The following is a 288358-nucleotide window of genomic DNA, read 5'->3' on the forward strand; positions in this document are numbered from 1 at the left end:
AAGTCAGCTCTCGGGACAAAATTTCACCAACTGCTGCATCAAACTCTCCAGGTGTTATGGTCCAAACCTGGTTTTGGGTTGAAGCCAACTTATCTCAGGGCACAAGTGCCCTGTTTGTTTATCAGGGTTTTCTGACATCAAATTATATATTCAGGATAGCCTTCTTAATTATATTGGTGGGTCAGTCCCTGATTTGGGGCCAGCTTGCTTCCACTGGATATATGACTGATTGGTAAGCTCCTCTGGGAAGCAAGCACACACACACATGCACACACACACACACACACAGATTCTGTGTTTAAAATACCACTTTACTGTAAAAGTTTTAAAAGTGTGTGTGTGTGTGTGTGTGTGCGTGTGTGTGTGTGTGTGTGTAAAACTGGATATGTAAATGTACCTGGTCAGTAAAGCGAAAAAAAAGATTATTCTAGTTTGGGGTAGAGAGAGCCCGAAGCCTTTCCCGTATAGGGTCGACGAGGTGTGTGTAAGGGGCCAGTTACACACCCGGGGGGAGAAGGCATTAGAGGTGAAAGGTTCGGATGGTGATGTTGTGCTCACGTCCTGGAGCTGGGGGTGAGGCGAGTTGTGGCAGCGGTGGCAGATCCAGCGCAGGTGGCACCAGCAGCAGGGACAGCAGGGGCTGCAGCAGCTGCTGCCTTCGTCCTGCTGGTGCCTCTGGCAGCCGAGCTGCCGTGTGCCTGGGCACACAGGGGACTGCCCTTCTTGGAGTCTGGGCACAGCACGGGTGGCAGGGCCACTCACCGCTATCGCCATGAAGAGCTTCTGATGATCTCAGCAGCGCTGGAGAGGCGAGGAGTCTGGTGCTGTTTTCCTCACTGGACCCGGGTCTGGTGGCAAAGTCACGGCCTGTGGTGGTCTCAGCCAGGGCTGCTTTCAGCTTGGCTCCTTTTATTTGATTTTTCTTCTTCTCTCTTTTGTCTTCTTCTCTCTCCTCTGTACCAGCAGCAGCGGCAATGGGCGCAGTAACGACCCGCAAGCGATCGTCGTTACCGGCACTCGTTGCTTTGCAGGCTTGGGTTGCCACTCCCAGGTCTACCTGCAGCTCCTGGTGAAGTCCCAGCCACGGCCCCTACCCTGCAGTATTGCCACCATTTCTCCTTTATTTTTATTTTATTCTATTACGTCTCTCTATTACAGTCAATTTCAGTGAGAATACTGTTTTGGATGCCAGTTCTCCACACCAGGTCACACCTAAAGCCTTGAAACCAATTACTTCTTTGACATCTTCTAACTCACACAATCATTTTGAAAGCAACCAGTTGTGTTGGGAATTCTGTTCTCCTTGTTTTCTCTGCACATACTGGTATGGTTTGCTCCTCATTGCTGTATCATCCCCCATGGCTCATGGAATAGTGCTCTTCAACTGTTTGAAGCCACATCTATTTGGACCTTATTCTTTATTTTTTCATTTTTCTCTTCACCCAACTACTTCCCCTGCATCTTTTTATTTTTTATTCTCTGAATATGCCAAGGAAATAACCTTTATGTTTTCACCGCTGTAAAAATGAATTATATATAGCAAAAATTCTTTGCAGCAGAAATGGTCACCAAATGTGTCAAACTGAAAAAATCTGCAGTCGTGAGCCTTAAAAAAAAATAAATCAATCAGGGAATGTCTTTTTGCTCAGTAAATAAACAAAAGGTAAAACCAGAAGTTTCCTTTCACAGTGGCACAGCCTTCCCTGCCTTGATATCATGATCCCCATCCCTTGTCCTCTGCTCGACATCTGTGGAACAATCTCACTGCGGACCAGATTTTTCCTCCCTTGCTGCCAATACTTCTCATTACCTGTTTTCTCTCCTAACCTCTGCACTTGAAGCTATAATAATAGTTCTAAATAGTTCTTTAGCCTTGGTTAATTGGATTTTTCTCTCTCCTTTTTCCACAGTTATTTCGTGTTCCTTGTCTTTACATAAATATTTACTTCCTGCAGCATTTCTCCATGACACTTCTCCTTTTAGGGCCATTTTCTTTTAGGTCCATTTCTCCCTTTGCACCACACCATCTACTGAGGTGGTGCACTGGGGGAGGACTTCGTAAGCATCCCTAAATTGCAATCACTGAGTCATCTCACTCATCTATTCATTTCTCAGCAAGATCCCACATTTTTCACAAATTACTTAATTGAATTAAGGAATTAAGATCCTAACTATGCGGACTGACATTGGAAATTCTGGCACATGACGTAAAGAAGGAATGCATTTTCATGGCATTAATTGTTTACATAAGGTAAGAAAATTAGTACTGCTACAGGCAGAGCTCTCCCTGGGCAGTGAGCTGAGCTGCTTGCACTCATTAACAACAGAGGTTTTAATGCCTTGCACAATTCATGCCTGAACAGTAGTTGTCCTGGTTTGAGCCGGGATGAAGTCAGTTTTTCTTTTGCTGAAATCCACCATTGTATTTTGCAGTGACCTTTGAGTAGTAGCTCCTTAAATCCTCTTTAATCAAACAAATGCAGTAGTTTTAACCATTTATTAGAGAGGAGGGACAGTGGAGTGAGAAGTGTCTTCCAGAAAAAAAAAAAAAAAAGGTTTGGCTTCAGCTCAGTGTTGATTCAAATGATTGCTTTGTACCAGGAGGAGCAGCACTATTGGGAGCAGGAGGGTCATCATGTTGCCTCAGCTCCCCCAGCATTGCTCCCCTGTCTGATTGGTATGTGTTGCAATGTCCTGGGGTTCTTCCAAACCCTCAACAGGTCTCTGGGGCCCGTAGGGTTTGGGTCTCTGCTGGGCTCCCTGGGCACACATGTATGAACAGCTTTGCTGGGTTCAGCCTGAAGGCTCGTGTTGAACTCTTGTGCCAGAGGCTCCCAGGCAGAGGCATCAAAATGGAAAGGTGAAATGAAGCACTAACCAGTTTCAGCATCCTTCATGTAGCATTTAGAAATGCATAGGAGACAGTAGCAGTGGTGGCAATAAACTTCTCTTAAGAGAATTGTAAAACCTATTTGTGAAGTGAATTGATTGTTACTACTTGCCTGGTTTAAGTATCATTAATTCTCTCTTTTGGGGCTGCTCTACACCTGGGGAAAACAAAACAACCAAACAAAAACCCACAACACCAAAAAAAGCCAACAAAACAAAACCAAAACCCAACACTGTAAAGGGCCCTAAACCAGATAAATAAGCAATAAAAACCAAAATCTAGTTTTAACTCCCCACATGGAAAAAAAAAAAAGCATCAGGAGCAGCCCGCAGCTGCTACAGGGACACATGGGGATGGCTGCAGGCTCCTGCCCCCTCTCCTGGTGAAGTTGTACCACACTGTTGACTTTAACAGTCCATAGGGGATTTATCTATTTTGACAGTGATTGCTCTTTCACCTTCTCCTGCTCCTGACCGCCTCCTGGCTCCCAGTGCTGCACAGAGCAGCCTGTCCCAGCCGGGTAAGTGCAGAGCAATGTGGGATGACGCCACCTGCCAGGAGGTGGCCACCATGTGTGGCCATTAACAAAGGCTCTACTGGCGATTAGCAGGTCATTTTTAAGATTCAACAAGCATTTTCTCTTGCCAGCTTTGTTCTGCAAGGAATTCGAGATGTCCTGGGGGATGAGGATATTGGTGAGGCTGCATCTCAAGTACTGTGTGCAGTTTGGGCACCACAGTATAGGAAGGACACTGAGGTGCTGGAAAGGGTGCAGAGAAGGGCAACTGGGCTGATTAGGGGTCTGGAGAACAGATCTTATGAGGAGAGGCTGAGAGAAGAGGAGGATGAGGGGAGACCACGTTGCTCTCTACAACTACCTGAGAGTGAGATGGGTGTTGTCCTCTTCTCCCTAGAGACTAGCGGTAGGACAAGAGGAAATGGGGTCAAGTTTCTTTATTGAAAGAGTGGTGAGACATTGAAACAGGCTGCCCAGGGAGGTGGTGGAGGCACTGTCCCTGGAGGTGTTCAAAAAACAAGTAGATGTAGTGAGTCGAGAGATGGTTTGGTGGTCATGGGGGTATAAGGTGGATGGTTGGACCTGATGATCTTGAAGGTCTTTTCCAACTTTAAGGATTCTACAATTCTATGAAACACTGTTGCCAGGTGCTACAAAGCCAAAAGAGCAGGGGCACTGCCTGTTTTAGAAGAGGCAGCATGACATGCTGCAAGCAGCCCACAGGCCCAGGCTGAAGGCAGCTGCTCCTATTGCTTCACAACTGTCTGCCATGACACCAGCCCTTGGCATAAGGGGCAATGCTGAAACCTTGCTGGGATCACACAAAAGCTGCCATATTTCTCCAGCTGCTCCTGGTTTGCAGCCCTGGCCAGGAGGCTCTGGGGTGTCTCTCACCCTTTCTGCGTGGTGCTGCCCCAGCCACCAGCTGGCTTTGAGCCCTGCAGCAGCAGCACCGTCCCCCTCGTCAGCTGTCACTCATGGTCAAGGACATGCTTCAGGTGGTGCAAAAAGAGCTGCTTTCTCTGCTTCCAAATCACATTGTGAAACCATAGCAATCCACAGAATCACAGAATGGTAGGGATTGGAGGGGACCTCCAGAGATCATTGAGTTCAACCCCCCTGCCAGAGCAGGGTCACCTAGAGTAGGTTGCACAGGCTGGCATCCAGGTGGGTTTTGAATGTCTCTAAAGACAGAGACTCCACAACGTCTCTGGGCAGCCTGTTCCAGTGCTCTGTTACCCTCACAGTAAATAAGTTTTTCCTTATGTTTATGTGGAACCTCATGTTCCAGTTAGCAGCCATTGCCCCATGTTCTGTCACTGGACACCACTGAGATGAGTCTGGCCCTTTCCTCCTGACACTCCCCCGTAGATATTTGTAAGCATTTATGAGATCCTCCCTCAGTCTCCTCCAGGCTGAACAGACCCAGTTTTCTTAGCCTTGCCTTGTATGGTAGATGTTCCAGTCCCTTAATCATCTGTGTGTCTCTGTGCTGGACTCTCTGCAGTAGTCCCTTGTCCTTCATGAACTGAAGAAACTTCATTCAGTGCTTCGCTGTGCTGTGTGATGATCAGAAGTGGTTGCCACACTCCAGTGGCCCAGAGAAGTGGAGATCGCATTTTGCAGACCAGCAACACTTGCCCTGCACCCCCAGCCTGGACCTGGCTGTTGGACACAGCATGGGGATGGTGAGCCCTAAGGCCACCATTTCTCCAAACCTCTGCAATGTTAACACTTCAGCATGGTGACCCATGTGTCTGACCAAAGCCTACTACGCAGTCCTCACCAGGAATGTCTTAGCTAAATTATAAGTATGGGAAAACCTTGAGTGTTTTTTTAAAAACAAAACAAAACAAAACAATTTGCAGGCAATTAATGTATTAATGAACTAGATAAGCTTTTATAAAGTATGCTAAAGATAACTATGCCATCCCTTTCTGAGAACTATATATTCACCTCAAGAAACTGTAAGACAATATTGATTGACCACACATTTCCAATGCCACAGATCAGTTATACCACTCACATTTACACAAGCTCCTCTTCTCTCACAGCAGGCAGCAAACTCTCAGCCAAGTTTCACAGTTAATCTATATTATACTTCCTGAAAGTAGTGATCTGCTATGTAAAAATAAAGTTGATTTGGTCTTCATTTTCCAGTGTATCTGAGAAAATCATACCTTTTTCTGAGACAGAAAATAATTTTGCTTCTTTGCAATAAAAAAATAAATCTGAGTCTAAAGCAAATTATACTTCTTCCTTTTTCTACCTATCTTCTCTTTACTGACAGAAAAAAATTGTCTTCCACCCTTGAATGCCAGCACAGACACCAAGAGATAATTATTTTCTCCTTATACGCTACAGTCTAATGCTCCAGCTAATTTTAAACCCCCACTTACCCTGGAATTCAGTATTATTATCACTACTACTGATGAGTTTCAGCAGCAGATTTATAAAATGGGTTGCAATACTATTGTTTCATTATTTAAACAGAAGCTCAGCTCTATTATCCCCTGATAAAAATTTCTGAACAGTTTTCTACAGGTAACAGCAGCATCCGTCTTCTTTTGCCCTTAGGAAGTCCTACCTCACCTAGTTTATACTCCATCTCCTTCTAACATTTACCAGTGTTGTCCAGACTGCCATTTCAGATGGATTTGTGTTCATTTCAGTTTGAGCTCTGTTCTAGATTTTAGCTTAAGCCTCATTTCAGGCATCATTCTTGGAAGACATCATTACTCAGCTGTGCACTGCTTTGTACACAGACCTCATCAGCCATAAAGCAAGCCATGTGTTTAATACAACACATAGATGCACACAAATTTAAGTCGGGCACATTTGCATGTTTGCATGGCATAGCCAGGATTTCCTGTGTAGACTTCTCAAAGACTTCAGCCATCTCAGTGCTCTCTAAAGTCCTTTGAAACTGAGATATTTAGTATGCCTAGGGCTTCACTATACTAAAGGTCTTATAAACAAAGACCTGAAATTCTTCCAGGGACAATTTACTGCCTATTTACCACTTGTAAGAATATGCCATTTGGAAATGATGATGTTGAAATAATACAGAATAAAGCAAAATACAACTCAGTTTGAAAATATGCTTACAAAACCAAAGGCTTAATATACCCTGTAAAAATACATGTCCCTGTGTCATCCTAAACATGACAGTTGCTGTTTTGAACACATAGTCAAAGGGGAGCCTCTTGTTCATCATAATAGCCAGCTGCAATATATGAAGTTCCTTTGAAACATCCATGTACAAATTCTGCCAGCTGACCTCATGTTTGTAATGAAGGAGATAACTTGGAGTACAGAAGCAGGGATCAGCCTGCAATGCATAAAGGCATTAATAGGACAGGAAGATGTGTCTCTGACTCCAAACTGGGCTTTCTCAACTTAGATGGTGACATTTCTGTTCTTGGAGAAGAAGCAGTGTGCAATTTCAGAGCATCTTCCCAAAGCATTGAGCATTTTGAATGTTTCTATGTGTTAGTGAGAGAGCTGGAGAAGCTCTGGGTCCATTTGAGGGAAAAATCTGTTAAAGTCTGGGATATCTATCTCAAGATGTCTTGGTATTCTGATAGTAAAGTGCTTAGTAATGTAAATGGAAAATCAAAACACCTTCTCTAAGACTCTGGTGTCTTTAGATCTGAAATAATTAGAATATGGCTCAGAAACTGTAAATGCATCTGGCACTCAAGAAACAGGTGAGAAATGAAGCTAAAAAATTTGCCATAGCTTATTATCCAGCTTAGTATTTCCCAAGGCAATACCTGAAAGTAAAGGAAATTAAAAGAAAGAAAGAGAGATATAGAATTACTTTCTAAAACTGAGAAGAGGTATTTATAGATGTATTGGAACACGTAAACAATATTAGTAACAACCTGTATGACCTGCCCTGTAAGGACTCAGGTGTGTGACAACAGGTCTACTTCTTACCTGAAGCGTGGCCAGGCTGCTGTCACTGTGGAGGGACCACCTCAAGGTTATGAAGCTCAGAGCTGACCAGCCACTTGCTGCCAACCAAAGGACTTTGTGACGGGGAACCGAAGACTGCCAATAAAATAATCAAGAGTGATTTTGGCTGAAAGGCATTGCACTCAGCTTCCTGTACGGCTGCAAGGGTTTCTGAACACCACTGTGTTCATGTGCAAGGTAATAAACTCTGACAGCTCCCGACAGACAACTGAAATACAGGCAGTATTTGTTCTTTGACCTACACCATAGGACAAGCAGTGTATCTGGATCTGTGCACTGTAGGATTATATTGATGTTCTGATATTACAATAAAGCAGGTTGTACAAGAAATAACAGCCAGAACAAGAGAATACTCTTAGCAGAAATAACTGAGCTGGGAGAAAAAATTCAACTTATTTCCATGGACTCAAAGAGAAATTTTCAGGGTCAAATGAAATAAATCAAATAACACTTCTGTTTAACTTGCCAGTAAAAGTACTCAAATAATTATATTACCGTAATAGGTATATTGTTAAAATTTAATAAAGCTTTTTTTATTTGTGAATGTAGTCAGGTAAAATTCACTTTGTACACTGATTTTAAAAAGGCCTCTGATATTAGTCTGGTTAGCTAGTTTTCCCTTCAAACTGTGTGATGTTTTTGTCTGGAAAATCAGTTATAACTCCAGCGTGATGTAAATAATTAAGTTGTCTGAATACAGTGTCATTTCATGGCCTCTAAGAGGTGGATGTGGCATTGGAAAATATGGCCCAGGATCTATTATATCCTTTGGTCACACAACAGCTAAAGGCCAAGCAAAGCGAACTAGGGCATCTCAAAGGCAGAAGAGGTTTGTGTTTAGGAAGCTGAACCAAGATCTCTTACACATATATTGATATTTAATTTTATTTCTCATAGTTTTAAGAAGATTCGGGAAAACAGGTGATGGCTGAATGTCCTGCTCCTGTTGATTCTAGCACCAAATAAACCAGGAAAAGATAGAGAGGATCCCAACCTGGATCCATTGAGAGATACAGTAGATGGCAACTCAGTCTATCTCTTGGCCATATTCTTCAGCTGCATCACTTTCTGCCTCCTTAGCCTAACAGAGCAGCAAGCAATGTGAGCACTTTGAACACTTTTGATGGTGCTGTATTCTCTGCTCAAAGACATAATATTACATCAGGCACACTTACAATGTATTTTATATATGCTCTTTAAAAGATGAATGATCCACTAGAAAATAAATGGGTTAATTAAATAATTACATTTTCCTTAGGCTTTACCTTGTTGTCAGTCACAGGAATGCACTGATTTCCTGAACACAGTATTCCAGATATAATCCCAGGTACTCACACAATGACATCGATACTTCCCTGTATCTTGTCAGAAACATCTCTCTTTGAAATTTTTGACATTTGATTTTCTCACATGACATTAGTGGCTATAATCATACACTTCTCAGTCAGTACCCTTCTGTATCTTTTTCTTCTGTCATTTCTAAATTATGAGCTTCCAGTTATTACAAGAATACCCACCATTACTCCTGGCACACATTACTTATCCTTTCATCCTCCTTCTATTTTATGTGGTCTGAATGCCACTCCATTCTTCCCTTATTTCATTTGGCTCTTGCTGTGTTGATAACAACTCCTAGTTCTGTTTTGTCAACAGATATAATTTCTTCTCTGCACTAAGGTCTTTAATGAAAATATTAAATCAAAGTGGTCCTCAACCTCAGTCTCTGTTCTACTTAGCCTGCACATCTTCCACAAATGCCTACATCTTAGGAGGCTAATAAAACAGAGTTAAAGTATGTGATATACTCAGAGTGGAGAAAATAATTTGTCTGTGTAGACCCACAAGAATAGTGCCTTTAGTACTGTTATCCAATTTATTTCTGCCTCTGTACAGAGATCAGGAAGGAATATTAAATGTAAGAAAATCTAAACAATCTTTTTTGCTTAAAGCTGGAGTTAAGAATGTCTCAGACTTAATCCTGCAATGCCTCTGCTCCAGGTGCTCAGGAAGAGTCAACACAAAACCGAGTGTGTAGATAAACACCAAGAAGATTAAAGACCCCCAAGTCTTTCTTGTAACACTAATCTTGGCTCATCATTGGGTCTTCATTTATTTTCTTAGTCCACATGTTCTTTTTTTTCCTAAGGAATGGGGCAAATCCTGTGATAGATCACATGAAAAATTTTGTGCTGAGAAATTTCAGCAGAAATCTACCTTTTATTTAATTTTTTTTTTCTGCCCAATGAAGAACCACCAGATGGCCTTTTCAGCTCCAGTCAAATCCTTACCTTCTATACTTGCTTCCTGAAGACAGCCCACCTCTTTTCCCCCAGACCAACTATGATGTCCAGTCCATCTCATAACAGTAGGTTTCCAGTGCATTATACCATCTCCTGCTGATGCTGGTATGACTTTCATATTCCTTTTCTCCCATTTTTCCCTTGGTCCGCAGATCATTCTGTATTCTCTTTTTCCAGTGTCTTCCATATAAGAATATAAACCCAGACTTTTTCTTGAAGGGCACACCTACCCAATAGCTTGTCTGCAACAATATCCATAGTGAATGATACATAAGGGAGCGCATAAAAAAAGTATTATGAGACCTCTGGTTGGTACATTCTCCCAGACTCCTGCAACAAAGGATTAGTGGGTTCCTGAGCTAAAAATAGCATGCAGTTCGACATGTTTAAAATCAGCAGATGAATCTACCTTCCATCAGCTCTTCTAATTGCTTCTATTTTAGTCTCTGAAATGTTCTGTTGGCACCAAGAGGCACAATTTGATTACACACTCGATGAAAACAGTTTCACTTGCATTCCTTGTTTTTAATGTGCTGCCTGTAACCTTATTAAGTATCCTTTATTTCTGGCATTGTAAGAAACACAGAATAATAATTTTCTATCCTGTTTTGCTGTGTTATTCAGAGATCTTTATCAAAGTTATGTCTTCTCAAACTTGGGCAATTCTTGCCTATTTAATTTCTAGCAGATACATAACAGCTTTCATGATCATAGGATCATTAAGGTTGGAAGGGACCTTAAAGATCATCAAGTTTCAACCTCCCTGCCATGAGCAGGGAACCCTACCACTAGACCAGGTTCCACAAAACCTCGTCCAACCTGGCCTTAAAAACCTTCAGGGATGGGGCATCAACAACCTCCCTGGGAAACCCATTCCAGTTCCTCACCACCCTTAGAGTGAAGAGTTTCTTCCTAACATCTAACCTAAATCTCCCCTGTCTCTGTTCAAAACCATTACCCCTTGTCCTATCACTGTCTTCTCTGATGAAAAGCCCCTCCCCAGCTTTCCTGTAGCCCCTTTCAAGTACTGGAAGGTGCTACAAGGTCTCCCTGGAGCCTTCTCTTCTCCAGGCTGAACAGCCCCAACTCTCTCAGCCTGTATTCAGAGCAGAGCTGCTCCAGGCCTTTGATCATCTTGGTGGCCCTTTTGATCATCTGGACCCTTTCCAACATATTTTTCTTGTGCTGAGGGCACCAGAACTGTACACAGTACTCCAGGTGGGGTCTCACCAGAGCAGAGTAGAGGGGCAGAATCACCTCCCTGGCCCTGCTGGCCACACTTCTTTTGATGCAGCCCAGGACACAACTGGCTCTCTGGGCTCCAGCACACACTGGTGGCTCATGTTGAGCTTCTCATCTACTACCACCCCTAAGTCTTTCTCCTCAGGACTGCTCTCCAGCCATTCTCCCCCCAGCCTGTATTTGTGCCTGGGGTTGTGCCAACCCAGGTGCAGGACCCTGCACTTGGCCTTGTTGAACTTCATGAGGTTGGCACTGGCCCACCTCTCCAGCCTGTCAAGGTCCCTCTGGATGGCGTCACTTCCCTCTTGGGCATCAAAGACACCACACAGCTTGGTATCATCTGAAAACTTGCTGAGGAGACACTCAATCCCACTGTCCATGTCTCCAACAAAGATGTTAAACAGCTCTGGTCCCAATATTGACCCCTGAGGGACACCACTCGTCACCTGCCTCCATTTGGACATTGAGTCATTGACCACAACTCTCTCGGTGCAGCCATCCAGCTAATTTCTTATCCACGGAGTAGTCCATCTGTCAAATCCATGCCTTGTCAGTTTGGAGACCAGGATGTCATGTGGGACAGTGTCAAAGGCCTTGCACAAATCCAGGTAGATGACGTCAGTTGTTCTGCCACCATCCACCATCTCTGTAGCCTTCTTGTAGAAGGCCACCAGATTGGTCAAGCATGACTTGCCCTTAGTGAAGCCATGCTGGCTGTCACCAATCACCTCTTTATTTTCCATGTGCCTTAGCAGACATTCCAGGAGGAAAGCTGTCCTTGTCTGTACCTTTTTTCTACTCCTTTTGTAGCCTTCTGTGCTGGAATTATCTCGACAGCATATGGGCATTAAGCTGAATGTATGCCTTATTTTCATACAGGGGCATAAATGAGCCTTACAGCACAAAGTGAGATCTCAAAATGCAGTGTTATGACAGTAGAAGAGTAACTAAACCCAGGTAAAAATGCTCTCATAATTTCCTGGTTGACAGTATTCCCAAATCTGTTGTGACTTGCAAATACGAGAGTTATTCAAATTCCCATATATACATTCTGAAATAATTTTCTGGAATAAATGTAAAGACAGGAATAAGCAAATTATCAGTCTCTTTCTTGAAAAATGTTCAGCAGGCATAAAGCCAGCTTTGCAAAGGGCAAAAATCCCTGAAGTTTTAAGATCAGTTAGACCTTCTTCAGCTTTAGCTTTAGCCACACAAAAGCCAAGCACATTTGGTACTGAAATGTCAGAAGTAAATTCCTTTGCCAACATTTTGAATTAAATGAAATTCCATTTTCTCCCAGTAACACATTCCAAAGAAAAATATTGCAACCAATTTTAGTTAATGGTCTTCTGTAAAAAATAGCAGAGCAAAATGAGTCATGTTCTCAGTTGGAGATATAGAAAATATGCAGAAGGATGAAAAAATGGGCAACACGATCAGTATTTGTAAGGCTGATGACATTACATTGTACCAGCTTCCTTTGCTCTTGCATTGGTACCAGTGAGCTAGTGTCACTATTTCACTGTAACTTCACCAGTTTTCTAATTCTGCTCTGTAGGACTTAAGCCTGGTTCTGCTCTGTTGTTCTACAGAACCAAGGACTGAACAATCACTGGAAGAAATTAGACATTAAAGTATCACCCAAAACAGGCATTTTCTTTCAAAGAATCACAGAATGTTTGGAGTTGGAAGGGACCTTGAAGATCATTGAGTTCCAACTCCCCAGCATGGGCAGGGACACCCCCCACTAGAACAGGCTGCTCAGAGCCCCATTCAACCTGCCCTTGAACACCTCCAGGGATGGAGCCTCCACATCTCTGGGCAGCCTGTTCCAGTGCCTCACCACCCTTACACTGAAGAATTTATCCCTGATCTCTAACCTAAATCTCTCTTCCTTCAGCTTAAAACCATTACCCCTTGTCCTCTTACTGCAAGCCCCTGTAAAAAGTCCCTCCCCAGCTTTCCTGTAGCCCCTTCAGGTACTGGAAGGCCAGTATGAGGTTCCCCTGGAGCCTTCTCTTTCTCAGACTGAACAGCCCCAACTCCCTCAGCCTGTCCTCATAAGAGAGGTGCTCCAGCCCTCGGATCATTTTCATGGCCCTTCTCTGGACACGTTCCAACAGGTCCACATCTTTCTTGTGCTGGGGGCACCAGAGCTGGATGGAGTATTTCAGGTGAGGTTTCACCAAGGCAAGAGTAGAGGGACAGAATCACCTCTCTTGATCTGCTGGCCACACTTCTTTTGATACAGCCCAGGATGGAGTTGGCCTTCTGGGCTGCAACTGCACATTGGTGGCTCATGTCCAGCTTTTGATCCACTAGTACCCCCAGGTCCTTTTCCACAGGGCTGCTCGCAAGTGTGACCTCCCCCAGCCTCTATTCATATCTTGGGTTACCTCAGCCCAGGTGCAGGACCCTGCACTTGGCCTTGTTGAACCTCATGAGGTTCACCTGGGCCCACTTCTCTAGCTTGTCCAGGTCCCTCTGGATGGCATCCCATCCTTCTGGCATATTGACTGCCCCACCTAGCTTGGTGTCATCAGCAAACTTGCTGAGGGTGCTCTCAATGCCACTGTCAATATCATTAATGAAGATATTAAACAACACTGGGCCCAGCACTGACCCCTGAGGGACACTATTTGTCACTATTTTCCATCTGGACTTAGAGCCATTGACCACTACCCTCTTGACACGACCATCCAGTCAATTCCTTATCCACTGAACAATCCACCCATCAAACCCATATCTCTCCAATTTAGAGAGGAGGATGTTGTGGGGGACCGTGTTAAAGGCCTTGCAGAAGTCCGGATAGATGACATCCACTGCTTTTCCCTGGTCGACTGATGCAGTCACTTTGTTGTAGAAAGCCACTAGGTTGGTCAGACAGGACTTGTCCCTGGTAAAGCCATGCTGGCTGTCCTGGACCACCTCCTTGTCCTCCACGTGCCTTAGCATGTCTTCTAGGAGGATCTGTTTCCAACAATCTGTTCTACTTCTTTAGCAGCTATGCCTCAAAATTCCAAAAGTTCAGTCAAGAACAAAGGCTTTAGTAACATGCTTACATGCCCCTTGTCCTGTTGCTACATTCCCCTGTAAAAAGTCCCTCCCCAGCTTTGTTTTAGGCCCTCTTCAGGTACTGGAAGGTCTCCTCATTGGTTTTTCATGTCCATGAAAACCAGTGCTTGCATATCAAGGGAGATACACACTGTGTGTTTAAGGCTCTGGCATTTTGTTACAGTATGTTTTACTAGTTCATTGTTTAACACTGCATTTAGATTTGTGGTTAAGGGGAGGTTTGAGAGCTAGGAGTGAAAAGAGGTTCTTTTCCACAAACACCTTCACTGACTTTCTGGACTGTTTCCATTGAATTGGGTTTTAGTACATTTTAATTCTGCTCACCATAGGTAAGCTGTCAACAGAAAGAGAGAAAATTTCAATGATTCATCATGATTTTCAATAGATTTTGCATGATTTATTGATGTAAATATATTGTAAATAAGTGGTTGGACATTAAAGGGCAAATGAAATGTTCTTTCTTTAACAGACAATTTGTAAATGAAGAGTATAAATAGAACATAGTCATCACCACTTTATTTTATGTCATTCCAATCTACCATCAGTTTCACTTCATATACAAATTCACCTTTTTTGTCATCTTGAATACCTAGAAATATTGCATAATGAAGCATGTAATTTACACTGTGTATGACTCATAATTAATTACAAATAAAAAGTATACAAAATGATTAAAATGCATCACTACATGAAAAGCAAGGAAGTTATAGTAGACGTTCTGATTAACTATAAATGCTTACATATTTGTACACATCATTTTAATCTGAGCTGGCAAGATTATATATCTGATGCTTTTGATCAGGAATACTGGTTCTGATGTCTGCGCTACTCAAGAGGAAGCAGTATTTCCAGACGTAATGAGCCACTTAAGAAACATTTATGAAACTGCATAGGGTGAAATGTAGTCATTTTAGAAAACAAAAATAAAGTATTTGACTTTGTAAAATATAAGCAATTTAATTCATGCCATACAGATACATTGTATATTAAAACAATACTGTAAGGTGGCATTGTAAATGAACTATAACAGAGCTATAACATTTTAAAAATAAGCAATTCACATGGCATTTGTATAATAAAATAGCAGATGTACAATATTATTTACATTGCAAACCAAGGAGAGTAATCCCATGAAACTGCAGCTAACAAATTATTCAAAACAGTGTTCACAGACCTGATTCATAACACATATAGGAATGTGTGTAGAATGTATGGAAAAAATAAGTCCTTATATACCTGAAATGCTGCACTAGATACTGGGTGTGTGACTCCCACCTACAACCCTCTGATGAGGTACTGGCCACAGTCCTGCCACCCTTGCTCACAACATTTGCAGAAGGCCTGGCCAAAGCACACTTTGCATTAGGTCCCCACATCCTTTAAATTACCTGTTCACCTGAGCACATGCAGGACTGCAGCCTAAATGGTCCATGTAACTAAGCTTTAAATCCAAGGGCAAGACAGGGGAAAGCGCTGTCTGTTCCTACATGGAATGCACTACACATACTGGACTATGATTCTGTTTGCAGTCGAAGCACCTACCCAGCAAATAGAACACTTGCAGAATTTGACCACTAATGGTTTTGTACAGCAAGGAGCATGGGATACAGTTTCAATGTTCTCTGCAGACTTTTAGCCCAAAGAAGGACTCCTATTAGCCGTACCAGGAGTCATATGGTTTTGTTTTGCAAGGATTATCAGGAGGTAGGGAGTCTGCAATTGTTGAGAAAACCGTGTTTCTGGCATGGCAGTACTGACCAAAGTGTTGACTCTGCTGTAATAATCTGCTTTATTTGTGAAGGCTTAGGACCCCTGCAGATCAGTCCTGATTCACAATAACATTCCAAGTTCCTGCCATAAAACTTTGCTAGAAAGTGAATGCTACTTTGCTGAGTCCCAGCAGGGTATTTGGGTATTGACCATTTCAGCAACTAATGTTCAAACAATGGTTATTAAAAAGGAGAGTCATCTCTTGCCACATGGCAATATTATAGCTACTCAGTATAAAGTTTACCTATGTAAACTCAGATATGACTCCTATGAGATGGATGACCAGTGTTGACCAGTGTATTTGAATGGTGTTAGTTCCACATGTGGCAACGGCAAAGAAGAAGGCTTAAGAGAACGTGAAGTTGACAAATGCTCTCTATCTCACAACCCCTCTCACTTATCTATTTTTTTTCCCTTTTCTTCTTTTCTTATTGTTCCAGATGGTACCAATAACATACTCCTGCCAACATCTGAAATTCAAAATGCTGCTTTTTCCATCTTTTTGCTTAGTACTTGCCAGGCTGAAATGCGTGACCATGTGTCTGCACTCTGAGCTGACTGAGCAATGTCTCAACATGTGCTGTGTTTATTCACAAGAGTCCAGTGCACTCATCTCACCATATCCATACATATGGATAAATCCAACATACTCATACAGAACTCTCCTCACCTGAAATACAGAATTGTTCTGCACATGTTTAGTGTGGCCTTTTAGCCTGGATTTCCAGACAGCGGGCAGCCTAATCAGAGCTATTGACATGGCTGAAGAGATGTAAAAAAATTCCAGACAGAGAGGAAAAGGTACCCCAGAAATGATGAAGCAGCTACTCTTACACGTGGCAGTATTGGAAGGCAAGTAAGAAACGTACTACCAGATGCAGACTCAACGTATGAGAACTCGTATAATACAAAGACACGGACTTATACTAATATTTTTGACATTTTAAAGAATGAGAGAATAAAAACAAATACAGTTTGGATGGTATCTTAAGCGCCTGACAGTGGAACTGAACTGGTACTTTTCTCACTGTTATTGCAGCACTTGAAAACCAAGCTCTGTCAATGAAATCCAGTGATCAGCTACATTTGTGACAATGTAACTTTTTATTGACTTCCAATGTGAGTATGTGGGGGTAGAAAGAAATATTTTAGGAGCAACTCTTAGGTGTATCAGCAAAGTTTAGTGAGGAAAAAAAAAAATACTAACTTTCCTATTATACCTTTTTTTTTTTTAAACTAAGTACACACATTTCTTGTGTGTGAATTTTCTGGATTTGTTTTAATAGTCTACCTTCACCTCTTCAGTGACTTAGCTCTGAAATACATAACAGAGGTATCCTGGTCATAATTATGAACAAAATGTTCTTCAGTGGAATTTCTCTGGAAATTAACTTTTTTATTTTATTTTTTTTCTGGGTACTGTGTTACTAACATGACAAAAATTACTTAATGTGAGCTACCTAACAAAGGACTAGGTAAAATAAGGTGAGACCTGACTTGAAGGAAATGTGAATGGTTTTAATTTTTTTTTTTTTTTAAATCCAGATAATTTCTCCATTACAGTAAAATTCCAGATAAAATGGGAAGCAGAAATTGGAACAATCTTGGATGAAAGCTAGCACCAGTGTCCATGGCAAAGGCTTCATCAAATATGTCAAAATGACTCAAGAAACTGCGTAAGCATTGCAGGAACTTTGGAATTTACTCAGCTGAACTTCAAAGGCTTTTGTTGTTTTGCTGATCACTAGTAACTCATAAATTAGATTTCAGATCTATTTATCTTTATGAATCAGGTACTGCACAAAGGCCATGCACCAAAATAGCTCATTACTTTTCCCTTTCAAACACATTAATGGGGAGTCAGAGTAGGATGGAGCCCACCACAAGCTAACTAGAAGCATGAGAAGAGAGTATTTGTTAAATGGAAATGTTATTGTTAGCATTTAGACAAGTGTTATTACTTAGACAAGGCAAAACTTCGTTTGGTCCTGTCAAGAACAAGAAAACTGGTATTTTGATTATAAACATTTATATGGATGGTAGCCTAAAACTAGAGGCATTGAAATAGAAGATGTATAGTATATTGTATATTGCTTTTCTTATAGACTGTACCTCATGTTTCTAATAGGGTGACAAGTAAAATTTTTAGGAAAAACTAAAAGGACCTCATTGTAACAAACACCATTACAGCAGGTCACACTATGAAAGCAAGATGTGAAATCACAAGGCAGTGCAGACATGCTGTTAAAAGGTAATTTGGAGCACTCGAAGTAGGATGTTTTATCCTCCTGCTGTCTGTTAACAACATGCCTGCATGAGTCTTCTGAAGTTTTTTCTTCTTGTTTGAGGCCTTCCGTGGCTTTGGAAAAAAAGAAGGGATAGAAGAAGCAAACTGTTTGCCCTCAGTTACATTTTGCAAGAATTGTAGCATAAAAGCCTACTCAAAAGGGGGCAGAAAGAAAAATTAAGAATTATTGATAGAAGCCGAACAGAACAAGGCTGTTCAACAAGTTATTGGTTTGTGGTTTTTTTTCCTTTTAAAGAAGTCGCAGGCTATTGGCACTGTCTGTGTTTGCTAGAAAAAAGACATGGCTTCCTCAGAAACAGATTAAGGAAAGGCATTCACTGATCTCTCTAGCTTGCAAGATTTACAGATAGCATCTGCTTTTCCATTTCCCAGCAACACATGGAGAAAGACCCCTTGCTGTATGGAGGCCTGTGTAAACAGTAACTCACAAAACAGTGACTTTAAAACAAGAAGAATAAACTTTAGATTCCTTTTTGTTTTTTCAGAAGCTCCACAGCTATCAAGATATACATTCTGTTATAGGAAGAGCAGTACAAATATTAAAGCTTTTAAGACCATATGTAGTTCACTGCACACACAATTTTCCCATGGCCTACACACATGGCACATCAATTTATTACATAGAATCATGATCCCGTAGAGGGATTAATACTGAATCCTGCTGTGTTACAGTGGTGTTGCAGCCTTGAATAATTCTTGTTCAATGACACAATACAGGTCTGGTTAATACATATATTATGTACTTCAACTGCTCGCAGTCAAAGACAAATGACAGAACCAAACTTTACTGCTTTGTTTTCAAGTAGATAGGTCTTTGGTAAGTAACAAATTCAGTTGGTTTGGGGAAGCAATTGTAACTGAAATAGTAATTTGCAACCAGATTTGCAACCAGAGGTACTTACTGTAACTTCCAGACCACTAAGACTGCCAAATAAATCCCAATAAAATGCTGAATTGCAGTATGCAGAGTTTGTATGGACTATGCTTCTGTTGGCAGGTGGATTCATTTGCTGAACAGCTAGGACAAGGAACCAGACTTGATTTTGCAATTATTCCCTTGATTTCAGTGTGGGAAGATCTTGGCTTATGTGCTTTGCTGAGCTTTTCTGCCAAAGCTAGCTCACAGTATATAATATAATCTCTCACCTGCCACATCCCTTCCTGGGAGATTGCAGGCTGATGTTTTAAAATAATCTTCAGATTTACATAGCACTAAAATTAATCTCTTAACCATTAAATTGACAGAAATGTCTAGGGACACCACCTTACCTCCTTTGCATAATACTGAAATGGAAATACTGTCATTAATTACATTATCCTTGCATCTCTAAGAAATTTTAGATAAACTGCTTCACGAATGTCACGGTGCTCTAAAGCCTGACAGAGCGCTTTAATGATGTGAAATATTATTTTAATGCTAAGCATCCTCTGTAAGTAGTGCAAGATTGCAACCTTGTTACTCAGTGTCTTGTTACTCAGTGCAGAATGCTTGTACACTTGAAGTCCAAGTCTCTTCAGAGAAGCTTTACAGGACACACTAAAGCAGTATTGCGGAATTACACAAAAAGCATTTGCACACAAGAGAGAGCCGTGCATTTCCAAAGGAGCACACACTTTGAGGGGGTCGGTCTTCACATCTTAGGAGTACCAAGTATTTTCACCCAGCTTGCAAAACAGAGGAGCTTGATACTAAACAAGCAGCAATTCTCAGCATTCATAAAGCTGAGATTAAAATTGCATTGCATTAACTGCTCCTTCCCTTTGTTCTGCTCTCAGTAAATGACAGACCACCAATGTGTGGCTCATAATTCCTACTAAAAAATCCCACTTCTAAAACTGAGCATCATGAACTTACGTGAACACCCATAAAAATCCAAGTTTTTTACTCATACCTACAATTTACCTTCAGGTATGTCTGGCCCTTTTATTTGAGCTGTTTGTGACCACTGTAGCCAGGAACTAGCCCTCAGGATTTACTTTGGCAACACTGAAATCAAAGGCAAAAGAAGAAAGATACAACTCTACGGCATCAAACATTAATCATCCTCTAGAGTAACCTGCAGAGGAAAGGAAGATGAGCCTGAATTAATTGCCAGTTAAAGAATTAATTTCAGAATTGCAGCAGTCTCCTGGAAGGAAGGTTTAAAGAAGTATCAAAAGCATGAGATTTTCCATTCACAGTTTCATGAATTTCATGGGCTTTCCATTAGATGGGAGAGTCAGGACCACAAGGAAAGACAACTAGGAAAGTTACCTGTTCTTCTAGAAGAGATATTGCCTGCAAAGTTCAATTTGTTCTCAAAGGCTTTAGAAAGAGACTAAACTATGACTTGATGGGCTCAAGCTGTGGAGCTCATGGCAATAACAACTAGCTTGTTTTGCAAAAGTTTCTCATAATTGTGCATTTATCCCAATAAAAGAAATTCAAACAACCAGAAAATTTTTAGTAGCATTCAATCCTCTAAAGTTTACTATAGGGGCAGAACAAAGTGGCAGAAAGAATAAGAGGATTAGTTGCAACTGTGAAACATTGGTTGGACTTACCAGGATGGTGGTCTAAGCTTAACATCTGTGTGTTGGACCAGGGGATGGCACAACCAGACTACACACAGCCTGTTCAAAACACTGGGGAATTCTGCAAAGAGGAATTGCCTAATTTTTATAAACTGGGAAGGGTGAAAATCAAATCAAGAAGGGATATACAGTCACTCCTAGCAGAGGAGCCCATCGTATTCAGAAAAAAAGCAGTATTGATTCTTTTACAGTACTGAAATATTCCACTGTTACTAATCTCTGGGTTCCAATGGAACTAAGTTTAAAAACAAAAGGATAATGATGACCAAGCCTCTCACCAAAGAAAATATGGACGCCAAAAATGCTTGATTTGGTTCACAGCAATCCCAAGAGTAGGTGATAATACAACCATAGTTATCTCTAGATAATTCAAGTTGTGTCCACATATTTTGAATTTTTTATTCCTATTTTCCTACATATTGAACCTGTCATATCATGTCCTATAAAATAAAAAGAATGCCATGAAATGCATACACAAGGTAGGATATGCAAAGCAGCTAACTGCTGGTGCTGCTTATCCTGATATTTCTATTTCACAACTGAACCTTAACACACCTTAACACACTGCAGTAATAATGGGACACAGTGAATGCCAGATAAATTCTAATCAAATCCCAAAATTGAGATTGCTCTTGACGTCTCTTAGAATTATGACCAAAGGATTCTACAAAAACAAATTGCAAAAATGACTCATATCTAAAAGACAGAGAGCATAAATACTTAAAAGATATTATTCACAGTGATTTGATTTGCTGATGTAAGTTATTATTTAGACCCTACACTTGTCAATGCCCCAGATCTGAAATGCAGAGATTTTATGAGGTGCACAGAAAACACACATACTACAGAAAGAATTTCTAAAGAAAGTGGTGCCAATTATTCCTGAGCTGCACATAGGTCTGTCTCTGAACATGAAAGCAAAAACAATTACTTCAGTTGTAGTGCAAACTGTATGCAACTACTGCCAGTCCTCTGTTCAGCTGAGACTCAGCCTGTACCTTGCAGAACTTTGTACCTTGAACAAACAGGTTGAGGCTCCCTATCTGCAGCAGACTGATGCTCATTATGGTCATATGCAGCATGATGGAAGTGCTCTGCTATGGAAAATAAATAACTGAAGAAGAATAAAGAAGTGCTTTGTTTTGGTTTGTTATAAGTCCAAGCAAGAAGTAATACAAATTTACAAAATCTTGGCATAAAAAAGAAGTATTTAAAATGCCAATGTTTGATGTACTGAAAAATAATTATCCACTCTTTAGTAATGATATGCTGAGGTTTGGAAAGTTGTTCTCACTGTAGCTCTCTTACTGGATTTAGGCTTTGGGACTTAAGATTTTATTTTTCAGTTGAGTAAGTTTAGCGAGAAATTATCTCCCCCCCTTCCAAAAAAAAAGAAAAAAAAAAAAAAGAGGAAAAATAAAAAGAGAGAGAGAGAGAAATATTTAGTCAGTCTTCTTTTCAGCAGTCAAATAATGGCTTTAACATAATGACTTCCACTGCCTAACCTGAGGTACATGATTTTGACAGGACTGTGGCCAAACTGATTCAGCTGATAAAGCAGCAACCACTAGGTGGATCTAGAAGGTGAACAAAGCAGAATAAGACTAAACTCTGCCAATCTTCCAGTTGGTGATTCAGATTTATTTATTTTTTTTTGTAATATTACGGGTAACTTGCTTTGAGTTGAGCATTTTTGTTGCTTTTTCTCCAGATGTCATGATATTTTGATATACCTTCACCTTCATTACTGAATTCATTTTTCTCTAGCAAGCGCATAATGTCTATTTTTAGCTCCATGAGCTACTAATCCAGTTTCTCTGACAATTGCAATTTGTTGGAAAAGATGACTAGTGTTACATTGTCTCAGAGCTATGAAAAATTAGCTGCTAAACTGACCTTTAAAGCAAGTGAGAATAATGTGTCTGCAATTCCACAGGGTTTGGATTTCATTATCACAGCAGTGTGTATGAGATGGGATGCCTCCGCTGCACAACTAAGACTCTCTGTTTTGTCTTCCTGGTAATTATAGAAACTGTTTACTGTACATGGAAAATCTGCAAGTTTTCTCAGCTCTTGAGGACAATACTAATTCGCCTTCTCTGGAGAGAGTGACAATTCAGTGTGGAGGACTGCATGCCATTGCTTCTTCCCAAAAAGACCTTTCCCACGGCCTCCATAACTAGGACTGGGGTGGAAATTGCCACAGATGTCTAAGGATCAGAATGGCAATTGCAAACAGAAGAGAGAAGTATGGGAGCAAAGTGGCAGCCCTAGTTCTTCCCACATGCTTCTGGTTCAGAGCCTGACCCATGACCCTTTCAGAGAATCTGGGTGCTCCAAGTGCATAACAATACACGTACAATTTAGGACAGGCCAGAGAGAAGCTTTAGTAAAAATGATCATAGTGAGAGGACATTCAGGCAGCATCACCCTCTGTGCTCCCCTGCTCTTTGCTGAGTGATTGCAGAAACCAATCTATACACTGTCTCGGGAAAAAGAAAGAGGTGAGGAAAAATTATTATCTCAGTGTTAAGAAAACCAGATATTTGCTCCTGGGAAGTATGGATTCCTTGAGTAGCTTGCTAACTGCCACTATTCTCTCCCTGTGTTAGCTTCTGTTCTATCCTTTTACATCTTCTCATTCTTACCAGCAGTGGGATCCATTGCACCCACAGTATGGCAGCATGGCAGCTAACCTGAACTACTCCTCCACCTCTGCACTGCAGTCACCAGCCACAGAGAAGAGCACCCTGAAGGCAGTGGTTTATCTCATCCTTAACACTTTCTCCAGGAAAGATCATTCTTTGAGATGCCAGGTTGTCTGCACCGACTGTAGAGGGACCCATAATTTTTAAATAACTAAATTTAGGCTAGCTGAATTTCACTCAGTCTTCCAGCAATTTCCCAGACCCTTTGTGCTCTAGAGTACATTGGGTCCCAGTGCAACTTGGGCAGAGTGAGACAGAAGAATAATAAGCAATATTCCAGCATCAAAGACATTAGAGGCTGCAACTTAGTGAAGTGCTAATTTTCTAGCAAGGAATATAAATTCCACATTTTAGATGGGAATTTTGTCTAGACTGGGCTTTGTTTAGACTTCAGCAATTCACATAATGCTGGCATATCCTGGGCTGCTTTAAAAGATTATTCTGCCCCTCTACTGTGCCCTGGTGACACGTCACCTGGACTACTGCATCCAGCTCTGGAGCCCCCAACACAAGAAGGATGTGGACCTGTTGGAACGTGTCCAGAGGAGGGAAACAGAAATGATCAGAGGGCTGGAGCACCTTTCCTATGAAGACAGGCTGAGGGAGTTGGGGTTGTTCAGCCTGGAGAGGAGACTCCGGAGGGACCTTATAGTGACCTTCCAAAACCTGAAAGGAGCCAATAAGAAGGCTGGGGAAGACCTGTTCACAAGGGCCTGTAATGATAGGACATGGGGTAATGGCTTTCAGCTAGAAAAAGGTAGATTTAGGTTGGACATTAGGAAAAAAATCTTTAATATGAGGGTGGTGGATCACTGGAAATGGTTGCCTAGAGAGGTGGTAGGGGCCTCATTCTTGGAGACATTTGAGGTCAGTCTTGATGACACTCTGAGCAACCTGTTCTAGTGTGAGATGTCCCTGCTTATTGTAGGGGGGTTGGACTAAATGACCTTTAGAGGTCCCTTCCAACTCAAGACATTCTATGATTCTATGACATGTTAGGAAGTGCATTTAAAATCTTGCTTCAGGACACAATGTATATCTTAGTACACTCTGAGTTAAATCTAGACCTTACCTAACATGATCTACTTGACATTTTCACAGGTGTTTGGTGAAATACTGGTCTATTTGAAATAAACTATAGCAATTGTTGGTTGAATGTGCTTTTGAAAACTCTACAAATATGACTATTTCTGAAAGAATGGTGTGAACTTTAGATTACATCACGGACTGCATCTTTTTGTTATGATGCAACAGTCTTCCAAGCCTTCTTTCAGTTTAGGCATTTCTAAATCAGTTACTTACAAAGCAGAAGATCTTCCAATTTTTTTTTAAGTGTTAACATTAAGTACAATAACCCTACAAACTTTTCAAAAGGCATTCTTACTATCACTTTCTAATTTCTAGCTCTCTTGTAATGTTTCACATCATGTTTTGTATTCAGCATCAAAATTCATAGTGGAATGATGAGTCCTACCTCCAGAAAAATCAAATTATACAAAAAAAGTGTGACATTCTTTAGATTAGACATTAGGAAGAAATTCTTTAGTGTGAGGGTGGTAAGACACTGGCATAGGTTGCCCAGGGAAGTTGTTTGATGCCCCCTCCCTGGAAGCGTTCAAAGGCAGGTTGTATGGGGCTTGGAACAACCTGGTCTAGTGGGAGATGTCCCCACCCCCGCATCTTTAAGGTCCCTTCCAACCCAAAGCATTCGATGGTTTTCTTTCCTTGCATTTTGCATTTAGAATTTTTATACTTTCTTTTTGCCCCACATTTTTTTCTCAGCAACCAGAGCTTCAACTCTTAGTTAAAATACAATGCAGCTTTCCCTCCTCTGCATAGGAGTGTATTTCTCATGCAATTTCACTAAAATTCAAAGCATTATGGACTCTAAAACTCATCCTAATGCCTTGACAGTTCATGACATTATGTACAGCACTTTCTTGCATTTTGCATCATACCCGGAATACTCTCTGGGTCATCCAACTTCCAAATACACAAAAGCTGAAACTCAGAAGCACATCTGTGTACAGCAGCTCCCTCCTGCACACATACTTCACATTCTTTAGATGCTTTCTTTCTGTTAGCTGATTACCTACACGCTTGCAGGACCTGTGAGAAGCTGTCAGAGAGGAATGCTTACACACTTAAACACTAGCAAGCATCTGGGACTTAGAGACGTAATGAGAAAGTAAATCTTAGACTCAGCTTGACACTCACCCAGTGGATGAGCTATATTGAATGGGGTTGGCTGGGCAGTGCTTTCTCCTCTAGGATCCCTCAGAACACTATAAAGGTGGGTAAGGGTAACAAGCCTCATCCCCACTGAAGACAAGAGCATTCATATGCTCACAGCAACACATCTGGGAGCATCACCTTGAAAACTGGTGTAAAAAACTGCATAGGTTAGAAACAATTCCACATTTCATCATCCAGCACAGGTTAGCACTAGGAAAATGCACCTTTGCTGCTAGTTGTATATTTAGAATTTGCTTTCATACATTACTACGAACAATATTTCCAAGGAACATAAAATACATGGATTTATAAACCAGAATTCCAAAACTTTTTTTTAGGCATTCAGAACTTCAGGATCATTCAGCAATGCTAGGTTCAACCTTCAGAAAAAGGTTGTGTTTAAGCAGAGAAAAAGGGATTGAGAAGTATGTAGCTTTGAAAATTTTACCTTCTCCTTCTTGGCAAATGCAAATAACCTGAACCAGGCAGCTGTACCTCAAGTGTACAATTTCAGAATTATTTTAACCAATCAGAAATGCCAGAGAAAAATTTTAAATAAACATACATGTCTGTATCTTTTTTTCTCTTTCCATATGATTTGCTCTCTCAGCCAGTGGCTCACTCGTCGTAAAACCTCTCCTTTATAGTTATTTATTCCTAACCATGTTCTGCAATAATCTCAGAAACTCTGATATTGATTTAACAGTATCTTCCAGTCTCATTAGGGAAGGGAAAAATAGTACCTCAGAGGTATACTGGTAATAAACAAATGCCAAAAGGGATTAAACAGTGTTCCTCCTCTCTGGGTATTAATCAGGTTTAGCATCTATTTACTGTTGTGTGTAAAGCAGAAGCTATCCATTATATATACCTGCTGGTTTTACTGCTCACATTTATAATTCCTGGGTATATCTTATGTATACTGCTGGTACTGTTGTTTCTAGGATGGGAGACCAGTCCTACCCAGTGGGCAGACTTTAAAATACTCTGTTTACAACTAAAACTCTCTTCTAATGCTGGTCTATAGTTCTGAATTTGCTCTTCTTTATTTAAGGAAGAAGTGACATACATTATTATAAAACTAACAAAAAAAGCAACACCTCACAAAACTGAATTATTCCACTACATATTCTTATCCCCTGAGGAAGAGGATGGACAGATAAACATTACATGACAAGGCTCTTTTGCCATTTAATGCTTTGCTAAAAGGTGGCTTGTTGTACAAGAATCTGCGGAGAACAGATTAGCATGGCTTTACTTATTGCTTCAAGTCATTAGTGAGTATTGCCAGGAAATAATTACCTAGAAAACAAGCAGCTCCATGTGAGATTTTCTGCTAGTGAAAAGTTAATTTTGGGCCTAGAAATTCACAAAAGCACAAAAAATGTATATTAATGATAACCTGGAAGCTATCTGTTTGCTCTTTAGAATTTATATATATATATATATTTTATTACTATCTTTGTCACAGGACAACTAACAAGGTTTGTGTAGGCATTCTGGCATATAGTTCAGGTGAAGGTGGCTCAGAAGTTTCACATAATTGGGCTAGGGCCACAAATCTCAAAGGCTTTTCTAAATCAAAGGCCTAATGGTATCCAGGAGTTGTGATGCTGTATGTAAAGGGTTCAGCCACCAGAAGGAAGCAATTTCCAGAACTGCAGTAGCCCTTGTTCTCAACAGTCACCATGACTACCTTATCAAACCTTTTTTTATCCTGGAATATGCTTATCTATCTCTCTGCCACTTAGTTTGATTCAATTTATTCTGGCCAACGCAAAAATCTGAACAGCAGCACAAACTAAGAGGTTTGAGACACAGCACTTGGGCTGGAAAGACCTTAATTCAGGGGCACCATTTTTACTTATCTTGGTATCTTAAAAAATAAATGTCTAGTCTAAATTTGTCATCCCCAGTCACTGAACAAGTTAAGCACACTCAGGGATTTAGGCAGCCTCATGCTGCATCTACAACAGAGGGAACAAGTGTTTGATGCATTTATCTGTCCCCCAGTTTGAAAAAGGCATCTGATTCTTGGAATGCTAGAGCCAAAGTGGTCCAGAGAGGTGAAGGAAGAAGCAAGCACTGCTGCAGCCTAGGCAGCAGGGTGTCCGTCTTGGCGTCCTTTCACTTTGCTGCCTCCTCACTAGGCATAAAGCAGGGAAGACACTTGTTTCTCTGAAATCCTGTGTCTTCTCTTTTTGTCCAAAATAAAACATGTTCAGCCTCACTCTGCCTTTGGAAACTAAAATCCCAGCAGCAAACAGCCAGTTTAACATCTGCCACCACTGATACTTTTGTTAAGGCTGCCAGCAAAGTTGCCACTTTGCGTCACTTACTGTATTGGCCTCTCTAATGTGAACCCCAGCCCACAGAGAAGCAGACTGAGATGCCTCATGCTCTTTTTCAGAGACCATTTTGTTGCTATAGTGACACAGTGATACCAGCCTGGACCACAGACAACTGGAAGTCAACCTGTCTAAGCTACAGGAACAAGTAAGCATCTCCAGAGGTGAATGATCTGTCACCTATGACTGAGTTGTTACATTCCCTAGTTTCACTGTTTTGCTTCCTTTCATGCACGATTAACAGCCAAGTCACAAAAGATCAATCATGTATATGAGGTTAAACAGTTTACAGATTTTTGTTGTGAGGCTGCTCATGCATTGCAAATTCGTATTGCTAAGGAGTAACTCCTGGCTGCATGGACAAATTTAGTGCTTGGGAAGGTTAAAGACATGTCATGGACTGTTAATGTACTGACTTCTCCACCCAAATCCACCAGTGACAACCTGCATGATGGTCTTCTCCCTCTCTAAGGATGTGAATGCCTGCTGTGCCACTGTAGCAGTTTTGTCTTTGCTGCAAAGAAGAGTAAAATCAGCCCTTTAATCCCAGTTACTCTTTAGATATAAATAATACATATCCACAACAGATGCAAATAAGTGCAATTACAGGAATTTTTCACTATCTATGGCATATACAGTGTGCTAAGGGAAGGAAAGAGCAGGTCTTTTGAAGAGCAGAAGAAAAGCTGAGAGCAGGAAATGGCATGTAAGGTGATGGAATTACTAACAGTAGCAGGAGCAGATTGACTCCTGCCTGTTGAGTCCCCTGCACACTCAGCATGTTCAGTTCACCCACAGCCTCTCCTCAACCCCAGTAACGTGCTATGAATAATGTATTACCTGGAAAGAAAGGAACCAACTCTTTCTAAGCTTGACAAGCCTTTTTATGCTTCTTGTTTTGTTGCTAATTTCAGCATGTTCCTATTTCCAATATTCCACGTCTAATTTTGCAAAAGATCACCAGAACCCAAAAACAAAGCCAGAAGCTCTGAGACTGCATTAGGACAGGGAACTAGCTCTACACGGTGAGCTTTGAGCACTCAGCAGTGGTGAGGTAGTGGCCTGAGACTGGAAGAGGAAAACCCAGAAAATGCCGTAACTTTGTGATGCTGCTGTTGGATTACAGACTCCTTGGCAATGAAGCATGCCAGTGTGACAGCTTGTGACAGCTGAAGAATCTGAAAGCTTTCCAGTAGTTAACTTTGCCCAGCAACTAATGCAGGGTTCATACCCATTTGCAATTCCATGCAGCAATTTAGGCAGGATATTTTTTTCCTTCATTTTAAAATCAGTTAGCATAGTTTAAGCCTTAGTAAAATGTCCTGATACTTTCAAATGCATGCAACGTCATGGTTCTGCACTGCTGGCATTATGCAGAAAAAAAAAAAAAAGAAAAGAAAAGAAAGAGGGGTGTTTATGGAAACCAGAGAAAAGGTGGTTATACACTTGATATCACTGTTGGGCCCGGTATGGAATCTTAAAGCACCGGAGATGGCATCATAAAAATAGCAGTTGCACACATATGAACTGCAGTAGGGCCTGCTAATGACTCAACTCTGGGATTTCTTCTTGGAATAGGTGGTTCCCAGAGCAGATTTCCAGGGTTTTAAAAGCTTTGTTTTTTTGTTTGCAGAGGCATGTTTCCAGGCTCCAAAATCCCTTTCAAGACAGACTCAGATTTGAAAGTGGATGTGGGAATAAGCAGTGAAGCCAAAACCACAACCCTAATTAATGACTGTTGGGTCTTTGGAATAAAAAAAGAAATATCCTGTATGATCCTGCAAGAAAACCTCACATTGAGAGTTTTGGATAAGCAGCAATCCTCCCATGCAGTTGCTTTTGCCTTTGAATAGAGGATACTACCAGAGTGATGTAGAACAAGATCTATCCACCACCCTACCCCTTCCATCACCGTTTCCTTCGTACTTTGAGTTCCTGACTACTATGCACTGCATCAAAGAAGAGCCCATGTGATGGGGAGCTTCAAGAAGATGGAAAAATTGGACACAAGATCTGTAAAAAGTGTTCTTGAGGAATGACTGTTGCTTCTGTTTGTTTAGAACTCATGACTTTTGTACAAGAAGTTGGCCCCTGGGTCTGCCTCTGTGGTCAGTCCAGGGTCTCTGGTTCCTCTGAGCCTGGAGCAGAGGGAAGCTGCACAGAAAGTTTGCAACAAAGAAACCAATGACCCCAGCTAAGATGTCCTCACATCATCCTTCCTTTGGGCTGCACAGCTAATATGCAGCAGAACTCCCTCTGTCTTCAGAGAGGGTGGATTTGGTTCTTAGCAGAAATTAGACAGCAGATGTTGCTACTTGCAGCTATGTGAAGAAATGCAGGACTGTCAGAGGAACAAAAGATCATTTGTTTTATAGGAAGGAAAACAGAAGACAATTCCAACTACAGGCTGTGATTTCTGCATCCATTTCAGCACCTCTAACTTCTCCACCTCATCATCCCAAAGTATAAAAACTCTGAGAAGCTTTTTATTTATTAAGACAATGCCAGGCAAATGAGAAAGTTCTCCTTTCACTATAAGGAAGTGTTGCTGAAGAAAAGTTGAGGCTGACTACCATCTAATTGACTTCATAGATTCGACCTTGATGATCAATTTCATTTCACTTCACAAAGATGTCCAACAAAATAAACTTGCAACCTAATATTAAAAGCAGCAGATGCAACCACTAGGTTAAAGAGTGTTAGGAATTTGGTTTACACTTTTCTTACATTGAGATAGAAAAATGTCCCTAGAGAGTCCACAATTTTTTATTAACTTCTTGTTGTAACACAAAAACAAGTAATACAATACTTAGCATCAGCGCTGCAGTTCTGGACATGTCACCTTTACACAAGCTTATAAAAAGCAGAGATTTATGCAGTAAATTCTTATACAGTAAATCTACTCTAATTTGAGGAGCTAGATGATTTCTTTGCGAACACTGTCATTGTCTCCATGGTGATGCTGACACCAATTTTCAGTTTTTGCACTCATCTCCATGATTATAAATTTCCTTATAGAATAAAAAGTCACTTGAGAGGATGAGGATGGTGAGCTACAAGCTTTCGGTCTGAACCTCTATATTTGTTCTCTTCACAGAAGACTGAGGGTGGTGAGAAGAGAAAAAGAGTGGGCAGAGAGATTTGTACTCTGACAGCAGCACCTATGGAACAATGAAGATGTGCTGGTGAAGTCAGAATGAAATCTCAGTCTATTGATAGCTATATGAAAAATATTCACTCTAGGGAAGAAGGTAATGACATCAAAACCACAGCTTTATTAGCCAGGAAGTGGTGGTCTCTTCCCTTGGTGAAACATGAACTCTTCTCTACTCATAATTCTTGCAAGTCTCACTGGTGTTCCCAGGAAAAAAATGCATGCTACATCCTGTCTGTGTGCAAACTAATGGCTATAGGCTGAAACTTGTCACTCTATGCAGAAAGCTGTCAGATCTGCAGTTTGCATGGAAATTCTACAACCTCAAGCACAAACAGTTTTTGTCAAGTCATTTTTTCAGATAGACAGTAGAGCTGCAGATCCAGTTTACCAAGATAGATGAAAGATTAACTCCTCCAATCCCAAACAAGTTCTCAGATTAATTGAGGAAATCTTGAACATCAGTGTTCCACTAGGAAGTCAGGGAATTTCCATTTAAGCCACTTTCTGGTCCAATTTCCATGCATCTAACCTCTTCAGGCAAGAAAAAAATCACACCAGCATAGTAAGTTCAGATGTCCTCTACCTGCTGAAGTCTGTATAGGTTCAAGATAGTCCTTTCTCATCCAGAAAGGCTTCAGGGAAAGGAAGCCTGAAACATGTTCAGCATAGGCTAGCAGTGCCATGCAGATTTCTTCAAACTAACATGGACTACTGGTCAAAGAGGAAAACACAGCATCATTACTCCCTCCACAGAAAGACCTAATTGGATAATTTGGACACATGGTGAAAATTCAGACACATTTTCAAAAGCTGCCTCAAGTGATGACTACTAAATCTATAAGCTAACTCTAGTTTCTGGTCTGGATTATAGTTTCTTATGCCTCCTAGTGCTGTTGAGAGCCTTATCTTTGATTTAAGTGATCTCTGATCAGGCCCATGTAAAAGCTAAGCCACTTCAGAACCACTGCACAAGTGTTAACTAACAACCTGCAAGAGCAGAACAACATCGGCCAACTCCAGTACAACCCTAAAGGAAGCACACCTGCAGAGGAAAACTGACTGCTATTATTTTTTAAAAGGAAAACCTGAGAAATAAACAATTATTTCAATGGGATTAACTGAAGACAATAAAGTTAAAATAATTTTCAACATAAAATAACTGGCCTTTTTTCAAAAAATTGACATGGACTCATCTAAATCTTGAACTGTCATTTGTACTAAACCTGGGAAAGTGTTGCCTGCCCCTTTTCAGTGGTTTTTTTTTGGTCTACATTAGATCTTTCAGCCAATCCAGCAACAGAGGAAATTTCTAGATGAGCATTATTAATAACAGATACAATTTTTAATAACTGACCTCTAGCAGGAACATAAATCCTACCAAAAAATATGAAAAACCAGTATTCAGAGAGTTTCCAGTGTCTGATGGAATTTCTCAGAAGTTGTTTTCACCAGATCAAAATTTTTAAAAAGCCCAGGACCTCGACCAAAAATCAGTTTGGCTGATAATTTAGTGGGAAACAAGCCCTACTGGACAGAACTTTCTATTTGATAATACATTGATCTACACTTTGTCTGCATTGTCCTGGAAGAACTGGACATATGGCACAAATACTGGACATTACTTTATATAAGCAAGACAATGCTCATCTAAAGCTTTAGCGTAAACATCAGGTAAAGAGATTTACCAAAGAGTTTTCTTCTGTAAAATATTGATATTTTTGTTGCCAAAAAGTCTAGAAATTACTTCTTCCCACTTGCATAACAATAAGGTTTGATAGCTAGAATGTATGAAATATACAATAGCTTCTGAAAAGCTAAGCTCACTCAGCTTACAGTATGTGGAATGTAATTATCCAGAAAGTGAAATATGTATAAAAATAGGTAGAATTCCTACAATATTTGTATTGAATTATAATTCCTCCTGCCAGGAAGGTTACAACAGGTCTACAGTATACATATGAAATGTTTGTTCATAAAGTTAAAAAACATCATTACCTTACTGGAGAACACATTAAATGTAGGAATGCATAATCAGAACTGACTCTCAATTCTGCTTAGCTGGTGCAGATCTACAGAGAACCATCATCCCTTCTTCACAAAACAAAACTGACCTCTAATTTGAGAGTTGGGGTTTTGTTTTGTTTGGTTTGTCATAGAGGGGCCAGACTGAAGTTTATGCAAGAAATTCCTCTGGAAGTGGAAGTACATTGTTTAATTCTTTTTCCCTGTCTCCACTTTCTTTACTGACAGCAGTCACCCACCTTTTAAATTATTATTGCCTGACATTACACGGAGCTTTTACTGCTTGTTCAGAACAAGGCAGTGAAATGGAAAGAACCTCCAACTCCCCTGTCATGACCCAGTTCTGGGCTTGTGCTTTTTTGACGAGTCTTTGATCTGCAGCAGGCCTCATAGGCTTGTCTCCCGGAGGAACATGGTACCAATGTTGTAAGAAACTTTTCTCACTCTAGCAGATGTGATGGAGGGTTTTGGTGGCTTCTGACCACTTTTGACCTCGAGGAAGTAACAGATGCCAGGAATTTCCTTTGGAAAGTTTTCTGGAAGCTCTTCACGGGAACGAGGGATAAAAATAAAATTTTCTTCCTTTTTCAAAAGCCTAGGAAAAAAAAAACAAAACAGACCGATATAAAAAACTGCAAAACACAGTCAAGAAACATCTCTTTGGAAGAGACTGATCCTATCTGGTCCCAAATAAAAAATGAGTTGAAAGTGTTATGTAACATTAAAAAAACCCCTAAGCCAGGATCCTCAGCTGATATGTATTAACTTAGCATCATCCACCTCAAGGAGCTCTGTTGACTGAGATCAGCTGAGGAGATGGCCCAAATAAACACATTCTCTGAAAATCAGTGTCAGCATTCAGAAAGTCATGTACTGGAAAGAGAACCAAATTCATAATGATCATTAGCCATAATGTATCATTTGGCTCACTTTAAACACTCCAGTCAGGCCAGTTGTACTGAAATGAACATTTTGGAGTGACAACTACCACCAGGTCTCCAGCTGGAAAGTAGTCATGAAGGTGACAGTGTCTGGCAGCTCGCACAGGTAGCAGCAGAGTGGTCATTTTATGCCCTTCATGTAGTCAGTACTGTATTTCATAAATCAAGTTCAAATACAGCAAATGAAGCTTCAAGAAAAAACAACCAAACAAACAAACAAAAAACCAGGATCAAATTAAGAATCATAGAATCATGCTAGATCTGACATTATTCATCAAAAGTACCACGGGTTTTATGTGGGTGATCTGGCTGGGGTCAAAAGGGGTTACAGGTTCACGGGAGCCAGGAAGCCATTCTCCAGGCATGCCTACACAAGTGGTACAACAGCATAGGCCTGACTATCCACCTTTATGCTATTTCTTGTCTTCCTCCATGTGAAGAAATCTGTCTCTAGCTAGATCTGAAACTTTGGGGCTTCTTTATCAAGTATCCTCCATGGAACTAGTTGGACTTGTAGAATAAAGAAAATAATTCTATGCATTTTCTTTTTGTTTCAAATAAACTAGGTTGGGGTATTCAATCCCTCACAGCACTGAAAAGAGCAGTTTTGAGGTAATGGTAAATTCTGAGCACAGTTGGATATATGAAAGCAGTCTTCATCTCTTCCCCTCCCAAGGTATTTATTGTCTATCTATTTGAAGCTCAAAAACATCCGTGGGACAAACTTTATTAGCTTCAGTGGATTTTGCAATAGGTTGTTTATTTAATGTCTTTGAAGCTGATTCTGGCAAGTAAATGAATGAATAAATCCTGTTGCCAGGAGAATTCTCCAGGTTTCTTATCACCTGTAATGGCACTTCCTTCACTGAGTGTTTTTTGTGGGTTTTGTCTGAGACAATATGTGTGACCTCATTGAAATATAAAGGCATTTTCTTCCCAGGTTTTAAACAATCAGTTGGCTATAAATCCAGTAATGTTTTTGCCTTTGAAATTCTGTGGTGGTCTTTCTTTAGCATGTGGTTTGAATGTCATAGTCTGTTTTCCAGACTGTCAATTTTATGATCAAAATACTGTAATATTTTCTGAATTGCATGAGAATTTGCAAAGACCTCTGCAGAGAAGCTCCTCTCTTTTCATCTCTGCAGTGCTAACAGCAAATATTTTGTCTTTTAAAACTATAGGCTTAATACACTGAAATAACTCTTTGCCACTTCACAAACTAGATTTCTGCAAGCAACAACTGAATTCCTAGAACTTTCTGAGCTAAATCTGTACACAGTCACTTCATTCCTTCTTCCCCAAACTGACCATTTACTCTGAAGCTTCTGGCCCTGCTAAAAATCAATGGTTTCCTTCTCACAGCCTAACATTACTTAATTGTAATGACAGTTATACGAGTCTGAAACTGTAAAAAATATATATATATAAATTCTTTGATTCAATTCAGGGCTGGCAGTGAGTTTAGCTGACATTTTACACAATTTTCTCATAGAACAAAACCACAATATATTAATTTAAGGTCTTCTTTTCACCTTTTTTGTGAATTGTAACTTCGTTGCAATGAAATGTTATGAGAATATCAAAGTTGCCAGGAGTGATGGATGACAAACCAATTAGTCCTTTGGAACATCTCCCACTGCTGTAGCTTGTGATAAACTCCACATGTCTATGTTAGATGCACTCTTTCAATCAGCTACTTACCCTCAGAAGCTGTCTAGCTGACCTTTTATTGAAATAACATTTCAGCTGACAAACAAGCATAGTGGGAAACTCTCTTTACCAAATTTAATGGAAGCTACTTATGATCATATTCTATATAAGTTACTTAGTTTATAATTTTAAGAAAAAAAAGTATTTGCTGGCTTTTGTAATAATATTGTTAGAAAGGCTCTAGCCAGGACAAAAATGGCCTCTTCTTAGCATTCTCCTAAAGAACAGGTTCTTCAGATTCCTTAAATATATTGGTCCTTAAGCTTGGTTTCCTAGACTGAGAATGTGATCATGGTTCAGAAATTGCTTCTGACTTCTTACAGCTTTGTGAATACACTAAAGAAGTAAGTTATCTGCTAATTTTCAGTGTATAGCAGTGAACACATTTTTTGCAGAAATCTTGGCTCTTCTATTTAGGCAATTAGTGATGTTAAAAAGAAAACAGTAGCTATTAATGGCCATGGCCCAGATCTACAGCCCTAAATTTCTTGTCATGTCACGTGTAGAAAGAACCACAAAAGAATCACTACTTCTGCCAAGCAGCTGAATGGATAATGCAGAACCTCAGTGGGGGCAAGGCCGAGCCACACAGTCAGCTTTTGCATTTCCCCTCTGGCTCAGGTGAAAAGCCAGTGTAAAACTTTTTGGTCTGGAAGGTTTCCTGGGTGGTGGCACCCAGTTCTGATTGCTTGTCTTACCATGTGGACCATTCTTAGAACATCTTGTTGTGACCAAATCAGATGGTCTGTTGTTAAAATCTGACAGCACAATCTATCTTTCACCTTCAGGAAACTGTTCTTTATGGTGAGGGTGACAACACACTGGAACAGGCTGCCCAGGGAGGTTGTGGAGTCTCTTTCTCTAGGGACATTCAAGACCCATCTGGGTGCAGTCCTGAGTAATATGCTCTAGGGAAGCCTGCTTTAGCAGGGGACTTGGACTAGATGATCTCTAGACGTCCCTTACAACTCCAGTGATTCTGTGATTCTGTGGCAGATTAAATTCTACATAGAATGTCCCCAGATTGTCTTGCAGCCACAGAGCTTATGCTGAAGTTACACAACCTCTGCAGTCCAGGAATATGCATATAACAACGAGGCTGAAAATTTTCCAAAGCATTTATCTCAGCTGTATGTCCTGCATCACTTCTGTGTATTTCCCTTAAAAGCAATATTGCAAAGGATACTTTTATAGTAAGTTAGTATCAGGTTCAAAATTTCTGATTCCACTCAAATGGTTGGATATATAATTTACAATTCAGTGCTTAAATTGGGAGGATCAGGCAACTCAAGCATTGCTATAAATTGCCTGGAACTAGGTCTGCCCTCAGTTTGTCTTCTTTGTTGGTTTATCAGGGGAGGGAGAACTTCTCGAACACTGATTTGTAGCTGATGAACTTTGACAGCTTCCCCTTCTAACCTTAAGCTTCCAGAATTGTTTGAATTCTTGTTCTTTCTCTTCCTTGGTGTAAATGCTGTTGCTTTCAGACAAAAAGAGATGCTATCTTAGAATGATTCAATTTTTTTTTATTTATTTTCAGTTCCTTCATTAAAAATAAATAAATAAATAAATAAATATCAGTATGGAAACAGAAAATGTTATTTTCTAGTGGAAAAAAGCATTTCAATGTCAGAAGATCTGTGTATGAATAAAAATTGGGTTCATACTTAGTGGGAACTTTGAAGAAGTTTTTAAAAGCTGTAGCTCTTTTTTGCATAGATGAAATGATAGAATAATTATAGATCAAAGTATTTTTGCAAGAAGCAGTCACATTTTCATCAGAGAGTTCCTATATGCAGAAAATTAACTAAGAACGGTTTGTTATTATAGAATTATTTGTTGCAAGGCCCTCTATGCTGAGTGCATGCTTTCCACAATGATTTTTACTCCCCATGCCCACTGGAAAGCAATTTCACCTCTTCATCTCTCCATCTCTCAGGGATGTCAGACCTTTGTACTTGTCCCTGGATGCTGTGAAGACAAATTAATACTCACACAAAAAAAACACCTCTGTTTGCTCTCAGGCTCAACAGGAAGAATGGCTGCAAATATTTTAATATTTTTTGTGTGTGTGTGGAAAGCAGGCTAACCCTCTCTATTCCTCCACAAACAAGATACAATCACAAACTGCAGGATCTGTCAAAAGGAGGGGTAGGATGGTGAGAGGAGCAGTCACTTAGCAGCCTGGAGTGGCAACTCCTTTGGAAATATGGAAGAGCAACTCCTTCAGAAATACAAGAGACAATCTTTCTTGAGAACCCTATTTCCACAGCCAAAGGAATAAATTATTACCATGTGTGTTGACTCTAGCTGCTTTGAGAAACAGCAGTGCTGAGGAAGTATTCACCTAGCTTCAGCATGCTTTAATACTTCGAGTCCCTCCATGAAGGCTTCAGAGGACATTGCCCATACAGTGTCTGAAATCCTTCAAGACCTCCTCCCCACTGTTGTGACTAGTGCTTGCTGGACATGGCTCGCTCAGGCTGCCACATCCCAGCAAACTTTGCAAATCCCAGCTTGTAATGCTTTTGTCTTGCCTTTTACACCAGACTTCTCTTAAAAGCCACCTTCAGGCCACAGTCAGGATAAATCTTTCCAGAGTCAACAGGCAGTAAGAAGCAAGCAAGCAGGCCAGGTAATGATGCAGCCCATCCTTGGTCAGGCTCCTCCTCTTGCTTGCCAAGCTTGCCACTCACTGTCTCCTGACCACAGGAGCAGTTTAGGAGGATCCATCTCCTCGGAACAAAGAACCATCTGCCTGATCAGTTTGCTCCCCTCTCTCTTTCTCAGGCACTCCACAAAATGTACAGTGGACATACTTCACAGTATATCCAGTTCCTGAGATAGGTACCATAAACTGATATGTCCATTTAAAGATGCATATATAATATGCATGATATTGTAACTTTCAAACACATGTTCCTGTCTAATTAGATATGAGACTAATGATAGCATTTGCTGTTCAATAAACTACATAAGAGGAATATAACGTTCAAGTAAGGTATTAACGACAGCCAAATATTTATTCAGCTTTGGTTTTGCATAGATATACCTTGTAACCTCTGTATAATGAATTTCCATGTACTGCAAATAAAAGCCACATTATGATACAGTTTCACAATTTGCTGAATCAGAATTAAAAAACCCACCCACTCAGAACTGAACTTCAGTGTAAGCTTCTTTTAGGAAAATTGTTTTGGATAGACCAAAATTTGAACAATATCTCTTAAAGACATATAATGCACAATATTAAAGGGGAAAATGCACTGCCTTCCTCAATACAATACACACCAAAAACCACAAAGTGGTCAAGTCAATCTGCCATGAACGTTACATTTCACAGGGTGAGCTATCCACACAAGAAAAGGTTCTTTCTGTTCTAACTCTAAAAGAACTGTAAAAACTGCAATAAACCTGGTTCACATCCAGCTATTAAATAGTACAATTGAAAAAATTAATTAATTGCTTCCCAGATGAGTTATCTGAACACTACTGCTGGATTGCTGGGCCCTTCCTCTGTGGCAACAAGTGTTGGTCAGTTCACAAGCTGGGTATCTGGTTTGATAACATGCATTAGCTCATTTTTTCCCAAATTAGTTCAGATTATAAATTATTATGGCACTCATTAGAAATACTGGTAGGCTGTTCATAAAATTTTCTATTTTAATGCCAAAAATCTGTACACTTGGTCCTAAATTTTTAATTTCTCCCTCAGTTTCTATACATGCTAGAAAGACCAGGAGACTGAAAAAAACCCTGACTATATCTGGATCTAATTCATGTCACATTTTGCTTTATTGTTATTTGAACTATGGAAGTTCGTGCATTGGTGTTTTTTCTTCATGCGGATCAATTGTAATAAGATTATGAAAAGACCCACCATGATTTTTTTAATGTGATATATTGTATATCACATGATGCTTAGCATGGTGAGTGTCTATCATTGATCTTTAATATTTTTATTTCTCACCCACCTAAGCAGAAGGAATACTGGATCTCTGGTCTGTTTGGAACATTAGAGAATTAGGTTCAGTGAACACGATTGTGCCACCACTAGCAGAGAGGCCCCAGGCTTTGTGTTGGTCTAACAGTGCTGGCCTCAGGACTTGTCTGGATTTGATAAGGTTTGAGCTTTTTGCAGTTTTAGCAGTTGTCTGGCGGTAAGATGACTAGTGTCAAAATACGTTTTAGCTTTAGCTGTGTGGAACTGCGGTGTAACATATGCTGTTAACTAATGAACAGTGATTTAACAGAGTACAGTGAAGTACCTAAGAACCTGGAGTAAAAATTTACTGTCACAAAGCATAAGCACAGGTGGACAGCAGAGGCCCCAGGACCATAATCTCAAATCACAGTGACTTACGGGGGTGCAGCCTCGTGGAGGCAGATAACACTAGGAACAGAATAACAAAAATAAGCCAATGCATTTTGACTAGAGTTCTAATACTTTACAGAATCACAGAATCGCTGGAGTTGGAAGGGACCTCTAGAGATCATTTAGTCCAACCACCCTGCTGAAGCAGGATCCCCTAGAGCACATTACACACGACTGCATCTAGGCAGGTCTTGAACATCTCTAGAGAAGGAGACTCCACAACTCCCCTGGGCAGCCGGATCCAGTGCCATTCACCCTCACAGTAAAGAAGCTTTCCCCCATGTTCAGATGGAACTTCCTGTGTTCCAGTGTTTGCCCATTGCTCCTAGTCCTACTGCTGGGCACCACTGAAAAGAACCTGGCTCCATCCTCCTTACACTAGCCCTTTAATTATTTACAGACACGAATAAGGTCTCCTCTCAGCCTTCTCCAGGCTAAAGAGTCCTAGCTCTCTCAGCTTTTCCTCATAAGGGAGATGCTCCAGTTCCCCAATCATCTTTGTTGCCCTCCACTGGACTTTGTCCAGCAGTTCCCTGTCTCTCTTGAACTAGGGAGCTCATAACTGAACACAGGATTCCAAATGTGGCCTCACTAAGGCAGAATAAAGGGGGAGGATGACCTCCCTTGACATACTGGCCACACTCTTCCTAATGCATCCCAAGATACCATTGGCCTTCTTGACCACAAGGGCACAATGCTGGCTCATTGTTAACTTATTGTCTACCATGACTCCAAAGTCCTTCTCCTCAGTGCTGCTTTGCAGCAGGTCAGCCCCTAACCTATACTGATGCATGGGGTTGCTCTGCCCCAGATGCAGGACTTTACATTTGCTCTGTTAAATCTCATTAAGTTCCTCTCTGTGCAGCTCTCCCTCATGTCCAGGTCACGCTGGATGGCAGCACAGCCCTCTGGTGTGTCAGCCATCTCTCCCAGTTTTGTATCATCAGTGAGCTTGCCAGCTCTCTCAGCATTCACAGGTACATCCCATCAGGGTCCATGGGCTTATGGATGTCCAGCTTGGCCAACTGGTCTCTAACCCACTCCTCCTCTACTAAGGGGGAAAGTCTTCCTCTCTCCAAACCTTCCCCTTGCCTCCAGGTTCTGGGATTCATGAGGAACAGCTTTAGCAGTGAAGACTGAAGCAAAGAAGGCATTCAGTAACTCTGCCTTCTTTGTGTCTTCCACCACTAGGGCAACCACCTCATTTATCAGCAGGCCTACATTTCCCCTAGTCTTCCTTTTTCTAGTGATATACTGGAAAAAACTTCTTGTTGTCTAAGTACAGTGGCCAAGTTGAGTTCTTCTTGAGCCTTGGCCCTTTTAATTTTCCCCCTGCATAGCTCCACTGCATCTTGGTATTCCTCATAGGTTGCCAACCCCCTTTTCCACAGGCCATAAACTTTCCTTTTGCTCCTGAGGTCCAGCCAAAGCTCTGGTCTTCTTCCCTGTTGGCTCATCTTCTGGGACCTGGGGATGGCCTTCTTCTGTGCCTTTAAGAGTTCCTCCTTGAAGTATGACCAGCCTTCCTGGGCTCCTTGGCCCTTCAGGACTGTCTCCCAAGGGACACTCTCAACCATGCTCTGAAACAGGCAAGTCTGCCCTTCAAAGTCCAAGGTGGTCTTATAAATCTCATTGTGCTTCCTTCCTGAGCATAGAAAATAGCGTCATTTTATTCAATTCAGCAAAATGTAGATGAATTAATTGGACTAACAATATTTGTTTGTGTCTATGTATAAGCTGTGTTCTCTTTCTTTCCCTAACTAAATTGCCTGTCCATGAACATCTCATGAACAGATACATGGTGAATTGACCAATATAAAAAGAACCATTGGAAATAAAACTTAAAATAATCTGGAAAGGCTCTTGGACAGCAAAAACCAGCTTGTCCATGAGACAGAAAATATATATGTAGAATTGATTAGATAGACAGATAGATAGGTAGATATAGATATAGATTAGATATAGATATAGATACAGATGTAGATATAGATATAACCTGTAGGAAAAAGAATTTTATTAAAATAAAAATCTTCTAAGGAGTTTATAGAAATGCAGTGTTATTTTTAAATCACAAGAAAGAGAGATGTATGTGCACCCTTCTTAATTACCTAGAAGTAAAACTTCTTCCATGCAACATTCTGTGAGACAGTTGTTAAAAACCTATTCAAATTCTGCAGTTTTTAATAATTTTTAAAGGCTAAGGAGCAATTTAACAGGTGAACTAGCAGTGACCTCACCCATTCCAATAAGGAGGTACACCTGGTTACTCTCTCTCCTACATCAGTTAAGGATGTGGGATACAGGTTGTTCATCTTTGCCTAAGCTCAGGTCGCAGAAGTATTGCCCAGCATGTGATAAGGGAAAGTATCTGTACCCAACACCTGGCACTAGAAGCACCTTCTCCATAAGGGAAATAAATGCTGGAAAAGACCAGAGGTGGAAGGAAGAGAAAAAGAGAATTCATTTTTTTAATACAGTTATTTGACAAATAGCAACAATTACGTTTACCAGCTTTTCATAACTGCTTAGAGATCCCAAGGCATTACATTGTAATACTATTAGGGAAACAGGATGAATGTAGGTATATTATATTAATATCTGATAAACATCATTATGCAAGCTGAAACAAAGAATTAAAAATTATTTATTCTCTCTTCTGTGCTGAAGAAGAGTCTGATAAATCTCATTGTGCTTCCTTCCTGAACATAGAAAACAGGGTAATTTTATTCAATTCAGCATAATGTAGATGAATTAAATAAACCTTGAGCTGGATTTGCCAGTTTACTAAAGGAACAAAGAATGTATCATTCTCCTCCTATTCCTCCTAGCCCCATGTTTAAACATGGACCAGTCTGGGATACTCTACTCCCTCTCCAGTTTCTACAGGTTTCACTGGAAACTTTACCAGTGGCGTTCCAGTGCTCTCAATTTACAATGCTCAGTGACTGACAGCAAATGAAATAAAGCTCTGCTGTCCTTCAGTCAAAAGACCTGCCTGAGTAAAGAAAACAAGATACTTTGAACAGAAGTGAGCTCTTACCCCCATCAGATTCAAAGGCCACCTTGGTACTGTCTCATACTACAGAGTTCTGCACAGGCAGGTGTAACTAGAGCAAGGTTGCCCCAGGTTCACTGCTGCTGCTAGGCAACACCACATCTTATATTTATAATTTTAGACTCTGATTCTTACATAGGCAGATTATGGGCTTGCAAGGAAGCATCTGAAACCAGTAACAGGCATTCTGAAGTGTGATTATAATTTGAATGCTGATGATGCTTTCTAACACATAATCTTTAGCATAAAAGGAAAGCTGGTAATTATTGGATACATTTCCAGGATCTGTATGTCTTGTAAGCACAAAACTTGTATCAGAATTTTCATCAGGGGGCATGGTAGACACAAACATGCCATGACTGATATTAGTAGGTTAAATTAATTGAAAATTTTGTTGTTTTCATACCGATTTCAGAATTATCTACTTTGGAAAACACTGCTTCTTAGAAAATAAAAATATTAACTAAGTATGCAGCAGCATGGTATGATCAAATAGAAGCATTTGATGGAATATAAGGTCAACTAGAAAGACATTTCAGTTTGCAATGAATCACTGTATTTGTACGCAGCAAATTACCTAGTCATGCATATTATATTTAAGAAAATTTATTCAGATGCATTGTTTATTTGGACAGTACCAGTATATTATGTTCAAACCTTCTACATCACCTTCAGAAGCTTTGAATAAACCTGCCCTATAGCACATTTTGTAATTGCACTCTCTTCTGGCCACTGAGTCGGCAGTGTTATTTCTTGATTTCTCCCCTGTCCTCGTGCACTCATGAATGGGCTTTTATTCACTAGTTTAAATTAATTTTAAGCTTCTGACTGATTTATAATTTAGCATATCAGACACTTTGATTCCTGGATGAAGAAATTCCATCTAAAACTTTCATTTACATAACCATGGGGAAGAATAAATATTGAGAACCACAGTTCTACATAAGGGAAAAAAACAAACAATAACACATAAAACCCCCCACAACTAAACAAAAACAAACAAGCAAACAAAAACCCAGAAAGAAAAGCCTTATTTTTTGAGCAATTGCATACAGATTTACCACAAAGAAACAGTCCCAAAACCAGAGCAAAACTGTACTTCAGAAATTTATTTCAGATACAGAATGTTATAAAAAAAGTAAGATTGAGGTCTCCTGTCAAAAAAGTGAGCACATCAGTAGTAATCCAAGCAGCAGAAATTCTAATAGTCAAGCTGTCAAATTTGAACAATAAGGAACACCTTTTTTTATTTAGGAGCTGTTCCTCCTAACCAGATTAAATCAAGCTTTCTCTCTATTTGCATAATTTCTTCAAAGAGCTAAGGATAATGCTTTGCCATTTTCTATTTTTTTTCTTACATTAAGAAAATGTTTCTATCATGTGTCTCTATACAGTGCTAAATAAGAAATTTTGTCTTCAAGAAGGCATAAAAACTTTTTGAAAGCTTGGTCTTGCTGGCAAAATTAAATAAAGACTTTCTTCTGAGCAAATGAGAATGTGCTTCTCTTCATCAACTGTGTCGAGTGGGTGGAACTCAAATCCTTAGCCCAAAGTTGTAATAGTGCATAAAACTATGGTGCTATGAGAGACATGTCCCACTTCTGTTACACATTATTTGGCAGGAATGGTTGGCACTCCTGTTGTGCTTCTTTGCCTCCACTGCCTGACTTCTTTGCACATTCTAATAGCAAACAAAAGACTGACAGCCCCATGCAACACCTCTTTCCAGTTGTCCTGCTGCCCTGTCAACTTTCTGTTGAAGTTCATGTATTGAGGGCAGAGCATGTTACAGGATCGAGCTCAAAACAGGCTGAAATAAAAACAGTATGAAAAAGCTAAGAGGACTTACTGGTATGTGGTCGGACTGACATTGATGCGGCGTGGGTGACTTCCTGACTCAAACTTGCTTGCAAGGGTGACGTTGTTCCCAAAGAGGCAATAACGTGGCATTCTGACACCAACAACGCCGGCCAGCACTGATCCTGAGTGAATGCCTATCCTCATCTGGAAAAACATGAGATCCGTGTCAGTCTGTCTTCCTTGTGTTAATGTAATGACAAGGTAATGACACTAGCACTTATTTAAAAGCCAGTCACAGCAACCTCTTCAAAGAAATAAAAATCAAAGAAGAAAGAGTAAAGTGGAAGAAAAGAGGATCTCCCATTCCTCTAGCTTAAAGCAGATGCAGTAAAAAAACAAAAAGAAAACAAAAAGAAAAAGAAAAGAAAAGAAAAGAAAAGAAACAACAAGAAAACAACAACAACAACAACAAACACCCACATGGTTATCTTTTTTATTAAAACTATTTTCTTCTGTGCACATTTGCTGGAGACTACAACAGCCACAACAGAATATGCTGAACAGAATAGGATGGGATGCCCAAGAGTTACTGCAATAGCAGCCATCTAATTACACAAATAGATACATTAGAGAGGGCTATTTTTATCACCACTTCTAACACAGGCTTTAATGTAAGACTCAAATTTTCTCAAACTGGCAGAAAGAGTAGTAAAGTGGAATGAATTAATATGGTGCTTTTATCTTTTTCATAGCTTTTTCTTCCAAACTTCTCAAGGTCTAAGGTCTTTCTCACTTTGTCAGACTGAGAGATATTGCAACAGTGAAGATGATGAAGATTAAGGCACCAGTGACTTAAAAAATAGCTCTCTTCCCCTGCAAAATAAGGAGGAATAAATCCCTACCAAATTAAAAGAAACCCATGTGACTATTCTAGAAATCATCCCCTGTAACTTTCTGAGATATGGTGACTGCATTGACCTGTAAAGCTTGGAGTCACAGTCCAAGTTCCTTTCAGAATTAATAATGAGAAGATTTACTCTGCATAAATTTTAGCAATCAATTGTGTTTGCCAAGAAAATAATTTTTAAAAATAAGAAATTCTTTTTCTCTTCTTAACTTTATAACATGGCAATAACGAAAAAGAAGGTATTTATATCTTGTGAGGATACTCTTACTCATAGCAACAGGACTGCTGCAAAATGTGATCATGCGAAGAAAATAAATAGCAACTACTAAAACAAAGGGTCTGATGGGGTCTGAGTGAGTAACTTAACTAATACTATACTTCTTATGTTTCTTTGACTTAATTCACAGTTATCACAGTGTGATTTAGTCTGTCAATCCCTATATTTTTTTTAATAATACAATACATATTTACTCAAATACAAATAAAAAAAATAATTGTTAGCATTTTTTATGTTGAAACAAACGACAGCATTTTATAACCTTGGTGTCAATGAAACTCTATGAACAAGTGAGAGCCCATATTAGTTCACTGACTACAGTTCTTCCCATTTATCCAAGACTTTTACCATGCAGCTAAGTGTCCTTGTTATTTTCTTCCTCTGTGTCACTGATAAGGGGTATAGGATTGTATCTGCTTTACAGTAAGCCCATGTATAACCTAAGGACATGTCCTTCTGCATTCAATGTGATACTACTCACAACATTTCCACAAGCAACGTAAAACCTTCCATCTTCACAATAATGCTGTTATTATTTTTTTAAGTTTAAAAAAACCTAAAAAATCCTTTAACAAATAGCACTGGAATTTAATTGAGCTTTCAAACCCTTACTACAGTTTGGAAGGCAACTACTGAAATTCTTCAGATACTCTATCCTATTGAACTGCACCCACAGACTTGCTTTGGTTGTGAACATCCATGCAAACTCATTACACCCACGTTATTTTGGTCCTATTTTGGGGGATGAAGATTTTCTTCTTTTGCCACAACATACATTTAAGTTCCATTGTTCATTTCCAGTGAAAAAAGTGCTCCTGCACTTAAGAAGTGAGCAAACAGCCCTTCTGCATGTTAGTGAGGCCTTCTGCATGTCACCTGCCCTCAGCAAAAGGCTACAAGCAGAAAGTCTTGTTCCACAACATCAAATATGCTGTCAACTTTCCATAAATAATAAAGAACTTATTTATAATGTCTTGTTTTTGCAAGATGGAAAAAGGATTTTGTACACAACTTTAAGAAGAGCCGATGATACCTATTTGTTCCACTGCTACTCTGCACATTCATTATAAGAACCACAACTAAACTGCTTGCTGTAACCTCTTCTAGGGTACATCAATCACATATGAAAGCTGGAATGAGACTATAAGAAAAAGCAGTAGCTTTCTTTTGCTATTGAAAAGTGGAGACGAGAGTAGACAGAGTAGAAGGAAAATCTGGTCGTGAAAAATGTACTAAGAAAATAAAATTAGCTTTTGCAATATATGCAGTAAAAGTTAAAGTTTTTGTTGGTTGTTTTTCTATTTTCACTCTTGAAGTGCTTCCTTTTACATGTCCACACAGCTCTTTATCGTTCAATACTACAGTGACACAGGACTTCCAAATAATTTCCAAATCCACCAGGATTCCAAATTCTCAGTAGCCTAAGTTTAATCTATCTTAAAAAACTCAAACTCCACTCACACAGTATATGTTTTCAAGATATTTTTCTCATTATTGTCTCAAAAATACTCTGGGGAAATGGCCTTTGTGGGTTGGACTTTTCTGCATGTGCCACGGAAACCAGCTGCAGACTTGCTGAAAAAAATACAAGCTAATATATGACTCTTAAAACAAAATACTTTCCTTTGCAAGGTATGGTGAATGAAGCTAAAGCCATGCCAAATTCCACAGAAAAACTGAGGCAGGGAGAAAAATAAATATATATTTAAAATTTCACTCAGGAGGACATGGGTTAGACAGAAAGACCAACTGATGTCATCTACTTGGACTTGTGCAAAGCATTTGACACTGTCCCACATTATATTATTGTATTTAAATTAGAGAGACATGGACTTGATGGATGGACCACTCAGTGGATAAGGAATTGGCTGAATGGTCACACTCAAAGAGCTGCAGTCAACAGCTCAGTCTCCAAAGGGACATCAATGACAAGTGGTATTCCTCAGGGGTTGGTACTGGGAGTGGTGCTTTTTAACATCTTTGCCAGTGACATGGACAGTGGAATTGAGTGCAACCTCAGCAAGTTTGCTGATGACACCAAACTGTGTGATGTGGTCAACACACTGGAGGGAAGAGAGGCCATCCAGAGGAATGTTGACAGGCTTGTGAGCAAGGCCCATGACAACCTCATAAAGTTCAACAAGGCCAAGTGCAGTGGTGTCCTGGGTTGGGGCAATCTCAAGCACAAAAGCAGTGTGGGTGGAGAATGGATTGAGAATAGCCCTGAGGAAAAGGACCTGGGGGGTGTTGGTTGATGCGAAGCTCAACATGGCCCAGCAATGTGTGCTTGCAGACCAGAAAGCCAACAATGTCCTGGCTGCATCAAAAGAAGTGTGGCCAGCAGGTCAAGGGAGGTGATTTTCCCCCTCTACTCCGCTCTCATGAGAACTCTCCCTGCAGTACTGCATCCAGTTCTGGAGCCAGCAACAGAGGAAGGACACGGAGCTGTTGGAGAAAGTCCAGAGGAGGGCCACGAAGATGATCCAAGGGCTGGAGCACCTCTGCTATGAAGACAGGCTGAGAGAGTTCGGGCTGCTCCTCCTGGAGAAGAGAAGGCTCTGAGAAGACCTTATAGTGGCCTTCCAGTACCTGAAGGGGGCCTTCAGGAAAGCTGGGGAGGGACTTTTTACAAGAGCGAGTAGTGATAGGACAAGGCAAATGGTTTTAAACTGGAAGAGGGTAGATTTAGGTTAGATATTAGGAAGAAATTCTTCACTATGAGGGTGGTGAGACAGTGGAACAGGTTGCCCAGAAGACTTGTGGATGCCCCATTCCTGAAAATGTTCAAGGCCAGGTTGGATGGGGCTTTGAGCAACCTGGTCTAGTGGGAGGTGTCCCTGCCCACGCAGGGGGGTTGGGACTAGATTATCTTTAACGTCCTTTCCAACCTAAACAATTCTATCATTCTATGATTCTATCTTCTGTGAACTGCTTGACTTTCAGAAGGTATGATACAGGAGAAGAAAGGAAACAGCTTTTCTATTTAATACAGTGGGTATCTGAAGAGATTTTTAAAACTTATTGTTTGGCTGAGTACATAGCATTCTGTGTTCTGTAAAAGCTTTGATTTAAAAACACATGTTCCAACAACAATAAAGGTATTCTCACAAAAAATTGTTAAACTACTCAGGGCTACTGATGAGAGTGTCAAAAACTGAAATTTTCATTGAGTGCACGAACTTTAATGTAGTTTTTCTCAGTAAACCATCCAGATGAATTCCAGATACAAGACAAAATTACATCAAGAATGACTTGCAATAAAGCTCCACTTTTGCTTCATTGCATAGTTCCCTATAAGAAAAAGACTGCACCACTGATGCTATCACCAGGAAGTATTCCTTAGTGCGTCTTCTTGTACTAAGAATAACCATTACATTGGTCATATATTACTTTGTAGTGAAATACGCTTTTCATAAAAATGTCTTTTCAAGGTTTTATTTTCTCTGCAGATATTCCGAATTTTTCCTTACTGAGTTGAAATGTGTTAACAGTTTAAGGTTTTGGGGTTGTTTTTTTTTGTTGTGGGTTTTAGTTTGTTTGTTTGCTTTGGTTTTTTTACAAAGGATGAAAAAGTGATCAAATTATTAGCAACAAAACACATATTGGGGCACATCAACCTCTCACATTGATTTTGAAACAAAAGAAAAATCTGCCTAGAGAAGATGACTTAGAGCAATAGTAACAGTTATACATGTAGAGTTATAGTTCCCAAGACATATTGTATATGCAACCCTTATCCGTGCTTTCCCAAAACAGTTATCATTGATATGGTATGATATAATAACATATTAAATGCAAACTAGGTGGCAATACTAGGATGGTTTATTTGTCTATCATAACTATATGTATTAATCTACATCCTTTAAATATGTGTAATATATCATACATCATTGTCATGATTAAATTTATCATTTTTTATTAAAATGCATGGTCTTCATCTGTGCTGACTGCTCCTTTATCTGCCCTTAATTATTTTGCTGATGATAAAATGGCAGCATATAACTAAGACTGGAAGTTCAGAGGCATTATGCATACAAATTAAAAGACAACTCTTTGGAAACTATCACAAAGAGAAGATTGAAGTGGGGGAGGAACAACTGAGAGAATACCTCAAAGTTAGGGAACAGTGAGGAGATGAACAAAGGCAAATGACTTTTCTAGAGCAGAATATTGGAAGGTGCAATGGGCACTGAAACATGAACAGGTGTGAAAAAGAGCAAGAGAGCTGTGAGAGGCTTTTAGATAAAGAAGAACAATTTGAACTGGCTGCAATCGAAAAATTTATGGTGGTAAATGACAGAGAAGAAAGATTAACTGTGATCTTTGCAGCAGCTGTGGCAATAGTGACGTAGAGAAAAGCTGATGTGAATGTCAGAGGCATAAAAGAAAAGCAGCCTGAATTAATTGATGGAGGTCAAGAAAAAAGACATGGCAATGTGGAAAAGAAAAGCAGCTTCCAAAATTTTAAAGAAAATACAGTAGTATTTGAATATTGCCTACAGGATAAGGTACAGGGAGCAGAAAAGGCTAATACCTGAGTGACACGAAGGATAGTGGTTTTGTACAACTGTGATACATCAAGAAGGTTTGTAAGGAAAGATAAGGAGAACTGGAGCTACAGTTATGACCTGACGGGGAAATGTTCATGGGGTGGTACCAGTTAGAACTAATAGTTCTGAGGGGACTGAGACAGAACAGTCAAAAACAACCGGAAACAGGGCTGATCTTAATGTGTTTTTCTGACATGTTGAATCTTAGAAGAGTTGTGTATTACTCCATTACACCTCCTTATTGCCAAAGCATGATTTTTCCTTTTTTATAGGTAAAAGTCCTGGGTTTTGTTTTATGAGCTGTGCAGTTTCCATTAGTTCTAACAGGCCCGGTGTCTTCTTAAGTACCAAACTGAAATCTTGCATCAAAATAAAGTCTATTGCAAGTGAGATGAACATAAATGCAACTCTGAAAACTCACAACCCATCTACATTCCCATTATGGTGAAGAGGCACAAATATTTAATAAAGAGTAAAGCAATGCAGTGGTGTGCCTGTAGTAAATTTCATCATTGCTAATTTATTCTTTAATAGTTTTTTTCAGTTAATCAGTGTCTTCGCAGTAAGCAAATCTAGCAATTAGCTTTTTGTTCAAAGCTCTTTTCAAAGCTCTTGAGCTTCTTCTCTTCTGAAACCCCACCGACAAATAAGTTCTCCTTTCCCTTTCCTCATTTCCCCATGCAATTCTCAAGGAAAAAACTCTGACAATAAATGCAAGTGGAATGATACCATCCTACAGTCACAAGTAGTACCTGTACCTTCTCAAGAACATTTTATAAAACCTCCTCAAATCTAAGATATTTATGAATGCATGTCTGCAAGTCGATAACCGAGAGAACACATTAAAACCTGTATTTCCCTTCAATCAAAACTACAACATTGCATTACAAGTCTTAGAAATACTTCATTTATTAGCTAGACCAGAAAACAATGGTTCAAACTGTAACAATTCCTGCATGGAAAATGAACTACGGGTTTTTTTATTATTATTATTCAGACTTCTTATGTACATGGTGCTGTGCAAAAGTATTTGCAATCTTGGTTAAGGGATATTTTAGAAAGCATAACCTGGACTTAATTCAGAAGAAGTGAAAGGAGACAATCGGAGACATCTTTCCTCATAGGTGACAGCATGAAGAACTGCATAAGAACTTGACAGTGAAGAATGATTTCTGAGCTGAAATGAAAACTTTGTGGACAGTATAAAAAGGCAGAGTTAGGAAAAAGAGGAGTCTGTGGGTACCTTTTCTTTTGTCTGTCAGTGAAGGGAAGCTGATGTTGTAACATGCAAGCAGACTTTCCAGTTCAAACCAAAGGTAAATATCAGCTGTCTTCAGACAAGCAAAGAGCAAAATTACACACTCATTTTCAAAATTCTTTCTCTGCAACCAGTAATTTTCAGTTTAAGGATTTCCTGAGCCAAAAGAAGTTCTTTTTGTAGAGGAAGCTTGTTTGTCGTTCACAGTTCCTCGTCAAATATGAACTATGACAATATTTCATGGGAAGGGTAGCTGTAAACATTCTTCTCACTGCACACACAGAGAGAAGGACCTTAATAAACAGTTCTCACACTCTGGAAAACACACTCCCATCCTAGCAAGAGACATCTCAGACTCAAAGGTTAACTGCATCCAGGAGGATTCAATATTCATTTTCACAGAACTGCCTGCTTTACACAGACCCTGAGCTTAAGAAGTGAGGACAGGCTGGGAAGTAGGTGACACAGTTTGGAAAGGAAGCACAGGCAGAAGTAATCCCCCACTCAGCCAGAATTTCAAGGCTTAATAATGTGACTGACTGGCAACTGCCCAGACAGTGTGCTGAGCTGGAAGCAGAGCTCAGGACTGATACAGGCAGTAGCTGTATGGAAATATTTCCACACGTGTGGGTATCACAAGCCAGTAAAGTATTTGAATACAATAGAAAATGTTCTGCTGGATCAGGACTAATCCATTTCAAGAATCATAGAACTATTCAGGTTGGAAAAAACCCTTGGCATCACTGAGTCCAACCATCATCCCTACTCTAAAAAATTCTCCCCTAAACCATATCCACCCACCATCCACACCACATCCAAACAACCCTTAAATACATCCAGGGGTGGTGACTCAACCACTTCCCTGGGCAGCCTATTCCACTGTCTAACCACTCTCTCTGTGAATTTTTTTTTCCTAATGTCCAGTCTAAAACTCCCCTGTTGCAGCTTGGAGCCATTCCCTCTTGTTCTGTCACTGATTACCTGTGAGAAGAGACCAGCACCAACCTCTCTACAATGACCTTTCAGGTAGTTGTAGAGACTGATGAAGTCTCCCTTCAGCCTCCTCTTTCTCAGACTAAACATTCCCAGCTCCTTCAAGCATTCTTCATAAGATTGATTCTCTAGGCCCTTCACCAGCTTCATTGCCCTCCTCTGTATTCATTCCAGCACCTCGATGTCTCTCTTGAATTGAATTGTGTCCAAAACTGGACACAATACTCCAGGTGTGGCCTCACCAGTGCTGTGTACAGGGGGACAATCACCTCTCTACTTCTGCTGGTCACACTATTTCTAATACAAGCCAGGATGCCGTTGGCTTTCTTGGCCACCTGGGCACACTGCTGGCTCATATTCAGCCACTTGCCAATTAGAACCCCAGGTCCTTTTCTGCCAGACACTTTCTAGCTACACTTCCCCAAGCCTGGAGTGTTGCCTGGGGTTGTTGTGGCCCAAGTGCAGGACCCGGCACTTGGCCTTGTTGAAGCCCAGACCAGTAACATCAGCCCAATGATCCAATCTATCCAAGTGTCTCTGTAGAGCCTCCCTGTCCTCATGCAGATCAACACTCCCACCCAGCTTGGTGTCATCTGCAGACTTACTGATGGTACACTCTATGTCCTTATCAAGATCATCAATAAAGATTTTAAACAGAAACAGTCCCAACACTGAGCCCTGAGGAACACCACTTGTGACTGGCCCCAGCTGGATTTTACTCCATTGACCACCACTCTTTGGGCCTGACTGTCCAGCCAGTGCTTGATCCAACAGATCATATGCTCATCCAGGTCATGAGCAGCCAGTTTTTTTATGAGAGTTCTATGGGGAACAGTGTCAAATGCTTTTCGGAGGTCCAGATAGACAATATCCACAGCCTTGCCCTTGTCCAGTAGTCGGGTCATCAGGTCATAGAAGGAGATCAGGTTTGTCAGGAAGGACTTGCCTTTCATAAACCCATGCTGACTGCTCCTGATCCCCTGGTTGTCCTCAGTATGTCTTCTAATGACACTCAAGATGATCTGCTCCATGACCTTCCCTGGTACCGAGGTCAGACTGACAGGTCTATAGTTTCCTGGATCCTCCTTTCTGCCTTTCTCATAGATGGGTGTTACATTTGCTACCCTCCAGTCCACTGGGACCTCCCCAGTTAGCCAGAACTTCATGTAAATAATGGAAAGTGGCTTGGTGATCACATGTGCCAACTCTTTCAGCACCCTAGGATGTAACCCATCCAGTCCCATAGACTTGTGTGCTTCTAAGTGGTGTAAGGTCTCTGACCACTTCCTCTTTAATTGTGATGACCTCATTCTGCATCACCTCCCTGTCTCATAGCTCATGTGGCTGTGTATCCATGGAACAGCTAGTTCCACTGCTAAAGACTCAGGCAAAATAAGTGCTGAGCACCTCAGCCTTTTCCTCATCCTTTGTTACTAACATTCCCTCTGCATCCAGTAAAGGATGGAGATTTTCCTTAATCCTCCTGTTGTTAATGAACTTACAGAAATATTTTGTATTTTCCCTAACAGCTGTAGCTAGTTTGAGCTCTAGCTGCACTTTGGCTCTCCTAATTATCACCCTGCAATGCACATGGATATCTGTACGCTACCATTTCTCAGACAAAAAAAGTTCTTTCTGCCTAACATAGTTTCTGTTTCTCTAAGGACCTTCTCCCTTCTGTCCTTCTAGTCCCCTTAAGAAAGCAGGAAGTCACATCTTGCAGAGCATCTTAGATATTAATCCATGACACACTACCAGGTCCCTTCAAACAGAATGTGGCAAATTCTCTAAGACATTACCTGCTCTAATATCTTGTAGCAGCTTCTACAAGTGCTATCTCTGCATATCAACATATGCTTTACACAGGGACATTTATTTGTAAAGTGCATTAATGCAAAATAAACTCCACAGAGCTCAGAGCTCTAAAATCAAGGCCACACACTGGTGAGTCAATGTGCCTTTCTGCTCCTGTAAAGAACTACATGCTGACAGGAGTGACAGCTATGCCCTGACATATGCTTTAGTGTGTGGGTTATCTTTATTCTTAGATAGATTTATAAATACCACAGTGTCTTTCTGGAAAGCGACATATGACAGTACAGCTCACTACAAAATTGTTGCCAAGGTTGCTCACAGGAAAATTCAGATTGCTTTGAATTTCACAAGGTTTTCTATAGAACTAAACTACAGGATTTATTTCCCCCATATTTGAACAACATTTTGAGGAATGAACGGACAGCTTTTTTCTAATAAGAATTTCCTAGATCTTCACTTACTCATGCACTAAGAATTATTCAATTTGTCTGAAGCCAAAGACTGAAAATTATAAAAGGACAGTGAAAATACAATAATAAAATAATAAAAAAATAATTCCTTTGGATCAACACATCACTTTTAAATAGCTATTAGATAAAGCAATCATGATTTGTGTAAAAGACACAATTAACTCATAACCAATATGATGCACATTACATATGTACATCCCTGGACTGTGGCCTTGGCATACAATCATGTCTACTCAATGATACACAAGGAGCTACAAAGCATTTCTACACAAGTAAGTCCCAGACTTGAAGGATGAAATTCCTTTTGCCTTTCCACTGAAGTTCTTCCACTATGATCCACATTAGCCTTGCTTTGAATCATGGTTGGATTAGCTGACCTCCAGAGGTTCCTTGAAACTTTATTTATTCCTTGATTCCATATTTCATACCCTGTTATACCCCTATGAATCTTCAGCAGCAGTATGAAGTAGAATTAGATGAAGTAAAAATCAAAACAAAAAACTCAGACCAGTTTGGAGGGGCTCTTTAGTTCTAGCACCAAAGGAAATTTCATCCCAGGGCAGTGGTTTTTTTGCCAAATTCTGTCCTGGTCATCATGTGAATTCACTATGACATTGCTCAGGGTCTAGGTTAGAAGAGGACGTGGGTCATCTGTAAGAAAACATCTGACATGAAATGTTCTATTGAGGGGAGGGTGGCTATAAACCATGTAAATGAGAATTTCTAGAGTTGCTGAACAGAAGAATAAGTACTTTATTCTCACCCTAAGATTCCAAAGAAGAGACATTAATATAGTGTGTTTCTTCATAAGCAGCTTCTCTCTCACCAATAAAATGTTGTATTTAATTTCTGATAGAATGTTTAATACAAAAAATTTAAATTGTTTCCTTTAAATAGTAATTTCCACAGCAGGAATTTAATTACTATGTGAATCTGTGTGTGCAGGCACTCAAAAAAGAACTAATCATTCAAGCAAGCCCACATAGCAGTGGAGGATTTTTCCCAGCTTCCTCTCCACTGACACCCCAAAAAGAGAAAAAAAACCAAAAACATCAGAAAGTTCTGTTTGATCCTTAGTGTAGGAGGACATCTTTGTCTCACAGTGCCATCATATGACATATACTGAATGGATTTTGTGATAATTTAGCAAGGATAAATGACACATGCTCAAAATATTTAAGGGGCCAAAAAACCTGTATGCTAAAAAAAAAGTTGGGCATTAAAAGGGTTTTAACCTTAAGAAACAGTCTTCAATACTTATATTAATTTTGTCATTTAAGGTATTTTTCACCTAATTTCAACCACCTAGAAGTTAGGCAGCTTATTTAAGTTAGATTTCTAGGCTGCTTCTAAACCAAGGAAGATAACAAACCTCACCAGCTGCAATTCTTCACATTCCAAAATTGACACCTAAGAAGGGCTGGATCAAACACTGCTGAAGGTGTCTAACTCTCTTGTGGAACAGAGAAGGACATTTATGGTAAGTTCAGCCTGGACACTTCATGTACAGGCAGCAAAGATAAGTGAGATTAATCCAACCCTCAGACTGGAAAAGATAATATATTTTCATCTTTTCTTAAAATGAGCTAGACTCCTGTACATAAATCATCAAAGAAACAGATGTTGATGGATAAGATCTCAGTCAGAAGATCACTCTATTTGTAGAACAGCAGAACTTTATTCAGATATTTTAACATAATGGTCTTTGGATCTAGCCTGCAATCTCAGAATCTGTAAAATGAAATTACCTTTTAATGAAAAAGACATCCTTTGTCTTTTGATCATAATATGTGCTTTTATATATAGATTAAATTCATGTTGATTTGCTGTGGGAAGAGCTTGTAACTAATCAAAAGGATCTGCTGCATAACAGTTACAACATCTATATAAACCAGTCATGTATAAGAATCTTACAGTTTTATTATTAGAAGCAATATCTAGCCTAGGTACAAAAATTATGGATCTCAATCAAGATTCTTCCCAAAGGTTTCTACACTGCTAAAGAGACCTAAATTATTACCTATGTCACTTAAACCTTTGTCATTGCAAGGTATTTTAATATTTTATGCACAAAGTCATTTTAATGTACATTTTAAGTGTGTAGTTTCTACTGGATCCCTCAGCTCCTTGCAATTAGAACCAAGGCAATTATAATCAAGATAAAAAAATAATCTCCCTCCTCCGTATGGACACAGTAGACAAGACAAAAAAATCAGTGGGCCAGGTGTTGCAAATGTGCCTGTTCACAAGTTGGGAAAAGTGAAGAAAGTAGTTCCTTTAGCACTTCTCAATCTAACTAACAATATATCCAATTAAATATAGACAAATATTAGAAATTAATCAAAATGTGCTCTTTTTTCACAGAATTACAGAATCTCAGGGCTTGGAAGGGACCTCAAAAGATCATCCAGTCCAACCCACCTGCCAGAGCAGGATCACCCAGAGCACATCACACAGGAACACGTCCAGGTGGATTTTGAATGTCTCCAGTGAAGGAGACTCCACAACCTCTCTGGGCAGCCTGTTCCAGTGCTCTGTCACTCTCACATAAAGGAATGACACCTTTGAAAGATAAAAGGCTGAGAACATCCCAAAATGTACATGAGGAATACTTAGTGTTGCAAGTTATAATAGGTAAAAAATAGTTTACTTCCTTGTGAAGAAAATTAGGGCACTGCCTTTATAACAGAGATTTGAATACAAAATGTCCAACAATAACTCTTTCTCATGATTAAGGAATAAATCTGCTTGTAAAGTACAAAAAAAATCCATATGACAGCTGGGATGTACAGATACTTTATACCATATACGATCCAACGTTAGAACAGCTCACAGTATTAGACCATCCTTACACATCTCACTCATCTCTCAAACAATAACGATGCTGGGCTTCTTTGCTTGTTCATCAGTGCTTTTAAAGAACTTCAATTTTTATAGGCTTAACAGAAGTCAATATAAGAGCTATAACGACTATGAATTCTGTAGAATTTACTCTTCTCTTAAGCCTGGATCAAGTCTCCACAGCTAGCAGGTAATGATTAGCCCAATAGGCAATGGCAATTGCATACAAAGAGAAAAGAGGCTTTGTGACTTTATACATCCTACAAACAAGAGTCTAGGACTTCACCTTGGCTATAATTGGGAATGGGTTTATAATGGTCCATGTTGGCTGTTGGACTTCACTGTCACAGAGCTTCAGATTTATGCAGCAAAAGTTAATTTCCTCCTCAGAGAAATCAAAACATGTATCTGCATATAATGATTTTTTTCAAGTCTTTCAGACAGGCAAATCTGGTGAGAAGATAAAAACTACTTAATACAACAAAGAGAATAAGCATGAAGAGAACGGGTGCTGTTTTGCACTGAGCTGAGGATTTTAGCAAAGCATTCACAGACTCATGATTCATGTATAGCCAAGGCATCAGCAAGTCAATAAAACTTTATTGACACCACAAAACAAGTATGGTAAAAGGTAGTGTCAGAACTCAGAGAGAATTCTGTACAGCTCTGTTACCTTCACTGAAAATCTAGGATAAAAAAGAAATTTGTAAATGAAATGTTTAATGAAATAAATGAAAAATAACTCTTTAACTCATGTAAAATGTAACATTTCTATTCCTAGATTTAAGCTGCAAATCTACAAGCAATGCTTGATGATTATTGCATGTCAGATGTGCCATGAATGGAAATGAGATGCTATTTTACTGTTTGTTTCAACTGCTTCGATAAAATTGTTAACTGCACTGCAATTTTGAGAAGAATTTTTAGAATAAATTTGAATATTGTAGTGTCTTCATGACTAGAAAGATCTCAAGCTTATTTTCAAAGCAAATGAAGACTCAGTGATGTCAAGACTATGACAAAATCCAAACAGATGGAGACAAATTGTTCTCAGATGAAGGTGAATCCCTTATGGGAAGGAAAGGCTTCAACGTTGAGTCTAATGACTTCACTTCACTCGGTGACCTCTCCGGCTGTGTCTCACACTCATCCACCTCTCAGAGACACATTGATAAAGAAAAAAGCATAGGAACACATCTTTTTCTAGCTTGTGCTAAAAGACTGCAATCATAATACACCATGCATTTTGCAAATACAAAAATACAAACATCTAAATATGTTTAGTCAAGTTGATCTGTGCCCATCTTCACAAGCTTTCAACAACTACTTAATTTTTCTATATGGCACAAAAACATACACACAAAAATGAAAGCATATTTGTGCTCTTATTTGTGTGAGTGAGAAAGACCAAAGGGATACAAAGAGATTTGAGCTTAATTAATCTTGCATGTTCTTTTGAAAATCACTCGACAAATTAAACACTAATTTAGTTTTGGATGCAGTAGCAGATGATAGCATGGCATATCTATAACTTCATTGCCACTGCTGCCCAGTCAGCCTTTAATGACGCTAATTGGGAGAATTTGGCAGCTGAAGGACACAGATGCCTAGCCCTGGCTACTGCTTATCCAGCATTATCATTACTTGCTTTTTCCCTGCTGTTGCTCTTGTCTGATTGTGTTTTATTTGGAACTTTTCCAGTCAACTTCTTCACCCAAAGCCACCTATACCTGGGAAATCATTTACCTTTCAGTCCCATTTCCTCCCAAATGCATGCAAGATGTGTTTTCATGGAAAGAGTCCCTTTATTCTCTAGTGCCTTATATTTTTCATAACCTACATATGTGTATATATGTAATTGAAAAACAGGAGTAAAATATACAAATTCTTCTCCCACAAAAAGCAACTCAACAATCCTTCTCCCTTAAATTGCTAACAAAAATTAAAATGTATCTGTCTCTGAAAATTAATTTTTAAGTTAAAAAATATTTTATAAGATCATAGATAATCAAGCCAACGTGAGAAAAGCAGAAAGAAGCAGTAATCATTTGAATCACCTGAATTAAAGTGTACACTATGAAAACAGAGGAAAAAAGGATGAATGGAAATTGATCTTTACATTAATGGGTTTGTTAAAATTAACATTAAAGTTTCTGACATTATTATGGACTTTTTTGTTAGATGGTATTTATTTAGTAGGTCATCTACTGAGAGCATGAAGCCAAGACAATCAAATAAATTAGCTATCAACCTTTACTAATAAAATAATAATTCTTCTAAAATAAATAAACAACAGAAATGACAATGGAAACTAAATATAGCTGTGATTCTCTATGGGAGAAAAAAATATCATTATTCTTGATATTTCTGCTTCAAAGTCTATTTTTTTGTCTTAATAAATTAAGGGAAAACAGCTGGAGAGAAAGAAATCATTAGGCATTTCAGAGACTCTGGCTGTGGTTTTGTGAAGATTAAATCATGCCAATTTAATAATTTTTATTTGTATTTAGCTTGAGTTGAAATTAAGTGGATAAATGAAATAAAGAACATGAAATATGCCTGAACTTCATCCCACTTGTACTTGCGCCTAGAAAATAAAAATAAATTACACTGAATTTTATTCACTGTGTTTGTTAATGATCTGCAATAAACAGCACGTATCTGAGGCTAACTGATCACACAAACTGAATCCATCTAGAAATATACTCCCAACTGAAAACAGACAATTCAAGAGAGAAAATTGGAAAATTCTGTGTAAGGTCTCCTGAGTGAAGACCAAAACGAACTTGAGCTAACATGCAATCTGGTCACATAAAAAAGTAATTTGTGGCTATGAACATCATATGACACTAAGTATTTCCTTCCTACAAAATTCTAGTTCAACAGCACTAAGAATATTAAGTTAAAGTCTAGGTACTGTTAACAGGAGTGATTTCTGGAAGGATCAACAATCTGTTCTTGAAAGGATGTGTTTAAGGGGGAAATGAAAAAAATCAGTTTGACTAAGTATTACTCAATAGAGAGAACAAGATATTAATCTACAAATATCTGCAAGGTGTTAATGTTGAAGAGGGAGATATGGCAGATGGGGACACTATTAGAAATAATAAAACAGAAATTAAGACACAGATGAATACCCAGCTTCCCTAGGTCTGAACAGACTATATTAATAGCAGCAACAGAATCCTGAGGCAAGCGTGCTATGATACAACATATAGGTAATTTCTTTATGGTACTAGTAAAACACTTGAAAATAGATTTTAAGGAAACTGACAGGAAGATGGACAGGATGCATGAATACATGTGTGTCTTTTTAACTCTAACAACGCACTGCATTTAAGGACAACTAATTAGAAAATAGTAATATATTTGAGGGTTTCAAATGAGTGCTGAACACACTGTCTTCCTTTCATCCTTAATAACAGATGGAGAAGGAGAATCATAGAATCATGGAATGGTTAAGGTTGGAAGGGACCTTAAAGATCATCAGGTTCCAACCTCCCTGCTATGAGTAAGGACACCTTAAATCCTAAAACTACTTAAAGAAATATAACTAACTAATATAACTAACTGTACCTTGGTTCACATTCTCATTAGAATTTCACTTAAACTTTGTCCAAGAACTTGGGCTGAACGAGGGTTTAGCATTTTGAAAAGACATCTAAAAGAACTGTGAGAATTTGCTTTTCTCTTTGAACAAATCTGTGTAAAAGTAAGCTAGCACAATGCACCTAATAGAAGCAATGCTCAAAAGCACTTAAAACAGTCACAGAGACACAAAGTTGTGCCCAATATTGGAACATCTATTTCTATGGTAATAGCAAGCGTGAGAATATTCCCTTTGAGAAAATAAATGTATAATTTTTAGCAGAATCCACGTTGGAAAACATTAAGAAATCATTATTTCAGTATTTTGGAAAGCAAATAAGACCAGGATCCCAAACTCAGAAGTTTCAGCAGAACCAGGCATCACAAGATTTGTACCTTCTCAGGTCCTCACTGGGCAAAAGGGGTGCTTCCAGAAACACAGGGAAACATCTGAGTTGGGTCTAAGAAACTGGGCACGCAGCAGGAAGACTTGAGGCCTAAAACTTCCTTATATGAACAGGGAATTCATAGATTCCAGACTTGACAGGTGAATTGGAGATGACCAAAGGGTGTGAAATCCTAGAAACCATTTGGTCTCCACTGGTCATCAAGCCAGTTGTCACTATAGCTCTTGAAACCTGCATTTCTGGAAAACACCTTTGGTGTCATGGAATCAAAAAACTATTTTGGCAGAAAACTTCTGATCACATCAAGGTATAAGATTAATCTAGTGACTGCAGATGAAAGTGGAGAGTGCAGAAACTATGTTCAACCAATTTTACTTAAAATACAAACTTTTTTAATATTATAGAATGATCTAACAACATACTTTGCAGTATTAAGTACACCACGCATAGCAAACCAGTGCAATTCTGACAGGGAGAAAAAGTAGTATGATTTTTTTGGAGAGTCATCCTTCAGGAATGTGTCTGTCAATTCTGTTGATACACCACGATCATAAATTGAACTAGCCATGCTATTTTGGCATGGATCTTCTGCTCTTCACAGATGATCACAGTTACAATTCATGTGTGTAACTATCAAAATAAACCCTTTCACAGGAAATACTTTGGCAGTCTCCATGAGGATGAGAGAAAGGATGACCTCACTGAAGGGCAGCAACCTCCAAAGTAAAATGAAGTTACCTCCTACAGTGGTTTTGTTTCAAGGTAACAGTGCAGTTTTTAAGCAAATGCCCCAATTGTCCCATTTTCTCTACATTGCTTCATTATAAAGAGTGGTTTTGGTCTTCATGAACTAGAGCCCTGTCAGAGGAAATTAAAGCAGTAGTTGTGCTCCAGATGTACATCCAAATCAAGACAGACTGTTATGGCCATATCAGGGTCCAAATCAACATTTGGATTCGTTCAATCTGAGGAAAAAAATCAGTCCAAGTGAAAACCTCAAAATGCATTAACTGTTGATGTAAAGGCCTCAGCACAAACTTCAACAATCCACTGATCCTTTTCTGTTGCACTGATCTACCTGATGAGCAGGCACACCTATTGGATCATCAGTGACAGGGGCAAGAGAGCAAAACTAACTGCTTAACATCAGCCAGCCAAATCTGTGATCACGCATTAAAAAATTTACTTTCTAAAATTCTCATCAGCAGCTGACCTTTTATAACAATACATTAATTCCTAAGTAAAAATGTTACGGCTCTATTAGAAATGTTCAGGACTGAAATGTAAAATGAAAAAACAACATCTTTAATAAAGTGGTAAGAGCCATAAAATGAAGAGATTAATTTATATATAAAAGCTGCAGATGAACCTTGAATGAAATTAGTCAAAACACACTTAAGATTTTTCATTGCAAAACTGTTCAATCCCAGAAGCTTCCCACATTAAGCATTTGGCTTCATCCATTTCAAAGCTGTAACACGGTTAATTCCAATTACTTCATAGAAGGTAGGCAATGTGCATAGAAAAGCTACTTGCAACAACAGAGTGCATTGTGGTGTGTCTCAAAGCTCATTATAAAGCAGCTACTCCCATGGACTGTGTCTAAGAACTCACAATTTTTCTTCATTTAGTCTTAGAAATTGATCTTGATTAGTAAGCAAATTCAAGAAGTCCTAATGCACTTCCAACAATCCCCACGGGAAAGATGAATAATGTTCAGACTACGTGTCCCACAGACAACATTCCCTACTGTAGAAACGTGAGAAGAGTAATGAAAACTCTTTTGTCTTCTATGAAGTCAATTCATTATTTTCTATAAAAGTAACTTTCATCACATCAGCAACCATTCAAATTCATGGAGCTGATTTTTATATGTGAATTTGAGCAAAGGGAAGCAAACCTCCTTTAAAGCATCTCATTAAATTTCATTAAAATGTCTAAATCATAGAACAGTGTACCTCAAAACACATATAGATTTCTTCAAAATTATGCCTATATGTGAAGACCTGTTAACTAAGAAGTACACTTTTATGTTAACCATGAGGAAATGCTGCCAAACAAACACAATTTCTTCATGTTTCTATTTTTTGCCAAACTGAGAAAGGCTATTTTTTAATTTGAGATACCTCTCAAGTTATTACCTGCCCTGTAAGTTCCAGTGAGGCATAAAGGCTCCAAGCTAAGTTAAGATGACTTTGTGTTCAGATCTGATCCAATATAGCCACTGCTAGTGGGTGAGCCCAGGGGACCATGAGGACTACTGTCCTGACTCAAACCATGGCAGTTGTCAACACCTATGAAAAATTATCAGAACACAAGTGCAGAGAGACACCTTTCCATCTTTACTTGCTTCCAGCCACTTATGACTCTGAGTCTTCTGAGGTGAAAGATGTGTCAGGTTCTGCTGACTCCCGTGGCCTGTGATGTGTGCCATTTCTGTGGAGGTCACAAGTGGTGCTTCTGACCTCAGTCTGGTCCAACAGAGTTTAAAACAGAAGATACCACCATATCACATGATTTGGCTGACTGCATTTCCACCCAGGTAGCCCCGTGCTGACAGTGATAGCTGAGAGCATGCTGCAGCAGATCTCCTGGATCACAGCCACAACAGTGTTTGAACCCTTTTAATTAATTCTCATTGACTCAAAAGCTGCCTGAAAAAGCATGTGTGTCCAAGGCAAGGTAGGACAGCAGAGAGCAATGAAAGCTGATGATCGGGCAGTGTGCTCTGGGATGGTTAGTATGCCTGGCTTTGAGAACAGGTATCAAGAAGGGAAGAGGAATTGCAGCAGGTATGGGCGTGATACAAGATAAAACACAAGCCTCTTTCAGAGCATTCATGGGAAGGATGACAATGCCTGTTTATCTATATTAATCCATAGGGGTTTTAAATGCTGTAAGTACCAAATCAAATATGAATATGCCTGGACATGGAGTCTAGGATTTACATAGAGTAAATTAGAATCTTGCTTACAGAAAATGCCTTAAAAATAAAATTCCAATACAAGACGAAAGAAACAAAGGAACAGGAGACAAGGAGTATGGAGATGGGGGACCAGTGTAAGTTAAGTTTTGATAGGCTAAGCCCATAGTGAGGCATGCCAGCAACAGACAGATGCATATCTGTTTTCATGCACCAGTAAGAATTCTGGATGTGTCACAGCAAATGTGGGCAAACTATAATTCCTGCAATGGCATTGGGCTACAATGGTATCATGTGCTGTTAGTGCAAACTAATGAGAGACAGCATGAGCCATACACTCATTTTGGAATGTTGTCCCACTAAAGTGGCAATATGCTCAGGAAGTAGTTCCATCAGGATGGAGGGCATTATTCATAACATTGTCATTACTGTGCAACACACCAGGAGATGGATTTAAAATGTTTGCAGAGTTAATTGAAATAAATGCTTTATCTACATGGCTAAATAAACTATATTTACATTGGCATTATCCTCACGTCCTGATGGGGAAACTGCAAGTCCAGTTCAAGATTTGCTTGTTGCTGGTGTTCTTGGAAAGGAAGAAGCAGAGAAACCAGTAGCACAAACCTCTCCCACAGAAATTTCCATACATTTCTGTGCTTTCTACAGCCTGTAAACCAGTGCTGTAAACCCGTGCTGTAAACCCATATTTTTTTGGTCTTAAGCACACAGATTTGCTGTTTAGAGGTGCACAATCATATCTATCAAGTTTTTCCTACGGGCTTTTTTCTTCTTTTTATTTTTTCAGGAGGAGGGGAGGGCATAGAGAAGAGCTTTAAGGAATCTGGGTTCCATATGGCTTTCCTATTGTTTTGAGAAGACTAAACTAAAAGTCCTCACCTGTTGCAATTTGGTCATAGCTCCAAACAGAGGTCCAGACTTTATAAAGTAAGTTTGGAGGGTTCAGATGTCCACTAAATATAGACAAGGTTCTATAACATGCATTTATTTCCCACTTCCTAATTTTTTTTGAAAATAACTTTTCATTCTTCTTGTAAAACATTTTTTAGAGCTTAGATTTTGTTTTAATATTAGTGTCATGTGAGCTGTGCAATGATGATGCTTGCTTTTTGGGCTATTAAAAAATATATATTGTTTTGTGTAAATTGCTGGTTTTAAGCATCTATTCTTTGAAATAAAACTTCAAAATATGAAATGAGAGGCTGAAGAACAGGCATTAGGCTATTTTGGGCTTAATGGTACTCACTCACTTGGAGTGTGGGACATTCACCTGTGTCTAATGTAAGCTATGGAGACTGATCTTGTTTTTCTTCCCTCTTTCCTACTTAACCACTGGCTGCTCTTAATGCCTTTTTATCTTTCCAGAAATGCCATCCTGAACCATGGAACATTTTGTTCCATTAAAATATCAGTAACAGTCATATATTTCATAAAAATTCTTGGTTTAAAAGAACCTGTCTTGCTGTATTTGCAAAATATTTTACCAAAAACAAAGAAAGGGAAAACAAAAATTCAGATGCTCTACTTACACAACCACCAAAACCAGAAAAAAGCATTATCTACCTGACTCACACTTCTGACTGAAGGTAAGTCAAGCCCTATGCTACGACTGCCCAGGCTGCCACAGTTAGTCTCACTGAAAACTAGACTGAAAACTCTTCATTGTCTTACAGTTGGCAGATTGTAGAAGGTTGCTCTGTAAGTTTGTGTAGATGTAACTGGAGAGAGAGTTCTACTACAGGAACAACCTTTTGCCATTCTGCAAAAGATTATGTTTGCAAATAAACATTTTTATTCTGATTGACAGTTAATTTATTTCTAGTTACAAATAACCAGACCAAAAAAACTAACTCACTGTGTTCACTGGGGAACAGATCTTTGCAAAATTAACCTCATCTCTTGTAAACAATAGTCTTTGCATGTGAACAAGACTAGGCTTTATTATTTAGTTATTTGTCATCCTTTCTCATGTGTTAAAAGTTTTTTCTGTCCAGGGAGTAGGAATGTCACATAATTTAGGTAACCAATATATACAATGCAACAAATGGCAAAAATCAAGGAAGAGCTCATGAAAACAAAAAAGACTAAAATTTCCTTGGCAAATGCTCAGAAATAATGAAAGCTCTGAGAACAGAAGGATGTTATAGTCTCCTCAAGATGTTTATAATTAGCAATTTCACAAGCTCCCTACGAGTCTGTTGGGCAGGAAATTACAATGTATAAGCAACCACAAAATGTTGTAGGGTAACCAGGCTGAAATGCATAACATGACCTCAGTCCTAGCAAACAGAATTTTTGTACTCTCTGTTGTTGTTTATCTTATCCTAGCTATCCTAGCTATTAAATATGTCATTTCTTCAGGAAAAACAAAGAAAAAAAAAAAGTAAAAAAAAATAGTTGGCATTTAGTTGCAGAGGTCTGTGACTAGGAACAGGCAATAAATTAGATAAGAATGTAAGAACAACTGTACTGTATCAGACCAAATGACCATCTAGTCCAGTTCTGTGACCCTGAAAACAGACACAGTGCTTGAAGACAGAGCCCAGCATGAGAGAGATGGTACCCTGGATACAAATAGGGTTAAATGAAGGACTCATGAAGCCTGTGAAAAGTTTATTCTAATGGCAGTAGGAAAATGGTTTCAGAAAGTGACAAATAGAATGTAATCATGCTTAGTTCTCCCTGAAAGATTAAGAAAAGGGAGGCAGTAAATTCAAATATTAAATAGCTTCCTAAGAAATATGAGATTTTGTGGTAAACACATACAAAAAAATAAAACCCCATGTTTGAACTCAACATCATCTTCTTTTAACTTTCACCTTTGAGCAAGTTCTTACTCACAGACAGCCCAGTGAAATGGAGACTGATAATTTGAAGTTAGAAATAATGGAACTGTCCTCATCCCAGTAAAATATTTCAGAGCTTACAATACCTTGTCCATGTTAAAATTTAAATGTGTTGAAAATAAATTAATTAGTGTTTGAGAGTTTATAAATGAAAAGGGGAAGACTGAGTCAATAATTTTGGAGACATTTCTGTGTTGTCTTGGTGCATGTAAGCTGAGAACGTAAAGCGAAACATCTCTGGACAGCCTGTTCCAGTGTCTCACCACCCTCACACTGAAAAATTTGTGCCTGATTTCTAACCTAAATCTTTCTTCTTTCAGCTTAAAACTGCTAACCCTCATTCTCTCACTGCAAGCCCCTATAAAAAGTTCTTCCCCAGCTTTCCTGTAGCCCCTTAAGGTACTGGAAGGCCACTATGAGGTACCCCTGGAGCCTTCTCTTTTTCAGACTGAACAACCCCAACTCTCTCAGCCTGTCCTCGGATCATTTTCATGACCCTTCTCTGGACACGTTCCAACAGGTTCACATCTTTCTTATGCTGGGGGCACCAGAGCTGGATGCAGTATTCTAGGTGAGGTCGCACCAGGGCAGAGTAGAGGGACGGAATCGCCTCTCTCGATCTGCTGGCCACACTTCTTTTGATACAGCCCAGGATGGAGTTGGCCTTCTGGGCTGCAACCGCACATTGGTGGCTCATGTCCAGCTTTTGATCCACTAGTACCCCCAGGTCCTTTTCCACAGGGCTGCTCGCAAGTGTGACCTCCCCCAGCCTCTATTCATATCTTGGGTTACCTCAGCCCAGGTGAGGACCCTGCATTTGGCCTTGTTGAACCTCATGAGGTTCACCTGGGCCCACTTCTCTAGCTTGTCCAGGTCCCTCTGGATGGCATCCCATCCCTCTGGCATATTGACTGCCCCACCCAGCTTGGTGTCATCAGCAAACTTGCTGAGGGTGGTCTCAATGCCACTGTCAATATTGTTAATGAAGATATTAAACAACACTGGGCCCAGCACTGACCCCTGAGGGACACCACTTGTCACTATTTTCCATCTGGACTTAGAGCCATTGACCACTACCCTCTTGACACGACCATCCAGTCAATTCCTTATCCACTGAACAATCCACCCATCAAACCCATATCTCTCCAATTTAGAGAGAAGGATCTAGTGGGGGACCGTGTCAAAGGCCTTGCAGAAGTCCAGATAGATGACATCCACTGCTTTTCCCTGGTCGACTGATGCAGTCACTTTGTTGTAGAAAGCCACTAGGTTGGTCAGACAGGACTTGTCCCTGGTAAAGCCATGTTGGCTGTCCTGGACCACCTCCTTGTCCTCTAAGTGCCTTAGCATGTATTCTAGCAACAGGAAGATCTGTTCCATGATCTTCCCAGGCACAGATGTGAGGCTGATAGGTTGGTCATTCCCGGGGTTCTCTTTTCTACCCTTTTTAAATATGGGTGTAACATGTCCTTTCTTCCAATCACCAGGGACTTCATTCACCTGTCTGCCATGCCTTTTCAAATATCATGGACAGTGGTTTGGCAACTACATCCACAAATCCCTTCAGGATTCTGGGATGTATCTCATCAGGTCCCATGGACTTGTATATCTTCAGGTTCCTCAGATGGTCATGAACCTTATCTTCACTTACAGTGGGGGGGACTTTGTCTCTCTGTTCTGCATCTTGTGGGCCATCAATATGAGAGTTGTAAGGAGAGAGGTTGCCAGTGAAGACTGAGGCAAAAAAATAAAGTGTAATTTTGTAAAACCTACTTAATACTTCAGGGATTCACATGTCCTATAAACACAAGCTCTCACAGATCAGATTAGACCTTCAGAGCCCACCACTCCTTAGAAAAGTAATTCCATGACAGCAAAATGTGTATCAAGAGAAATCCATAATAGCTGATGAGCAATTATGGTTCGTGTTAACAACTCAGAGATATTCCACACACTTTGGTTTTACAAGAGTACAGTGGTACCACTTTAAGCAAATTCTTGCAGACAGATATACTTGTAATACAGAGAAGAAACTTCTCAGCCTTTCTCTAAATATCCCTTCCATTCTCTATAAACTGATAGTCAGAAATGGCAGTTTCACCTCAGAAAATCAGAAGCTGGACAAAGGTAGCTAAATACAAAAGATTTTCTATTTAAGTCAAAGAACTTGAGCTCAGCTGCCAACACAAACGTACAGTTAGCTAACCATGGTTAAAATTACCCATCAACTATGAACCTTGGACTACTTTTGATTAAATTAATAGGAGTTTTGTTCAAAAAAGATATCTGCATAATGATGTTAATTTTCTGACAATCAGAAGACCTTCACATCCCAGAATACTTTTCAGAAAAACACAGAAACACTTAGTGGAATTAAAGGGAAATATCTGTGTCATTTCATATTAAATATTTGTCATTGTCTCTGCTGTAGATTAATAAAAAATGAGAAAAGACTTATTTAAGATAAGATTTAGTAACAGTCCTTTAAGTAGATCACATTGATGCTCCCAACAGAAGTGGTAACTGTAATTCTGTAAAGTGTTGTTTGTGCCTACAGAGTGATTCCTAAAGGACTACCCTTTAGAAATAAAAATAGTAAAGAAGTTACAACAGCAGTAAATTCCTTTCCCAAACAACTTTAGAACTGAATGGTAGTTAAAAAACTCCCTATTTTTAGGAACCTTTTTCTTCTGGTAAAGGTTTTTATTACTATTTTTCAAAAATAAAAATGAAATTACCATTTGCAAAATGTAGCACAAATGACCTACAACAAAGAAAGCAGTCACTGAAAGAAAAACAGGCTTTCTACAGACAGTTGACAGAAAAGACACATTTTTTAAAAGGCACATAGGGATTTAGCTACTCACTTTTATTAAAGTTAATGTAAGAGGTGTCACTACTTCCACAGACAACTGCAAATTTACACTTTTGTAAAGAACATGTTACATCTCCCAGATGAACATTACATTTTAACAATATAAATATTATCAACGCATTACCTGAGACAGAATAACCAAAGAGCCCAGGAGAGGTTATGATCTGCCTGGCTGGGGAGCAGCCTTGCTGAAAGGGACACGGGGGTCCTGGTGGACAACAACCTGCACAGGGGTCAGCAGTGCTTTACTCAACACGTCAGGTCACACCTGGAGTTCTGTGTCCAGAGCTGGTCCCCACAATTCAAGAAAGACATGGACAAACTGGATAGGGTCCAAAGGAGGGCCACAAAGATGATTAAAGGGCTGAAGAACCTGACATATGTGGAAAGGCTGAAGGATGTAGGTCTTTTCTCCCTGGAGAAGCGAAGTTTAAGGGAGAACCTCATTACAGGTTTCATCTTAACATAAAAAACAGATTTTTTTACAGTGAGAACAATCAACCACTGGAACAACCTCCTCAGGGATGTGGTGGAGTCTTCATCACCAAAGGTTTTCAAGATGTGATTGTGCTAGATAATCTCATCTCATTTCCCATGAAAGGTAGGACCAGCTGATGCTTCAGTGTCCCTTCCAACCTGGGCTGTTTTATGATTCTATGAGTTTTGACAAGCTTTCTTTTAATCAGTTTTTGTCATTTTAGATTTATTTACCTAAATGTCAAGAATTATCTTGCTCACTCTAGGAAAAATACATTCCAGTAAAAAATTCACTTAGACTTTGTGTTTCCTGGTGTGGAGATTTTGAAGGAAACACAGGATCTTAGAAATACATCACTTACCATCTTCCTCTTCACAGTTGATTCTTTTTACTTCAAACACAGACAAAAATCAGATCATTCTTTACCATCACTTGGTACCTTCCAAGTTTTGCCAAGTGGGAGAAATCCCAGTACATCCTAATCCACTGTTGTTTACACTACCTTCCCCTTTCTTTTTATTGACTGAATCAAATATACCACATGCTAGGAAGAAGCCAAAGAGTTATTTAATTAACTGAACATCCTTATATTACTTGTGCCTTGTTTTCCTATCTTCTCAATTCAAAACTGTCTTTGCCTCTCCTCTCTTTTTAAAATATTAAAGCAAAAACAAAGCCCAAATATGAGATAAAAGAAAGTATGGAGATTGCTTTATTGAAAGAAAGAAAAAAAAGTTCAGGTTGTTCAATATGAAGTCTTTGAAGATGGATGATTATTTACACTGAATGACTTCTACCCTTGTTTAAATTAAAGGAAGATATTTGAAAAGAAGAAGCTGTTGCTAGTTCCTCTGAAGTATTGGCATTTTTTCCAAAATACTCTCTCATATGAAAGGAAGCTGAAGTGCCATTAAACACTTAGTTTATGGATTTATTTATGACAGGAAATACATTCTTCCTTAGGGAACTAAGCTATTCTGAAACAGTTCAACCATGTTCCTGAACTTGTCAGCTTCAAACAGAAGGCCAAGTATAATCCTCCAGCAACCACCACCCATCTGAACTGTTCACACAAATATAGCACAATGTAATGACTCACTGTTTAGCACAGAATAATGACAAAAGTTATGTGAGAAGAGTTTTTTAACTGGTGCTTAAAACTGCAGACTTTTCCTTTTCTTCTCAGAAGGGTACATGTTGGAAGGAACAGGAAAGAAAAGTAAAGAATTGCCATTAATGAATATACTTTCTTCTTCCTAATCTTGCAGGGGAGATGCTGGCAGCTGCTTCTAAAAATCCCACTAACTGTGGATGCCAGAGTATGGAGCCAGATCTGGATAAAGGTTAACACATCTACAGGATTAGCCAGTGGGGCTGAAAAAGACACTGTTCTCCATGAGACAACACACAGGCAGCTCTTCTGGGACTCTGCGCAAAGCTCTACTCGCAATCCAGGGTCAGAAAAGACAAGGACTACTGAGATGCTCTTCCTTGCAACACAGAAAAGCTTTGTGCTGGGGGGGTGTCTTTCCTGCAGTGACCACAATCCTTCCAGTAAAGCTATATTAAAGGGGCATAATAGGCTGGGAAGAGGAGAACTATGCCCATTAAATGTGTCCAGAAGTTATGCAGTATAAAACAGCGCATGCAGCTCAGCTCCATTTTGTTGTTGTTTTATTTTGTGTTTTTTTTTCCAGTGCACCTTATCCAAAACTATTCATGCCATAGGAGACAAAGGACAGAGGAGAGGAAGAGATGGAAACAGGCTCTTGAACTGTTTTCTCCAGCCTGCACCAGGCAAAAGGAGGGAGAGCTATACTAGCACTGTCATCTAGCACATGAATGCTCCAGCTGGATTATCCAGGAGGATGCATTACTTGTTGCATACTGGAGGGCTCCTGGAGGTATAGCACAACCTCTTGCCTCTAGGGGAGGGTCAGATCAAAAGAGGAGGCAGATATGCCCTATTCACTGCTAAAAATTGCCATTTATGGCACATTAAGGCCCCAGAAAAAGTAAAACATTTGGATTGGCAGACTTCACTGTTTGGACTCTTTAAGAGAAACAGAAGGGCCATCAGTGATGTAATGGTGGTTCTTACACAAAAATATTGTCCAGTGTAGAAGAGACAATGTACACAATTAATACAACAATAATAAATAACTATCACTAGAATTGGCCAGAAGAGGCTTCCTTCATTTTGAAACAGACCAACATTTATTTGAAAGAGACTAGAAAGCTCGGTCCCTGAAAGGAAAGGCAGATGCTGTAGCAAAACAGCATAGGGCAGCAGCTGCCTGACAGCATCTCAGCAGTTGGAAACACAGACACTCTGGTAGCAATCACCTCTACAGTTGCAAGGGGCAAGGCATTCTCCCCTCTACTTCCCACTCAAGAAGTCTCTGGGATCACTGTGCCTATCAACTCAGTGAGGTGGCAATTCAAGACTTGTGCTTGTTTCTCAGTGTTCTACTGCTTATCTTCTGTGAGTCCTTGAATGTTTGTGTATTATCTAATATCACTACTTTTATTTCATTTTTGTATAATGGTTTCAATCTCTTCTCTATCTCAGGAGATAACAGAAAATAGACTTGCAGTTCATAGTGGACATATGACTTTTAATTTTTATAGGACAGAAAAAAACACTGAGGGAAGAAGAGAACAGATATTTAGGACTTAGGAGAAATAAAAGTTCAGCACTCAGCTACTCTGGGTTCCCTAGTCCATTTCTTTAAATGTTCATGGATAATTTTGAATTATGGGATTCTGTCTTTTTTATATCAATATGTAAAGTCTCTATAAACACAACTATTCTCACTTTGCAAGGATTTTTGTCCATTGTTCCCTTTGTAAATATGCAACAATATCAACCTCCAAAAAATTCCTGTGTATACCACAGATTTAATTATTTATTCACCTGGTGTGTTGTGTTGCTGCTGTTCTTGTTATTATTGATTTCTTTTTGTTTGAATAATTACAGTAACAATAGAAAAATTCAACTTCAGCATGTTCTCCATTGACTGAAACAGTTAAAGCCAGAATGTGAAGTCTTGGCAGCAGCACAAAGTGCCCCAAACCAAGCCAACCAAGCCCAGGGGCAAAACAGCAGCCTAGGATATTTTCCATCCTAGATACCCAAGAATGCAGGTTGTGTTTGGTTTGGATTTTTTTTTTTTTTTTTTTTTTTCATAAAGGACACAACTTCAACACTTTCCTATTAAAGCCTTTTTCCCCCCAGGTGATTGTTCTAATAACTAATCTATTTACTATTCCGGAGCAAGTGTTTCTCCAATCAGAAATTACCAAAATCTGGTAAATTTGCCTGATACAAACATGGCAAGAAATTTCTATGGAAGTTTTTGGTTTTGATCACTCAGTGTTCTCAGGCAAAAAGTGTTCTCCATGGAAAATTCCCAACAAGCTCTACAAGTCAGACATCTGGAGTATTACTTGGAGGCGTTTGTGACTGGAACAACTGCTGCACCGTGAGAATCAGATCAGTGAGAGATGTCACACGATGACCTTAAACCTAACCCCACAATCCAGCTGCACATCCTGTGGCCACAAATCCCATGCCAGAATCCAAATCTTCAAAGCCTCACTGGTTTTCCCTGTGCACATATTTGAAAAACCTGGAGAAGCAAATGAAAGTATCTGCTCACTGTGAGGCACTCGGCCAAATTTACAAGCTAGGTGCAGCTGTAATAGGAAGATTTTGTCTGCCTTAGGGAATAGGACACAGGACTGGATTACAGAGGCATTTCTGTACTCTGCTAAATCTAAATGCTGTGAGTCACAAAGAGTTGTGAACATGTAGTAATCACTACAAAACAATAAACACTGGAAAAGTACACAGGGTGCCCTGGGTAGTTCCCCTGGTTTCTACAAGTATGCTTTATCTTTGCTATGGAGGCAAGTATAGACAGAAAAATGCTTGTGCTTCTTACAGAAAAATAATGTCAAAGAAAGCATAGCATGAGAAGAAAATGGCCAGGTCCAAAGACACAAGCCTTTTCTCAGTGATCCTCACATTATTATTTAGCTTTCTGTGCATCTTTCAGGTCTCTTCTTCCCAGCAGTCAGAAACAGAGTATCTTCATAGCCTTCTAATAAATGAACTCAAGTTAGGCTTACGCTGGGTTGCCAATCCTGGTATCATGTCTCTGTGCCCTGCAATTATACGTACCTCATGCCGATTCCCATCCTGTGCAGGATCAAGCCCCGGTAGCTTTAAAAGACTACCTTTCTCATTTACTGATAGAGAGAGTAGAGAGATGGGCAGTCACCAACCACATGAATTTTAACAAGCAAGCACAAGTGCCAGATTCTGGCACGGGGCAACCCTGGTGGTGAGTACAGACTAAGGAATGAGTGTCTGGAGAGAAGCATGGCAGAGAGGGACCTGAGGGTCCTGGTTGATGGCAGACTGAAGATGATCCAGCAGTGTGTCCTGGCAGCCAGGAGGGCCATCTGTGTCCTGAGGTGCATCAAGCACCGTGTTGCCAGCCAGTCAAGGGAGGCAATTGTCCCGCTCTGCTCTGGTGCAGCCTCACCTTGAGTACTGCCTGCAGTTTTGGGCACCACAATATAAAAAGGACATTAAGCTATTGGAGAGTGTCCAAAGGATAGCCATGAGGATGGTGAAGGGTCTGGAAGGGATGGCTTATGAGGAGCAGCTGAGGTCACTTGGATTATTCAGCTTGGAGAAGAGGAGGCTGAGGCGTGACCTCAGCCTGAGGGGCTTCCTCACAAGGGGAAGAGATGGGGCAGGTACTGATGTCTTCACTCCTGTGACCAGTGACAGGACTTGGGGAAATGGCAGGAAGCTGAATCAGAGGAGGTTTAGGTTAGATATCAAGAACAGGTTTTTCACTGGTTGAGCACTGGAACAAGCTCCCCAGGGAAACGGTCACAGCACCAAGCCTGCCTGAGTTCAAGAAGCATTTGGTTGATGCTCTCAGGTACATGGTGTGATACTTGGGGTGCCCTACCCTGGGACAGGAGTTAGACTTGATGATCCTGATGGGTCCCTCCCAACTCAGCAGATTCTATGATTCTATACTGCAGACTTTACCTAAGTACCTGATTAAAAAAAGAAATGCATGTGAAGAATAATCAATTGTTTGGGAAACTTCCTTCTTCAGTGGAATAAATACCAATCTCATTTTCAGGCTGGCCTCTTCCAGAAAGCTGCTGTTGTGCACCCCCTAGTCATACTAAATCTCACTTACCCTTGTTATTGCAACACAAAAGCAGTAACACTGTCATACAGTACATGTAACATGACAGAGTTCCTTCAAAAGAACAGAAGTTGCAACTAACGTATGTGGGTTTGTTTTTTTAAAGTAATTGATAATAAGATCAGACAAAAAGAAGCACCTGAGTTAAAATAACTGAAGGGCTGCAGAAAGTGTCTTTTCCTTTAGAGTAAACTTACAAAACCTGCAATTTCACAGATGCCTGGGGAGATGGGCTGCAATACAGATCCATTCCTCTTATTTCACATTTCCAGGCACTGGACCAAACTGAGATAGGGCACCATGAACTCTCCTCAGGTCCAGGGAACTGTCACGAGAGCTGACTTTGGCTCACCATCTCCCAAGCATGCTATCAAGGAAAAGAGGCACACTATGAATGCTCCCAAAGGAGTTGTGATGCCCTAATGTTGGCAAGTCTGTGAAATGAAGAACCCTTGTACTGGCTTGTTGGTTGCTTTTTGTAAAAAAGTCTCTTAATGCAAGTCTTTCATTCATTGTACTGTTCCTTTTGAACTCAAGGACATTTCTAATTTGCAATTATCCAGGCTGAAATAGGATATACCTTCTAGAGTCTGACATAGACATTAGGTACAAGGCAAAGTTGCTAGGAGACCACAGATGGAGCAAGGAGCATTTCAGTAATGCAGCAGCTTTTCACACTGGGCTGATGGGAACGCCTGCATCAGCAGTCAGCCTTTCACAATTTAAAACAAAACAGACAGCTTTTACTGCTTACGTAAAGATGCACATTTGGCAAGAACAACTAAATTGTCATAAAACTAGCACTCCATGATCTAAATAAAAAGCAGGGCAAAAAACACTGAAAAGGTTTACACATACAACACTCACTTAAAGTACTCTTCCTCATTGTATGTTTGAGAATGGCCACTTCATTTACAAACTGAAAAAAAACATTTATTCAAGCAAATGTTGTTCACTCTACTTGTGTTCTGGGCCCAAGTGCCATATTACTGTAGAGGAAATGAGCAGTATAAATCACAGAATCATAGAATAGTTTGAGTTGGAAGGGACTTTAAAGATGACCTAGTTCCATCCCCCCTGCCAATGGCAAGGACACCTCCCACTAGACCATGTTGTTCCAAGCCCCATCCAACCTGGACTTGAACACTTCCAGGGAAGGGACATCCACAACTCCTCTGGGCAACCTGTGCCAGTGTCTCACTACCCTCACACTAAATAATTTCTCCCTAATGTCTAACCTAAATCTCCCCCACTCCAGTTTCAATTCATTACCCCTTGTCCTCTCACTACAAGCCCTTGTAAAAAGTCCCTCCCCAGCTTTTCTGTAGCTCCTTCAGGTACTGGAAGGCTGCTATGAAGCTCATTGGAGCCTTCTCTTCTCCAGGCCAAAACAGGCTCAGCTCTCTCAGCCTGTCTTCATAGGAGAGGTGCTCCAGCCCTCGGATCATCTTTGTAGCCCACCTTTGAGCCATTACAATCCACACAGCTTCTTTGTCTCTTCTGTACCTTTACTCAAGAGGCAGAGTTTATGCTTATTAAAATTCACCACTTGGCAAGTGGAGATTAAGGGTTTATCAAACTCAGGTTTTCATTGTTCCAGTCATCACGACCACAGCTATTTCAATAGACAACACAAACCAAAACTAAGGCAGTTGCATGGCTGTAAAGTCGCACAGCTTAGACATGCTACAGAAATGGTTCTACCTGTAAACATTATTTGTTGGATTTTGAAGTTCAGAAAGTCCAGATAACATCTAAAATTGAAATGGAAAGACAGTGACTGAATAAAGATTTGAACCTGTGTTTCAGTCCAGCTCTTTCCAGTGGGATTGTCCTGCCTTCTGAGAGCTCATTAGCATGTTTAGCCTGTTCACCCTTGAAGAAGACTTTATCTGACAAATATTCACCCAACTATTTAATTATAAAGTAGGCACTGAAAGCAAGTCAGATGAACACAGACTAAAATAGCTTTAATGTCTACATGTAAAGAGGGAGCTACAGTAACAAGTTGAGATGTAGCTGTTCACACTGCCAGTGTCTGAAATTAGATTAGATTAATCCCACCCTTCACATGAAATGGGCCCTGTGCCATGTTGTTGTTCTTTCTCTAGTTGGTAGACGAAGACAGGCTCTTCTGTTGATAGTGCCAATGCCAGGCTACACTTTGAGTGCAGCTTACAAATCCAGTAATGAAATAGGTTTGGCAATGCACATCTGAAAGTAAGAAGCTGCAAGAGCATCATGTGCTCTGTCTTAATAAAAAAGGAACAACTGAGCCAAGCACCAGATTATGTGCCTTGCAAATACAAGGTCCCATATAGCTCTACTGAGAATAAACTCACCAAATTGAAGCCAGTATCAGCTAGAAATTTTCTACACGACTCTATTTAGATTATTTAATTAACTAGTCATTAGCAGGTGAGCAAAAAAAGGTTGATTTGTTTCAGTTTGTGATTACAGTATTCACAGGCTAATTCTCATGTTATTGTAACATCGTCATTTGAAAGATACATAACATTTTTCTGCTGCTGAGAAACACACCTTAAAAACACATTTTGCACTACTGTGGCAAGGCCCAATCTTTGTTTTAGACAAGAATACCTGAACACAACAGATCTACATAATTGTAGTTAATGTCAGCAGCTTCATGTAAATTGTTTACTTTTCCTCTGTATGTTCTCAGTTCTGTCTCTCTTTACAACCTTATTAGGACCACCTTCACACACTGTAAAAATAAGCAGATAATCTTAAAAAATAACGTCTTGGGAAATCTCATTAGTCAAAACTAGGTATGTTCTGCCAGTGCAGCCCTTCAAACAATAAACTGAAAAGGAAACCTTTTTATTTCTTTGGAGTATACACTGCATATTAATTAATTAGGCAAGATTTTAAGCATGGTAAAAAGTGACGCCACTGATCATATCCTATGGGTTCTAACATATCAAATTAGTTTTGCAATGCAAACTTTATCTCTAAAGGTCAATGCTCTGGAGAATTATTTTTATGCTTTCATCAGTGTGCTATGAGCTCTGACTCAGGGGGTGGGAGCGTCTGGATATAAACTACAACTCTTTCATATACCTCATGACCATCCTGAGGTCCTTCACTATTTACTGGCCACATAAGCATTGCTCTAAGGGGCATATTTTTTATAAAGTGTACATAAACTTTACAAACAAGGTATTTTTGTGATCACTACAATGAATAATTTCTCTGAGAAACAGAGAATGTTCTCTGAACATTCCAAGCACTAAAAAAATAGGATCAATTAGCCTCTTAACTGTGCATCACATCACATCCCACAAACCTGGGGAGCAACTTGACAAATTTGAAGTTTCCAGTGATGACCTCAGAGAGCTTAAACAAGAGATATGCCTCTGGAAAAGAAATCCCCTATAAACATCAGGGAGACTCTAGCATGTTTGCTTCTTACTAGACAACACAATCAGAAAAGGGTAACTGTGCTATAATTGTTAACCTAGTAACAGAAATAAAATTTCAAATAACTGTGGTCTTATGAATTATATAAAATAGTTGAGAATAATTTATACCTATTTAATGAAGGCTTATCAGCCAGTTTTTGGTTTGTTTGTTTTGTTGGGTTATTTTAGGGGGAGGGGCACGAGGGGATAAGAGAAAACAGAATACCGTTTTTTACTCCTGAGACCAGAAGGTCCCTTATTTTTAGGAATCATGTTTTGAAAAACTGTCTTGGACTTAGCAAAATTATTTTCTTACTTTTTCAAAATAGCTACTCGTCTATCCTAAAGAATAAAGTTGGAATTTAATCACAGCAACTCTTGAAAGCTGTCAAAGATATCAAAACTTGGGCATAAGGAACACTGCCCTCTGATTTCAAGTTCTTTTCAAATATCCAAATACTGATGTAGTTTTTTCAATAAAAGAAAACAAAATCTGTGTTGGCATTGAACACCCTTGGCAAAGAGTCAGGAAAGCTGACTTGTGCTTGGTAACTTGAATCACAGACAAGACTGAAGGTCAAAATATAGTTAAAATACTGCACCAGGACCAGGCCAAAGCAACCTCATTCTCACAGAATCAGAGAATTGTCACAGTTGGAAAAGACCTCCAAGATTACTGAGCCCAACAGTCAAGCCAGAAAAATAACGACCATGCCCACTAGAATATGTCCTGAAGTGCAATGTCTACATGTCTTTTGAATACCTGCAGGAATGGTGACTCAATCTCTTCCCTGTATAGTACAATTTAATTAACTGTTTATAAGTCAGGCCACTTATAAATGTCTTATAGCCTGTACTGTGTACTTTGTATAAAATGTTAATGCATATTTAAATATTTTAATGGCAAGGCTTAATTGTAAAATGTGTCCCACAGTAAGTTGCCTTGTAATGGTTCTGAGCTGTGCCCGTAACTGTTACACACACATAGGGGTTTCTTAAACTTCACATAGATTATAGAACCATAGAATAGCCTGAGTATGGAGGGATCCACGAGGATTATGAGTCCATCTCCTGTCTCCACACAAGGCAATCTAAAAGTTAAACCCTATATCTAAAAGCATTTTCCAAATGCTTGACTGCTGACAGGCTTGGGGCCATGACCATTTCCCTAGCAAGCTTGTTCTAGTGCTTGACCACTTTTTCCTATTATCCAATCTGAACTTCCCTTGCTTTAAGACATTAATAACCCCATGGAGCATTAGTTAACAGGAATCTGGGGCATGATGAACACCTTCACATTTTTTTTAAGTGAAAAACTGGCAGCTGACAAAAATAAGGATTATTCTAGCCAATTCAACATTGGCTGGAAGGTAAAGTTGTGCCAACTCAATTTAGAAAGAATGCATGTTTTTAACTGTGATGATCACTGACATAACCACTAAGAAAAACTATGCATCCTTTGCCATTTGTAGGAAGATTAATCTGACGCAGTGTAGAAGCTCACAGTGCACACATCTATATTTAGGTTAAGTCCATAGACTTCCCTTACCAACAACTGAAAAAATACACACTTTTAGGGTGTGATTCATCTCATCCTACAGTAGACACCTAAACTAGGACAAATTAAAGAGACTTCTCTAAAAGTCCTTCTCTCAGTAATTGTAATGGGTAGACATTCAGTGAGAGGAATTCTAACCTTAATATATTTAATACCAAATCAAGATGCCACTACAAAAAAATAAGCTTTTTAAAACACAATTTAGCAGGTGAGGTACAAAGGTCAAAACAACATTCTATGGCTTTTGTCACCCAGGAGATTATATTAGTTGATACCACCATTGCTTCTGCCCTGAAATGTATTACAGCTAAAGCTGAAGACGGGGCAGCTAACACCCACTGAGGAGCTTATCAGTCCCTTTACTTTCTCTTTGAAGACAATAAACTGACTTTTTTCTTCTGAATTCTGAAGGAGGTTTATTAGCACTTTTTTGAAAATATTTTGTTATTCCCAGCATTTTATTCTATGCAAGTATTTTTCCTCTGTATTGTCTTTATAGTCTTTCTTTTACAGGTTTTCTTACACAGCCAGTGAAGAAATGAAGAATTTTCTGATCAATAATTACAGTAGTAATGAAAACAATCACAAACCGTGATTCTCAGAGTAAAACATACACCTTCAAAAGTTCCCTACAATTGCAGCAATCACTCAAGTGAAAAGACGAAGAAGACTCAAAGACAGCTCTGCCAAAGTGTGACAGTGTAGTTAGAATCAGCTAAAGTTGTTGGAAAAACAGAGAAATCATCCAACAATCTAGAAATCTATTTAAATCTATTTTAATAGGATTAAATTAATGTTTGAAACAGTCCTATTTCAAAACTGAAAACCCTGTCTCTTCTGAAATCTACAGACAATTGTCTTTTAATGCTTAGTCTGTTTTTTATGAATGTCCACATGAAGCTTAAAATTTTCTTCAAAATCCACAATCCAAGATTTTTTTTCAGAAAGTTATTCTTTTGAATATATGGACATGTTTCAATGACAAAATAAATATTTAACATTTAAAATAACTGCAGCATTGCCATCTAAAAGCAAAAATATTTCACCCTGAACTGAATACATTTTCATTTTAATATTGTATTGCCATATTTCATTGAATTTCTAGCTTGGTTATCTTGCATCCACACACTCCTTCCTAAGCAGAAAGATTCACTTGGATGAAGTCTCTCTTGATTCACCATCAATAAAGTTCAAGATATGTCTTAACTAAGAAAGATGAGTTGGAACTCAGAAGTACACAATTTCACTGCTGAAGAAGCATCACAGAAACATCCCTAAACACTTTTTTTAAAACTTTACCACTCTTCTGTCAAGGTTTACACCGTCAAAACAGGTATTTCAATTTTGGGGTTTAAAAAAAGAAGCATTTTGAATGGAATCTTCATTTTTTAAATAGACATTAGGAACTGCTGTAAATAATCCCATGGGAAGTCTGTCTAGCCTTCTCATTCAGCTACATTCAGCTTTTGTTATAGGTTTTAGACAGTGTTGAATAATTGTTCTACATAATCCTCCCATTTTCTTTGAAAACAAAAGGTTTGTATTATGGGAAGAACAATTTAACCAGAAACAGGACTGAGTACTCATAATGAAACCAATGTGTAATCTGACCCTTGAAAAAGAAAGGCACATTTATATCTCAGTTTTCTTTTTTCCCTGCTGAATCCCCATCTTTTAATACATTAACATTATCAGTCTCAAATGCCAGCAGCTAGAAGGTTGGTATAAGATCAAGAGAAACAGAATAGCAGTAAAACTGTAAAATGTCATAAAAGGACATATGGTTTTCCATTTCCTGCTACCTCTTGTACCAGTCTAGGAAAAGGGACTCGAATTGTGTGTGAAGAAAGAGCCTTAATACTGAGGAAGAGCAGACAGACCGTATTTTCTTCTTTTACACACGTTAATGACTATTCAGAATAGAGACATGGCCCCTTAGAACTGCAGAACTCTCCAAGTGTCTCTACACTAGTGCAGAAGTTCCAATCAGGAGTTTATTTCTGAAGTGAATTTCCTGATTGCCATTGCATACTGTGCTTTGGCTTGTAGCCTGGGACAGTTCTGGATCATGTGAACTGTCTTCTTCTCACACTACACTGAATTAGGAGAGCTCCACTAGTGCCGCTAATGCCCTCCACCCACAAACAGGCATTCAGGGCATACAGCAAGAAGACAGCTAGTTGCTGCTGAGCTTAATAAAGTAAGGCATAGCTTAAATGATTGTTGATGGTATGAGTGAAATATATGTCCACACAAAAGACTGTGATGAATTGATTCAATTTAAAATTCTCCTGGCAATAAACAGATTTCTATTGAAAGAACATGGTGAAATTAATCAGACCAATGTACTACTGACTAGCTGAGAATAAAGAGCAAAGGGGTTACCTTAATAGGGCTCCCATCTGGAGTCAGAACCTCTTCTGAAAGCTCCATCATCTTCAGTGCCATCAGGGCAATGGCTTTAGCATGGCTAAGGCTTTTCTTATGGAGCCCTGCAGCAACGCAGTACGCATCACCTATTGTTTCCACCTGCAGCAATCAGACAAATCAAATGTTAAAGTATGATAATCAGAAGAGATCCCTACCATTAGTTATCTGCAATCAAACGACATTGCTTAAAAACATGTGAGCAAAACATCCATAAAATAAGCAATTAGACAACGGAGCATAATCACCTGAGTTTGCAAACAGGTGCAGTCAACACCTGACACACGACTGCATAGTGGTTCATCACCATTACAACCAAGAAGATCATTACATCTAGAACAGTGTTTGCCATCAGCTGAGACAAGACAGCATTTTACCATAGCAATAATACAGAAAACTCTGTTTCCCTAAATGAGAAATGCCTTGCAGCTTTGTTTGTTACTATCCTGGCTGAGTTTGCTGTTGGGTAAGAATAATGCTACTTTATAAATAATTATTATTTGCTCTGCTAGAAAAGCAGATTCTATTGCTACAGCCTTTGACTGCACCTGCCTCTGTTATTTTCAAGTAAGAATCGTTGCTCCTTTCTACTATGCAGGCTGCCAGACTGTGAATTCCACACCTTCAAGCATCAAGTTCAGCAAACTGATCCCTCTAGTCTCTTCAAACAGGCCTTCTCTCTTTCTTATCCCTGATTTTCTTAAAGAAAGCTCTCCCTCAGGGAAAAGTCGGAGGAAAAGAAATTACAGAAGCCCACTGGCTCTGGATAACGGCAGCCTAAGAAACACTGAAGCCCTTGAGTTCTGAAGCTTTATTGAGAGCATTGTGTTTTGCAGTCTCCTTGTCCACACATCTGCAACACGCTCTGTGCACAGTCAGTTAACACATGCCCAAGCAGACTCGGCCCTCAAGGATCAGTTCGGTTTTTACTACGTAACTAATTTGGCTTTCACCCTGCCCATGAGAATAAAGGAATGGCTGAAGAGGCTTCAGCAAAGACAATTTGCTGGGTGAGAAGAAAGCACGCAGTGAGCAAGGAGTTATTCAGGGAATAAATACAGCTGATTCTTCTCTCTGCAGGGATGTTACTAATATTAATAGACCTGGACCTTCTCAGATTAATATCCAGACCTGATAAACAGAACTGGAAATGTTACATCAAAAAAGTAAAAAATACATATAGGTACCCAGAGCATGAACCTAGAACAGCAATCTGAGCGAATACTTTCTACCATCAAATTTACAGAAGATAATCCAAGCCCATTGCCAAGTTTGGCTTCTTAGCCTGTTCTGCTGTTTGTGCAGGAGCATATACAGAAACAGCTGAGGGTTTCTCATGAGCTGAGAGCGGAAACATCTGTTAGAACTCCCTCATCACTTCTGGAAGGTCCTAATTGTATATAGAAAAGAACACATAGGAGCAATCAATAATTGTCTGTCTGCCTGTTTTCTCCAAGCTTTATCTCAGGATCTCTGTCTTTAACAGGGAGAGATTGCCTGCTCCCTGCAGTTTAAGAGGTTGTCTGTATGAGGACAAATGGATGGGCAATTATATTGCAATGGCTGGTGAAAAACATAGACAACACTCACTAGATAAGGCTGCTCAGAGCCCCATCCAACCTGACCTTGAACACTTTCAGTGATAAGGCTATCACAGCTTCTCTGGGCAACTTAGTCCAGGGTCTCACTGCTGTCATCATAAAATGGTACAATCTCTCTCTCCACCTTTCTTACAAGCCCCCCTTAATATAGTTAACGGCTGCAATAAGGTCTCTCTGGAGCCTTCTCTTATCCAGATGAAACAATCCCAACTCCCTGACCTGTCTCCACAGGAGAGGTGTTCTAGCCCTCTGTCATTTTTGTGGCCCTCCTCTGAATCTGCTCTAACACATCCATGTTCTTATTGTACTGGGGACCCCAGAGCTGGACACAGTCCTACAGGTGGGGTCTCATGAGAGCAAAGCAGAGAGGGAGAATCACCTCTCTCGACCTGCTGGCCACACTTCTTTTGATACAGCCCAGGATACGGCTGGCTTTCTTCATCCACCAGTATCCACAAGACCTTCTCTTCAGAGCGGTCAATCAATTCATCCCCCAAACCCTATTGATATTAGGATTGCCCTTGTCCAGGTGCAAGACCTTGCACTTGGCTTTGTTCTTCTTCATGAGGTTATATGAGAACATTATAATAGAACCCACAACGAGAGCAATGCATTGCACTTCAGAATGTCAGGGTGATCCCATCAGTGAGTCAAGAGGCTAATGGGAAGAAGGGGATAGCCTTTATCTCAGCTGAGGAGCAAGAAAGGGACCAGAAAAATAAAGCACTGTTCATAGCTCACATCAAACTATCTGCTAGGTAGATCCTGAATCAGTATGCACACCAGAGAGAAACTTATTCTGTAAATATTCAAGTAAATGTCACTAGGATAAAGAGAAAAGGAAGATATTCTTCAAAGTGGCTAAAGATAGCAGCACTCAGCTCTGTTTGATGCTATTCAAGATGAAGACATACAGTAATGAAACTTCATAGGAAATCTCTACATTGTGATCAACTCACTTATGAATTTTTTTACTTCGTAATGTGAATATTAGAATGCATTCTTAGTGGTATATTTGACTTTTATATCCTTCCCAGATAAATATACAGGAAAACTTATTTTGCATCACTGTAAGACTGGAATATATTATCCTGCTTCTTTTAAAAAACAAAATATATTCTGTTTTGAATATTTCAGCTATTTTTTGCATATAAGCAACAGCTTCATCTCTGTTAAGATTTTGTACATTTTTGTTCTATTAAAATAGAATTTCTTACTACTCTTAGTATTTCTAGCCATTCACTGACAACTCAATCTATTTTTATTTATTTTTCATCCCTTTTCACTGATTTTCCCTCACTGTGGTCATCTTCTCTGGAGCTTTCATTAACTGGGAACTAAGTACCACAGAAGAGAAGTGAGGCTGAACTTAGATTTCAAATTAGACCATTCTACAAAAATTTAGGATATCATTTTTATATTTATATATTATGAAGAAGCCAGAAATCATGGCAGCTGCTTACACTGCTATACAAAAACCTTCTTTAAAGCCTTCTGTAACTCTATGCCAAGTCATTAGAAATTAACAAAAGATTTTTAGTCACATCCTCAACAAATCAATAATTAATTGAAGTCATTGTGTGTACTCTACAGTTCAGAAGAAGCTTCTTGGTGGATATCCTGAGACTGATGAACACCGTGGAGTGACAATGTGTCTTGCAACAGGAAGATAACAAAGATATATTCTGCTTCTGGGAAGTAATTTTCTATGTACCCAGCTTGTGTTTGTCCTTGGTAGATACAGTATGTCTGGTTTAGAGGAACTGTTCTTTTTATAGAAGTTGAGCTCTATAGTAATTATCTTATAGTCAGTTATTCTTAATTTATACTGATTTTAGGTGGAATAAGACTTGTGGTGAATCTAGTATCTCAGCAGATAGAACATGATTTCTCCAATTTCAATGTGCCCAGAGAACAGAAGTTAATTGACAGTCCCCTGGGCAGCTCCAGCAGGTCTCTTCTAACTACCAGCAGTTAAACCTTGTGTTGTGTTACCTGAGCAACTGGTGGTTGTAACTGAATGACATCCCCCGCGTACAAAGTCATGGTGTTGATTTAGTGACAGGTCAGAAGGGAAAATGTGGTGTACTGAAGTAACAGCCCCGCTTTTGCATCTTTCCTCGTGAATGCACAAATGTGCACCAGTCATTGTGTATATGAACTTCTAGAAGTAACTGTTGTGATTTAGACCCAGCTGGTAACAACCAGGCCTCCCCTCACCCAACCCTCACCCCCCACTGTGAGACAGGGAGGAGAAAATCCAACTAAGAGCTTATGAAACAAGATGAGGACAGGAAGGTTTCTACTTCCCAGTTATGGTCACGGGCAAAACAGACAAACTAAACTCAGGGAGGAAAAAAAAAAGAAGCAGCAATTTATCAGAACAGGAGAAAGAGAAAGCAAAACCCAATTTTAAATACCTTCCCCTTACACCTCCCTTTGTCCCAGGCCCAAATTACTTCGCTGCTGCCTCCTCCTTAGCAGCACAGGGGGATGGAGAGTGGGGGCTTAACATCAGTTCATCACACGTTGATTCTGCCACTCCCTTCTCAGGGAAAAGGATTTCTCAGTCTTCTCCTGTTTCCCCACAGAGTCCCTCCCATGGGAGAGAGTCCTTCACAAACCCCTCTGACATGAGGTGCAGTCCCTCAGGAGCAGACTGCTCCAGCATGGGCTTCCCACAGAGTCACAGGCTGCTTTGGGAACAGTCACCTCCCCTGGCAAGGGGTCCTCCATGGCTGCAGGTCCACATCTGCCCCACCATGGTCCTTCGTGAACTGCTCCACTGTGCTCCTCCACGGGCTGCAGGGGACAGCTGCTCAGGCACCTCCTCTCCTCCTTCCTCACTGACCTTGGTACCTCTGCTCAGGTATTGCCCTCACTTCCTCCCCTCCTCTGTCCCGCAGGTCTTCTAGCAGTTTCCATTTCACCTTCTTAAATAAGTTCATCACAGAGGTGCAGCACTGATGCCCCCAGCCTTGGCCAGAAGTCGGTCTGGATTTTGGAGCCAGGAGAGCTTCCAGGAGGTTATCACAGGAGCCACCTCCCTGGGCCCTGCCCTGCTACCAAAGGACCAGCACACAGGCCCAACACATACAGCAATCAGAAATATTAAAACCATTCCAAGAAGTAGCTGAAAGGAGAACTGGCTCTAGTTTTAGTCCTGTCTCTCTCAGCAGGTTTCCTGTAAAAGCCTAATAAATAGTTTGTATAACAACTGATATAGTGGAGTAGTTGTTGCTATTTTTATTAATGTAAGAGCAATAAATGTGTGTCGTTTGCTTTTTAAATGGCTTAAATTATACTCGTATCAAGAAGACCTCTTTGCTTATGATTAAAACTGACTCATGTATAATAGAATAGGCCTGAAAATTCAAACATTGCTTCTTATTTCAGGAAGAAAAATCTGCCCTTAACAGCATGTCCCTTGTAGGTCCTTCACCTTCCTCTGAAGGGTACTTGTGTACGATTGTTCTCACCTCCCAAATACTCACAAGGCTGCCTAGGTATTTAGTATCTCACTCCTAAGGGTTACATTTAGTACCCATTCACCCTAAAAATAATCAATGCCACCTTCTCTATCGACTGCTCAATGCTCTTTTGCAAAGTAAATAAATAAATAGGGGGGAAAAAAAAGATTGCTTTCACTATAGAGATGAACACAGTTAAAGTATTGTCTCTAACTCAAAGTGTCATCCATAAATAAAAGCCCATAATGCAGATTGCACTAATGATTTTAGTTTGAGTTGGCTGAGATAAAATTAACTGATAATGGAGCCCTTCTCAAGCCAAAACCATTCAAGGTTCCTTCACTTTCCTGATATATATATATATATATGTAGATGCATATATAGAGAGATATATATGCACAAAGAACAGATTTATTTATTTTTTCTCACAAGGCACTGGAAAAAAATTTACAGTGCAGTTCAGGATGAGGAACTACAGGATGCCCTGAAGTTATACAAAAGTGATCAATTGAATACAGGATTACTTTGGAAAGTAAATACATAAATATTGCGTAATCCTTTGCTCAAGGATGCTCTGCCCTGAGAACCTTTCAGTGGTACACATATGAGGAAAAATACATTATGCTGTTCAAAGTTTATTTGGTTTATTCTATTAACTTATAGAGGTTATCTATGTAACTCTAACACACACACAGACTTCAGACGGAGTTACTAAACAGAGATGTTCTTCAGCCCTTTCCACATCTTCTTCTCTTCCTGATATAAAGTAACAGATATTTCTTCAATTTCAGTTGAGTTTCCAAATTCATCAAATCCTTCTTGTGGTCTCTCATTTTTTTGTTATTTCAATCACCAAAAATATTTATTTCTCCTTAAGTAAGTACATGTTCGCAATCACTGTAATTTTAAGTTGGCAGGAAAACTTGGAATATGAAACATCTTCTCTACACTCAACACCCTGTTTACAGCCGCAGTATAGAAAGTGTGTATGTTATATTTAGCTGAAGAGAAGCTCATTACTAAACTGTCTCCTATCACTTATGAACAATCTGCCAATAGCCTGGAACTCTCCTACTGCTGGGAGATATTCTATAACATTTAATTTTATAATACTGAAATAAGAACAAGCAGCAGCTGTGATGATATCAGTTTCCTCTTAAAGAGCTTGAATGTGGAAAAAAAAACCAGAAATAAGCAGGTAATTACTTCGCTTTTTGCTAAGTTTAATGCTTTTTGCCTTCCTCATTTATCTTTTCTCCCTGAGTAAACAAACTTTTCTGGTTTGGGCGTGGGTTTTTTCCCCTGTACAGAAGAGCATTATTCCCCATCTTAAAATACTTGCCTCTCCTTTCACTTGTTGCTTATGAACATTTCCCCCCTCCTACCCAAATACAGACACATTGGTCTAGGTGCATGCAACATGTACTGAGCAGTTAACACCTTTCAAAATAAAACAAGTAAAAAAAAATCTAGAATTTTACTGAGTAAATATATCTGCCCATTCTTACAAAATCTGTGCGTAGTTTCCTGATAATAACATCATTTGCACTATCATCAAGCCAGCACCTGACACCAAACTGGGAGGCCCAGGGCAGGGCTGCATTCTGAGGGGCACAGACAGGTGGTATGAATTGGCCAGCATGAAACTCAGGAAATTGAACACTCGTGTGCAAAGTCCTGTTCCGGGGAAGGGATTTCCCCGGAGCTGATAAAGTCTGGGAACAACTTCCTGAGGAGCAGCTCTGCAGGAAAGTGAGAGAGTGAGGCAAGTGGTTATCACCCACTAATCAGCACTCAGTAGGCCACATCTAGATACTGCCTCTTGCTTTATGTCCCTCAATACAAAACAGAGATAGATAAACTGGATCAAGCTCAATGGGGGACCACCAAGATGGTGGGAACTGCAGCATCTGCCCTGTGAGGAGAAGCTGGGGAAGCTGGGCTTGTTCAGCCTAGAGCAGAGATGGCTTTGGGGGGATGTAAGAGATGCCACCGTTGCACATGGTAGGTCCTCGAGGAGACAGAGGTGGGCTCTTTACAGTAGTGCAGGGTGAGAGGGCAAGAGATGACAACAACATAAGCATCCTTATGGATTAGGAAAGAGAGAAGCCCATGAAATATATTTACCACAAGATCTTACTCAGATAAAAAGAATTTTGCCAGTTTTTTAAACAATCAAACAATCAGACAGTGAGGATTTAAACAGATATTTCAGCAAACAGAGTCATAAAGAACATAATCCTTGTAATTTAGGGCATAAATCTCAAAATTAAAATGCTGGAAAGAAGTCTGCCTTATGTGTCTGAGCACTGCTACTTCTTAAGTAGCTCTTGAGGCTCCGTGTACTTCTTCAAGTGCCCATGTTCAATACAATCAAACACAGACCATTAGAATGCAGCAGTTATGGTGGTTTCTGCTGTAATCCAAACTTTAACTATATAGAACCCCTGTCCTTCAATATCACCTATATTGATAAAGATCTGAAATTTCAGTTGTTCAAATGCTTTATTTCTCCCCTGGAATTTAGATAATTGAGTTTATCCTGCAGCCTTTTAATACTCTTCTAATTCCAAGAAGAAAAATATGCTAAACAAATTACACTGCAGATTATGGAGAAGAGGAGAGGAGAGGAGAGGAAGAAGGAAATAAGTTTCTTTAAAAAAAAAAAAAACACTTTTTTTTTTTCTGAATATTTTATTTTTTTAAAATAACTTTACTGCTCAGTTGAGCCACAGAGTTGCATCGTTTGGAGCTGTAACACTACAGTTTCCCTGGTGATCACTCAGCAGATTAGCATCTGCCAGAATGTCAGCCTTTCTTTATCTTTCTCTAATGATTGTCAGTAAAATTACCACTTCATCTCCTTTGGTTGATGACATGCTGTTTATATTTCTCTTAGTTAAAAGTGAACAGAATAAGCACTAAGGTCAAGGACCCCTGAATACTCCCTTGCTTCTTAAAGTCATTCCCACATGTTACTGATTGTTTCAATTTGAGTGAGCAATACATAGCTCTTTGGACAAAGATCATCATATCCATTTTCAAAAGTCATGGAAAATCAAGCTTTGAATTGATCAGTAAAATATTCTAAGGGACCCTACTGAGTGACAGCAGTGGTGACAGGAGTTATCCCAGTGCCAAAGCAACAAAAAGCAATGAAATCAGGAAAGAAATAACTGAGTTGGTGCTGACTGGACAGATGACCAACCTAGATGGACAGATGAGTTAGTGGAAAACCTCTCTACACTCCATGTCAGTCTTCTTTCCACTCTTCCAGAGAAATCCAAACTCAGAACAGCCTTTATTGGAGAATATGAAGTTTTAGTGATTCCTGTGATTACATTAACAACAAAATTGATGTCTTCTAGCTTATTAATTTTGTTTTGAAGCTCTGGAAACAGTTTCTCAAGGAGCAAACCCAGCTTATGTCCCTGGCTGTCTCTTTGCCAGAGCAAGTTCCATATATACTCCTCAGGCTGGACTTCCTGGAGCAGTTCTTAGCTTCCTGCACACCTAGGCTGCATTTCCATGGGAGCATATAAATCTATAAGGAGGTGGTTCTTTAAGTCTCACCCCAGTACGAAGCCAGGATTCAGGATGGTAATGAACCTGGAACTGGAAGCTGGGAAGTGTTCTCAGGTACTGCAGTAAAGACCTATGCCTTTCTAAAATTTTTGTTTTCCTGTTTATCCATTTTCCATTCCATCTGCAAGACTGAACTACATAGTATCTCAACTATCTCATTTACAAAAACTAAAATGCCTTTGCTCTAAAGGCATACAGTAAAGATCAGCCTTAAGATTAAAATATTGCAAGTATAACTGTAAGAAACCTTTGAAGTTATTAGTATCTCCCAACAGGCTTTTCTTTCATCTGTTCTCTGCCCTAAGCTATTCATCTATACTTTTTCTATAGTCACTGAATAGAAAAAAGAACTTCCAGGGCATGATGTATTCTGAATTCCAGAAACCTAATTTTTTTACCCATTTACTACAGCAGGAGCCAAATATCTATATCTTTGCTTAAATGCCTGCTTCCATGCCCAGACTTGATATAAAAGACCCCTTCCATGTTGTCATCAGCATGCTTTTTCTGAGAAATGGCTGAAAACCAGGTTTATGTGGGCCACAATGGCCACAGACTAGAAAGGCTTAGTTTGTGAAACTCTCAGAAGATTCTAGGTGAGCTGTTGTTTTTCTCATGCATGACTCAACCCATGCCTTAAACTGCACTAGAGAGTCCATGTTCCTGCTCCCTTAAGTACCCTAAAACAGGAAAAAAGACTGCATGGTGTATTGACTGCTAGTGCTAAGATACAGTTTGCCAGCACAACTGCAAGATTCTGTTTAGCTCAAAAATTCCTGTATATATTTTGGCATGTGGGTCAGGGATGATGTTAATCACTGAGTGGGAGAGAGGGCAGACCTGAAATATTTTGGGCAGCTTATGATAGAAAGACTTGAAGAAGTCTCTTAATCTAAAACACAGATTCTAAGTAAAGAAATGTTAAAAAAACATGCTGGAGAGAAACTTGATATTCCACTGAGAGGTGAAGTGTGTGTGCTCCTTCTCTGGAGGTAGTATAAGTTCAGAAAAGCCTCCACTGAACATGCCCTAAGTATACTTGATCCTGAAGCAGCTTCTACGTGTACATTTTTGTCCATGCAACAGAGTGCATATGAGTGGATACTGGCATTTTTCAAACTAATCAAAATCTGTTTGCTTTCTGGATATTGTGTGAATAAAAATTAAGCCTTAGTTCTGATTGCATTTTGAAGTATTTTATATGTCTTTCCAGTGCACAGAGTACGCAGAGAAGCTTTGAAACACGGTTGAATTGTGCAACACTGTGAAGCTGAGCAGTATCTGCCAGCTTAAAATACCTTGTTCTTTTTTTCTAGAAATTAATTTTACATGTTGGTCACAATGCTATTTATAGATTCCCAAAATCTCTGGGATAGTATAAAAAGCCTCCTGTTTTTTAAAGTTTTTTAAAGGATAGGAATTGAGAATAAGACTATCTTCAAATGGACCCAAGAATCTCCTCCAGCTTCTACCTTAGCGTTTGGTTCTCTTCACTTCTGTCTCTCCACTTTTTAAAATTAACTCCTAAGCAGTGAATTCTTGTGCCTCAGTTTCAAGGTAACTCTGCAGGTTTTTTTACGACACTGCGTCCTGCTTTTGGAAATAGTTCAGTGTAAGAAAAACCTCTCCCATGTGATTGAGAATGGATTCCAACTGTCCACCTGTGAAGTTCAGAAATCTGTTCATCTGGTAAAGCTCATTTTTTAAAACAAATGTCTTAGTATAAAACCCAGCTCTTTTCCCGAGAGCCTAATTATGAAGCAATTGCTCATACCAGGCCTGAGGGCATTTTATTTTTAATGGGTTTAATGATGCTACATGCTGGTAAGTTCAGGAGCATTTTGCAGGCAAAGCTGTATTCAAACTCTTTCTACAGCACCTACTTAGCAGTCTTAAGCATAAATCTTTCAGTATGCAATATATGGAGGAATTCTTTCATCTACACATTAATTCAGGGTGCTCTTTTCTTTACAAAATGAAAAGGGACAAATAGTACTTGCTGTGTAAACATAATGTGGAATTTTTTAAGTGTTCTTTTCTCTAGGTGGAATAGAGACGTGCTAGAAGACTTATAATTTATGTGGTATCAACATCAGATTTGCACACAAGAATTATGAAAAACAAAAGTTATAGTGCTTAAAAGATTTCTCTCTTCTGTAGGCAAGAATGGTATTGCAAAAATCATACCAAATGTGTCTGATGAATGGAAAATGTCCTGGCTGGAATTCTGCATTATGTGAGGTAGTTGCAATGTCAAAGTAAAGATTTTTTTAATAAAATAATCATGGATAACTTAAGACACACATTTCAATTTCATGCAACTGCCCTTCTCCAGGTGTAAGAGTGGTCTTAATTTGCTATGCGTATCCCTGGTATAAAAACTACTACTCAACAACCACAACTTCCTCAAGGTTCCGTTAACTTTAATTTATCTGTCTTGAAATGTGTATGTTAGCTAGTTTCTCTTAACTTACCTAAGTAAGTTGACAGGCTGCGGGAGTTGGGGTTGTTCAGCCTGAGGAAGAGAAGACTCTCAGGGGACTTTATAGTGACCTTCCAATACCTGAAAGGGGCCTGTAAGAAGGCTGGGGAAGACCTGTTCACAAGGCCGTGTAATGATAGGATAAGGGGTAATTGTTTCAAGCTAGAGAAGAGTAGATTTACTTTGGATATTAGGAAAAAATTATTTAACATGGAGGTGGTGGATCACTTGAATGGGTTGCTTCGAGAGGTGGTAGAGGCCCCATCTGTGGAGACATTCAAGGTCAGGCTTGATGGGGTTTTGAGCAATCTGGTCTAGTTGGAGATGTCCCTACTTATTGTAGGGGGGTTGGACTAGATGACCTTTAGAGGTCTCTTCCAATACAAGACATTATATGATTCTATCCTCCATATTCATTTCAATAATTTAAGAAATTAAAATACAGCTATGAATGCTATTTGCATGAATGAAAAAGTACCTTGGCATGCTCAGGTACATGACATATGATGTCATGGTTGTTATGTATCCTCTAGATCTGACACAACACTAGGCTGTTTAAATTGAAAAAGCCTAGATTGATGAAAACCAAAATCTATTTTCTCAGGTCCTCAAAGGGACTAAAATTTCGAAGGTAGAAAAACAAGAAAAAAACAAAGGACTTGATTTTTAATACTGGGTTTTACAAAACATAGCATCAGGAAACCTGTAGGCTGCAACAGACTGTGCTCTTAGCCATGGTACCTTTCCTGCTACTGTGTTTGGGCTTACTCCTCAACACAGAGCAGGGAGCCCAAAAGGACGATACCCTTCTGGGTCCTATTCAGATAAAAAGTAAGGAGATAGCCAGGGCTCATACACAGAGGACTTGGGAAGCACTCCCATGACCTTCAAGCTGGACATAGGCTCCAAGGCTCCCAAACACCCTGAGAAAATGGAGCAGGACATTTATAAAGAACTGTCTGCTTTTCAGGTAAGAGAGAAGTGGAAGGAGAGAGACAAATGAGAAAAATATAAGAAAATACATACAAGCATGGTACTCCTGAATAAGAAATTATACACAGAAGCAGAAGTTCTAGACTCTTTAGAGGATTCTTGCATGATCAATTGCCTAAAGCAGAGGAACATGAACAGATGTTTCAGTGCTTTGTACACGTCTGTATGTTTATAAAGCAAAGAATAACTCTTTTGGAGCCTGCATGTCTGTTTGCTACATTTGCTAATCTCCCTAAAGACAAAAGAAGAAAAATAAATCCTTATAGTAATGGGAAGTCTTAAAATATCCTGGAGCTCCTAAGTGCTGATACAGCAGGACTGCAGGGAAAATCCAAGGAAATTTTTGTGGGTTTTTCTGTTTGTTTGTTTTGAGGAGTTTTTTAACTTAACCCAAGAACACTTACAAGTTCCCAAAGACAGGTGCCCTAGCTTTGCCCTGACTTCATACTGGAGTGAGACACACCTGTGTGCCAGCAAGTTATGTCCATGCACAGCCAGAGAGTTCAAGAAGAAAGTCAGTGCTATAGCCTGCTCACAAAAGCAAGAAGGCTCAGGAGCCCTCTGTAGTGGAACCCTAGCAGAGCAGAGTGCTGAAGGGCAGCTCTACCAGCCTGGCTGGCACCACAGAGAGAGAGTAATCTCCTGGTCAGTGGAAATTTTCTTCTATTATCCATTTTCTTCTATTACTCATTCAAAACCCACTAAATTTTAACTAACAGGAAGAGGCAACACCTCGTACACCAATAATCCCCAAAACTGCACTTATTAATCTTAAAAAAGGTGTATTACAGTATTTGATGCATGTTATTGCTCACATAAGAGTATTAGTATCATTTATAGATGTTACTTACATGTAATTATCATCTTCATTCTGCAGATGTCTAAGCTGAAGCTACAAGAATTTGAAACCTTCTCAAAATGGTCATGTAGTTGCACTGAACTTAAAAGGTTAGAAGTGCAGAAGTGATAGAAAGAAGAAAAAAATGGTGACCATAGATTTGACACGGAAACTTGGAGACCATGGTCTTTAACTTATGAAACATAAAGCCTGGAAAGCCTCAGAAAAGCTCATGACTCCTGTCACTGCAGTATTCTTTAGTCATTATAGCACTGATAGTGAGCTTAAGAATATATATATGACTATGTACTTAGAAATACCGCATCGCAAGGAGGAACAGTCATTGTGCTGAGAAAGTGTTGGTATTTTCTGTAGAATAAATAATGATTTTTGCAAGTTAAACTACCAGTATAAAAACGTAAAGTCATATTTTTAGGAAATACAAGTTTAAGATGAGGTTCCTACACACCTTATATCACAACCTTAATATAAACGACATTTTTCAGAACTGGTGAGTATGTCTCGAATGATTGCAGAGCAGAACAGGTTTCCCACCCTTTTTTAGTCTGAGATCTTCACAGCGAGCAAAAATTAAGGCTGTAGCCAGAGTCGGATGTATAAAATCAGGAAATTACTCTGACATACTAGCTGTATCCTTCAGAAAAAATGAAAATAAACCAATATCATTCAGTGCAAAGTAAACAAATTAATGTTGCCAGGAATAACAGCCAAAGAGAACCCCAAGGAAGCTGCTAAAGGACTTTGAGGCATGTGCCTGTTACCACTCAGAGAGCGCATCAGTTTACCCAAATAAGGAAACGAAAAAGAAGCCAGAAATTCACATAACAAAGCTGTGAATTCTAACTATGAAATTAACCTGTATAAGTATACTGTCTTATTCAATAAATATTCAATAAACTTTCAATTAAAATTTTGGCAACAAAGATGTATAACAAAGACATTTTGGCAGCTGTCAATAGCTCATTGTCAAAAATATTTAGGACTCTGCTTAGACGTGGAAAGTGAAACTCAGTAAGCACTTCACAGAAAGTCATGCATAGTGTTAGGGGAAAATCTGCAAAAGTCTTCAAGGAAAAATGGTGCACTGTTCAGAGAAAGGACAAAGAAGCCAATACCTAGAGGAGCAGTCCTGTTTTTGTTCTATTTGGCTTGGTATTACCCAGCCACCATATATAGCCCACCAGCCAGTCCATGCATGGCCAAAAAAACAGCCACAGTACATGGTGCCTTAACTCCATACAGCAGTTAAATGAGAAGCAAGGGAAATGGGGATGTTTCAGAAAGGCAACTGAGAGAGAAAGAGCTAAGAAAGCAGCCCTACATGGGCAAAAGGACTCCACAAGCAGAAGTATTTAAAATTATCCTATGTCAAAGACATATTACTTGGAGGGAGAAACAGAAGCCACAGGAATCTTACGCAGGGACAATTTCAGTCTGCAGGGTTAGGTTTTAAATGCCAGCAGCTATGGCTGCAGCATACCTAAATAGCTTATTTGATAAAGAGATAGTTAAGCTGGAGCATTGTTTCCCAGCATTTGGCTCATGTTCCACAGGAACATACAGAGAAAAACAGGTGTGGTCTTGGCATGTGATTGCTCCAAGAGTGTCAAGGCTACATGTAAACAGATTATTTCTAAAGTTTCACTCTAAAACAGATTCTTCCAGACTGCTAAAACTGTCACCCAGACTTTTATCACCACGCACCTCAATCACTGCAGTGTTCTTAGTCAGACTGGACAAATGTGATCTGTCATCTTCGGTATCCACTCAAAATGCTTCTGCGAAGTTCACTTTCTGAGCCCATCATCTGTTTGTGTCATCCCTGCCTATACATCCATTCATTGGATATCCTTTCCTTACCTCATCAGTCATAGCTACTTACTTTCAAGAAATTTCAAAATCTAATCCATTCCCCTTCAGCCCTCTCCAAGTATTTCTTATTCTGTACCCAACAGCTCATTACGCTTGCCCTCTGTGTCTGACTTCTTAAATGTGACAATCTTTGTTCTTTTCATGCCATACTTCTCTGTAAACATCCCTGAATGAATAGTATGAGACAACTGGAAAGATTATGTTCATTGTCTGGCCCAAGATTAGAAGCACTGAGGTTCTGAATTCAAAATGTTCCAGCAGTAAAGCTGGGTGAATAATTTATTTAATGGACTTCACTTAATTTTCTGTTTACAAAATGGTGAATTTGGTATTCAGAAGTACTCAACAAATATTTTTTGCAAATTATTCTTGCCATATTGCTTAAAAACAAGCAAATTTTACAATATGTTATGTTGTATATATAGGTCATGGGATAAATTTCTGCAGCCTAGTTAGAGGAGAATAACTTCGCGGCAGACTCTGATACAAATCCTGGTGATTATATATTTGAAATTCAATGCCTGACAATAACTTCTAAAATTATAGTTATTGTAGTGGTGATCATTCCTAGCAATAAACTTAGCTTCCAGAATATAATCTGAAACAAATGAAAATACTATAAACATACAAGCTATTTTTATTTTAAAGTGCAAGCACTTTTTCAAAGTAATAGTCATCTTATTTTAAGCATGATTCTCCAAGGAAAAGAAAAAGGACTCATTGGCTGAGTTTTGTCTTTCTGTGATGCTGAACTGAGTCATTTTTACCTAACCCCACAGTAACTGTTCCAGACTTCTGGTTAAAAAGAAGGGGGGGGGGGAAATAAAAAGGAGGAAAAAAGAAAAAAATTTGGGGGGAAGAAAAATGATAAGATTTACACAACTCCAAATTAGCAACAGTGCACAATGACTTGGACATGGATGGGCTGTGGAGGGAAGCAAGGGATGTGTAGGGAGGTTCAGGGGACATGACAGAGTACAGAAATGGAGGAATAAATAGGATTAAATACCCTGGGAAAGAACTGGCTGTATTAAGGCAGTATCAGTGGAGAAAGGGTGTTAGAGGTGTGAGAGAGCCTTCCATAGAAAAATAGGTTCTGTTTATTCTTCTGCTTCTTGCAATACATGGAGATCTCAGCTTCTTGGAGTGTTTATTGTTTTTCTGAATGCATAAAGCTTACTTTGCCTATATCAGCAGCAGCCACTTTATTTCACTGGTCAGGACAGTATTTCTGTACAGTAACATCTTTCTATCCAAAGTGGCACAAAGCTCGGTGAAAGGCCATGAGTCCTGCTCTAAATGATGCAATATTCATGACCTTTGTATAAATATTGCTTCTTAGTGTTCTCACAGGACTCAGCCAACCTTTCTTCCAAACAGGTCACAGAGTTTTACATATTTTATTTCCTATTCCCATGTAACCATAGTTTTCAACAAAGAATGTCCTGAATGCCTTAATGCAACTAACTAAAATTAATCATCTGGGAAAATGCTAACTACACCCATGTACCAGATACAGCACGTGAAACAGGGTCACTAGGTATTACTCTCGATTGTGTGTCAGAAGTTCCTCAAGTCCTGTTCTCAGAGCAGGCTCAAGATCCAGTGCAGTTATATCAGAGAAATACAATAGAGATCAGACTTCCAAACTCTTCTAACTATATCAAAGTAACAATTTTCAAACATGGGTTGGTACCTTCACCATAGTCATCTCCCATCATGGTACTAATGCTTCTGAGCATTAGTAATACAAGCTGCTAGCCCAGAAGCACAAAACTTATTCACAGTGTGATCTTTTACTTTGGCATACTGTCCTACCAATATATAACATGGTGAGCTCTATATGTGGTACATATTATAACTTTTCAGCCACAGTTATTGTTTGGGTTGGCAATTAGTATTTTTTGATGCCTTTTAAAGTGTATCAGAGGCTAAAAATTAAAGGGACAGCACTCTTGTGAAGGCTTTTCTCTATAGACTATCAACAAATATTATTTGAAGCAGTTTGAAAACTGGTGATTTAGTTTGCGAAGCTCAGACAGAAAATGAAGTCAATATGCAAATTTACAACCACTTTTTTTTCTTTAGTGCATTCTATTATAAAAATAAATTCTATATCCAAACATTGTTTGTAGATTTCATGGCTAATTATACAGACAGTATCTTAACTACACTTATTAAATTCTGCCTTCCCTCTTTTTTCCCTTAAATAGATACTGGACACCACTGAAGAGAAATAAAGGTGATGAAGTCTGTAACAGGACCAACACATGCAACATCTCCTTTTTTGCAGAACAGCAAAGGAGCGTGGCACTCCAGTGAATGGACACCTGATGTCATCTTCCTGTTTTTCAGTGGGAGTTTAAATCTCTCTCTTTTTTTAGTGAATGCTCTGCTTATTGTGGAAAATCTGAATTATTTTGGGTGACAGATAAGGACTCAAACCCTAAACCATTCAAGTTTCAGCTGAAAGAAGAAGTATTTGAGTGCCTTCCAGAAGATGCAGCTTGGGCTAGGCTCACCACTGTGCAATTCATCACCCTTAGGACACCATGGCTGATGCGTCACCAAAAGGAGACCAGCCTATAATACAGGAGGTGTACGTTCCTATAGCAAAATGGGAGTATGAGGTATATAATCCCATGGGGGAACCATGATGACAGCTCAGCATCAAAGTATTTGATTTTCAGTGGGCACATTTCAGTTTCACTCTTTTCACACAAAACAAAACTATTGCCTTTCTGTTTTTATAAGGAAAGTCTGTAATTTCGGAAGATGGGTACTGGGATTTTTCTATCTTAGTTTAAATTAGATTTTGCTAACTCAGATGATTAAGGGAGTGGATATGAGGAAAGGCTGAAGGAGCTGGGTCTCTTTAGCTTGGAGAAGACGAGACTGAGGGGTGACCTCATTTATGTTTACAAATACGTAAAGGGTGAGTTCCAGAGGATGGAGCCAGGCTCTACTCAGTGATGTCCAGTGATAGGACAAGGGGCAACAGGTGCAAACTGGAGCATAGGAGGTTCCATGTAAACAAAAAACTTTTTCACGGTGAGGGTGACAGGATGCTGGAACTGGCTGCCCAGGGAGATTGTGGAGTCTCCTTCTCTGGAGACATTCAAAACCCACCCGGACATGTTCCTGTGTGACCTAGACTGTTGGACTAGATGATCTTTTGAGGTCCCTTCCAACCCCTAACATTTTGTGATTCTGTATGACTTGAGCTATTACCTTGTAGATGTCCAGGAATCCACACTGATGGTCAAAGCGAGTGTAGAGCTCGTTCAGCATGCTGATGACCTGCATGGGCGTGCACTGCGCACAGATGGCAGTGAAGCCAACAATGTCTGAGAAGAGCATGGTGACATCATCAAACTTCCTGGCCTGAACTTGCTGCCCCTGCCACAGCTGCTGAGCCACTTCTTCAGGGAAAATAGAAATAAGGAGATCTACTGTTTTCTTTTTCTCCTCTTCCAGGGCTTGGTGTGTGCATTCTAGCGTTGCCTTCAGCTTATCCATTCGTTTTTTTAAGCCATCCTGGGCCTTTGCTTGCTCCCCAACCAGTATGACATCACGAGTAGCATCATGGATAGGTATGTCTGATAGATGGAGGCCTCGACCCATCAGTTCATCCAGCTTGTCCACACAGGGGGAACCCAGAAACAAAACTGAATTTGATTCTGGCACATGAATCATTTGTCCTTTAATTTCCATCACCTGAAAAATAAAAATAGAGTTTAGAAAAGGAAAAATGAGCTGATAGACGTGGATACCCATTTTACTTTCCCCATCTTTCCTCCTCAGCTAAAATGAAAAACTGTAGCCTTTTATATACAAGCCTGTTACCCTCACTTATTCAAGCAATGAGACTCACAGAGCCTACACACCAAGGTGAGTCAGGAAATAGCCCATAGTGACACAAAAGTGCTCCCAAATCACGTTGGATTCTACGTCAAACCAATTAAATAAGAAAGCAACCACAATAACACGTATTTCTCAGAATGGTGTGTAAATAACATTTCTAAATTTTGCTCCTGGAATGTACCTGACCTTAAAAGCAAATTCCAGAGTATCTCCTTTTCTGTTACCTATGTATAAATCAAAAAAAGCACAAAAGTAAAGGCAAATGACAACTATCTAAAAGCAGGTTATTGAAATCGTGAAGTAGCTTCCATTCTTTTTTCAGCAAAACAGCTACCAAATCAAATGGCTATGTAATAGAGGAATCAAATAAGAACAGATGTGACAAAGAACTCCATAAAATAATAAATGGCATGGAAGAAGTGCACCAGGGCTCCTATTTCCTATTTGCCTTCTTACACAAGCCGCAGAGCTCAAGGCAGACATTCTATTAGAGCCTGCAGATTTCTTGGTGATGCAGAATAATGTAATCTGTATTTGCAGAATAGAAGAAGGAACAATAGGAAGGAAGCAGCAGGTGGTTCATCCCTCTGGTTTATAAATTTTGTATTTGCCTGTTAAATGGCTACATGTTTTGAATGCTGTCCAGTGGTTGATACAAATGAGGCCCTGGCTTGTTTCCTCTTGCTCCACAATGGCAGTCGACTACAAAACTACCAGACTGAAATAGACATTGAAAACTAACTGTAAGGATATATTTAAAACTTGAGGCTACATACATTCTGATTTTTATTAACTTACTCAGGTCACACAAGATATTGCTCACCTGAATATAGATTTTAAAAAAACCAAAACCAAGCAAACAGAAAACGAAGATGAACATTTACAGCCTGCCATAGCCTCCTGACTTGAAAAAAACATCATAGGTAATCCTTGCATTCCAGGACTGCACAGAGGCCAGAGCAATACTGTGCCAGGTGATATAAAAAAAACACCACAGTCCTTATCCCTAGGACCTCACAGTCAAAACAGGCACAACTCACAAGCCTGGTGCATCTAAGCACAGTGCTAGGCACTATAATGCCTTAAATCTGTATTTTCCTATTCCACACAATCCACTGAAATACCAAGGTCTCCTCCAGTCACCCTTTCTTTCATCGTGTAGGCATTCCCTCAGTCTCACATGATTCACTTTATCATTGAATCCTCCTTCCAGTCCTTTCAAGCAAAATAGGAAAACCTCAATCAGAGAATCCAGAAGTGTCTGTAATAATAATGTCATTTGAGTCCAGGGGCCTGTAAGCTCCTGATGAGAGGACAGCTCCTGTTTCTATTAAGGATTTTTTACGTGAGATAATTTGCTGTCATTACAGATCCTAATGCTCTGTTCTCATGCTCCTCTGCCTCCATACCTCACTATGACAGAATCACACAGAATCACAGAATATTAGGGGCTGGAAGGGACCTTGAAAGATCATCTAGTCCAACCACCCTGCTAGAGCAGGATCCCCTAGAGCAGATCACACAAGAACACATCCAGGCAGTTTTGAATGTCTCCAGGGATGGAGGCTCCACAACCTCCTTGGGCAGTTTGTTCCAATGCTCTGTTACCCTCAGAGTAAAGAAGTATTTTCTCATATTCAGGTTAAATCTCCTGTGTAGCAGTTTGTGACCATAGGCGCTTGTTCTGTCACTTGACACCACTGAGAAGAGTGTGAACCCATCCTCCTGACACCCACCCTTCAGATATTTATAAACATGTATTAGATCCCTCCCCAGCCTCCTTTTATCAAAGCTAAACAGACCCAGCTCTCTCAGCCTTTTCTCATATGGTAAATGCTCCAGTTCCCTAATCATCTTAGTGGCCCTGTGTCTCTCCAGTAGTTTCTTGTCCTTCTTGAACTGGGGAACCCAGAACGGCACGCAGTACTCCAGGTGAGGTCTGACCAAGGCAGAGCAGAGGGGAAGGAGAACCTCCCTTGACCTGCTGGCCACGATTTTCTTAATGCACCCCAGGATGGCACTGGCCTTCTTGGCTGCAAGAGTACATTGTTGGCTCAATCTCCAGTCAACTGGGACCTCCCCAGTAAGCCAAGACTGCTCATACATGATGGAAAGGGGCTTGGTGAGCACATCACAGAATCACAGAATCACAGAATCACAGAATCACAGTTGCTACAGTTGGAAGGGACCTCTAGAGATCATCTAGTCCAACTCTCCTACTTCTGCCAGCTCCCTCAGTACTCTTGGGTGCATAATGGGACAGTCACGTCTGTGAGAAAACTAGTCAGCTACTTAGGTTGCCAGAGTTAATGCTTCATTGATCTTTTTTATTTTAAAACATATGGCTAACTGCTCGAAACGTAAGGGAAATAGGTGCTTTCATCATGTATGCAGCCTCATACTTTCAAAGGCCACATATAAAAAACTCTGAAGCACATATTGCCAAATGTGACATACATGGTATTTGCTTCTTATTTCTTTCCCCTTTGCCAGAGATCTTTTATGTTTTCTGCTCCTAGAACTTCACTGGTGTGCAAAATAAATGGATCTCATATTATCGCTTCTCTTATCCACCTCCAGTTGAAAATAGGGTGTCAGCTTAGGAGGAGAGAGTGTGGCCACAGACCCTGGCTGAGCCAGCCTGGCCTGGGGGTGGGCTGCTGGTCAGCAAGACAAGGCACCTGGCTTGGAACTGTGTTTCTTCTGTTAACCTGCTGTGAGACAAGAAGAAAAATCAGTGCATCCCCCTGTGATCCTGCTTTGCTCTTCTCAATTTGAGGTGTTAAACATTTTGATGTGATTTCTGTCCATGTGAATACATTGTGCCAACTTTCCCAGGTGGATTCTTCTTGGGAAACACTGCTCAAGTAAATAACCTACTCAAGCAGCACTCTGGAGTCCTCTGCTGTGCTTCTAGGTAACCCCAGGCAAATTATCAACTCTGAGTGCTATTTTGGCCTTTCAGCACAGCAGGAACAACGATACTGACCACCCTGTAACACACTTCAAGGCTTATGTGTGAGATGTAACAGAAGACACAGCCAATCCTGTAAAATGCCTGACTGATAATAAGCTATTCTTCTGCCCAAGTGATCTGGGCCCTGCTTCAACAAGGCTGAGGGTTTCTAAAGCAATTTTAGAAACATAAGCAAAGTTTTTCTCCCTACACAACTGCTCCATTTCCTGAAAGTGTCAAAGGTTCAGTGCTATTTTGACCTTAACCTCTAAATATTATTATCATTTGCTCTGCTTAACAGGCATTGTTGATGCTTCCTAACACTCCATTCATTTCATGTTAGTGATTCTGTTGTCCTGCTCTCTCTTGATGACTGAGGCTTTTTTTTTATTTTTCGTTTAGAAAATGGCCAAGCAGTCTCTTCAAGGTGCCAAATCAGGGAACTGGAAGGTGGAAGCAAAGCTAGCCCAGCTTGCCTGTGGACAAACACTCCTATCTTGTAAAGCACAAAAGTACAGAAGAGCTAAGACTGCACCACTCTTCTCAGTCTTTGCAAAGCTTTTTCCTTTCCAAAGAGCTTTCTGATGTAATTGAGACTCTTTCTAGAGGACTTGGTCTACAACTGTGATCCAGCATAACCTCCACCTCTTCTCTTTGGACTTTCTTGCCTCATATCCTTCTCTGTATCTTGGAGTATAACTGAATGAAATGGGACATCTATTTGCCCTGAAGCTTGACACAGCATGTCACACTTCTCGGCATGTCTGCAGAGCTGGATCTACTTTAAACCTGGACCACAAGCCTACAGGCAATCAGGATTATATCATCTATCTTTATTGTAAGCAGTGAAAGATTTCATTTCATCAGTTGTATTTCATTACTGCTACATTTCATTGCTTTCCTGTCTCTTTAATTATATTCTCACCAAATAAAATGAGAATAATTCCACTGTTTTCAGAGAACTTTATCCTGATCTACAGTGGTATAAGAGAACATTTTAAAATGAGCAATTACACATCATGCTTTACATAATCATATTGCTGCAAAATGATGGTGCAGCATAAGTAGTCCTCGGATGAAAAGCAAATAAAATTATTGCTGAATTTTCAGTGCAAACCCACTGCAAAGAAAGGGGAGCAAAGAGAAGATATCCTGCTTCTCAGAAACTCTTTCAGCCAGCTCCCCAAAGAGCAACCCAGGGAACACTGACAGACTCCAAAGCTGCTGTATGAGAACATGAGACAGTCTCCTACTGTGCTGTACACCAACAGCTACTTTATTAGGTACACAATATCCAGTGCTCTGCATGCTCTGGATGCATGCCACCCTGGGATTAAGTATGGATCAAAAGCTTATGAATCAAAAGCCAACTCCACTGCCTAGTCTTTAAAGAAAAGCATGAGGAAAAGCCTTGTTCATTGCATTGATGGAAGACGGTATTTCTCTGTACAAAGACAGGCATTTTGGAATAGTGACTGAGAGAAGGCATACACACCTTCTGGAAAATAATACTCTTACTATGTGAAATGGTATTTTTGAGAAAGAATTTGGGTTTGTCATTTGTCCAGGCCATGTATTCTGCAGCCTCTGCAATCCACAAATTTTAATGGAGCTGCTGCTTTGACTTTGACCAGTACATAATCCCTCCCAAACTGCGATTGTAGCCTTCTTTTTTTAGTTTTTTATTGGGATTAGGCTAGGAAACTTACAGTGCTGGGCCACACTTTTGTAAACAGGCACACTTGACTTAACATAATAAAAAATTCAATGAGAATAAACAAGGCTGCTTCTTTAACAGACCCATAATTATTTAGAGGACTGGGAAAACTGGAGGAAAATCAGCTTGCAACACATCAAGCTGGACACCTTCATCACTTCAAGGTGCAAAGAAAATACACTGCACATTGAGGATGAGAGTATAGGGTGACTTTTAGAAAGGTGAGCCAGCTGTTAGCCTACATTTTAAAACAGCTGGATTTACTCCTCTGAATGTCCTGAAGAATACATGGCAGAGTCTTAGGGACATTTATAGCAAGATATCCCAAAGTATTAGAGCAGTTATAGGCTATGGGGATTTTGTGAGCACCACACAAGGCAACAAGACACTTCCAGAAAGAAATGTGACATGACTATGCTTGTCATGTTACCTGATGACACATTTAGAAGAAGGGCTGCAAGTATGATGGACAAAATGGAATTAAAAAAAACCTAATAAAATCTTCAATTGGAAAAATTACCTAAAAACATAATTAAAACAAGGACAATTAATATTATTAGACAGAAATAATCAACTGCAAAAAATACAGGCAGGCTAACCACTCCTAAGAAGATGGTCCAGAGTCTACAGAGTGAAACAGATGAATATTAGCTAACTAGTCATGCTGCCATTAAGAAAGAAAACACCATACAGGACTATGTAAACAAAAGCATCACTTTGCAAAACACAGGAGGTAATCCTTCTGCTCTGACCACCAGTGTTCAGGTCCAGATGGGCAAATCTGTTCCTGTTTGGTAAAACAAAAAGGTGGATAAATTAGAGAGTCTGAAGAAGAGCAGTTAATGTGATGAAAGGTCTATAAAATGTGACCTGCAAAAAAAACCTGAACATTTACCCCAAAGAGGAAAATTCTCAGGGTGGGGGATGAAACCCTTCAGATACAATAAAAGCTGAATCAAATAAGTCAGACTATGCTACAAAACCAGTGGGAAAAGCTCTGCAGAAAAGGACCTAGGGCTTATGGTGGACACCACACTGAACATGAGCCAGCAATGGGTCCTTGCAGCAAAGGGTAACAGTGCTCTGGGCTTCATTAGTGCTGCACCAAGTTAAAGGAGGTGATCCTTCCCCTCTGCTCAGCCCTGGTGAGGCCACACCTGGAGTGCTGGGCTCCTCAGCACAAGGGAGGCATGGACATGCTGGAGAGTATCCAGTGAAGGGCCACAAAGATGATTAAGGGACTAGAGCATCTCTCCTATAAGGAAAGGCTGAGACAGTTGGGTCTGTTTACTGTGGAGATGAGAAGGCTCAGGAAAATCTCAACCATGAGTACCTCAAAAGGAACATGCACACATGAGGGAGCCAGGCTCCTTTCAGTGGTGTTCAGAGACAGAACAAGAGGCAATAGGCACAAATTGAAACAGGTGAGCAGGTGGTTGAACCAGATGACCTCCAGAGGTCCCTTCCAACCTCAACCTTCTGTGATTGTGAAATGAACAAGAAGAGGCTCCAACTGGAAAAATATAGTTTCATGTGGGATTTTCTTCTATTTGTAAGTAAAATGAGAATAGAAACATCAAGTGGTAAGGAACTGGATACTCCATTACTGGAGATTTCTGAGATCTGCCAAAGTTGATCAGTCTTGCTGGGACGCAGAAGGATGAACCAATGACTTAAGAGAGCTCTGGGTGGAAAAAGGAAGGAGACATGTAGGAGGGTATCGTTCTGCCTTCAAACAAAAACTACACAGCTTGTTTCTGGGATAATTAATGTAGTGCAAGTGTGGATAGTGTGGAATTCTTGGCTTTACTGTGTTTACAGCTAAACTAGACACTCCTCTTTTTATAGGCAATAACATAAACAGGTGCTTCTAGAATAAAATTCATGTGATCTATATGAGACATCTAAGTCAGTGTTGAATTAATTGTGTCCAATGCATAGAAAAACCTGCACTTTGGTTGCAAAGGGAGCAAAAAGCTTGGACATAGATGCCTCCAATGGACAGATGAGTCTACCCCCTATCAGAATAAACTTACTTCATAGCAGTAAAGATACTCCTGCCTAGTTAAAGACACGTACATGCCATTATGTAAGTATACTGAAGGAAGTACAAGTCCCTTATTGGTCTAACACATTTCTATTTTAAATGCTCCAAATCTAAATTCAATTAATCAAACAAATACTTGGTATGTTGATAAAGTTAACTCTGCTCTGTGGTTGTCTGACCATCAACACAGGCAGAACACAACTTTGACCTTAAACAGAGAAAAAGGAACAGCCATTAGAACCTCTCCAATAATCCAATACTTTTGCTTGTAGAGTGGGATAAGTCAGAGCCACTGCCGTAAATACTAACTGTGGAGAAAGAATCATCCAAATAAGAAAAAAGTCATATTCAAATGAAGCCTGGAATCACTATCTTATTTGTGGGTGGGAGCATTTAAATTCAATATAAAAATAATATCAAAACACCAGCTTCTGTCACACCTATGTTTTATTTAAATGGCCAAGAGAATTATATATAATATCCACAGAAATGAAAAAATAATTTTTTCAATCAATGCCTAATGCAATCAAATACACTAGTCAGCATTTTCTCAGCACAACTCAGGAAGTGCTCGAGTTCTTTCAAAAGTGTAACTCTCAGCATTTGCTTACAAGTTTGGATTTCCAGCTCAATGCATTGTCAAAAGAACATTATTCCACAGAGCAGCAAAGTGACTGTTAAAAATGTGTGGTTATTTATAGAAATCCCTGGAGTGTTACATAATGTGCAACAGTCTCCATGCCAAAGTGAGCAAACGTAACATTTTCTGTTCATCATAGATACCTTATGAACACAGAATGAGAGTGAACCCACTTTTAGGAAAACCAGAACTTTGGTGGGGATACATTCATGCTCTATAATGCAGAAGAGAGGGAGTGATAAGGAGAGAAATATTAAAATACTTCAGTTGTAAACTTGGACCCCCAAAACTTGATATCAAAAGAATAAAAGTGTAGCAATTTAAAAGCAAATAAATTTGGCTTAGATAGGACCTTCTTCACATGAAGCATAGGTATGCATGACAAATCACAGCACAGAGACCTCGGAAAGTTAATGTGCAAGGAGGTAAAGGAGATGGCTCTACCCTTTGCACATTAGCCTGTCAAAGAAACGAGATAAACAAAAGGAAACAGTGCATTACACCTGAAAAGACCATGATGATTTATAGTTTCTCCTTTCTTACATCAAATGATAGAATTGCTTTTAAGATGGTACTCCAGACTGCTCCATGGCTAAGTTCAAGATAAACCTAGGCCTGCGGTGTACAAATCACAAGAAAATTATTCCTTCAAAGGAACCCCTGTCCTCACAAGGTGTCAAAGAGCCATGACTCAACCCTGAGTGTGCCTGAGTCAGTTCCCCTCATGAATGCTACCAAGCAGACAAGTGGGTGACCTCAGCATGGCAGACATGGCACATGACAAGGTGCTGGTGCCATGGCACAGAGGAACAAAAGACACTTGCTAACACGTACAGAAGAAACTCATCAGTGATTCCACGATCAGTTGAAAATGCCTTTTAAAGTCAATATGCTGAGATTAGATTGCATTATTTTTTTTTTCATATTAATCTTGTAGCAAAGTTATGAGCCTCATATTTTGCTTTTGGCAGGATGGAGGTAGAGGGAAGAAAGAATCTGTGAGAAAAATGGAACTGTGGTTTCAGTTCTTGACTCCCAGAGAGTACATGATGAGCCCACAGCTCCTGCCCCAAAAGCAGGTCAAGGGACTGTGCCACAGCCTGACCCCCAGCTGGATGTCTGTTCAGGAGGGCAAGCTCAACACACGTAATGGCAGGCCCCTGGCTTGCCACTGGTTTTCATGATGGCCAAGCTGGTCCTTATCACGTCAGCCTTTACACAGACAGCTCTGAATTGGCTGAATTACAAGCAGATAATTCCAATTGTGAACAGAAGAGAATGTACCACCATTAAGTACCTTTGTTTGCTCAACTGCATCTTCGAAACCAGGTGTCTCTCTTGTTTTTTGGAAATTATCTTAAAAGTAATTACCAGCACCTAGAGCAAGGTAATGCTCAGCACATCCCACTAGACCAAATTTTACAAAAAAGTCAAATCATGTGCAGGGAATTTTTATGGTATAAGTCTGATACAAATAACGATAATTTAAGACTGCCTTTAGGTTGGAAATTTTTGTTGTTCTAAAAAAAAATATGCAATTTTATTTTTACTTTTTGTTTCCATCACAAACTCAGCATCAAAGATCTTTTAATTTGTTTTGAATTATTTAACGAAAATTTTAAGAAGAGCTGAGTTATGCATCAGCAGTAGTAGCTGATTGAAACACACTAAAGGATAAGCAAAATTCTTCCTATAGCTTAAAATTCATCCTGTTCCATACATTTAGAATTCCTTTTTTTTCTTCTTTTTTTTGGGTGGTGCAGCTGCCATGTAGCAGTGTGCAAACATGCCAGGGATAAATCATTACTAAGGGCTGAAACTTCTCTTGGAGACCCTGCTCTGCGCTAGGCTCTTCTTTGCTATATGTTTCACAAACACACCACATTGCACCTTTGCTCTTCTGCTGAGCTCACACTGCAATATTCTTCTCTTAGCACTCAGGATAATGACATAAGCAAGATCACCAAGACTATCTATCCATTAAAAATAAAGTATATATATAGTCATGTTCAAAACTCGAATTATCTCACACCTGTAAAGAACTTTATAATTGAAAAGAATTATATGTTAGTTTGTTAAAGACAGACATTTTTATGTATTTCTGTCAGTGTCAACCAAGAAAGATTATGAAGTACCAGTACACCACAGGCAGTGGAAAGGCTCCCTTTTTTCACAGTACTGTTCCTTTTTGCGTTAGTTCCTACTATTTTCACCATAAGATTTGTGCAGGTGCACAAATCAGTCCTGCAACTACTACTTGCACTAGCAGTATCCAGCTTCAAGCAGAAGTTTCTCGGTTGAATGTGATCCACCTCAGCTGCTTCAGATAACCTGCTAGCAGAAAGTACTTAGTAATTCTGTGGTATTTCTTGCTAAATATTTTTATTTCCCAGATCCAAGTTAGTTTGTTACCTTGTGGAAATTGTTTTTATCAAACTGTAATGAAACAGTTGAGTAAGGATATATGTTTATTCATTAGAACAGCAGGCAATGAGAAGCAGAAGCATCTTTCCCCTTTGGTCTGTGCAGAAGAGATATATATAGTAACCATTAGGAGACGTGACATTTCATCACCAACCTAGGTACCTTAAAATTCCTCTGATTAAAAGATGTCTTAGCCCATGAACTTATCATCTTACAGACATTTTTCTCCTTTAGGATTTATACGCTCCGACCCTTTTCCTAATTGATCTTAAGTATATAAATCTGCTCCACATTCCTGCCAGCACCATGCCAAGGAAACTGATTAGTCATGGAGTCCTTTGTTGGTATTTTTGGTTTTATATTTATTATCTCATATATCAGCTTTGATAAAGGACTCTATCATTAGAATTTGATATTGAGATTAATCAATTCTAATCTCTTGGTGCAGTATAAATTTTCAGAACACCAGGAGAAGAAATTTCCTCTTTTCCCAGTCCAATCATTCTGAAGTTAGATATAATTAGAAAAAGCCATTCTGCCTCTCACCAAAGTCATTGTAAATGTATCCAACAGCTTTTAGTGCAAACTGTACCAGGTATTTAAAATTCAATTCTCTGTATTTTTCTTAAAAGTGTTGAAGTCTTTTCACTATGTTTAACACAATACATTGCAGCACTAGGAGACCTTTCAGCCCCAGTTTTCCATTAGCTACCATATTTGATGAATATCAGTAAAAGACAATCTTCATGTGAAGTCTCTTACAGGCCATGTTAAAGATCTGAATTTGGGAACAATGCATTGGCCATGTTTAGTAACCTCAGGTTAAGGGTGTAATTTTTAACAAAATCAAAAATATGTTTATTTTACAACCCATCAAGAAATGAAAAGCAAACAAAAACATTAAAATGCCTTTAACTTAATTTTAAATAGAATGTATATAGAGTGTTAGAGGGAACAGCCAGATGTAATGAATATTCACATCTCTGTATGCTTTAAAATATCTGGTTAGCTTCCTTTCTTTTTCATTGCAATTAATTATTTTTTTCTTGAAAAAATAACAAAGGAAATTAAAAGAATTAGGTGGAAGTTGGTATTTTACAACCAAAACATGATCTCTCTTGCCTTGTTTATTCTAGTACAAAATGAAGAAAGCAAGTTGCTTCTATGACCCAGGCTGACTACAAGAAATACAAAGTTGTCCCCAGGGTCTTGGCTGTTCAGCATTCCTGCCTGAGTGTCACCAAATCCTGGAGGAAGGTTGCTCATTCAAGTGCAAAGGTATGGGCTAAGTGTGAGTGTGGATGCAAATGTGAGACCCAGCTGTTCCAGCAGAGAAGAACATGAGAAGAGATTAGTCTACAGATGTTGAGAACTGCTGCCACTCTGCTTGAAGATGTCTGTCTTTGGATATCTCAGCAGAGATTTGCAGAACTCCTCAGTACTTGCTGTGGGTAGGCATGATCACAAGCTAGCCCAGCCCCAGAAACCAGAGGACTGCCTAGCACAGTGCTCTGCCTCTGCTGAAACACCCTGCTGAAAAGCAGAAAATATTTGCTCAGGCGCAGCCTGATGCTAACACAGCTGCTTGGCTTCTGGATCTGAGCCAGCTTACCCATGGTGACAGGCTGAGAGACCAAGCAGAGTGAGTGAAAAGCTGTCTGTACACACATCAACATGACCATCTTAGGCTAATACTGAACTTGTTATATTTGCAAAGGCAGTGGATAGTTACATGGCATGGGCTAGCCAGGAAAGGGTTTTGACAAAAGCTTTTAAGACAAACCCAGGCCAGATGCAATGCTGTTGCTGTAAATGGAAGAGACTGATCAGCCTCCTTCTCATCAAGCTGTCTGAAACTGGCACCACATCCAAGGGTGTATTGTAGAAATGCTGTCCTTAGCTGTAATCCAGCACTGCATGATTGGCAAAGTCATTGCTCCCCCCTCAGGGGCTATCCCTTCCACTTCTCAGTCCCTGATGGGGTTATTAAGGACCCTGCTCCAGAAAAAAAAACAAGAAAGGATGCTGCTTAGGATCTCTCATGAAAAAGACCCCATGAGAAGAGCCTAAAAGAAAACAGAGTCTCTTTTTCATGGAAATTAGTTTACCTTAGTTTTTCCAGTTTTTACCTAGAAACCTGCAGCCTTCTGTGGTGACAATTCACTATAAGGCTAAGTTTTATGAAGCATTTGTAGCACTTGCTTCCTCTGGCACGTGTGTTTTCATTAGTTGAACAGCATTTTCATTTCTTATTTGGGTTTTGCCTCTCATTGACTCGTGTAAACTTACGCAGTATAGGATTATTTCATTCCTGTGCCTGGACACACTAATAAATTCTCACCTCCTTCAGCACAAATCATTATCTACTTGGATTCAACAAGATATGAGGCCAATTTTGGGCCTAGTAATACACGGTTTTGCCTTAAACTATTTTGCATTGATACCATATACTGGTAGAGTGCTGCAGTACACTGTAATATATATATTTTTCCTACACATTTACACTGGAATCTCATCCTCTCTTCAGAGCATTATCCATTTATGTTTTATGGTACTCGAACCAACACAAACACAAAACACAGAAACTTTTTCCTAGTTTTCAAATACAACTTGCAATATTTGGCTAGACATGTCCTCCAGAGTGTTTAATTTTTGATAGTGTATTATTTTTCACAATGTCTTACTAAAGTATTAAGGATATATGGAGCACTTTAAGAAATATTAAATGTTATTGCATGATCAAGGTGAGGATCAGTTTCTCATGTGTGATCATACAATGTTTTTATGAAGTGAAAATGAATAAAAATAAGCCAGTTCTCCCAAATAATCCACTCTTGCACAGTATGCCATCAGAAGAATGATCACCCAAAAAAGGGACAGTAAAATTTAGCAGTTGTTAATCATGCTGCAACAGTCTTTTGATTTAAATCAATAGGATTATTCACAGATCAGTTGATTTCTTTAAAAGAAGAAATTATTATTGTATTTTCCAAGGGAAAAAAAGACAATGAAGATGACTACCCAGCTTCAGGTAAGAGGAGATGGTACAGAAAAGCAGACCAATGACTGCCTATTACTGTGCTAAGACAGTATTCCCTCACAAGCCAGTATGTTACCTTTTGTTTAAAGAAGTTTTCCAACTGCTTTTAAAATGCACAGCTCCCCAGGAAAGATGCTCCTGAGCTGTAGCAATGAAAAGGTCTAATCTGAAATGGTATAAAGTCAATGGGGAGGCTGTTTCTGACGGCAGCACACTCTGCCCCAGAGGATCACAGCTGCATGGAAAATCCCTCCTTTCTCAAATGACCAAAACACATTCACAGTTTATTGGAGGAAGCAAAATATTCCAGGTTATACCTCCCAGCATATACTATAAGTACACATCGTTATTATAATAAATTGAAACAGTCTGGCATAAACAACTCTCCAATGACATTTGTGATTTATCAGTCACAGCTAAACAGTTTAACTAGCCATTTTCCCCAATTTCTTCCCACGCATGTTTGTGAAAGGAAATAACACTTTTTGCTCAACAGGCAAGAAAATAAGGCACTGTTTAGCAAAACTTATTTTTATTATTAGTGACTTGTAAAAAGATGGAAGAATTAAGTCTCTTTCTCTCTTTTCTGCTTTGGTTGATGGCCTTTCAGTCATTTTAAAACACCTTCATGTTTCACACACAATAACCCAGCTGAAATATATTAAATGACCACAGATTACCAAGGCACTTCAATTACATTTAAGTCCCCAGAATACAAATCCTGATCTAGTGAAATAAAGGGGTGAGCAGCCAACAATTCTATGTAAAGAACTCCACTGCAGCTTCCTTTCTATGCTAGGAAATTATATATTATTTGAACATTGATGACCATTTATAAAAGCTTATTGCAAAAGTTCACAACATCTTATTGCTCACATTTCACAATGTTTACAATTTAAATCAAAAGAGAAATTAAATTAAAGCTTATTCTGTAAAAGCTTTCCAGAGATCAGCTTCCATATGCCCAGAGCTGTCCTGCTCACCCCAGACTAGCAGAACCCCAAATTCCACAAAGCTCAGTCAAATCTGAGAGTTTCATATGTGTAAATCACCCAAGTCAGGGGAATTGTCTTGGATTCCCACAAGAAGAAATGGCAACAGCATCACTGTCTCACAGTGCCTAAACTTCTAACCTGTTATATCAGGACATTCTTGTTACACAAGTTCAAATTCCTGATTTTGTTTTGAAAGCAAATCAGACAAGAAACTAAAATTTTAGAGATGTAAGATTGTTCCAAATATTTTAGTTTGTAACATAATAAATTTTCCAGAAATCACTCTAACATTTAATTTAATTAGTAAAACAACCTGCAAAATAATTCTTGAGTGAGAACTGAAATTAGCTCAGGTTAAGGAAGTTGAAGTTTTGATTATTTGGAATAAAAATAGGTAATTAAAATATCACATTGTCTCTATGGGGAAGAGTACCCTGAGCTGTAATTACCAGAAACTGTTTCCTCTTCAGCAGTTATAGTCAAAAAAGGTGATAAGGTTGCATTACTTGAAGGCATATCTCTTACTATGTACAAGCTAAGAAAATTGCATTTTTAGATATAACAATACTATCAGATTGAAATTAGGTTCAGGTTATAAATATTTCAATTAAATCTAGCTTTGTAATAACTGTGGCAACAAGAACAGAAATAACTCTTTCCCAATGCAGCACAGCAAACTCCTAAAATGCAGCTCAGATGAATTCTGGGCATACCTTTCCACTGGATATTCTTTATCTAATCTAGCTGGCACACTGCTAACAGAAACTGATTAGTTTGCTTTGACTGTATGATACAACAGGAAAGTGATTTCCCCCTCTCCATCTTCATTTCGAGGGCTGTACAGGTAATATCAAGCCATATTTTTCTTATTTACACCAGCAAATGCTACATGCCACAATTTCTCATGCTGCTGCTGCTGTGCTATTGCCCTCATTAAGCAGCCAGCTCCAGGAACCACCTCTCTCTGCAAGCTCTTTCAGCTCTACACACTTTCTGATGAGCCAGGCTGAATTCCTGACACAGAAATAATGAGTCCTATGCCTGTTCCTGCATCAATCTTGAAATACAATATATTATTTTAAAAAATAAGTCAATAACATACATTTGTACTGGCACTATGATAACACTACAATTACACTACTAAATTTGCTGTCTTAGACTAATCCATGGTCCTTCTACTCTCTTGACCACTGTCTGCAATTGAAAAAGACACCCCAGACCAAGTTGCAAGGGCTGCTGTTGTATTTTATTGGTGAGGGATTGGGGGGGGGGGGGGCTGTTCTTGGGGTTTTCTGGAGGTGTTTTTTGGGTTTGCTTGGTTTTGTTGTTGATTTGGTGTTTTTTGTTTTTTTCTGAATGCTATTTGAGGATGTCTACAAGATGCTGCTTGAGGTGAGAAGGAAGAGATCAAGATGTCAAAATTACCTAGCAAGAAACCCAAACACCCCACTGGGAGCTCTGAGACAGCAAAACCAGAACTCTCCCAGTTCAGCAGATTTGTTGTGAGAGGTTCTCTCCTTTGCTTCAATGCAGCTACTTTCTGGTTTTCTGTAATCTGGTTCTGATTTAGCCACTAATTGCTTTACCTTTCTTATAAAACCACATGGAGAAGTCTTCAATGGGCTTGCTCTTGTTAGTCTTTGGCCAACAGTAGGGGTACAGTTTTTACTCTGTCCCATAGCACTAGGGGTTTCCCAATGCCTTCAGAGAATCTAGTACCATCACTTTGGTTACTGAATTCTCCAAGTGGCCTGAGGCCAATTACCAAGTATCTTCCCTCCCACAATCAACAACAATCAGCTGCCTGTATCATTTGTCAACAACAATTTCAATCTGTAAAGGGAGATTGCTTTTATAACATTGTTTAGTCATCACACTTGTGTCCAACCTGCTTTATTTTTTTTTTCCTTATTTCATATAATTCACAATAAATAGTAGCACTTTAACCTAACGAAGTAAAACTAAGGACTAAGAGTAGTAATCCCAGACTTTTTACTGTAATCTCTTGATATTTTATTTTAACAATATTTATTCTCTTCCTTCTTCTCTTCTTACTAAACTCCAGGTTTCCTCTTGAACTTTGGGTAGTGATTTCAGGAAGCATCACGTTCTCATTTTCAGCAGCACAAATTGAAAATAATGCCCACTGCAGGAACTCAGCTTATTCCAAATGTGCAGCACTGTAATAAAGCAGTACTTGATTTATATCTGCTTCCACAAATTAACTGGTTACTGCCATCAAACTTGATCCTTTTTCCTTTTTTCATGCAAAAGCCAACAGGAAAAGCTTTTTTTTGCCAAGTTTCAGTTTGATTTTCCTTACTCTTTCTTCATTTTAAGTGCTCCAATAAATGTCAGAACCCTGAAATTTTACAGGATTCTCCTACTTCTTTCTAATTCCAATGGCAGAATATGGAAAATCCATTAATTTGATGGATCAGAAACTCAAACACACAATGTATTGCGTCTCTAGCCAGGGATACTACTTTTTTAACTCTAAAAAAATCTGCCTTCAAAAGAATACCAGCTTCTAAATGAAAGGTGGTCATGAGAACTAGAATGCAAAAAAAAACCAACCCTAAATCTAAAGCAAGAAAACCATCAGAATTCTCAAAAGCAAATGCTTCTAGTCATCAAGACTGGAACTTTTTAAGAGATATAAATTTTCATGGAATGAAAATTAGGGCCTTTCAAATACTTCACATTCAGCACCCACCATCACACCTACCTATCTTGGTTCTCATATCCACTTTTTTTTAAACTTACAAAAAACAACAAACAAAACAGAACCCATGATGTTGTGTCTCATTAGTGGATTTAGGCTTCCTCAAAGATGTTTGTTGTTTTTTTTTAAATGATGGATCAAATTGTGATGTAATGATACATTATTACAATAAATTATTCTGGATGTGTAGTTCACATTTTATACTCTGTAGAATCTCATTTCATTACTGAAGTGTTCATAATAAGGTATACAAAAAACAAGACTAGTAATGAAATTCACTTCATCCTTCCTCTTCAGGTGGAAAGACTGCCTTATTCATTTACAACGAGAAGACAAAATTATTATAATTGATTACTGTTTAGGAAAAGTAAATAATTTTATGTTTTAAACTATAACATCTGTAACATAATTTGGAGTCAGCAACGTATTCATTTTCAGCAGGTATGAGTGTTCTATTCTGCTTTGCATGGAAGCAGAGTGGGTTTTGAAAAAAAAAAGCATTTATTGTCTTTAAAAGAATTTGGTGCAAGAAAGGATTAAATACAATAGAAACTTCACCCTCATGTGGCTAGTAGTCCCTTCCTTTCAATCTTGGATGATTCAAGACTATATTTAATTTGTTTTCCTAGTCTTCCAGTATAATTCCTCCTTTTCTGGAACCTACGCAACATCAAGTGTAAACAGATCCACTACTAAAATGTAGTTTCTGACGCACTTGTACAACCACATCACGAATCTAAACTTGGCTTGATCATCTTTTCTTGCTGTATCTTTGCGGATCTTCCTAAAGCAGCCTCAGTAATTACTGACATCATGTGGCATAATTATGGACTTTGAATCAAAACAAAAGGCAGCAGATTGCAATAATTTTAGATGGTAATGAATCTAACATTAGATTATCAGAACTCTAATAAGAACCAAGGTGGTTTGAAATGGCATGCTCAAATCAGAATTAAATTTTGTATTCCTTTTGTAAACATTAATAATTTAGACTTCCTAAAGGTGTTATAATCTCCAAATGACAATGTGTAGTGGCTCTTGCCTCACAAATAACATATCCAACAGGACATACATGCTTAGTTTATATTGCATGAATTCTTGGAACACATGTACAGGTGAAAAGCAACTGAAATACATATGCACAGAAACTTGCCAAAATACAAAGAGGAGCCCAAGCACATAAATCAGTGCTGCCTTTAGCTACTTTGAATGTCTGAATTTACAAGAAAAAAATTACCTTTTTCACTCTTTTATTGTTTGAATATACTCCAGATTTCTAAGCACAGTCTAAGAATGGTCCCTGCTTGTTTAGAAAAGCTGCAGTAAAAAAAAATATTTCAAGGGTCACAGAAATATCCATGCTCAGTAAGTTCTTCGCTCTGAAATGTAATAACTCAGATTGGCTGAGAGCTCCCAGATGATCACAGCACCCAGTCAAAATTGTTTTTCCATGAAGTTGAAAAATATAATGGCTCATACCAAGATTTCATATTAAGACTCCCTCCTCTGTCTAGAAAAGACCCTCTCCTTTCCTGGTGTCTTGTAATTACAGAAGAGAACATTTTTTATCTTAACTACAACATTTTCAAAGCTAAAATCCCACCCTCAATGCAACTATGAGCATGTGAATTTTGTCAAATTTTATCATATTCTTCACGTTCATTTACCATGAGTTACCTAAGATTCAAATTACATGTTTCTAGATCATCTAACCTTAGTAACCTGTGGGTGTCACAAAAGTAATAAACAGCACCTTGTGTGCTTCTTACTTTAGGATCCAGCAGTCAGAACATCTAGGACAGTTAAGAAAGAATAAATGAGCAATGTAGAACAATGCATGTTGCTTTGTTGCTATTTTTAAATATCAAGAAAAAAGATGAAAACCCTCAGCCAAATAAAAACTTCTTTTTTTTTCCAGGATACTGTACCTTTCATATCTATCAGACTATGATATATTCCATCTGTTTCCACACACTGGATGGAAAATAAGTTAATACTGGGAAAGTCTTATTGATAGAGCCAATTACCTAGTACATTGCCCCACTAATAATAAGCATGAATCCAACTGGGATAAATCCTTCTCTCATTTATAGTGATCTCTACAAAAATAAGCCCATTGAGTCAATTCAGTCAGACCAGATTTACAGCACTGTGATTGAAAGCAGAACTCTTCATTGTCTCGGATGAGTGAAAGAGGATTTGGCATGAGAAAAGAAACAATGGTGAAGCAAATTCCTACTCTCTTCTTACTGAGGAAGTCTCTCTGACTTCAATGGAAATAGGACCAAGCCAACATTCAAGCTTGATCAAACTGCTCTTTTTTTAATCAAGCAATTATTATCACAAGATTAAAGAAAAAATATAAAATATTTCATCTGCAGCCATGTAAAAGGAACTATTCATTTTCTTTAAACTTAGTCTCTTTTTAAAAAAGACTAATGAAGAAAAAGACCTGCTAAAAGGACAAATTTACTTTCTGTCTGATGCTAATATTGTTGATATTTTTCCTCTTGGCTGAACTCTGAAGTTAAATTTGCACTTAGCAGGCATAATAAAGCAAAAATGAGAAGTTGTATCATTACTGTTAGCCAATCATGTCCAACTTCATACTAGTTTTCATCTAGCAGCAAGTTTTCACCCCTTAAATTAATGAAGTTAATTTGTCACAGTCTGTAGCATGTCTTTTTCTCATAGGACAATGCTGAAGCCATCTATTCCATTAGCCAAGAAGTTTAAAAATCCAGAGACTTGCATTTATAGTTCAAACTGAAGAGCAAAATTAGGGAATTAAGATGCATAACATGAATAATATCTTTTAGTAGCCTGCCATTTATAGTACAGACTGAACAAAGAGAACTATATTAAAATGTACTTTCTGATTTTACTTTAACATCCCCTTTAACATCTGTTGTTATTGATTTACAGAACTGAACCAGGAAGTTAATTTTCACCAGCATGTATTTTCCCTCCATTCTACAAAAAGTATAGCTTGAGGAGTGATCTACACAAAATCATGATCTCTGTTATTTCAGTCGTTATTGCTGATTAGCCACAGAGAACCAAGAGCCAGAAACAAAGAAATGATTTAGACACCTAAAACAGGTCTTCAGCAGCCTTTCACCACAGTCCTAAAATGCAGCTTGAAAGGCCTCACACAGTGGTCAGGGACACATAAGATCTCTGAGCGCCTCCCTGCTGGCCCTAAACACACTTTAGGTGCCTGCATACATGTCCCAGAGATGCTCCAGCAGCAGCCAGCCTCCCACCTGAGGTATAATGGAAGGCAACTAAGCAGCCCTGCCTCTGTCCCTAAAGAGTCTCATGGGGTGAATGTTCTGCAGTTATTCAGCTGCATGGACAGCACTGATTTCTCATTCACAGACAACCCTATTTAAAAATGTATCAGAGGAGCTGGTTATGCAGTGTTCTACATAGTAGTCTAGCTGTAAATAGACTTACAAGAAGAAGAGATGTGGGCCCAAGATCTCTTGGAGCCATAGGTATTACATTCACATCTGTCTTTGGGAGAGGATTCTCTTCTCTAAAACCTATTTGGGCTCTAGCTTCTCTGTTCTCACCCCGATTTATGCCCTTGCTTTCAGAAAGATGAGGCATTTCTAACTATTCCCTTGCAGTCTGCATTTCTCATTGCTTCACAGCAATGAAGGTCTCATTTTAGACTCCTCTCTGCTGCCTCTTCCTGAGAGGCCAGGCACCTCTCCCAGGTCTGTTCTCAGTCCCCTTCTAGAGGAGACGGATGTGTTACCAGGCCTGAGTTTTTAGTCCTTTTCAGCACCTCAGAGCAGGTCAGGGCTGGCAGACCCACCTTTGCTATCTCCCTGCATGTGCAGCCAGCCCACTCCCACGACAGACACTGCAAGGATGGGAGGGACTTGCTCTAGGTGCTGGCTCTGCTCTCAAGTGAGCATTCAGTTGAAACATTCCACCAGCATGGGACACACCACAACAGAGAGAGATTTGGGTCATTATCTGCTTTTGGCAATGATACGCTCTTTTTGCTAGTAAGCCAGTTATCATGATACTAGGTGTGAGGTAAATAAAATAAAAGATACCTGTTCCTAGTTGATAGATCTGCCAGTTCCTCATACAAATCAATCCGTAATGCTATGAAGACAGGCTGAGAGAGCTGGGATTGTTCAGTCTGGGGAGGAGAAGGCTCCAGGGAGACCTTACTGAAGCCTTTCAATACTTAAAGGGAGCCCATAAGAAAGATGGAGACAGCATTTTTAGCAGGGCAATAAGACCAGGTGTAATGATTTTAAAACTGGAAGACAGCAGATTTACATTAGGTAGGAGGAAGAAATTTTTTACAGTGAGTGTGGTGAAACACTGGAACAGGTTGCCCAGAGAGGTTGTAGACACTCCACCCCTGGAAACATTCAAGGTCAGGTTGGACAGGGCTCTGAGCAACCCTGCTCACTGTAGGGGGTTCGACTAGATGACCTCTAAAGGTCCCCTCCAACCCAAATTATTCTATGCCCCTATGATGACTCCCAAGAATGCAATTATTTTTTTTTCTCTTTCTCTCCCACCTAATTTTAATATTAAATTCTCCAGAGCTAATCAGGACAATTCATCAAACTGGTCTGTTGCACAGGAAAATTAAAAACCTTGGGTAACAGTGTTTTTATGGTATATTTAGCAAATGTATTTCAGTTTATCTCCCCTACAAGAAATCTGATATTCCAGCAGATAACAATAAGGATTCATTATGACCTCTGCTACTCATATAAAGCCTAGATGGTTTTGCAATGATTTTATTGCAAAAAGTTGTTTTTTAAATGTCATTGTTATTCCAATTTGCTGTGGAAGGGAAGTATGCTGCAAATAAGTGTCTCATTCTATTTGCTCTCTACAGAAAATGAAACATGCCAGGCTGACACTTTTCAAACATGCTCCCCTATTTGATTCTGTCATTAATAAAAAAGATTGACTAGTGATTTGAGCCTATCATTTTCTCCTTATAACAAAAATTGTATTATCTTTTATGTAGGAAATAATTTAAACATGTTATATCTGTCCAGTTGATGAAAGAGTCAACACACCTCTTTTCTGCACCAAATATATCTTTGGAGGGGAAATAATATTATCTGTGGTCAAATCCTTGAGTTTCAGTGCACTCGTGACGATTCATCCCTTTTCAGAAAACCATTTAAGCATATGCCAGGTTTCAAGAATGCACCTAAATCTAGCTAGTCTACTGATCATAGAATGATTGAATCATACTATGTATTGGGTTGGAAGGGACCACTAAATATCATCTAGACCAACCCCCCTACAATAAACATGGACATCTCCAACTAAACCAGGTTGCTCAGAACCCCATCAAGCCTGACCTTGAATGTCTCCAGGGATGGGGGCTCCACCACCTCTCTAGGCAACCTGTTCCAGTGATCCACCACCCTCATATTAAAGACATTTTTCTAATATCCAACCTAAATCTACCTTCCTCTAGCTTAAAACCATTACTCCTTGTCCCATCATTACATGTCCTAGTGAACAGGTCTTTCCCAGCACTCTTATGAGAAGCAGTACTTGGCTAAAACTAGACAGAGGAAAAGCCAACTGATGCAAATGATTGGATGTTCTACTCTTAGAAACACACGTTAAAGATACAGCACATTTTAAAAATCTTTGTACAGCCTTCTTCTATCCCTAAAGCATAACCAAAGAGCATTGTGCTTTAGGGCATCTCAGTGATACCACATGACACAGCGCAGACAACGGAATCAGCACCTGGGTGCCTGTTTTCCTGTTCACCTGGGGAGATGCATATGCCTCAAGAATGTAATTGAAAAGCCTGAACATTCAGCATGTAGCCAGACTGCTTGAGTAGTGATATATATACAGTTAAAGATTTTTCCTATTTGCAGATACTCCAGCAAGGTGTTTTCAGGAGTCAAAACTTCACAGAGATTTTCCCTAAAGACCAGGGTTAATTTGAACCAACTTCTTGCACCTTTCACATTGACATTAGAGCCTAAACAGAAAAGAATGAAAGCAGCTCATAGCATAGTAATAAAGACAGAAATGATTGAAGACTTTACTTTTTAAGTAATATACTACATTCAAATGAGACATGTCTATTGTAATGTTTTAATTTGGATTGGGATCACACTTCAGAAACAAAGGCTGGCAGAGCAGTCTTAGAGAGCAGACTGCTCTCCAGGAGTTTCCCTGCTGAACTCCATGTTCCAATGGGCAGACAGCCCACAGGACCAGACTAGAGCCTGTACACAGTAAACCCCACAGAAATACAAATAATGTATGTGCTGAGTACTCAATGGTTACTCTTTTGAACCCCAGATCTGTTCCTAGTGCTCCACAATGCTTGCTAGTGTTAGATACAGTCATCTCATGACTGAATCTGTTTCTAATTCAATGTTTATATAAAGTAAAGATCATTAATAATCTTGGGAGCTAACATAATGTATGTTAATCCAACTGACATGTCCTTTTGGGCATGCCATGTAGTACTTTTAAATTATGCCAGCATAAATCGATGCCAGCCTGCTAGCATATGAACCTAAAGCTAAGCTTTGAAACCAGCTATTAAATTGTTATGACCCAAATTCTTTCTTGCCTAGAAGCTCAGGCAGTTACCTCATTCAAACACTAAATGAACTCAGCACACTCCTGAGAGACTAAATGTCACTTTACCCAGGCTTGAATGTCCTTGAGTGATCTGCAGCAGTGGAGAATCAGGCCCTGCATAATTTCTGTTTGTCAAATAATCACATTGGCAGTTGTCATCAGCAAGTGTTGCCTATCTATCACAAATATGTAACTGCTTCAGAAAACAATCCATTTCTGTGATCACAGATCTCTGTTTGTTTTACAACACAGACTACATTTATGATTTTCAAAACCTTCTAAATTTGTTAGCAGTGCAAGTCCTATTTAATATGAGTTTGGTATTTGTTCTTAACAACTTCTGAAAATGCTGGTGAATTGCCATAGAGCATGTGGGTTTTGGTCCTTACCTCAAGTATCAATTTGTCACATCATGTTCTATGGCTGCAAACAATAAAAGTAGTTGGCATTATCTCCTCAAAGCCAGCAAGCTCTGCAATTTCTGAATTGCAGTTAAGACCATTATAAAACTGATATTCAGTATTTAATATTTCAGCACTTTGGCAAGGCATTGCCTTGAGACACAGCAGATTATTTTTTTCAGATCGCATACAGGTTTATTATTTAGTCATCGTAATCCATGTAAGTTGTTTTTAAAATGTATTTATAGAACAGAAGTTATAATTCGTCATCAGTCTTATATGTTTTTTCCACAGTTATAAATTCTCACTGTGCATGTCACTAAGGCAGACAGGATATAAAATGCTCACGGCGTTTTGTGTGTATTTTTCAGTCCCTTTCTTTAGTATGTTACACAGGTCATTAAGGATCTGCTACTTAATTTTGCCCAGTTCCTTCCTGCTGGAGACAGTCACATCACATAATTCATTCTCCTAAATGTATGAATTGCCATTTTTGAGGCAGATAGTTTTTTTGAACACATGCTGCACGTCAGCTCCACCTGCTGCAGCCCCACAGGAGACTCAGGCCAGCTCAGACATTATAAGGGTTCTTGCCATCATCATACCAAAAGCCAGGTAATGCCCACACCAGATGGTAGGCAGCTTTCCAAATCACCCAGGTGAGTTTCTTCATCCTCTCACACTTCTATTTGTGGAAGGAGCAATGAATTCATAGGTCTACCACAACAGCCTGTGGTGTAAAACATATACAATGCTTCACCAAGGAGAGTAAGGACATTTTTAGGGAGCTGAGATGATGACATTGTAGTAATTTTCTTCACACAAGAGATGCTAAGAAGCTCTGATTAAAGAGGCACAGCCTGAGAAAGGTTAAGTCAGAAGAGCTGGTACTGGAGAAAAATCGGTGAATAAATGGCCACAGCCAACAGCCTAGGAAGGTTTTCAGTCAGGGGGTCTGTAAGCTCTTAAAATACCAACTTTTGGCTGAGTTCAAGACATTGCATTATTTTTTCCTTTTGTTTTTGTTTTGTTACCAGATCAGTCAGCTAAAAAGCTTTGTGTTTGACCATATGAATAATAGGTGAGTAGAAATTCTATTCAGTCCTAACCAGTTCATTCATAATGGCATAACTGACACAGAAATATTGCTCATATTGAGAAATGTAATAGAAAGTAAAGAGGATTACTTTTCCAAAGAAAAATTGAATCCTTTTGAAAGGAACAGTCGGCAAAGTGTGAGAGCATGTATAGCATTTAGAAAGCCCTTGGCAAAGTTTTTAATAAGAATATAATTAGGAAATACAATTGTTGGACAGGATAATATTCTGACAGTTCAGAAGTAGTGTAAGGGAAGGAATGGAGAAAAGAGTGTGATCAGTTTTTCAAAGGAGGGCTTTATAAGGTCCTCCTTTATAAGGATACTTAAAGGAATTGTATTCCTTTGGTTTTTCTTTAATGATCTAAAAAAAACCCAACAAAAACTCCACAGTGATATTGAAATGGCAAAGTAAGCAGCCAGAAAGGCTGTAGGGGATCTGCAATATGGACATTGAAGTTATCGAGGTTATAAGTTTAATGATCCTCTCTCAAAATGAAAGAGGACGGCAACATTCAATGCAAGAAGAATTAAAAAGCAGGAGAAGGAATATTATTTTTACTTAACATTGAAGAATAATCCTATTCAACTATTGAAAAGACTCACCCAGGCAAATTTAGTAAGAGTTAGAAAACACTTAGTCCTTTAGATGGATAATGAAAACACAGAAAGCAAATCTGTAAAAGCCTTTACACCTCACAGTGGATAGAAAGTCTGAAACAATTTCCCCACTGAATATGTTACTGTGTTTTCCACCTTTTAGCTGCCTCCAGTTATATTCTTCCAGTCATAGAGACAAGATCCTGGATTAAATCAATCAAGTCATGTGGCACAGACAAATTACTCAGAAACACAAAACTTGCTGGTTTTCAGACCATTCCCCTGAAAAATGAGTAACCTGAAAATACAAATGTCTGTTAATTTTTATGTTCAAATAACTCAGACATCTTCAGGCATATTCTTGGTAGTTAGAAGACAGATTCAAAGCAACTTTGGCATGACTCTCATTGGGTGGAGAGGAATCCCAGGAATCTTGGACAGGAAAGGGCTGTCAGAAACCTAGCCCTCATAACCACAGAGGCCTGTGTGATAGCTGCACAATTCAGTGAGGTCAAAACAATGCGCACCCCACCTCACACTGGGCACCCCACAGTATCCCTTGGCATTAGACAACAGACTTATCACTTCTGCCGCTTGGGTCTTTCCTAAAAAAACAAACACAACAGTAGAACAGGAGGAGAGCAATAGAAATAGAGTAACCATGCACCATGGGCTTAAATTAGTCTGCTTTTTCTCCTCAGTATCACTTTCTAACCCATCTTTTGCATCCCAGACAGACATTTGAAGCTAAGGTGAGACACACTGACAAAGCCATAACAGGTTCAGGTATGGAGCTCACTGAGTAAGACATTCCAGTAAAAATACTACATATACATTATGTTTTCCTGGTGCCTTTTTTTTTTTAAGTGAGGAACTTTAAGTATGAATGCTCACAGGTAATTGAGCTATCAACACATAATTATCTTTGTCTTTACACCATGGGGAAAGCATTTTTCTCATAAATGTAACTTAAGCAGATGGCAAAGACTATGATGTACCTTATTAATTACACCTGTAAAGAACTGTCAACTGTCAAAAGCCAATTATCATCTAAGCATTTCAGTCGCCTTACCCTTTGCAACCTGAGAAAGTTAAAAAACACTGTGACTAAAAGCTGTCCTGTTTGCACCATAAGCAGTATTACAAGCCTCTCTTACTAGTAAAGGTGACAAACATTTCCCATTAACAGATCTTATTTTCCATTGCTCATTACTTTGTCCTACTGGAAACAGTGAGACTGAAATTTTCCATTTGCAGGGTCTCCATCAGACCCTCATGACACTGGAGAATTTGCACCAAAATTATTTGGGGCTATTTTAAAAACAAACAAACAAACAAACACAAAACCACCAAACAAATACAAAGTCCACATGGTTAAAGCAAATCAATGCTAATAAAGTAGGAAATAGCACATTGGTGATTTCTAGTACTTTTCTGAATAAGATCATGAATTTGAAATTCAGCATCTGTATCAGCCATGTGGTTATGCCATTCTGTCAATTCATCCAAATTAACAAATGCAGAGACCCTTTAAAATTGTGTTTATTGGACAGCTGGTAGCAAATTTCAGCAGATACATGCCCTGTGTGTGCTATAGTCCAGGGCTGAACAGACACTTTCCTGCAATTCCAGATCCAGAGTACTAGACAAGCTGCTGAGTTAAAACACAGGAACTGAGTGTGAGGCAATTGCTTACTCTAATATTCAAGGAAGTTAGATAAATAGACTTTATTTACAGCAAAGATCCATCTGAAAACACCAAACTAATTACAGCCTTTACAAATTTTTAGAACTCCTATGTATTTTTAAAGTATTCCCTGTGTTATAGATCTACTAAATTCTTACTCCTGAACCACAGAAATATCAGCCTTACACTGACTGCAAAAGTGACAATTATGTAGCGAGATAGGAAGTCACCTTTTTCAACTGATCTACACAAGCCACGAGCAGCTGAAAACTCCCGGAGCAGTATTCATGCAGAGCCTCTTCTTCCAGCTAGACCATAATTTAATCAATCATTTCAATAATGCATAATCTGCAAATTAGTTTTAATATTCTTCTCCATATTTCATCTACTGTATTGAGTTTCAACAAGCACACACACAAAAACCCCAAACTGGAAAAATCCCTCTTAACTGCGAAATCAAGCCAGAATTTTCACGGAAAAGTTAACTGTGCTGCACTTTAAGTATTCCAAACCTGTTGTACAGGAGTCAGTGAGAACGATTTACATGTGCAATGCTATTAGCACCAAAATATGTGTTTAGTAGTAATCATGTAAGAAAAATGGCTAAATAAACAATATTTTGCTTTGAAAATAATAAAGAAAATGGTAAATCTAATTTTTTAATAAATATAGCAAATATTAACTTTACACATGGGAAACCCAAGTAGCCAGTAATACTTCACAGGGCTATGACACACCTTCATTTAACAATATATGGGTAGACAAAAGTGACATGTTACGGTCCTGCTTCAGGAGTATTTATTCACTCTTTTAAAATGCACACAAAGTCATAGAAACATGAGATTTGGAGGCAGGTCAGGCATAGGAATGGCTGTAGTAAAAAATTACCATGAAGTCAGCAGCTGACATGCCATAACCTACACTGCAGGATATGTTTTACCTTCTGATGGATCACACTCTGTAAAAGCTGTCCAAGCTACTTTACATTTATCTAAGAGTAGGAGTAGACAGGTGAACTGCTAGGCTGGCATAGTGTATGCCCTAGAAATAATATTGGCTGCCTTATGGAAACATTGTCATGAAGCTGATTCAGGACATCATGGAGCTGATTCTTGTGCCTTTTCACTATGATCTCTAAAGTAACATAAATATCTATGATTGCAGCACTCACAAATGTGAAGCCACTTGCTCAAATTATAATAAAGCCTTGAAAGCTCTTTAAAAGTCAAGAGCATGGCCATCTTCTAGAGGGTGCTCTTTGCATTAGAGGTGGCAGGCAGAGAGCAGTTGATGAAAGAGAGTTCTACAGAGGTGAATAAATATGGGTAGAGCAACAGAAGCTGAACAAGAACTGAAAATTCACACATGCTGCTATTTAGCTAGGACTCTTATTATAGAGGCAGTGTGGATGGAAAGTCATGATACTATTTTTTCTTCTGAAGGCAAAGATGACAGAGGGCAAACCAAGGCACACAGAAAGATATTTAGCAGTGTCACCATAGGAACCATTTTGCAGAAGCTTGTAGGAGCATATAGAGGGGGAGGAGGGAGTGAAACAAAAAACAAAACAAACAAACAAAAAAACAAACACCCAAACAAAAAAACCCCAGTAACAAAAACCTGAAACGTAAAATCAGATACAATGTACTATGACTGGAAGATAGCTGAATCTGGTGTGGTGCCTGATACATGGGTAAAGCAAGGTTAGAATGAAAGCCTGGTTCAATTCAATGCAAAGACACTGCAGATGCAGAGTGAAATATGCAGTCATCACAGAAGGAAATCTGAAGGAAAACCAGAGGACTACACAAGGAGAAAAAATACTTATCTTCCACACATGGTGAAACCAACTGGCAGTGGAAGCAAACTCTGTTTCCTTGGAAACTTCATAACAAAATTTATGTGACTTTCAGTTAGCAATATTTTCTGAGACAGTAGTAGGACCTATAGTAAAGGTTTGATCATAGAATTATGTATGTTGTATGTAAACTGGAGTAATTGCTCTGAAATGAGCAGCCATTCTGGTATAAAATCAACATAAAATAAAAACTTATTCTTCCAATTGTAAATATGGAATTAAGTCTTATTCACAAGGATTTATTTTTATTATTATTTTGTTTTGAAAATGAGCCTATTTTGATCCTTAAATTTTGTGGATAATTATATCACAAATCCAAACTGGATTTTCAGCATATATATACAGCAGGTCAAATCAAATCTTTTTGGTTCTGAGCTACCCTGAATCTTAAAAATGAATGAATGAATTATTTAAAACGTCAGGGCAAAATGTTTAAGCTAATTCCCACTAATAAAAAACCCTATGCATGGAATAGAACTTTTAAAGAACACTGCAGCAGCAGCCAGAGAAACAACATAATCAGTTACATGCTTAAAGCAAACCATCTAGAAAGGCAAACTCATACAGTGAACCTCAGCTTCCATATGTCATCTCAAAGCTTAGAGTTTTCAACAGGCTTACTGGGTTGTGATATAAAAACAGTATAGTCTAAGCTATGATTAAACAGAAGAGGAAGAAAAGGACCATTCCCATTGGTTTCATACGTCTTTGGACAGTCTTCTACATCAATGAAACATTCCTCTGCCTAGGGTATGGCTATTCATATCTCGTATCTTGTAAGAGAGTTGCCTATCATCAGGACCTAGATTCCTGTGGCTTAGGAGTCCCCTCAACACTTTCTGCACAACAGTAAGTGCACACAAGCTAACATCAAATACAATTTAAGAGGAAACTAGAGAATGTCTCCAGCCATTAGGGGAGTAAAGTAGTAGGAAAATCTTTCAAATAGGAGAACCAGTGGTGAAATAAAATCTAACCAATTTAAAATGGCACCTGATCAGTTTATGAAAAAGTTGTCTGCAATCACAGCAAAGTGGACCCTTTAGGGTCCTAAAAATATGCAGTGTTACTGGGATTATGGTGAAAAACAGTTAACACAAAATGAAAAATCCATTTCAGCAAAGCTAGAAGTACTGAAGAAACAGGAAGAATTGTTACAGGGGATGAAATAGAAAACCAAAGTGCCTAGAATATTGGAGATGGAGTACATTACGTATTGGTATAATAGGCAGACTACATAAAGGTACTAAAAGAGTTTAATATAGTCAAAAGGATGAAGAAATTAGCTGAACATACTGCTACAATCTTTTAGATATGTCACTTACTCACCTCATAGCTGTGAGCAACTCATTTACTCCTTCCAAATTAATTCTTTGTTAAGTACAAACGGGACTAATGCCTATTTTACTAGACAGAGCTGATCTGAAAAGTAGCTAAATGTCTCTGAAGTGTCTCACCAGTCTCTAATTTGTGACAAAGAGACAGACTCTAAACCAAAACTCCAGATTTGAGAAGGCTGTATTACTAGTTCTGAGTTTTTAAAAAAGCTGGTTTTTCCTCTTCAAAAGAGAAATGTAGTGACATTACTAAAACATTAAACACAATTAAAAACTTAAAAAAATTCAATGGGAAAGATGCTGAGTGTTTTACCTCTGGAAAGAAGAGAGGGAAAATACTACATCAACTGCCATTACTAAGAGGAAGATGGGACCCTGAAAATGTGAAGGGATGAGCACGAAAAAGGAGACATCTTTTAAACACTGTCAGGCTGTAGAGCTCCTGAGATTTGAGCATGAGGGAGTCCTAAATACTCTCCTGAAAACAGATTCAAATTCAAATGGACATGCATTAAAACAAAATCAGAGCTGTTGCCTTCAGCAGAGTAGCACCACTCTCATCGTCCTCCCTGGTGAGAGCCACCACTTCCCTAAGCACTCCAGAAAGCTGCTTCCTCATACCAGAAGTTAAGAAACAGCTTGTGTTGCTAGTATTTATAAATTTTGGTATGAGATGGCAATTCTGAAAAACAAAGTCCATGGAGGATACCTTCTTTGATTCTCGTAGAGAGGTAGTTTCATCCATCAAGTTTATTTTTAACGCTTTAGTATGCATAGGAAACTAATTAATTAGACTGGTACTTTGTTATGCTATCTAAGAGAGAAAAAAGATGATCCTGTCTCAAACAATATAAAGTCCATATGAAGTTTCTTTTTCTCTCAGATTTAAAGGTCAGACTTTTATGTTAAATTTCATTCCTTCCTTTGTACTCTGAAATGGATCATGCTCCATACAGTCATTCACAAATATTCTTTATTTCAGTAAAGCAATTCAACTTGAACAAAGAATTCAAGGAGAAACTTCTGTTCCAGCACTTCAGACTTACCCTGGCTATAAACAGAATTTGGGTTTGTACCTCTGAGATTCAACTTCACTGTGATAACACTGTGAGACTCACCTGAGGAAAAGCTGATAGGGCTTTCCAGCAATTTCTGTTCCCTCACCTTCTTCAACCCCCATCAAAAGATTTGACACAAGAAAATTGCAAGATCCAGACAAGGTAGAGAGCATGGGTTAACAGATCTAGCTGCAGAAATGGTAAATCTAGACTGGGTAGGTAAATCTAGACAGAGGATTACAAACTAAATTGTGAAAGGGGATGAAATAAGATGTACATATGTGTCTGGCACTCCACATATTCAATATCTCACCCTAGAGCATAACACTGCAGCACTGACCACGATTTCAGATGCCATTTCTGTTTTTAAACACTTGCGCTTACAGACAAAACTACAAACGCAAATTACAGAGACTGCTTTGGATTTCAAAAACATTAGACAGAATTTTATGATACGTTTATAATTATTTTCTATTGCCTTTTATTTTAGCAGATTGAGTGCTGAAGAATGACTGTGGACAGCTGTCACTGCTACACTTACTGTTCAAAGAGTATTCTCACGTCTGCCTTGGGCTGAAGCACTTCTCTGTGTGCTTCTGCTCTACACTTGTGTTTCCTAGTTCTAGTATTGTCTTACAATGGGGAAGTCTGATAATTATTTGTCATTAAATCTTTGAGATATATTTTTAAAAATATAAATCTTACTGCATATAATATAAGATTTTCTTAGATACTGTTAAGGGTTTTTTATTGGAAGGACTTTCTATTGTCCCAGCGGAACGATTCTGTCACGGGTCTTTGTTCACTGGGTCTGAGAACAAGCTATAAATGGTTTTGACTGTGAAAATGGTATCAGGACTGCTGGCTTGGCCTTATGTCAACACATAGCATGGCTTATCATGTGACGTTGCATGCAGCCAACAATTTCATACCAAAACAAAGAAAACATTTTGTTCTTATTGGATATCTGAAATGGCCAAACACATAAACTTTCTTGAACCCCGGTAACATATTTATTACTAGAGCTTATCTTCCCTGTGAAAGAGTCCATAAATAAACAAATAATACTGAAAAAACACATAAAATGTCAACTGTTATAACTCCACTTCAGTCATCAAGCTATGCAGGAAAAACTTTGTCCTTTTAAAATATTTTTTCTCTGTTTCTTATTGCCTTCCTACTTACAGCATCAATGAATTATTTACTTAATGAGTCAGTGAAACTTCTAAGATACATGGCACAATGAGGCAGCTTGTGGCAGTCCTGTAATATGGAAGTAAGGAGGTGAAAAGAAAAACATTTCACATTCAAAATCCTCAGCTTTCTGATTTGTGGTGCAGTAGCAGGTGCCTGTAGCCATGCAGGCTGAAATAGGCCTGAAATCTCAACACCTCTTCATGGCTATTGCCTTACAGAACAAGGGTCTCCCAGAGGAACCCCAGAGCTGAGATTCATGAGTGAGTCCAAGGAGCTAGAGCTCTGTTCTCACCAGTCCTTATTTTGAGGATGGCACAACTGCCACTCAGATGTATTAAAAGGATTCAAAACTTGCTTTTCATACAAGCAACCTTTGTTTGGATCTTTAGACCTAAAGATAGAGTCAAAATAGCTCCACTCAACTTAGTACTGTTCAGTGTCTAATCTAACCAGCTTCTTAATAATTTATGCACAATTTTAAACACTCCATTCTACAAGAAAATCACGCACTAGATGGAATATCTATAACTCAAGAGACTTCTCAAAAAATAACAGAGAAAAAACATTTAAAGTCTCTAATTAAAACTACCTAGTAGAAGCATTAGGGAAATTTGCCAGCCAATATTAAAAGCATTACAAAACAGTCTCATTTGCCAGGTCATAAGGGAACTTCAAGTGCAACTCTACGCTTCAAGGGTGCTTCCTCCAAGTCCTGCTGTCTTGAATAATAAATCTAAATTACTGGAAGGTAAAACCGTCTTTCATCTAAAGAACATTTTTAATGCTGCGTATCACAAACTGATTTTCATGTCCAAATATATAGGAAATAAGGTTTATATAATGAAATAATGTAATATATAATTTTAATATATAATATATAATTTTAATGCATGTGATGAATTATAATATATAGTTTTAATTTATACAATGAAATAATGTATAGGAAATAAATAAGGTTTTATATAGCAAGATGGATTCAGAGAGAGGAACTATTTCATTTGACACTGGCTGGCAAACACCTCAAAAGTAAAGTTTTGCAAGTGTCTGGCAGGTATATTACATACCCATCAATGTGAACTCCTTAAAATCTATGTTTATTTTTCATTTACCAGCACTCTTTCTAAGACATGCATATGTAAATAATTATATACATGGACTCACTGTCCAGTGTGCAGATTGTCCATGTATTATCTACAGAAGGTACACTATGTTGTGATGTACACATTAGAATTACCTAAAGAGCTCAGTATTAAAAATTATTATGGATACTATCATTTTCTGAAAGTAAACATGGCCACATACCGTATTTTAGATAAACTAAGAGATCATTTTTTTTTATTATCATTATATTCATTAATCATATTGTATTATTAATAGTATTAGTGAATTCAAAAGTAAGAAAATTCTGCATTTCCAAATATCAGCAGCAGCATAATTAAAATATATACTGATTACTTTATTCATGTGTACCTACTTACTTAGCAGAAATCTTTAAAGTAGAAAATGAAAATCCAATGAGAAAAAAGAAAAAAACCCACAAACAACAAAAACAAAACATAAAAGCAAATCAAAACAAAAAACCCAACCAGAAAATCAAGCAACCTGGAATGCTTAAAAGTATTTACACTGGTGGATTGTCAACACCACTGTATTGCACATGGAAAAAGATATTCTTCACCTCTTCTTTTCAGCCTCCTGTGCAAAGCAGATAGGAAAGGTTACCATATAACTATTCTTTCTTTCTTAAAGAAAATGCAAGGGAACAGAAAATCAGACTTTCTGAATTTAAATTTGATTTTAGCTTTATAATATGGAGCTTCTGCCACTCTAGCAATCGGTTGCTTGAAGGAATACAGGCTAAAATCTTGTCTCTTTTATAGTAATGTGTGCAAATCCTGTAGAATTTAGCAGACAGGACTTCTCTACCAATGAAGATCAGTGTTAGTTAAACACTTGTGCACCAAGCTCCTGTGCAAGTGCAATGTCAAGTATAAGATTCTGTCTGGCTATCTCAGCTTCTTGTTTGTCTATAAAAGACCTCATAGAATCATAGAATCATAGAATCATAGAATCCTAGGGGTTGGAAGGGACCTCGAAAGATCATCTAGTCCAACCCCCCCTGCCAGAGCAGGGTCACCTAGAGTACATCACACAGGAAGGCATCCAGGTGGGTTTTGAATGTCTCCAGTGAAGGAGACTCCACAACCTCCCTGGGCAGCCTGTTCCAGTGCTCTGTCACTCTTACAGTAAAAAAAATTTTTCGGATATTCACCTTGAACCTCCTATGCTCCAATTTCCACCCATTACCCCTTGTCCTATCACTGGTCATCACTGAGAAGAGCCTAACTCCATCTCCCTGACACTCACCCCTTACATATTTGTAAACATTGATGAGGTCACCCCTCAGCCTCCTCTTCTCCAAGCTAAAGAGACCCAGCTCCCTCAGCCTTTCCTCATAAGGGAGATGTTCCACTCCCTTAATCATCTTTGTGGCTCTGCACTGGACTCTTTCAAGCAGTTCCCTGTCCTTCTTAAACTGAGGGGTCCAGAACTGGACACAATACTCCAGATGCGGCCTCACCAATGCAGAATAGAGGGGGAGGAGAACCTCTCTTGACCTACTAACCACACCCTTTCTAATGCACCCCAGGATGCCATTGGCCTTCTTGGCCACTAGGGCACATTGCTGGCTCATGGTCATCCTCCTGTCTACCAGGACCCCCAGGTCTCTTTCACCTACACTACTCTCCAGCAGGTCAGCCCCCAACCTATACTGGGACATCGTGTTGTTCTTCCCCAAATGCAAAACTCTACACTTCCCCTTGTTGAATTTCATCATGTTTCTCCCCGCCCAACTCTCCAGCCTGTCTAAGTCCCTCTGAATGGCAGCACAGCCTTCATTTGCTTCCTAGAGCTTTTTAGCTCTTCCCAGATCCTACTATTTCACAAAAATAAATCTGTAGCAAACACATTCACAATAAATGGGTCCCAGTAACTAGGGCACTCAGGTAAACTTTTGACGATGTTTCTCATCCCAGTTTAACACACTGCTTCACCTCCCACTCCTCCAGAAGTGGTTATTTTAAATCTAGATAATTTTCATGAACAAGAACCAGAAGCTGTATTATTAGATTCTTCTCACAGATCTGCAGTAGCAGATTGGCAAATGTCCTTTACTGATACATTACTTTGAAGGGGCTAAACCTACAAATTAAACTAATTTCTCAGTCTTCTGCTAAAAGGAAAACAGGTTTACTCAAATCCTTTATAATCTGCTGTGGGTTATCAGTCCTGGTCAGCAGAATGCCTTATTTCTGTTCATTTTCTCTAACTCAGGTGGGAAAGCGTCAGGCAGCCTTTAGGTTGATTACTATCAACAAATACAAGAATTACACTGGGAAAGATCTGTTAAGCTTAACTCCTAAGGCATTTTTTTATTATTCAAACAGCACTTCTTTCAAAGACATAAGCCTCATACTTTTTAATCTATGAAGGGATCAGAAACTCTTTTTTTAATTCCATAACACATTATCGAATACTGATCATCTGTACAATTCTCACCTCAGCAGGCACCATTCACAAATACACACAGATACCTTAAAAATGTGAATTACTTTTCAGCTTCCTAGAAAATGGAACCTGTTTTTCCTCCATGTGTAATCCTTCTGCTTCCCCAGTAATGTGTGAAAGCTCTGTTTGAACAACAACCACTAACCCTTACTGTATAACACACAATAGAAAGCAATGAACAGAGGGAAGCATAAAGCCATCCCTAATCTGGCAGCTACCTATTCCTGACTTCAGTTTTAATATTGCATAGCCAGGAAGAGTCACAATAAAGCTGCCTTTCATAAAAGGACCCTACATAGGCAAGTACCCATGCATCTGCTTAAAGAAGCCTCCTGAGTGTCTGCTACTGTGAAGACTATTCACAGGGGTAAAAATCTGCAGAGATGTGATTCAATGAATTATGGCCATTGTTTTCAAATACCAGGGCTAACACAGCTAAAGGGTTAAAGCTTCTCAGTGGGTTCACTAGGCAAGGACTTGAAGACCCCAAAGAACCACAGCTGGGTGTTGTTCAACCACACTGCACGAGAAAGCCTTGCCCACAGAGTGGGGAGAAGGACTCCCCTTGCTCCAAACTGCTCATGAAACATAGATAAGCTGAAGGTAATTATACATAAAGGTATTAGAAGGTGGTCAAACAAAGAGAGAGGAATATGTCCCAGAACATTTCTTTCAGAAACACTCAGTACTTGTTGGGTGAAATGCAAAAGAATGTCTTTGTCTTGAGAAATTCTTGTGCTTAAATTTCTTGCTTTTATGCCACATCCTTGCTAAAGGCATTACACTAAAAGCCCAGAGGACCTCTGGGCCTCTTCAGTACAGAGGTAAACACCTGGAGGAAGCAAGGTGGCCTAGGTATAAGTTCTAGGGGTTTCTTTAACTGGTAATTACCAAAAATAATGCCAAAGAGGATCTCACCATTTAAGAGTACAGACAACTGCATCACGGAGTCTCCAAATGTTTCCTCGCAGTGCTGAGGTCATTAGTCCACACATGATCAGTGATAATGTGGTGTGACCTCCACACTCCAGCTGTGGACCTAGTAATGGGTCTGCAGCACCAGATGTGGAGAACAGACAGCAAGTGAGCAGTCAGCATCCTTAGACGATTAGAGTGGTGGTTAGACGTCCTTAGACAGTTTAGAGAGTTGGTCATGCAGGAGAGGAGAGCATGAAAATAGGTGGGAGAGAAGGCACAGCATCCCTGAAGGAGACAAGGCAGACATGCTCTTTGCTTTGTATGTAGTCAGCTCATTCACTGATCAACACAGTTCATTTATCCACGTTTTCCAGCAAAATACCTTGCATCTGTCCTGTTTTCTTAGTTATTTCTTGATTAAATTCTCCTGGACATCACACAGAATTTATATCCTTACCCAGTAGTTACTCAGACCAGCACCTGGCAATCTCAGTGTAAGATCTGCCAGTGAAAGAACATGGATTTGGCCTACAAAGAGCTACTTGTAGCTGAAAACAAATTCAGAAATAAACACTTGAGGGTGGTGCTCAATCAGTTCTTTCGCCTCATAATTTTGTAGAGCTGCACTTTGGCATAGGTAGAAAGTAATGTGTTAGTCACTTGTTATTAATTAATTGGTAATTTTGTGGACATTTCCTATAATGAATACTACAATCTCTACTTCTACAGTAACTGCAGAGATTAGTCCTAAAAGGTCAATAAAATTAGCACATACATGAAGATTATACAATTTTTTAAGTTACAGTTTCACAGTTTGTTGCGTGGTAAATTTGTTTTTTAGAGAAAAAGGGTGTTTTTTTTCTTAAAAAAAAAAGAGTAGGTAATTATTTATGATTTACTCTCTTTCAAACTATAAAAATACCACAATACAGTATTGATGAAGCTAACACTTCCTATCTAGAAATGAAGTCTAATTCCCTAAACATGACATATGGACAGCTTCTGTTGTCAAGTGAGTTTCATGCTCAAGAGATTTCTAGAAGTCACAGAATTTATTTTCTGCATTTAATATCAAATTAGACTTTATTTTGCTCTCCTTACTCAAAATAATTACCATTCTCACAAAGTAATCCTGTTGAAACTGGCCTTATGATAACTGGTAAGACAAATCAAGAAGTAACATCTTATTCGTACTTGAGCAAAAGTACCAGGTTTTGGTTCCACAGTATCAGGATTATATATCTTGTTTAAAATTGTAACTTGATTTATGTTACCAGTTAGGGGTCAGGAGATCCTGACTACATCTGCTGACACCTCTCTTTGCTTTTATACTCTCAGGCACACCTCACTCCATTAATACTCACAGAATGAATGTGGGTTTTTTATTGCTACAGTTGTTTCACAGAATATTCTACTAAAGATATTTGAAATTTCTGGACAGTGCAAGCAATGGGCTGCAAGGACAGTCCTTCAAGTCCTGCTAGTCTTCTATGGCACCCTGGTGTGTTCATCACATTCAGTCAGCCCACATATGATTATATGACACTATGGGAAAAAACAGAATTAGAGCAAATAAGTCAGTTATTTTTAAATACTGTTTATGGATTTGCCAGTGCTATTCCCATGTCCCCAGAACTCTCTGTGGAGTTCCTCATCACTCAAAATTGCTCCAAAAGCCTTTCAGGACTCTCTGATGCTGTTCAACATAGCTAGGAAACCTCTCAGATGCTTCTGCATTTTTGGCTGACAGAAAATATTCTCAGCTATTTCATCCCCATATTCCCAGGAACCAATGCCAGAAACTGAATGTTCAAGATAGAGAACGCAAGTTATCCAATTTGAAGCCTTCCTGAGCTGAGGAAATAGACTGAATCAGCAGTCCACTAAGTTGAGTGAGAAAATTTGATGCCCTTATAATGATACCTTCCATGCTTCTTTCACATGAAAGTTAAACCACACTGCCAGTCTCTAGAGAACTGACATTGTTGCAATAGTCAGTATTTTTATAGCATATTTTCCTTTAAAATGAAACCAGATACAATTCAATTAAGCTGAAAAAAATCAAAGTTCTTTCATTATGAAGTATCTCCTTTAATATTTGTTGAGCCCTGGTATTTTTCCTTTTGGGTTTCAGTGGAGCTGAAATAAATATAACCTCTCTTGTTCTTTTCTTGGTAGCTCTCCTTTATTGGCACAACAGAAGTCTGGGAGCAGGGGATCTCTTCACTCCTTTTGTCTGATTTTTGCCAGGTGCAATATCCATGGAGGCAGAAAGTACCTTCACATGGGAGTCATTCAAAAGCCTTCACTGCATAAAACTGTGAGCCTCAGCAAGCACAGCAGAGAATTATCCCCAGGCTCTGTTAATCCATTTTAACATTCCCTCTGCTGGATGCCTTTGAGGTAACAAAGCAGACAGCACCAAGGGCTTTCACAAAAAAAAACAACCCAGCAATTATTTTATATTTAAGTAAAACATTTAAAATCTAATTAATGTAGAATTCACTGGGCATTCCCAATGAAAGTTCTACACCAATACTAGAAATCAGGCTGTGCTGAATCATATAAGATCAGTTTTAATATCATCCTTTTTTAAGTCAAGTCATGCAGATATGGAGAAGCTACTCGATGAGTGAAATAATCTAACACTCTAGGGGGGGAAGGGCTAAAAAATTAATTTAAGCAGCAAGGATCCTTGGCATCAGTGGGAGGAGGGGACATGACTGAGTCCCCTGAGTCACACCTCATGCCTAGTGTGGGGCCCATTATCTCAGTGTCACTGATCTTCCCTTCTCACACAGAACCAAAGCAGCAGAACTTGCTGTAGTGTTTCAGGGAAGCCTACCCCAACACCAGACAGAACAGAAAGAAGTAGTTTGTTTGCCCAGCTTTTTCTTTCTTCCTCAAACCACCTTTTGTTTTGTGACAGGCATACTGGCCCTTCAACAGCCATGACTGAATGCCTCTGAAGTCATCCCATTTTTAATATCTTCACCCAATAAAATACTTGCGTAAGAAATTAATTTATTAATTTATTGCTTGCAAATTTGGCATTATGCTGAAAGTTGTCTCAAACACAGAACTGGCCAAACTTTATTATGCTCTAAGCTTTTATTCTATTAATTTTCAGAAGCAGTTATCTTTGCAACCTGTCACTGTAAACTATCTTATTTAAATACTTTGGTAATATCTGTACTGTCTTAATGAGGATCTCCTAGACCAATATTTTGTTCAGAACTGACATTTTTCAAGCTCCCAAAAAGTTTGGGACAACAAAGGAGACAAAAAAACCCCAACAAAACACAACAGAGACAAACTACAAAAACTTAGGAATCCTCAAGGCACTACAATACAAAACTCTAGGTATTTTTTCCCTGTGATGGCTTAGCACAGGTGGGAGAACATGGACACATCACTGTGTTCCCTCTAAGTACTCTTGTGGTTCATGAAATCCTATGTCTAACATGTTGATTACTGAGATAACTTCTGTCTTAGCACGTCCTAAGAATCCACACCTGATGAAGGAATATTCCCAAAATAGCAAATCCACAGTTATCTAAAGCCTGGTCTTCCTGGCTGGCCTGTATGCTTCAATGATGTCTCCCTCCTCAGCAGTGTAAATAATTGCAAAAAAAGGCTCAGCTCATCCTTCCTTCCTGAGTCCTCCTGGTTCAACACGCCATTTCATCATCGCAAAACAAGTGCTAAAACGATTATTAGAGCTGCTGGCATGGACCACCTGCCTGGCAATAGATGATGTGTTATTGAGATTGTCAGTCTTAGCCCTTGGAAGACTCTAGAGAAAAGAGCGGATAAATATCACACATCCTTGGCAAGACTAAAAGGCAGCAAAACGTGACCTAGTCAAACTTACATCAAACCATTCTCCATTCTGCATCTATTAAGGTTGCCACTAGTGCTCAACGAGAACACAAACACTGCACTAAGCATTAGTCAACCAGCACGTGTTTTTGCAGGTCACTTTTGTAAGTTTTTATTTTTGAAAATCACTATTATCTTACTCTTTCATACTGCTGCAACATGGTCTAGTGGAAGGCATCCCTGCCCATGCAGTGGGGTTGGAACTAAAAGATCTTTGAGATCATTTCCAACCCAAATTATTCTATGATTCCTAGTGGGTCAACATGCAAAATAAGCTAGATTATTTTACAGAAGTATTCCTTTTGATTCCAGTCTTATGAAATCCAAAATTTATGATGTCCGATTAAGCTACATTCCCAGAATTTAACAGGGGCCAAAATCAGGTACAAACCACAGGCTAAGTAATTTTCTTTCAGCTGTCTGTCCTGCCTGGGTGACAGCTGAAAGCTGCCTACACAGATAGTACCAAGCCTTGCATCTGCTGCTCCTCAGAGCATTTAGTATTTATTTCCAGAGGCACCCCCAGGTGTTCCCACAGCCTCTGACTTCCAACCCATGCACTTCAGGGAATTCATGCACAAAATCCACTCAGCCTACAGGGAGACATTCGGGCTTTTCCCCTTCTTCATGAGGCCACTTCAGTCTCTTAAAAGCGACACAGAAAAGAAGCCTTAGCTTGACTACATGCACTGGCCAGTTCCAAGTGCCAGGAAAGGAAGGAGGAAGGTAACCAGTGACTGAAGGTTTCTACTTTAATTAAACTATTCCAAGGAAAATGGCTTTTTTTATACATCTAGAGAATCAGGTCCTTCTCCACAAGCCTGTTCTCAATCCATTCTCCACCCAACCTGTATTTGTGCTTGGAATTGCCCCATCAATCATACCTATGGTATCAGTCACTCAAGAACTCACATGAGCAAACAAGAACAAGGATAAAAATATATGAAGAATAACCAATACTTAATTTTATTCACTAGAAGAGAGAGGTAGAGAAAGCATGCATTCCTGAAAATCAAACTGAGTTGTGCCTGAGTATTCTCATGATGTAATGTAAAAATTAATTAAATCTGCTTTTTTGTTCTGGTTATGTCATAATGTAATTTAGAAACTCATTGAAAAGCTTTCAATCAAATAGAGAAATTTTCATGTGCAAGCAACTTCCTTATCATAAAAAATTATAGAAATCATAAGAGAGAAGAGTTCACCATACAGTTACATGTTTATTAGCCACTTTAGTAAAAAAAATTTCCACAGTTTCTCTGGTTTTCAGCCAAGAAAAATTGAAGAGAGTATTTATCATTAGATTTTTACACTTCTTGAGTCTTATAGCTGTAAACATTTTAAAGATGACATTTTCAATAGATTTCTTAAAGAAGAAATATTAAAAATTCTGGGCCACTTTCACAGTGTTATTAAAGTGCTCTCATGCACAACTGCTAGTGAGATAAGAAAGTCACATCATCTATTGTTTCTTACAACCCATCACAATCTCTAGAAGCAGTCAAGCCAGTCAATCCAATTCATCTTGAAATCCATCAAAATCCAAACACATTTTGACAAGCAAAGGGGTGGGATATCAGCATTAGCAGAAACAGAAGACAACTTGATTCTGAGAGCTCTAAGAGTCTGCAAAGCAAAGGGAGCTTAGTTTCAAAGGCTGACTGACTGTGAATAAATCAGCTCTGGGAAAAATTAGAATTTCTAGATCATAAGTGACAGATGTCCCTCATGCTAGAATGACTTTCAGACCACTTCATTTGAATTTTATTAGGAGAGGAGAAAAAACACAGTTACAGAGCAAAAGCAAAACACTTCAAAATTGTGTGTGGTGGGTTTTAAATTAGTCTGCCAGTGTCAGGACTGCTCATTTCACTCAGTTGTTCCAGAATAAAAATAAAAACTAGCAGATAAAGAATAAACTCTCCAAAAAAGGGGGACAACATAGTTTCTGGATCTGAAAAAGCATTATTTTTAAGCAGTTTCCAATTGCCAACAAACACAACAGTAAAATGCTCTGCTGCAGCAATGGTTAAGCAAGCTTCCGTGCCACTCAATACATGATAGCCACAGACCTGGCTTAAAGTGTCCACCAACCAGAGAGGTCCCATCTTCACAGTTTCCAGTAAACAGTGCACCTTATGTCCACAGGATGCCACAGAAACTGACAGTATGAACCTCCCCAGCGGGGACTATCAGGTGCCACTGCAAGAGGATGCGCTTTCATCCTGGGAGGGCTAAAAGCTGGGAGGGTGTGTTGCAGAAAATAGCACTGTAGGCTTAAACTTTTTCTTATATTTTGTCATTAAACATTGCCTGTAGGTCGCTGTGAGAATCAGCATATTGGACTGGCAGGACTTTTGATCTGATCATACATGGCAAATACACGCTGAGTAAAGAGACGGCACTTTCTGACACCATGGTCAGCATTTTAAAAAATCTGCTCTTTTACTACATGCCTATATATCCACTTCAGAATCTTACTCTGCAAATGTGCTTTCTTAATCTTGGCTCTGGACTGGTTTATTTTCATTTATTTATGCATTTATCTGAACCAGTACACTAGAACAAATTCCCGCTGGTGCAGTTTAACTGATCTGCCACAAACAGCTCCTCCCCACTAACAGCTGAGGCACTGGCTCACACAGTCTGCACAATCAGTAGAGCTATGAAAAGCTGACACTACCATTTTGCTGGATGTTTATCACTACAAAGTTTGTGTTTCTTGAAAATCTGAATTTTATGTGGTATCTGAGACTTCTTGCAATATAAAATATTCAGATTCTTTTCTGTCAAACTCAGTGTTTCATATTTTTACATGCTCTAGTATTATAAATGTAATACTCTTTCCTAATAAATTTTTTTAAAATCTAAAATTATTGAACAAAACATTTTAACACAATAAAAGCAAATTTTACCAAACCCCTGGGAAGTTTTGATTTAATAAAATGGCATATTCAAAGATAATACATTCCACCAGAAAATCCTGGCAACCTTCAGTAATGCAGTTTGAGGTGCCAGCTTTATTCTTAGACAGGTTCTCTGAATTAAAGTGTTTGCAGGACTCACAGTAAGTCAAAGGCCAATGAGTATCCTTATCAGAACTGATTTATTTCAAAGGTGAAAAAAGGCTGTTAGTCTGAGCAAGAGAAAATACAGCTGCACAGTATGTGGCAGGGAACCAAATAATTTCTTTCATGATTCACTTTCAACTTGCTCGCCAACTGCATGCTGAGTTAGAATTCCAGAAAGGAACACATAACCAGAGCTGGCAGGGCTCAACCTTTCCATCAGTGCACCAAGAGGCCATGGGGACATGGTAGGTCCTCATGAGAGCAGCCCCATCTCATCTCTATCTGCCCAGCATTGGTGGCTTGTTCATTCATATAGTCAGAAAACTACTGTAGTCAGAAATTACCCATCAGGATCTTCCAACCCTTGCCTGGTCAAGAAATGGTGGGTGGGCTGCCCTCCTGCTCTCATGCTACATGCACACCTTACTGCCGGGTTATCAGATGCATTTTGTCTTGTTCTCCACAGAAGAAGACAAAAAGTGGAAAATTGCTATGAAGCACTTTCAATAAAAACTTGAAGTATGGCCTTGATGGCAACTAAAATAAAGATTTCTGCAAGGTCTCACCATTAAGGTGAGGGGGAAGTCACCAGGCTGCTTGAGAAAGGCAAAGTCATTGATGCAGCAGAATCAGATAATGTCCCTTGGGGAGCTCTGAGAAAACAAATAGCATGTACAAAGAGACATGGTGAAAGATGATCTGCCTTAAAAGCAGTGGTGACTCACAGAGACAAGGAATGGAATTCTATTGGAAAAGTAAGAAAGTGAGTGTCTTGCAGAGGCTCAGATGGGAAACAGCAATATCTAAGTAGTGGTCACAAGTAAAACATTGAACAGTCATGTCAACACACTCTCTGCACAGGTGAGACTCAGGGAGAGATTTGGATGTAAACATCCCATCTGCTTTGTGCATGCACCTAGAGGTGCTGCCACGGAGGGAGCAGTGGTGCTTCCCAGACAGTTGCTTGGCCAGGAGAACCCACCAACCAGGAGTGTGGGGTGCCTAGAGGAAGGCAGCTCCTGTCCCACTGCACGACAGTGCAGAGCCATAAGCTCTCCTGCATGCCATCACCTCCATGGAATGGAAATCTCAGTGGATGAGCTTCACATGGGCTTCAGAACATTCCAGCAGACAAGTTCAGACCCAGTCCTCTCAGTTTAAATTATATCTCATTCCATACGTGATTCCTGTAACTTTAATTAAACTCTTGTCAGTCTTATAAAGCCAAATAATTTATTCCAGAGATTCAAATCCTGTTAAATCAAACCACATGAATGAGCCTTTGCATAAACAGGAAAAGCACTAATCACTGTGAAGGTCAGGGGAGGTGCTTTTTTATTTGCTTCTGGGTGCTGAGTTAGGGAAAGATCCTGTCTTTGTCAATGCAAGCCTGAAAAAAGATCTGACTTATGTATTGAAAGGAATATAAAAGTGCCTTGAAGGCTGAAAGATCCTCTGATCATCATAAACATTTTTAAAACTTTTTTTTATTTTTTGAGGAACTACCAAGAAATCTGAATGGCTTCAAAACTGCAGCACAGTTTGTCTGGGTAACATCCCTTCAACTTGCCATTCAAAGCAACCAGATCTGAAAAGTGTTAAGGTTACTATAGAATCAAAATTTTCTAAAAAAAACCCAAGATAAATACCTGTAAGTGGGATGCAATTCTAGTATGAAATTAATAAAGGTGTGTGACAAAGAAATAGAAATATAGCTATTTTGGTTACTACTGGCCTCTAAGTGGGGTCATGCTTACAGCCACTGATCTTACTTGCCCAACATTCAACTTTTGAACAAGTGTTGGCAAAATGAGCTGCATGAATGACATGAGTTCTGGGAAAATAACACAACATGCAGTTCCCAAGGCTCAGCCTATATTTTTTTATTCATGAGATATTAAGGACTTGCGCATGACACGATGGTACTGCCATGTCACTCCTCTCAAAATGTATGTAAGCAATACAACCACAATCTCTAAATCTATGCAGCCCTTCGTTTTGAAAAAAATAAATAAAAAAAATACATGCTGAGCTTCATTTAACTACTCACAAAGATTCATTCAACAACTCACAAACAGAAACTTGTGGAAATTGCTTATAAAACAAGTGAGTCATATGAAAACACCTCTTCAGCTACATTGATGTTCTCAAATTAATTCCCATACCTACAGCACAACATTTACTTCAGGTCCCCTGCACCTCACCATCACCCTTTTCCTCCCTCATTTACACATCACTGTTGAAGACACAATTTTTCTCCTAACTGCTGGCAGACAAAGTATTTAATTTACTGCCATTCCCTTTTACCTGCTTTTAAAAAAAAATCTGTAGTAGTGCTGACTCTTGTTGTTCACAGTCTGACTGTACACATGGGTTTAAGAAAGAGTCACTCTCCCCAGTGGTAGCTGGGCCCACCACTGATTGGATTCATGATCCACCTGGAATCATAGAATCATAGAATTGTCAAGGTTGGAAAAGACCTTCAAGATCATCACGTCCAAACATCCACCCTAGAACCCCTAACCACTAAACCATTTTATGAAACACCATGTCTACCATGAGGATGCACTCAGAGATGCACAGAGAGGTGGTACAGAACAAGATTCTGAAATAAGAGTTGCTTCCTAAACTAAATCAGAGTTTAATCAGGCTAAAACCTGCCTCCAGCAAGCTTCACTCCCTGCCACCTTTCTGATGGGCAGGCCACAATGGTATGTAACCTGCACAGCTAAGAGAATGTTTTGTTTACCTCATAACTAGATAGGGTAAACATTTTAGAAGAAACCCCCTTGCCAAAAGCTGCTTCCTCTTCAGAGTGATTTACAGCAGATTCATGAAGAGCAGAAGATGGTAGAAGGGAAGGTGCCTGAGATGGATCAACAGGCTCCAAGGGAGGAAAATGCATGGCACAAGCCTCTTGCAAAGGAGAAAAGATTGTGCCATCATGTAGCTCTGAGCCAACACCTCCAAAGTTTTCACACAGCTGTTTCATAATTAAAGACTCACGTGACTTTGAGGACAGACTCTACAAAATACTCCCTTTTGGTTTTAAATAGGTTGAATTACATCAGCTCATAAAATGAGTAGTTCTAGTTTTATTCTCTTGGGGGAACATGTTGTTTCCAGGGGGAAGATGCAGCAGAAACATGTTTTTTGGCACCAAGGAGGAGCTGGAGACATTGCTGCTGTCAGAAGTGGCTACATTTTTAAAATAACCCAGAACATGACATGCAGTTACCACAGAAGTTCTTCTGAAACTCTTGCCCCATATAGGTTGCAAAACAGAGGTGGAGTTCCCCAAGCTATAACCAGACCACCTAGCCTGAAGCACTCATATGGAGAACTTAGGTGTCTAAGTATCCAGTGTGACTGAGATTGACTATCCTTGGGTGCTGTCTCTCAAAAACCCCCCAAATCAGTAATTCTTTCACTTTGGGCAGCAGTATTTCCAAGACACCCACTCGCAGGCTTTCAATGAAAGCATTAAGCACTTTGGTGCTTAAGGCAGGTACCTGAGTTCACACTGAAAAGCTTTTAGGTAATTCAAGGATATGCAACGAAACAAACTCCATCCAACCTTCAGAGAGGTCCACTCTAGAAGACACGTTCTCACCTAACTCACCTGAGATGCACTGAACTCAACATAGGATTCACTAGATAAAGTAAACCAGCTAAGGTTAAGCTCTCTTCTAAAACAGAGGGAAGAGGCACTGTAGGAGGACAAGTGCCTATTTAGACGACAGGAGCACATTAAAACTGGCATAAGTGATACTTGGTGCCACTAACAGCTCTGGTTCCCTTGAGTGCAGGGTGAGAGATAAGAAACACAGAGGAAAGCAGCATTTTGAAACAGGGAAGTTGGAAAATAAAGTGGCAGTCTGAACTCTGCAGTGACAATCTTTCAGAAAACATACTGAAAGCTATGCCCTAGTAAATGGCTTAATAACTACAACTGTTATCATAATAAAGCTGGAGTGAAATTAAGGATTAGATACAGGCACTTTGCAAAACTCCTCACCCTTTTGATTAAAGCTGCACTATTCAACTGCACAGTGTAGAATTTTCTGAATAGCAATGTCACTATTTGCCACATTACAGACACAGCTCACAAATAATTTAGGAAAATACTCACTTAGCTGAGGAATATCACTCAGCCCCTGTTTGTAAGGCATATGTAAACTTTCCAGAGTACATAGGACTTGAGTTCTGAATAAATAATCTGCTCACACGCTTATACACACATCCCCTTCCAAGTTAATGTTCTTACCTTATCTTTGTTTTCAGAGCCAGAATCCTCGAGTTTGGTCCGAATGACAAAGGGAGTAGACAATCTCAGGAGAACTCGTTCAAATGTGGCACTGATTTTAGGAGAAACTATGTCAAAGCAGTCTTGGAACTTCAGAGTTTTATGCGTGTCACATCTGAGCTGCTTCCTAAGACCTTCTCCAAGCTGGAGAATGAGCATGTTTGCATCAAACATCAGGTGAAAGGGGAAAGCTCTGCAGAAGGTGTTGATGCTAATCCTCAGGTCTACGGGGGACTGGGAAGTTCGCGGTGGAAGTGCTTTTGTGATATTTGCATTTTCATGTTCTTTGATAAGGAAAGTCAGACAACTGCAGTTACCTGCGTTTGTCCCCTCTGAACACAACTTGTCATTGGTTACTTGTTCCACTTCCACTTCCAAGCGGTAAATCTTCTTTGCTGCTGCCTTTATCATTCCCATCATTGCAAATCCCACAATCTGATGTGGGTGAAAGTAATGAAGCATGAGATTGCCTTCTGGGAGCTCTTTGCATAGGAAAGAAGGGGATTCCAGGGTGGCCTGTCTTCCAAATGAAGTTCTAATGTGCTCCAGCAAAGCATCAAAGCCATTGAAGAAATCTTGAAGGGTCCCACCTACAGCTCGAAGAACTCTTTCATTCTCATCAAAGCAGACATTGAAGAATTCCTCCCCAAACTTTTCTTGCATTTCCTCAAATCTCAAACCTATAGGACAATGAGACACTGATATAAAAAACATAGTATTGCTACTGTGTCACATTTTCCCTTTGTAGTCTACTTGCCCAGTATTTTTCCAAGTCAGTGAGAATGACTTTTTCACTGGATACCTACCCACAGAACTTCTGCTTTCTCTGGTGGATGGGGATAACCCTAGAAGCCATTTTTGGCCATCATGATTCCAGCATGGTTCCAGCTCACTGTCCCAGCCAGCTCCTGTAGGACTTACACTCCCTTGTCTTCTTTTCCCTGCTGGAAGCCAGGATACATGACAACTTCCCTGGCTTGCATGTCACATGCAGTGCGTTGTGTGAATGCTCACAGCCACAGGTGCATGCCCCCCATTGTTGACTGAGCTGCAAATGAGGCTTCAGCTTTTATACAGCCCCTCTGTTCACTGTCCCTGTGAAGGCTCCAGCTCTTACCTTCTTGAAGAATAAGCTACTGGGACTCAGATCAGGCCTTTGGCCTTTATCTATGTAAAGCCCTGCAGTCAGATTACACTGACAAATTAGACATTGGAATGGACTGCCCAGGGAAGTGGTGGAGGCACCATCCCTGGATGTGTTCAAGGAAAGGCTGGATGTGGCACTTAGTGCCATGGTCTAGCCGGTGTGGTGGTGGTGGACATAGGCTGGACTTGATGATCGTAAAGGTCTTTTCCAGCCTTGGTGATTCAATGATTCTGTGACATTTAAGTAGCTGGGGGGGGGAGCTGTGAGTTTTGGTGTCATTTTCAGACAAAATACTTTTCTCATTATAGCTACTGGGCACTGCCAGAAGATACAAAGGAATAATTACTTCTTTTTTGTTGCCTGCAAAGGAGGGCAAAGCCTTTCCATTTTAGGCTTCTATATTCACCCATCTTTAAAAAACCCCAACAACTCTGCCTCTTAGAGTGATCAAAATTGCTAATAGATGGGACAGCTCTGCGACATCTCACAATGTCACTTCAAGTCTCCATCACAGAAATTCAAGAGGTTTTAATTTACAGAGGTGCTAAGGTTGGTATTACTGAAGCGATGGAAGCCCCTGGATACAAATGCGTATCAAATCTTAGTCTAGCTTGTTATTTATCATTTTAAGGTTTATCTGGAAAAATAATGTTGAGATGGTTATTAAACATTTTGCTCTATTTTGGGAGGACATGCTCTGTTAAATTTCATCAATATAGAGTCCCTGCATCACGTAGTAGAGTTACCAAATTAATAAGATATGTTTGTATTGTTCTAGGAAGCCTGAATCAGCTGCATGTGAATTAAAAAAATCCAGCAAAAGTTTTGAAAATAAATTAATATAGGAATTAACAACATCATTCCTTCAGTGTATTGAAATTAAATCAAATCACACTTCAGTCAACTACTGAAAAATCTTAAAATTTATCTCTAATTCTAAAAGAAATTGTTTCTTTCCTAAGGGCATAATAGGCCCTTTATTTTAGTATGCATTCAGCATGCTTTGTAACATTGGTAAGATCCCAGTGGATCCCTGAACTTACTTTTGTTTAGATCACTTGTAGCCTTTAATTTTTGGAAGAACAGTGCCCAAGAAGGAGCCCAAGCCTTCTATACCCAAGAGGTATAACAAGGAACAGAAGAAGTCATGCATCTGATGTTTGCAGACAATAACCTTTGATTATCTCAAGGCAGCCTCTGAACTGCCTGTGCATACAGACACGGTTATAACAATCAATATACACAAGAGATCTGAGCATTCCACAGCTTTGCAGACTATCTGCAACAATAGTTTCATTTGGACCTTCAAATATGATTGATAGAAGATTCAAATGCATAAAATCACATATATATATAGAAGGACAACAGGACAAAACATATTTTATAAAAGAAGTAGTAGTAATAATTTGGGAACGTTCATTCAGATGCCATTACTCATAATCAAATTTGGTCACTAAACTAGGTTATCACAAAATATTCCCAGGATATTTTATGACCACAGATGGTCAAATCTGTGGCTAAGCCAAAAGAAAGTACCTCTGGTACACAATGCCCCCTAATATCCTGACTCAGAGGACAGTGTGCCAATTCCTGACTCATTACCACTACATCTGCACAATATTGTAGTATTTCCCATAAAAATACTCACTATAACCCCAAAAGAACTAAATTCTAACTCACAGCAATAACAGTGTCATAATCAAATATTAATAGCAAGGATCTTAGAAATTATCATATTCATTTGTATACACAAACACATATGCATACTTTCAAATGTCACTGTCCTGTAGAGTGAACTGTGAGCATCTTTAGAAGCCTGTGTGTGAAAGTGAGCCCTATGGCAGGGGCACCCAAGGCTGTAAGATTGCAAAGGCCCTGAAAGTATGGGAACAAGACAGCATCAGAAACCCCTGGGCAGCTGGTAGGAATGACTGTTCCAGAGCCATGCAACCTCCCAAGAAGCTGCCCAAAATGACTGCACAGGTGAGCTGTCTAAAATTACACTAAAGCAGTTGCCCTGGAGCCACTCACTGAAATTAGGGTATGCAGAACCAGTCACTTGTGTGCCTCACTGCTCCATAGGTAAGTCTCCTCATCTTATCATTATTAATGGGAGGTTTTTTTGCTGATTCTCTTAGATTGGTCTTGTCCACCCTGGAGGACTGGCTGTTCAATCTGGATGCAACGTACTAACCCCAAGCAATACGAATTATACAATGAAATTCAGGTCAATGACCTGGCTTGAGGACATGCACTACTTTTAAAAACATTTTAGCTTTGAATTGAGTTACATACAGTGCCAGCAGAAAATTAGATTAGCTTAGAATAGAAAAATGGATATACCCAAGCTTTACCAAACTGCTAGTCTGTCTCAGTTGGGAATTTTCTCTCTAATAATAGACACTATGAGATACTGAGAAAAACAAACACTTTCTAAAACAAACACAAATAATGCAACTATCAGGAAAGTTTCTTCCTAAGCCACATCAATAAGAGGACAATTTTTGCTTGAAGCAAGACAGCTTTTTATTTAAATAAAAAATATTTTAATTCTTATTATACAAACACACAAAAACTACTTTTGGCTATATTTCTACAAAGCTCTTGGCTTCAACAAGGTGCTTGTATGAAGTTGCACAAAATACGAAATCTTTATCTGTATTTTCACTGACTTATTCTTGCCTCTCCTATTGAAACAAATCATGAACAGAAGGACATACTTAATGTTGCTTACAATAACTCTGTATATGTTTCATCATAACCTTTTCATTTACTACCTTAGAAATTATATGAATACTTTGAAAGTCTTCTGTGGAGTTTCTCCTCACCCCTTTCTCTATACTGATATCTGTTCAGCTTTCAAGAGACAATAGAAATTACCAGCATCATTACAAGGAGAGAAAATGTCAGATTGTATCAGATTGCTATTCAGCTGCTCTGAAATCTTGTCTCAGCAGTGCCCAGTATCAGATGCCATAGAAAAACAGTAAAATCACAAAACAACATGGTTTTGAGGAAGCTCCTCCCTAACTGCTACAGTAAGTGTAGTAACAGGACAAGGGGGAACAGTTTCAAGCTGAAAGAGGATAGGTTTAGATATTAGGAAGAAATTATTTCCTGTGAGGGTGGTGAGACACTGGAACAGGTTGCCCAGGGAAGTTGTGGATGTGTTCAAGGCAAGGTTGGATGGGGCTTTGAGCAACCTGGTCTAGTGGGAGGTGTCCCTGCCCATGGCAGGGAGGTTGGCACTAGGTGATCTTTAAGGTCCCTTCCAACCCAAACCACTCTGTCATGATGTGATTCTGTGACTTATTCACTGAAATGGATGGAAGTGTCAGATCGGGAGTTAGTTTTATCACATATAAAAAAAACAAATGCTTGTTAAAAAAACTTGAGAACTCATTGCCTCTGTAGTGCATATTTTACTACATTTGGAGAATTCCATTGGCTAATTATTATCTTTAAAAATTACATTTGTTATGATTTCCACTTTCAATGTATTCAATATCTCCTTTGTGTTTGTTTTTTTTCTTTTATTTTGAGAAAAGAAAAATAAAATCTTCAAAATAATCTTCTTTAAAATCTTTAGGTCCTAGATCTGCACAAATAGTCTAATCTTTCAAACATCTCATATTCAGTTCTTTCTCTGCATCTTCATTTTCTCATTTTGATTTTGCAGGGAAATAATTAAAATTGAAGAGGGCACTGAAAATATGTCAACTTCTGTTCACCAAAATCAATTATTTGCTATTCTTTTCTGAAAACTTGGCATCTTGTATTCTTTCCTTTTCATTATGGACCTCTAATAAAAAATTTACGTCAGCTGTCCAAAAAAAAAGTAATATTTAAGATCTGTATGAATGCTCACCCATTCCAAATGCAGAGTCCACTACACTCCTGTATCATCTCATGCATGACTCCAACAACCACAGACTGGTCTTCCTAAAAGGCACTAGCTTGCAAACAGTAAGTAGGAAAAAGTCTTCCTTTTTTGCACCAGGACACTTCACTAAATGGTAATGATACAAAATAAACCAAAAATTCATCCCTACACTCTCCACTATTGCACAAGTGAATTCAGTTATTATTTTGAATTTGTGCTATTTACCAACCTTTTACTAATATACTGAATGCTATTCTAAAAATTCATCAGTCTCAATTTGCTTTCCTCTTGGAAAGTGATCTATTGTTTTCCTGCCATTTAATCCACTTCTTTGAGAGAACAAATCATGTCTTAACTCTAATAATTTTTTCATTAGTAATATAATTTTGCTGCTTTTTCTTACAATGGCATTTTTATTCTAGCCCATACTGGAAAGAAATTAAATATGCACATTGTAGAAGGAAATTGAGGCAAAACAACCATAGAATGAAAATACCACTATTGGCCTCCACTACAAAGCACTTTGTTTACAGAAGTAATACATAACATCTATTATTTTCCTTTGAACATGTGTCTCAAAGACATTTAGAGAAGATACTCTATACTTGTGAGACAGATCCTAAATTACCAGTCTTTAAGCACAGGCTCAAAGTACAAATTAAGAATTTCACTCAACTGGAGCAGAATAGCTGATTTCATCCTGTAATAACATGCTAGTAAAAGTTCTGCCTTGATTTTCTTTTTAGCAGTTCCCATAAACTGCAAACACACTACAAAGCATCAAGGAACTAATGCAGTATTTCTAAGCATTTTGTACACTACTAAGTCAAGAAATTAGATAGGAATCTATTCTCACATAGAAATTAATAAATCATAGGCTCTTCAAAAACCAACGGAAGATGAATGATGCTATAAAAATGCCAAAGTATTCCACTAACTTGTGGAGCATGAAGAAGTAATTACAAGCCACCCAGTTCTTCCTTAAAGTAAATCATGGAGACAATGATTACAGAGTGGCCAGCATCTCATTACTTTAGCATAGGAAAATATCTTTTTTGCTGGGATATCGATTAAGAATCTCTAAATGTCAAACACTAAGGGGGTGGGACAATTCAGACAATTCAGAACTCACACTGTGGACCAAAGTAGAATTTATTGCCTTCATCTATAGCAAATATTTCTTATATATTTTTAGATTATCAGATTTTTGGCCTGAATAAGATATTTTTCTTAAACGGCCTTTTGGACTGACAGCCAGGTGTCAGTTCAGAATCACAAAGTATAATTTAAGGCAATAAGGAAAGCAACATTTATTTCCTCAGTAAAAAAGATTTTGATGTGTATAGGCTAATGCTGAAAGCACATTAGATTAATCCTTTGGCTTGTAAGTGAGCCTAGTACCAGTATCTAATGACTGTATAAAGGACTTTTATTTTACTTCATCATGATGGTGAATTTATATCGATCTGGGAATCCAGACAGTACCTTTAAACTACCCATTTTAGTGCTTTTGTATAAATACAATAATGTTATTTTATGCCTTTACCTGTGGTTTTGACACAACTGTAACATTTGCATTACGCTTCTCCTACAGTGACATTCAGGCTCTGCATATCTTTCCAGATTTCATCAATTTATTGTTAAAAAGATTTCCTCACACTACTTCACCTGTAAGAGTTGTTTTACACAATTTTAATGAGATGTTTTCTTTCCTTGTTAAAGTGAGGGTCTCCTCTGACAAATGCTGCTTAGAAATACTGTAATTATGGTCTCTTGGTGAGGACCTGATCACTTGTGCTCAGTGTATGTATAAAAGATTCTGCTCCAAACTGCTGATACAGGAAACTCAGCTGAGATATTAAGAACAGGAAATGTTATTTTTTTTCCACCCATATAGCACTTTCAGTAAAAACCAATTCTGCAGGCAAAGCCAAGCCGTCTGAAGCTTTTATGTCCACCACCACATCTTGGAATTTTCACTTTATACGTTAATTAAATGAAAACTGCAGTGACTGGGTTTGTGATTCCTGAAATTAAGGCAGATTCAGTTTGTTTCACGTTAACTCTAGAGATCAAGGAGCAATAAGAATAAAAGTTTTTAATTTGTTTTTGTACTGAAATAAGCACACCTGTATTTGAGTTGATATAGGGAGCAGAATTTTACTTTTCCCATAAAATGAAAAATCCTCTCTCGTTATTCTTCACATACATAAAGTGCTCGATTCAGCTGACCAAGTATAGAAATCTAATGCTACCTGAGTCTTCATAAGGCATCCAAGACATCTACAAAAGAACTAAAAGGCAGTTACACCTGCCAGGATATGGGACTTAAGGGAGACCTACATATTTTTGAAGGTTTGACAGAGGCCACACAAGATATCCCACAGCACCTAAAATAATGACAAACACCTACATGTAGTCAATTAATCATGACCAGAATGTCTTCTACTTTATAAACAGACTTCTACAAGTGTTACTGTACATCGTAACTTCAAATTGCTCACTACCTACTGGTAGTTCATGTGCTTTCTAACCATAAATATATCTGAGTTGAGTGGAATTCTGATATTTTTGTTTACATTACTTTGGTATTGGTAGTGCACTGCAACATCTGCTAAATAATAGAAGTCCTGTGCTGAGACCCCAACCAGGAGAGAGTTCCAATTCTTAAAATCCATTAGTTTTGCCAGTTCTTTGGGCCATGCAAAATTTCTTTTAACCCCATTTGTAAACTAACAACTTTCATTATAAATCAGGCTCTATATCCTAAATTAGTTGCATCCTAATGACCATCTGCAGTCCTTAGCTAAAAGGCAATATGTATGTTCAAGATACAAGCATTTACAGTTCTCCAACACTTGCCAGGCAGTCAGTGTGCTGAACTCTTGTCTGTCCCTTCCAATTACATCAGCTGGTCTAACCTAATGGTAGGTGAAGATCTGCTCTGACATCTCCTTTTCAACATATTTCCTGCCTCTTCAAATGCAGCAGCTCTCAGCAATGATGTGCTGTTATTATTTAACAGTTCATACAATGATCCCAAATTTATTCCTCTTCACTATGGAATGTGGGTAAGAGCTGAGATTTTCTTAATTTCATAAAAGAAACACAGATCTTCAACTTTGACAAATGCAGAGAGAACAAGTAACTTCTATAGAATTATGCCTTTTGCCCTAAATGAAGGAACAGCCCTGCAAGATATATTTAGGCATGAAGTTACATGCCCTATATATAGCAGCCTACAGCACGTATCTTCTTCAGTGGTGACAAGTACATGTCACCCAGTGCAAGAGCTCTCTAAACCCCTACACCAGCAACGGATTCCACCTCCTCCTCAGTGTCTTGGGGAGGTTGAATCTAGAGAGATGATTTATCTCCCTGAAGGGACATGGCTCTATTCTGGGATTCCACATAACTTATCACAGGGCAATTTGGGAACTCTTGCCACTGGTGTGTGCCATCTCATCCTCCAAATGGAAGATGCCCAGAAAGATACTCACTTATGACAACCAAAGTACTCACACAACGCTCAGACGCAAAATCAAGAGTTCAAGCATTATCCCCTTTAAGCTAAGAATGCCCAAATTAAAAATTCTTGCAATACATTTGAGTCCACATGTATAGCTGACTTAGCAGCCATTGACACATGCTGTGCATTTTTTAAGGAAAATAAGGTAACTGTAGTAAGATTTAATTACTCAAATTTTTATAAAAGATGAAAAAATTACATTGCATAAATTAATTTCTTGAATAAAAAAAAATGGAAGATAATATTTTTCTGTATCTTAAGGAATGGAGGCAGATAGGTGGAATTCTCCAGCCCTTCTTGCTGAAACAACTAGCTGACACAAGTGGATTTGTAACTTCAGGCTGTGTGCCCAGGTTTATCCAAGTGTTATTTATGCAGTACATACAGCATGGTGCTGCAGTACCTACAGTAGCCTAGTACACAAATAGGTTTTCAAAGACAACCATTCTTCCATGTCATTAAAAATTGCATGAGCATCTACTTCTGTTTTGCAAATTTTGCACAACAGATATTTTTAATAGGTATTTATAAATTTCAGTCACCTTTGATTAGTTTTACTGTCAAATTTATGACAGATAATGGAGTTCCTCAGCAAGATGCAAAGAGGCTCTAATGGAAATACCGATGCCATTTAAAGGCAAGCAGGTAAGTCCCTTCATGAAACCCTGTGTCTTTTTTTTTTTTAAGGATTGAAATAAGAGTGGACAATAATTTGCATCTACAAAGGCTACATTAATTGTGTGCAGTGTTTTAAAAAAGTGTTTGGAGGAGGTGAGTTGAAGGCCATACAATTTGTATCTAATTTGTGCATTTATGATGTGAGAAACATAACAAAATCTATCAGAAGTACACAGTGGTGCTGAAAAATAAAAACTGGGCATTTCTCTGTTGCTTCAAAAAGCTCAGTAGCACAGACCTTCTTGGAATACCTGCCCAAAAGATAAGCAGGAGATAGGTCATGAAGGCTTTATGTCCTAAAATAAATTTCTTGCAGTAAAATTTACAGTCTAACAAAAAAGTTTTCATCCTTACTTTCCTGTTGCCAAAGTTTTAACTTGCCACTACCTAGAATTCTTCTGCTTTATTCTGACTAGCTGCAATTAGGTCAAAATGTACACTACAATCTTACTTGAAATCAAATTATTTTAAATTATGGGGACAAAAGCAGTCCCAAACAAGATTTGGCTGTCAGTGCTCAAAATGCTGAATGTACAAATGGTATGAAAACAATTTGCTTTGAGAAGGTAAAAATATGAATAGCACTGACATATGGCTTAAAGGATTAAAAAACTCCTGTTATCTCCATTCTGCAAATGGAAAATTGAGACACAGAAAGAATAAAATCTTGCCCAAGGTCAAATAAGAAATCTCTTCAGATACAATACTTCTTTCTAACATACCTCAGTATGAAATTAGAGTCACCTAATAAAGAAATGTGGTAGTCATCCACATAATATACTTCATCATAGAAATATTTTTCTTATCATTATTTCTGAAATAAATTCAAACACCATCAATCTGTTCTGAACAGAGCTTAGCTAGCCAGCTAAATGCATGATCTGTGTCAACAGGATAAAACATACCAGTGCTTATTTTTTAACTACTTTATTTCTAACTAGGAACCTCGTAATTCCTAGGGATCCTTTTAGAAGCTAGGATTTCTATTATCTTTTTTCTCAACTTTCAATATATTGTCACTTGGTTTTCCTTTGGATGATAGGACTAGGGAAGTGATTGCCACGCTGTACTTCATCCTGCACTGGTGAGGCCAAGCCCCAAATCCTCTGTTCAGGTTTTGGCCTCTCACTACGAGAGGACATTGAGGTGCTGGAGCGTGTCCAGAGAAGGGCAACAAAGCTGGTGAAGGGTCTAGAGAACAAGTCTAACAAAGTGCAGCTGAGGGAGCTGAGGTTGTTTAATCTGGAGAAAAGGAGGCTGAGGGGAAACCTTCTCACTCTCTACAACTACCTGAAAGGAGGCTGTAGAGAGGCAAGTGCTGGTGTCTTCTCACAAGTAATAAGCAAGGGGAAATGGTCTGAAGTTGCACCAAGAGAGGTTTAGACTGGATATTGGGGACAATATATTAATGGAAAGGATTGTCAGGCACTGGAACCCTGGAAGTATTTAAAAGACGTGTAGCTGTGGTGCTTTGGGTTTAGTGATGGACTTGGCAGTGCTGTGTTAACGTTTGGACTTAATGATCTTAAAGATGTCTTCTAACGTAAATGACTCTCTCATTCTATGACACTCTAAAAGTGTTCACACACCAATTAAAGAAAGCAGAGTCCATCACAAAGTGTCTGGAATGTTTTGGAAGGGTTACAAAATTAAATTAAATATTCCAGCCTCAGAAGCTGTCACTGTAAAGGAAATCTGATATCAGACATAGTTTAGAGCATGTGAGCATGATGGACATTGCTCCCTTAATTACAGTGCATTAAAGCAGGAAGAGTTGTATTCATGTCTAGACCTGTAGCAGCAGCAGCTCAGTGAGGAGATAAGGAGAATCAGGTCATTCCACTGCAGGAAGACGGTGTCACACTTTACTGATGACTTGACAGGAGGAAAATTCCAGTATACAAACATGATAAATCACATGCATCAGCTTAAGCATCCAGCTTGCAGTTAGCACTTGCTGTGAGCAGTGTAAGCACCAGGACCATGATGCAAAGCATCTGCTCCCATTCTTCTAAGTTTACTAATGATGTCAGCATTTGCTGTCTTCTGATGAATAAGAAATGCCAAAGGACTATCTCAGAGGCAGCTAAAGAGTCAGAAGAGGTGAGTCATGTTGGCATTATCTAGGGTAAGAGAGTAGGAAATTACTTCCAAGCACCTTTAAGAAAAAAATCTTCTTCCATCCCTAGACAGCAAGTCCCTGTTGCCACTTATATAAATAAACTGACAGACAGATTTGGTTCAGCAGTTTTCCAGCCTCCATCACAGTCAGATTCATTCTTGTCTCCTGTCTCAGCAAGGCCAATTGCTCTGGATACACACCCCAGTGGTTACATCCTTCTTACACAGAAGCAGTTCTCACTAATCCTTATTCAACCAGAAAAATAACGGCATGTGTGAGAACTAATTATGCAACCTCCGTTAATTATTTATCTATTGCGACAGGAGCTGCAATTAAAATGAAGAAGATGGTTTTACTGCTCATTCTCTTATGTTCCTGTCCCAGATAAGGAAAAGGAAGGAACCACTGCTTTTAAATTATCTCAGTGTTTTGCTCACAATGATGTATTTATTTTTTTGCTATGAACTCAACTTCATTCTTTAAAAGGTGAGCTTCTTCAAGAGCAAGTCTCTGCATATTTACTTTCAGCAAAGGCCACTTAATTAATTCCCCAAGACAGTTACATCTAGACATTATCCCTACACTGTGATCCTAACAGTCAGATCTGCCCCTGACACACATGCACTGTGAGGCTACCACTGAAAAAACAGGCTGCATATTTACTGTTACTCAGCCATGCTAAGGGACCAGAACTAGCACACTGATTTAAAAGCATGCTGGAGATGAAAAGGGATCCATAGCTATTTCTTAGAACACATACTTTGTGTCATGGTGAAATAAGTACCGAATGTCTAGTTTGTTGGGGGGCTTATAATATGCACATGATAACATCAAAAGTCTTTGCTTTGCATGAACCTTGCCTTATCACTGTGCGAATTTCTTTTTGAGAGTTGGCATTCAATTATTTTAAAACGCAAACAAAAAAAATTGTAATAAATACTGGACGTATTTACAACTTAATTTGTTCTAAATTCTCTCCATGACCAAAGCTGCAAAGTGCCAAATACTGTCTCTTTCCAGCAGCAGTTAAAGGCACTCAGAACCCCCCTGACAGCACATAGCATCTTGTAGAATGAAGCACCTGACTCCAAAAAAAGCATTTTGAATGTCAGTGAAACACAGTCATCTCTCAAACATGACATGTTAGCTGTTTCACAGTACATACCAAGTCTATTTAACAGTTTGAGAAAGAAAAGACAGACATGGAATGCATGTACCACCAAAAGGATTTAAAATCATCAGGATACAATGGTCCAGACCTCAATGTGGGCAGAATATCCCTTATGACATTCCACTGACATGGAAGGTAAATCACATCTTTAATTATCATACAAGGTTAGATTTCAGTGTTGAAGAAAGTCTCTCTAACTGCATCATCCCATAAACATGTCCAAGGTTTATACTATATATTACCAGCTGAAATGAAATGTATTATGGACAACAATGCCATCTTTCGTGCTGTCCATCTCAACTTCAGCAGCCTACCAAGACCTCAAATGGAAGATGACTGGAGGACCTCCCATATGAGGAGAGGCTGAGAAAACTGAGTTTGTTCAGCCTTGAGAAAAGAAGGCTTAGGGGAGACCTTATCACCGTGTTCCAGTATTTGAAGGATGGCTACAAGGAGTCACATGGGAAAGACAAGGGGTAATGGGCACAAGTTGCTCCTGGGGAGATTCCGATTGGACACAAGAGGTAAAATAAATCAAACACTGGAACAGTCTCCCAAGGGAAGTGGTAGATTCCCCCACGTTGGACAGCTTTAAGTCTCAGCTTGACAGAGTGTTGAGCCATCTCATATAAGCTATAGGAATACCTAGACAGGTTGGACCAGATGATCCTTGAGGTCCCTTCCAGCCTGGAATTCTATGATTCTATGAACTCTCGATTTGTAAACTCCATGAAAGCAGCAGATGGCAAATTATACTAGACACCAGTACCTTTTTTTCCCTTTTTTTTGGCTTTTATGGTAGATTTGTTTCAGCAATACAAGCCTGACTGAAAAGCAGTGAAGCTTACTAATAACTTGGGAAGAATAAGCTGAATAAATCATATGAATGGAGGTGACTGAATCACCATTCCTGCAGATGTTTAAAAATGTATGGATGTGGTACTTAGGAACATGGTTTAAGCACAGGACTTGGTAGAGTTAGGTTATGGCTGGACTCTTAAAGGTCTTTTCCAACCAGAATGATTCTGTGATCCTGTGATGCAAACAGCCAGCTATCTAATAGTGAAACTTACTAAGACAGTTGCACTTCAGTGATGGGTGACATAATCTGTGATATGAAACATTCCTAAAAGTTTATTGCAGCAAAGAACTCTTCAATATGAATGTAAGTTTCCAGAATGTTTCATGGCTCAGGTAGATCTTGCTCGGGCTTTCTATCCACCAGGCCCACAGACAATAACAGTATCTGTAGTTCTGTAGAACCCCTGTTAAACCACTTGAGACAATCCCAAAACCAAGACCTGCACAGGTGCAAGTCAATTTGAACTCAAAGTCTTTGAAACCTCTCTCATCACTCGGTATTGCACAATACATCTACACTGGCTCCACTGAAAAAGTAGTCCAGGTCATCTAAAAGGCACAAAATATATTTATAAAAAGAGAGAAATGTAGTAACAGTGCACTGATACGTAGGTGCCTACATCCTAAATTTCCTTTGTTGGAGCAAAAAATTTCTTGGTTCATTTTTGGTAATAGGATGGTCAGTAATCTTCTCTTCCAACGAAAGGAGAAATTTCCTTGTAAAAATACATACCAAGTACATTTGCCGTACACTGAAGAATTCCTGAGACATCTTCAGGTTCTTCATTGCCAGAGCAGTCTGTATAGGAGCATCTGTTTGATATATTGTGAAAGTTCTTTTCTGCATCCCTGTAACTACAGTGAAAAAAGAAGTACAAATGTTATAGCATCTCCTTATACAAATGCAGGGTTGACAGATGTCTTTCAGAAGGGGTGGTAAAGGATGCCTTTAGCTTCCCTTGTCTCCTCTCTCTTCTCCCTTCCATCACCCCTTTTCCATTTGTGCGTTATCACACACAGATGGGACTTCATTGGTAGCCTGGGTATTTCAATTATTACACTAAAATCTGGAATAGTATCTGTAACGAGAATGAAGATGTAAGAAAAAAATAGTCCCAAAGGGCTGAGGCATGAGGGAAGGGTATCATATATATCTGTCTTATGTGTCATTCCAACTGGGGTGTTGCCTATAGCAAAATTGTTCAGTAAACTCCAAACAAGATCTTTATGAGGCAATAGTGAGTATTTGATAATAAAGATAAATCTTCCATATCACATTACATTAGCACTGCAAGTATAAAATTTAGCTTTCTCTGTGAATTATCTTCTGAAAAGATCCCAGCAGAAAGAAGGATGACAAGCTGCAACTCACTGTGCTATCAAGAATAAAGTTTATGCTATAGTCTGTAAAAGAAAAATGGAAAAGAATCCCACTGCTGATGATAGAACAGAGTTATGTTCCAACCAGCCAGAAAGCAGGTATCATCTAAATTATTCTATTTTATTTCTTTTTACTGAATTGCTTTTCCTTCATTCAACAGAAACAGAGCAGAAGCTGAAACTATGTTTAAAACAAAGCTTTATGCAGGTGAAATGGAGGACAGAAGAGGGAATAAAAGTGAAGAAAATATTGCAGCAGAGTGATAATGAACTTGGCAAAATATGCAATTGATTTATCTCAAAGCACAGATAAAAGCTTTTCTAATGAGCATTTTATTAACAGTTTTGTTATGCTTTCACATTTTGATTGTACATCATAAATAATGAATAGCAGTTTGAGGGATTGGACTCTTCATCTGGTTAATGTCAGCAAAATCTCAGCACCTGGGTTGCCAGCAGCTGTGGAAAAGGGCTAGAGAGTATTCAGAGCTGCACATCAGGTTACCCCCTAACAGGGAAACTGGTTGTCCACCTGGAGTAAAGCATATTGGGAAAAGTGGGCTCATATTAGACAGAGAAAACCCAGTGGTAAGGGCTGCTGGTGTGCTCTGCAGTGAGCTGCATGGTCCGTATTGCTTTCCAGACCTCCAGCAATGCCAGGCCGTGTGCTTGGCAGGACACCATATCCTGGACACACTGTCTGAGCTCACCCAGAGCCCAAAGTCATGGCCCAACACCACCACTAGGAGACCAGGAGGTATTAAAAAAAGACATGTAGATTTGGTGCTTAGGGATACAGTTCAGTGCTCGACTTGGCAGTGCTCGGTTAATGACTGAACTTGATGATATTAAAATTCTTTATCAACCAAAGCAATTTTATGATTCTATCTTGACCAAGATGGGAAATTTGATGAACATTTATGCTGTACCAGGTGCCAGTGACCAGGTGAGAGGAAGTCGGGGCTGCCCCATGGTGGACAGAGCTGGTTCCAACCCCTTCCAGCTCCAATGACCCCACCAGACGGCACGGCTGAGCCCAGTTGCCAAGTGGGTGGTACCTCTGGGAAATGAAACAGCAAAACACCTCGTGGAGATGTGAGGAAAAGAACTGAGAAAAACAGCTCTGTGAACACTAAGATCAGTGGAGGGGCAGGAGATGCTCCAGGCACCAGAGCAGACTCCCCCGCAGCCTGTGGTGAAGACGATGGTGAGGCAGGTTGTTCCCCTGCAGCCCACAGAGGACCATGGCTGAGCAGATATCCACCAGCAGCCCGTGGAAAACCCCATGCCAGAGCTAGTGGATGTGCCCTGAAGGAAGCTGCAGCCTGTGGAAAGCCTGTGTCAGAGCAGAGAAACAGTATGAGGAGGGTGGAGCAGCAGAGAGGAGCTGTTATGGATTGACCACAGACCCCATCCTCCCGCACTGCTCAGGCAGGAATGTCTTTAGTTGAATCCACAAGTTTTTTCTTCTTTTCTCCCCCTGTCCTGTTGAGGAGGGGGAACAGAATTGCAGAGCAGCTGCGTAGGGGTCTGGCAGCTGGCCAAGGTCAACCTACCACAGTGTGTACCAAGAGTAAAGATCACCAGGCAGGACAAATATAGGACATCCGCTACAGAGAGATGCTATTTTAACCAACTCATACTGATGTTCAAAAAAACTGAGTCAGTGTATCCCAGCTTCCAGCAATTACAGGTTTTCAGTGTGTCCTGGTTTTAAACTTTGTCCATGAAAAAGAGTACAACTAAGCCCTATGTGACCATAAATAAAAAGCCACATTTTTATTGCACTCATGCTTTCCTCAAGGCACTGTATAATCCTCTGAAGTTGTCTCATGCAAGACTTCAAGCAATTTTTTCAGCAACTGAAAAAATTAGTTGCCAGTAGGCTTGTTCCCCTGCCTGCCCTGGAGCAGACATCACAACTACCTGGCAAGACTGGCTCCCTCACTGTGCTCAGGTCGCAGTCAGGCTGCTAATATTGTTAGATGCCATCCACAGAGCTAATGCTCCCTCTGAATTTCAACCAAACATTGAGAAGCAGGCGAGGACAACTCCTTCCAGTGCACCGAGATTTGAAACTCTGTCATAAATTCTAAAATGACCCTCAACACAGCTTGAAAAAAATTCTGTACATCTGTGTAATTACATTCAAAGGACAACGTTCTTCATTTGTCATACAGCACAGCCAGTTAACGGCTGCAGACATGCAGCCATTGTATTCTGACTCTGTTAGGAAAAGTAAGTTATCTGTGACAGTAAAATACTTGTGCCTGTGAGGAAAAGGTTGAAAAGATATTATTTTAATCAGAAGGAGACTGCCTTAGGTTTTCATGGTGAAGTCGCTATTACTTTCTTTTTGCTCCTCAGTCATCTATTAAATTTCCTGATGAACTCTTGGGAGGTGGCTTTCAGCCCTGCTTCTGCCAGAACCTGGAAGTACATAACAGTGTATATAACGAGCACTGACGTAGGATTTTGCAATATCTGGACCTCAGGTCATGGCATAAATAGCTTTTCCAGCATTCTCAGCTGGCTCTGTGAAAAGCAAATTGGAATAGGTCTTGTACTCTCACAAAAAGATTCCCTATTCTCCTCATACAGGAAACATTACTGGTTATGCAGCAGTCATGTTCTGATGGGATTGCATGGAAGCAGGATTGGACAGCAGTTTACCATTAACATTCATAGTATGTATGGCTACTCCTGAGCATCTCTAAGAATTTGAGACAAAAATTTAAAAGCTTTTCATGCAAGGCTGTGACTTGAAGCACTGAGCAAAATATTACCCCACACCTTTCATTACCTCACAATAACACTTACCCAATAACTTGATGCTCAAAATACTGCAGTGTCCTTTGAAGAGTTTGCCGAATGGTCTGAGGCTATGAAAGAATAATTTAAAAAAATGTGTAAGATTAGGTAAGTATAGTACAGTTTAATTAACAGATGTTTTAACACACAATTTTTCTCGTTTTACTCCTCCCCATATTCTACCTGCCAGATGCCCATCGCAGAGATGGATATAAAATAGTATTCATTCTTTGTGTGTTACTTCACCATTTAAAAATGAATTAATTTTACTAAGTGACATAATTAATACTGCTTGCAAGACGAGTTGTGCATAACAAAGGAGTCACTTCACTGTTACCTCTCAAAACCTATCATCCATCAATTATCCCGTTCATTTAAAACAGTCTTCAAGAAAATGCTATTATTTTGTGATGAAAGTAGCACCAGGAAAGGGCACTGGGTTTTTACACTTTGTATGTTCCCTAGAGCATTTTGTACTAAAGAATATTATAACGATGCAATTTATTTTGGCTTACTTTCCTGACAAGCTATGGCTCCTCAGTCATCTTTTAAATTATCAGGAAACTCAAGTTCATCAAAAGAAAATCATTACATGTTTCAATGCTATTTTATTTTAAAAGGTGTTTACCAAAATACAGATGTACATATATATGTTTATCTTCCTTACTACCATGGCTTCTGAGGCTATACTTATTATTTTAAATCCATTCATGAGACATTTTTTTTGTAAATAAAACGAATGTGAAATCTTTGTCATTCTCTTAAATTTTCCACTTATGACTTTCCACTTATGTCACTTATTACAAAATATCATTCTTCCAAAATTACTCGTTTGTACCTAATCAGAGCTTTTTCACCTGTCCAGGTGAAAGTCCAGGAGCCAGAGGTCAGACAAAGGTACACAATTGGGATTTATAAGCTTTCCTTCTCTATCAGAGGCACAGAGGGATATTTTGATCAGATTCATCACAGCAGACACTCAAATTTTAGATATTTGCTATCTCCTTAAATCGTGGGAAAGACATCTAATTGTTTTGGAAAGTAAGAGTTGAAATACTGCTTAAATAGCAGAATTTAATTTTAAAACAGCCATCATCCGTGAAAGTCTCAGATTTTGCTTACTGCTGTACAGATTCAGCAGTTCAAGAGCTGAGCTTTCTACCTACTCTTGCTCCTGAGTTTGCAGAAGGAGGCATCTTTTCTGATGACAGCAGGAATGAAAAAGCTTATACCAGGCTGCACTAGATTTGTAGAACTGTAAAAATTTGGTTTTTAATACCAAATCATAAGAATGTGTCTACCCTTTTGAATTCAAATGTATAGAAATGTGTGCCACTAATAAGTGCATAATGGGGCTTATAAGAAATATGGAGACAAACTTTTTACAAGCAGCTGCAGCAACAGGACAAAGGGTTATGATTTTAAACTGAGAGAGGGTAAATTTAGACTAGATATTAGGACAATATTTTTTACAATGAGGGTGCTGAAACACTGGCTTCAGTTGCCCAGAGAGATGGTAGATGCTCCAGCCCTGGAAACAACCAAGGTCAGGTTGGATGGGGCTCTAAGCAACCTAATCTAGCAACCTAATCTAGTTGAAAATGTCCCTGCTCAATGAAGGGAGGTCAGACTAGATGATTTTTAAAAGTCTATTCCAACCCAAACTATTCCATGATTGTATGAACTAAAATAAGCTCAAAATAGATATAAACCTTGAAAGAGGGTTTGAAGGATTTTTGTTAATTCTGTATCAGAGAATTACTTCTCTGTGGGAGCTAAGCTTCCTCTGCTAAAAGGCATTAAAAGTTGCACGTTCTCTTGCAAAACACAAAGGAAGCACCATATTAATGAAATTATCACATATCAAAAAAAACATCTCCTTCTCAGTGGTACAGCAAGTGTTGAAATCCTTAGGCCTGATGGGCTTCAAATATACTTCATGGCATGTTCTCACAGAGATTCAGAAGCTTTCCCTGTGCTTAGCAGGCAGAAAAATCCATTCTTCACATATAGAAAAGATGCATTTTCTCACTCTAGCAGTGAGGCAAAGCAAAATGTCTTTAAGCAAAGAGGTCCAGACAGCTTCTGTCTCCCACCTCCACAAAGCATTTCCCTTAGCCCCTCTCCCTACACAAAGAACATTAGTACTCCACTAGCAGCTCCTCTGATGTGAAATAGGGAAGGGTAGAAATGTCTAATTGTTAAATTAAATCTCCCTTCTGGTTTTCCCAAAGTGCTTTAATGGCAAGCATATGGAAGGCAGCACTGCCTGGCACCACAGCAGAAAGGAAGTAAAATAGCTTTTTGTCTTCTCAGGAGGTTTTGCAGCATATGACACCTGAGCAGTCCTCCACAGACTACCTTTGTCTTTCTCATGCCTGACACACAGATGCTGCACTCCTTACTCAGAAGGCTTTTGAGTACCACAAGATCTGACCATACAAGCAGCCTTCAAGTCCTTGAGCTAGTATTATCAACAGACCTCCCTTCTCCTGCAATACTAAATGGAAAAAAATAAATAAAATAGCCCATGTACTGTTAACACTCTATTCTGAAAGCTACATCAGCTGCCTAGCTGTTGCCAGACAATTTAATACAGTCCCATAAACTCATACACCTTTTCATTGACATCTACTATTAAATCTTAGAAATTAAGTATAAACAAAAAATAGGATTTATTATTAAAACCCTGGTCATAAACAGAGCTCTATATAATGTGCTCATAGCCAGTATGCAAACTGACCTATGGAGACACATCATCTTCATTTCTGACAGGAATTATTATGGCATGTCACTGTGTGTGGTTAAAAAGTGACTGTGCTCACCTTCTCAGTTTGCTGTATTTCATCACTGGTGAATGTCATTTTGCTGTAGAAGTAATTCTGTAACTATGGCCATGACTAAACAAAACAGAACAGATATGACACTTGCTTACAGCTGCCTACAAGAATAGTTGGGTGCCACTACTTTTTCCACTACTAACTATGCATTGCCCATGAAAAAGTGGGCAGGAAAACATTTTCACCTCTTTTTTGCATCTAATGGCAAGACTGGATGGAGGCAAAATAGCTAAACCTTCTCCTAGTAGCATGACACACATCACCTCTCCAAGAACCACAGTTCTGCCATTCAGGGAGATAAAAACACACCTCCTCCACTGCAATGGAAGTCTGCGCCATGCAGGTACAGTGGCCCTTCTTTACTGGAGAGGTTTTAAAGCTTCGTGACCACTTGAAATGAAAGATTTAATATGACTTTAAATCAGAGACTATTACCTAAAGCAGTAAATGTTAACAATTCATTTTGATTATAATGATTTACTAATATTTGGTATCCATTACAAAAGGAATAATCAGATGAGTTCATGTTTCAAAGGGCAACTCCAGACATGCCAGCATCACCATTGTTAACTGTAAATTAATCCAATAATTGCCACCAGATAATATTCAAGTTCCATCTGGAATAATGAAATATAAGGTGGAAGGGACCACTGAATGTATTTTGACTGATCTCTTGCATGACACAGGCTACAGGACTTCCCTGAATTAATTCTGAATCCAGACATTGAGCCATGGCTAATCCTGATGTGTCAGAATAAATTGTAGAAAATCAGAATCACAGAATCATGTTGTAATTTGAGTTACAACTGGCTGCTCATGTCTTTCTCCAGATGGTTTTTGAGTGTCTCCAAGGATGCAATCCACAATCTCTCTGGGCAACTGTGCCCATGTATGAACACTCACGTGACAATTATTAATTTATTTTAATACTGATTTGAAACTTCTCATCTTCTAACTTTCTTGCTTCTCATCCTTCTGTTGTGCACCCCTGTGAAAAGTCTGGCTCCATCCTCTCTACACATCCTGATTGGGTAATTGTAGACTGATACTCCAAAAGCTGTGTTTTCTTAAAAGCTGAACAGATGCAGCTCCCCTAGTCCCCTCTCATATGTCATGTGCTCCATCCCTTCACCATCCTGGTAGTCCTCTGCTGGCCCCAGTATCAATCCCTAAGAATATGCAGCTGCTAATTTGACTTGGTGACTCTAATGGTTATCTTTTGAGCCTTAAGGTCCAGTAAATATTCCATCCGCCTTATCCACTTAAGCAGTAAAAATCTGACCAGTATGGCTCTAATGACACTATGGAGACCATGCCAAAGTCTTTCCTAAAAAGTCAAAGTAGACAACATCCCTTCATCCATCAAGCCAGTCATCTAATTACAGAAGTCAATCAGGTTGGTCAGGCATGATTCACCCTTAGTATAGGGCATAAAAGTGTGTGTAAAGGGTGTCAAAGGAAATAAAGGCATAAAATTTGTCCTGACTGTTCCAAATCACCCTCTCATTGCCCTTTTTACTAAGAAAAAGATTCCAAAAGGATCTGACCATAGCCTTCCCAAGTACTGAGGTCAGGATGACTGGTCTGTAGTTCCCTGGGTCCCTCTTGTTCTTCTGGATGCCAGGTGTGCTTTGCCTTTCTCCAGTCATGAAGTAACTCCTCTGATTGCCATGACTGGGAGGCTTTCCTATCTCCATGCCTTCATGCTCAGATAATACCTCAATACCCCTCCAGGGCAACCCATCCCTGTTTCCAACTTCTGCAGATATATTGTTTTTGCATTTGGTCTCTGTGCTGAGGTCCCCATTCACCCATGCTTCCTCAACTTTCTGCATATCATAATGAACTGTTCATGTGCTTTGAGGACAAGGTTCCCTTAGGTCCACGGTGGTGGGTGGAGGTGTCAAAGGGTCCATGAAAGTCAACCAGCTTCTTGTGCCCATTTACCCTACAGGCTAGTTGCCCATGGTATCCTGCCAAGTAGATCTATGAAGAAGCTAAAACCTGCTCTCCTGAAGTGTGATGCTGTGATTACATTTATTTGTCTTTCCCATGTCTCTCAGTGTTTTGAACTCCAGCAACTCATAATCACTGTAGCCAGGGCTGCCCTCAACCTTTATACCTTCATGATCCGTTCTTCCTTTGTGAGCAATAGCTCCAGCAGAGTATCCCCCTCTTGGCAGCATAGTGATCACCCACATTAAGAAATTGTCTTCAACACAATACAAAAATCTCCTGCATTGTGTGTGATCAGACTTACTGCCTTTCTAGTAGATTTTGGGTTGGCTGAAGTCCCCTGTGAGTACCAAGGCTTGCCATTTTTAGGCTTTATCCAGCTGTCTAAAGACTTCTGCTTTCACTTCTTGACCAGCCCATGTGTAGCAGACATACCACCACACTCTGTGCCTGACCCTCACGCTCTGGGCCAGCTTGTTCTGTCCAAAAGCCCATGTACTGCTGCCTCCTCTTCCTGTAAAGTGCAGCTCCTGCTCCTCACCTTCCCAGCTTACCCTTCCTGAAGAGCCTCTGTCCATCTCCTGCAAGTGCTCTCATCCTGAGAGCCATTCCACAAAAGGATGTGTGAAATCCCAGAGGAGGTCCAAGCTCAATGGCAGCACAGGGATGTCTAATGCCACCTCATGCTGCCTGCACTGGGGCACAGTCACTTGAGATGGGCTCCCAGTCATGCTGCCTTCATGAGGTGAGTGTGAGAGCCTCTTTCAGTCTTGTTCCCCTGCTCCCCTGTTCCCCTGTTCACTCCTTCCCCTTCTCTTCAGAGAATAAAGCCCCTTCTGTATCAAACATAGTTTAAAGCCCCCTCCCCTCCCAAGGTTGTGAAACCTGTTAGCAAATAAATTCTCAACTCACTTTGTAAGCTGAATGCCATTCTTGCTCAGCAGTCCTTGCTCCTCAGAGAGTGCCCCATACCCACGGAGACCAAAGCCCTGCCAGCAACACCAGCTGCACAGCCAGGGACTGGTTTGCTCCAGTCAGAGCCTTTCCCTCTCACCAGCAGGATGAAGTGGGTACACAAACCCTCTGCCCTTGCATTAAAAGCTGTGCAGTCATTCCTGATATACTCAAAGTCTCCCCTGGCTGCAGCGTTGGTGCCCACAACGATAACCAGCAGGGGCCACAGTCCAAGAGACAGACAAGCTTTGGCAGCCTCTTTTGCAACACTATGTCTGAGTGTTTGGCAAGCAGCAAACCTTCTGAGGCAGCAAAACAGGCTGGTAAATGAGTGACTCTGCCTCCTGGAGGGCAGTGTTTCTGAAACCTACCACCCTCCTCTTATTGAAGCCTCTATGTGTTGAAGCTCAGCTGGCTCTGATGCTTCATCCCAAGCAAGGTCATCTCTGCCATCTCTTCCAAGGGCACTGAACCTGCTCTGTGACTTCTGAACCACAGGTGGAAAAGGGGCTTTAGTTGTGTTGTCAGAAGTAACAAACCTCCAGCCTCTTCCATCTCAGGAGTTTCCACCCTTGACTCTAAAGGATTATGTCTGTTTTTCCTCCCTTCCTTGCAACATAGGGCTCAGGCTCTTGGCTCTGCAGAGCCTCTGGAAAGACCTATCCACCTCCCCTGATGTGTACAGCATGCTCACTATTTCCTACAACTCTTTCCCCTGACAACTCAGTGCTACAACCAAGCCCATAACCATGGCACAGCAGCCAGCAGCAATCCTGAACATGTCACCCTGCCATGGCAGCTGCAGTGCCCCCACCAGCTGCCACTGCTTGCTGGGTGCACTGGTAGAGAAACCTGTCCTTCTCACTAGCTCTCACCCAGCTCTCCATTGTGCAAAAGTGGTCAAGACCTGAAGCTAGAGGTGCAATAGCTCCTCAGAGATGCTTTTAAGACTAACTGGAAAAAATCTTTACGAAGATAGTTGTCTAAATGATCTTGAATTTTTTTAGTTTGGTTAGTTGGGTTTTTTGGTTTGTTTTTAACTGGGACAACACCCTTTGAAAAAGAATTCCAGATTCAACAGACATTATGTCCATTATTTTTTTCCTTTTCCTAGTTTAATTTTGCCTTCTTTAAAAACTTCATTGCCTCCAGTTTTAGAGACAAAGCAGAGAAGACTTTCACTTGAATGGCATCCCTTATAAATGTCTTTCCTAAAGCAATAAAATGTAAGCTTTTCAGTCTCTTCTCAGAGGACAGAATCTTTAGCCTATTCCCTAGCCATCTTCTGTTGCCTCTGAAATGTCTTTCATTCACTTGCAACACCTTTGGAAGGAAACGGTAGGGATCATCTGTCCAACTCCAGGCATCCAAAGTGATTCATTTCATCTTATCACTGGCATCTTATACATGCCTGAAGACTAAGTCTTTATAAATACCCACTTCTTCCTTTTGTCTAGAAAAGAGGTTGACTGATTGCTTTAGACTTAGACATCTTTTAAATGTTTAAGTAAAGACAGACAAAACCCACCCTGAGGTGACAGAACTGCACACAGTATCCCAGATGACACAGTCTAAATTTACAGAAATGCACTTTCAAATTATCCATCCCATTATTTTGGCATCCTAAGATCACCAAACAGAATTAGAGAAGAAAGGCACTGTACAGAACAGGGAGGTCCAAGCAAAGAGAGCAGCCAAGTACACAATTTCTCCTTAACCCTAAAATGGCTTCAGAGATTTTTCCCGGTAAAAGTTAAGTGGCTTCTAGCTGAGCCTCAGAAGTGCTTCACCAGTCATGCTCTTAAAAAATTGAGTGCTTAAAATTTTAAACCTGAAAGTCGAAGCACTGAAGAGCATAATAGGCTCAGCTAGAAACCACTTTGCTTCTATAAGAATTTCTTTGAGAAAGGCCGTCAGGTCAGGGGGGTCCTCCAGACACTTAAACCCTGGGAAGCTGCAAAGTCCTTCCTACAGGAATCAAGACTTCTGCATACAGGAGAAGCAATTCTCACAGACCTCAGCCAAATTAATGCTTTGATGCTGGAAGTTTTACGTGCTTCAAATCTGTAGTGTTCAAACACTAGCTCGGCAGATGTGTAAGACTTTAATTGCCAGCTTCACTGCTGGTGATTGTTCATTAATGAAAAACTTTTTTTACATTTCAAAACCAATTTTAGTCAAGCTTGTGTGTGTCAGTGATTAAAAAACTCTAGACATGTGATTTGGTGTACACCTGGTCCATTAAGTAAGAAATAAATGGCAAAACAGTCATTTTCAAATATAAACTCTGGTTAGTTTTGCGGGTTTTTTTATATTTATTCCATAATCATGAAAACAGTGGAAAACTGTCTTTTCCCTGTCCTTCTGGTTATCAAAATATTGATGTTAAAAAGGCCATAAACAAAGAATCGAGGCTCCAATTGAAGATGAACATTTGTCAACATTTCCAAATGCTGGGAGTGAGAAGATAAGCACTGAAATTGCTGCAACTAGAGAAAAGTAGAACTGAAAACAAAAAGGAGGGCTCCTTTGGCATTCCATGAGTTACTGGTGATGCAGAAAGGAGGAAGGCTTCCTAGCAGGTCCTTGCAGGTTCTGCACAGCCAGAAGCCCTCTTGGTCCCCTCCTCCCTGTTCCCTGTAAATAGCTGAAGAATGGAATGAAAGGGCGCAGACAAAAATGAGAAATGAAGAAGCAGAGACCCAATATAAGCAACCACTTGAAAATCAAAACAAAGAAACAATCTTTGGTGCTTTAACAATGCTTTCGATAATTTAATAATGAAAAAAAAATAATATATTCTTTAGCTTCTGAATCATTAGGGTGCCTCATTTTCTTTCTCTGTAATTGTCCAAGCTAAAATTTTTCTTCATGAAAACCAGCTTCCTGAGTCTTGAAGTTTCTGGTTTAGGTTGAAACACCAACTGCATGTCAACGTCCACGACTAGCACCAGATTTGCTATTAAGAGAAGAAGATGCAGAATCCCCACAACCACAGGCTGTGGATTCAGAGCAGGATGACAGGTAGCTGGAGGCAAAATGAGCTGCCCTAAAGCAACCCACAACAATCAATATGGGGCCAAACCTCAGTAACACCTGGCACCTAAGCCCGAGATCGTTCTACTCCTCAGTTATGCAAACTGGGGTAGTCTTCACAGAGAAATACTTGTGCACATCAGATAAAAATGCCTTAATTTCATAAATAACATTGAGACTAATAATTTTATCCCATACTATTTCATGGCAATAACAATGCAAACACTCTGAAGAAATAAAACTGAGTTAAATAATAATTAGAAATCATAGCTCCTGTGTCCCCAGCTGCCTTTCAGCTGGAAGAATCACAGACATTACAGATTGAAATTGCCTATTAAAACAGCTAGTCTAACTCCTTGACAGTGAAGAATAAATATCTCAGGCTGATATCCATTATAATACCAGTTGGGATCACTTTGCTTATCTTTGAATTTCAGTCATGTCTGGAATGGACAGAAAAAAAGCCTTCAGTAGGTGAGAATATAATAGTTGATCTACCATTAATGCTATCTGTTCACCTTTTAATGCAACTCACATCTACTACATAAAATCACTGGTGCTCCTCCAACAGACCAATAGGAAATTAAAGGCTTTATATGTCAGTCCTTCTCAAGGAATTTCTTTTGCTGGGATAGAAAAAACCCTATTTCCTTAGTATAATAACTGGACCTAATTTCATATGCAGAGCTGCAAAGATGCTCATCCCTTTGAGACCTATAAACAAACCACAGGTTTTTAATCTTCATTTTGAAACTTAGTTTGAGAGTTAGCAAGCAGACACATTTACAAAGAATTTGGAGAGGCGATGGAACAATTTATTTTACTCAAAGCATTTTATAACGGCCTGGAACATTAGCACAAGAGGCAGAAGGAAGGGGACAGCTTTTCTCCCTATTGACATTGTAAGTTTCACCAGGAGTAACTACACTGGAGCACTGTAAAGTGGTAACTGTCTCTGCACAAGCACTTGGCAAATGAAGGACATTCACCCTCATTTTGATGTAGCCATGACTCTACACTGCTGCTTAGGGCCATATACTGATGATCATGATGTTCCCTTCTACTTTACATCTTTCTCTATTATTTGCTCCTGGACACTTTGGCTGAAGGAGAGGCAGAGAAGTGCAAAACAACCTAAATCAATTGTTTAGGATTAACACTGGTGCTGCCATGCTCTGGTTTGTCAGCCAGTGGTTCAGATCTGCCTTTGGGCAGGCAGGCTCCCCAGCAGGTTATGCTCTCTCCTTTCAGGCAGCAGAGATGCCTGCAATGTATGAATGTTTCCGAGACACATTTTCTTCCAGCACTGAAGAGAAGTCAAGATTTCAGACCAAAACTGCACAAACATCAAGAAAGCAACTATTACTGTGATCTGTCTAAGCACTAATGTCCAATATTCAAATTTACCCAAAATAAAATTTCATCAAGGTCAATATAATTCTGCAGACTCTCGGGTGCAGCTAAACTGATTTTTTAAATGTTTTATTTGCTGAAGCTGAAGTTCTCTTGCATGACATGTTAAACTACCAAACAAGAGAAACTAACAAAGCCCGGTGTAATGCTTATATTGATAATGTTTTCCAGAATGCTCCTGGTTAAGACATTACAGCTCTGTTCCATGCTATGATATAGCAGACTGACTGGCTACAGACTGCTTGTGTGATCTTGTGTATAAATGACTCTTCTCTCTGTTAAATTGAAAGATACTGCACAAAAGTCTGATTTTATTATACTTTAAAAAATAAACTTGTCTGCCTGTTGGAATTAGAAATTAGGAGTTTCTCATGGAATGTGCCTTTCTTCATAATTTTTGTGCTTTTTTTCCTTCACACTCTCATTCCTGAAAAGGATGTTATTTACGTAAAGTTCATCCAGCTTGGGCTAGTAAGTGAAAAAGCTGATCACACTGCTGATAAGGGTATCCTCTGACATAACCTTACTTCATTCAGAAAGATTGGCAGAAGTCACTCCTACAGCAGCAGAGCTTAGATACACATAATGATGGTATATCTAAGAGTTTAGATATCATCTAATGGGTTAATATGAGTCATAAGGAGCTCAGAATACTTGTGCAAAATGTTCTCAAAATCTCATGTAAAAATCAGTTTGTTACCTCTCCTGCTAGTGGCAACAACTCATTATCACTACTAAAAGAAAAAAAAAAAGTAATTACTTCTTGAGAATAAGTGGTAGAGGTTTATGATGGAGTCAAGTCCGATTTGAGCTGCTACAATGCAAGTTCTCCACCGAAATCCCACCTCTGCTCAGTGGAGGATTCACTTGCAATAAAGCAATTAAAAGTCACAGCTGTTCTGTGATACAAGTAATAGCCTACACACTAACCTAAATGACTGACTTTAGGTTCACTTTTCTCCCGCTATCAGGAAGAAAGCTGCATTCAGAAAGACAGTTCTTAAATTCAAACTACTTGGCAGCAGGCAGTAACAGCTTCCTAACTTAAACAGAAAAATAAACATACTTTAACGTGTCTTCAACTGGGCCTTTAAAGAATAGCAGGAGCAATTCTGAATGAAAGAAAAGTAGAACAGAAGCGATTTTCACCTAATAATGTTTCTAGCTCAAGAGATGCCTTACATAGGCCATTCAGAAAATAAAATCAAATGGAAATGCAAGTCAGTGTAATGCTGTGTCATGCTGTAATTCTCCTTCCAGAAAGATCAGTACAGCACTGGGAGGTACTCAGTCTCCTCTGAATGTATACCCAGTCCCTTCCAGCTCATTTAGGGTGACCATGCCCCTCAGATGGGAACAGAGTATTTTACTTTTCCAATAAGTGACGAATTCTTTTCTTCTGATTTTGATTCTATTTTCAGCCTGGTATTGGATACAAGTCAAGATAGAACTGGAGCAAATGGTGAAAATTGCTGCAAGGAACTGGAATTCAGTAGGATACTAAATGGCATTTCTAAAGAACAAAACTGTGCCCACCGGTGCCAGGCTATCTTTCCCATATAGCAGAGCTCTTAAAGGCAGAAAATCTATGTTGATAATAAATAGCACCATAGTATCACCATCTCTGGTTATAATTAATCAAAATTTATGTCATTGTGGGTGTAAAGTTCATCCTTTAAAATGGAATGCAACACTAAAGCTGGAATCAAAAGAAAGATGTATCGCTGAATTTGCTTGTGATGTACATGTAATTAATTACTGCAGTTGATTTCTTAAAAAAAAAGATCATAAATCAATGTCCCTACTAGGTTCCCAGCATTCTATTATTTATCTCAAAAAAATGAGCCCAGTATAGTGAGAAGGACACCTGTCTGTTTTGACAGCAGCTGGATCTACCTTCAAATTTGTCTTGTAGAGAAGATGGTTGACAGTGGTTCAAATGAAGGAGGACAGAACGGACATCTGCACCCAGTCAGGAACATGATTTAGGAAAATGTTAAGAGTGGATAGGAGCTGCCTACACCATTACAGGCTCAGATGTGTGGTAACATCACAGGGATGAAACGCTGTGAGAAGACAGACATCAGCAATAAACATGGAGGACTGTTGGCCTTGATCTCATGAGCTAGAGGAATCACAGGAGCTGAGTGCATGCAATGCCCAGTGTATTGCACTGAGCAGCTAAGTTTGGTCCCACAAAACATCATTTTCACACTTGGGTGCTGAGCACAGCCCTGGCTGAGCACCGTTTCCCCAACCTTCTGGGCTGTGGCATCTGGCTGTGCGGCTGCTGGCAGAGCCCCCTCCCCCTGCTGTCAGCAGAGTGGTACCTGGGGGGCACAGGGCAGCAACTCAATGTCCTGCTCAGTATACACACGGGGAATTTTGTAAGTGTAGATGTGACAAAAAGATGCCTCTCTGCTCTGCCTCCCTGTCTGGTGCACTCTGCTTCCCTGCTCATCTTCCTCATCACCACATACTGTTCCTCAAATGAAGCAGCTGTTTCTGTGGGAGGTGAGCCCTATCATCTTACACATTCTGGCTGTTAAAAAAGAGCAGGTTTAGCGTAAAGAAGCTCCACGTGAACTGCGTCCATCCTTCAACCATCCAGGCATGTCAGGAAATGTTTACACACCCACAGTAACATTAAATGATCCAATGCTGACTGAGGATGAGGCTCCCATATCCCCTAGTGTAGCAACTGCAGGAAAAATGTCTACAAATGCATTTAAGACAAAAGTTGGGAAACAATGTGTGCTGGAAAGTGCTAGAAGCTGTTCTCTGGGAGCAAGCTGAAGAGGTTGGATTAAACACTACAAAGCAGCAAGGTTCACTTTCTGATTTTTTTCCCACAATTCCACAAAAAGTAACATTTTTGAAAGGTAAACTTGAGACCAAGATTACAAGTAACATAAAATGCAATAAATTATTTTCACTCTACTTCAGGATATCTCAAATACTTCGTTACTGCATTTTACCCTACACAATCTCTTTCCACTGACAGTTAGTACAGTTGCACTAACTCATTAATACATTGCACAGAAGATACTAATACATTCATACACATTTTTGCACTACCACTGAAAAGACAGAGCCTGCTTGCACCACCTTCTTGCTGCTCTGCCCCATGACACCCTTCTTGCTCAGCTCCTTCACCCCTTGGGTGCTCCTTCCTGCTCAGCTCAAGGCTCTCATCATCCCCAGAGCAGCTCTCGGCAGCCCCTGCTACTGCTGCATTGAAACATCCCCCCAGACATCCCCCTGTATTCCACAGGAGTATTAAACACACAGATAGAATTTTGCCTCAGTGAAAACACAAAAAAATACTTTATTCAGTATTTCAATCCTAGCCATTGCCAAAAAAAAAAAAAAAAAGCACAAAACTAAGCCTAAGTACAAACATCAGGAACCTGTAGCATCCCTCAACTTTGGAAATGTTCAGCACTGGGATGGGGACAAATTGCTGCTGTACTCATGTCAGGAAGGAAAACATTAAGCCATTGGAGGCAGCATAGTCTGTGTATTCACACACTCATATGTACCTAAATACATGTATTTATAGTGTAATGGAATGAAGATATATCTACAACTTTCGTAAACGTATTAAAGCTTTTTTTTTCACAAAGAACATACATCAATGCACCCTTCAGGTTACCCTTTTCATTTTACAAATAAGGGCAATGAGTCCCGTTTGACACTAGTCCTTAGGAAAAGTAGTTTGTTTTTTTTTTACTTCTAATTAAAGTTATTCCTGACTTGTATCAGCAGATGTGTGAAGATAATCAAAGTGTTAAGCATATGGTAACTTAACTTGTTGCAAGAAGGCATGTATTCAGTATCACTAAACAGATTCTCGATAAGAAAAGAATGCACAAAAATAATAATGCACCTGAACAGTGATTTCTCAGAGTGAAAAATTAAAAGACAGGGGATCTGATTCTTTTCTTAAGCCAGGACTGTGGCAAAAAAGAATTTTTAGACTTAATTGCATTAATTTATGCCAAAATTTGTAGAATAGGAGTGAAGCACCAGTTCCCATGCCAAGATAAAATGGGCAATTTTAAGCAAGATGTATCAGAAATTAGAATTTTAAAAGAACAGAGTTTTTCAGCAATAAGGATTGCTGTAATTATCTCCCAAGGAAACCATGGAAGCTGTTGTTTGAGACATCAAAACCAGGTTGGATGAAATTTTTGCATTCTTAAATTAAATTTCCCCAAGAGCAGGAATGAAAGATGACTAAAAGATCCAACAAAGCTCTCCTCATCTCTTAATTCAAAGAACATCCTTATTTTGAAAACAAATTCAACAATCCATCAAAAACTGTAATTTTCTTTAACAGCAACTCAATAGAGGAGGTAATAGGCAAAGCTGGGAAAATACAAATACTGAGGTTATCTAAAAATACTGCACTGAGCTACTCCAGAATACCTCAAATATTTTGGGTAACACATGCTCTAATTATATCATTGTATTATTATCAAATTAAATAGCTTTTTTTTCTTTTTCTTTTTTTTTTTTTTAACTAAAACAAGACAGGTCACCTGAGATATCATCTATTAATATCATCATTAAAAGACCAGATTTCCAGGGGAGAGGAAAAAAAAATAAAAACCAATGGGAAAGAAAAGTCTTAACTTGAAACTGGACATTAGGATGTCATGCACTGCTAACTTGTCCCATTAAACAACTTGTCTGCTCCCATCGAGCCAGCTCAAGAAACACCAAAGAGAGAAAAGTGTATTGAAAACAAAGCAACCTGAGAGCTGCTGGCGATGGGACGCAGTGTAATTTCCAAAGCTGGGAAGCAATTTAAAAAAAAGAGATTGATCCAATTGCCACAGCAGCAGATATCATTGTCTTAAAGATTAAAACTACTTGTTGCAATGAGTGTTTCGTACGGTAACATGTTAAAAGATCTGAGAGACCAAAAGGATTCGGTTGCAGCTAAAACTTTAGGAGGAAAATTTAATTATGGTCAAGGAGGTATTTATAGGAGCGTAGCACAGTAGTAACAAAAAGGCAGAAGAACCTTCTATTTTACATTAATCTACCAGAACTCCTGAGCCACTGACTTCAGTGTTACCAAGCAATACCAGCGTTCCTTACGGGTTCTACCCAAATTGACTCCTCATTTCAGCATACGCGGTGCTCCACTGATTCTCACTAACGGGTGTAGCTATCCAGACAGTCGTCAATCACGGATTTCAAAACACACGTTCAAGAAACCGATCTCTCAGAACGTCAGCGCATCTGGGAGGCACAGAGAAATCTGTTGCTGAAATATTCCTGAACACCAAGACGAAACTTTTTTTTTACCTGGTTCAGTCGGGAAAACCCAAGAAATGTAAGAAGTTCACATCTTCTCCGTGGGGAGGCAAGAATGTGCGTGTCGTGCGTCATATAGATGTAACTTTTTATTTAAAATGTTGCTAGTACCAGACAGTGATAAGCACTTTATGATTTTGAGATTCTAATTCAGAAGGGGAGTCGGCGGAAATGGCAAACCCAGCTACACCGGCAGCTGCGCCGATCTGTGCCTCCCGACCCGGTTTCCAGCCCCCGGCTGCCGAGACCGTTCCTCCCGCGGCGTGCGGGGCTGGCAGCGGGGCGGGCACGCACGGGGAGCCCGGCAGGAGGGCGCGGGCACGGCCGCCCCTTCCCCGCCACAGACCCGACCTGGCGGAGCAGCCGCGGGCTCCGCGCTCCGCGGGCGCGGGAGGGCCGGGGCCGGGCGCGGGGCACTCACCGCGGGGGCCGTCAGGCGGCGGATGCTCTCGCCCAGCGAGTCCAGGTTGACCCGCCGGCGGCGCGGAGCGCGGCGCGCCCCAGCGCTGGCCGCGGCGGCAGCGGCGGCGGCGGCGAAAGGGGTGTCGGTGGGGCCGGGGGGGCTGCGGCTGCCGTTCCAGCAGAGGCGGGACAGGGGACACTCGCCCTCCTCCTCAGGGCTGGTCTCCGGGCAGTCGGAGCCCAGCGAGCTGAAGGACTCCGAGGAGATCTTGCGGCGGGACATGGTGCCGCGGGGCGGCGGCGGCGCTGGCCGGGCTCAGCGCGGGGCGGCGGGCAGCCGCGGCGGGCAGCGCCGAGCAGCGCAGCGCCGGGGGCGGCCGCCTCGCATGGCCGCGGGTGCCCGGCTCCGCGCCTCGCCGCGCCCAGCCGGGGGAGCGCGGTGCTGCGCGGCGCCGCGCCGGGAGGCTTTAAAGCGGCGGCGGCGGCAGCGGCAGCGGCTGCCCTCCTCTGCCTCGGCCGCCCGCCCTCGCTCTCCCCTCCCCCGGCTCCCTCGCTGCTCCGCGGGAATCACGTGTTATCGGAGCCCTTTCCCCCTCCTCCTCCTCCTCCCGCCTCCCCCAGCCTCGCTCGCCGCCTGTCGCTCAGCCCCGCACGCCGCGGCCCGCAGCCGCCGTCTGGCCGCGCTTCTCCGCGCCGGCAGGGTGCAGCAGCCCCGCCCCGCGCCGCTCCCGCCGGCCGGCAGCGCTGGCGGGGCGGACCGACGAGCGGGGCCGGCGCGCAGCCCGCTCTGCCGGCTGCTGGGAGGGTGGGCAGGGCGGTCCGCTCCGCTCCCGCGCTTCGGAGCCAGGCGAGAGGGATGCGGAAGACGGGCCGATGTTCCCGCAAGGCTCTGCCGGGGCGGCGGTGCCTGGGCGGGGGCGGCTCCAGGTCCTCGCCTTGCGGCGGGGGCTCTTGTCCCGGCCCTGGCACGGTCCCGGTCCCGGCCCCGCGCTGCCGCTGCCGGCCCGGCCGTCCCGCCGCGGTGCTGGACAGCTCCGTGCGCCGCGGGGCCAGGCGGGGAGGCCGCTGCACCGCTCCCCTGCCGGTCCCTTGCCGCCGCGGAACTTTTCGGGATGGCATTCGGGAAGGTGAAGCTTAGGGAAGAAATAATTTCTAAAAACTGCCTTCAGAGGCAGAAGTTCTGCGCATCTTTGTGCGAGCGCTGCTCCTGCTAACATTGCGGGGCATGTGCGACGAAGAAAAGAAACGGGATGCGTTCCCCTGTAGCAGCCCCTGTGCTACCGCCTTGCAAGAGGAGAAGGGAGGGGGGTGGAGGACACTGAGCAGAGAAGAGCTTGGATACGGGAGACACCCTTGAAGGCAACACACAGTGTGTCTCCTTCCCAACTTGCCCTACCACGGTTTAAAGACACCTTGAGAGTTTTGTGGCAAGAGAGATAACCTCACACAGTCCTTCTTGGAAGAAAGGCTCCAAGGAAACACGATCTAAGCTCTACTGGTTCGTCTTATCATCAAGGAAGACAGCTTGTCATTACTTTATCTTTGTTTAAAAAGCCTAATTTTAAAAGGCAATGATTTTAAGATAGTTTTTACTCTACTTTTCCCCTGTATTATGACATGTTTTACAACCTTAGCGTGTTTTAATATCTGAGTGCAGCCTAGAGAAGAACCCACTAGAGAGAATGGGAAGATTTCCACAGGTATGAGGGAGCTTTTGAGCATGGCCCTAGGCAGCACAAACCGTGTGTCTGTGGCTGAGAATTCTGCTTTTAACTAGGGCATGACAGCCCTTGCCATGGCATTGCTTTCAGTGGCATCATCCCAGTTTCTCTTGGCTTACTCGGTTTCTATTTCTCTCTCTTCTTTTTTTTTTCCCCTTTTTTCTTCCCTATAGCAATATATATGCAGTAAGAGAAGCAATGAATCTCCTGTGGCCTTTTCATACTTTTTACCTTTCTGGGTTGATGTCTTGAAAGGATGTATAATAAAGCCAGAGTGGTCCATACTGCCTTACATTGCCTTATTAAATATTACACTTGGGATGCAGAGACTTTCTTTTTGCAGTGCTAGTCATGCCCTCAGCAGCTGTAGGACAGGAATCAGACATGACTTCACCTGAAAGTTAATTCACACATGAACCTCCAAATCTGTTGTCCTCCTCTGTCTTTCCTTCTTTAGGGAATAACAGTATTCATCAGTACCTGAGAGAAGAGAAACAAGACAGTTACTCTGCCCTTCTTATCCCCTCTAAAGAAATCCTCATTTTAACAGATTACTTGGGACCAGCTGCACAAACCTCTGCCTGCCCTCAGGCCAAGCTCCTGCCATTGAGGAGATTCAGGAATCAAGGGGCTTGGGAGTTGTTCTTTGGTCCTAAACACTATCCTTACAGGGTATTCTGTTTTAAGATACTAACTTTCTTCACATGCTTCAGTTTCCATTAAACTTGCTTCCTTCTCATACACCTTCCTTCTCATAGCCTATAGTCCACAGTGAAGCAAACTTCCACTGGTTTCCTGGCTGATGCAGTGACAGCGGTGTAAGAGTCGCACAGTTTAGCATTGAAATTGCAAATACATATTTATAAGTCTAAACTGCTAAAATGCCAAGGTGTCACGGGTCCCACATGCAGTACTTCAGCTGTAGGGTAAGCCACCTGCTTGTGGGCATATTTGCATTTTATTCAGCACTGGGGAAACATGGTTTCAAGATGACAAAAACTCACATTTTTTAAGTCTTCAGTTTCCCTTTCTTCTTAAAGTGGCACTTCCCAGTGCATCTTACTATAAATATTTGACAGCATTCTTGAGTTACCCTTGCAGCATTAAAAATTACTTTTTCTTGCTCCTCATATTCATTTTATGCCTGTACTATGTTGACACTGAAACGGGAAGCAAAATTCTTTGTTTCAGTGACTATTCCTGAGGTCAGGATTGTTAACACTGAAAGCACTTGAATACCAAACCAACTCTTCTCAAGAATGTAAAAGGCATTTTCCTTCATCATCTAGATAGTGAAGTTCACCACTTAGAGAGAAAAAAAATGCAACTAGGGCTTCAAGTCTTCTATTGCCCCAGCAGAAGCAGTGCTTTGAGTAAATGAGAACTCAGTGATGCTCTTCACTGGCTGTTCTGCTCAGCTACTACCTTTTAAACTTGTGGAAGCAAGCCTGATACCTGCCTGGTCCCATTACAAAGATGTCAGTAGTCTGCATACTGCACCTGATTGAGATTCATAGTATAAAATACATGGAATTGGATAGAGGCACCAGCTAGGAAAGTACCAAACACCATCACAGGATGTCCTGAGCTAAATAGAAATGGACATCAGAAGATCCAAGATAACACAGATCCTGGAGGTGAGCCTGTCGGCAAACCAACAAGTTATTCAGTCCCTGTTTAATTATTCTCATTTTATTCCTCCTGTTCCAGATACAACCTTGGCAAAAGCGAAATACCACAGAGGGTTGCTTCATCTGACAGTCAAATGCCTTTGACAGCACAGAGACAAAGACAGTTACACATAAGAGAACAAATGTTCTTCTTTCATACATGTCTCATCAGCCCAAATTTGCAGTTGGTACATTATGGGATTAATAGAAGTGTCTACAAAGTTTATAAGGTTCACCAAAATAGTGCCTATGTAATTCTGTCATACTACAACAGAGTGCAATGTGTGTGTTCCACAAGTACTGCAGACAGTTCAGAAAGAAAAAAAAAAAAAAAAAAAAAAAGGAGTATCCATGTGTAAATTATTTTACAATCTCTAATGTGTCATTATTCTTCTAAGAAAATTATTTTAAAAGGCACAATTGTTTTATAAATTTTTATTTGTTTTCAATTTTTTGTCTTGGTTCCAGTAAGCAAAACTTATAGTACTGAAATCAGCCCTAGCAGAGAATGTGTGGTCTTTAATCTCTATTAATTACAACATATTACTTTATTGTTATTTATTCATGATTTTTATCGATTTGTTATTAGCTAATCATTTCCCATCAGACACTATATGCTGGTGTTTTTCTATTATTTTTGTTTACAAATGCTGTTTTTATGCAGTTCACAGAGCCTTAGAAGAATGAGATAACAAAAACAGCTTTATCATAGTGCATTGCATTGTCCTATCTTCATTTGTTGAGAACATCTCAGTCACAGAGCTGCCAGAAGAAGCCATTTGAATTAATCCCACTTAGGGATTAGTTGCATATATCACCTACATCACATATATATTTCTTAGCATTTCACCTATTAGATTATATGGCTTTTTATAATGATCTTTTTATAGAACTGCTCAACCTATAAGTACTTAATTTTCCTTTAATAGAAAAGATTGTTATCCTGGGATCAGTGTCTCCCACAGAGAAAGTAAACATCTGTTTTGCAAAGCATTTCTAAAGCAGCAGGAGACCATTATCCTGTGACAACATTCTATTACAATTACTTTATTGCAGTCAGGCAAAATGAGTGATGTGTAGCAAATTTATTTTCTTCACGTTCTGCCAAACCTTTCTGTTCTTTATCCAGTGACTTCCATCTGGAGTATAGCCTGGAAGGATGGGTAGGGCATTCTGCCATTTGTCATTAGTGATCTGTTCAGTTACGATTGGCTTAAGGAACAGATCAATTTTATGTTTCAACTACTCAGAAATCAAGTTTATGCACAAGATACACTGGCCAAAGTTGCTGTTCCAGCAATCAGGTTACGTTTGAGTGTGTCATGTTGCACAGTGTATTACTGAAGGAGTAATGAATCTATTTTGCACTGCGAAACAAGGTATTACGTAATGAAGGCAGCAGAATCTGGGTCTTAATGCTCATAAAATGTCTTCAATCTGTCATCTTCAGCACACTTTTAAGAGTTTCGTATTCATGGATGGGAAAAGCAAAGCACTGGTGACTGATACCACAAGTCTCACACGACACAGCAGATCAATAGCAGAATCAGGAAGCCCTTGTTGCCTAATCTAACTTCTAGACAACTTTATTCAGAATCAGTTGGCTTGAAACATGAATGGCCAGCATCAGATCCATTCATAATTTCAGTGATTTGACTATACCAGCTTGCCAAAGAAGGATAAAAACAAGGCGTCACAGCTGTGGAAGGAGATGTATTATATTGACATCATCACTATTTCACAAAAAAAATTATGGAGGAAGCTTCTGAGAGAGTGAAAAAAAAAAAATAGGATGTCCAAATAACCGTGCTTTGACTCAGATAACTGGGTCAAACTAAGATTATAAATCTCAGGGAGAAGGTCTGATGGCATACCCCATGTACCCAACCTATAGGTTGGGGACTGATCTGTTGGAGAGCAGTGCAGGAGAAAGGGACCTGGGAGTCCTGGTGGACAGGAGGATGACCATGAGCCAGCAATGTGCCCTTGTGGCGAAGAAGGCCAGAAGCATCCTGGGGTGTATTAGAAAGGGTGTGGTTAGTAGGTCAAGAGAGGTTCTCCTCCCCCTCTACTGTGCCCTGGTGAGGCCACATCTGGAGTATTGTGTCCAGTTCTGGGCCCCTCAGTTCAGGAATGACAGGGAACTGCTGGAAAGAGTCCAGCACAGAGCCACAAAGATGACGAAGGGAGTGGAACATCTCCCTTATGAGGAAAGGCTGAGGGAGCTGGTTCTCTTTAGCTTGGAGAAGAGGAGACAGAGGGGTGACCTCATCAATGTTTACAAATATGTAAAGGGCAAGTGTCACAATGACAGAGCCAGTCATAAAGTACCGACCAGGTTCTGCCAGGTTGGAATCTGACCTGATGGAGAAGTAGTTTGCCAAGGCAAGCAGTGCTTCACAGCATCTGGGAGATGACCATCCTGCAGCAGAACTTATACATGGAGAGTTTTCTTGACTAACCCATCCAGGGCCTGCTGGGAACATGACAGCTGGTTCCACCAAAGGAGTCCACACTAGTGTACATAGTACCTAGTGTTGTACTGCATCTTATTCTGTGCCATCTGATCAAGCCGGTCCTTTCCACAAGCATTACACATTTGTTATTCATTTCTTCATAGACACCTTCTACCAGATGTTTTCTAATTTAAAAGTTCAAATGTAGATCGTTGTCACTACCGTATTCTTACCAACTGCCCTAATATTAACTCACACTGGCATCTTGTCTGATTAAATTACCTTATTCTTTTTTATCTTAATGACAAAAAATACCACAATATTTTACCCAGACTTGTTTAAAAGTGAAACCTTATATCGCATAAGTGGGAACACTTTCTTTTGGAAGTTTCTTTGCATCCTATAATGGATGAACTGATTAACAAATTGTCTGCAATGTCTTGTTCCCATGAAGCACAAAAAGAAATAAAGAGGTTTGGCTTTTATATAGTTTCAGCAGTGGGAGACAGAGACCAAGAATGTGCTCATAGCTGTAGATATAGATAGTAACAAATCATTAAGATAGTACCTGTGCAAATAAAAAATATCTACAATATCTGCCTACAGGATATTATTTGCTGAACACAAAGTCAGCCAAAACATTGTCCAAATGAAAGATCCTCCTGAGCTTCTGGGTAAAATCTATTGTAATAAAATCTACTCTGTTTCACCCAGAGATGGCAAATGATCCTGTTGCAAAAGCAATTTCTGCAAGCAGGAAAATACAATATCCATAGCTCCTTACAGTGCTGCCACGGCTGTCCTGGCCTCTTTCACTACGTGTCTTCAAAGGGAACTTCAGTCTGTCTCTGCTTAGTATTGTGTAGCAGTTTTAAGTACTGAGAAGTGTTCAGGAACGTGTCCAGATGTTCAGCTATCTACCTGCTAATGTGCCTACTCCTGTACAAAGAATCTCAGTCTTCTAGAAAAATTTTACAAGCATTGAAAAATGTGGTGACAAGATTTAACATCCGTTCAGTATCCACTTTTCTGTTCTTTCCATTCTTCTCTTGCTTCTTGAGTCCTTGAAAACTTAATTGCTCTTTTTACCTCTTTCTTCATTTTCACTTGGCTCCTTATAACAAGGTTACAGGTAAATGCCAAGGTAAATTATTTTCCTATCATTTAGTTCCTGACATTTCATTTTTGTGAAGGAATAAAACTTCCAAATAGGACCATTTGTGCGACTCAGCATCCTGTCACTCTGGCTGATGTTATTTAGCATCAAGATACCACAATTTTATATTGTAAGGTTTCTTTTGTTCTTTGAAAAATAGATCATTGGTTCCCAAAGGAATATTTCTATGCAGAGAGCAGAGTGAATACTAATGGGAAAGCTGTTCACTGAGAGTGTTTAAATAAATATATTTTATGATGGTAACACAACTGGAAACAAATATATGCATGTATATATATATATGTGTGTGTGTGTGTGTGTGTGTGTGTGTGTGTGTAATTTTAGCTTCAGAGTATGAGTTGGACCGTGTCTAAAATGCTCTGTTGTGGAGGAGAAGGAGGAAACAAACAAAGAAAGGAAAATATAGGGTGAAAAGCTCAATCCTTTTCTCTATGAAAAACTTGTAATTGGTTCTCAAGTTCTCTTTCATGTCAAAATATTTTATGCAAAAATATCCAACAAAGGTAGGTTACAGTGAGAGAAACACACAGCTGGGGGAGGTTTGCAATGGGTTTGCAATAACATTAATATTTCACTTTCATAGCATGTTTCATTCCAAACTTCTCAAGGCAATTACAGAACAAATGTCTGTAATGTGAATAAACTTGAAAAAACAACCACAATTTCACAGTGGATTTAGGAGTACTGTGGGCCAAAACCAGTAGTAGTAGTTTTCATCCCTACAGATACCAACTGGGGTGATCAGCATCTTGCAGAAAGTCTTCAGGACTTCTCTGAATCAGGCCCTGGGTGAATCACTCTCAAAATCTTCTAATAAGAAAAAAAAAAGTTACACAGGCAAGGTACATACTGCTATAGTAGGAATGTAACTGCTTGTAGCAATGCAAAAATAATTCTTGCTACCAACATTTGCTGTAACAGGAATAATGATTTAACTAGTCTCTTTAGATAAACAAAACAGATATGCAAAGTATTTTTACAGAAAAATACCATTCAATGCCTGAAGCAGCAGACCTGAGCCTTTAACATTTTTCAATTGAAGCCAAAAGGTGTTTTTTAAAGTATTTCTCTTAAAAAGATAAGGTAGATCTAAGCTGTCTGTCACTGTATAGGTGCAGCCAAGTGCTTGGTTTGCAGAGTGAACAGTGCAATTCAGATCACTAGTAAAGTTTCCTGTAAAATCAGTTTTTCCCTTCATTCTTCAATAACGATTCAGCTAAAGCTAAATCACAGAAATGAAACTTTCTGTTAAGCAATGAGAATTTGATTCCAAAGAAGTCAACAATTTTTTGTACGAATCTGTGCACAATATAAAGCTCTTGCAAAATATCATGCCCTGTTTTTACTGTGAAGTGAAATGTGTCCCTGCTGTGTGATCTCAAATTGACCACACTGTTTTTAATTCATACACGTGGTTTGTCTTCAAATAGCATCATATTTTCCATCCACTGACAATAGTTTAATGCTTTACATGGCTCAGCATGAACAAGTTATCAGAAATGTTCAAAAACAATTTCTTTGTTGGCTGGATACAAATGCACTGCAATGCAAATGCATTGCTGCAGAAAGAAGCAAGTTGACATTGAAAACACCTGTACAACCCCGGATGCTAAAAATTCCCTGGATTTTGAGAAACACTTTGAACTCTTTCCAGGTGAAAAGTGGAGAAAAATTCATGGCATTGCAGTGTTAACCTATGCAGTTCATTACACAGCAGAAATTAATTTTTGCATACACACCATGGTTTAGTGCAGACAAGATTTGGAATTGAATGAGAATAACACCAAATCCCATTAAGACAAATTATAGAGGCATGATTAAGAAACACTGATTTTATTGCCATTGTAATGAAAATTAAGAACCTGAGCAGTTCTAAAACTAGCATAACCAACAAGTTCCTAAATAAACAACTTTTTTAAAAGAAATCCAGGAACAAGTAATGGAAGGACGGTTCTAAGGTCTGTGGTAGCTTCCTCCCTGTCCACTGCTGCTGCCAATAGTTCAAAGTTTCAAGTTTCAAAATTCTTCTTCTTCTTTCCCATCCTCTCCTGTTCTGTCCTGTTCCCTCTTATTTATTAAAAATAAATATAAATATATCTCATTAAATATTAAAACCAGTAACATTTTGATTCAAGCAGACTTGCATAAATGTACAGGTATATAAAAGAGAAACAAACGCTCCTGTTCTCCTATTGGCAAGGCAATTGTGCCTGTTATCAAGTAAAGCAATTTCATCACCATCTGAACACTTGAGACATATCTGGGTAGAGAAGCATTTTCAGGATAAATGGGTTTTAAGTAGTGTAAAAATGTCTTGTGAGGGGGTCTCTTTACGGAGTGAAGTTTCAGCTTTGGTAGAACAGAAATATAGTTGTTAAAGACAGGCAGAGAGACAGATTTGATGTTACAAGGGGCAAATTAGAAATGGGTAAGTAAAGGATTCAAATATAGATATATGACTTATCAAAGCATAAAGTTTTGCCAACTAAAACTTGCAAGTTTAGAGTCAACTTCTCATGTCTTCTTTGAATTTTATTGGAATATGCCAGATTTTGGCTTTACATGAAACAAAAAGCCAGTCTAAGAAAATCTCTTCTTCCTGTAAACAAACCCATCATTTTTCACGGTCTCTACCAGAAGCTGAGTAGCTGTTTATAATTCCACATTAAGAAATTTAGCAGTATAAAACTTATCTTTGCTTCCAAATTCTGGGAAAGAACTGGGTCACAATAAACTTAAATGAACATTTCAACTCTTAGACTCCACCCTAATTTTCTTTGAATTAAAAATAGAATTTTACTTAGAAAGGGCCACAAGATTTGTGTTCCTCATTTCTTCCAAAATCTTTTGGGTTCCTTTACTGTTGATGAGAGAGCAATGTGCATAATGCATGCATAGGACTCTACATAGAAAACAACACAATTAATAGAGTTTTATTATGATAGAGGACTGGAATTTATGAGCTTTGAATGTTTTTTTTCTGGGTAAGCAAACAAAGATGACTAACACTAGGAAAATCAGGCTCTACTGGGAACAGCTGAGCCATAAACAGTCAAGCAACAGGATTTTAAAAGGTGAGGTGATAAACATCATAATGCCATGAAGGTTTTGCATAATCTTGGTGGAAATGAAAAGAGCAACATGCCACTGTGCTTGCAAGAAAAAATTCAAAGGCAGCACTATTCATCTTAAATCCTGGAGAAGCGAGTAGAGTTGGCGTAGAGAGGAGATCCCACTCCCATAATGACAGGGAACACCACTGCTCACCTCAGTGTCACAGGGTTGGGGACACAGTTTGGAGCCAGGTGTCAGTGGGAGAAGTAGAGCAGTTCCTGCTTTCATGGGGCTCCTGGAGTGCACACCCACCCATGCCTGCCCCAGCACCAATTGCCCAGCACCTTCCAGCTGCCCACACAGTGCCCTCACAAGTACTGCAGCCCCAGGTGTCCTGCTGGGTAGTTCACACTGCCAGGTCTGGTGCAGCAGAAAGGAGGAACATCGCTGTGACTCTGGGGCCGTAGGGAAAACATTAGGATTTCTGCCCATCCCTGCTCAGCAGCTTTTCTGCACCTTTGTGGCTGGCAGGTGATTTCACACCCCACACGTTGTGCTCTTCTCACAGGAGGGCTGCCTACCACTGTGAGACCCATGACCTTAATGTCTATATAGGATTCTATGGTGACAGTATTACTAATTTTGATGGATAAGGAAATCTTGTTTTCTATCTTTCCTTCTGAGAAGAGAAAGAGATGTAAAGTTATATTGGCAAAATGGCCCTGTGCTGGCCAGAGGAGCCATATCTGTGGCACAGCTTGGTTATCCAATGGAATACATTCCCACTAAATTGTCTTCCCTGTACTATGTCCTCTGCCCTCTTTTACTTAGCACTGAGACAAGCGTCCTTAGCAGAGAGGAAAAGGACAGCACAAGGTGTGATGTGGCCTGTACTCACAGAGTTTGAAAGCATATGACCCCTCTAAGCAGAAAGCAGCTAAAATCTGGGTCCAGAGTCAACTTTCAGGGGTTTCAGCAAGGCCAGGAGGTAACCTCATCAATCATATCGACAAAGGGGAAATGAAACCCAAACTATAGCTACTCGAAAAATGCAAGAGTAAAATGTGATGTTCTACAATTGAGAATTTTGACATTATCAAACAAACACACCAAGCAGCTCTTCCCTGGAATACATTTGTCTGAATTAAGCACATTTCATGTAATGTAAAGGACTCCTTCAGGATCTGAATGGCTGAAGCTTTTATTTTGCATATTTCCATCCTGCCTGGCTGTGAAGGTAACCTTGACACCTGACCAGCACATGAGTTCTGAGAGTTATGAACTCTCTCACTTTCCGTTACTCCTGGCACACTACCTGCAGTCTCAATAATACTTTAAGGATGTGTATTAGCTATTTTGTTGAAAACAATTTCTGGGAATAAAATAATACAGGACTGGGAACTGCTGCAGAGAAAACAAAGAGACATTGAAGACAAGGGAAAGAAAAGAGAAACAGAAAATGAAGGTACGGAAGACAGAGCTTAAATGGGCAGAAACAGAGCAGTCCTTGATGTGAGCATATTGCCCCAACACCACCCAGTACTATAATGGCAGGGTCTGAGCCAACAATAAGTAAAGATAAAGTCTAAATATCCACTGATTCATTTGGCCAAAAAGCTAAAGCCTACCATGTTCGTATTTACCTTTCAGCTAGTACCTTCACTAATCTTTACCGTCAATGCACAGAAACAGGCACTTCTTGGGGGGAAGAGGGAATAATATAGTTCTGAAATGGATGGCTACAAGTAGGTCAAGTGAATCACTTCTTGAAAATACCTACCTCTCTCAGTCTACTCTGAAAGGAACCAAGGGTGACTTGTTTCCTTGTAAATGCTTATACCACAGATAGCTATAACTAGATGAGATGATCCTACACTGAACCACTGTGCAAAGACAGATCCTTCTCTTTGTCTTTTTAGGCATCCCTCATAAAGACAGTGAGAGCTCCTCTGTGGATTGTTATTGCTATTCACTTATTGGATTTTGGTCCCCTATACCAGGTAGTTTGTATTATTAGATATTTATTAGGTACAAAGTTATATTTATTGCAGTCAGATACTAAAGTAGAATCTGAAAAGTCAGTAGAAAGCCTGAGAAGATGCAATAGATCAATGCAAATATAACCTGAGCCTCCATAATTCACCTGTAATGAGTTTAACGTAAGCACTACAAATGCACAGAATTACTGTGATAGACATTGAATCACAGAATCTCAGGGGTTGGAAGGGACCTCAAAAGATCATCCAGTCCAACCCCTCTGCCAGAGCAGGATCACCCAGAGCACATCACACAGGAACGTATCCAGGCGGGTTTTGAATGTCTCCAGTGAAGGAGACTCCACAGCCTCTCTGGGCAGCCTGTTCCAGTGCTCTGTCACTCTCACAGCAAAGAAGTTTTTTCTGATGTTTATGTGGAACCTCTTATGTTCCAGTTTGCACCCATTGTCCCTTGGCATGGATAAGATCTGGGGCAAAATCCTGTTTAAAATCTGTGTAAGTGAAACCAATGGCATTTTGTAAGAATAACAAATATTGGAAAATATTTTGACTATTGGTAGAAGCTGAATTTTAATGATAACACTTGGACATAAAGACTGATGAGCAGTACAAAATAGAAGGCTGTTGTGCTTCCACAGTCAGCTACAGCTTCATCTTACTGAAGTGCTGGGTACTCAAACAGCAGTGCCCCACTTCTTTCTAGTTGTAAAAACTACTGGGGGAATAAAACAGCATCTCTGGAGGAAAATATCACCCATCACCATTCAGCCTCACCAGCCCAAGGTCCACATAGCTTGTTTTGGAAAGGTCAGGGTGCCACAGCTAGCTACTGGGAGGAGCTTTTCTGCTCCCTTCTGCTGATTTCATGTAGTGAAACAGAGTTCTCAAGGAGCCTGAGGCCCCCCCATCATGTTGCTGGTATTGACCCTCACAGCTACCCAGGGCAGGTGGTCAGGATGGATAGTCACCAGGAGCTGTGCTCAGCCAGACTCCTGCTGCAGTGCATGCACTGGGGACAGCCATCTGAGGCTGAGATAGCCTCCAGTCCAGTGACCCCCACTACAACCTGGCAAACCAGGTCATTCCTCAGTGTCTCAACCTCTTATTCTTCTTGCAGGCAGTACCACAGAGCTCTCTGGAGTGGAGGTGCGCTTTGCTAGGTTTTCCCTTACTCTTTTATCCTAGTGACACAGGGTGTATCAGGTAAGGATACAAGCAAAGGACCAGCAGATAAAGAAATGGGGAAAAGGATGCTCCTTTCCCTTCCTTCAGCACAGGTAGATGCCAGCAGCTGAGCTGAGGAGCTGTGTCAGGGAATAGCCCTTATTCTTCGCCCATATTGACAGGTATTTCTCCTCACACAAAGGACCCCTCGTGGAGCTCCAGAAAAAGAGAGGAGCAGCTAAAGAAGCAAGTCTTGGTCCTGCAACAGCCTTCTTGTCAGTGGGAACAAGGGAATACTTACGGAAAAGGGAAGGCAGGGTTCATGAGCAAAAGGACAAAATCTGACTATGGGAATATTTGGCTGCATGAAAAGTTGTGTGTGGTAAACCAATGGAGATGGGTAGTAGGAAAAGGGGAGAAAGAGAGTAAGAATCCCCAGGCAACAGAAGTGCTATTCCTCAGGAATAAAGAAGAGCCTTACTTTTCAAACCAGGGTCAGGGAAGAATCAGAAACAAAACCACAGCCACTGGTTGACAGCAATGGTTTTATCTCAAGAGACCTTCAAGGGAATTGGAAGTGGGAAATAATATTTTTCTGGGTCTTTTTCTATGATTTTCTCCTAGTGTATCTATTGCTATTCCTGTCACTGTGCCAGGTAAGCTTTATTGCCTTGTTGCTTTATTGTACCATCACACTTAGAGTGCCATAAGTGCACGATACAAAGTCTTTTCTGCTCTAACGACATTATGTTTCAGTTCACCTCAGATACAAGCTTGATCAGAAATTAACTCAAAGAAGAGATTCCCATGAATTTGATTGGTCTTCTGGATCAGACTCCGTGTATATAAACTGAACTGGGGAAGACAAAGCAATGCCAGGGTTAAGCATATTTGCAAAAGGAATCTCATCACAGGAGTGTCATGGGCATGCAGTCATAATGAATGAAGAACTTAAGAATTAGTCCTTACCAGGGAGATCACGCCTTCAGTGTTGGGATGTACCAAAGGGATCTGTCTTTTGCAGGATTCAAGTGATGGCAGCTCATTGACTCCACCTTTCTACAAGTGTCAGCTGGGGCCATATCCCTGTAAGAGTGGCCTTGCACTTGTACAACAGCAGTGTCTTAGAAGTAAATCAGATTGACTTTTATACTGTAGGGTTAAGGTGTAAAAAAACAAAACAAAACAAAAAATCAACAACAACAACAAAAAAACACACACAAAAAAAAACCAAAACAAAACAAAACAAAAAAACAAGAAAAAAGCCACAAAGTTTTTAGGTATTTTAAAGAAGAAGGGGAAATTTTAACTTCATAAATTCCTGCAACAAAGACAGAAAATCAGTTTGTCCTGTTCAGCTGTAATTTCCTGGAGAAAACAGAAGATATGTTTTACTTGTGCCAAAATCCTGCTGGGTTTTCCCCCATGCTTCAGTCAGGCAGATAACACATGTGCTGGTACCCGAGAAATGCTCAGCTGTTAAATGGTACCTCTTTGGGCAGGGAAGTGCTCTGCAATGCAAGTGATGTCACGCTTTTGGATATCTGTGGCTGGCAGAGATCTAAAAGACCATAAGAACATGGAAAATGTAGCTGCTGTTCTGTTTGATGGCCTTTCTAGTTAGCAGTTTCACCCAGTATTGAATCCCACCCCCCCATCTGGCACACATTAAATTGCCATCATCTGTTTGTCTGGGTGAGTGTCCCTGGCCTTTGTGACTGACAGGGTGCAGAGTACTGACAATGAAACAAACACCTAAAGCAGATTGATCTGGCTTTTGCCTGCAGCAGCTAAAACACCAGCCGAGAGCAGTGAGCCCAGCAGCAGCAGAGTGAATCATAGTGAAACTCCCCGCCACGGGAAAGAAATGCCATTTTCCCCCTTTTTTTCCCTTGACTGCTTTCTGCACAGCAGCTTTCACCTGTACCTGTTTCTTCACTACAGAATTATTAAAATAAATAAAAAGCCGACCATAAATCAGCAAACTATACTGGCAATGAACTAAGAAGGGCAAAACTGTTAATATCGAGGGAGACGTTAATATGGAGAGATACATCCTCCTGTTCACAAATGCATGTTAGGCTGATGCTGTGCTTTTGAGAAAATATGCCAGGTTAAAGCAGAGGTTCATACAGTCAAGTGTCAAAAACCCTCAGGTAACCTTTACCAATTCAGTGGCTTGCTCTAAACATTTAAAATGTCATTTGACAGAGCATGAGAACAAATGGGGGCGAGGCAGGTGGTCACTGCCCTGCCGCAGGCTGGGACAGCCCTGCTGGCCACCACAGGCTGCTCCTCATTACACCTGTTCTAGTTTCACTGGCTGGTGGGGGAGTTCTTCTTCTCTGGGCAAAAAACAATGAAATGTTCTCTCCATCATGGTGCTTCCTTCCAGCTGTTCACTTCTCCCTCCTCGCATGCTGTTCCTCTCCACAGTCAGATCCCCCCAGGCTCCTCTGTGCTCATTTTCTCTCCTCCTCATGCCTGCCCTCTCTTCCCACCTCAGGCTCTGTCTGCTGCCTGCCCCAGATCCTGGTGTCACTGCCCTCCTCCTTGCCATCCCTGCCAGGCTCTCCCCCCTGCCTGCCAGGGCAGAGGGGCTTGTGAAGGGGAGGAAGGAGGGCTCTGCACGCCAAGGGTTGCAGGGAGGGGGGATGCCCCTGCCACCAAAGTACCGAAAATCTCGGTGACACAACGCAATGCCAACACCCTTCTGCTGCTAATGGCTTTGGCAAAGATCCCTCCAGGAGGCCTTCAGATGGAAAAATGTGTTTTGTGAATATCAGAATGGTAAAAGGCACCCGAGTCCCACCATTCAATTCTTGGCCTAATTTTTATTTTATGGAGCCCACAGCCATGGAGTAGTCTCCACAATGGCACCTTTCTCTGCTCTCTGAGTGCTTTAAGTGCCCAAATACCTGCTATTTACATTACTTTTCAGCTGACACATCAGCAAAACGTGGATGATAACAACAGGGACAAATTTCCTCAAATGATGCCACAGGGCTGTGGCTGGCATGACCTCTGGTGCCAGTGGGAAAACTGCTCTGCAGCTAATTCACCTTACAACAAAGTTTTATAAAGCGAGTCTTGGGCAGGAGGTGCTTGGAGATGAGCAAAGACAGCACAGACCACAGCAGTGGTGTGATAGTGTCTACCTGCATGGACAGGTAGACACTGGCTGTTCAAGAGGACTGATGAAAGAGGACTAGAAGGCAGATCCTGTAGATTTCAAAATGGAGATACCTTCCAACTGCTAGCCACATATGACTGTAAAATATCTTACACCCTGATTTGCTGTTTACTACTTCTGTAAAAACTTGAATACTGTTTCCAAACACACTACTTGGCCAAAGATTATTCATTCTGGGTTTCCCAAGCCCCAGAGCCCAAACACCTCAAGGGCTTCATAAGGCCCCTAAAGCTCCTTTTCTGTGACGAGGCAGCTAAATGCTCCTGGGTTAAGAGATAACTCTCATTCTTAGACAGGCTGGCATCTCCTTTGCCCATAATAGCAGCAGCAGGGACAGAGCTGGTGCAAGCCCTTCCCAAAAAAAACAGACAAGGCCTGCTTGATTGGAATGAGTTACTTCTTCACTACTGGCTGCTACAAGGATATGATGAACCTGTCAGCCTCATGTGGATGTCTCAGATACCTTCAATTACCTGAATTGCCTATGTTAAGGGAACTGAATCACACTTAAAATCACTCTATGTCAATTAATTAATCCAAAAAGGCACCAAGATTAATTTAGATGCTTGTATGTGAAAAATAATCCAAATTTGCGTGTCTGTAAGCTTGTAGCTGTTGTCTAGACTGCTCTCTCCATGCTTAGCAGGACCTTGCATGGCCACAAAACCCTTCTGAAGGCAATCCAGATTCCTTGAGCTGGCAAAAACAGCCCAGGCAAACATGTGTGGCTACCACATCTCTGAAACTCCAACCAACCCAACCACTTTCTCATCCCACCAAACTGTAAGCCCTAGAGTCAGGCAGGGAAAGGCATCAGCACAGAGCATAGAAGATTTGCAGGAAGCCTAAGCAGGAGCTGAGATACTTTAAAATTTGTCCTTTTTTTCCATATTCCATAAAAGGATTATTTCCAAGATGTAGTCTGAACTGCTGTTTCTGAGCTATTCATGAAGAGCAGACTAGGCAAATGCTCTGTTTTAGGCACTGCTTCTCCTATTGCTTACTTAGATCTTTCTGAACTTTCTCCCTTTTATTTGCTGAGCAGGCATAAAAGTAAGTGCAGGCTGTAACAGACAGTCCCCTTACTGAAAGAACTGAAATATTCATAGAATCATAGAATCATAGAATCATAGAATCCTAGGGGTTGGAAGGGACCTCGAAAGATCATCTAGTCCAACCCCCCTGCCAGAGCAGGGTCACCTAGAGTACATCACACAGGAAGGCATCCAGGCGGGTTTTGAATGTCTCCAGCGAAGGAGACTCCACAACCTCTCTGGGCAGCCTGTTCCAGTGCTCTGTCACTCTTACAGTAAAAAAATTTTTCCTGATATTCATCTTAAACCTCCTATGCTCCAACTTGTATCCATTACCCCTTGTCCTATCACTGGTCTTCACTGAAAAAAGCTTAACTCCATCGTCTTGACACTCACCCTTTACATATTTGTAAACATTGATGAGGTCCCCCCTCAGTCTCCTTTTCTCCAAACTAAAGAGACCCAGCTCCCTCAGCCTTTCCTCATAAGGGAGATGTTCCACTCCCTTAATCATCCTTGTGGCTCTGCGCTGGACTCTTTCAAGCACTTCCCTGTCCTTCTTGAACTGAGGGGCCCAGAACTGGACACAATATTCCAGATGTGGCCTCACCAATGCAGAATAGAGGGGGAGGAGAACCTCTCTTGACCTACTAACCACACCCTTTCTAATACACCCCAGGATGCCATTGGCCTTCTTAGCCACAAGGGCACACTGCTGACTCATGGTCATCCTCCTGTCTACCATGACCCCCAGGTCCCTTTCACCTACACTGCTCTCCAGCAGGTCAGCCCCCAACCTGTACTGGTGCATGGCGTTTTTCTTCCCCAAATGCAAAACTCTACACTTGCTCTTGTTAAACTTCATCAGGTTTTTCCCCGCCCAAGTCTCCAGCCTGTCTAAGTCTCTCTGAATGGCAGCACAGCCTTCTGGTGTGTCAGCCACTCCTCCCAGCTTGGTGTCATCAGCAAACTTGCTGAGGGTACATTCTGTGCCCTCATCCAGGTCATTGATGAAGATATTGAACAACACTGGTCCCAGTACCGACCCCTGAGGGACTCCACTAGTCACAGGCCTCCAACTAGATTCTGCCCCATTGACTACAACTCTCTGACTTCTTCCTTTCAACCAGTTCTTGATCCACCTCACTGCCTGATCATCAAACCCATACTTGATCAACTTATCTACAAGGATGCTGTGGGAGACGGTGTCAAATGCTTTACTGAAATCAAGATAGACCACATCTACCGCTCTACCATCATCTATCCACCTAGTAATTTCCTCATAGAAGGCTATGAGGTTAGTCAAACATGACTTACCCTTGGTAAAACCATGTTGACTGCTCTTGATGACCCCCATCTCCTTGATATGTCTAGAGATAGTGCCAAGGACAAGTTGTTCCATCACCTTTCCAGGGATGGAGGTGAGGCTGACCGGTCTATAGTTACCCGGGTCCTCCTTCTTGCCCTTCTTGTAGACTGGAGTGACATTTGCTATCCTCCAGTCCTCAGGCACCTCTCCAGTTACCCATGACTTACCGAAGATGATGGAGAGTGGACTAGCAATGACCTCCGCCAGCTCCCTCAGCACCCTTGGATGCATTTCATCCGGACCCATCGATTTATGGATGTCCAGATTATGCAACTGATCCCTAACCCAATCCTCATCTACTATGTCCTCACCTATCTTGACTACTTCTGGGGTTATATGAATCTGGGGCTCATGGGAAAAGCCTGCAGGAGTAAAGACAGAGGCAAAGAAGGCATTCAGCACCTCTGCCTTCTTCATATCCTCTGTCACCAGGGCACCCACCTCATTCAGCAGTGGGCCTATATTGCCTCTGGTATTAGCTTTGTTGGCTATGTATTTGAAAAAGCCCTTTCTACTGTCCTTAACCCGACTTGCAAGGTTAAGTTCCAAGGAGGCCTTAGCTTTCCTAGTTGCCTCCCTACATTCCCTGACAACATTCCTATATTCCTCCCAAGTGACCAGTCCCTCCTTCCATGATCTATAGATTTTCCTCTTCCACTTGAGTTTCCCCAGCAGTTCCTTTTTTAACCACGCTGGTCTCCTAGCTCCCTTACTAGATTTTCTACCCATTGGGACACACTGATCCTGTGCTTGCAAGAAGTGGTCCTTGAATATTGTCCAGCTATCTTGAGCCCCTTTACCTTCTAGCACTCTGTCCCATGGGACTTCCCTTAACAATTGGTTGAGGAGGCCGAAGTTTGCTCTGTAGAAGTCCAGGGTTCTGGTCCTGCTGGAAATTCTGTTCCTCCCACACAGGATCCTGAACTCCACCATCTCATGGTCGCTGCAGCCAAGGTTGCCATTGACCACCACTGCTTCAATAAGGCCCTCCTTATTGGTGAGCACAAGATCCAGCAGCGCTCCTCTTCTAGTCGGCTCATCCACCATTTGCATTAAGAAGTTGTCATCAATGCATTGGAGGAACCTCCTAGACTGTGAAAGGCTGGCTGTATAAGTCTTCCAGCAGATATCGGGATAGTTAAAATCTCCCATGAGGACCAAGGACTGCAGTTGTGAGGCTGCTTTCAGCTGCCTGTAGAAAGCTTCATCAACTTCCTCATCTTGATCAGGAGGTCTGTAGTAGACCCCCACAACTGTGTCACCCATACTACCCTGTCCTTTAATTCTTACCCACAGAATTTCAACTCGCCCCTCATCAGCCCCTGTACAAAACTCAATACATTCTAGTTGCTCTCTCACATAAAGAGCAACTCCACCACCTCGCTTCACCGACCGATCTTTCCTAAAAAGCACATAGCCATCCATGGCCACATTCCAGTCGTGTGAGCTGTCCCACCATGTCTCTGTTATTGCTACCAGATCATAACCCTTAGACCGCACACAGACCTCTAACTCTTCCTGTTTATTATTTATTATGTTTATTAATGTTCATTGGCATAGTCTCAATTATTTTGTACATTACCTGTAGAAAGTTATATTCTTTCAAGTTACAGTAGCTACTGAGCAGCTATTGTGTTCCTTTAACTCTGATCAGCTTCCCACTACAGGCCTCTCCTGCTCATCTGAAGTGCAGAAAGGCCAGCAGAGCTTGGCTGGCTTCTTCATGAGAGACTGATGGGGTGGGTTGGCAAAGGGGGACTTCCTCCTGCAATTTTGGTAAATTAAGTCTGCTACTGTGGTTTATCTCTAAATGAGATCTGGCTTGACCTGAATGCACAAACTATTAATTAAATCCCATTGGGTTTTCACACACCCTACAGGAGCCTCATTGTGAATAATGCTAATAGTATAATGTCATGAAGGTTTGTGTTCCCCTAGCCACTGCTTTTCCTCTTGATTGGCCTGTTTATTCACACTTTGAATGCATAAATGTGCCTGAAAATAGGATATATAGACCATGTCCAAATTAATCTCCAGACTTAATTAGCCTTTAACTTTGTTCAAATAATTGGTTAACACTATCCAGCTAATACAGTTAAAGTATTCCTCATCCCTAATTCATGGCATTGGACGTTTGTAAATGCATTATGATGTTCTCAGTGAGAACTTCAATACTACAGTTGTGGGAAACTTTTCTTCCCCACATAAGTCTAAACAAAATGCCTTTTAAGCCAGCGAAGGCCTCTCCTGATTATGCCCAGCTAACGGACTAAAACAGACTTGCTTCTCAAGGACAACTGAACCCAAAACAACAGATGTGGTCCGGGACAGAAAGGATGGACGACAAGCCATCCTGTGCCCCTGGCAGTCACCGCCCTAACTTGGGGCTCATGGATGCTCATTGGCTCTGGACAGTGACACTGACTGGACAGGTGGGTCACGGGGGTATAAATGTGAACAGGAAAATGGCCTTTCCAGTGTATTAGATAAGAATTGTGTTAGTCCATTCTGAAAAATGATGACATGCCATGCCTCAGAATCAATTTTATCCTCTTCAGTTAATTAAACATTTCTGCAATAACAAGAATGATGGAGACTGTTGGAACACATAAGATGCACTGGGCTCAGTTCTCACCTCAGCTGAATCAAAAGAGCCTTGCAACATGCCTGTTGGAACCAGCTAGGTTATGACTAGGCTGTTTCTGCAGTCCCCAAGTTTCATCTGCCCATGGTTACACACATTTTGCCAGCAAGGAATGGTGAGCAATATCAGACTTTGTTCTGCCCGCTTTTCTCTCTCTTGTTCCTTTCCTGCAGCCAAGAGCAATGCTGAAGAATCCCTCAGGAGATACATTGCTCACAGTTGGTGGGTGGACGGCTGTAAGCCAAGACAACATCCTTACAGTCCCTCCGTATTCAATACCTACATTAGGCTTTGGGTTTGCAACTAATAATTCACCTGGCTGCTCTTGGCAGATGACTTCAGTGGAAGTTCTGCAAGCTGAAGGATAAGTAGTTGTGCACAACTTGAGTGAGGGTCTTCTCCAGCTGACCTCTGTTGAACTGCTCACAGACACAAGGTGAAACTTGTGCTGCAGTAGCTACAGGTAAGTGGTTGAAGGATTTCGTACTATGTGAAATCAGAAACTGGTTCAATATTTTTACAACTCTTCACATTTTTGCACACACACAGACATACATATGTAACCAGTACCAACTTAGAGGATTTAATAGTGTTTTTTTTGTCATGGGTTTTGGCAAGATAATAACTATAATAATATAAAAAAACCAATATAATTATAGCACAAAAAGTACGGATCTCTGTAGGCTTTTTTTGTCAAACTTTCTTACAACTCTGCATGTTTTATTTGTTAAATGTGAACTTAATTAGTAATCAGAACACTAGGTCTCTCTTTTCAATTCTAAACCTCCAGTACAAAATATTTTAATATCTTTCTTTTTCTTCTGTGCAGCATGCTTAATGAGGCATTGAAAATTCTGCTTTACACTTGATAGATCTTTCTTTAAAATATTCTGAGAAGGCTATAATTATTTAAATTTTAGTTCATAAGTATTTAAACTACTCGGAAATAAAAGAACTCAAACCTAATTAATCATATTTTGACGAATAAAATACTATAAAAGGTGATTTATGATGTCTGCATATAAATGAATTAACTGGTAATTTAGACTAAGTGAATGGTTTGCCATAAGGATCAAGTTTAAAGACAACAAGCAGCTGAGAGTACAAAAAAATGTAATGCCTTGCAGTCCCCTGCAAGCCCAGCATCCGTCAGGTCTGCAACAAGGTGAGCTCAGCCCATGGGAGAGAGAGAGCCTGTCATTAAACCTGCAGCTTATTCCCGTGAAGATGCAGAGAAGACAACACACCACGGTTAATAATAGTGTGTCTTGGCCCAACATGAGCAGCTACTCCTGGGCTGGAAATGACAGTGAGCTTGTGCCTACATCAGGGCACAAATATATTCTCAGATGTATCATTTTTTATCTTACTCCTTCCTTAGTCTTCCACACTGGAACGAGGTGACAGGGCTCATGGCAGCTAAACAACTCACTTGGACTACTCATGTGTTCAGAGAGGAAGATTAGGACTGCTTTAATTGTCATGTAAAAGCCTTGCACTCCTACATAACAAAGCCATGGCTGGACAGGGGGCTATGGCTGGAGACCCAGTGGTGAGCAACTGCACCAAGAGCTGCTCCACCATACCTGGGGTGTATGGGAGAGTGGCTGGGAGACCCCATTGCTGAAGCAAGGTAAGAAATGCCTAACTCTGGTTAAGCACTGGAATAGGCAGTCTATGGAGACTCTAGGGTCTCCAAAACCAGAAGATTTTTAAATGTAGTTTGGAAGCCCAGCTGTCAGGAAGGGTTTAGGCACAGCTAGATACGCACTGGGGCAGGAGGCTGGAAAAGGTGATCTCTCAACTTTTCTTAGAGCCATTTTTTTTCTGACTGCGTCTCAGTGTTGCTGCTCAGGAAATGTGAGAGGTGGAAAATATCCTGAAAAATATCAGCAGTTCAGGGATATTTGCAGCTATAGTAAATGTGGGTAGACCTGGGAGACCATGAATCACAAGGAACTCAGCTGTTCTCATGAGTGAGGGACGAAACTGTGTTGGTGCATAGGAGATGGAGTCCAGGGAGGGATTTGAGTGAGACTGTAGGGGTGCTAGTCCTGCAAACTGCAAGTCACAGAGATAATGGCTGTAGGATACAATTAGTCATTTTTCTCAGATCTTTGCTTTTTTCTACCACCTCATACTTCTTCCACGTTTACTAAGACATCCAATTCCATGTCTACATTAACATCAGCCTTATCCCTGGATTTCTCTGATATCCAAATTGCCTTCCCCCCCTTCCCCCGCCCTTTTTTTTTCTGGAGAGTTTACTCTTCTGCTTGGGATTTGTGTGGCAAATGGTCTCCCAGACTATTCATCCCTATTGTCCTCCAGCCATCCAGCTGGTCTCCTCCTGCCTCTTCCTGGAGCTCAGAGACCTTTGCCACCCTTGTACCTCAGACACTTTCCTCACACCAGCATTGACTGTTCAGTCCTACCTCACCTTGCACACAGACACAACCCCCGCCAGTGAGTCCCCAAAGCAAATTCCCTGCTGTCAGAGCAGTAACCACCCAAGACACTTGTAGGAGAAACAATATAAAAGACTGAGCAGTCTGGTCAGGTGAAGTTTGTTCTTGTCCTCATATGGTTAAATGCCTGGGAAAAAAAAAAATCTATTCCTGCTGCTGCTGACAAATGATTAATAGTAATTTCCCCAGTGCTCATCACCATGGTATTTTGAGAGAAACATAATGAAAATTTTCCATTAGTTTAAGTGCTGGGGCTGCTCTTGTGGGATCTGAAGAGCCATTGGTCAACTCTGTCCCAGTGAAGACAAGTTTTTTGTAAAGGAACCCACAAAGGAAAACCTGAAGTCAAATAAAATGAACCTGTTAGGCACTAATTGCAAGTCATGTTGTTCTTTTAGGTGTAGTTTGGCACTCCTGGTTATAAACTCCTAACATTATCTACAAATTTGTGCAATACTTTAACTTTTGGAGGGGGTGGGGGGAGAGGGAAGAAGGAGGGCTATGAGTAGATTACTTATCAAAATGACATTTTAGTGGTTTCATCAGTATGGAATGATACACAAACAGGAGCTGGAGTGGACTTCTCTTCACGTTTCCCTTCCCTCTGCATGCTCTCTTTTCCCCAAGAAAGAAGGAGATTGTTTTGAAAATGTCAGTATTTTCAAAATGGCATTTTTAAGCTGAAAAACGTCATGTTTTCAGAAGTGGGAAAGTAACTAGTTTAGACATTTTCTTATTTTCAAAAAAGAAAAAAAATTCTTTTTAAATCCCTTTACTTTCAAAAACACCCTCACATTTCAGGATCTTTGGTATCTAGAATAAATACACAGGAAGTTTGGGGTATGATTATCTGAATTCCACATAACTGATCCAACTCTTTTTTGTTGGCTGAGATTAACACCAGATTTCTTCCTTCATGAATTGTAAGAAACAGCTGCACTGAGAATCATCTTTCTGAAGGCAGACGTTATGGGACTTTCAACCACAGATGTTATGGGCTGTTCTGTCAAGTATACAGACAGATCCCTTGGAATACAGGGTGAATACAAGTTACTATTCCCTTTCCCCCAGTCTGAGCACCCTATGAAGTTTAGGGATTTGGATATTCTTGTTTGTTCTCTGGCCCCAGAAGCATTTAAGTACTGACGTAAATTGGAACAGCCTCACCAAGACAGAAGAGAAAAATCCACCCCCAGTTCTGACACTTAAAACATGTCCTAAGGATGTGGTTGACCTTCACTGCAACTGTGTACCAGCTCAAACAGAAGGGAGACTTGAGTCCAGGTTTCCTCACTCAGAGCCATGGCCATCCATGGCCATATCCAGGCACTCGGTTCTTACATGATTTATGTTTGAATTTAATTTCCTGACTTTATTTCCATGACTCCAACGTTTCATGGGAGTTAATCTAGTACTGGAGGGATGAGAGTGCTGATCTTTACACCAGGGATTTTTTAGTTTCTATTACATTATTATGCATTTACCCAGATACTGGTAAATTGCACAAACATGCAAACATGCCTTAGTGCAAAACAACATAACTCAAGATTCCTCTCTGTGTTAATGATCCGGCTATTTAATGACAAATCTTTACTTTCATGCTCCAAGGTTTTAATCCAGTTTCCTATAGAGAGCTACATACCTGCAGGGAGCAACGGAAAGCAATTTTAGCTACTGAGCTTATAGTCTGCTAGCTTGAGCAGCATCTTGCAAAGGGGAAAAGGCAGATTGGATCCCTCTTAGGGAGATCCTTCTGCCTCCCCCACTATGAGGAAAAGATCTTTGCAGAAATCAATTGCATAAGTGAAAGCCATTCCTTGATCCAGAAAGAAATATTGTCTGTTGCTAGATTTTATACAGGATACAATTCTGATTATGTTGATTAAGTTTACTCAGGCGCTTGCCTTGGGTCACTCTCCTCTGGCCTATGGTGGCTGGTTGTCTACCACCTTTTGACAGGAACAAAGTTGGCTTCTTCAGTGCTCCCAGGTACCTCTCCACATCACTTTGACAAGCTGTGCCATTTTACTGGCTGTTCAGAACCCAGTACAGCTCACATCTCGCCCTCAGCACACTATATATAAACATGTGCCATCTCCAGAAGGACAATCAGATTTTCATTTCAGTATTAAGACCCAGATCTAGAAAGCAGAGATAATCTGGAGAAAGGATCAGTGTTTTTAACAGAAATAACAAGAAAGAAACTCCATGTGTTTGGGCTTCTCACAGAAGCCAAGGGTGATCACACTGAAGACTGTCCTTGCTAAAGATGTTTGTTTCTCCTTATTTACTGCATGCTCTCTTTACAATCAAGTGAGATAAAGATCTAAAAATAGATGCCAACTACCATTTTAAATGTCCCAGGATAGCCCAGACACCCACAAGAGACTGATGCGTGTGTTGTAGGATCTGTAGGACTCATGTCCTACTGAATGGCACCTGGAAGCCAGGAAGGTTTGCTTAGGTACCTCCAATGGTGCTAGACATCTCAGTTACACTCAAAGTCTACCCCTTGACAGTAAAGGCAATCTGTACCTCAGATTTCCATGTAGATTCCTGTCCTGTGAAAATGAAGCTCTGATCAGATTATTTCCACGCAGTGTATGGGTCTCCAAGAAAGATGTCACAGTCAGATATCTCTGTGTCTACAATTGTTAGATCACATAATAAAGAAGCAGAGGAAAAGTGACAATCCAAAATCAAAACAGAGTAGTTTAGCAGCTTCTCTCTGATCTGTCCCAAAGTTTATCAGGAACAAAATGCTCTGCTTAAGTGTATGTGTGCTTGTTTGCCTTTAGTGATGAGAACGAGACTGATAGATTTCAAAATATTAAGTATTTGGGTGACATTCCCCAGAGTACAATGCCACATTTTTAGCCAGGACAAACTGAGGCCCTTCATATACTCTAAACCATCCTTTTAATATGAAAAGGCTCTTTTAAACACTTTTTGCAGTTCTGTTAAGAAAACTGTAATAAAAGAAAGGTGCCATTCTCCTTGGTAAGAGGCCAAACAGCATGTTTTTACATGGATTCAAAAGCAAATTCAACAGACTTTATTACCAGGCATTCAGATATTTTCCTTCAACAGAGAGAGACACGAACACATAGCAAGTATCTCATGGTAAGATAGTATCTCAGAAAAAGGCATGAAAGAAAATACATTTAAACCTGAAATTTCTTCTACTGACTGAGTGGCTGCTCATAGTAAGCAGGCTGGCAAGGAACATTTCCATTTTCCAGTATCTCTCTCCATTTATCATTTTCACTCAGCACTCGGCCATAAATTTAAAGAGCACAAAGAACTAAAGGGCAAACATGAGAACAGATATACAACTCCACTCTATTTTATAACAATAGAAGGGGATTTTTAATTCAGCCTTTCCTTCTGTGTTTTGATTTTGCACTTTGTCATATAGTAAGCCAAGCAGTTCAACCCCAATGAAGTGATCTTGACTTTTATTATTAAAAAGGTCACACATAAAAGGTGCAAGGACTGATAACCCAGTAAAAAGTGAGCTTGTAGCTACACACAGAGGGGGTGACAAAGGGATCTCTCCCAGTTCTTTGCTCTTTGTCTCCTATTTCAGAAATTTTCAGCACAGCTTGTACCAATACCTGCTTCAGAAAGTGGGATGCCACTTTAGGGATCCCTTCCTTCTCCCTGCTATCTTCTCAAAACGAACACGTTCCCAGTAATTTGAACATACCACCCCTTACCAGCACAGTGTGAGTCAAGAAATGTAATTTTTCTTTCCTTAGGGACCAGTAAGATTTCCCAAATTGAACAGAATGACAGTCAGACTGATAACATCTACTCTATTCTGCCTATTTTAAATAATTTCCCACTCAAGTACTACTCTCTATGGGGGAAGGAGTCATACACTGATTAATTCACAACTAGAGCTTCCACAGTCACTTTAAAATGTTCTCCAACTCTTAACATTTGATGGAACAGGAACTCTCTAACTCTTGTATGCTATGACCCCATACATGGTTGTTTTCAACTAACCTTCTTTACAGGTAGTCAATCAGTGTTTCCAGGGGTCTGCAGATTCATAGCCACTGGAAGCTGGCAAATGTCCTTGGGACAGATGGATGGGACTTCTCCAATACATGACAAGGACTAACTCCAGGATATGGTGTGCAGTGTGGAAGAGCAAATGAAGCTAACTGGTGATTACCCCTTTTTCCAGCACCTGGCCTGGCCTGGAACAGGAAGCAATTTGTTTTGCCTCACTGTACATAACTTCTATTTGCCTGTTGCTGTGCAATTGCCTGTGTGCAAATTTTCACTGAAAACAGAATCATCGTGAGAACATGCCCAAAACTGAAATAATTCCCTAATATGCATTGATCTATCTTGGGAAAAAGCCACATCTCTTTCTCACTTGACATAATAATAACTGGTCACGTAAGGGACAATAAATATGAATGTCCTGTTGGTGGTTCCAGTGAGTCTCTCAGAAACAGCTGACAGGTCTTGGTATTTCTAACCATGGCTCTCAGAGTCTTCAATTTTCCAAGTATCAATTAACAAAAGAAGAATCCCAAGACATGTCTGAAATTCAGACTTCCCCTTACTGTCCACTCTACTTCTCTTGATTTTGTATACACTTATATACACACACACATATATATGTATGTATTAACCTTAAGGAAAGTAAGCCACGCAAAAGGATATCTTCACTCCAATAAGTTGCTTGGATAGCTTTCTCCAGCACAGCTTTCACTGTTGTATGTGCCACTGCCAGTTCACATCCTCCAAGGACTATCTGGTTCCTGAAGTTCTTGTCATGGGTATCCTTTAAGCTGTAGCCCTGGACTGCAGCTCTCCAAGTGCACACACCATCTTTTACTCGCACAGCACCTGGTACAGATTGGCTTCCATTCATAGATGCTGCAGTTTCATTTTTGAAAACAGTGTAGTCTATTAATCAAATATATGTTTTTAAAATAAAAGATATTCTTCAATTTGGAAATTAAATTCAAAATGTTTAGGCCTAATGAGTAACATATGTTCTCCTATGACATTCAATGTCTACATGGGACGGTCTTTTATTAATGTCCCAGAACTTTCTTCCTTCCACCTTCAATTCGCATTCAATTTTATCCTGCTTTCCAAGGTAGGAATGTTCTCATCACAGCCTGGATTGAAGAGAAATGATTAAAGATACCCAGGTGCATTCCATTACTGTTCTCTTGAGAATCTTTGTGAACTTAACACTTAAAGTTTGATGTTTGAAAATGTTACATGAAGTTACAAGTCCTAAAAGAGAAAGGAAAGAGAGGCAATCCATGTGTTGTGTCCTTAATTCATCATCAAGTGGAAGTGTGGATTCTGTAGGTGGCACTCTGAACCAATGCTTCCACACAGTATTTGAAGTCATAGCTCTGCACCAGAGAGTGTCCTTCAGAAGAGGTGCACAGCTGAGGTCCTGACCACTGTGTGGTTATCAACAGTCTCAAAGCACTTGCTGGAAGAAGGAAGTTATTTATATGAATGAATTTTCCAAAGTGAATCAGCCGATACCCACTGGCAGACATCCAAGGGAATCCAAGCCTCTTGTTCATCTTTCATTGAGTGAACCATGACCTTTCACACATTTTTTCCCCGAGTTGAATCTGACAAGAGCAAGATATAGATTATATCCCTTTTATTCACTTTTTACATTGTGCAGATACTAATAAAGGAAGATTTATAAATATATTGATATAGAAATGAAATTAAATGGTACATAAAATGTGTCTTTTTATCTGGTGCCTTCTAGTCACTATGGCAGCTCTTTGCTATACCTGGAATAGAGACTTACTGTTATACTCTTTTCCCTTGGATAAAATCAAGAAGTGAATTTTTGCAGAAAACAAGGTTTCTGATTTCTCTGAGAGTACTGATTTTGGATTCTCTGTGACAAGGAAAGATCTGTAGGGAATATCAAAGGTTACTGGGGCATCTGTCTGAAATAGTTCTGGCAGTTGACTTGTGAAAAAAAGAAAGACAAGACAGTCTGTATGGTATGAAAAAGCTAAGATTATTATGAATGTCCCCCACTCCTACGATGCTTTTCCACATGGTTTTTTTTTATTAATTAATTAGAAGCTTTCCCAAGGTTGAGGCTGAAGCATGAGAGTAGATTTCTTTAGTAAAAGAAACTGGTATATCCTCAGGATTTAGGAGCGAAATTATAATCTCTGCAACACCAACAAAAAACAGCCTTGCTTTTAGCTCTGAAACCTAAAACCTGAAAAGACTTTTTAGACTGGCTGAAGTCTCAGTTTGTCTAAAGCTTTGTCTTTCTGAGGAGGAACTGCAGCTGTTTTCAATGTTCAATCTCTGTGACAGTTTTCAGTTAAATCTGTGAGTATGTTTTTGACTTTTCGTAAATCTGCCTTCACTCCTTCTTTAGTAAGTACATGCCAAGGGCAGCTCAGGCTGGGTTTGACATAATGTTCTTCATTTACCTTCAACAGGACCAACTGCTGTAACATTCTGGATTTGCACACAACTGCCAGCACTTGCCCTGCAAAGGGAAAGATCTGGCCAAAAGACACTGTTGCACCTTCCCACAACCAAGCTTGGTTACCAAATACCTGCTCGTTTGATATATGCCAGGTTAGTATCTGCACAATGTAAAAATTGAATAAAAGGGTTATAAGCTGTATCATTGCTCTTGTCAGATTCAGCTCTGGGAAAAATGTGTGAGAGGTCATGGTTCACTCAACGGAAGATGAACAAGCGGCTTGGATTCCCTTGGATGTTTGCCAGTTCTAGGGGCTTCAAGTCATCAAGGAATTTGAGCAGGAGAGAATAGCTGAGGTATCCACTTTTGAATAAATGAGGTCATTTTCATGATGGAAACAGGAGATGGGCTGCAGGAGACGTGTCACTTGAAGGGGAAGCCATGCACAGAAGTGCACTGTATTCCCTGGTGGACTCATGAACAAGGAGGTAAATGAGGCATTGAATTATGTACAGGAGTTTTATAGCTAAGTCTTGATCTGTACAACTCAGAGTTAAAAGCAAGGCTAGTTTTTTGAAAGATCTTACAAAGCCAGGGCATAGTTTACTCTTACACAGCTGTCCTCAGAGAGAGAACTGTAAATTCAGACTACTCATGGTGAGATCTCTTGGGAAAAAAAAAAAAGTATTTAAACTTCTGGCAATCTGAAGAGACAGCTTCAGTACAAGGGGTCTGGGGCTGCTGGGCTGAAAACCCTTATCTCATAAGAAGGAGAGAGGCCAGGAGCCTATTCTGGGCAGAGAAGACAAAAGAAGCAAATGAGCCACAGTCCAATCAAAGGAGGAAACCTAAAGAGAATATGAATCCAGTCTGCTCTGACCCAAATGCAGCAGCTGAGGAAGCTTTTCCCAGGCACAATGATTTTAAAACACAAAAATTCCCAGCTGATTTTTCAACACCAATGAGTAAATGTTCCCAATTAATCTGGCCCTTGTTTACGTGGATTTGTAAAGCAATCCATATAATCTATTACTTCTGAGTCATTTTTAGCTGGCTGATCATCTGTGATGTGTGCCAATGGATTTTTGGACTGTGTGACTGACCATGCAGGTCAGGTGATGCCAGCCACACTCTCTGCACAACACAACAGGAGGAGAATAGTGGCTAACAGATGCAAAAAGCAAATATTCTAGTTCAAGCACAGATTTTCTTCTTTTCATACAATGTACAAAGCACACAGGTATATATGTTCTCTTAAACTATGCTATAGCAATTTCTTTTTCATATTTCATGGAAGGGTATAAAGACAATGGCTGGGACATACATTTTTTAGTCTGCAGAACTACAATAACCTCATCCCACTCTACCCAAACAATTCTTGTTCTGTCCAATGCGCCTTTAGATTAAATAAAAATACAATAATCTTCACACTAGGTCAGATTAAAGCTCCATCTGGTCCCACTAACATGTCAGAAATAGTGATATGCATCCAGTGACTCTTATATACTCTCCTAGCTTTCAGCAGGAACAGACTGAAGAATTTCTTGTCCTGATGACAAGTGATAAACAGAAGTGTTTTCTTTGGTGGTAATGAGAACTTTTCATTAAATGCTTTCATGACTGCAAAAGAAAAGCAATGCTGATGGCAAACATTGCTTTGTTTGGAATTACTATTTTATTTAGCACTGCCCCTCTGTGCACTTAGGAAATTATCAAGAGTGAAGAGCCATACAGCCAATAAATGGTGAGATCAATATTCTACAATTACAAGACGTGCAAAATAAACCCTGGAATTTTATGTTCTTTTCTGTTAGAATCTATACATTTTAGATGTCAGTGACTGTTTTATTGTCATGGGCCATATTCTACAGGTCATTAAATGTCCAGTTGTACTGTTTGGAAGGTAAAGGAAATATTTATTTATTTATTTGTTTATTTTACTTTTCTTTCTTCCAAAGAGGAGAGTAGTACAGCTGTGCAAGCAACACAATTCATTTAACCATGATGGAAAGAATCTGAAAATTTTCTTGTACAAAACTTGCAGTGCCTGAAATAAAATAACTTCTTAATTCAGGCTGGTCAAATCCTTATAAACAATCCCATTTACAATGGACGCACATTCATTTGATTTTGATAACGAACTCCAAAGTACATCACAGTTCCAGGGTACACATTACTGGCTGCTTCTAACTAATTAATTCATTTCCTTTTAGCTTTTCATTGAGAAGGCCTTGGATGAGTCAGAAATATGAACAACACTAGAAAATGCTCTTAAAAGGAGACAGTATTTCACAAATTGATATTAACTGTCTAGATTAAAAATGAATTTCCATAGAACTATAAGGGCAAAGAAATCAAATGTTGGCTGGCACTCAGAGGAAGATATTCGTGTTGAACCTCTCTTAATAGCTGGTCGTTAGGAGAAAAAATTTTGCATCCACAGCTGAAATCTGCTGCATTTATGTCCTATCATCTAGCAGTCTGCTCTGCATTCTCTTTCATTTTTCCTAAAACAACCCACCATCCTAAACTTCAGAGCTGTGTTGCATTATGCAATCAAATTACACAATTCCAGTTTTTTTCAGCAAAAAGCACACAGCAGACATGGATCAGCTGTCAGAGTTTGCTGTGACCTGCCTTAGCGTTTCTATCCAAAGGTGTTTATGAGACACACCAGTGTGCACGAGGGTTATTATACATTAATGCAGGAACGCTTGAATTCTGAGTGCCATTGGCCACTATTTGTTCACTCATGTGTCCTTCCATTTTCACCTCTGGAGCACTTGCCTGTCCCTCAAAGACATAACTAAAACAAGATCAAAGAAGGCATTTCAAACCCAAGCTAAACTATGGGATGAATTTTGCTTACTCACAGCACTACACCACCCTGTTATTCCCCAGAACTATACAGATGGACACAAGAGAAGAATTTAATGTTGCATTTTCAATTATATTTTCATTAAGTAAGGATTTATTAACACTAATAGTTGTATTAAGTGAGAAGATAGTATTTTGTGGCAATTTAAGTGAAATTAAAAATTGTTGCGGTAGAGTTGAGAAAAGCATCCGCAAGTCTGAACACAGTTCTCTATATATGAAGTAAGTACTGTTTAAGAAACATAACTGGCACTTACCTCATATCTGCACATCTCAGGTCCTTTAATACAACATTCCTTTCAGGTAGGGATAAATTGCCAGATCTGTTTTACAGAAGGAACCTGGTGTGAAGCTGGGAATCTGGATTCTGGTGGCATGAAAGGGCTTAAATAGCACCTTGGCCACCTGGCTCAGGGTTACAAACCTGGACTAGCTTCCTGAGACTTCTCTGCAGGGAATGACGAGAGGATAGCACCTAGAAGGGGTTCACATAGTCCATGTTTTCTTTGCAAATGCCCAGGTCTGGTCCAAAACAGATTTATGTCTGTTCCTGCTCTACCAGGGTGTTTATATGCACCCTCTGAAATAGACTTCTGCTCCCAGGTTGTCACTTTTCTGCTGGATACCTGACTCCTCGTCACTCCTCACTTTTAAGTCAAAGACAATAGAAAAGGCTGGTGGTCAGAGCAATCACCCAGGGAGGGGAAGACACAAATCTGAGCCTTCCTTGGGCTGGATGAGTTGGGACCGGATCCCTTCTTGCCCACAGGAGTGCCCAAACTCTTGAAAGGCATCAAAGCTGCCAAAAACTAATTTTTCACTCCTCTTGGTGACTCTGCAAATGAACGAAGAACCTTTGTAGCCCAGTAATGAGGGTAGAGGACACAAAGAGAAACCTGGATTTTGAGGACTTATACTTGAGATATTTATCTGGTTTTGCCTTAAACTATCAACAAGTGAAATACAGAATTTAATGTTGGGAACAGTCCAGTGTAAAGGTCTGTCTCTAGGAGCAAGAGATGCAGTCTTCATGGTTTCTGAAGCACAAGGGATGAGGGATCAAAGTGGACAAGCTGGGCAGCAGCAAGGTCTCACTGGAGATGGCAGCAGCAGCACAAGGGAGCTGGTAGAAACTGCTGCTCAGCTCATTACTGTTTACAGAAATTGCTACTGGAATCATTTGCTGAACTTGAGGATCAGACAAAAAATCAAATATTTTTTTAAAGGATTAATTAAAATTATTTGATGGATTGTAAAAATACTTCACAGGCTTAAAGTACTGGATATAGGTGATCTTTAGGGTCTCTTCTAACCCAAACCATTCTATGATTCCATGATTCTATTGTGCTTCCTGTATGAAAAGGAGGCTGGAGGTTGACCTGATTGAAGAGATGTTCAGTACCACATGCCTTCTGCACCTTGCTGAGAAAAAAATTAGTTGTAGCAACTAGAAACAGAAGTCAGATGTATTTAAATTTCAAACAAATCATACAGTTACAAGAACAAAGATGGTTAACTGACAAAAAAAAAATGACCAAGGAAACTGGTATGTTCTTACACCCTTAGTGTTTTCACATGAAGACTGTGTGACTTTTTGTAATAGTATTTGTGGAAAAATATGAATCAAACACAAACTGCTGGGTGTGAAGCAGGGTGATGGGTCCTGCAATATGCAGAAGGTCAGACAGGATATCAGTAATATTTATGCTGAATGTATATGTTATTAAGTGTGTGTAAGGAGCATCGTGCCCTGCTGTTGTTGTAGTTGGGCTTTTTTCATATGAAAACATATGGCACAGTGGTGCTCACCCATTCCTTCCACTGACCAGAAGTGGGGTACGATCCAGGGAGATCCAACATCCAGCAACCTGGAAGTTTAAACACAGACACTGAAGCTATGAATGTCCATGACATGGTCAATTTGCAGGAGGAGCCCTCAGGGTGCCTAGCCCTGATTATTTTTGTGTTTAAATATGCCTCTTTGAAAAAAATAAGAGGGAAAACCAAAAAGGTACCTACACAGGGAATGAGGTCTCCTGTGGAATATTAAGTTCTATATTTGCTTTCATGTGGAAATGTCCTTCCTGTGGGGTGTGTTACAGTATGTCAGCCAGGATACCAGCTGGCTAATCAGGGTAGATGGGCTGAAGACAACACAGGGAGAAGTGGTGCCCAAAAAAGGCGACATAGCATGGTGGCTGCAGTCCTCCCCAATCCCAGTCCTCTTTCTTGATAAAGGTTGTGGTGTCACAGACAAAATTATGCCCCTGGCTCTTTAGGTTGAGGAGAAGGAAAAGTCATGCAGGCCAAGTAACTCTGGCAACACACAGCAACTACCCAGCAATCTGAAGGACATGGGGAATCCATCCTTGTAAGCATCTACAGCACAGAGTGTCACAAGTGTTTCAATATTAATTGCACATGTTCAAAGTGACATCAAAACTGGTGGCCTAAAAGAGAAAAGAGAAAAAAATAGAAAAGGAAGATCCCACATGGTTGTCTTCACAGCAAGAGCAAACAAAGGAGCCAGCTGAGGAGATGGTTGGCCACGGCTGCTGTACAAAAATGTAACTTTCCCATTGAGTATTCCTAACATTATCTTTGGTCTCTATGAACTAAAAGCAATCAGTACATGCAGCAGTTGTTAAAATGTAATGCAAGTAATCCATACGGGATATGCTGCCTTCTGCCAGTGATGTCTGCTGCTTCTCAGTAAGCAGGAAGGAATAACTCATCATTACAGTATTTACATCCCATTTTAGAGTCTGTCTTAATGCTAGTTCCCAGAACCATAAAAAGTCCTCAGGCTCTCAAGACAAAACTTCCTATCATTGTTCTAATTTGCCTTGTTGAGAAATATAATGATGTGTCAACACACTACCACAAATGTAACGCCTGCGTTGCATGTAAGATAGCTACTTAATGTCACCATCTACAGGGTTTTATGAGTAGTTTGAAGAGATAACTTTGCATCCACGCTGGCAGCTGGTAAAGTTACGTACATGCTTAGTCTCAGGGGCACGTTTTCATCCCACGCTGCACTAGATTAATGCAGGTAATACAGACAAGATTCTGATAGATATAATCTTCAGCACATACAGGCAGCTTGCAAAGAATCAAAGATATTTTTCTTCAGTGCACAGAAATCAAACTAATACAGCCAGCTGGTACTAGCCTCATCCTGTGCTTTGCCAGGGGGCTGGGTTGTGGTGGCTGTGGTGTCCCTTGGTGCCAGGAGCACACCCAGAGGACTGGGGAGCTTCCTCCCAACCAGGGGTCTCTGGGGTAGCACAGCCCCCCTGCACTCCAGTGCTGTGCAGGGCTTCATCCAAGCCAGTGAAGAGCAGAAGCACAAGGGGCATGGACCATTTCTTATCTGTAGCAGATGGGCAGAGCTGAAGGCAAATCACTGAGATCTGAAGTTCCCCTGTGCAAAAGTAGATTAGAAAGACTAACAGAAAGACTTAAGTAACATCTACAGGATAGGTTGCCCACTGCCTCAGTTAGGCAATGAGAGCCTTATGGAAATGTAAGCAGCTTCTCAGTGGGTGCTATCTCTAAATCTTTACAGGTCACAGATGCAGCTGGTTATAGCATTCCCCCTGAGTAGGTCATGCAAACAGAGTTTAATACACTTATCTATTTATGAAGAAACCAGTGACCCAAAGTGTAAAAATCTCTCATTGGACCTGAAAGTACCAGCTGGAGTCTCCACAGGAGAAGGAAAACACTCGAGCGAGGTCTTGTATCATCTCACCAGTTTCAGTGCTCTGCAGTCCATGTGCCGACAACAGCTAATGACACGGTCACTCACACGGCTATGCCAGCAACCTTAGCCTGTGAGCTCAGCCGTCTCCGGCACAGACACCTTCCCTGCGGAGCTGGGCAGCTCAGAGAGGAACTTTTCACCCCCACCGTTCCCAGCGGTACTGCAGGTCATGGGGGCTGACAGCACCGGGCTGCCTCCCAGACCAGCCAGCTGAGTCACATCTGTAATTCTGCTGTTCCTGGCACTTCTGACGTGCCCAGGCAGTAGCACAGCTGACCTCTAGGTCTAAGGATTTGCTTCCAACCAACATTTTCCATCCTACCCTTTGGGCGGAAGGTATTATTTGGTGGGTAAATTAATCATGCTGCAGCAGGATAGAAGGGAGCTTTTCTCCAGCAGGCAAAGACAGACCAGCTCACCACCTGTCAGCTCCCAATTAGAGTTAGATAAAACCCCCTGGCTCCAGCATATACTGAAACTACCAGTGGCTGATACATTACAATAGTCATCAAACTAACTCAGTCTGAGTTTAGTGGTGTTTTTTTTTCTTTGAAGTGTTCAACCATTGACTACACTGGAACAATGAGGGTGACTGAGTTAGGCTCCTGCTAAGAAGTCCTTGAGTTTTTAATTAGGAAAGGTGAAGTTCTACTCGAATAATTTCATTTCCTTAAAGCCTCTTTTGTCAGCATTATTCTCTTGCCTTTCTATCCTGTAACCAAACCAGTCACTTGTGCTTGATGGTTACGCTGTCCTTTGCTCTAGTGGTAAGGCTGAAACCTTCCCTGGGTTCTCCACACCAAGTGGTTGTAAAACCAAATAGACAACCTCCCTCCTGATCATGGCTGTGTGACACCCCTCATTTAGTTCTTTGACCCTCACACAAAGAAAACCAAACCCTGTACTCACATAAGCTCATATGAGTTTGACTACACTTGTCACTGTTCTCCAGTGCATGATCCATGGCTGTCTAAACTTCCTACAGTATGGGATTGCCAGGCCTTGGAGGAACTGTATCAATTTCTGTGGCTAGGTTTTTTTCCAGTCTAATAGCTAAGATTGCTTTTTGCCCCAGTGACAAACACTCTGTAAATAGGAAATAGAAGCCCTCTTGAAATTGAAAAGAGAGGTCATATTAGCTTGACAGATTCTAAAAATGGCCTCATAAAATGTGTTAGTTGGAAATTAGTTTCCATTTCTTCTGACCTGGGTGAATTTCAAAGTGCTAAGCTCCTCATAGCAGCTTCCATATGCTCACCCATAGCTTAAGACATTCAGTCCCCTCTGAGTATTGATTTTTGGCCCTGAAATATTTCTCTTCTGCGCAAACATGTTATCCAGCCAGGTTCAACACAGTGAGTTTCTATTCTTACCTATAAAGGCTAAATTTTGTAACAAATTATGAAAACATTTAGTTCAGAGGAATGAACTTTGTATAACTTCAAATGTGTACCTTTTCATGGTTTCTGTTATTTTTCAGGTCTCTTCCTTCTCCTGCCTCTTCTTAAGACAAGTGCTTCACATCTGGGCCTCAGAAAGTTTGTGAGCTATGCCAGTACAGTAAGGAATATTTTTTCTCCCCAAACTGCAGCAGGCAGGAACGAAAATACTGCCAGCAGCTATGGACCCCCTGAGGAGGCTTAAGTACCCTCGTGAGTAATTTTGCTTGAGAAATTTACTGGGAAGCAAAGGCAATGCCTAAATATCATTTTATTTGTACATTGTTTGTTTGAATAACATCAGTGTAAACATCCCTTTTACGTGAGCTTTTTTCTCCCTGCTGAGCGATTGATGGGGAGTCTGGGAGAGGCAGGAGGGAGCACCGTGTTGCATTACTGTGTGCAACATTCAGGCACACCAAGGGACCTTTCTCTCTCAACACAGTATGCAGCAAAAAATATCCCTATAATCATCACAGAGTAGCGAATAAAACAGAGCTTCCTTAGGCAGAACTTGAAAATCTGCATCCCCCACAATAGGCTAGTTCTTGCAGCACAAGCAGCTCAAATAACACTTTTCAGCCCTGGTGCAAGTGTGCCATGTGGAGCCTGTTCCTGAAGAGAGTGCTGGTGCTGAGCTTACAGCAGGAGAGCATTTTCCATGCACAGAGCCAGGCTGCCACAGCATGCCTGATGCTTATGTCCACCAAAGGCTTTCCAGGTTGACATAAGGAGCAAACGGATTTGGAATAGTTTCTTTCTCTCTCTGGACCTGGCATCTTCAGTTATGCCTCTGAAGTTTCACACACACTGTTTCAATACAGCACACAGCATCTCTTTGTTCCTAGAAAGGTTGTTACCATGCAGGGGGCAAAATCCAACACAGCTGCACTCATTCTTCACCTCTGTTAGCAGCAGCAATCATCTCCCACTGATATCTTTTCAAATTTTCCTCTCCCCAGTGCAAAAGGAGACCAATCCTGCAAGATGGTGAGAGCATCCCTAGAGGGTGCGAGCACTTCCATTACTCATCCAGCTCACTTAGACAGATTTTTGTATTCCACTAAACAGAAAAAGGCACTTACTGTTGTTCAGTTGTGAGGATTTTCCCTGCTACTGGTGCAAATTAAACAAGGGCTTTGTGCCATATAGCCAGATTCTTATGATCTCCCCTTGTAACGAAAACATACTCCTTTGTTACAATGATTGATCTGCTGCTCTGGTAGCTATAACAATGGTAATTTTAGTCAATAATAAGAAAAAGCCACCTTCAGAAAACCTCAGAGGAGTAAAAGTTGCCTGCACAGTTCAGGCAGGAAAACACATGGCACAGACTCCTGCTCCAAACAGTTTACCTCAGCATCCGTTTGACTCTGGAAATTAAGAGCATGAACTCGACAAAGTGAGAAGGATTAGGAATTTGCCCAAGAAGATACTTTTTGGAAAAGAGGCAGCTCTTGTGTTGTGTAAATCACTGTTATGTCGCAGTGTAATAACTGTGAGATCAATAGCACCATAGAAACCAGCAATGGATGATGTTCATGCTGCAGCCCATTCGTGCTCTCCAGGTGTGCCCACACCATTCCTTCAGTTCAGATCAAGAACTCACATTTGAGCCTCCACTTTTCTTGCACTCGGTTTACATCATGAAGTGGGTCTCAGTGGATGCAAGGTAGATCCTTTCAAATAAATGTTAGCTAAAGGATACACTGGACCATGTCTGTCCTTCCCATCAACACCAAAAAGACAAACAACTGTCTTCTGAAAGTGCCGCTAATGTCCCTAAATGTCCTTATTCTGCCGAGGGGAGCAGGGAAGTGGGACCACAATGATATTTCTGCCTCACAGTTACTAGGACCAAAGGGTATTCCAGTGAGCACATGGAATACTGGGACTGTCCTCTGTCCTTGGAATGCCCACAGTAAGGAAAGTTTTCTAAAATCCAATGTATCATGTCTATACCAGGAAGAAACAAGTCATGCCTTATTTCTCTGTCCTTGGACTATAGGAGAAACCTACAGACTGGCTCGCAAATGGATATCTAAAAATAGGCCAGATATTTCGTATCTTTTATGGACGGACATGTGGGAAGACCAGACAATGTGACTTACTAGTTAGCTGCACCTGTGAATGAAATGGACTTGTTTGGCAAAGAATACAGAGTCTGATAGACAGGGACAACCATGGCCACAGAGCCTACCAGCCAGCAACGCTCAAGACCCCTAAAAGCCTGGGGCTCCCCACATCACAGTCCTGACTCAGCTGCTGTCTAGGAGGTGGTATGAGGTGCCCTGACTGCAGGCTGACAGTAACTATGAGAGCAGGAGGTTTCTAGCAGGAACAGGGTTTAATGCATTGCAGACAAGACCTGTGGAGTGGAAGGGACAGATTGATTCACAGCAGTCTTGAAAAGTATGTGTTTCATGGTAAAGAGAAGTTAGCACTAAAACCATTAGCTGGGCTCTGTCTGCCTGAAATCATTAACTGCAGTAGGCTTGATCTTAAAAAAATAATGTTCTAATGCAGCAGAAACTCTGGGCTGCTGGGCAGAACAGTGATTTGTGTTAGGAAAGTGACTGCCTTTCCAGCCCTTCAGTCAGTGCATCCTAGGAATGCCCCCTTACTGTTCTGTTTTGGTTAGGAAGACATGCTTAAACAGCAGAAAATGAAGTGGATTTCATTTAAAGAAAGCAGTGAGCATCTGCCACAAACCCTCCCAGCAATGCAGCTCCACTGAGAAATGGCAAATTTACTCCTGGATGCACAGAGTGATTTTCTCCCCTTTTCAAATATTTTCCTTGGAGATGCATTGCTGCCCAGCTGGGCTCACCTGCCTCGCTGCAGGTTGCACCCCCGTGGGTGTCTCAGGCTTCTCCACCACTGAAGGACCATGCTCTGATGGAGGGTTGGGAAGCTGGAGGGGCCACAGCCAGCACAGCTGCCTGCATGGGGACAAGGCAGAGCATCTCTGCAGCTGGGGAGAGCCTTGACACCATCAAGTGTTATCAGTCATTTATTTTTCACCAAGTGAAACAGGCTGTCACGTACTTGTCTCAAGGTCACTGGTGTCCCACTCTACCTGATTCTTCTCATCTGAGGAGAGAGCTCAGGAATTCTGCTATGATTAATAATCGTATCCATCCCCCCGGGCTTATTTTTTCCCTCCATTTTTAATTTTATATTCTGCTTACCAGCTGTTCTTCTTCATTAAAAAAACAAACCCTCTCTAGTTCTCATTAGCACCATATGTCTGCTGGTTATTTGAGAAACGGACATGAAATATATTTAAAGGATTAGTCAAATCATGATAGGCAAAAAGACTGAAAGGCAAAAAGCTAAGGAGATGCACAGGAGACTGTGTCTTCTTGCTGCTACACATGCTCTCCACAGCTAAGCCCAAAACAACATCCCACCACAGTCCTCCCTCCCTGTTCCACTGATGCTTCCACAACTGCAATTAAATCACAGCGATGTCTCTGGCTTTCACTAATTCTCCAGCAGAGATTTATTATTTCCCCTCACTCCTTCTTTAGGGAAGTTGCCACCGACCTGAAACAGGCTTTCAAATGGGAGCCAAGAACTATTGCTAATTGGAGACAGTTGTTTCTAAAACACTTGCAAAGTTTCACAGGGCTGTTCCAAACCATTTGGAAACCTGTGCAGCACAAAACACAGCTGGCTGCTGTTGTCTGCTTCCCTCCTTACAACCGCTTCCCTTACACAGAGCAGTCCTCAGCTAGTGATGTTTGAAGCAGGTTTGGTGGTTGTTTTTTTTTTCCCTAAATCTCTCTATAGTTTCATATCCAAAAGTATTTATTTAATTTAAGCTGTGAACACAGATAATCAATTTTGGGGGAAACAGAGAGGCAAAAAGTCTAACATTTATTTTCTCCAAGCTTCTGTCATGCAACAAACCCCATTTCAGTATTTAAAAATTCAGTCCCCATCCTGACATCCTGATTGGTAAAGGAGAAAATAAACAGCCCAGAATTCAGCTTGTCTTAACGCCTCTGCACTTGAGAGCGTGACATCTCATCTGATGTGCATTACCTCCAGCAGCACACTATCCCTTGGCAAGATGAACGTGTCCAGATTTCTTAGCTGATCTATTAGCATCAGACCCAGAAGCAACAGAGCTGCTGACTGACATTTTTACAGCACTGGCATTGAAATTCATTGTTTAGCGCAGATCTCCAAATGGCTATGCTGATAGGAATGAAAATCTCTATATATAGATTTATAGAGTAAATTTCATACTAAAATCTATATATATATTTCCTCTGGCAACTGAACTTGTAAAAGCAACAGCATTGCCAATGATGGTCCTTTGTTTATTTGTTTGTTTATTGTTTTTCCATGGGAAAAAATAGCAAGCTGTTTATAGCTTAAGAAGAGACTTCCTGCCCAGACAATACAGGGAACAGGAATGGCCCTAAGTGGATTTTCCACAGCAGAAAATCTTGTTTAGAATAATAGCAAAAACTTGCATTTTCTCCAGAGAGGCTGGAGGTAGGTTATTTTCATTTTCCTCTGAAGCACACCTGGAAAAACTGAAGCACATGAGTCACTGAAGACAATGCATGAAAATGTTGGAAAAGCAGGAAAAAAAATCTAATTCTTCTGATCACTCACTCAGCATGCTGCACAGAAGACTTCTTATCATCCATTACAGGAAATTTAAGTAGTAGATGGATTACAATAGTTAAAGAGACTGGACAAAAACACTAAGGTAGAAATAACTTTTGGTGTGTACAGCATGATTAATAGGGTATTCATACTGGACATGGGGGAAAATACGTTATAATATTTGGATTTAATGGTTTAGAGCATCAAATCTGCTTAAGATTCATATAAAAATATTTAATAGCTGGCTTGGTTGATGTGATGGAAAGCTCCAAGTGCAATGTAATTATATTCAAAATATTTCAAACCATGTAGATAATTTTTAGGTACAGGATTTTTTTCTTTATTGTTCCTATTACTGTCAGCAGGTTTTGCTACCCCTGCTCCAGCCCAAGGGCATGGGTAGAGACCTCTGACACCTTTAGATTACAATGGGTGCAGGAGCCATGTGGACATACAGCTGCACCTGGGCTGTCTTCAACACTATGCCAGGGCCAGGTTTGCCTGGAGTGGGTTAGGGGAGCAACAGGAACTCCAGGGCTGTCATGTGTGTCCAGCCACCCATCCCTGCTCCTGTCTCCTCCTGGTCTTGAGTAGCCTAACTCACCTGCTCATCAGGTTCCCCAGTTTGAGCCCCAGAATCACCCATGGCCCCAGCAGAGCTCTGTGCGTGCTCTGAGCTAACTAATACATTCATCACAGGCAGCAAGGCCCTGTATGCTTTGCCTCCTTACTCCTCTTGCTAAGAAGATTGCTGCTTGGGAGAGTGAGAGCAACAATATGAGGTGATGGTAGCTGCTTTTTTAAAAACAAACATATTTAGAGCTCGAGTTTTTGAGATTTTAAATCGATCTATTTGGGGAGAATCAATGTTGAATAACTATATCAAAACCAGATATGGTTAACTTAGGGCTCTCACTTAGTACAGCGAGATCTACCTGCCCTCTGTTACTCTCAAAAGAGCGTCTGGTGGTTTCCCCATGGGCAAATGGTGATATAAAAGGACGTCTTGAGTTTTCATTTTCTTGTTTCTCAAATCAGACTTTCAGGCTCATATTCTTAAGGGTATTTAAGAATTACTAACTCCCTTCTGGATCAGCAGGAACAGGCAGTCTGTGCTTTCTTGTGGATGAGGTTCAGCACTTTATGAGCAGTCTAAGTTCCCAAGCAGCTGTCAATTAGTGTGGTTCTTTGCTTCCTCCTCTCCTCTCCTCTCCTCTCCTCTCCTCTCCTCTCCTCTCCTCTCCTCTCCTCTCCTCTCCTCTCCTCTCCTCTCCTCTCCTCTCCTGTCTCCTGCTTCTGCTTCCTTCTCAAAGCATTTCCTAAAATACATTTCTTCAGCATTTCCTAAAACACAAAGCTATCAGAACATACAAAGCTTTTGACACAACCATTTCAATCTTTCAGGAGAATGAAACATGCATTGTGGTGCACTTCCAGACAGTCAAATCTCAGAGAATTTTCTCCTTTCTACATCTTTGAAAAAGGAAGGCTGCTTAGGATGACATTAGTAATGAAAGGCACCAAGTGTACCTAAGCAGTAGAAATCTGATATCAGAACCATGATTAAATACCACTATTACCATGTGTCAACAGATATACGGGAGCAAATTAAGCGATTATAGCTGTAATTACTGAGGAACTGTTCTATCTTCTTAAAATGTTCTTTCAAATTGACATGAACCCATTTGGAAAAAATATGTTTCAGCAAAAAGGTACTGCATCTGCCAGGGCTGCTGTGGTCAGAGGTGGTTTGGGGTCCTTTTTTTAAAGCCCAACCTCTTTTCAAGTGGTAAGGGTGAGGATTTAGTGTGGATTTCTGCTCTGATTCTTAAACAATTGCAGCATCCAAGCAAGATTGCAAGATACTGTTATGACTTCGTTTGTAGGACGTGGATGGAGAGAGGCCATTAGCACGTGAAATCATTCATTCTTTATGTAACTGATGAGCAGAGTGACATACATACTAATAGTCCAGTTCAGCACAACACTGGAAGTTTATTTTCTGAACGTCAAGCCTGGGTCACCCAACATCCTTGGCTGATTTTCTTTTAAAAGTTAACAGAAAACTTCTGTTTTCTCCAGAATATGTCAGATCATTTCAAAAGGGTTTGGTCATTATGGCCCTATTTATGTTTTTATATTTATTTGCTATATTTAAATTATTGTACATCTCTTGTCAGCAGGAAAACTAAGGCAAGTATCAAATGGATGTCTGGCTACACAGATTCGTTTCTGCACACTTAAGTCCTTGCCTGGATTCAGTATTGTAGAGGAACCACTGGCATAAAGCTGAAATGAGTATATTTGACTAGGGTGCATAACAGTAGGTATTAATGCTGGGGTGAAGCTGAGAAGACAAACATAAAACATAAAGGCCTTTGCCTGGCACAGAGCTCAGCACAGAGAATGGCAGGGCTGGGGACAGCAGGCAGGGATAAGGGAGGCACTGGCAATGTGGTGGGAATGCTTCTGGGACACCAGCATCAGCTGCAGCAGCTGCATGTTAAAAACAGCTGTCCTACCTGCTGGGTGGTACTCATGTCCTGGAGAATACATGTTTTCTATCTTAATCTGGAATATGGTACAGCGACGTTGATTTCAGCCTACCTCTGATTAGGCTGCCTTATCTTCTTCATCTCCCACTCAAGCTATGTCTTTATATGAGCAGGAGTAAGTGTCTGCAAAAGGCATACTTGGCACATAATGGTTATTTTTACTATAATATGGCAGCTCTGACAGCAAGCCTTCTTTCTAAAAACTGTTCCAGTCTGTCTATCAGCACCTCAGTGGGGCTGGTTTAATTTAATAACTAGATTTTGCATTTCTATAACTCGTAAAGGAGTCCTCAGTGCAGCCACAGACACTGTACCTAACCAGCCCTTTTGCATGTCCCTCTGCTTGATGTGCGTCTAAATTGAGGAGTTTCAAAAAGCAATCAATATCTGCTGCAAGATGAAATGAGTTCCTAATCCTTTTGCACATTGATCTGGAGACTTTCAGCCCCTTAGGGAACAGCAGGCTCTCTCACTTCACCACAGTTTCACAGCTACTTCTCAATCTTCTTGTGTTCTTCCTCAAGCCTAACAACCTGTGTTTGACCAGAGACAAGGACTGTCTTTCAGAGAAGTGTCCACTTGTTGCTAGGAGTCCTCAGGAGGCAGAGAGCTGGCTCCTTCACTGGCTGCCTGCTGAAATAGCTACTTCTGCCAAGTTAGTATTAGTGTATTATCTTTCCTAACTCATATTTTCCGTCTTCAGCCACTGCATCTCATTATACTTTCCTCTGCCCTGAGCTTAACGAGCCATTTGCAAACAGATATTTTCTTCTTGTCAAGGTTTTTCAGGTCACAATGAAATGATGTTTTGGTTTTATTTCTGGCAGTCTGAACAAAGCAAACCTTTAGAACCTCATATACTTCAGCATTTCCTCTATAGATTATATCCTTTTGGGGTTTTTTTTCTGTGTCTTCAACAGCCATTCTATGTCTTCTGTAAAGCCCACATTAGGACATGATGTGTCACTCCCCAAAAGCACTTCCAGTGTCTAAAAGGAAAGCAGGAGAGCCTGGCTCAAATGCCTATGTTTGCTTCTAGTCATCTGAGCCCCTTCCCTGATCCATTCCCAGGTCCTCAGTATGGTCTCCAAATGCAGTGTGTACAGAAAATCGGCCCAGTCTTACTTGTTACCCCTCTCATGAGGCAGGTAGAAAATGCATTTTTTTCTCCAAATATCACAGAGGGGGCTGACACTGGACCCCTGTGTCACCATCATCCTTCCTGGAGTGCCTGCTCTCTAGGCTGCAGCCCCTCATCCTGTGGGGTCGGTGTGAGGACTTTGGGCCTGCTCTGTTGTGCAATACTCCAAAGCACCACCATCTCCCTTCCGTGTTTCCCTCATGGACAGCCCAAAGGGAGATTAAAGGCTGGTTGCCTGCAAATCCTCTCTGCTTCTGCAGAATCTCAGCAAAGTTTCCTTCTTGGTGGAACCTTGTGGGAAGAACGTCAGGCCATTCCCCGTGCTTGACAGCATCTAATGACATTGTCTTTTCTTATGCTCCAGCATCCAAAAAGTAGACAGGACTCCCCACATGGCAAATACTCATCATGCTTTCCCAAGCCTGCTCTGAACACTCACAGCTATCTCAGCCTTGCATCTGACCATGCTAGTCCTACAGAGGAGCAAAGGCAACCTTTTACCCTGAACAGACCCAAGTGCTCCAGATTGCTCTGAATGGTTGCCCAGCATTTACCACTGCATGGTGTCACACCAACCTCACCTGCAATTCTTTTATTATTAGTGGCTTTTGACTTGCTTCAGGAAAGCTGGCAGAAGCATTGCAGCATATTTGGGCTCAGTGCAAATCCATGAAGCATCCCACCAGGCACAGTCTGCACCATGGACACTCCCCATTCCACACTGCCCCTCAGAGCCCGAAGGGAGCCAGCACTCCGACATCTCTTCACAAACACATTTTAAACTTTGTGCTGCAGCCAAAATACCACAACGTCCTGAAATACTTTGTAAGATTTTACTATATTCGTGCAGTTAACCTTTCTTGAGCCAACCTTTTGATTTCAAACCAGATGAGTACATTTGCTGACCAAGGCAAATGAAGCACTGAGCACACACTAAGTACATACTCAGGCAGCCTGTGGATGGGGCAGTGGCTGGTAAAACACCTACAACAAAGGAGCAGAGCTGTGAAATGCAGGCAGAGTCTCACAGAGTATTTTGATTGCTCCACATCTTCCTCTCTGGTACAGGGTCCATGTGTTGACATCTGACAGACAGCAGGGATTTTCCTGTTGGCCTCAATGTACAGGGAGGTGTGAGCAGAGCACGTCACACCCAAGGCCAAGAGTGAAGGCCCTGCTGCAGTGGGAGGCTCTCGGTAGGGGAGGGCAAGAGCAGCCCGTGTGCTGCTGCCAGAGCTGCTGGAGGGGCAGAAGAGGGACATGGGCATGGGTGTACACCCAGTGAAGAGTGACAGCAGATTCCAAGTGTTAACGCAGATCTCCTTGGCTAGTGTTTTCACCTGGAATGACCAGAAGGGAAGCTGGATCTTAATGTAAGTGAGAAAGGGCCAAGAGGTACAGCACAGTGCTGAGCGTGCAAATGAGAGGTAAGTGACCATGCTTTTTGCAGAGCTGGGTGTAGAACACAGTCTATAAAACTCTTGCTCAGTGCTTGTTATGCCCGATCAGCAGAGAGCTGGACTTGATGATCCTCATCTGTCCCTTCAAACTTGAGATTTTCTATGATTCTATGACCATGTCTAAATCAGACATTTTCATACGACTTACCTTCTTTCAATCTTTCTCCTCCATTCATATCTTACAGAGTTATTGCACATCTGCAACATTCTGCAAAAGAGCTCTGCATTGGTAGTGAGACAGTGATAGCAATCTACAGCCTCTCACCATCAATGAGAAGCAGCTGCTGATTTGGATTGATGGTTTCATCACTTGATGCCTTGTTTGGTTTCATGTTTCACCTTAGGCGCACAGCTCCATCCTGCATATGTTCCTCTGTATTATGTCTTCATGTTGTGACTGTATCTTAGTAGCACTGGAGGTTCTTGGCAGGGTGGGGACAACACAGCCCAGACTCCTCCATTACTCACATACAATATAAAGGGCATGCAGATCCACAAATAGAAGTAAAAAGCTGTTGTTTGTCTTCACCTAATGCAATAAACCTAATGAAAATCCCAGAATAAACTGGACCTAAAGGAGCATATTTCCTGAGAGGAGTTACTAGATGATGTTAAGCCTTGCTTTAAGTGAGGACAGAATTTCCCAGCTGTCTAAATATAGACCCGCTAACTGACCTGACCGCTACCAGCAATATAAAGCATGTTTGTGGCCAATATTTAAGAGAAATTGTTGCAATACTTCCCTAGGTATTGTTTAGCTCGTGAGCCTGGAAGGATCACTGCTTGCAGGGGTTATATGCCATGTAAATTGAGTGTGTCTGTTGTGTGCTTCATGCTCTCAGGTAGAGCAAACATTTTGAGTCAGGTTCGGGATACTGAAGCACACTCTGTTTGCACACTGTGTTTGGACACCCTCTTTCAGGACCCCCAACCGCAGTGGGAGGCACAACAGGGAGGAATCTCACTCTGGGCTGCAAAGTTAGACACTTGCTCCTTATCTCCTGTGTCGTGGTTTGGGCCTAACACCACAACAAAGAACCAGCCATGTGGCCACTCACTCACCCTCCCCACCCCCCGAAACAGACTAAACTGGGGAAAATAATAATTTAATTTCACACTAGTCAAATGCACACAGGAGACACACAAGACAAAGAGCAGTGCTTGCATATGTGCTTACCCCACCCCTCCCTTCTTCCTGGGGCTAAATCACTTTGTTCCCGGTTTCTCACCCTCCTTCCCCCCAGCGGCACAGGGGGACAGGGGATGGCGTTTAGAGTCAGTTCACAGGCTGGTGGTTCTTTCCACACCATCCTTCTCAGGAAGAAGGATTCCTTACAGTCCTCCCATGCTTCCCCACAGGGTCCCTCCCATGGGAGAGAGACCTCCAAGAACCTCTCCTTCATGAGTCCTTCCCACAAGGTCCAGAGCTGCTCCAGCCTGGGCTTCCCACAGAGTCACAAGCTGCGTCGGGAACAAACTCCCCTGGCACCAGGGTCTTCTACAGCTGCATGATCCAAGTCCATGGGCTGCAAATCCACACTTGCTCCTCCTGGCACCTTCAGGGAATGTTCCACCGTGCTCCTCCATGAGTGCAGGGGGACAGCCTGCCTTCTAACCGTAGATTACACGGGAGCATCTGCTTGGGCACTTTCTTCCCTCTTCTCCCTCACCGACCTTGGGATCTTCACTCCAGCACTGCTCTCACCTCTCCAGCACAGCTGGAGTAGTAGAAGAAAAACCTGCCTTCTTAGAGACAAGATGCTGAACAACCAACAGGTAAGACTTGAGATACAATTAAAGCTTCCTATTCCCACTGGAAAAAGCAAGTGTAAGAACAGGAAGTATCCAGAAACTTCTGAAACAAGGTCTTCTGTAGAAAAAAGTTGGGCATATACTAGGCAGTATGCAGCTAGTCTGCACGACATTGCATTGTGAATTGAGTTATTTATGTATCCCTGGCAACTAATCTTGAATTTAGTTGGGATCCTTCCGGAACAGAATCTACAAAGATGATCTTAGTCATCAAACCACTGCTGAGAGTCTACACATAAAGGGGAATATAACTCAGTTATTAAGGAATATAATATTCCAGTTCTTATTCTGAATGAGAAATAAGCTTCTGGATTACTTATAAGGTCAAGGGAGAAAACATTTGGATTCCACTTCAGCTGGTCTGCTTTAGCAAAAGTGAAGGGATGCCACACTGCAACTGTGATGTGTGTCACCCCATCTCAGCAGTTATCATCCCAAAAAAACACAGCCCAATCATGCAACAGCTCATGAACTTCACTATTTTAACCCCTGTTATGCAACCTAACATTCACACACAGATCCAAAGGAGTGTGTGTTTCCTGTAGATACACAACCAACTTGGTGAGGCCAGAGGAAGAGGATGGTCATGCATGCAGACTGTGGTTTGTTATCTGATCAATATGATCTATGTGACATACACAACATTTGGATTGAGCAAAATCGTATTTACGTTGAAGAGAGACTAAAGTTTCTATCATGGTTGTAGAGACATAATCAGTGTTACCTGACTCCTAGGTTGACTATCAATACCATCTAACAACTCTGCAGGATATGACCAAACCGTCTCAGTCTTCAGATTCATTACGCTAAGTATCAGTTTTAAAGGTCAGTCATGATAATTCAATGCCAGCAATTAACTTAGCTTAATGCCAGTCATGCTACTGCATGGGGAAGAAAGGGAGCTGGAAAGAAGAACAAAGGGAATCAGGTCTGGATAATAATACAAAGTTTTGCCATTACAATTGGCCAGGCAACAGGCATTTTCGACCATTAGTGCCAAAATTCGGAAAACTGCCATCAAGGAAGTTAAGCCAATTAGCTTAGTGACATTAACCCTCTTGCAGGAGAGATTCCCTTCCTCATCCACTCCATGCCTGCATGGATGCAGAAATTGTTCTCTGGCAAAAACAACTCTTAAGTGCTGTCTTACAAGGCTGTGACAACAGAAGCACAGACAGAGGGGTGTGCCTGGAGCACCCACACACTTCCTCCATTGCATTTCTGCAGGTGAAAGGCAGGCACCTGATTGTTCTCAAGGGCCTGAGTTCAAGTCATTAGCCCTTGACCATCTAACAAGTCCAAGCAGAAACTTGTATACTCCAAGGTCCATGCTGATGTGTTAGTTCCGACATCATCTTGCAACCCATGGCAGCTTTGCAACGTATTTCATTAGGTAAAGTTTCCATTGACATCTGGGCGAAGAGCAAAAAGGATCTTATTCCTTTCTTTTATGCTCAATGGAATTGAATTAGGCATTTTAAAAAGAAAGTTATTTATGAATTAAGCCACAGTAATCTCCATAGCAAGAAGAAAGAACTGTTTGTCACATCTGTGACCCACAGCTGTGGGTGAGCTGCCAACACTGCAACGACTCTCATTCTTGACATAATAAATATTAATATATTACCTGCCTCTGTTGTCCTTGGAGAAAAAACTGTGGAAGAAAAACAGGCAAACAGCAAAAGACACCTTCAAGTATCTGGCCTGCAATATAAAATCCTCTTTGCACCACAATAATATGCAGTTGCAAAACAATCATTGAAGTTGCTTCAGTCTCACTGACAGGACAAATAAGTGCACAAAGGTGAAATACAGAAAAACATTGTTCCATGATGTGTGTGATGAGTCAACCTCCATTGCACAACGGCAGCGTCACACCTATTGAGATCATGTTCAGAGTAGTTAATTTTTGTGATTGTTCAGAATGTCATTGGCAATTAGAAATCCTGACATTAGATCAGACTTTGACAAATAGCTCACCCAGAGAAAGCAGTATTCTGGCACGGATGCTGAGCTGGCACACATATACCAAAGCTACTGCTTTGTGCTAGAATTGGAGCAGCACTTGGAAGCTCCAAGGAAGCCAGAACATGACTGTGGAACAAATATCCACATGAAGGAGAAACCTAGACACCTGACTTCACCTGGGCACCTAACTTGTACATGGCTATGATTAGGTGAAAGGAAGACTGCAGCTCTCTAGTCAAGCTTGAGTTTGCTTTAGCCCAAATAACCGTTGACATTATAATATCCCAGCAATCAATATTCCAGCTGCAGCGGCTTGGCATGCGTTGAAAAGCCAAGTTTTTGCCCAGCTTGAAGGTGGGCTGGAGGGAAGGATGTCTGAGGTAGCATGGGCTTCTGAAGTGGGTTGTCGCTTCTCATGAGCTTTCTCCTGTTGTGGCTCTGCTCCTTGTAGCACTGGACTTACCTAATTTGAATTTAGCCTGGCTACACCTCCTTCAGCTCTAGGTCTCTCAAAGGCACTGTTATAGATGTTCCCTCTGTGAGAAACCATCCTGGTCTCAAATAGCCCAGAATGTATACAAGAAAAACATTGACAGGCAGTGGGGTGAAGTGAGGTAGTTTGATGGTATAAAGCAAATGAATGAAAGAAATTATGGCATAAAAGCTTAATTCTTCTGCAAACAAAAGAGGAGTGAATAGGCAATTACAATTTAACCTCCAGAATACCCCATTCTCTTCCCAAGGAGAGCCTGAGTTCTTTTCACATGGGTATTTATAATGTGCAGTCTGTCTTATAATTGTTCTTTGAAAGACTAAACTTTACAAGAGTAATAAAGAACAGTAGTACAATGATGTGATGTAATTTAGTGAGTATATTTCATATAGAAACATGGCAACTGTCTTATTACCTTTAGCCCTGGAAGCTTTGTCATTGACTTCAACATGGGCAGTGATGCAACAAGAGCAGCAGCAAACTGGTGGTGATATGAAGAGCCAGGGTCTCTGCTGCACCTAGAGTGAAGCACCAGCTCAGTGATTCTGCTCTGCCTGCCAGCATCCCCTCTGAACACAAGGAAAGGCAGGCAACAACCAGGGACTCCGATGGCTTTGTGAGATGTTGGATGAAAACTATGTCACAGAGATAAGGCCTTATGAACCCTTCCCCCAGTTAGACAGCATTGAGTAAGAGAAGCCACTGTCATATGGGTAAATATCCAAATTAAACAAGAAACAGTAAGCTCAGCAGAAAGAAAGTGGATCACTGCAAGGACGTGCCACCTCCTGGGATGTGAGAGAAAGAAAAAGCATGCAAAACCACCATAAACAGCAGTTAGATCCTTACTAAAGACCAGAGGCATGCAGACCAAGATGAAATGCCACTGACTGTCTCCTGAGTCAAAGCTACCTCTTAGGAAAAAGCTGTTAAGCAGGGTAAACTGCAATTCGGATCTCATCCTTTGCCTAACCCAAGCCAAAGCTGAATGGCATCTCATCTCCTCTGCAGGTGAGGCAACATCACCAGCTCTCCCAGTTATAAGACTGCAGGGTCAATCAAGATCTGGTGAGGACTGCTGGTCTGCCTCTTTTATGGCACCAGGCCCCACCTCTCCTGGTGAGGCTCAGCCTGCTTTGCACAGACTCAGTATTGCATTCAGGAATGTTCTGGAAATGAGTCAGCGGGACATGGGGATCCAGGTGACACTTGGCCCCCGCCCCTGTTCAGGTTGACTGAGCAATTACTTTTATTTTCACACATGCTCTCTGTCCTTAAATAGGAAAGTGGTCTTCCGCAAGATCACAGGGTGCCTCCATGGGGCTCCTCTTGCCAGCCACTGTTCCTTATCAAGTGAGGTCAGTGTCCCTTTTATCAGGGTGGCTGCCAAAGGAGGGGCTTCCCCTTTCAAGGACAGTGTCCAGTTTATCAGGGTGGTTACCAAACAAGGGACTCTCCTTGCAAAAACAGGGACCAGGTCGTTAACAAATGAGGTCCCCACCTGAGCTCAATGTCCACTTTGTCAGGGTGGCGGTTTTGAGACAATTATTCTTTCGGGACTCTATACATCCCCACTGTGGGAGTCCCCATCCTACATCTACTCCAGGATTGCCCTTTGCCATCCCCTTCCATGGGGCTCGGGGTCTTGCCCAAGGGGTAGACTCCTGTTCATCCTACTTTGTGCCATGTTTTGGGCTCAGCTCCTCCATCAGCCCCTTCGTTGGGCAGCTCAGCAGATTGGCTGGAGCATGACCACTAGAGATGTATAGATCACCCCTGTGGAGATACTGACTAGCTCCTGGAAAACCTTGGCCTTGCTAGAGTAAAACAGTACCAACTGCCAGCTTTCCTGGGGCTTTCTAACATTAAGGTAACTTAGCTTACAATTAAAATGGATTTGTTAGAAAACCAAAGTTTAAGGCAGTAATTCTTGAAAAAACAGCTCGTCCCACAGCTGCTTCTTTGTCTGGTTTAGCTTCAAGACAATGTCCATATCTCCTCTCAGGCTCAACTAACATCCCTGATGATTTCTGCAGTTCCTCAAAGCTGCAGCTTAGTCCTCCTCACAGGCGGGTGTCACTCCCTGGATGAAGGAAGGCACTTCTATCAAGGACTTCTCACCCTGTGCCAGGAGGCCATGTGGGACAGCCTTCCTCCTGCCCCTGTGCTCTGTCCCAAGAAAAGCATGCAGGACAGCAAGCAAAGTGTAGAGGGATTTTTTCCCCTCAGAAGCAACAAGACCCCAGAGTGGCTGCCACTCCTCAGGTCCCCACCAGCCAGCCTGGCTCAGCCTGTCTGCAAAGGTGGTGAGTTCATTCATAGGAACTTAATTAGAGCTGACAACTTTTTCTTGCTCCCATGCAAAGAGTCCAGGAGGTTTGTGTTGTGCTCTGATCCCCACCTGTCTCCTCGCTGAGCACTAGACCATCTGTTTTGTGGTGGGGATGGCAGGCACAGTAAGCACCTGGTGTCTGGAAGGCTGCAGCTGAGCCATCAGTTCCCATCAACACCAGTTGGTCATCCACAGCCAACAGCCCTGAATCAGCTCCTCGAGAGACTTCTCTCTCTAAGACTGAGCTGGAAGAGCTGCGTGTTCCCCTTTTAAAAAGAAGAAGTGCAACATTAGTCTATTTCTAAATCCCAGATGTTGTTCCTGTAACAGGGGCAGAAGCCACAGACGTTGCCACTCATGAGCACACAGACTGTACATTACAGGTACCCATATTTACTCAGGTATATTCCATCTGAAGGCAAGGCAGTTCAGTTATCTGTAATATGTAATAACGAATTTGAGCAAGAAAATTTAGCCCCCTTCTAATAAAGTACCTGCTCATGTTTTAGTGCTGAAAGTGACAGGACTATTCATGCACCCACATTAAGCCTATGTTCAGTTGCTTACCTGAATTGCAGCAGCAGTGTGTATTTAAAACTTCAGAAAAAAATTAACATTATACAGTGCTAATTAGATGAATCATGATAGTTTTGTCTGGATTTTGTAGAGTTTCAGCTCACTCTGCTCATATTCCTGAATAGAGCAAAACAGGAGGCAGAGCTAAATACAGATCCTTGATAAGCCACCCTTATCTCAGCCTGGTCTTTGTATTTTCTAAGATGTGCTGGGATGGCTGCTTAAAAAGACCCTCTCCATTTTTCCAGCACAAAATGCTTATTTCCAGGCCCTACTTCTATGACCCAGTCCATTCAGATAATGCAAAATTTCTGAATTCCCAGGATCGTATTTTCTTCTCCTCTAGGCTGGTATTGGTAGCGATTGGCCATTGATAGGTGTCACAGAATTTTTGCATGCACTCAACTGAAGTTAATTTGTGTGGTTTAGAGTTGCTTAAAATATTTTTTAAACTATTGTGATTACTTCTAAAATTCAAAGTCAAGAGACATCAAGTCCACATTGCCCTGATGGCTTTGTATACAGAATAATAAATCATATAGACATGGAAAGAGTTAAATTTATATTGGCAGTAAGAGGAACAATAACCACAGTCTGCATCTACTTGCAGGGTAACAATATACATATACACAGTCTCCAAAGCAAAAAGTTATTCAGAGTCTCAAGATAAGAAGTAGCAGAAGAAAGCTAAACAAAGAAAAGCTGAGGTAGAATATTATGTGGGTTGTTTATTTTTTCCATACGTACAAATAACCAGAACAAAGTTATTTGGGAAAATAAGGTATTTTTGATGGCAGGGAGAGTTTGGTCATTATGGTAAAGGATTTTGGGCCCTCTAAGATTTTCCTGGCACTTGAAGTCCCTTGTGAGGCCTCACAATAAATAGACAAGGTTTTCTCTAGATAAGTGCCACATTCACATTTCTGTTTCTCATTACAGTCCAAATCCCCCATTCCTTAAAGTCCCAGATTCTCTTTCCTTGGCCCACCCAGCCATTAATGGCCCCCCTGGTAATCACCTGCACTCCAGCATCTTTGTAACAGCAGTTACCACACCTGGCATTTATTGTACCTAACACACAACTAATTGCACTTACTGTATCCAACATACCAATGTGGCAAATAATTGGTGTTCCCTTTGGGGAACTGGCAGTAACAGGAGTGCCCTGCAGTTAGTCTGTTTATGGACACTCAATACAGCCACAGCCTAATCCTGTCTCAGTTAAATGCTCTCCTCACTGCAATGAATAAAAAAGAGCCTGATTTCAAATAAAAAAGATGCTCATATCTTCTTACCATTGACCTTTTGCTGACCTAAGCACCTAGCCAAGGTAATGCGCCTGCTCAAAGCTGAAATACCTTAAACTTCCAGACTTGCAATGATAAAATGACCTACAGAAGGTGGCAGAGGAAAATAAGCTGCTCCTCCAGCAAACTAGTCTGAATGTCTGGTGGCTGAACAGGAGATGAGCCAGGAGGCACCAACTGCAATGTGATCACCAAGAGAAGAGCATTAAGTCAGTCCAGCAGAAGGGTGGTGGGAGAAGCAACTTCCTTGAGATACCAGAAATCAAAGTATTTGACTGAAACCTGAAGGATCCCTTCATAGCAGGGATGGCAGCTTAGAGTGTAGAAGTGAGTCAGGAGCATGTTCCCTGAAAATGGAGAGGGGCTCTATGCTCAGAGCTGATGGTTTGTCCCAAATACCTACCCCAATAGACACCAGAAGTATTTTCAAGCTACTCCTTTGTGATTGTGCCTGTACCAGCAGTCTCAGGAACCAGCTTCACCCAACAGCAGGAAACGAAGACAGATCAGGGGCCCCAAAGCACAGCCTGATCTGTTTTCTAAAGTCCATTATTCTTAAACATAGTAGTTGGATTATTTTAATTTTTTTTTACAGTATTTCAGTGTTTCATGCTATGGACTTTCCCTATTTTTAACCCAGGTTTTACCCATAGGATGGGATCTGCTTGAGCACGGAAAGTTGCTACGTGTCTTGCTACAGAAAGCATCAAACTAAACAAGGAGGGTCTGGTTGAAGCAGTGACGGTCAATGGCAGCCTTGGCTGCAGTGATCACAAGATAGTGGAGTGTAGGATCCTGTGTGGGAGGAACAGAATACCTAGCAGGACCAGAACCCTGGACTTCTGCAGGGCCAACTTTGGCCTCTTCAATCAATTATTAAGAGAAGTCCAATGGGACAGGGTACCAGATGGTAAAGGGGCTCAAGATAGTTGGTCAACATTCAAGGATCACTTCTCCCAAGCTCAGAATTAGAGCGTCCCAATGGGTAGGAAATCAAGTAAAGGAGCCAGGAGACCCACATGGTTAAAAAAGGAGCTGCTGGGCAAACTCAAATGGAAAAAGAGAATCTATGGATCATGGAAGGAGGGGCTGGTCACTTGGGAGGAATATAGGACTGTTGTCAGAGGATGTAGGGAGGCAATAAGGAAAGCTAAGGCCTCCTTGGAGCTAAACCTTGCTAGTGAGGTCAAAGACAATAGAAAGGGCTTCTTCAAATACATTACAGATAGAACTAACACCAGAGGCAATATAGGCCCACTGCTGAATGAGGTGGGTGCCCTGGTGACAGAGGATACAAAGAAGGCAGAGGTACTGAATGCCTTCTTTGCCTCTGTCTTTACTGCTGCAGACACTCCCCAGAAGCCCCAGATCCCTAGAGCCCCAGAATAAGTCAGGATGAAAGAGGAGTTTGCTAAGGTAGATGAGGGTTGGGTTAGGGATCAGTTAAGCAATCTGGACATCCATAAACGGATGGGTCCGGATGGAATGCACCCACGGGTGCTGAGGGAGCTGGCGGAGGTCATTGCTAGGCCACTCTCCATCATCTTTGATAAGTCATGGGCAACAGAAGAGATGCCTGAGGACTGGAGGAAAGCAAATGTCACTCCAGTCTACAAGAAGGGCAAGAAGGAGGACCCAGGTAACTATAGACCAATCAGCATCACCTCCATCCCTGGAAAGGTGATGGAACAACTTGTCCTTGGCACTATCTCTAGACATATCAAGGATGAGGGGGTCACTAAGAGCAATCAACATGGTTTTATCAAGGGGAAGTCATGTTTGACCAACCTTATTGCCTTCTATGAGGAAGTAACTAGGTGGATAGATGACGGTAGAGCAGTAGATGTGGTTTATCTTGATTTCAGTAAAGCATTTGACACTGTCTCCCACAGCATCCTTGCAGATAAACTGTGGTCTTGATGGTCAGGTAGTGAGGTGGATCATGAACTTGTTGAAAGGAAGAAGTCAGAGAGTTGTGGTCAATGGGACAGAATCTAGTTGTAGGTCTGTGACTAGTGGAGTCCCTCAGGGGTCGGTACTGGGACCGGTGTTGTTCAATATTTTCATCAGTGTCCTGGATGAGGGAACAGAGTGTGCCCTCAGCAAGTTTGCTGATGACACTAAACTGGGAGGAGTGGCTGACACACCAGAAGGCTGTGCTGCCATTCAGAGAGACCTAGACAGGCTGGAGACTTGGGCAGGGAGAAACTGGATGAAATTCAACAAGGGCAAGTGTAGAGTCTTGCATCTGGGGAAGAACAATCCCATGTACCAGTACAGGTTGGGGGCTGACCTGCTGGAGAGCAGTGTAGGAGAAAGGGACCTGGGGATCCTGGTGGACAGGAGGATGACCATGAGCCAGCAATGTGCCCTTGTAGCCAAGAAGGCCAATGGCATCCTGGGGTGCATTAGAAAGGGTGTGGTTAGTCGGTCGAGAGAGGTTCTCCTACCTCTTTATTCTGCATTGGTGAGGCCGCATCTGGAGTATTGTGTCCAGTTTTGGGCCCCACAGTTCAAGAAGGACAGGGAACTGCTTGAAAGAGTCCAGTGCAGAGCCACAGAGATGACTGAGGGAGTGGAACATCTCCCTCCTGAGGAAAGGCTGAGGGAGCTGTGTCTCTTTAGCTTGGAGGAGACTGAGGGGCAACCTCATCAATGTTTACAAATATGTTAAGGGTGAGTGTCAGGAGGATGGAGCCAGGCTCTTCTCAGTGATGTCCAGTGATAGGACAAGGGGCAATGCGTGCAAACTGGAGCAAAGAAGGTTCCACATAAACACCAGAAAAAAAATTCATTACTGTGAGAGTGACAGAGCACTGGAACAGGCTCTCTTTCTCTGCAGACATTCAAAACCCACCTGGACAAGTTCCTGTGTGATGTGCTCTAGGTGACCCTGCTTTCGAGGTCCCTTCCAACCCCTAAGATTCTGTGATTTCTGTATAATGCATTTGCAGAACATTTGTGAAAACTCCTTTGTATATGAAGTCTGCATTTGAAGCCTTCTCATGATAGATTACTTATTGAATATGCAGGGATTCAATAAAAAACATACAGAAGTGTAAGGAGAGCAGGAAGGCTTCATGACAAATGGCTCAGGATCTCAAAGTTCAGTCAAATGGCTTTGCTAAATCAGCTTCAAAATGCAGAAATTCTTGTTAATATATCCAGCAAGAGTAATGCAGCAAATCTTACCTTAAACATTAAATCAAATTGGTTTAAATATGAGATAACTGCTGGTTTTGTGGGGGAAAAAAAAAAGGAGTAAAATGCTTCCAGTCACCCACCTAGAATCAGTCTTCTGCACACTGTGTTAGCAATGCCAGGAGAAACTAAATGGGAACTTCCTTTAACTTTCTAGTGACATAAAAGAGGAGACAGAAAAATAAATAACTGGGGAGGCAAAGAGGTGGGAAACCAATACCTTGCTATCACAAGCGAGCACAAAGACAGTAAAAATCTTAAACATTCTTGGTTTTCTTTCTATTGGCTGCTCAGCTGGCACGAAATCAGCACACCTCAGGAATGAAAGAATAAAACGTGCAGACCACAAACAGTCCAAAAACTCTTTTACATTATCCATACCTATAATGCTAAAAAAAAAAAAGACCAAAAAAACCTAGATGCCTGGAAAAATTCACTCAAGGAGGAGCTAACAGTCTGGGCCCAGTGATCAAGCTTATTCCTTGGCTCTTTGTTAGCTCATAGCATTAAAATGGCCACAAGCTACTGAACAATTAGAACAGATCAGCCCCATCTCTGTTACAGAACAGTATCAAGAAATGTCTTCAGTCCTGACCTAGAAAAACAAATGGGGTCCTAAACCACTAAGAGACTGAGGTGAAATTACACAAGAGGACACCAGACTCACTTTTGCGGAAGTTTTCCTAATGGGCAAATCCATGTTACATGGTGGGAGGCTCAACAATTGAGAAGAATATTTAAAACTAGACATGAAGAAGACTAGAAAATGCACAACATAAGCCCAGGAAAGACATCATCAGCTTAATTGTTTTTTCTGTTCTCATGTATTTTGCACACTCCAACAGGCTTCAGGAAGATAAATGAGCACGGTCTTTCCCATCTATAGCTTGTGCGGTTTCTACACATTTTCGTTACAAGTTCATAAACCAGGGCTTGCAGGGGAAAGGGATTCCAGAAAATGCTGCCAGGCAATTCTGCAGTGTGGGATTGAAACCTATTTTGCCCCACATGAGAAATTTGACTGGGTGACAACTGTGGCATTCTTTTTGTCAGCATAAAAAAATGATTTGACTATTCACCGCACATTTTCCAGGTCTGTGAAAGCCTTTGGGATTATGCTGGAGGAAAGATTTAGTTATGTTTCTATGGAAACCATAACACTTATGTAAAAGCCTGTTTAACAAGCAAGAGTGTGACACTGTATCTCATTCAAGGTGAGCCACCTCCAAGATAACTCATTGATAAACTTCCAGCTGGGTTTTAAAGCCTGGGAGTGGATTTCTTACACCTCTAATAGAAGTGGAACTCAGCAGGTACTGCTGGATAACTACTTAGCACCATAGCACTGGTGTTATAATCTCACATGGAAAGTCACAGTCAGTTGGCTAGACTTAAAAGGAAATTTCTTGTCAGGTAGATTATACAATAATGATTTCCTAAGTTTAAGTCTTTCTCACTTATCCCCAATTTTATACATGTGTAACTTCACTGACTCCAGTGTGACCCAGAGGAGAAACACATCTATGTTTTTTCACAAAAAACTGTAGTGTTCCCAGCTGTTTGTTTGCAAACACCTAGAAATAGAAGTGATATTTTCTTCACTTAGTTATTACTTTTCCTGACATTAATGTCTCCTTTGAAATTAAGAAGCACTTGTATGATGTCACTAACTCAGTCTGTGGAAAATGCCATTTTCAGAGGGAACATGACAGTATGAGAAGTTAAGCACCTTCACTCGTTTTCCTGGCTACACAGCCACTAAAGAAGCCATTCATGGCTGTTGTGATGCTTATCACTACTCCATTACTGCCACTGAACTTGTTTTAAGAGATAAAGAAGTAGTTGTTATTCTTCCCTGGAGAAGCTCAGTTGTTTGTGCAGGCAAATGTCATCAGACTGGCTGAACTGTTGCAGTGGACATCAAACCTTTTCAAGCTATACAGAGTAGGTCTTTGTTGTGAGGTGCTATGGGGTCATCGAAATCTACCAAGTTTTGCTCTGGTAGGGTATGGGAAGCACAGGAAGTGAAAATACCAGAAGTGAATGTCTCTAAGAAAGGTTCCATATTATCTGCTTACAAGAAACACAGTGTCTATACAACTGGTGTTGCCACCTTGCTGATAATTATGTTTCTGGACTGTCAGGCAGCTCATTCAGGCTCGTTAGCTTTTGCTGAGCTGGGGATGTACCTTCTACCCTTTCTTCCTGCCAGGACACCAGTTTTTAACATTGCTTGCTGGAGCCTGGACTGCCTCAGGTAGACTTCATTTCTGCAGAGATGGAGACAAAGCAGGCAGGTACACAACAACTTCTCAGACAAAAAGTTAGGATTTGAGATCATTGCCACAGGTATGCTAGACAAGGGCATACCTGCTGGATCAATGTTGTGAGGGAGGGTGGAAGCCAGAATTCAGTCCTTCATGAATCACCTCTCTAAGGCCCTGCTGGTTTTCTCTTAATATTCACACTGCTTACATTCTGCAGTAACTTTTCCAAATAATTATACTAACAAAATTCTAAAACAGATGTTTTCAGTTGTTTTCTCATGATTGCTAGTTAATTAGGATTGGCTTTAAGACCTAGCAGAGATAACTATGGTAGATTGAGCATGAGCTGCATGGTACACATCTCCATTGTGCATAGCATTAGCAATCATATGAAACTAAAAGCATCTTCAGCTGTTTTCTTTGCACCTCACAAAACCTAATAACTTAAGCTTCAGAACACCTGTAGTGGAATGAATATCTAGTTTTCTCATGCAATGAGAAAAATGCAGCCATAAAGGCTGAGATTTCTGAGGCCAGCTTCCTAGAAGCAGTCTCAAAGCTTGGTTCACTCAAGTACCAGTATCAGCAGGTTTGTTCTGGACCTAATTCAGTCTTACTAAATAGAAATATTTTTTTTAAAAAAAACCTTCTGGAATGCCCCAGACCTGTTGCTTCTACTGCCCTTCTTGGGAGCTATGGCACATGTGTGGATGGGTGGAAAAATTCTCTTTGCCTTTCTCAGGCCTACTCATACTCCAGCTCCCAAACTGCCACATTTTCAGTAGATGCAGCAATAACCCTTGCTTGGTCCTTGGTCTTGCCACTGGCCCCATTGCTGTCCCACAGGACCTGGCTGGCATTTCTTTGGTAACATGTTCCTGACTCCTGGATGTGACAGGGACACACAGTGACTTTTTGAAGTCACACAGCTGTAGATACTCACAGTTTCCAGCTACAGACAGTTTCAGCCACCTTAATTCCAGCAGACTTCAGTGAAACATTTCTATATTTTTTCACTTGAAAGAGTTTGATTCCTCCACCTCGAGTGTAGCAGATGGCTGACACCTGCTCAGCTTGAGCTTCTAAATAGTAGTGCCACCCCATCTTTTCTGTGTATGACCCATGTTATGCAAGCAGACCACTAGGGAAGGCCTGTCTAAAAGTATTCCATCACTATTCAGATGACAAAAACATCCCCTTTTGACTTTGAAGTTGCTGATAAATACTTAAAAAAATACATGAAGAGGAGGTAGCATTCTGTTTTCCAAACATTTCTTGGAACAGGTCTTGTTTGGAGGTTCTATTCACACATTAGTATGAAGCTATGTCACACCCAGCACAACAGGGAAATATAAAAGGTCAGTATTGCTGATGATATGTATAATTTTTCCTACAGTGAAACCTCAAAATTTAACTGAATCATTCATTTGCAGTGAAGAAGGAGATGTTCAGAGCCTTCCAGCTTGGCCCACCCTCTGGAGAAGGAATGTGCAATAAGAACTTCAAGTGTTTCAATTATCTACATATACACATATATAAGGAGACAGGCACAGCTTCTTGAACAAATCACTCCAAAGAAAAGTAATCTATTCCTTTAAGCACTTCAGCTCAGCCATAATGGCCATTCCAAGAATTAACACCCTTAGAAACCAGCTCTACCTGGAGAACAGAAAAACTGCCAGACCTCTTTCCCCACACATAAGTAGCTGCACACACAACTTAGATTTACACAGCATATCTTTCCCAGACACACAACTTACCTGCTGAGAAAAAAAGCACTTGAAATGTCATGTTGCCACATTTGCTGATGACATTGATCATACAATATTGTAATCATAAAATTGTTTCAGCTGGAAAAGACCTCTAAAATCACAAAGCCCAACAGTTAACCCAGCATTGCCAAGTCCACCACTAAACCATGTCCCTAAGCACTGTATCTACTTGTCTTTTTAATACCTCCAGGGAGCATGACTTGGCCACTTCCCTGCGAAGCAAGTTCCAGTGTTTAATAAAACTTTTAGTATTTTTTTTTTTTTCCTAATATCCAATCTAAAAACCTCCTCTTGATGATTTTTGCTTGTTCTGCTTTCCTGGTGGAAAATGACCAATGGCCTTCTGTGAACTGCATGGAGCTCTACTGGCCTGAGCAAAAGGATTCCCCAGGCTTTGGAAGATGATGTAGACAATATCATCATGATTCTTTTTTCCTTTCATTGAATGAAGCCAGAGATTGTTGCAGCTTTTATAAAATATTTCACCTTACTAATAATAGTGGAAGGTAAGTTTGTAAGCTGAAATGATCCCTATCTCATAAGAAAACAGAAGTCAAGAAACTAGAAGCAAATTAAGATATGTCTATGTGTGGGGTTGGGAAAAGTAATTTTTGAAGATAAGTTCCTGTGTGGTTACAGTTAACCCCAGTTGCCTGTGACAGTGTCAGTATTTAGTTTCAATTTCTTTTAGTTCATCTTGTTATAAAAAGGTTGCTACATTTGGGTATTTTTTTTTCTACTAAGTACTAGAGCTGAGGGCTTTGAGTGTTCATAGAGATCTGAATATATGACAAATAAGGTGGTGCTTTTATTTTTCAGAAACCCCTGAATGGAGGTGGAAGTTACAAAATACTTTCTTGAAGCTAATAATCCTTTTTATTTCAAGTGCTGACTGGGCTGGTTTTGCAAAATGAGCATTTATTTTAAAGAACAGTTGTACACTTAAAATGTCTGCAGACTAGAGGAGGACAGAAAGCAGCTAAAGAATCACCTAAAAAGAAGTACCAAATTATTAAAACAAACAATCAAGAAAACAAAACCCAAAAAAACCAAACCAAAACAAAACCCCACAAAACTAAATAAACACACACAAAAACAAAGCCAAAACAAATCCTGTGCTTAAAGGTTGACAGATAAATCAGATCTTGAGATTAAATAAATCAGCTATCCAAATTTTCAACAGAAAGTCTGTCTGGAAAGTTTCATATTAATTTTTTAAAAATAAAATAATTTCAATTCAGGAATATTATTAAGATTCCTTCTTGTACCACTGAGGCTTTGGCAAGTGCTCCACTTGAAGTAACAATCATTTTACTCTGACTGCACTTCAGGAAGCAGAAGATGGGAAGCAATACCCTGTACAGTACAGACAGAGCCAAGACAAATGTTTTATTCTCCACTTATTTGCAGTAGATGCAGTCAATCTTGAGTTCTGCATGACTGGCTTCTGCACTCATCATACACCACTTGGAAAATTCCTGTGCTGTCAAAAATGGGGAATAGGATGCAAAATGACAAAAGTATCAAAAGAAATTACTGTGCTCCAATGGCCAGCCTTTGAGAACATTGCCAGACACCAAACATACAAGGATTGCTGTTGGTTTTGCAATTCATATTCATCACTTCCCTGACTCAGAGAAATGTTGTATTGCAGCAAGTGTCAGATACTGAGCATTGGTACCAGAGACAGTACCCAGTTACTGCCTCTGCTACCAGTGCTCTACTCAAGAGCAGACCCCTGATTTATCAAAACCTTTTAAACAAAGCATATATCATGGGTTTTATATTCTTTTGCCTGCTAGATTCCATTACTGCTTAAAGAAAATAGAGTTATTATTCAACTACTTTTTGAGTTAAGTGTCAGGAAGAAGATTTCACATGGACAAATGGCTGCTGTGTATGTGCAAAGCAGAGGATGTGAACTGGCAGAAGGAACCTCCTGTGCTGCTCCACGTGGCTGTGGCTCTGAACACCACCAACCATTCAATAGAGAATGTCAACACCATGCCCCTGCCTTGTTTCAAGTACACACAGATGCACAATACATTGCTTTGAGGGAATAGCAACAGCAACACTTCCTAAAAGGAGCTCAAAGAGGCAGTAAGGCTTCTTGAACTCTTGCCAGAGAGGCCTGGTGGCTCAGATATTAGGGCTCAGTCATGATCTCCAGGCATGATTTTTCCCCAAATTGAAAGTACATTCTTTACATCTAGCACATCAGGACAAGGCAATAACTTCAATCTTATCCAGCAAATTGGAGCATAAAAAATGGATGAATGAGAAAGTTTATTTTTAGTTTGGATTCTCCTCAGTCTATTTAGAGCATGAAGCCCAGAGGCAACAAACAAAAAACCCCAAGTCCCATGAAAATGAGTTTTGCATTAACAGCTGGGCAAGCCAGTGGAGCACTGCAAAGCAGCAACAAAGGAGGTCTGGGGAGCTCCAGCCCACCCAGCTGGCACCATAGCTACACTGAGGTGAATGCTCAGTGCAAGCACACTTCCTAACCATGTTCCCTGTGGCAGGACCGCAGGTATGAGTGAACAGATTACTTGTAAAAAACATGTACAAGGCTTGAGGCAGTTAAAGTTAAGAGTCAGAAATGATACCAAATCTTTGAGGCTTCTTATGAACCCACCAAATTTTCCATTTCACCTCATTTAGCTCTTATTGGTCATTTTCTTTTCGATCAGAAACCTCAAGTAGACACAAACTAATACCCATTCTTCCCTGTCTGTCATGTCAACAGGTACATTTTCTTTCAAAAAAGGGGAAAATGGGCAAAACAAGCCTAAAACTCACAAGTCAAAGGGGAAAAAAAAGTTTTTTTAAAAAAAGAAAGTTGAAAAATCTGTTCCTCAACTCTGAGCAATTGTCAGAGATTGAGAATTTTCACAGTGACATACCAGCATTTACATGATGTGGTGATTCCTGTGAACATAATACACTTCAGTAACTAGGAGAAGCCACACTAACATCATGGTAGCTGTATAGAAACATCATCATCTAAGGCATTGGCTAGTACAGCAAGATACAAGCAGTCAAAGCATCACAGGCATGTTCCAGTATAAAGATAAAGCCAAGCATTACTGATGTTTCATTTGCTGTGCAATACAAGACTTGTAGGCAGTGATGAAGATGGAGAAGATGCTCATTTACAGCAGAAGAACTTCACATTGTTGAGTGCTGTGTCATCCCAAAGCCCCTGTGGGGGCTCTACCTTGGTCTGGAGACCACATATGTTGCAGCTGTTGCTCCATGGGCCAAAACTACCCCATGATAGTCCATCACCTACTAGCACAGTTTCATCTGAGCATCTGAACTGTATGTTGTTGGCGGCTGTGTCATCACCTCCTCCTTGGGACATCTCTGTTCTCAGAGAAAAGGAGATCAAGTAGCCTCTAGGACAAACCTGGAAGCTGGTCCAGGTACCCCACCTGACAAAAAAGCAGACAGAGGAAGATATGGGCTCTGCAAACAGCTGCAAAGTGCAGCTTCTCCTTAGCATGCTGCCCTCAAGCTTAACACTTCCTTGCTCTCAGCAGGGACCAGCACGATACCCTGCTGCAGTCTGGGGCTGCTTACTTTCTGCTTTTTTTCCTTCCCTTCCAAGGTCTTACTTTTCTCTTTATTGGTGTCTCATCAGAAAAATGCCAGGAAGCCCAAGATTGGATAGTTATGGTTCTGGGGGAAACTCCAACATCTTGAGCATGTTTTATGATGAATCCTTGACTGACCTGTCTGACAAATAGACACTAGGCAGCAGGCAGAGCAGACACTATCCCACCCAGAGGTGCAATGTTGTTCACTTCAGCAGGCCAGGACTTCACCCAAACAATTTCTAAAAGTATGGCTAAAACTCCCTTTCCTTGCATCTGCCCCATGTATTGCATATTTCCAAGAGGAATTCTAACCCTCAGTCAGTACTTGTGTAGTTCACAGCACTCTGCAGAAACTTCAAGAGCAAACAGAAGACAATAATTTGAAGTAATTGTGTTTAATTACCCTAAAAAATAATGAACAAAAAAGCCAGCCACCTGTTTTAATTTACTTTATACTCCAGGAGTATGCAGACAAAGCAAGTCAGAGAAGAGACCCCTGCAAATGGTGACACCTATGGACACTTTGTGAGCTGATGCATGACAAACAAGGGAAAAAGCAGTGCTACTTACTTGCCCACCAAGGACTCGATGACTGAGTCATCTTGGCAATGCAGACGTATGCCATTCAGAGCTGTGTCATCTCTTCCAAACTGGGAGGGCTCCACCTGCAGTAGAAGACACACAGGAACAGAGGTAAAAGCAAAAGAGAAAAGACTCAGGAAAAGTCCTTGTAATGCCAGTCATAAAATGTTCCAATTCCTTTCTGTAGTAAGAAAGAGAAAATGCCTTGGGAAGCACACGGGAAAAGATGTATGTCACACTGGAAACTGTAATGTACTTACATAACCCTTGTAACATGTTGTTCTTTGTGTTTTATAACTATTAACTATTTCTGATCCAATGCGTAAAGCAGAGACTCCGAGTCCCAGGAGAGATGCTGAGGGGTGCTGCCTGTCTCCTCAACTCCAGCAGCAGATTTCGGCACTGATGTTGCTTCTTCCAGCAACATCAGTCACATGGAGACCATGCATCTGCCAGTACAGCTCTATCCAATTTGAGAGCAAAACAATTCTGGCAGTAACCCTGGTTTTGCTAAAACTGAAACCAGAACAATTGTATTTTTCTTTACTGTTGTAACCATAGGCTAAATTTCTGAAAAGCCTCACAGTCTTATGTACAGAGTACCATATTCAAAAAAATCCTTAGACTCCAGAGGAGACCCTCCTGAGGGATGGAGAGCTGTATACCAGGTTGCACGGACAAGAGATAGTGGGAAAGAGGAAGAATTTTACCTTCAGTGCAAATCCATCGGCAGAGCCATAGCGGCAAAACTGACGCCTGCCCCAATTGCCCCAGTGGCTTCCGTTGGGCACAGTGAGGACAGAGGAGTGCTCACGTGCCCCTGTGCCCACCACGCAGAGGGAGAGGAGCAGGATGAGGGGAGCTGGCATGAGAAGCATGTGTCTCTTACACTCTGCATCTGCTGAAGGAGAGCTGAAATGTGGACAGGGGAATTTATACCTTGGCAAGGCAGCTTGTCTTTCCCCACCAGCCCATCAACAAACACCACAGGAACAACAGTTTCCACCCAGGCAGTGACACAGCACTTGCTGACCCACAGTGCCCAGGAGGAGCTCCCTGGGAGCACAGAGACTTTGACAGCAGAAATGCAGCAGACAGTGTGGCTGCAGGGGTATCCAACGTTGCTGAAGGGCTACAGTGAGATCAATGTGCTCCTTGCAGGGCTCATGGTGCAGAGGCTTGTTATCAATCCCTGCTGCTGGCTATACATACACTGGGCCATGGGAACGTTCGCCTTTTGAGGGAAACTGTCATAACTGTTTTAGTTATTGCTGGATGTCTGGCAAAACAGGTCCAACTATACAAAGAAACACTGGGGATACGGTCTGGAACAAAGCATAGGTAAACTCAAGACTTGCACCTCCCAACACCCTGTGTTGAACAGGGTTCCTGGTAAGCTAGACATTTGTGTAGGCTATTTATATTTTCAGTGTATTTTTTTCACTGGGATTTTAATTTCAATTAAAAACACTGTGCTTTGTTACAAGTTTAAATGAAGTCAGACATGCTGGGATGCCCATAGTGATTCTCAGAGAACAAATAAAATAAATGCCATCGGGAGTGCAGGTGGAAGACACGTTTTTCAGAAAGGTGATGCTGAACTTGAGTATGCAGTCCTGAAAGATGTCAGGATGCAGGGAGAGGTGAATTTGAAACCCTGGAGTTGAGACACTCTTAACATACAGATAAGCAATGCTCCCTAGGGCTCTAAGTCAGGCTTGCATGGTCCAGCAGAAGCCATTTCTCTGTTCAAGAGGCAAAGAACAGAATACATTAAAGGAAAGTATCTCAATGCTCAGGATTTTTATAGCAAGCTGGGGTGCCAAACTTTGAGTTATTAGAATACAAAGAGTCTCCCCCTGCTAGGTTTCTCTTTCAAACTCTGCTCCACTCCCTCTGTTTCTGTCCCATTAAGAAGCAATGTCTTTCCCAGCCTCGTCTCTGCACTCCCGTTCTGCTTGTCAATGTTATATGCAGGTGGCAATGTCTGCAAATAGAGATGATGGGGAAGCTGGATGAGCCTTTCAGTGGAAGGCACCCTAACACCACAGCATGTGATGGAGACACAGCCTGTTTTGGTTTTTAAACTAGGACTTTCACCTTGCTTCTCCAAGGTTGTGTCAAAGCCCAATGGAAAGGTGGTTTCCCACACAAGGACTGTGCAATCACAGCTGGTAAGCCAGGTGTGTTTGCTCAGACAGGGCCACATGGTGGCAACTGGGGACACCCAGACCTGCCCTTGGATGCATGTGAATGGAAAGCAGCAGAAGAAGTGAGAAAGAAATGGCTGGGACCTGGTGTTACCACCACAAAAGAAGCAGTAAGACTCCTACATTCATTTCTTATTTGCTGGTCCCAAACCATCTCCCTTGGCTGTTTCACCTCTGGCAGCAGTGCTGCAGACCCACAGCCTGGCAGGACCCACTTCCTCTTGAATTCTGCTCTGATCAGGAGATTCCCATCTCTTCCCAGCCCTAGAGGGAGGATCCTAGAACACATCAGCCCACAGTGTGAGAGGGTGAGGCAGGAGAGCATTGAGGCCACCTTTAGGGATTTGGCCACAAGAAATTACTCCTATGCACACTTCAGAGGTCCCTAGGAAGACTAAAGCCCAGCACAAGCACTGTCACTGTGGGGCTTGGGAAGTATCATTTTCCCCAGAGAAAGTACCTGGCAACCTGGGCAGCCAAAAGTGAGATGTCTTGGACTTGATTTCAGAGTACATGGCTAAGATAGCACTTAATGTGTACAAATGCCATTGATGTCTGTCACTGTGTAATGGTGCTGATTTTATTTTGATGCCTTGAACAGTTTTCTAAGATCATCTAACCTCAAACATCAAAATAAAAACACTCCACAATGGTGAGATCCCAACCTCTTACTGACATATGTACCCTACTTTCTCACTTCATCTTTGGTGTTTAAATATCCTTGAAAAAATGTCTGAATATAGTTTTAAGGAAGATTGGCAAACCAATAAATTTGATTAATAAAACACGACTACACTAAAATTATGAAGATACAGAGTATTTCATGCTTTCATTATGCATCCAGCTAAATACAGTTATTTTTTGCAAGCAGAAGAGCATAAAAATTCTGCCAGTGTTCTTCAGCTTTTAAAAATACTTCTAAAAATTAAAAAATAAACGTATGACAATATTATTAATTAGTATGATAATTCTATAAAGTTAATATTTTTATGAGAATAAATACTTAAAATCTATATGGGACATGCAAAATGAGTTTATATCTATAACATATTAAAAATATACCATACACAATTTGTTTCGGTTTATGATGTTATTGAAAAAATTCTACATTAGCAGCTCATGAAAATGAATTTATTTTGTTTTTTACACTTTATTTGGCACTGCTCTCTGTTGTCTTTCTCATATTCTCAATTTCTCATATTCACATATATCTGCTGCTGCCCAAAGGATGATGAACATTTCCCAGACTGCCCACCCTCTTCCTGCAGCTTTTGAAAAGCACAACAATAGACTGTGAAGTCATCCAAGACCTCACCTGCTTCAATTTTCTTGCTCCAGTTTCAGTTTCCAGTGGCTCTGCTCTCCATCCACAGCCCACATACCTCCACTCTGCTCTGGATGGTCTGTCAGGAGCTCTGAAAGCCCATGGAGATGCTGATTCTTTGTGTTCTGAAGAAGGACATGCACAAGAGTCCTTTCTGGGTTTTAATTCTTTAAAATTGTAAGGATTGGGCATTTTTAAAGCCTAGCCATTAATATTACTTCTGCGGCAGTCTATTTCTGTCACCTCCTTTACTATGTGTTTTGTAGAATTCCCTGCAAAGGATTAAATATACTAATTTAGAAAAAGTTTGAAGCTTCTTTTATCCACAAGACCTAGAACTAGGAATGAGCATTGCAGCATAACTTTCAGCTATCCATAGTACTCTCCATCTTGGATATTCTTGCTCCCTTCTTCACAGGATCCAGCTCACACCAGAAGTTTCAAGAAGCAGGGAAGGGGTCTGGTATGATGGTTTGCCAAGAGACAAAGGACAAGCATTGTACTCTGACATTTATAACTCAGAAATAGTCACAAATCAGCTGGTCAAACACAAGCAAGAATTTCTTCATTCCAGTTTGTGGAATTAAAAATTGTTTCCTCTGATATGCAACCTGCTCTGTGTGCCAATAGGAGAGTCTGTGCATCTTAGATTGAGGTCTAGGGTCTACGGCTGCCCATAGACCATCTGTTGAGCTGCCAGCAGCTCCTCTGGGCTGGGGAGGTGAAAGCAACTTCTGGGGAAGTAATTTTCTCTGCAAGTGAATAAAAGGTGGATTGAAAACTGGCTGAATGGCCAGGCCCAGAGGGTGGTGTTCAAAGGCATGAAGTCTGTTTGGAGGCCAGTAACTAGTGTTGTAGCCCAGGGACCAATGCTGGGTCCAGTCCTTCATCAGTTCTCTGGATGCTGGGGCAGTGTACACTCAGCAAGTTTGCTGATGACACAAAACTGGGAGGAGTAGCTGATACAACAGAGGGTCATGCAGCCATAAAGAAGGACATCAAGAGGCCAGAGGAATGGGCTGACAGGAACCTCATGAAGTTCAACAAGTGGAAGGGCAAATTCCTGCAGATGGGGAAGAAGAACCCCAGGCACCAGTGTATGCTGATGGCCACCCAGCTGGAAAGCAGCTTTGCAGAATAAACACTGGGGGTCCTGGTGGATATCAAGTTGAACATGAGCCAAGAACATGCCCCTGCAGCAAAGAAGGCCCATGGTATCCTGGGCTGCATTAGACCAAGTATTGCTGGCAGGTCTTGGGAAGGGATCCTTTTCCTCTGCTCAACACTGATGAGGCCACACCTGGAGTGCTGTGTCTGGTGCTGGGCTCCTCAGTACAGGAAAGACATGGACATACTGGAGAGGATCCAGTGAAAGACTCTGAAGATCATTAAGAGACTGGAACCTCTTTCCTCTGAGGACAGGCTGAGACAGCTGGGACTGTTCAGCCTGGAAAATAGAAAGCTCCAGGAGAATTTCATCCATGTATATAAATACCTGAAGGGAGAGTCAGGCCCTTTTCAGTGGTGCCCAGGGACAGGATCAGAGGCAATGGGCAGAAACTGATACCCAGGAAGTTCATCCTGAACACAACGAAACACTTTTTTTGCAGTGAGGGAGATTGAGCATAGTCATAAGTTCCCAGAGATGTAGTGGAGCCTTCATCCTTGCAGATATTCAAAAGCTGTCTGGACAAGATCCTGGGCAACCAGCCCTAGGCAGCTCTGCTTTAGCAGACAGCTGGACTAGATGATATCCAGAGGTCACTTCAACCTCAGCCATTCTCTGACTCTGTGATTCTGTGAACTGGAAGGGAGATATTGACAGAAACAACAAGGCAGCACAAATGCCATGAAAATAATGGCAGTGATGTTGATGCAGCAGGTGTCCAGGGCCTCTGGACAGCAGTGAATCACAGAATCACAGAATCTTAGGGGTTTCAAAGGACCTCGAAAGATCATCTAGTCTAACCCCCCTGCCAGGGCAGGATCACCTAGAGCACATCAGACAGGAACTCATCCAGGTGGGTTTTGAGTGTCTCCAGAGAAGGAGACTCCACAGCCTCTCTGGGCAGCCTGTTCCAGTGCTCTGTCACTCTCACAGTAAAGAAGTTTCTCCTCACCTTTATGTGGAACCTCCTTTGCTCCAGTTTGCATCCATTGCCCCTTGCCCCTTGTCCTAAGGTAGAAGGTAGACAGCATCCACATCCACCAAAGAAGTCAGTAATACAGGGGGGCAATTTTGGCTGAATGACTGTGTGTTTGTGTGCTCCAGGCATTTCATACTTCTCCCATTTGTTACCAAAGTACTGGTTGACACCCATCAGCTCTCAGTGACCATGTCCCTCAGCAGTTCCAATATCCAAACTGGCCATTGCAATTAGGTATAAATCAGGTGTAAAACACACACTCTGACTCTGTCAAACCTCCCTCATCTGCAGCTGGGAATGAAGACGAGACATCCTACAGGCAGCTGCATCCTGCAGAAGAACTCACTGTCTCACAGAAACAGTACCTCAGCAGACCCAGAAATCACACCTATTGCCAAAGAAGCATGAAAGGGCAATAAAGAAACTATTCTATCCTATGAAAGTATGAATAATCAAATGGTTGTCTTATCTAGAAAAAATAGGGGCAATTCTGACTGAGTGCAGACATTTACAGTGCAGATGTCATCATGTGAAATAATCACCATGGACTCCCTTTATAGCCACTGAGAGAGACAATATGACGACAACAGAGAGAAACAGCTACCTTCACATAAACCTCTCCCTAAAAATACCCATTCATCTCTGCTGACTACAGGGAGGCATGATCCCCATCTGGACTAGTTTTATAACCTCAATCTCCTTTTAGGCTTTAGTAGGCTAAAAACAGTAGTGCTGAATTAGAATCAGTTTTCAGAAATACTGGCAAATGTTTAAGAGAACATGAGTAATCAATTTATCTGCTGTCTGGTCCTCATTTTCTTATTTGTTAAATTGACTCAGATTAATAGAAAATAGAATAGCAGGGAAAAAAATGCAAGTGAGAGATGTCAGAAGTGAGACAAGAGCCAGGATTTTCTAGGTGCATGAGTAGAAAGATGCTTTACAGCAAACAACAGACTAATTATAGGCATTTCCCAAATGTAGGAGGAGACAGTTTTGCGTTAGTGCTGAGGTGTAAAGAAGATCTCCACTCCAAGGTCATGCTCCTCTTGGTGTGGACTTGTTTTCAGGCAGCTTCCTACCTTCCTGTGCCCTCCAAATTTAATGTAGAACTTTCCTCAGAAGCTGAGACAATTTGGTTACCTTACCTACTAGGCTGAGGAGGCATTAGTGTTTTTAAACACAGAAATTACCATGTTTACAATTTCTCACATTTTTCATTTCTGTATTATCAATAGAACTCCCTTCATCTATGAATTCTGTATGTCTTCTTTCTATGGCCATACTCTTTATTTGCTCATTGCAACTTTTATTTACAATTACTAATTATTTTAACTCATTCTTATGAAAGTCTAACTGCTCTGAAGTGGCAGCTCTCCATTTCTTTCAGTTCCCAAATCCTTTCTGCAAGTCAGCATGCCAAAACTGCTTATTTTTGCCAGAGTGCCACAGAACAATCTTCTCTATAAACTATTAAAGATAGAGAACTCAAGAAATGTAACAAGATATCTCAGCCTTGCCTGCAATCCTAAGGCAGGACCAGCCCACACCTAAGTGTTCCCAAAGGATGAAGGATGTTTGTCAAACCTATGCTTAAAAATTTGCAATGACAAACATGGCCCAGATTCCTTAAGCAAGATGGTCTAGTGCTCAGTTGTCCTTGTTGTTGGACTGGCTCTCCTAACATCTGCTGAAATGTAAAACAACTGTCTTTTCTTGTTCATAATAGTATAGTTCATTCGTTTCTTCCCTCCACAACCATTGACACACATGAAGAGTATAATCACATCCTTCTTCAGGCTTATCTTTCTACTGAACAACCCAAATTCGTTCAGTCCTACTGCTTATACAGTTTTCTAGATCTGCTGTTTTGTGAGGTTGATTTGGGGATATTTTTTCTCTATAAGTAGGTACACAGGTTCTGTGAACTTCACCACCCAGAACTGTACCAAATATCCCAGCTAAGATGAACCAAAATGCTGAGAAGAGGGATTATTCAATGTGGCTGGAAGCTTGTGCATCTGTTTAGGCTTTCCAGTATGATTGCTGTCATTTTCACAGCAGTATGACGATTTGGTCTCATCCTCAGGTTACAATCCACTGCACTCAGTATTGCTACAGAGGATCCTTGCCCTTTTCCTTCAAACTAAATTAATGGCCGTATTTCTTGCTGTCTATCATGCCCACACAAGACCTGGAAACACATAAAGGGTCCACTTGTCACTAAATCACAGAATCAGGGAATTACCATATTTGGAAGGGACCTCTAGAGATCATCTAGTCCAACTCCCTCACTAAAGAAGAATCCCCTAGAGCACATTACTTGGAACTGAATCCAGGTCGGTCTTGAATATCTCCAGAGAAGTAGACTCATTGAGATTTCTACCTGCACAGAATGGCCAGGAAGAAAATCAAACATCTTTGAGAAATTTGTTGAGCAGAAGTAAAGCAGAGACTACAGCCAGTAATGAAGAAACTGTTTTGCTCATGTCTTGTGGTTCTTTATGCTCTTTGCACCAAGACATTCACTTCTTTTCCTCAAGGCTGTGTTAGGGGTCAGAATCTGCAGGAGAGAAGGTTCACAAATAAGGAGCAGAGAATAGCAGCTAAAAAAAGTAAGCATATCTGCTCAGGCAGGATTGTAGAAGGGCAGCTGGGGATGGAGAGAGGTGCTGTCTGTCTGCAGCCAAGGTGTGCTGGAAAGAGGTTGAGAGAAGCTGCAAAGAGAACAGCTGGGACCTGCAGATAAGGCTGTAACAGACAACTCAGTCCATTTATACACGGGGTACAGGGCACCATCAAGTGACAACACAAGCCAAGGCAGTGTCTTCACAGTTTCTCAGGTTGGTGCCATCTATAAAGGTAATAAGCAAACTCTATTCTACCATGCAAGTTTTTAATAAAAATATAGAGTAATTCCAGACCTAGAACAGTCTCCTGTGGAACAACATGGCTTGCTATGTTTTTTATAATTGGATAAGGCTTTTGACATTTTTTACCATTGACCCAAATTACTAGTTAACAAACAAACAAAAAACAGACCCTCCTGTAGTGCAGATTTACTGACAGCCAGAGACCAAATGTCAGTTTAGACCCACTGCAAACTTATGACTGTATCTTCAACTAAAGATCACTTCACACAGGAAAACTTCCTCTGAAATTGCACTGGGAGAAGTTCTCAGGATCAGCCTTAACCACAACCAGAAGGCTCTTCAGTCCCCCAAACATGAGTCCTGTGGCCTATCTGATATGTCCAAGATGATCCACCCCCCTGCTCCATGTCAGGGTCCTGCTCCCCTGGCTTATATATACTGTGTACACACTAGAGCATACCTGGGCTCTCTGCTCCAGTAAATCAAGTTGTTCCCTTGGTGGCAACAGGCTGTCACAAGCTGCAGCATATTCTGCATTGGGATGCAGACCAATCATCAGAATGGAGGCGAGTCAGTCCTCACTTTGGCCATGGAAAGCTGTCTGGTGCTGACAGCAGTGCCAGCAAGGGAACTTCAGTCCCAGAGTGTCCCCTGCAGAGAGATGGGACCTTGCAACTGCTCTTGTCACTGCTGGCACCTTCACCAAGGTCCTACTGGTGGATCTTGACCATCCTCCCCAGTTCCTTTCCTTCCCCTTTGACTGCCCTGAGGAAGGAGGCAGCATGTGCAGTGGCTGGGGTTTGGCCGTGCCTGCAGCGGCGGGGCGGCGATGCATGCCAGCTCAGTAACACCAAGCCAAAAAGAGCAGATTGAGGTCTGCTCAGGGTCGGGGAAGGGGGGGGAAGAAGGAAGAAAGGAAAGAAAGAAACTGTGCACAAAGCTCTGAAAAGAAAATTTACTATTTATAGATTATTTTGATAAGTAGCAGATCGTTCAAAATATACCTTTATTTTTAAAAAGGGCTTAATTACCAAACTGTGAGCACAGGTGAAGGCAGGGGATGAAAAGAAAGCAGAGGAGAAGTCCTTGACATCAAAATGTCTAAAAGTATTTAATATACATAAAGATCTTTTTCTTATATCGACGTTTTGTAGCTCCTAAGGTGATTGAGGTGTTGGTTGAAAATACTTTAGCCACCACTATGGGATGCATGCTCATAAACAGAGCAGGCTGCACCCTGGCTTACACCCAGAGTCAGGCAATGTGATGGTCTCCACTATACCACCTGTTTTGACAAACACTCTTGAGGCCATCACCCTAAGATGAAGACCCCTTGGAGAGATACCCTGTTCTTACAGGTAAATCATGTGTAATTACAATCCCCTTCCATTCTGGAGCAGGGCAGAAGTGCTTGATGGTCACTGGGGAACTACCATTGGGAATTACTGCTGGCCTCTGCAGTCTGAACATTTGCACTGATTGGAAAATTCAAGCACGTCTTCTCTCAAGAGGTGTTCACAGGGAATCATGCTGATCCAGAGAACATGCTGTGAAAAAGACCCTGTCATCTATAGTTAACCATCCACCTCTGGCACTGATGCTGCAAAGTATATTGATCCAGCAAAGCCTCTAAGCACAGCATCAATCTTCTGGACTTCATTTACATTCTTAAAGTTCAGCAAGGGCTAAAGGCTTTTGCCGTACTTGAGCTTAAAAACTCAGGCCTTCAATGAAGAGCCTACAAACCAAGGTCCTAAAGCCCTCACCACTGATCAGTGGACCACTGACCTGGGAGGCAGCCCTGATCCTGACACTGCTTCAGTTCTCCTTTGTCATGAAATGATGTGAACCACAGTTGTCTGGAGCCAACAGCTTTGCTTGGGGAGCTGAACTCACACCACGTGGGAGGCTCTCAACTAACCAGAAGATAAACCGTGGATGATCAGCAATATTGCTGATTAATTACTCTGGAATCCCTCTCAGGAACAGATGACCGGAAAATGCTGGTTAGGCACAGTTTAAACCAAGATATCCTATACCAGGGTGTAATTCAGAGTGAAAACATGATGAAGATTTATTCTGAACTATGAATAAGTATTGCTTCTGTGGTTTTCAACCTGCTATCTGCTTGGCTTCAACTCCTGCAAAGGCATTGATCCAAACCTCCATCTGTTGCCTCACCTCGGTCATGAATGTCAAGAGAAAGAATTGGTCACCACCTGTAAACAATGGTAGCTGTTTAGGGTTTGATATATTTATTATTTATACTCTGTTAAAAGCTTGATCTGGAAAGGTCTAGTTATTTGCTTTGTAAATTTCCATAGTGTTCTTCACTGAGGTGTCCAATGGCTCCACAAACATTAGTTTCCCTTGTGAAATGAGGCAGTGACATTACTGCATATAATAGTTCAGGCATCAAGAAGCACAGACTAAAGACAAAAGAACCCGTTCACTCTGAGTGCCAGATTTCATTGACTAGATTTCAGGTATTACACAGGATATTATAGATTCAAGACAGAGCTACAACTGCTTGTAGAAAATTTCATTCTGCAGTTAAGGCCCTAATGTCTCAGTGCAAAAAACTCAGAATGAAACAACCAATTATTAGGAAGCTGTCTAAGAGTGACTGAAGGGATCTACCCCTTGAACGCCCAAGGGAGGCATGACAGCGGTGGCCTAGGTAGCATTCCCACCTCAGGGTCCAGTCCTCCTGCCCTGTCTTGCTGCCCAGTCATCCCAGACTAACCATACCCAGACCCTGGCTCCCTGCATGTGGCCCTGCTGCCAAGATCCAGTCTCCCATGCAACATTTTCTCCTTTGTCCAAAGTCTTGGAAAGGAAAGGTAAGAAGGAACAATTACCCATCATTAGAAGTGTAGCACTAAATGGGGGCATATGTGTCACATCCCAGTAGTTCCTGCTGCCATGGGTGATGCTGAGAGCTGCAGGGAGCAGGAAAGTCCTGAGGATGTAGAAACAGTAGTGGAGAGGTGAACAGAGGAAGTGGATGTTACTCTTCTTGTACCCAGCTACAAACCATTAGCACAGACAGAAGCCAGGGGAGGCCAGCAGAGCCACAGGTAGAAGGCAAAGGAGCCAGAGGTGACCATCCACCTGTCCACAGAGCTCTGGAAGCCACAGGGCTGCCAGTCTGCCTTAAGAACTTCTTATAGCAAGGCTAGGTGCATGTGAGTGACATCTAGTCTTTAAACTTGCTTGTAAATTTGCATGCTTGCATTTAAAAAGGGTCAAATTTTCCAGCAAGTGTAAGTTTGTTTAGTCCACACCACCTCTTGGCACTTTAGCTATCAGTGGAGCATTAACTGGTTGTCTGAACTGGGTCATGTCCAGGGCATGTCTCCTACAGCAACCCTGCAGGAAGCCCACTGAACTCTTTGCATTTCCTGCCATACAAAGGTTTTCAGACAGCACTAAGAGTTTCTTCTCGTGAAAGACTCGTTGTGACTGTGCCAGGCTCTGCTTACTTACCTCACTGCTCTAACCTGAGTCTGCCTAACACACTTGCCAGTCAGGCTGCTCTTAGCGTGCCCTTCAAACCTGAAGACTGCTGTTTCCATGTCTTCTCCCAGTGTTCACCCCTCGGAACATGCTCACGCTAGGCATGGGACAGACCCTCATGTTCAGTGTGGGGTCAAAGCGATACCAGGAAAGATGCCTGTGGGGTGATCCATGATTCCATGCAGGAGCAGTCACATAGATGTATGGGAAAGGATCTCAGGAACAGCAGAGAGAAAGAGGCCTGTAGCCAGCAGAGGCCCCAGGGGTCAATACTCAGTCTGGTCTTCTTCAACATACTCATCAATTATTTGGACTAAGGGACAGAATGTATCCTAAGCAAGTTCACTGATGATACCAAGCTGGGCAGGGTGGCTGACACTCCAGAGGGCTGTGCTGCCATCCAGCATGACCCGACAGGCTGGAGAGCTGGGCAGAGAAGAACTTAATGAGGTTCAACAAGGGCAAGTGTAGGGTCCTGCACCTGGGGAGGAAGAACCTCATGCATCAATATAGGCTAGGGGTGGACCTGCTGGAAAGCAGTTCTGAGGAGAAGGATCTGGGAGTCCTGGTAGATGGTCGATTACCCATGAGCCAGCAATGTGTCCTTGTTGCCAAGAAGGCCAATGGAATCCTGGGGTGCATAAGGAGGAGTGTGGCCGGTAAGTCAAGAGAGGTCATTCTCCCCACTCTACTCCGCCCTGGGGAGGCCATATCTGGAATGCTGTGTCCTGTTCTGGGCTCCCCAGTTCAAGAGAGACAGGGAACTCCTAGACAGAGTCCAACAAAAGACAACAAAGATGGCAGGAGGACTCGAGCATCTCCCTTGTGAGGAATGGCTGAGAGAACTGGGACTCTCTAGCCTGGAGAAGAGAAGGCTGAGGGGAGACCTTATTAATGCCTACAAGTATCTAAAGGGTGGGTGCAAGGAGGATGGAGCTGGACTCTTTTCAGTAGTTCCCAGTGACAGGACCAGGGGCAATGGGCACAAGCTGGAACATGAGAAGTTCCACTTAAATATGAGGAAAAACTTTATGTGCTCTAGGGGATCCTGCATTAGTGGGGGAGTTTGACTAGATGATCTCTAGAAGTCCCTTACAACTCTGACAATTCTGTGATTCCATGATTTTTTAAAAGAAGAAAACATAAACTTTTTTTCTTTTTTATGGTATCACCTCCTAGTCAAAGCCCTTTCTCTGCAGCTCTTTTCACTCATTCAGGTTTTTGTGGGCTGCAGCCAAAGGGTAGGTCTGCATGTCCCTGGCTGCCACAGTGTCACTCTGCCTGAGCAAATACACCTGGTCCTTCAGCTACTCTCTTGGGTTCTTGGCTGGTTTCTTATTTCAAGGAAAAATGGTGAGCGCCTTGGTGAAAAATCTTCCTTTCTCAGCTATTCACTATGCTATGGTGTGATCCCTTCTTTTTTCCCATGTACCAGGTCCTTTTGGAGTGGGTCTTTGTGCTTCAGTCTTTCCACCCTGGGTCCCTTAAAAAAAACCAAAACATTTTCTTGCATCGCTTTACTGAGTCCATATTGTCCTCAATATTACATTAATTACATAAAAATACTAAATCAAATTAATAATTGGTTACTCATGCTATGCTCATTCTTGAGTTTCCAATTTACCTCTGAGTGTCTAATTTTCTAAGTAATATTAACAAAGAACTAAACCCCTCAAGCACTACACACTGTGGCCTCAGTCAAATGGAAATTCTCAGATGATTACAAGCTGGAAATGGTTCAGAAGGGATAGGCAAGGAAAGAGAGGAGGTGGGGTGGCTCTATACATCAAGGAGTGCTTTGACTGTATAGAGCTCAATGATCTAGTTCATCGTGTTTTACCTCTTAAATTCTTCTTCAAACCAAGATGCTGGGGTACTTTCAGCCCTGAGGTTCTTGAGACCCTGACTCTAAACCTAGCCTCACCCAAACTCTGAAGAATGCTGCTGCTCAATGGTACCCTAAGATTAAAGGGCTTTACTTACTCATTCATATAGTGTATTTCTCTTTTCTAATTTTCTCATGTTTTCTCTCCTTGTTGCACACACAGCCAGAGTGTTTGTGTGTACACAAAAGCCTGTTAGAGGTCTCATTGAATGCATTTTTTTTCTTTTTTTTTTTTTTTCCCCCCTTGCAAAATTATTTTCTGCGGTTCCACCTGAAATAAACACAATTTTTTGAGAGGAGCTGCAAGATATTTGCAATCAGCATGATGCTAACATTTTCTTCTAGGAAAAACTACATGCATTGTTGCTGTATACAGGCTTGATAGCAATGCCTGTTGAGATTTTTTTAGCCAGGCTGGTCTTCTTCTCCATCTGCTCATCTTTCAGGTCCTGGGGATGGCCTTCTGTGCCTTTAAGAGTTCCTCCTTGAAGTATGACCAGTCTTCCTGGGCTCCTTGGCCCTTCAGGACTGTCTTCCAAGGGACACTGTCAACCATGCTCCGAAACAGGCCAAAGTCTGCCCTTTGGAAGTCCAAGGTGGCAGTTCTGCTGGATCCCTCCCTTCCCCAATAATTGAAAACTCTATCACTTTGTACAAGGTACTTCTGGAGCCTGGGGACAACAAGCTGATGAGAGGGAAGACAAGGGCAAGGCAGCCCCCGCATTCTTTCTCAGAGGCTTAATATTACATGCAGTTACTTCACACAGTCCTCACCAGAACATATGCTACCTCAGCAGAGGAGAGCAGCAGGGATGAGTCAGCCAGCAGCTGCCACAACACTGGCTGCTGTGATGCTCTGGAGGATGGATGCCCATGCTCTCCTGCTGGGCTTTCACTGCTGCTGCACCATCAGAGGCTCAGTGTAGGGAGGCTTCCCATTCCTGCAAAAGTGCTGCACAAAAGTGAGCATTTTCCAGGATACACAAGCAGTGTGAGTCCTGCTTTTTCACTTGAATAACTACTGTGGGTCTGGCAGTGTCAGAGATACTCAGCCCAAACACACCACTTTTGCTACTCTCTTTGCTTTCCCATGTGACCCCAAAATGTCTTTCCACCTCCTATCCCTACCTTAAAAAGGAGCTGATGCCAGTCTGAACAAGGTATTTCCTTGTTCCTGGCGCAGGCCAGTCCTGTGCCAGAGCTCAGGCAGGCACAATTCAGCTCACCCAGCTCCATGCACAATGCTGTAGCTAGAGGGGAGTGCTGAGTATCCCTAGAAAGTGGCTCTACGGTATTTCTTGCATGTCAGTGCTAGGCAGGATTTATTTCCTTGTTTGTTTTCTTCACTGCTTCTTGGGGGATATTTACCCTTTGCTAGGCTCACATATTTACCCTTTGCTAGCCTCACATTACTGGCCAAGAAAGACTTCCCAGGCAGCAGGAATTTGATGTCCCAGTTTCTTATCTGAAACCCTAGTCCAGCTTTTACCAATAAAAGTTCAAGATTATTTAGCCTATTCATTCTGCTGGAGAGCTGCAGAGGAGCTCGGAAATTTAGTACAGGCTTATGATCACAGTAAAACATAATGCATGTAATAATATGTCATCTAATAAATACTTTAATATACTTAATCTAACAAATGCAGCATATGCTATAATGTATGTATGACCCTGGTTACTTACATTGGTTTGTGTAAGTAGTCAGATCCCAGCTGTCCAACTGCCTTTGCTTATATTCTCAGGTTTTTTCTCAATATTACCCTGCAAATAGAAATAAAATAAACACATTGTAATGATGCTTTTGCCAGCAGCCTTCACCCATTTGCTGGGGTGAAGCTCTGTAAATGCCTCACTTGCCATTTCACACTCCCCTCTCTGCAGCACTCTTGGAAGCTTTGCTGCCCGGGAGCACCACAGTGCCAGGGCCAAGGCAAGCAGCCAGGCAGGGCCCCAGGAGAGCTGTTCCTAGCGAGCTCACAGACAAATAGGCCATGACCATGCATGGCTGAGGGGGAGAAGTGGCATCTTCCACTGCAGTCCATTTGCTCACACCTCCAGCAACCCATGCTTCAGCAAAGACCATCAGCCCCAGGTGCAGCTGCAAGCCCTGTGAGCCCTCCAGAGAAGAAGAGCAGCTCCTGGGGGCTCTGCCTCTGCTCACCAGCTGATGGTCAGGGTGGGGTCCTGGTTCTGAACCACTTGCCTTGCTCAAATAATCATTTAGCTAGTGCGAAAAGGGCTGGAGGGTGGTTCAGAAGATCTTCTAGTGCATTTCTGCTCCAAAGCAATTATTGGATGCTAATCACCCCTGATGCACATCTGCTCAAACTTTGCCAAAAATCCTCTAGTGGTGGGGACCTCACAACCTCACTAGCCATAATTACTGTTATTAAGTGCACCCTAGTGTCCCATCTAAGCATTCTGTCAGACTCGTCCCTTGCTCTATCTCAACCAGAGACCGGGTCATTCCTTTCCTCTTTGCAGCAGTACTTTGCACTGTCACAGTCTCTCATCTTGCCTCCCCATGGCCATGAGCTGTTTGTAATGCAGGGTGTAGGGACATCCCCAGCCTCTTGCTCCCTGCAGACTCCAGGTGACAGCACTGGCCCTGAAGCAGTGCCCACCTCCTCATCATACCCTTTACCTCTCCTCCTGAACAGGCTTTCCCATACAGCCACCAGACACACACTCAAGCTGACCCTCCTTGCAGCCCACCTTGGCCCTCACAGCTGCCACCCAGCTCTGCATGGCACAGAGTCAGCCTTATGAGGAAGGAGACAGGAAAACCTGGGGTGTGTTTTCCCTCCAGTGCTCCCTGCTTTGCCCTCCCCACAGCCTCTCTCAGCAGCACCAGCTGCAGAGCCCTAACTGACCCACTCTCTGCAGGGCTCCCTTTCCCCAGCCCTCCCATCTCTCTATACAGCCCCAGCTCTCGCACTCGTTCCTCACAGGTCATGTTTTCCAGACCACTGACCATTTCTGACGCTTATTGCTGGACTCTGTCCAACTGGGCCACATCCTTCTGGAAGCTCAGTGTCCTCAGCTGAGCAGAGCAGCCCTGCTGGGGGCTCACACATGCTGAGATGAAAAATCACTCCATTTGTCTTGCAGGCGGTAATTTGGTTCATATATCTCGGCATGGAGATGACCTGATGCCGCTGACTCATGCTTTGCCTTTGACCTGTTGTGACCCCCAGGCCCTTCTCTGCAGAGGCATTAGTTAGGGCAGGCATTTTTCCTCATGCAGCTGCTGATTTCTGCATAAGGTGGGAGCTCTCATTTGCCCCTGCAGAACCGCATCCTATTTTTCTCAAACTCTTTCTCAAATTTGACAAGACCATTTGTCGAGCTCAAGCTCTGTCCTCTGAAGTACTTGCAGCTTATTTCAGCTTGCTGGTCTGCAAAGTTAATAAGCATAATATTTATCTTATAGGTAACCATTAATAATGACCTGGCCCGATATTTCCCTGCTCCTGGCTCAATCTCCAGAAGCCTCCTTGTTAATTTTTCATGGAAATTTTCTGTGGAAATTTGATTTGGACAGAGCAAGAGGATTCATGATGAGAAACACAACAAAGCAAGAGATGAGCAAACAAAACTAAACTCAGGTTTCCCACCTGAGGACAAAAAAATTAGCAAGTTAGAAATGTCATCCTTATGCCACAGATGTGTCACTTAGCCACTGAATCAAGATCACCTCCCATAAGCCAGCACATCCCAGAGAGACAGGAGCTGAAAGAAGGAAGAGGTCAGTGCAGGCAGTGGCTGGGGCACAGATTAAGAGGGAGCCCGGGGGAGCCCACAAAAGGGGATACTGCTGGCATGGGGGATCAGTGTAAATAGCCATTAGTCCTGCAAATGGGACTGTGGAAAGAGGAAATTCTCTGGCTGCACCTTTGAGGACCTGTTTTACACACTCTAACATCCACTTTTCCTATCAATGAAATTCAAGAAGTTGCCCAGCTAGACCAGCCTGTTTGCAGCAAACACGGCCAGTTTTCTTGTCTTGCTGTTGTACTGAGCAGTGGCAATTCTCACCCTGATAGCTGCTCTCAGAGGACACAGGAACAGATACCAGCAGTGGTTACCAAGGCTGGATCACCCTCGGTTGCTGGAGTATAAATTCTCCCATTTCCAAAGGTGGGAGCTACCCAACGACTGCTCTTTCAGCAGGCTCAGGATGAATGGTTGTCATGCAACCCCTCTGCAGCTGCCCTCTGCCTGCTTGCACTTTTCCTGCCCTGCTCAGCACAAAGGAGCTCAACAGCACAGCTCTGTAACTGCTTGACTGTGGAGGCTCCTGGGGTAGCAAAGAGGTTATGCGTTTTCTCTCCTCTGACTATACAAAAGGATTTGTTTTGACAGTAAAAAACCCCTCCTTTTCCATCATCTCCCTTCTGCCCTTGTACTTTCAATATCCAGTCTCACAAGGAGAAACGCTTTGTGCTTGAGGTATTTTTATTGTTTTGTTTTTTCTTAGCCATGGTTTGCCATCAGCAAACAGGTCCTTGGTGTATTTTAGCTTAAAGAATACCTGAAATTCAGAGTTGAGATTGGAAGGATATTATTGAAGAGGAATTTAGAGATTTTGCAGACAACACTGATGAGGGCTTAACTTTTCAAATGTCCAAAGTTCCCAGACAACATAGAAAATATCAGAAGGAAGTGCAAAGGAAAAGCTCAAAAGGATAAATCTGTGTGGCTTAGGAAAGAGAATGGATGAGATAGTGTCTCGAAATTGATGGAAATAGAGCAGGGATCGTGTAAACTGGAAGGAAGAGCATAAATCAGGAAGGAGATGTATTTAGATCTAACTGAGAGGACAAGCTCAGCAAAGAGTTTTGCTTTCACAGTTACGTCAGCAACACTGCAGGATTGTCTAGTTTTATACCAATTCAGCTCCAGAAACATCTCAGCAGATGCAGCTTTTTCACGGACCTGAGCACCCTGCCCAAAGGGGAACCAGCTTCAAAGAAAAATCCCATTTCTCAGGGTCCTACCAGTTTTATTTTAAGGAAAAAAATATTTTGTCAAATTTGTTTATTGTCACTCTTCAAGTGAACAAGGGCTGGCAGCAATGTTTTGTGCAAGGATAGCTATGGCTTTGCTTGGTATGAAATACCAGCAAAACTCTGCTAGTAATAAAGTCTCCAAGGTTCACTGCCTGCAAGGAATTTGCTAGCAAATTTCATTCACAAAGAGAAGTATGGAATGCTCAGTTAATTTCAGTTCACTTTGGTGCTCTTGTCTCTCTTCAGATCTGAAGAAAACCTTCCCCACAAGCTCTCCATGGGACTGTGGGGCAGCATCAGCCCCTCACTCCAGACCCCAGCTGCAGCCGGGATTTCTGCTCATCGATTGGGTGGGAACAAACTGGACAACAGGCAGACAAGTCCCTGGGAAAGGCTGCTGACCTGCCTTCCAGCTTCCTTGAGCAAGAGCTGGAATTGATGTTATTAAATTCCTCAGTGGCAGTTTATTTCTTGAAAACAAATCTGAGTAATCTAATAAAAAGCAATAGAGAGTGCTGCTGGCAGGGGGCATGTTCACAGTCACAGGATGCCTCTCTCTCTCTGCCATCTCAGGGCTGAGGTGATGCTTTGGATCTCTGTCCCTGTCCTCAGGAGTGCTTGGAATAGCTCCTGGCTCTCTCTTTCCCTTGTTCACAGAAAAACCACAGACATGGACCCTGTAAGGTGTCTTTCTCCATCCTTCCTGCCAAAAGGCAGTCTGGAAAGGAAACCCAAGATCTGGCACACTGAGTGCCAGGAGGAGTGCTCCTAAGGGTTATGGTGCTGGAAGCACAGGACCAGTGCACGCAACTTATTAACAAGGACTTGAGGAAGGTAAAAGGAAACAGGCAGTACTAAACAATAAGGTAAGAGAGGCTGAGGGCAACAGTGAAAGCTAAAATCGTAGCCAAATGGAAAAAAACAGAAGTAACATATCTGGTGGCAGATTGCGTGTAAAAACACAGCAGGCAAAAAGCACTTCAATGAACAAATGGTAAAGGGAACTAACATTATTAATGTTTCTTCACATCAAATAATCAGGAGCCTGTCAGAATATCTGTAGGACCAGATGACAGTATAAAAGAAGATCACAAGCAGACATGACCATTTTTTAATTATTTATTTGCATCAGTGCTCATAGTAAAAGAACCTTTATGTTCAGATGGTTCCAACGATTCTTGAGGGTTAGGGATCCTAGGAAAGATTAGTTAGAAAGTAAAATTACTTAAGAAGAGAGATTAAAAATATTCACAGAATTATTAGCAATGAATAACTAGAATCGATAATAAGCACTCAAGGTCCAAGACGTGTGTCAACTGGAAGAGCCAAGGTCATAGCAGTGATGGATTACCAGAAGGCTGAAGGGGCAAATGTGATGTCAATTTTAATTTTTTTCTCCAAACTTGATCTGAGTAGCTACAGACCTCTTCTTCCAGCTCATGTACTGCCAACGCCTACTGGATTTAGGCAGCAAGGTCTTTGTAGTTGGAAGACTGCAGGGGTGGGTTTTCTGAGGAGGCACCAGGAGCTGCCCCCATGTCAGAGACAGTGCCAGCCAGCTCCGAGATGCCACTGCCCAAAGCTGAGCCCATGAGTGATTCTGGTGGCACCAGTGATAATTTTTTTTTTAAAAAGGGTAAAAGTTGCACAGCAACTGGGAGAGAGGTGAGAAAATGTGAAAGAGCCCTGCAGACCCTATGGTCAGTGAAGAAGGAGGAGGAAGAGGTCGTCCAGGCACTGAAGCAGAGATTCCATGTAGCCCCTGATGAAGACCACAGTGAAACAGGTTGTGCCCCTGCAGCCCATGGAGGTCCATGGTGGAGCAGACAGCTACACTGCAGCTTGCGGCAGATCCCACATTGGAGCAGGTCAATGTGCCTTGAAGGAGGCTGTAGCTTGTGGAGAGCCCATACTGGAGGAGGTTCCTGACTGATTGGAGGACTGCAGGTTAACAGAAGAGAAAAAGAAGCAGCGACTGAAGAGAAAGAGCTTCCCCAGATAAGAAAAAGTTCATTAGAAGGGATGCTGGAGGCATAACTGGATACTGAGGGAAGTTAAATGTATAAGCAGATCTATCCAAAAGTACTAATTGACCCTGTGCCCCAGCAGCATTAATTCAGCTGCTGATACTCATCCCAGCATTTTCATTCCAGACTTAGTCCCAGAGCTAGGAAAGTTTCCTGTAGGAAAGAAAATGTGTCTTTGACTCAGCAAGGAGGTTCATCATTCTGGAAGGGTTAAAAATTAATGAGAGACAAGAGAGGGAAACATAAAGCTGAGATTAGTTCTTTGTTCATTTTCTAGCTCCACACTCCAAAGTTACAAAAAACTCACACAGTGTCATCTTTCTCCCACAGGCAGAGTTAATTACTAGTGTGAGTTGTTTTCACTGCTTCCTGCTAGAACAGAATCACTGACCCAGTGCCACTGTCTCTGGCCTCCTCCCCAGGCAGCCAAAAAGGGAGCAACAAAAAATTCAGGAAAGATGCTGAACAGGGTATTTTCCCAGCCAGAATCACCCTTCTTCTACCTGCAGTGGTATGACTGTTGGGGCTGGGGCTCAGCCTGATGGGCAGAAAGGAAGCAGAAGTTGTGTGCAAGTGGAAGATAAAGCAAGCAGACCTTTTCAATAACAGGGACTCGATTGGAGCAAGTTTCAGTTGTGTGTCTATAACTACAAACTGTAGAACATTTCTACCTTTTTGTCACCAGCTAGTCTGGGGCCTCATCCCCCACCTAGCTCCTCCTCACTGCTTCTTCTTAAGATCCTTTTACAGTTCTGGATGTCTCTGTCAATGCTTCACCCTAAGCCATCACTTTCCACATATCCTGAAAGCTTCATCATGCAGCTGGCATGGCCAGTGAAGAGGGTTGATCGTATCACTTATTCACAGCTCTTCATTGCATATGGTTCCTGGCAATGGCCCTTTGCTCTTGCTGTAGTTGCTGCTGTGGGGCACCCACAACTTCCCTGGGCAACCTGTTGCAGCTGCAGAAACTCACAATAAGGAGTTTCTTCCTAATGTCTAACCTAAATCTACCTCTTTCTAGTTTGAAACTGTCCACCCTCATCCTATCACTACATGTCCTTGTAAAAAGTCCCTCCCCAGCTTTCCTGTCAGCACCCTTCAGGTACTGGAAGGCAGCTAGGAAAATTGTGATTGGTTCTCAGTAGCACCCATGGGCTGACAGTTTCTTCTGTGCACAGACGGAATATTTGAACACACAGACACAGCTAATTCAGTGTTACCTTTGTTTAATCCCTGCTTACAGTCCAGAGGTTCCAGTGGTTTCTGAAGCATTAACAGTGCCACGGTTTGCCTTTATGTATCCATGTGGACAGTCTGCCCCTTGGCATGCAGCCAGGAGAAGCCTCACAAGTATATTATAAGCATTTTTAACCCTTTCCGTGCAGCCATTGAAAACAGGGTTTCAAAACTCCAAGCAGCTTTATTGTTATTTGCCCATTTGGTTGGTTACCATGTACTTATCTCATTCTATAAATACTGATAAGCCCCACAGAGCCATCTATTAGGAGAGCATTAGATCTAAACTATAAAGAGAACCACTGAGTACATGAGCTGGCAGGAAGGTCACATATTCTCATGGGTGGGCATCCAATTATAAGAGACAAAGGCACGCTTGAGGTAGCTCAGGTTTCTGTTGTGGGACTCTCTGTTTACAATTAGATACAGTAGGAAAATTCATAACTCAGCTTTTCTCCTGGAAAAAAATAATTCACCTCTGGCACTCTGAAATACACTGAGACCAAAAACAAAACAAAACAAAACAAAAACAAACAATCAAACAAACAAAAGATGGGATTCTTGTCATGAATGCCTCAAGAGGTTTTTATATTACCTTTATACTATTATACCACTTTCATACTACTCATTTCTGTGACAGCTCTAATATGTCAAAAAAAAACCCGGTAATGGACCAGGACCCCTGTGGCACTTGACACTGTGCAACAAAGGAGCAGAAGCATGGTCCATGTTCTAACCTTTGTTGCAATTTGAACACACACATTTCTGGGCATCCACTTCAAGTGCTAAGTGAGGTGGCAGTGCACTTAGTCATAGGCCTGTGCCCCAGCTCTCACAACACCTGGAACATCATTCCTAGAGTGAGAGATTAAATAACTGTAATATAATAGAGTAGGATGGACAACACCTTGGAAATCATAGAATCGTTAAGGTTGGAAGGGACCTTAAAGATCATCAAGTTCCAACCCCCTGCCATGAGCAGGGAACCCTACCACTAGAACAGGTTGCACAAAACCTCATCCAACCTGACCTTAAAAACCTCCAGGGATGTGGCATCAACAATCTCCCTGGGCAACCCATTCCAGTTCCTCACCACCCTTAGAGTGAAGAACATCTTCCTAATATCTAACCTAAATCTCCCCTCTGTCAGTTTAAAACCATTACCCCTTGTCCTGTCACTATCTTCTCTGATGAAAAGCCCTTCCCCAGCTTTCCTGTAGCCCCTTTCAAGTACTGGAAGGTGCTATAAGGTCTCCCTGGAGCCTTCTCTTCTCTAGGCTGAACAGCCCCAACTCTCTCAGCCTGTCCTCATAGCAAAGGTGCTCCAGGTCTTTGATCATCTTGGTGGCTCTTCTCTGGACCCTCTCCAACAGGTCTATCTCTTCCTTTTGCTGAGGGCAGCAGAACTGTACACAGTATTCCAGGTGTGGAATAGGCCTCTGGCCTCTTGGAGTTTCTACTTGACTTCCTCTTAGTTGTGATACAACACTCTTGGGCCTGGAGAAGGTGATCCTTAAATATCAGCCAGCTTTTATGAGGCCCTCTACCCTCCAGGATGTTATCCCAAGACACTCCGTTGAGTAGATCCCTGAAGAGGCTGAAATCTGCCTTCTGAAGTCAAGGGTAGTAACCTTGCTGTGAGCCCTCCTGGCTGCCCTAAGGATCTTGAACTCCACCATTTCATGGTCACTACAACCTAGGCTGCCCTTGAGCTTAACATCCCTCACCAGCCCTTCCTCATTGGGGAGGACAAGATCCAGCATAGCACCTCTCCTTGTTGGTTCCTCGATTACTTGGAAAAGGAAGTTATTGTCCTTGCACTCTAGGAACCTCCTGGATTGTTTGCGTTTAGCAGAGTTGTTCTTCCAACAGATGTCAGGGTGGTTGAAGTCTCTCATGAGGACCCTGGATTGTGATTGTGAAGCTGCTCCTATCTGTCTATATAGTGCCACATCTATCTCAGGTGACCTGTAGCAAACCCCCACCATGATGTCACCTTGGCCTTTCTTCCCCTTAATCTTAACCCACAAGCCCTCTGGTGGCTCCTCATCCATCCCCAGGGAGAGCTCCATGTACTCCAGCTGATCTTTGACATAGAAGGCAACACTCCCACCTTGTCTTCCCTGTCTGTCCTTCCTAAAGAGTTTGTAACCTTCCGTTCTGACACTCCAGTCATAGGAGCCATCCCACCAGGACTCAGTGGTGTCAATGAGATGGTAGCCCTGCAGACTCACCCTCATCTCTAATTCCTCCTGTTTATTCCCCATGCTGCGTGCATTTGTATAAAGGCACTTAAGCTGGGCCTTCAGTAAGGTGGCCTGACTAGCTGACCCGACCACCCCTAGGCTCATCTGTAGTAAGCCTGGCTTTATCCCCCATCCCCTTCCAACCTAGTTTAAACCCCTAAATTTCCCTAATGTTTCTCCTAGAACTACTGAAAGAAGACATACAACATTTTGTTCTTTGTGCCTCAGGAATAACATGGCCAGCAGGAACAGGGAAGTGATCGTGCCCCTGTACTCAGCACTGGTGAAGCTGCACCTCAAGTGCTGTGAGCAGTTCTGGGACCCTCAATACAGGAAGAATGTTGAGGTGGTGGAGCATGTCCAGAGGAACACAACGAAACTGATGAAGGGTCTAGAGAACAAGTCATACAAGGAGTGGCTGAGGGAACTGGGGATGCTTAGTTTGAAGGGGAGACATCATCTCCTTCTACAACCACCTGAAAGGAGGCTGTAGGGAGGTTGGTGTTGGCCTCTTCTTCCAAGTGAATAATGACAGGACGAGAGGAAATGGCCTGAAGTTGGCAGGGAAGGTTTAGATTGGACATTAAGAAGAATTTCTATACTGAAAGAGTGGTGAGGCACTGCAAAAGACTGCCCAGGGAGATGGTTGAGTCACCATCCTTGGAGATATTCAAGAAATGTGTAGATGTGGCACTTCAGGGCATGCTCTAGTGGCTGAGATTGTAGGGGTTTTGTCGGTGTTTTTTGGTGGAGTGCATGGTTGGTTGTGTTTCTTTGGGGTTTTTTTGTGTTGATGATTGGACTCGGACTCAGAGATCCTTTCCAGTCATGATGGTTCTGTGATTCTGTGATTTTCTGTCCAAGGTTTGGTTCCCACAGTGCATTAGCAGCCTTTGGAAACCACTGACACGATACAAGTGGCAGGAGCCCTTTCACAAACTCTGAAACAATTGAATTTATAACTGCCCATAGATCATTTCAGCTGAAATAATTAATCCTAAAGCTGGAAAACAGCTGTCCTAAAAACCTCAAAAAATGCTCCTGTCAGAGAGCATCAATACACCTGTAGGCACTGGGCATCTCAAACAACTTTCATGACAGCCTCAAAACTGGCCCAGAAAGTTCCATGTTTCCTCCCTAAAAGCAGCAAGTGTGGGATTCCAAACTAAAGTAGAAAATAAACTGCACTGGGAGGCATTGCAGCTGAGAAGTTCTCTTGCTCTTATCAGCATTCTCATCCTGAGCCCACCACATTCCCTTCAGAAAAAATGTAATACATCCCCAGAGCTGCAAAGTTTGAACTTGGCTCCACATTGAGCACATGTTCCTGAAGTTCAGAGCTCTTCCAAGTCAGCTTATTTCCACTGAGACCAACTTAATGAAGTACTTATTTATATTTTCCTTGAAGTAGAAATACTGTATCTGATGTTATCTGTCATTTTTTATTTTAGTGAGAGATTTGTTTTCGCTTCCACAAATATGCCTTTGACCTGTAATGAAATCCTTACTGAAGTAATGACTAATTCTGAACAAGTATGTCATTATTCCAGTAAATCCAAGGGAGGGTACAAACAGCTACGTCCCTCTGACCTTTCTGTGCCCCTTTTCAGAAAATAAGATGTACTTTGAGCAATAGAACAAAATTTCTTGTCTGGTGGTTCTGTGGGGTCACAGCAAAGTGCTGCCTACATCCATGTAATTAGATGGGAGGTTAATTAATTGCTAAAGCACATTTTTCCAGTGGATAAAGCAGATAGAAAGCATATTTAAGTGGGCTGAACAGTTTATTAAATGAGATTATAAAAGACACTTTGCCCTTCATCAAGTGTCATTTCAAGACAAATTGATGTAACTTCTTGCCTCAGCAAAGTCTGTTAGTTAAAAAAGGGCTGTACTCTACAGGAGCAACCCAGCAGCATCCCTCGTTTCTTATGGCCTGAATGTTTTCTCCTTTCTTTTTTATCTTTTAAACTTTCATGTCTTCCTTTAGATTTTGCTAATGACAGAGATCAGTCTCAGCCATGGCTTCAGACCCATGCTTTCTGGCACTCATGGCTGTGTCTGAGATTTCCTGGCTTTGTCCAGCTTCACCACAGTGTTTGCAGGGACATTTCCATGGAGTGCTGCTGCCTTCCCTATGCAGATTTCAGAAGCTGATTTAGGAATAATGGGTGTCTTACTTATGTTTCAAAAAAGCTGATGTCCCTAGGAAAGAAGAATGGAGGGACATCACGTCGATGGTGCTGGATGGATGGAGTCCTCCCTGGACACCTGCCATGGATGGACGAGAAGGGAAGAAGAAGCAGGAAGGAAGTTGTCTCCTGTGATCTCTGACCTTCTTCTGAGGTTACGTAGATATATGGAATGGAATATCTCTGGCCAATTCTGCTGTCTGTCCAATTCAGCCTCTTACATGGGGGTCAGAGACCTCCTGGTAGTGTCTGAGCCAGCAGAGTAAAGGTGAGACTTTGGAGTCTCAACAATAGCATAAACATTCCAGCATTGTCAGTTCTAGTTGGAATACTTTCTGCTAGTTAAAAGAAAGCTCACTGAAGGAAAAAAAAAAAAAAAAAATCAGTAAAAGGAAAAGTGGCTTCATCCTGGTTCAAACCAGGACCCATCCACTACTCTCTGGCCTGCACAGGGACCAGCTCCAGCACTGTTGCTCTTCACAGCCACCTGGAGTTGTATAACCATTTCAGTAACATACCTTAACCAAGGCATTTTAGCAAAAGTGGTCAGAGTTTTTCTGTCTGAGCACCTGGGGTTTGGGGGAGGACAACATTTCCTCTTCCTGTATAAGGTACTAAGGATGTATTTTGAAAGCTTCCTAATACAAAGCTGCACTGGTGATAATGTTGAGGGAGCATCTTAATGGAAGCCATAAACATCACCTCTTATTTTTCTTCTCTCTGGCATGATTTTAAAGTGTATTAAAGAATATGAGAGGAGAGGAGAGGTTTTATTGTACCAAGAAAGCAGCCAGCATCATTTGCTGTTTCCAAGGTGCTTTCCAGCCCCAAATTTGTGCAAAAAATAGGTTTTACAAGACCAAAACAGTGCTGTGATTTCAGCATCTCTCTGGAATCTGTATCTTGATTACAGTTGCAGTACATATTCCAAAGCCTAATTATGCAGCTACATTTTTCCTGGTTCATCACAAAGGCCTGTCAAGAAACAGCTACTCTCTAAGCACCCAATTCCCCTTCTCTAAATATTGCTTGTCTGCTCATGCAGATTTGTCTAAATGCACCTCTGTCATCTATAATAAGGTAATAGCCCTAAAAATTACTTAGTGTCATCATGTATCTTCCACTTTGGTACAGATGTTTGAAACCTAAACTGAGGCCTTTGCTACACCTCTTTCTTTCTGCTCCTTCTAGCACTTTCAGATGTATACTGGTTTTGGATGGGATGGAGTTAATTTTCTCCTTAATAGCTGGCATAATGCTGTGTTTTGGATTCAGGATGAGAGTAGTGATGATACACTGATGTTTTAGTTGATGCTGAACAGCGTGGTCAAAGACTTTTCAGCTTCTCATACTGTCCCTCCAGCAAGGAGCCTGGGGTGCACAAGAAGCTGGGAGGGGACACAGCTGGGACAGCCGACCCAAACTGGGCAGAGGGATATTCTGTACCATATGATGTCATGCTGAACAATAAAACTGGGTGAAGCTGGGCAGGGAGCAGCAGCACTTGCTTGGGAATTGGTCAGTGGGTGGAGAGCAGTTGCACTGTGCATCACTTGTTTGGTATATGTTTTTATCAGTATTATTACATTCCCTTGTTTTTCTGTCCTATTAAACACTCTTCATGTCAGCCCACACTTTTCAACTTTTCTTTCTTGTTTCCTTTCCCCATTCCACTCTGGGGTGGGGGAAAGCAACTGGCTGTCAGGCTGCCTGATGGGTTAAACCACAAGATGTCATCTCCCAATAACTGCAACAGGGATAAAGAACATAAAAATGTTCTGATATTAGCACTATATTATTGGGCGGAAAATATCCCCATAACAAAGTTCAGGTTCAGCATCTCTGTCTGATTTGTCATTTGTAATTGCTCTATTAATTAAATAACCCATAGAAATTCCACACGATGCAGTCTGGTAGGAGCTGGTGTCCAGGCTGGGTTGCCTAGAGCCCAGATAAAAAAGCAACCCTGCTGGCATAAAACATTCATTAATAGCTTGTGTGCTGATGATAGGTGAATAAAAAAATGGACAACAAAGACAGAAAAGGAAAGCAAGACAAATGACCAGTGTCTGTGTTACTAATGCAACTCACTGCCCTGAGCAAGACAGGAGAGGTACCCTGTGCTGTTCTGGTGGGGCCAGCCAAGGGCCTCCCGGAGCTGCCCAGTGCAGGCGTGCCTCTCCCACTCTCTTCCTTTGGCACTTCTCTGCTCACACCCATATATCCCTGCAGACATTTCCTTTTCCTTAACTACAGCAACTTCCTAGCAAATTGTGAGGTTCATAGTTTCAACGCACTCACCATCTGTACCACCTCACACTGGACTGCCAGGCTGATTGCTGTGTAAATGGACTTTGACTTACTTAAGACAGTTTTACACACATCCTAATAGATCCAGAATGGTGTCCAGTAAGCAAGAAACATCAAGTCAGCTTCCTCAAACTGTGCTCATTCTATTTAAACCTGTTGTAACCACTTATTCTTAGAATAGAATGATTGAAGTTGGAAGGGATCATCAGGTTCCAACCTCTCTGCTATGAGCAGGGACACCTCACACTAGACCAGGCTGCACAAAGCCTCATCCAACCTGGCCTTCAACACCTCCAGGGAGGGGGCTGCCACAGCCTCCCTGGGCAACCTATTCCAGCACCTTCCTACCCTTGTGGTGAAGAATGTCTTCCTAAATCTACTCTCTTTCAGTTTAAAACCTTTATACCCAGCCTCTCTTCTCATGGGGATTGAAGGCCATTAGTTCACAATTTGCACAGCAACACAAAGATAACAAAAAGATATGAGCACCTGGAATCGCTCTGTGTTATCAAGAATGATTCTGCAGTTGGTCAGGGAAGGTTTGCTCTGGTACCCACAAAACTCAGTTTTCCCCAACCTCTTTGACCTCTTTGTGCCTCTCTTACTTTGGGTTGCAAGCTGCTCTTTCTAAGCTGTAACCCAGCAACAATCTTATTAGGTATTTAAGGTGTATAGCGTAGGGAGTTACCTAGAGCCTCAAACTACATCAAACAGCTGTGGGATTTCTGATCTCACCTCACTCCCCATATCTTTTCACATGAACTCAGCTCTGAGAAGAAATGTTACAATCTCAGGAGAGCTCACTTTTGATTAAGGCATCTGCACCTTTTTAGGCTATTTTTTTTTTTACTAATTTTTCTAACCAACATCCTGAATGTTGAACATTGGGTTGATGCAATTTCCTATAAGTGAGTTGGAGGCACCTCAAAAATACAAGATTTATATGAGAGGGAGCCAAAGACCACAGAATGGCCCCAGAGCAGCCATTACAGAGTCATATGCCTCCAGCATTATCTTTCATGCAAAGTGAGTAATATATTTTATGTCAGCCACAACAGCTACAGGAGCTCAAGTCATTCCTTTGCACAGAAGGAACTAATTACGTTAGGGATCAAAATATGTTGAGCCTTCTTAATGTAAAACCACAATTGGTAGATTAGTGCAAGGCCTTGTTAGGTGATGCTGTCCTGAACAGCACAGAAATAGCAAGTTGAGAGCTAGTATTGTCTATGGACTTGTTGGGAAATCTTCATTGCTAGGCTACAGCCTAGGTAGGTGTCAGGTCCCCCACTCTGTCTTGACCAAAAGACTGGTAGAGAAGAGGCATCTCCAGCTGTCACTGATGAAATATTTTGACACAGTTGTGATTTAGCAGCAATTCAAGCTTTATTAGTGGTGTGAGGTGGATCAAAAGGTGGAATTTAAGCAGGACTTAATCATTAACCAATGTAAAGATTAAGAAGGTGAATCAGTGGAATATGTTATAATTAAAACAGCAACTTAATTACAGATTCGAGAATGACAAAATTCACACACTTACTGAAAGGTATCTTAAATCAAAATATGTATCTGTGCGTTTGTATAAATAGAAAACATTGCAAATACATGTGGACAGACTGAGATTTTTGAATCCAGTGAAACAGAGACACCCACTCATGTGAAAGCAAATGTGTATATTCGAGCACATACATGGGTAGAGAGGTGGATGGAAGAGGTGAGCCTATAGTTAAAACTTACCTCTTTTTCAATTTAGAGTAAATACTCTCAGTGCATTGGCATTCCTCAGCCAGCAATAACTGAGACTCAAGAAGGTTGGTCTCACCCTGGCCAGTCATTGAACCTGGAAGGGACCTTTACAGGTCCTCTAGTCCAACCCTCCTGCAGTGAGCAGGGGCATCTTCTGCTAGATCAGACTGCTCAGAGCCCCATCCAACCTGACCTTGAATGTTTCCAGAGATGGGGCTTCTACCACCTCTTCGACAACTTGTTCCAGTGCTTCACCACCCTCTCTGTAAAAAAGGTCTTTCTAATATCTAGTCTAAATCTACCCTCTTTCAGTTTAAAACCATTAACCCTTGTCCTATTATTACATACCGTGCTAAAAAGTTTGTCCCCAGCTTTCTTATAGGCCCCATTTAAGCACTGAAAAACCATTATAAGATCTCCCCGGAGCCTGCTTTTCTCCAGGCTTAACAAGCCCAGCAATCTCAGCCTTTCCTCATAGGTGTTCCAGGACACTGATGATTTTTGGGACCGTCATCCAGACTCACTTCAACAGGTCCATGTCTTTCCTCTGTTGAGGACTCTGGAGCTGGACACAGTATTTCAGGTGGGCCTCACCAGAGCAGAGGTGGAGAATCACCTCCCATTGTGGTCACAGCACATGTCAAGTGATCTTCACAACTTTCAGAGTGGGCTTATAATCTGGGCAGGAGGGGCCTTGGGTAGGTTCACTAGGCAACAGGAGTCCCAGGTGCAGTTTGGAGATGCTGAATCGTCCCAACTCACCGTGCTTGTAGCAGGACCAGATTGCCCCAGGTCACTTGCAACTGGTGCAAGAACGATGTTGGACCCACTGTGCTAGTAATTAAAGCAAGAACAATGTTGGCTGATGTTGGCACCAAAATGTAGCCCAGGGCAGGGTCTGCACCACCACACCAGCTCCTCAGGTTGAAGATGCAGGAAGTCTGTTATCTCTCTGCAGTCTTCACTGAAGTGTCTGAAGAAACTCCTCTTAGTACAGTCTCATAAAGAATTATTTCCAAATGGAGAATTAAAAAAGAAAAGGAGATTTTATTTTGTTTTGGAAAATCATATTCAAAGAAGCTAGAGCATATCTTGTGCCAGAGAGAGGAAGCCTTTGTTGTAGCACACTTAAAAGCACGAATTAATGGAGAAAAATATATTCCCGAAATACTATTATCTGTTGGTCCAGTTTAATTAGGATAACACTTAAATTATTCAATGGTAAGACATGCAACCTTGGGAACAAAAAACATCAAAAGTGGGTGTTTGCAAGCTCAGCAACTACTCCAAACACATTTCCTTCTGGTTGTATTAAGGCAGCAATGCAATTCATTCATGCCAATGCAATTTTTTCTGCAAGGCCTAAAGCCACTTTAGTTAGTCAGACTAATTTCCAGACCAGAAGCATACCTTGAAGAAGAGACAAGACTGCAGAATAATTTGCACCTCCCTCCCACTAGAAGAGATGACTCAGACCTGTTCAAAACTCTTTTTAGTCTCTCCTAACCTTTGTACTGCTCAGGAGTGAAACTAAGAAAGTTTTCACGACCTCTCAATTGTGCACCTTTTCCCTCTTATTTTCAAACACCACTTTTGTACCTCCTCTGAGCAGCCTCAGCACACTCACCCAGCACATCTGGCAGGGCTGGCAGTGCAGCTCCACTATGCCCATGGATCAGCTTTCCAAGCACTCCTAGAGCAGCTCACCCTTTGTGTCATGCCTCTTTTTTGGGATTAGTGTCTCCTCTGGGTAGACAAATCTCCTACCATGGAAGTAATATCTCCACCAAAAGTATTAATCATGGCTCTGCCATGGTTAGGAGCACACATTAGGCTGAAACTAGAGGCAGTCATAAAAACAAGGTTATTTTATTAGCAAGTTTCAGCTAAAGGCTGGACATCACTCGAGTGGATAATTACAACAATTCCTTCTGGCTGCCAAATTACACAGACTGAAGGAGCACTGTTTCAAGAGGCTGTGTCTGGCAACACTGTGGGAAGCACGTGATGATGGAATGTGTAGCTGGAAGTGGCCTTTTCCTTTATGTCGTTCTGGCTGTACCACAACATACATCACCTAGTTCTGCCTTAACCTTAGAGTTTTATGGCTTCTCCTGCTTGGCATGTGCAGCCATTTCCTCAGAATTTTCCACCCATTTTCTTCTCAGGTACGAATCAGTAGTGCTGGAGCTGTGGATGCCAGAGGTTTCCATCACTGGAAACCCCAAGGTACTTCTAGAACTCAGCCTAATCCCATACTTGGACCCAAACATGCCATTGAGCAGGGTCATTATGAAAGTGATGGCAGTGAGATCTGTTGTCATAAAATTGAGACCCCACACACAGAAGCTTTTAATTAAGACATAAACAGAGGCAATGATTCATTACATTAAATGCTGTGGGAGTTTTAGGAAAGGATGTTTTCTGTAACTCATGGAAATAAAACATGACCTTTAACATGACCTTTTTTTTCTTTTATTGTTAGCAGATGTCATTGCAGTCAAGGGAAGCAGGATACCACATGGCCACTGTTTTAAGACAGTCAGCTAATTACGTCCATGCCTTTAATGCTATATACTTAGAGCCTCTGGGAATGCCAATCAACTACAAAGCAGTCTTCCAATATCTCAGATGCTTTCAGGTTCAGACAGTGGCAGGGCTGAGAGCATGTCCCAGATATAAACACGCTGAGGACACTGACATGGGCTGTGACACAGACTGGCAGCCAGTGTGGCCTTTGCCAGCATCTCCCCAGACACCAAGAGCACCCACATACAGGCACTGCTCGCTCAGCCCCATCCTTCCCCTCCAGCTGGTCAGGATTGAAGCCTGCTAGTAAGAACACACATGCCTTCACTCTCCAGGTTCACAAGCACACCCTTATTCACAGATCCCCCAGATGTCAGTTCAGCCCCTGAGTCCACCTAACACCCATGCCTGAACCTGGACCCCCTGCCCTATATACAGGTCTCCTACCCACCAGATCACCCCATCCTGGTGCTCACTAGCGACTAGATACATACAGCCACATGCTTATCTCACGGGAACCCCACACTGACAGATCCTGTCAAATATCAGCACAGACCCTCAGTCCAACTAACATCCATGCCTGCACCCCAGGACCCCTATCAGACATCAGGTCTTTCTGGAGGCAGGTCTCCTCCAGTCAGTCCAGTTCAAAGCTTGCTGGCAAACATATGCACGTATGCACACAGCATTAAATTAATCAGGAAAATATCAATACACCCAGGTTTTTTTGCAGTTACTGGCATTTAGGCCTCTTGCATGCCAGCTGATCTCTGCAGTTCCTGATAGCTAGACCCCCAGGACCTGGGACCCATGGCCCCTTCTCCAGCTGCTGGCACTTTGACCTTGCAGCACTCACACACAGCACAGCGAGATTACAAAGAACGGTTCAAGAAAGGATTTAGTTAAGATGATAGAAAAGATGTAGTGGCCAGGTGGTGGCTCAGTCAGACTTTCCCTGGTTTGGGCATATTTGGGATGTGGAGTTTTTTTCTATGTTGAAAAGTCCTTAACCAGAACCAGAAAGAAGCTGATGAACAAGAAGCTCTTTTTGCCCACTTAACATAATGTACTGGAAATGCCTTTCCCCCATCGCTGACTGTAGGCAAAGAGAGAGACACTCTTTTAACTAAGTTAGACAAGACAAAACAAGGCAGTTTGCTACAGCTCCAATAAGGTTAAAGGAATCTCACCTGCTAGGTGCTAGTGCACAATTCAAGTAATGGGGTAGCATCTCATATGCCCATCACTCACAGACACTAAAGAGCCTATAGCACATTTCACAAGAACTTTAGCATTAACTTCAAGTTCTACACAAATGCAATCACCAAAGGTAAAGAACTAGATGATAACATGTCTGGGGAAGTTGTGGAAGCCTCATCCCTGGACGTATTCAAAGGCAAGTTGGATGGGGCTTTGAGCAACCTGATCTAGTGGGAGGTGTCCCTTTCAATGCAGGGGGGTTGGGTATAGATGATCTTTAAGGCCGCTTCCAATCCAAATCTTTCTATGATTCTACGATGATTCTATGAGATAAACTCTAGTCCTCCTCCTGCCAGGGCAGGAACCCACCATCTTCTGAAGAGCACACCCAGTATTAGCTCAGCTGAGCCTGAATCTCATGGGCAAAAGAGCAGTTGTCACTGCTGGTGCATACTCCTGGCTTGCATTTCAACAGCTGTCTCTGTCTTAGCAAAGGAGAGGCCATAGTTTCTATGTGTAAAGCTATTGGTTTGGTTAGTTGAAAAGTGTTCTCTAATGTCAAGACTTCTCAAAATGAAAATACCTTGACCACTCAGTGACTCATCACACAGGAACGTGTCCAGGTGGGTTTTGAATGTCTCCAGAGAAGGAGACTCCACAGCCTCTCTGGGCAGCCTGTTCCAGTGCTCTGTCACTCTCACAGTAAAGAAGTTTTTTCTGATGTTTGGCTAATGACTTCAGGAAATTCAATATTATTCTGATGGCTGCTGCAAGACTCACAGTAGAAAAGTTACATTCTATAGGATATACCTCTAATACAGAAGGAAAAATTCACAACAGTTATAGAATCATAGAAATGCAGCCTTCCTGGATGTGAGTTTCTGCAATGCAGTCTCACATGTCCCCATGTGGGGCGGGTGTCTGAGCTCCTGTTGCAGCCCATGGAGAGCCAGTGAGGACAGGGCTGGGAGGCCACTGGCTCACCCCCAACACCCCAGCCATGCACAGTGGGCTGAATCACTGTCAACTCCACAAACTGTACTGACTGTAACCGGAGTTCAGACACTTTCCTGTATTAGTGCTAAATCACCCAAATTCAAGGTGAGGTACACAAGTAGAATATTTCACCACTGGGTAGTGAAAAGCCTACAACTTCTTGCTACATTTCTTAGTGTAATTGCAGAATTCATTTCCAAGCAAATTCTGAAGCATTTCCAAGCAAATGCGAGAAGAAACAAAAGCAGAGGGATACTTGCCAGAAAGGGTAACACTGTCTTTGGTGGCTTCTCATGAGGAGGAAAGGTCAGCTGCTCAATGTGAAAACTGAGCTCAAACAAAGTATTAGGGGTCTTGGTTGAAGCTAGAAGCCACAACTGCATATCAGGTTCTCTTCCAGAGGATCCTGACAATTTTGAAAGGAGTTTCTTTCTAC

General features: G+C 40.9%; 2 protein-coding genes across 2 annotated transcripts; both read right to left on the bottom strand.

The window, feature by feature from the left end:
• Nucleotides 1–32833: 32833 nt before the first annotated feature.
• GUCY1A2 (guanylate cyclase 1 soluble subunit alpha 2) lies at nt 32834–184564 on the bottom strand. Its single transcript, XM_051608903.1, has 8 exons — nt 184301–184564; nt 168362–168423; nt 164895–165016; nt 150732–151450; nt 101998–102483; nt 83863–84006; nt 45058–45212; nt 32834–33722 (listed from the first exon to the last, which is right to left on the bottom strand). The coding sequence occupies exons 1-8, from the start codon at nt 184562–184564 to the stop codon at nt 33515–33517; spliced, it is 2160 nt and encodes a 719-aa protein (XP_051464863.1). The 3' UTR covers nt 32834–33514.
• A 66870-nt stretch (nt 184565–251434) lies between these two features.
• VMO1 (vitelline membrane outer layer 1 homolog) lies at nt 251435–276970 on the bottom strand. The gene is made up of 4 exons (XM_051608137.1): nt 276700–276970; nt 253178–253329; nt 252456–252550; nt 251435–251720 (listed from the first exon to the last, which is right to left on the bottom strand). The coding sequence occupies exons 1-4, from the start codon at nt 276968–276970 to the stop codon at nt 251435–251437; spliced, it is 804 nt and encodes a 267-aa protein (XP_051464097.1).
• Between the last annotated feature and the right edge of the window lie 11388 nt (nt 276971–288358).

This window comes from Apus apus, chromosome 1, assembly GCF_020740795.1.
Source record: "Apus apus isolate bApuApu2 chromosome 1, bApuApu2.pri.cur, whole genome shotgun sequence".
NCBI classification, from domain to species: domain Eukaryota; kingdom Metazoa; phylum Chordata; class Aves; order Apodiformes; family Apodidae; genus Apus; species Apus apus.

Excerpts from the sequence above, each read along its gene's own strand:
- VMO1 (XM_051608137.1), bottom strand. The coding sequence starts at position 276,970 with ATGGGGAATAAACAGGAGGAATTAGAGATGAGGGTGAGTCTGCAGGGC. Across the intron at positions 253,330-276,699 it reads TAAGGGGAAGAAAGGCCAAG|CTCCCCTCATCCTGCTCCTC; the intron begins GTGACATCATGG and ends TTCTCATGCCAG. Across the intron at positions 252,551-253,177 it reads CCGATGGATTTGCACTGAAG|GTGGAGCCCTCCCAGTTTGG; the intron begins GTAAAATTCTTC and ends CTTCTACTGCAG.
- GUCY1A2 (XM_051608903.1), bottom strand. The coding sequence starts at position 184,564 with ATGTCCCGCCGCAAGATCTCCTCGGAGTCCTTCAGCTCGCTGGGCTCC. Across the intron at positions 151,451-164,894 it reads GTGTACGGCAAATGTACTTG|GTTTGAGATTTGAGGAAATG; the intron begins GTATGTATTTTT and ends ATTGTCCTATAG. Across the intron at positions 84,007-101,997 it reads GATTCCTGGACATCTACAAG|GTGGAAACAATAGGTGATGC; the intron begins GTAATAGCTCAA and ends TGATTGCTGCAG.